Genomic DNA, 240468 nt, shown 5'->3' with positions numbered 1-240468 from the left:
TTTGGCAAATGGAAGGAAGAAGAGGCGTGGAGTGCGTGATTCACGGGTGCTTGACAGCACAGTGTAGGGGCAGAGTGGGGGGGGGTGTCTGGTAATCAGGGGATGGGTGATGGGAGGACTGTGGCAAAGGGGAAGCACTAGGCCCGGCCTTTGTATGTTGGCTTGGCTGGCTTTAAGCCCAGACAGAGGGGGCAGGGGACGACTCTTCCTCTCACTCCTTAGCTTTAGGGGAGCTTTAGATCCCCTGAGTTATGAGTTCAGTGGCTGTGGCGGTCTTAGCTGCAGGTCAGCCCCTTTGCTGTGGACTGAATGCCCTTTGTGATCAAATGACCATCCTCAAGTGAATTTTCAGTGCGCAACTCAAGTAGCTGTATTAGACTGGTGTTTCTCAGACTGTTCCCTGAAGTCCTAAGATGGGGACTTTCTCTCTCTACGTCTCTGTCCACCAAACTGAATGTATCTGTTTTGTGGGGGTTTATTATCATTTTGTTTTTCCTCCCTGAAAGTAAAGCAGTTGCCTCCTGGCCTGAAGACCATCAGTATTCCCACATTTCAGTTTATTAGCCCTCAGAGAACTCTTAGAGGTATTTATACTTACCTTTTCATCCCCCTAAAGAGCTGGTATAAGTAAATCTCTGACACTTGAGCATATTGCTTTTTTGCCACCACAGGCATAAATGGAATGACCATGCAGGCCTAATGTGGCTGTTTCCACCTGTTGAATATGTGGTTAGTACTTGCAGAGAGTGTTAACTCACTCAGTCGTGTCTGACTCTGTGAGCCCATGGACTGTAGCCCGCCAAACTCCTCTATTCTTGGAATTCTCTAGGCAAGAATACTGGAGTGGGTAGCCAATTCCTTCTACAGGGGATCTTCCCGACCAGGGATTGAACCCAGGTCTCCTGCATTGCAGGCAGATTCTTTACTGTCTGAGCCACCAGACGTTGATCACATTTTGCTTCCACCCTTATGAACAGAATCACTGCATGGTTTACTTTGGGATGAGACTTCTGCCCAATTCTTCCTTGGAGGTTATACGGAAGGTGGGCACCTTGAAAAGGAAAAACCTCCTCTTGGTATGGGGTTGGCCAATGACATTTGAGGGCTTCCCTGATGGTAAAGAATCTGCCTGCAATGCAAGAGACTCGGGTTCGATCCTTGGGTTGGGAAGATCCCCTGGAGAACGGAAAGGCTACTCACTCCAGTATTCTGGCCTGGAGAATTCCATAGACTGTATAGTCCATGGGGTTTCAAAGAGTTGGACAGGACTGAGCAACTTTCACTTTCACTGACATTTGATTTCATTCACCTTTGTAGTTCCCCTGCTTGTGTGTGTGTGTGTGTGTTTTCTACTTATAAGGCAGTTAGGCTATTTACTAGCATTAGGAGAGCATTCCTTTAAACAAAAGAAAGAACTCTGAACACTAAAATCTCACCCAGTCTATGAAAACTTGAGACCAAACTCTCTAGCATCTGTACACAGCTTAATCATGAACAAGAGCAAGAAGTCGAGTTAAATAAATTAAACCAAACTGTCCTGCTACAAGGAAATGAAAACTGGGGGACCGCTTATGCCCTGCACACCCCCTCCCCCCCCCCCCACTTCCAAAGTCCTCACTTTCACACTTCAGTATTTCTGCTATAAGAATGTTAACAATTCCCCGGTGCAGTACAAAACCGCTTCCCATTGTCTCTTAAGGCAGTCATTTAATTACCAATCGCCAAAGGCTAAGAAAATTTCGTGGGAAAGGGGCGTACCCTTTGGCTCCGTGTGTGATCTGTTGCTGAGGAGCCAAGTTGTTCAGACCCGACCACTGGCTGACACCCCATTTTTCGGGGAGAGCGCCGTCACAGAACCTCAGGCTTCGCGGAGCTCAGCTTCTGCATCTGTAACATGTAGGCCTGGAGAGAGAAGACCCTCTAAGCTTTTGGATCGAGGTCGTCATTATAGTCCAGCACGTGTCACACGAGTCGGCCCAGGGGACACGAAATCCCTCCAGGCTGCGCGAGACAAGGGTCAGTGACCACGTGGCGGCCCACGCACACGTGGCCCTGCTCCAGGAATGCCACGGTGGCCTGGAGGTGCTTGTGTCACGCGCAGCTTGAGGAGCACACTGGGCAGGGCAGAGGGTCGAGGCCGTGAGGACATCGCACGGTTCCACCGACCCGTGCGGGCACGAAGCCGGCAGCAGAAGCACTCAAAATGGGTCAGGCGCCGAGGATTGCGCAGGCGCCGAGGATTGCGCAGGCGCCGTGCAAAGCTCGCGCCCCGCCCCACCTCGCGGCTTGGAGCGTGTAGTTCTCTCGCAGCTGCAGCGACATCGTCGCGACACACGCAGCTCGTGGAGGTTGTGATCCCTGACCTCCCAGTTCAGGGAAGTCCAACTCCTTCAGCAGCTTCTGCTTTGTGGCACTTAAGTTTCTGCACCGTGATGCCAGCTGGTATCCTCCAGGACCCAAGGCCCTCCTTCTTGTGTTATTTTCAAAAATATGTTCATGCTAATCACCCGGAAGGTGAGTATTTAAAAATCTGCTGATGAAAAACTGGCTTAAAGATTATGCAAAGCAGGGCTTCCCTGATGGCTCGGACGGTAAAGATCATACAAAGCTGACGTTTCTGATGTTTTTTCACATATGTGGAAGACCTTGTGTGACGAATCAAGCCCAGGAGGACTTTAATGTAAGTTTACTGATACCTAAAGGGCATCACCGACTCGATGGACGTGAGTCTGAGTGAACTCCGGGAGATGGTGATGGACAGGGAGGCCTGGCGTGCTGCGATTCATGGGGTCGCAAAGAGTCGGACACGACTGAGCGACTGAACTGAACTTAACTGAACTGAAAGGGACTCATAGGGCTTCCCTCATAGCTCAGTTGGTAGGGAATCTGCCTGCATTGCAAGAGACTTGGGTTCGATTCCTGGGTGGGGAAGATCCCCTGGAGAAGGAAATAGCAACCTACTCCAGTCTTCTTGCCTGGAGAATGCCATCAACAGAGGAATCTGGCGGGCTACAGTCTGTGGGGTCGACTTAGACACTTTCATTTCACAAAGGGACTCATAAAGTAGATTATATAAACTGTAGAATTTGAGATTAGAAAAAAAATTATTAATCTTATTGTAAAAATTATAATTCTCTGGAAATTTCTCAAATGCTAAGTTTTGACTTAGGGATTTTTTTTATTTGGGGCCAGAATTGTTGCTAGAAGTGTTCTGGTGTGTGACTGAGGTTTGGCAAAGAGAAGTAAAGGAAAAAGTGATTACATCAAATTTGAATTTACTGGAGGGTCATGTATTTCTCTAGTTTTAGGAACTTGAGGCCTGTCCCAAACCCTTTGTGTGTGTGTGTGTGTGTGTGTGTAAGAGAGAGACAGAGAAACAGATAAAGAGAAAATTTTTTCTTGTTTCTTCTAAGAGAGTTTTTTCCTACTACAAAAGTCCTGAAACAGTGTCCTATGACCTATTGATTTTGGAAATAGAAGCGGTAAGAGTTGTCTATAAGCAACAAAATAATGTCACTCTGTCAACAGGCTGTCACAGACAGTATTTCAGAACCTTTGGGGCTCCCCTTACCTAGAAATGCACCTGGGGTTGAGCTTTTAAGGTCTAGATTCTGGATGTAACCCGGTCGTTCCTCAGCGTGTGGTAAAACTCTGTGGCAGTGTTTATGAAGCACATCTTCTAAGTCAAACATTTACTGTTCATGGGATGCCAGTTTACAACAGCCGGCAGGGGTTAAAACATGTGAGGAAACACCTGAAGAAGAGGATGTTAATCCTCACTCTTTCCTGGATCCGACCGCCCTGGAGTCACTGTGCAGAGAAAGGCAATTCCCAGCCCGAGGTCTTCATGTCATGCTTGCAGCTGAATATTACACATGCTCTCCTTTCCCAAGCTTCTTGTTTCTCAGAAAAGTTGTGAAACTGAAGCTGTAGGAGAAAATTAAGAAATCAACCTCAAAGGTGTTTTAAAAAGAAGGACTCCATCACCCCCTCAAATCCAGGGATATTGATAGTCTTATCATTTTCTCTCCCCTTGCCAGGAGCATTGTAAATCCTCAAATGTTTGCAAAGGAATGATTAAAAGGAGAGAAAACATCAGAGGATAAAAAAAATCGTATTTTTTCCCTTGTTCTTTCATTGTCTAGACCCACTGAAAGGGATTTTCCATTTGACTTTATTTTTTGGATGACGAAGACTGGATTTGAGGATGATCCTTCAACATTTTGACATATCTCTGGGTGAACATTTTGATTTATCTTAAGAAAACAGGAAGGACTTTAAAAATGAACTTTTAATATAAAGTAATATTTTGTCTGAAGTAAGAAATTGTCCATTTTAATTTTGTGAGTGTGGGGTTCTGTTTTCTTACTCATCTGCACTTCTGTGTCCTTCCAGCTGAGGTCATGCCAGGGTAAGAATGGAGGGATTTTAGGAATTAGTGTTAATTTAGAAGTCGCTGACCTTTGGAAGCTGGCATCCAGTAGTTAGAAGCAGTTGAGGGCTCAGCTTTTAAAGTTAGATAATCCAGCTGCCTCACTGAAGCATTTACAAGCTCTGTGACACAAAACAAGTTACTTATCTCTCTGCTCCTCAGTTATCTATGAAGTGGGGATAAAAATAGAATCTCATTCATAGGCTTATGGGAATTAAATGAGATAGTGTTCCTAAGGCCAGCACCCAGCACTTAGGAGATGTCCACTCTTGTTGGAACACAAGTAGCAGTGTTTGCTCCATCTTGCATGCATGCTCAGTTATGTCTGACTCTTTTCGACCCTGTGGACTGTAGCCCACCAGGCTCCTCTGTCCATGGAATTTTCCATTCAAGAATACTGGAGTGGGATGCCATTTCCTTCTCCAGAGAATCTTCCAGACTGAGGGATTGAACCTGTCTCCTGCATTGGTAGGTGCAATCTTTACCACTGAACCACCTGGGAAGCTCCTTGCTCTATCCTGCTGCTGCTGCTGCTAAGTTGCTTTAGTCGTGTCCGACTCTGTGCGACCCCTTAGACGGCAGCCCACCAGGCTCCCCTGTCCCTGGGATTCTCCAGGCAAGAATACTGGAGTGGGTTGCCATTTCCTTCTCCAAGGCATGAAAGTGAAAAGTGAAAGTGAAGTCGCTCAGTCGTGTCTGAGTCTTAGCGACCCCATGGACTGCAGCCTACCAGGCTCCTCCATCCATGGGATTTTCCAGGCAAGAGTACTGGAGTGGGGTGCGTTGCCTTCTCCGTGCTCTATCCTAACCTCTAGTTAAATAAGGCATTCAGAGCTGGTCAATAGGCTTTTGTCCATAACCAGCAAAATTATGCTATGGCCACACTGTTAGAAGGCTGCTATGTAGTCTGCAGCCTGGAAATGTGGCTTTTACTGGTACAGATCTCAATTATTCAGAAGTTTTGGATGGGTCAAAACTAAAAAAATGATAAAAGTTTATGATTGGATGCACGTTGAATAATAGAGTATTATTGTAATATTGGCTTGATTTATCAGCATATTTTCTCTTTAACCGCACCCCCCCCCCCACCTTTCTTCAACAGAATAATGTATAAAATAAAGGAAATCTGAGCATTTCCCCATCTCCTAGTTGACTGAATGACTTTTGCCTCCCATCCCTGGTTTGAAGCAGCACCCTAAATTTATTTCTGGGTTTCATATAATTAGAAAAAAAAAGGGAATCATGTGGAATGGTTTCTGTGTTGAAGTCTCATGCAAAAGGACTCCTTCATACATGTAAAACTAAGAGACTGTGCTGCCTCTGTAGGAGGTGAAAAGGATTGTCCTCACGTGCTACTCCCAACTAATGCTCTGGTAGGTCCAGGGAGACATAGGGAAAGAGATTCCTTGAGAGGGTCAAGGGGAACTAGAAAATGGTTGTTAGGCTTACTTTCTTTTCTTTTTTTTGGCATTTTGCTTGTCAACCATCTGGACGCATGAAATGTATCAGTGAGCACACAGACCAAGAGATAGATGTTCAGCTAATACAGACATTGCAGCTCCATTCCTGCCCATCCTCGTGTTTGTCTCACTCACCTGTTAAGCAGAATCATATGAGTCGTGACTATTTGGCCATATTAGAATAAAACCCTACAGAGCCAGCAGTCAGTTTGATTTGATCTAGTAGATTACAGATGCCCCAAGATCAGAGATCATGTTTGTTTCTTTTTACTTTCTGGCAAAACTCAACTCTGTTCTGTGTCCTGTGTTAGTTCCACTTTGTAATGACTGTCTGCCTCTGTGGATCTCTCATCCCTATTGCCCTGAACATCCGAAGATGACCCTCAAATTTGACTTTACTTATCTGTTTATTTCCTAGAAAATAATCTGTTTAATTCCTAGGAAGAAGGGAGACGATTATGGGTGAATGACTAAACTGGCATTTTTACATTATAATGCTCATGGCACTGCCAAGGATAAGCAAGGGTTGGCCATGGCTATTTAGCTCAGATGAGCAATTAACACACAAAGAAAAAAGCACACAAAACAAAACAGAACAAACACCCTGGAACCTGATTTTTGGAGAAGAAAAGAAATTAACCCAGACCTTTCAATATTTACTTCTCTTTTTAGCTCTTGTGACAGTTTAATAAATAGAAAAATATTTAAGCCAGTCTTGTTTAGAATACTGTATTTTACTTGAAAGTGCTATTGCTTTTTTTCAGATTTCTCCTCAAGGAAGGAATGTCATTGAACCCACCATGCCCAGAGGGCATTCATGGATGTTAATTGAATGCTACTCTTTAGATAACATAAAATACAAATGATCAGGGTGTAAGCTTTTGTTTGTGTGTTAGTTAACAACTAGTATTTTTTAGTTAATGCTATTCCTGAAACCCCTGACTTAGCACTTCCTTCTGGGTTTTCATCCTGAGGATGGACTCGTCCTTCTAGGTCCAGCCCCCAAGGTGACTCCCAAGGTCATTGCTATGAGGCCTTCCTTGAACTTGCTCTGGACAGAATTCACTGGTCTCTGCTGTTTTTCTGTAGCATTGACTCCTCCTATTAAATGTTTGGCTCTCCAGCTTGGATTATGAACCTTTCTAAAGCAGGGTCCCTTTAACTCACATGGTAGGTAGAGTCAATATTATTGAAGTAACTAGATGGTAAAATTAATGACTGTACAGTTGGGAAAAAATTTAAAAAAATATTGAAGTTTTAGGTGAGAAAAAAGATTTTATATTAAGATTTTTTTGCATACTACTACATATAGAATTTCATGACATAAGCTCTCATTCCAAAGGAAAACATTATACCAGGTGTCAGAACTTCATCATATTTATAGGAAGAATAAACCTAGGCTGTCAACAATAGCTCCTTTGCTTACAGGATTACAGTAACTGCTGAGAATGTAAGCACTTGCAGAAGTCTACAGAGGACTCATTTAAGAATCGTACAGGCAGTTTCAAATTAACCATAGGAAAATTAGTAGTGGGGAGTTGGGGACCTTCTTAGAAATTCAGGCAAGATGGAGGACAATTTCAGTTGTGAGGTTTGGTCAAAGGAGAGTAGTTTGACCTGAGAAAATCAAGTGTATAAATATTAAAGCTGTTGATGAGACAGTGAAATTCTGTCTAGAAGTTCATCCTAGGAGATTCAGTGATAGAATTACTGAGAATATTGTTGCTGTGTTTTAGAGACAACCAGCAAATGCTGCCCATACCGTCTTCAGACCTGAAAGTCTAGCTTTAAAATAATGTTCTCTGCTTGAGGCTACACGGGACTCACCTGAGCCTGTGGAAATCTACTCTGTTGATGTATGAAGACAAGCAGAAAATCTGCTCCCTCCTGGAATCTGACTCTCCAAACGGATGGCAGGTAGCAGGAGACATTCCACTAGGATGTAGCTCAAAGACCAACAATAAAGTTAAAAAGGAAGAAGTATCAGATGATTAGGTAAACTCCTTTCCAGACCAAAATTAGTGATGGTGCTGATGCCTGGGCCTCTGGAGGGCTGCTTGCGCCGATGAATACAGCTATGTACTTTGAGTTGGGAAGATCCCCTGGAGAAGGGAAAGGCTACCAACTCTAGTATTCTGGCCTGGAGAATTCCATGAACTGTCCACAGGGTCGCAAAGAGTCAGACACGACTGAGAGACTTTCACTTTCACTTTTCTTTTCTTCACTTTGATCAAAAGTGCTCTTGTTGAATTAGCTGAAAATGTGGACTATGCTTATTACATGGGAAGTGGGATTGGATCCTCTTCTTGGCAGTGGCAAATACTTTGTGCGCTCAAATGACAGAACCTACTCTGTCTCTTCTCCTTGCATGGGGAGCCCTTGCCCTGAGTGCCCCAGGAAACCCTGCTTCCTGCTCTGCTTGCCTTTCTTCTTCTTGCCTTTTCCTCACCTTCACCCTCTACTTTTGGCCTCTTTTTCTGCTTTTTTCCTTTGTGATTTCTTGATGCAGTTCAAACCCTGGCCACCTCTGTTCCTCGGATTTGCTCTGTCTGCTCAGTCCACCTCAACTCTTTCTTCCCACATTGAGAAAACATAGCACATTTATTTGCCAATTGGAAGAACAAGAAACAAGTACTCCGGCCCATTCAGTTTCATATATGTCGGCTCTCAGTGTGTTCTTTCGAATAGTGTGGAGAGATGGAAACACGTTGGTTGGGCAATCAATTACCTGATGGCTTTTCTAAGGCTCAGGAAAGAACAGTTGTTCCTCTGCTGAGTTTGATGATTCTTTGTTTTCCATTTCATTGCTCTTTGCTTTTTTATTTTCTCCTTCCATTTCCTTTGGGTTTTGCTGTTTTTTTTTTTTTTAATTTCTTGTTTTAGATTCATACCGTAACACCGTCAATATCTCACTGACTTAACACACGAAGAGTTTATATTTTCTCACATGCAAAGTCCATGGTGGGTGTTCCAGGATGGAAAACACTCTACCATGGCCCTGCTCCAACCAATGACTCAGGGACTCAGGCCACACTTCTGTCTCTGGTTTTTCCAACTTGGGGCTTCAAGCTTTCCCTGGCATTATCCATCTGGTAGACCGGGGTATGAGACATGAGAAAGTGAAACTGAGTAGTTAACTATGTTGGCCTAGAAATGACAGTCGTGGCCACCTTACTACAAGGGAGGTTCGGAAAGGGATATTGGTGAGAACTAATGGTCTCTGCCATGTTCCCTAAGTTGGATACTTAGTTCATTAATATATGATTTTTCTTGTCTAATGTTAACACTCAAGGCTATAAATTTCCTTCGAAGCATTACTTTTGCTACATTTTACAAGGTTTGGTGTGTAATGTTTTCATTACCATTTAATTCCAACTAATTTAAAATTTCTGTTATTATTTAGTCTTTGGTCCACACATCATTTTTAGGTTTATATATTTTTATGACATTGAGATAGGGAAGGATTTCTTATATAAGACAATAAAAAGGCCAACTATAAAAGACAACATTGAGACTTCCCTGGAGGTCCAGTGGTTAAGACTCTGTGCTTCCAAAGCAGGGGCTACAGATGTGATCCCTGGTCAAGGGACTAAGATTCCACATGCCACACAACTTGGCCAAAAATAAATAAAAAATTGAGGGAAGATAGCAAATCTTAAAGATTAGTCTAGAGTATATGAATAATCCTTACAAATTGGTTAGAGAAAGACAAATCAGTACAAAAATGAGCAAAAAACATTTCACACAAAACCCTGCAAATCATCCACATGCACGTGAAAAGCTACTCATTATTCATCAGGGAAGTCTAAGTCAAAACCACAGGGAGATAGTCTTCCGTATCTAACTGATTATCAGAAATGGAGTAACTGAGACATGCTAGGGGGATGTACTCAGAGGATCATGGCTGGTACGAGGTTGACTTAGCAGTGAATGCTCATACTGTCGATCTAGCAGTTTCAGTCCTGGGAATATATGCTGGAGAACAAATGCTAACTACTTGAGATGTGAATGGGCTTCCCAGGTGGCTCAGTGGTTAAGAATCCACTTGCCAATGCAGGAGACTCCAGAGACCTGGGTTCGATCCCTGGGTTGGGAAGATCCCCTGGAGGAGGGATAGGCAACCCACTCCAGTGTCTTATCTGGAGAATCTCATGGACAGAGAGCCTACACTCCATGGAGTTGGATTGCAAAAGAGACACGACTGAGCGACTAAACATGCACGCAGGAGACATAAATACTAACAGGTCAAAGCTTGATTCCTCCTAAGCTCTTATCCCAGTAAAGGAGGTGGGCTCCTGCAGAGCTCCACAGAAGCTAACTATGACCTGTCATTTAGGGCAGTAAAATCTGATCATGTGCAAGGCTTCGAACCTACTTAGCTGGGTCTACCAGGGGAACGGACGGTGGGTTCTTCCCTGACCACTGATGGTAAGGGAGCAACTCTGCGGCTCAGCTGCAATCCTGCACCCTGATCACGCCAAGGGAGGGTCTGCTGCTTCCTTAGAGATGAAGCTTGAAAGCCCACAGATCTAAGGACTCTCTTCCAGAGACCGAGGGTGGGCTCTGTCGGACCTCTGTCTGCTGCTCTCCATGAAACTGACAGCAGGACCCACATTCCTTCTGCTGCTTTTCCTGAGGGTCCTCAGCACGTGGTCTCTAAAAGGTCTGTTCGTGCTTGCTTGGCCACCTGCCTTTGTTTACAGAACCACCAGCTGATGTCCATCAGCAAAAAATGTTTATACTGTGGCTTATTCTTAAAATGGAACAGTCTGCAGCCAGTGAAAATGAATGAATGATAGCTGTTCACATCAAAGAGATGAATTTTATCAATGTAATGTTGAGTGGAAAAAGTAAGTACCAGAATGCAGCATATAGTGTAACATTCCTTATCATATTCTAAGACAGGCAACACCAAAGAAAATATTATTTAGACATAATGTATAAGTGAAGAGAGAAAAGAGAGGGGATGAAAATATTTAGTTTGAGCTGTTGATTATCTTTTGTGGGATGGCAAGAGCATAGGAAATGAAGGAACCCACTGGCAGATGTACATAATGAATTCTCGTATTAACTCAGCTCTCTCTGGAGTCAAGGATGAAAGTATTGATGCTTTAATTGCAAGTTAAAGCTCAGGGCAACTGGAGTGAGAAGAAAAGGAAGGGAGGCAGAAGATGTGAAGCAACACAGTGTTATGGGCTGAATTGTGTCTCCGCCACAAATTCATGTATTGAAGTCCTAACCCCAGTATCTTAGAACAGAACTAGATTTGGGGATCAGATCTTCAAAGAAATAATGAGGTCTTACTCAGTTAGGGTCCAAGTAGGATGACCCTACTTGGGTCCCTCAGTGTTGTGTCCTTATAAGAGGGAATTTGGACACAGACATGTATGTGCACAGAGAAAGGACCATGTGAAGACATAGGGAGAAGGTGGCCGTCTACAAGCCAAGGGGTGAGACCTCAGTAAAAAACAACCCCGCTGACATCCTTATCTCAGACTCCTGGGCTCCAGAACTGTGAGACAATAAATTCCTGCTGCGTAAGTTGCCCAGTCTGTGGGACTTTGTTAAGGCATCCTGAGCAGACTAAAACACAAAGAGATACCCACAGTCACTTCTCAGATTACCCCAGAAGACACACAGCAGGTCTCCAGGCAACTATGCTCCACTCAGTGAGGCTCATCTGGAATCTCTAAAGGGGGAGGCTGAAGGGAGGATTTATCTTCTGGGTCAGGGCAGCCTGTGGGAAGTCCGTGTACTTTTTTGTTGTGTCACCTACTTCTCTTTAGTGAGTGCTCAAAATGCCAGCCCCCATGCCATGCAGTGTAGCCTTTCACCTGAGTCCACAAAGGGCAAGAATAGCTGGATATGCAGGAGGTTGGCCTGGTTGGCCATGGTCAGTGGTTAAGGAGACGCTCTGCCCTGACTGGCCCTGGACAAGGGACTCCAGGAGCCCAGCTGGGTTGGATTTTGTGACTCATCAGTCATATGCTAGTCCTTGGTTAGGATAGTGGGTCTGTAGGTATTCATTTTATTATTTTTAAAATAAAATCTAAAAAGTAAGAGGACAATGATGGTAATGATGATGTACAAAGAATCAAAGGCTAAATGATGCTTAATTCAATCCTGTGTTTCTGAGTATGTGTGTTTTTCTGTTCGAAAGAGAATAGCAGCTGCTTTTCAATTCCGAGAATCCCTTACTCTTCCTTACATCCAGGAAATTGGTTGGTTATTTTAAAAAGCTAATTTAAACCTATTTGGGGGACAAAAGGGGTCAAATATCTGGTAAAAATTCAACTATTATGTCTCTGACCAGTTTTATTCATGAGCTATTCTTTCTTTTTTTTTCATTTAATTTTATTATTTTATTGTTTCCCAAAGTTTCAATTTTTTTAAATTGGGATGTAGCCAGTTGACAATGTTATGGTAGTTTCTGGTGAACAGCAAAGGGACTCAGCCATACATATACGTTTATCCATTCTCTCCTAAACCCCCCACCCAATGTTAAAAAAAGAATGTACATTTGATTATAGAAAATATTTGTCATTAAATAAGGCCTAATAAAGTAATCGAATACATATGTTCCTAATTTCCACTGCTTGCCAGGTTCTTATGTTTCATTAAAAACTCAAGAATTGTTGCATGTGCACGTTCAAGTCTGTTGTGAATTACTCACATGCCTTCAACAGGCAACAATCCATGGTTATCATGGACCCTGAACATGGCAAACATTCCTACTTTTCTTAACATTCCTTTCCTACTGCCTCGATTCGTAATGTACACAGTGAAACAGCTTTCTTTCATTTTCTTTGCAGCAGTGCCTTCGTTATTTCATGAGTTATGTAAAGCTGTGCACCCTGCGGTTGGCTTATTCTTTTCTAACTTACTCTCCTTTGGAAGAGAGTGGACTACTTGATGTATTGATACAAAGGCTAAAAAAGTCATTGATGCCCAGTGCTGGTCATGGTCATTGCAGGAAACAGATGGCACCCTTGAAAGGGTCACGGGTGAGTCTCATGAATGGGTGATTTGCAGAAGTGCCAGTAGATGCAGAGATTCCAGAAGGGGTGGTGAAGCATCCCAGACTCAGCAAGAGGATGGAGGGTTAGGGGAGGGGGAGGTCCCCGGAACCCAGGGAGAATGTGGCAGCTGGAGTAGGGGATACCCATCAGGAGCCATGACCTTTGGTAGAAGATCTCTGCCAGTGCAGAGGAGGTGGATGGAGAGAGAGAGAGAAAGAGAGGGGAGAAAATGAATCCTGACCTTTCTCTCCTTCTGTCAGTTCCCCCCTGATTGGCAGGACCCAAACAGAAGCCAGAGGGCTGAAGAGCCCTAGTGATGGAGTGATCCATGGAGAGCAGCTTCCTTGGCTCTTGGCATTGGTGGGAGGTTCGAGGGAGCGCAGGGTAGAACTGAAGGGACAAGCAGAAAGCGTCTGACACACTTACAGGGCAGTTCTCCAGGGCTAAACACATTTTTAATCATTCAAGAAGTACCTTACTCTCCATGTTTTGATAATTGCCATATTTGTCAGGAGACTTTTTTTTCCCCCTTTAAAATTTTAGGTTTTAGTGACTTGGTCCAATTTCAAAAGGGAAGCACTCCCCAGGGGGACCTTGCCTTTGGGCTTCAGGGGACGGTTGTTACCATGTTTGATCCTGGGGACAAACAGGTGGAAGGATGATGTCTGAAACATGTGCTCTTTGTTAGGGAGGAGGGACACAGGAGGGCGGGATGCTGATAATTTCTTATGAATCTTTGTGACCCTGGTACTGGGAAAGATTGAAGGCAAAAGATGGAAGCGGCTGAAGATGAGATGGTTGGATGGCATCATCTACTCAATGGACATGAGTTTGAGCAAGCTCCAGGAGATGGTGATGGACAGGGAAGCCTGGCTTGCTGCAGTCCATGGGGCCAAAGAGTCGGACATGACTGAGAGACTTAACAACAATGATGATAAGGACTTTAAAATTAGTTTTAAATGGAAGGTTTGGGGATTGCTAGTCTGCAATGCAGCAAGGTATATTTGGCAAATACCATATGATCTCACTTATATGTAGAATCTTAAAATAACACAAACCAAAAAACAACTCAAGCTGATAAACATAGAGAACAGATTCAGTGGTTCCCAGAGGTAGAGAGTTGAGGGTGAGCAAAATGGGTGAAGGGAATCAAAAGGCACAAGTTTCCAGTTATAAAATAGGTAAGTCTTGGGATTTAATGACAGCTATAGTTAGTAATCTTATACTGCATATTTAAAAGTTGCTAAGAATGTAGATCTTAAAAGCTCTTGAGAGAGAGAGTGAAGTCACTCAGTCACGTTAGACTCTTTGCAGCCCCATGGACTGTAGCCTACCAGGCTTCTCCATCCATGGAATTTTCCAAGCAAGAATACTCGAGTGGGTTGCCATTTTCTTCTCCAGGAAATCTGCCTGACCCAGTGATTGAACCCTGGTCTCCCACATTGCAGGCAGATGCTTTACCATCTGAGCCACCAGGGAAATTCTGGAGCCCCCCAGAAAAGTTCTCGAGAAAAAAAATGTTGTAATTATGTTGGTGATGAGTGTTAACTAGACTTACTGTGGTGATGGTTTCATAATACATACAAATACTGACTCATGTTGTACACCTAAAACTAATATAAGGGCATATGTCAATTATATTTCAAAGAAGAAAGATGCCGTTTTTAAGAAATGTAGATATTGCAAGATGGAAAAGACGCAGAGCTCTGTTCCATAAACTTAGCTGCTTTTGCATTGTGCATTTTTCTTTTCAAAGAATTCTGAGAGCTAGATAAATGGAGGGAAGTAGATGCATATAAACAGGATTAAGCATTTGAGTGAGTCTTTAGTTTGGATGGGGTAGGATTATTTTCCTTCCTCAAGAAAAGAAGAAAGTTCCTAGGATGTATGTATCCCGAATAGTTTATTTGATGTTTCATCTTCCAAGGGGTCTTCCCAACCCAGGGATCGAACCTGTGTCTCCTGTGTCTCCTGCATTGGCAGGCAGATTCTTTACCACTGAGCCATCTGGATTGAACCCGTATCTCCTGCATTGGCAGGCAGATTCTTTACCATTGAGCCATCTGGATTGAACCCGTATCTCCTGCATTGGCAGGCAGATTCTTTACCATTGAGCCACCTAAAGAGTCTATTTGGAAAGACATTGTTCCTGCCACTCATACTCTCCTTTCCCTAGAAGGTTGTCATTCTCTGTCACTTGGACAGCGTTCCTTGCAGACAAGACTGTGGGGGAGCCCTGGACCTACCCTCCTGTGTAAATCACCAGGGGCTGAGACTTGCTTCTGGATACTGTTATATCATAAAACCAAAACACTGGCAAGACGAAAAGTCTAAAATCTGAAAGTAATGCTCAAACAGGCTCACAATAGATGTTGAGCAGATTTGGGGAAGATTTAAACAAAATCAGATTCCAAACATCTAAAATTTGAAGGGAAAAATATTTCTAGAGCCAGCCCTCTCCAGGTGTGCTGTTCCCAGGACAAGTGAGGGGCATGGTGCATGAAAACACATCACGAGGTCAAAGGAGTTTCCCACACTGAGCTGTGATGTGTTGGCTCCTGAAGGGCAGGCAAGTCTTAACTTTCTTATTATCTCCTGGAATTCTAGAAAATTGTCTGACACATTCTGGTGGTAGCTTCATACACATCTCTTGAATTTGATTATTCAGGAGGAGGAGGGGCTCAGAAGATATTAGTAATGTTGATGTGCCTTGTGGAAAGATCCACCGCTTCTTTATGGGTTTGGCAATTGCAGTTTTATGTAAATATTTTATAACCACTGCTTTGTGGAACTTTGGCAGATTTCTGGCTTGCTAACCGAGCAGTAACAAGGCTAACATTGTTTTATAATTAGGTTTAGGACTTCCCACCTCCTTAGACTAAGGCAAGGAAATTCCAAAATCCCTGCAGGTGCTAGCCTATCAAGAATTCCTGAAAGCAAAACAAGACAAAGAAATGGAGTCGGCCATGATTCCACAATTACGGTTACTGTCAGAAGTACAAGGGCAAGACTATTTTTTTTTTCATTGAATGGAACTTATTATTCTGTGGAAAAATAACCAACCCCCCAAAACTCTCAAGAGACATACTTAGGAACCTTCCAATAACAACTTTCTGCCATGATCCTATTGTTTCTGTCAACTTGGCTGCTCCTCAGTCTTTAGTCATGAAATGTAATTTCATTTCTGGAATCTCAGAAAGATGTAGGTGATAAGATAAGCCCCAAAGCTATGAGGTTTCTTGCAAAAATGTAAAGTCATCATCTTTTGCACAGAAAATGTAACAGCTTTCTTTCTGCTCTTTATGCAGCATACTGGAGTAGTTTACAAGTTAGCAAGCTTCAGGTTTTGTGGGTCTTTGGTTTTAAATCCCTTTTATAGGAAAAATATTTGCCAGGCTTGGTAGGCAGCCTAAGGGAGACCTCCAGTGATCTCCATCACCAAGTGTTGAACCCCGTGTGTAATTTCCTCCCACCCTGAAAAGAGAGGACCTGTGATAGCAATAGTGATATAGTGGAAAGGACAGCTTGTGGTTTTTGAGGTAGGTCATTGGAGATGAGGACGCTTCCACCTTCTTCTCTCTTGGACCACTCAACCTGGGGGAAGCCAGCTGCCATACTGTGAGGATACTCAAGCAGTCCTGTTACAGAGAGGACCACGTGCTGAGAAACAGGTTCCCAGCAGCACTCAGCACTGACTCACCAGCCATGAGAGTGGGCCAGTTAGGAGGTGGATCCTCTGGCCAGTCAAGTCTTCAGATGACCGCAGCCCCAGCTGACACTGTGATGGTAACCCCACACGAGATCTGGAGTCCCTCAACTGCTCATCCCCAGATTTCTGACTAATATAAACAGGATGAGAAAATAAATGGTTATGGCTTTTCCAAACTGTTATATTTTAGAGGATTTGTTCTACAGCAATGGATAACAGATACTAAGTGATGATTATGAGCTAGAAATTAGAGTCAGTCATTAAGAATAATGAGAATAGGACCTGAGATGAGACACAAGTTCAGATAAAAGTGTTTCTTCACTGCATAATTTTTACTTGATTTTAAAAATCAAGGGGATGCAAAGCTCTTGAGTTTGAGAAGCCTGCTTTGTAAGCAGTGCATGAGTTACAGCAGGGCTTGAGTGAGTGAAGGATGAAATAAGAAATGGGGTAGGGAGAGAAGGGACTTCCCTGGTAGCTCAGCTAGTAAAGACTCCACCTGCAATGCAGGAGACCCCACTTCAATTCCTGGGTTGGGAAGATCCCCCAGAGAAGGGATAGCCTACCCACCCCAGTACACTCCAGTGTTCTTGGGCTTCCTTGGTGGCTCAGATGGTAAAGAATCCACCTGCAATATGGAGAACCTAGGTTCAATCCCTGAGTTGGGATCCTCTAGAGGAGGGCACAGCAACCCACTCCAGTATTCTTGCCTGGAGAATCCCCATGGACAAAGGAGCCTGGCAGGCTACAGTCTATGGGGTCACAGAGAGTCGGACATGACTGAGCAGCAACTAAGCACAGCACAGGGAGAGAAGACATTTGGTTTTTAAATTCTTACAATCTCATTAGTAACTTGGGCTCTGAAGGTAGATTTAGGTAATCAAAAACTAATCCTTGAAGAGTGAAATACCAACCAACATACATTCATCTGAAAAATGCAGAGGCTGTCAACTGAGGCTGTCAAGGCTGAATTCTTGGTGGGATGTCACTCATTGCATGCCTACTCACGGTAGAAATTGAACATGCATTCCTGAGGGGCTTAGAAAAAACAATTCAAACTCCTTCAAGACAGAATTTCCGGTAACTACTACCAACTATTCGAAACTGTCATAGATAATAACGCTTTTAAGGGGTAGTAGAATTTGAAATAGGATTTGTTGTAATCCTTCCTTAGAATATAGCCAGGAAGGGAGATTCCATTGCAAGACCAGAGCCTAGAATTATGAAACCACAGACTTCCACTCATAACAGTTTGGGCTCCTAGCTACTACGAAGAACCCTCTTGCTACACAACAAATAAATCTTGCATTCATCATCGTGAAGATATTTTATAAGGCTCTGGAATATTTGTAATGATGCGTGAGCTCAGAATGAGGAGAATGGACAAGGAAGTGTTCCTGAGGGCAAACTCTTACATTAGTCCTGACATGTGGAGCCTAAGCCTTGTCTGTATAACACAGAGTCTCACCCAGTAGGACACAGAGGAGGCAAAGGTGGCCCCAAGTCATCACTCAGCTCTTAGCAAAAGCAAACACACACCCTCTTTGGCAGAGGCCTGAAGGAAAGAAAGGAGAGAGGATCAAGTAAGAACACACAGGTAGCTTCAAGGATATTGTGATAGTCTAGCTTTTAAATTGCAGCATGGATTGTGTTTTCATTTACATCATTAGTTACCTAGAGTTTGCACATGTAATTGTGTACCATTTTTATTTAAACCAAATAAAATGCCTCCCTTACCTGTCCCCACAAACAAGAACCACAGGACTGGAAAAGGTCAGTTTTCATTCCAATTCCAAAGAAAGGCAATGCCAAAAAATGCTCAAACTACTGCACAATAGCACTCATCTCACATGCTAGTAAAGTAATGCTCAAAATTCTCCAAGCCAGGCTTCAACAGTACGTGAACTGAGAACTTCCAGATGTTAAAGCAAGATTTAGAAAAGGCAGAGGAACCTGAGATCAAATTGCCAACATCCGTTGGATCATTGAAAAAGCAAGAGAGTTCCAGAAAAACATCTACTTCTGCATTATTGACTATGCCAAAGCCTTTGACTGTGTGGATCACAACAGACTGAGGAAAATTCTTAAAGAGACGGGAGTACCAGACCACCTTACCTGCCTCTTGAGAAACCTGTGTGCAGGCCAAGAAGCAACAGTTAGAACTGGACATGGAGCAACGACTGGTTCCAAATTGAGAAAGGAGTACGTCAAGGCTGTCTATTGTCACCCTGCTTATTTAACTTATATGCAGAGTACATTATGCGAAATGCTGGATTGGATGAAGCACAAGCTGAAATCAAGATTGCTGGGAGAAATATCAGTAACCTCAGATATGCAGATGACACCACCCTTATGGTAGAAAGTGAAGAAGACCTAAAGAGCCTCTTCAAGAGAGTGAAAGAGGAGAGTGAAAAAGTTGGCTTAAAATTCAGCATTCATAAAACTAAGATCATGGCATCTGGTCCTATCATTTCATGGGAAATAGATGGGAAAACAGCGGAAACAGTGACAGACTTTATTTTTTTGGGCTCCAAAATTACTGCAGATGGTGACTTCAGCCTTGAAATTAAAAGATGTTTGCTCCTTGGAAGAAAAGCTATGACCAACCTAGACAGCATATTAAAAAGGAGAGACATTGCTCTGCTGACACAGGTCCGTCTAGTCAAAGCTATGGTTTTTCCTGTGGTCATGTATGGATGTGAGAGTAGGACCATAAAGAAAGCTGAGCGCGGAAGAATTGATGCTTTTGAACTGTAGTGTTGGAGAAGACTCCTGAGAGTCCCTTGGACTGCAAGGAGGTCAAACCAGTCAATCCTAAAGGAAATCAGTCCTGAATAATCATTGGAAGATGAATATTCACTGGAGCTAAAGCTCCACTACTTTACATACTGATACGAAGAACTGACTCATTGGAGAAGACCCTGATGCTGGGGAAGATTGAAGGCAGGAGGAGAAGGGGATGACAGAGGATAAGACAGTTGGGTGGCATCAGTCTGAGCAAGCTCCGGAAGTTGGTGATGGGCAGGGAAGACTGGCGTGCTCCAGTCCATGGGGTCACAAAGAGTCAGACACAACTGAGCGACTGAACTGAACTGAACAAGCACTTGCTTCTCAGGGAAATACATGTGCTTCCCATTCATTCTCAAGATGGATTAGATGTCCCTCCCTCTGTTTTTAAAATACACTGGGCAGATCTCTGACACTGCACTCCCTGAACTGGGCCATAATTATTTGTTTGTGTATCTGTCAGCTAGTTCAAACAGCTGACTCTGAGATCACCTTTAACCTATTCCTGACACATCCAATGACTGATAACATCCTTGTTGAGTGAAAGAATGAAATAAACGAAGAATGTCAACTAAGGAGTTTGAACTTTATCTGAGATATTGAGGATGCAGGAGAGGTGCAATGATTTTAACTCATTTTTGATGACAAAGCGTTGATGAGAACAAAGATATGGAAGTACGAGCTGCAGAGGCGAGGAGAGGGCTGGTCCATGGTCCACTTGGTGGAGGAGGTGGGAAGGCTTCTCGGAGGAGGTGTTGTCTGAGGTGAGACTTGAGGACTCAGTCATCCATTCATTTATTCAAAATAGATTTTACTGGGCATGTACTACTGGCTAGGCTGTGGCAGAGGCTAAGGCTGTAAAGATAAACAGACAGACCTCTGAGTGAGGCAATTGGACAGTGGGGGCAGGGCAGACATTCTAGAGGGGAAATGACTCTGTGACTATCTGGGCCATCAGAGAAAGAGGTGTTCGAGTGAGCAGCTGGCATTCAGCATAGAAACAGCATATGTGAAAGTGTAATATGTGAGACTAGACTGAGGGGAGAAATTCATGCACATCCCTTATTTTGAGGCTGAGAATGGGCATGAAGATGGCAGCTACAGTCCAGGTATATTCAGCTTGTTATGGGGAAAGATGCTTGAGGTGGGGGGCACCCCAAGTTTTAGCAATCTGTCTTTGAATAGCAGATGGTCACCCAGGGGTGGTTACTGAAATAGTTTTCTTTATATGTGAAATAAGGATAATGATCCCTGAAAAAGGGCATTGAGTTTTCACTCTAACAGTGTGTTTGTTGATCTGGAGGAAGGATGATGCTGCTGACCATTTATTTTTTTCTTTTTGGGAGAACATGTGGCAATGCAAGGTAGGCAGGAGGTGATGTTGCTTTCGGAATTCTCATCAAGAGCATACGCATCAATGCCTTGGGCCAAAAGAGCAATTTACTTTCCCATTTAAAATAGGGTAGACAGTTCTTGCTTTGTGCAGGACCATAGGTACGATCTTGTAGACCGACACATTGCAAAGTGATCTTAATAATCAAGGGGCAAAGTTATAATTCTTCTGTGAACTCTCAAATTTATTTGTCAGAACATCAAATGCTCCCTTTCTGTAAGTTATGAATATATTGATGTTGTCATTTGGTTGCTCAATCATGTCCAACTCTTTGGGACCCCGTGGACTGTAGCCTGCCAGGTTCCTCTGTCCATGGGATTCTCCAGGCAAGGATATTGGAGTGGGTTGCTATTCCCTTCTCCAGGAGATCTTCCCAACCCAGGGATTGAACCTGGGTCTCCTGCACTGTAGGCAGATTCTTTACTGTCTGGGCCACCAGGGAAGTCCCGTGGCTTCCCTCGGACTATAGAGAAACGAAAAAAATTGTAAAATTGATGTATGTATGTATGGTACATATATATTTATATTTAGTACCCAGTAATTTCAAATGTTAGAAAGATTGAGAATGAAAATCTTTTATTTCTTTGTAAAAGCTATGTCAAGAATAGTTTGTACGGCTTGCCTTCTTTGGATCTTTTCTCCGTCTTAAAGAATTGTTATACTCCTTTTAAAATTTGAAGCAACTCTCAGCATTTTATCCTTTGTGTGTTAATGAGGAATAGCTCTCAGAGTTCTTTCAATTGCCGTTGTTTTCTGCCTACATCACTTTGCTTCCCTGTTTTGCGTCTCAGCTGCGTCCTCACTCATCGTGACTAACTTCATCCTCCTTAATCTGGCTGCATGTCTGAAGTCTCAGGAACCAAGGCCACATCTATGTTCCTATGATCGACTCTTTCTTCTCTAACCCTGCATTTGCTTGGAAATTGACTTCCAGCCTTATTCCTTCTTATTTCTTTGCTGCACTTTAGCGTTTGCACATTTCACTGTCCACTTTGGTACACACCTTGCTGGCTCTGTGTGATCTGAATAACAACAGATGCACAGTGACCCTCATTGATAAGACTGTGGTAGAAGTCAGATCACTGCTCTTGGTGTGTGCCTGCTAGTTATGTAGTGATTAGGGGACGGAAAGCCTAGCCGTGAAGTTTATGCAATCGCCTGCAGTTAATACACTTCAGTAACCTGCTATTTGTGCCATGTAATTGCACATCTGGTGTCATCTAATTAAAACATAGAAGTTTAGGCATATTGGAACTGTTGCATTATATAATTTTGTGTATATGTAAAATTTCTTTATCTGGATGTGTTTTATTTCTTACTTTTTGATAAGGAAAATCATATTAACACAATAAAACCACCTATATTATCACCTTGGGGCTTCCCTGGTGGCTCAGCGGTAAATAATCCACCCACAGTACAGGAGACACAGGTTCGATCCCCTGGATCGGGAAGATCCCCTGGATGAGGGCATGGCAACCCACTCCAGTGTTCTTGCCTGGAGACTCCCCCTGGACAGAGACCCCTGGCTGGCTACAGTCTACAGGGTCACAAAGAGTGGACATGACAGAAGCGACTTAGCATGCAAGCACATGTTATCATCTTAATACAAAATTTTAAGTTTATTTATAAAATGCTATCACTGCTGATAAGTTAATCTCTGACACCATTTCTCCTTCCATCCAAATACTAACCAGGGCCTACCCTGCTTAACTTCTGGGATCAGATGAGATCAGGCGCGTTCAGGGTAGTATGGCCTTAGGCCCATTTCTTCAGGCTTCTTTTTCTGGGTCACAAATGATCCCAGTAGCATTTTTCCCCATGCTCATAATTTTAAAAACTGAGGTGTCCCTTACAGATGTGACCCTGAATTCCACATTCAACTTCATGTTAACTTACTCTTAGATGCACTTTGCTGCCAGTCACAGCCTTATAGTTATAGTCTTAGTTTGGACTCAGTTTTTCAAACAGAGCCAGGGTTTTCTGGCTTTGTTTTCCTTCTCCCAGTGCCTGTGAGGGTTTTTTCTGTGAATTCCCGCCAGGAGCAAAACGTGCAGATTCCAGAGAGAGATGCTTGGACCACTCTGCAGGAGGGCTGTCTGGTGTTGGCTGCTCAGATCCGGGGGGCTTGCGCAGCCTTTGATGGGAACTGGAGTTCTGTCTGGCTCAGTGGTGGTGCTTGGGGTATGTTTTGTGAGCTTAGTCACGCGTTTGGTTCCTTCTCTGTCCCTGCTTGCTGTCTGGAAGGATATCAGAGCAGCATGGCCCAGGGGGTCATGCAAGGCTGAGAACAGTGAGCCTGCAGGAAGATGCCCTGGAATTTTCTCCATGAAATGCAGAGCTTAGCATGTGTGCGTGCTAAGTCACTTCAGCCATGTCCAACTTTTTGCAGCCTATGGATTACAGCCCGCCGGGCTCCTCTGTCCATGGGGTTCTCCAGGCAAGAATACTGGAGTGAGCTGCCATCTCTGTCTCCAGCAGAGATTAGAGCCACAGTCAGCTCTGTAGGAAAACAAACAGGGTTAGATCTGTCCCACAGCTAGGATACTGATGATAAACGGTGGAACTTTTCTATGAAAGTTTTCACTGTAGAAATCGCTGACTTGAGAGTTGAATGATGTTAAGCCCTGGGTGGTTTTTTTGCCCAACTTGTAGGGGAGAATAGTCTTTTCAATATCCAGTCTCTGGGGTTTCTCATGCTTCTCTGCTCTCTGGCTGTCGTAGTGTGAGCCCTAAATCTAACTGGTTTGGCTCTGATGTTCAATTTTTTCTCCCAATTACAATCAACATGTGAAAATCTCCTCCACTTTACTTGGGTCTGCAGAAATTTAAATCAGAAATGCCACGTTAAAAAAAAAAAAAAAGACTCAGCTATATTTTAGCTTGTTTCAACGTTTGTGGCTACCTAGATTTCCTGGGTGTGAAGAACCTGTTCAGAACATATTGTGGTAAAGAATCTGCCTGTAGTGCAGGAGACGCAGAAGACACTGGTTCAGTCCCTGGGTCAGGAAGATCCCCTGGAGGAGGGCATGGCAACCCACTCCAGTATTCTTGCCTGGAGAATCCCATGGACAGAGGGGCCTGGTGGACTGCAGTTGAAAGGGTCACAGAGAGTCAGACACGACTGAGCAGAGAGAGAAAGAGAGGGAAGGCAGTAACAGCATAATGATTGAGAAGTTGTAAGTGAATATTTTGGGCTTCAGAAATTTCCTGAAATTCCCTGAGTTAATAGCTGTGTTTCAAACATAATTGAGGGGTGGCATTTTACCAAGAATTATAATCTAAATATACCACAATATTATTATAAATATTAAAAAAAAATCTCTGCTAAGTCACTTCAGTCATGTCCGACTCTTGGCGACCCCATGGATGGCAACCCATCAGGCTCCCTCATCCCTGGGATTCTCCAGGCACTCAAAAAAGAGAAAGGCAAAGGCAAAAAATAATGGACAGTGCCTGTATAAAAAGAAAAATGAACCATGTTGTGATTCTGATACTAGGCCCATCTGTATGCATGTATTAGCAGTTCTCTGCATCAGATACTTCTAAGTAGCTTAGAGGGGCTATTCCAGAACTCTTCTTTTCAAGAATCATATTTTCCATCCTGTAATTTTAGATGTCGGAAGAAATATTTGATCTAAAAGAGGAATCAGAATCATTTAAAGTTTTCTGAACAGGATTCCTAACCATATTTTAAAAAACAGTTGGCACATCAGCTTTATAGGTGAAAACATAATAAGACCAATTTGTTTATATTTGTCATAATTAGAGATAATTTCCCTCCAAAGACTGTTGTTTAGATTGATGCCAGTGGCCACAACCAAGGAAAAAACGGAAGAGAAAAGTCAGAAGTCCACAGATCAAATACAGAATCTTAATTTTTAGTTCCTCAGTGCTGCCTTGTTAATTAATGACTGCATATCTCAGCTCGCAAAGTTCTTGGTGACTCAGATGGGTGAAGAATCTGCAGTGCAGGAGACCAGAGTTCAATCTCTGGGTCATGACGATCCCCTGGAGAAGGGAGTGGCCACCCACTCCAGTATTCTTTCCTGGAGAATCCATGGACAGAGGAGCCTGGTGGGCTACATGTAGTCCATGGGGTCACAGAGTCAGACACCAATGAGTGACCAACACTTTCACTTTCTCTCCCAGCTCATATATTCAGACAACAGTAATAGATTCTAGGACACCTGGCCACTAGTTTGGCATTGCCACTAATTCTGTGAATGTAGTCAAGATGCTTCTTCTTTTTTGTTTCTTTTGGTCTTGCGGCCTGTAGGATCTCAGTTCCTGGTGTGGAATAGTCATGGTGAGGTTAGTGGCTGCCATCCTGGACACTGTAAATCATGAGACATTTCTGTCTTTGCAGGAAAATTCTGTTGAAGGAGGAAACTAGAGGTAGAGTTTTCCTCAAGTATAACTGAATTTGGGTGTTTGAACAAAACCTCTGACACTCATTTCTTTCTACCTTTCAACTATTTTTCTATTGTGTTGGCTCCGTTTTCATTCCAGCAAGGTGGCCATAGTGACTGTAATCTCACATCTTAACAAACTTAAGTTCAGCATGAAAGAGCTTCTCTTTCCAAGAACTCCTGTGCAAATGCTGGAAGCTGGCTGATTGGACCTGCTCAGATCACAAGGAAGTCTCTGATTGGCTTAGGCCTAGTCACATGCTCTAGCCCTGGGCTCTGGACCATTAATGAAACACAAAGGAGCATAAAGGATAAAACAAGCTGACAGAAGAGTAGGTACAGCAGTTTTAAGAAATAGAAGCAGACATAAAGTCTTAAAGTATGTTTCTACAAAGCATCAGACAATATCCTATGAACAACAAAAAACACCTAAAATGAAATTACTTAGAGGTGCAGGGAAAAAAAAAGGTGGGCAAAGATTAGAAAACAGACCCAAGAAAATGGGTAATGATGGTATTAGTTTCGGATAAGATAAATTTCAAGGCAAAAGCATTGGGTAAGACAGAATGTCACTTTAGATGAAAGATACAGTCTACAAGGAAGACATAATACTCAAAAACCTATGCTATCCCAAGTACATGAACCTGAAACATATTATACAACATCTACTGGATATATAAGAAGAAATTGACAAATACCCAATGTCATCAAAGTTAACAAATGTCCCTCAGTCTTTGACAGATCAAGCAGACAAAGTAAATAAAGGTTTAAAAAGCATGACATAATTTGAAAGTAGAAATAATAGATGTAAATTATTTACAGTACAAAGAACTGACCTTTTAAAAAGCATTCATGGGACATATATGATAATTAATCATAAACTCAGATAATACAAATCTATTTTACATAGCATAAATTGTACATCTTACAATCTAGTTATTATTTTGTGGTAGATCTAGAGATAAATAGCAAAACAATGATTAAAAAATGATCAGTGCTCCAAACTTAAAAAAGCAAACCAAGACATCCCCACTAATGACTTTCGGGTTTAATATTGATACTATTTTTAGCTCATTCTTTTGTTTTCAAGGATCAGAGATTCTTTTTTTTTTTTTTCATGGGTTTTTTTTTTTTTTCCTAATTTTATTTTATTTTTAAACTTTACATAATTGTATTAGTTTTGCCAAATATCAAAATGAATCCGCCACAGGTATACATGTGTTCCCCATCCCGAACCCTCCTCCCTCCTCCCTCCCCATACCATCCCTCTGGGCCGTCCCAGTGCACCAGCCCCAAGCATCCAGCATCGTGCATCAAACCTGGACTGGCAACTCGTTTCCTACATGATATTTTACATGTTTCATTGCCATTCTCCCAAATCTTCCCACCCTCTCCCTCTCCCACAGAGTCCATAAGACTGTTCTATACATCAGTGTCTCTTTTGCTGTCTCATACACCGGGTTATTGTTACCATCTTTCTAAATTCCATATATATGCGTTAGTATACTGTATTTATGTTTTTCCTTCTGGCTTACTTCACTCTGTATAATAGGCTCCAGTTTCATCCACCTCATTAGAACTGATTCAAATGTATTCTTTTTAATGGCTGAGTAATACTCCATTGTGTATATGTACCACAGCTTTCTTATCCATTCATCTGCTGATGGACATCTAGGTTGCTTCCATGTCTTGGCTATTATGAACAGTGCTGCGATGAACATTGGGGTACACGTGTCTCTTTCCCTTCTGGTTTCCTCAGTGTGTATGCCCAGCAGTGGGGTTGCTGGATCATAAGGCAGTTCTATTTCCAGTTTTTTAAGGAATCCCCACACAGAGATTCTTGTAATTTATCTCAGGAATAGGGGAACAGATTGCTACGCTACGGGAACTAGAATAGGAGGAAAAATGCCTTTGGAACCCAGCTCCCTGCTTCTCTCTGTTAGGGGGGCATCTTTGTGTCCCCCTCTTCTTTCCTCCTGCCCTGAACCCCAATCCCTGTTGCAGGTACAGAAAAGAAAAATTAGGTTAAAGTCATGTGTTGCATTTCTTTTCTCAAACAAATGCATAAATCTGCTTTCACATTTTTGTGTGTGACTTGGTTAAGTTGAGTCAGCATCCTTGTGTCCAGGAAAATCCCAAGGCAAGCACAAAGTGGAGTTTCTTTGTCATAAGGATGGGCCTGATCCTGGACGTTGGTGAATTTACAATGTTACAGGCATGAAATTAAAAGACACTTGCCTCTTGGAAGGAAAGCTACAACAAACCTAGACAGCATATTAAAAAGCAGAGATATCACTCGGCCAACAAAGGTCCATATAGTCAAAGCTATGGTTTTTCCAGTAGTCATGTATGGATGTGAGAGTTGGATCATAAAAAAGGCTGAACCCCAAAGCACTGACACTTTTCATCTATGGTGCTGGAGAAGACTCTTGAGAGTCCTTTGGACTGCAAGGAAATCCAACCAGTCAATCCTAAAGGAAATCAACCCTGAATATTCATCAGAAGGACTGTTGCTGAAGCTAAACCTGGAATATTTTGACCACTTGATTCAAAGAGCTGACTCACTGGAAAAGGTCCCGATTATGGGAAAGATTGAGGGCAGGAGAAGGGGGCGACAGAGGATGAGATGGTTGGATGACATCACTGACTCGCTGGACATGAATTTGAGCAAACTCTGGGAGATGGTGAAGCAAACTCTGGGAGAGGAGCCTGACATGCTGAAGTCCATGAGATCACAGAGTCGGACATGACTGGGCAGCTGAACAATAATAGCAGGAGCCAGCCCTCCAAGCAGTGACTGGCTTTTCATGGCTGCACCAAGGGAAACAGACACATCATGTTATTCTAACTTCTATGACAGCGAAGTTAGAACATTATAGATGGTTAAATTGTCAAAATAATTCTTGAAGACACAAACAAGTTACCTTGAAAATAACCTTCTAGTTTGTCATATTCCCTTTAATATCAAGAAAAAATGAGGCATTACTGTGTTTTGCAAGGTTGAATGTGGAAAACAGAAGGAAAAAACTGATTTCTATGGTGACACTCAAAAGAATTTTTATATCTTTTTTCCTACTGTGATATAAAAACCCCACAAATTGCTATTCTAAGTCTCAGCTCATGACCGGTGAAGGTCTGAGACATATTTCACCACCTTCCTTATGCTTCAAAGGCTTAATGGGAAGATTGAGAGGCTGCTGTGTCTGGCTCGCTGATTCAATGACAGCATTTGCCACATGGTGGCAGTGATCAGACCTGCCTGAGGAGTCGATCACAGACTCCTGTGATTCATCTGGATCGTGGAAATCTGATGGTATAAATATGCAGTATCCACTCATGTGAATTACATACAAACTAATAGACCAGTGACAGGCTTCCTTATAGAATGAAACATGTGAAATCCACCCTGTATGCGAGACAGCAAAAAAGACACAGATGTATAGAACAGTCTTTTGGACTGTGGGAGAGGGAGAGGGTGGGATGATTTGGGAAAATGGCATTGAAACATGTATAATATCATATAAGAAACGAATCACCAGTCCAGGTTCGATGCAGGACACAGGTTGCTTGGGGCTGGTGCACTGGGATGACCCAGAGGGATGGTATGGGGAGGGAGGTGGGAGGGGGGTTCAGGATTGGGAACACGTGTACACCCGTGGCGGATTCATGTTAATGTATGGCAAAACCAATACAATATTGTAAAGTAATTAGCCTCCAATTAAAATAAATAAATAAAAAAAAATTGCACTCTGATCGAACACACACACACACACACACACAAAATCAAAATAATAAAGAAGTGGCAGATTCCAGATGATAGGATCTGGTTTTCAAAGAATTTTTTTTTTTTCAAATCAGTATCTATTATCACCAGTTAGTTATATTCAATAACTATTTCAGCAAATATTTCTTTGGTGTTATATGCAACTCCTGGGGAGGGACAGATGTGTGTCTTTAAGGGGTTACTTGAATCAGGGAGGATTACTTGGCGAGACCCATTAGAGGTGAGGGGGTTGGTCGGAAAGGTATCACAGGTCTGCCGAGGATGAGAGCTGCACGTGGAATGAGGTGGTTGGCAGAGCTGGAAGGAGATTAAAATAATAAAATTTGGTGATTTACTCCTGAGGATAGATAGGGATCTGGAAAACAAAAATCTAGTGTCTCTCTTGCTTTGGCTTGCTGTTGTTTAGTTGCTAGGTGTATCCAACTCTTTGCGACCCCATGGACTGTAGCCCGCCAGGCTCCTCTGTCCATGGATTTCCCAGCTGGAAAACACTGGAGTCAGTTGCCATTTCCTTCCTGACTCAGGAATTGAAACCGCGGATTCTTTACTGTCTGAGTTGCCCAGTAATGTCCATATTCTAATCCTTGTGTGTGCCAAGTTGCTTCAGTCATGTCCAACTCTTTGAGACACTATGAACTGTAGCCTGCCAGGCTTCTCTAGAGGTTCATGGGATTCTCCAGGCAAGAATACTGGAGTGAGTTGCCGTTCCCTGCTCCAGGAAGGAGATCTCCCTGACCCAGGAATCAGTGCACATATCATTTTATGTCTCCTGCATTAGCAGGCGGGTTCTTTACTACTAGCATATCTGGGAAGTAGTCTATGAATATGTTATTTCACCTGGCAAAGGGACGTTGCAAACATGATTAAGTTAAGGATCTTGAGATGGTGAGATTATTTTGGATTATCCTAGTGGGCCCGGTGCAGTCACAGGATCCTTACAAAAGGGAGGTCGGAAGGTCAGAGCAAGAGGTGATTTGACAACAGAAGCGGAGGTTGGAGTGATATGGGGACAGTGGGCCGAAAGTGAAGGCAGCCTTTAGAGGAGGAAAAAGCAAAGAAGTGGCTCTCCTTAGAGCCTCCAGGAGTCCAGCCCTGACAGACCGTCTGGAACTTCTGTCCTTCACAGCTGTAGGACAGTAATAGGGCTGTGATGCTTTAAGTCTCTGAGTTTCTGGTGATTTGTTACAAAAGCAATGGGAGGGACTTCCCTGGTGGTCCAGTGGTTGAGACTTTGCTTTCTAATGCAGGGGGTGTGAGGTCAATCCCTGGGTAGGGAAGTAAGATCCCACATGTCTCGGGGCCAAAAGACCAGAACATAAAGCAGAAGTAGTGTTGTAATAAATTCAATAAAGACTTTAAAATGGGCTTCCCAGGTGGTGTTAGTGGTAAAGAATCCTCCGGCCAGTGCAGGAGATGCAAGAGACACGGGTTTAATCCCTGAGTCTGGAAGATCCCCTGGAGTAGGAAATGGCAAGCCACTCCAGTATTCTTACCTGGAAAATTCCATGGGCAGAGGAGCCTGGTGGACTACAGTCCATGGGGCTGCAACGTGCCTCAAGGTCAAAAAAACAAAACATAAAACAGAAGCAATAGTGTAATAAATTCAATGAAGACTTTAAAAATGGAACACATGAAAAAATTCAAAAAAAGAGCAATGGAAAACTGACGCGTCCACTTACATTGTTTCTTTCCTTCGTCCCTCTTTTCCTTCATTTTTTCAACAAATATTTATGGAGTGTCTGCTACGTGCTGAGCATTGTGAGATATATCAGTGAAGAAGAGACTGGCCTTGGCTTCTAGAAATTTATAGTGTAGAGTGAATTATTATCATAGAAGTACTTCAATTTACTGTATCATGAATTTTTGGACTTGTAGGTTTTGAAGAAACTATCAGTAAGTCCTATGTCTAGACAAAACTTTGTTCTTCAACACTTCTGTCTTCATTCTATACTGTCTCTAGTTGCTAGTAACATCTTGAAAATTCAACAATGTATACTAGAAAACTTGCCACAGATATATGTTTAAAAATATTTCCAGCACCTACCCCATTGCTTGTATGTCAAATTTTTTGATCATCTATTTTGTGAGAGTCTCTTACCCTGCCTCCACCACTGTCCATCCTTGCAGGCTCCAGACTGTCTGCTGATGGATGGCACTCATACATGGCATGGAAAGTCCAGTGGCGCTGAGCCTCTGAGCCACAATCATGGCTGGAAATGTAGGAGATGGGTAAAGAGTACTCAGAAGTGTTAGAAGGAGTCCTTCGGGAGAAGCATTTGTGGCTGAGAGATGCGACCCTCACTTGTCAAAGGCCTGCTTCGCCAACCAGCTACTGTGTGCCTTGGGCGGGCCCTGGCCTCACCTACAGAATGTTGGTTTTGTCCTGTCCTCAAAACTGAGTAAGATAAGTATGGCTGAGATGTTGTGTCTCACCTAGGCATGGTCTTCTTCTTATTGATTACTGCTTGATTCAAAGATGGTTTATAAGGTTCTCAACCAATAGCATTGCAGACTCCATGGGATTTGTCAGCAGCTTGCTAAAAGGCTAAAATTGCCCTATTTACCAATTCATTCACCGAAACAGGGAATGGTTATTTTAAACTTTTAATTCACAAGCATAGGGGTTTCTGAAAGCTGATAAAACAACCCATTAGGTGAAACTGATATGGGGATCTTTGCTGGCTAAGAGGAAGACTCCAAAGGAATCAGGTTGGAGCTACTGATTTTCCTATTAAGCAAGTGACTGAGGATTGGGAGAGAAAGAGAGAGAGAAGCCAAGCACCGAGCTTTTACATATAAATAATTCAACCAATATTACTTGATCATTAGATACGCATTGTATATTGGGGTTTATAGTTAAAAAAAATCCATGCCTTTCAAAATCTTCCTTATTTTAACAAGGAGAAGATTTCTGCAGAGAAAAATAATAGAATATTAAGAAATTACATTATATTCAGGATGGTTTTTATTCAGGGAGGCTGGGATCCTTCTATACAACTTACCCCACACCCCTTGGCTTGGTAGGTGAGCTGTGCCCAGTTCCAGCTGTTCTTCTGCTTTTATTTGTTACTTTTCTTTCTCATCAACTTCAATTATCAACTGTGCCACTGATTCTCCTCCTTACCCAGCTCAATGCTTTCCTTTTCTTGATAAAAATATGTAGAAATGTCCTCTTTACTAGCTTGGAATGAGATTCATAAATGATATAGCATACATATAAGCTTAAAAAAAATCCTGTGTGTGTGTTAGTCGCTCAATTGTGTTCGACTCTTTGAGACCCCATGGACTATAGCCCACCAGGCTCCTCTGTCCATGGGATTCTCCAGGCAAGAATACTGGAGTGGGTTGCCATTCCCTTCTCCAGGGGATCTTCCAGACCCAGGGATCAAACCCAGGTCACCTGCATTGTAGGCAGATTCTTCACCATCTGAGCCACCAGGAAATCCTTATTTACTTTTAAACTTAAACAAACAAATGAACAATACAACGCAGTACAGTAATTTGACTAAGGGCAGGAGGCCTAGAGCCAGCTTGCTCAGGTTCAAATCCAGTGTCTGCCATGGGACCTTGGACAAGTTACCTGACCTCTCTGTGCTTTAGTTTCTCCTTTATGAGATGGGGGTAAGAATACCCATCTCAAGGGGTTATTGTGAGGATCACAAGTGAGTCATATGTACAGCTCTTAAAATACATATGGCACATAATAAGCTCTCTGTTACCTCATAATGTCCTCGGTGAGATATAAGGAAGAAGTAAAAGTAGTTTATAATAAAATAATTTATATTTTAATATATGAATGTTCAGACATGATCACATTAGCAAAACAAATGAAATAGTCAGACCCTTACTCCGATTCATAAGGAGTAAGTTTTTATTTAAGCAAGATATTCAACTGAGTACTGTTGACATTTGAAAGGATATCTGGCTTTTGAAGAACACCTAACTCACTGTATCCTCATATGTATGTCAAATCTGTGTAACCTGATGGCTACTAACACAAGTGTACAAAAGACTGATTCCATAAGCCAGCCTTCCGGTGCTATTGTGATTTTCTGAAATGGTAACTTGTTCTTTATAAACTTCTAAACAAAAGAGATTTATAGGATACATTCGGAAGTAATGATACTTTAAAGTATATTAAAGCCATGCCAAAAATACTTTGTTTCTAGACTCAGGTAAAAATATACTATTCATCTCTATGAATATCTGTTCGTAAACTGGGCTTCCCAGGTGGCCCAGTGGTAAGGAATCTGCCTAGCAATGCGGGAGACACTGCAGACTTGGGTTCCATCCCTGGGTTGGGAAGATCCTTTGGAGAAGGAAATGGCAACACACTGTAGGATTCCTGCCTGGAGAATCCCATGGACAGAGGAGCCTCGTGGGCTAGGGTCACAGAGTCAGATACTGTTCACTGCTGTTGTTCAGCCTCTAAGTTGTGTCTGACTCTTTGCGACCCCATGGACTGCAGCATGCCAGGCTCCCCTGTCCTTCACCATCTCCTGGAGTTTTCTCAAACTCATCTCCATTGAGTCAGAGATGCTGTCTAACCATGTTATCCTCTGCTGCCCCCTTCTCCTGCCTTCAATCTTGAATAGTATATAATAGTAATAAATAATAAATAAAGTAAAGGTAATTATATTGACTAGTGGAAAAGGTTGAAAAAATATTTCAGGTCAGGCAGAAATTAGAGATGATGGCATATGCTTTGGATGGATGTATTTTTTTTTTGAATCTTGAATATTGACGTATTTTCATGTATCACACTTAACTGATATGCAGTGGCTGAGGTTCAGAAAGTTGAGTTATTTGTATATATGTTTTACCAACATGGCCCTAAATCAGTAACACAGCTGAGGGTTGTGTTCAAAATGTGATCTTGAAATGATTTGCCTGCTTTTGGAATAGGGTTGTTTCTGTCTGAACTGAAAGGATCTAACAAATTCATATTGGTTCAGGCTCACTAGTGGAGCTTAAAGGCTGCCCTCCCAGAGGGATTGACAGTGAAGAGAAGGAAACGTCTTAAAAAGATAGGAATAAAACTGTAATTATGGCATTTCAGCCACCCAAGAAAGAGTCAGAGATGTTTTATGGATGGTGTTAGGGTGACCCCTGGCATACTACAGATCACAGCTTTCCTGAAAGATAGATTATGTTCTTGGATCTTAGAGTATAAAATTATAGCCCTCACCAGTAAAATATGCATAAATATCAGTTATGAGAATGGTGATTTACTGAGGGCCTTATGCTAGTTTATGGGGATACAATTTTAAAAAACAGTAATCCATCCCTGCTTTCGAAGAGCTGACAGTCCAGTTAGGAAGAAAACTTCCAAACAGGGCAGCTGCACAGTTTGCAGGTCCTAGTTCAAAGTGAGAGCAGGGGAACCCTTGTCTGAGGATTATTGAGAATTTTGAAAGGGTGAGTGTTAAACCAGAATGGGGGCCTTTCTAAGGACCAGGACTTGAGAAGACACATGTCACATGTGCTTATAAACATAATTATAATAAAACATAATTCGAGATTTTGTACAGAATGCTATGAGAGCAACGAGGAGGGAATAGCTCAGTCTGAAAGATGGGGAATGCTTCCCTGAGGAAATGACTCGTGGGCTGAACCTTGAAGGATGGCAGCTAGGTCTGGCTGAGGGATCAGTCAAGCGGAGCTAAGGGACAGCACTTGCCCTCTGTGTCAGCCCTCTCCACTCCAACCTGAGGATAGGCTTCCCACTTAGCTCTTCTGTTTTGAATCCTTCTTGTGATTTCTTTACACCATGTTCTTGGTCTTTTTGTTGTTGCTGTCAATTTCAAATGTTACCTTTTGACCTCAGAGGACAAGAGGTGAGGGTTTGGCTCACTTGAGAACACCTTCCTCATCCCATGATAATACAATCTCCATCTTCAGTGCTTTAGTGTTGGTTACTTGGGTGACTTCCTCCTGCTCCTTTTTTTGGTGTGTGCGTTTTAGATGCATTAAAAATTTTTTATTTATTTTTAATTGAAGGCTAATTGTTTTACAATATTGGTTTGCTTTCTGCCACACATCAACATGAATTAGCCATAGGTGTATATGTGTCCCCTCCTTCTTGAGCCTCCCTCCCACCTCCTACGCTTTCCCAACCACTCTGTAGGTTGTTACAGAGGCCAGTTTGAGTTCCCTGAGTCATACAGCAAATTTCCACTGGCTATCTGTTTTACATATGGTGGTGTATAAGCTTCCACGATACCCTCTCCATTCATCTCACCCTCTTTTTCCTCCCCCACCCTTGTCCATAAGTCCGTTCTCTCTGTCTGCATCTCCATTGCTGCCCTGCAAATAGATTCACCAGTACCATCTTTCTAGATTCCATATATATGCATTAATATACAATATTTGTTTTTCTCTTTGTGACTTCCCTTACCTGTATAATAGGCTCTAGGTTCACCCACTTTCCCCCCCTTTTTTTGATTGGAAAGAAATAGTTTTATAATATTGTGTTAGTTTCTGCTATAACTTGGGTGACCTTTTTAAACAATATGCTTACACTTTGTAAAGATGCCTATGTAGCATCTCCTGACTCTTCACATAGTTAGTACCTCAAAGCTCTCCTTCCACTTCCCAAATTCTCCAGTGGCTCTTTCTGCATTAGTGGAGATGTTCCATACTTGTGCTGTCCAGCCTGGTAGCAACTGGCAAGTCATCTTGAGCACTTGAAATGCAGCTAGTGTGACCGAGGAACTGGAGTTTTAAATTTCATTTCATCTTAGTTAACTGAAATTATATTTCAATAGTTAGTGGCTGTTGTTTTGTATAGCCTAGCATGTTTTAACTTTGATATTATCAAGGCTTATTTACTGTTTTTCCTAATTTTATATTTTCTCAATACCTTTATTCTCAGTGTTGGAAATCTGCTGTGAGTATTGCATTGTCATGACTATATAAGTATTGCTTATTTTACAGCCAAATTATATAGAGTAATCAACGTTCAGTTCTTTCACTGTTTTTATTTTTGATGTATTCTAATTACTTTTTCAATTTGTATTTTCAATTCTCTACTGACCCTTAGCTTACTCCATATTTTCAAGGATAGTACCACAATCTGTGATTCCATTTTTTTCTCCCAGAAAGTTTGCTTTTGAAGACATTTCCCCCTTGCTTCAGTGTGATGCATTGCTGTCTACATCAGCCACTTCATCACTTCTTTTCACTCCATTGCTAGCTTGGTCTTCTCTTTCCTGGATTCTACCTCTTGGTTGTCTGGTTTACTCCCCCCATTTGCCAGGATACCTCACCAAAGAACTTCCTAGGAAAGGGTTGTGGGAGGTCATCTTTCTGAGTCACCCTTTCTGGGTCTGAAAATAGGCACGTTCTGCCTTCATGCTTAATTGACAGCTTAGTTCAGGATCAACAAGCTTCTGCCATGGGCCAAACATAGCTGCTGTCCAGTTTTTGTACAGCTCAGAAGTTAGGATAGTGTTTGACATTCTTAAATGAATGAAAAAAAAATCAAAAGAATAAGAATATTTTGTAACACATGAAAATGATATGCAATTCAAATTCTGGTGACCATAAATAAAGTTTTATTGTAACACAGTCTTGTTCATTCTTTGATGTATGTCTATGGCTGCCTTCAGGCTGCAGCAGAGGTGAATAGTGATCTGTGACCATTTATTACCTAAATATTTACTATTTAACTCTTTACAGACAAAGCTTGCTGATTGCTAGTTAGGTGGTCAGAGTCAGAAGCCAAGTTCTCACTGACTTGATGCAATCAAACCATAACTCTGTATGGCCTTCCTTCACTTTCCTGAATGCTTTTCCTCTACTCTGGTCAAACTCACCTCCTGGCTATTCCTCTCACCTATCATCACTCAGGCTTCAGGGTCTCTGGACTTCTGCATCTGTCCTTCCCTCTTCCAGTCATTCTCTTTCCTCAGATGTCTCTTGGTTCTCTCCACTTCTTTCAGATCTTTACCCAGAGGTCATCTTCTTTGTGAGTTCTTCCCTGGACACCTCATCTAATGTTTAGCCTGATTCTCTCCCTGTATCCTATGTATTTCTTCAGTTCAGTTCAGTCACTCAGTCATGTTCGACTCTTTGCTACCCCATGGACTGCAGCATGCCAGGCTTCTCTGTCCATCACCAACTCCCGGAGATTACTCAAACTCATGTTCATCGAGTCAGTGATGCCATCCAACCATCTCATCCTCTGTCGTCTCCTTCTCATCCTCCCTTCAATCTTTCCCATCATCAGGGTCTTCTCCAATGAGTTGGCTTTTCACATCAGGTGGCCAAAGTATTGGAGTTACAGCTTCAGCATCAGTCCTTCCAGTGAATATGTAGGACTGATTTCCTTTTGGATGGACTGGTTGGATCTCCTTGCAGTCCAAGGGACTCTCAAGAGTCTTCTCCAACACCACAGTTCAAAAGCATCAATTCTTTGATCCTCAGCTTTCTTTATGGTCCAACTCTCACATCCATACATGACTACTGGAAGAACTATAGCTTTGACTAGATGGACCTTCGTCAGTAAAGTAATGTCTCTGCTTTTTTTTCTTTTTTTAAATTTCTTAACCTGCTTTTTATTTTTCCTTCTTAGCACTTATTACTACCTAATGCATTAGATGTGGCTTATTTTTTTAACCTTAACTTTTTTTTTTGTGTTGGAGTATAGCCAATTAACAATGTTGTGATCATTTTAGGTGGACAGCAAATGGAGTCAACCATACATATACATGTCTCCATTCTCCACCAAACTCCCTTTCCATCCAGGCTGGATGTGGCTTATTTTGTGTAGAGAGCACACCATCCTGATTGGAAGGCTCCTGAAGGCAGCGTTCTATCGTTCAATCCCTGCTGTAACCATTGGAATGGTGCACCAAGATGTTTGCTGATCGTATGCATGAATGAAAATAGTGTAAAATTAAGATACTGCAGAACTTCAGAGGTTTTACTCACTTGCCTTCTAACCCTCAGTTCTACTTCCAGAGAAGTCTGGAACCCTTCTGTTTCTAGTTTCTGTGGAAGTAACTTGTTTTTTTTTCTACTTGGGAGATTTTAGGATTTTCTCTTTTTTATGTTTGGGAATTTGATTGTGAGTTGAAACTTTCTCCTGGGCCCTCAATGAGGCTTTTTAATCCAAATACTCTGATATTTAGGCCCTTTCTGACTTTTCTCCCTGACTTTTCTTTCTGACATATTCTTTTTCAGTTCTCTTTGGTGAGAGCCCAGTTCCAGGAACAGGCCCTCATCTACACCATGGGATGTATAGGTACCAAATTTTGTTCCTCTGCATAACTGTATGGTCGCAGTTACCGAAATTCAGTATCTTTGCTCAGACACTGAAGCCGAGTGATCCCTGTGCCTGCTACCATGGTCACACAATCCCTGATGATATAAGTTAAAGTGGCCTGGGATTTCTCTATGACATGAGGAGTCCACCATCTCTTACACACCATTTTCCAAGGGTCTGGCTCTTCCAGTAGTATCAGCCTTTGTTGGAAGTGCAGGATAAGCTACCATAGAGTAGTTATGAAAAAAATGACTGTGAGACATCCCACTGGAAAACACACACACTCACAAGCTACTTACACATCCAAGCTCGTCCAAAGGTAAGTGAGTCCCAGGACTTCCCTGGTGGTCCAGTGGCTAAGACTCCACACTCCCATATGCTGCAACTAAGAGTTTGCATGCCACAACTAAGACCCGGAGCAGCCAAATAAATAAATATACATTTTTTAAAAAGATAATAGAGTCCAAGTCTGTTCCCAAACATAAGTCCAAAAGTTATTCCACATGCTGGTTGACACATCAGGGATCTTTCCAGTCGATATCTGAACAGAAGACAATAATGTTTAAACAGACTGACTTAATTTCTTTGTTTTTTGGTAAACGTCATTTAACTTATCAACTTCCATCCTGTTGCTACTTTGTTTACACTTTCTACAATTAAAAAAATAGCCATTATAATAAAGTATGTGTGTATGCACTTAAAAAAAAAAATCCAAATACTCTTGAACCTCACTTATTGGAAATCTTTCATGCTATTTCTTTGATGAAGTCATTGAGTAACATTTCCTGAAAGATTTACTTGAATTTATCATCCAAGCCTTCCATTAAAATCTTTATTTTGCAGTCATATTTATAATAGATTGCCGGGAGAAATATCAATAACCTCAGATATACAGATGACACTACCCTTAATGGCAGAAGGTGAAGAGGAACGAAAAAGCCTCTTGATGAAAGTGGAAGTGGAGAGTGAAAAAGCTGGCTTAAAGTTCAACATTCAGAAAATGAAGATCATGGCATCCCATCCCATCACTTCCTGGGAAATAGAGGGGGAAACAGTGGAAACAGTGTCAGACTTTATTTTTCTGGGCTCCAAAATCACGACAGATGGTGACTGCAGCCATGAAATTAAAAGATGCTTACTCCTTGGAAGGAAAGTTATGACCAACCTAGATAGCATATTGAAAAGCAGAGATATTACTTTGCCAACAAAGGTTCGTCTAGTCAAGGCTATAGTTTTTCCTGTGGTCATGTATGGATGTGAGAGTTGGACTGTGAAGAAGGCTGAGTGCTGAAGAATTGATGCTTTTGAAGTGTGGTGTTGGAGAAGACTCTTGAGAGTCCCTTGGACTGCAAGGAGATCCAACCAGTCCATTCTGAAAGACATCAGCTCTGTGATTTCTTTGGAAGGAATGATGCTAAAGCTGAAACTCCAGTACTTTGGCCACCTCATGTGAAGAGTTGACTCATTGGAAAAGACCGTGATACTTGGAGGGATTGGGGGCAGGAGGAGAAGGGATGAAAGAGGATAAGATGGCTGGATGGCATCACTGATTCGATGGACGTGAGTTTGAGTGAAGTCCGAGAGTTGGTGATGGACAGGGAGGCCTGGGGTGGTGCAATTCACAGGGTCGCCAAGAGTCAGACACGACTGAGCGACTGAACTGAACTGAACTGAGGGGTTCTTTCTTGTTCTCAGATTATGTATCTTTCTTAACAGCCTTTTGGAGAAGGCAATGGCACCCCACTCCAGTACTGTTGCCTGGAAAATCCCATGGACGGTGGAGCCTGGTAGGCTGCAGTCCATGGGGTTGCCAAGAGTCGGGCACGACTGAGTGACTTCACTTTCACTTTTCACTTTCATGCACTGGAGAAGGCAATGGCACCCCACTCCAGTACTCTTGCCTGGAGAATCCCAGGGACAGAGAAGCCTAGGGGGCTGCCGTCTATGGGGTCGCACAGAGTCGGACACGACTGAAGTGACTTAGCAGCAGGAGCAGCAGCAGCAGCAGCCTTTTATTTTTTTATGGATATACCATCTTCATAAATATCTGTAAGAATACCTATCAGAAGATCATTTTCCCTTCTTCTTCACATTTCTTGTTTACCCAAAAAGGTGATATGGTATGCCTCAGCACATCCTGAGTGACACTGTCATTCCAGATGTGGTGCTTTCCCTCTGAAGCACCCATATGCACATATGGTCTGTATTCTCTGTATAACTTTAAATTTTTTAAAAGAAGAATCCCTCATGATATTGCTCAGGGTAGAGTGAAATGCTGCCTGGAGGACTGTGTGTACTTGATATGTAAAGGCTGGGCCGATAGAGGTATTTGGCAGAGGGGTATGGGAGAAGGCTAGGTTCTTAGAGATTTTCAACCAATCTTCCAATTTTCATCCTCCTTGCTTACTTAGATGTTCCACCTTCTCTTGGCTTTCTGAGTTTTGATGCTCTCAGGCATTCTGCATCACAGATGACCTGTTTCTTCACCATGGTGTCCTACTCACAGATGGAATTCTGTGACTCCCCTGCCCTCCTTCGTCTCTTTCCCCTCCTCCGTCATCCCATCTTCCAGAAATTTGTTGAGATCTCTCAAGCTCTAATGCTCTTCCTCCATTTCTGCTTCTGCAGAAGAAGTAGTATGGGCTTATATGTTTTTTCTACTTTTCCTATCATTTTAATGGAGTCTTGGGAAGGAGGGAAAGGGGCAAAAAAAAAAAAAAAAAGAAATCTGTGATAAACCCATCTTGAATTGGAAGGACTAGAGGATTCCACTTCTATAAATCAGGTGATTATGCTTGGAGGATTTAAGTGGCTTCAATCCTGTCCCCACAGTTGTAAATTGCATGCCCTTTGAGGATGTCTTTGAAGATGGCATTTAAAGCCTGATGAGAAACAAGGTCCTGCTACTGATGTGACTAAATACTTTCCATATCATCTGTTACTTTTGCACTGCTGTTGCCTGATGCAAAGCACGAGAGGACAACTCAGCACAGGGAAAAGATGAGGCAGAACTGCCTAGAAACAGATGTTTCTAAAGCAAGAAGCCACTGGGAGAACTTTCATTGTATCTCTGGTCAAAATGTACAGCGTCTTCTTATAATCCCATCACTCCTCCACAGATTTGATTTAATTTTTATCATCTCATGAAATTAATATAAAGAAATGAAAGGATGTCTGAGACCAGAAACTGAACTAGTTTTCAAACTTTATTTATTCCTCAAAGGCAAAGCTTTGAATGAGGTAGTAACTTGGTTATATATTCTCTTTCTTCATTCCTTCAACACTTATTTATTTTTAATGCAGTTTTTATTGACATTGGATGGTGAGGTATGGGAGGTGTTGGAATGCAGACTATGTTTAATCAATAAATTAAATAACTTCTGAAAAAACAGAGACACAAACCATGCCTTACAGAGGATTTCCACTTTGCTTTTGAGAATGTTGCCCTTAATCCAGTGACACTGGTCTCTGTCAGCTGTTATCAGCACCTCTTCACATGAGGAAGATCCAAAGTCAATTTAGGTCTTAGAATTATTTACTTCTCCTCCCAGAATGACCCTTCTCTCCTCATCCCCAGTGGCTGTGGACTAGGAAACAGACCCTCTGTTTGTGCTGGTCTAAGTAGTTCGTGTTCACAAAGGAAGATGGAAGGAGTGACCTGCTTTTGTGTCTGGTGGGGTTGGTGGGGGCTCCATGCAATAAAACTCTGCCTTGTCATCCTTGGAAGGAGCAGATTCATTGACCCTTAAGAGGAGAAGGGCCAGGTGTCAGGGAGTTCTGATCCTAATGGGACAAATGATTAAGGTGATTATATAAACCCATATAAACTTACAGAAAGGTCCAACTCTGGGCTTGTGTTGAGGTTTTCTCATGCCTGTGGTTAGGTAAAAAGTTATACTTTTTTTTTCCCACTGAAATTGCTTCAGCCACTTTCCAGATTCTAGGCTACTTTTATAGTGTCATTTATGATGTTCTTATGTGGTACTTTGTTTCTTGGAGATGGAATCATGAAGATCATTAGGTGTCCAGGTCTGAGCAGTGTAATCTTGGTAATGACTGGAGTGGGCTGCAGGCTGATTTACTGCCTGGGTGAAAGTCTCAGATTTTCCCTTATTGGTATGACTGTATTGAAGATTATATCTTTAGGTGAGTCTTCCCTTTTGTTAATATTTGGATGGACAGGAACAACCTGTGTGAGCCCCACCTCCTGGAACGCATGCTTTATAGAGTTCTGTCCCCTAGAGTGTAGATTGGATCAAGAATTTAGCTTCTAACAAGCAGAATGTGACAAAGTATTAGGATATCACTTCTGAGAAAAGGTTACAAAAGATTGTGACTTCTGTCTTGTTCACAGTCTCTTTCTGTCAGAAGGTCCACTGAGCTGGGCAAGGGAGAGCTGAGTTGTCAGGGGTTGGAGTAACAAGCCACAAAGGAAGGTCACTCACTGTGAAGGCACAGGTGAGTTTACAACTGGAGGAAGGTTTAGGAAGGAGCATGGGGAGGGTTGGGACTGATGTGCTGTGGTTCGCTTGCTCAGTTGTGTCTGACTCTTTGCAACCCCATTGACTGCAGCACGCCAGGCTTCCCTGTCCTTCACCATTTCCAGAAGTTTGCTCAACTCATGTCTACTGAGTCGGTGATGCCATCCAACTATCTCATCCTCTGTTGTCCCCTTCTCCTCCCCCCTTCAATCTTTCCCAGCATCAGGGTCTTTTCCAATGAGTCAATTCTTTGCATCAGATGGCCAAAGTATTGGAACTTCAGCTTCAGCATCAGTCCTTCCAATGAACATTCAGGACTGGTTTCCTTTAGGATTGCCTAGTTTGATTTCCTTGCAGTCCAAGGGACTCTCAAGAGTCTTCTCCAACACCACAGTTCAAAAGCTTCAGTTCTTCAGTGCTCAGCCTTCTTTATGGTCCAACTCTCACTTCCATACATGACTACTGGAAAAACCACGGCTTTGACAAATGGACTTTTGTTGGCAAAGTCATGTCTCTGCTTTTTAATATGCTGTCTTGGTTTGTCATAGCTTTTCTTCCAAGGAGCAAGTGTCTTTTAATTTAAAGGCTGCAGTCACTGTTCACAGTGATCTTGGAGCCCAAGAAAATAAAGTCTGTCACTGTTTCCATTGTTTCCCCATCTGTTTGCCATCCCCAAAGGAAAGACTTGGCAGTTTTATGGCCCCTGAGGTGCAAGTAGGTCTGTGGGAGGAGGGCCAGGAATAGACTGGTCCTAACTGAGTAATGGGGATTTCCCTACCTCCCTTCATAAGGAGGCCTCTAGCAGAGGCCCCAGAAGAGAACCCTGCCCCAAGGCCTCAGGTAAAATGACTCTGGAATGTAACTTAGCCACAGAGCAGGACTGACAGGGAGCCTGGGACTTTGACCACCACTCCCCTCAGATCCTGTGAGGTCCTGCTGTCACCAAGTCTGGGGTGGGGAAGGCAGTATCCCTATGAAACCTTCCAGGGAGAGCCTTCATAATTGCCTGTGATCAGGTCTAAAAGGTGACACATGGGGATTTAAGAGGAGCTGGACTCCTCATTCCCATCCTCCTTCACTCTCACTTATTTGCTCTGATAAGGCCAGCCGCCATGTCCTGAACTGACTGAAGGGAGACCTACGGGGTAACAGCTGGCACTGAATCGAGGTCATCAATCCTATTGCCCTTGAGAAACTGAATCGAACCAACAATCATGTGGGTGAGTTTGGAGGCGTTTCTTTTCCTTGAGATAATTACAGTCTCTGCTGACTCCTTGGCTGTAACCTTGTGGAGACTCCAGCTAAGCTGGGTCCAGATTCCCGGCACTCAGAAACTAAGACATAATAGGTGTCTGTTGTTTTCAGCCTAGTGCTGGGATCGTCCGTTGCACAGCGATAGATAACTAATACATGTGCTAAGGATCTAGTGACCACATTTTGGGAAACTGCATGGTCATGAGCCTGTTTCAAATGACTTGATTCCTTTTTGTTGAAAGTGGACCGTAAGTACAATGAGATCATGTTCTTTCCTCAAGAAGGTTTAAGGAGACAAGATGCTGGTATTGAAAAAGAGAAGTCAGAGGGCAGACATTTATTGATGGTGAGTTCAGGTCTCCCTAATTTTCCCCTGTCATTTTCCTTTTCGAGCACGTGAAATATAAGTTTTAAAGTTAGAGAATCTATTAATTATGCTGCAGGAGAAAGACAGGCTGACTTATTTTTAACATAAGATACTTTTTGCACATTTATCTGTGTCATCTATTTAGGAGTAATATGAACACTATGAGGTGAGAAAGAAGGGAAATGCAAAAGAACATTGAGCCTAAAAGAGGTTGATGATAAAAAAGCAGCATTTCAACTAAACCCACCAGGAGCAGCTCTGCAAATGACCTCACCCCACCCCATCCCACCCTCGCCTGCAAATAAACATCTTTGCCTCCAAAATGAGAATGCAAAATGATGTAATGTTTCCCACGTGTGGCCTGGAAATGAACATACTGAATAGTGTTTAGTGATCAATGGAGTCTGACAGAGGAGAGGTAACTAATTTACATGAATTGTGTCCTGTGTTTTGGAATCAAGGAAGGCTTATTAACAATAAGAAGGAAGAACAATGAGATTGGGGAAGTTAGAGATGACACTTCCTCTTCTTTTGAAAGAGCTTTATTCTCTGGCCAGCTTCTAATGGTCGTCTTGTGGAGCTGCCCCAGCTGTGGCTGCATACGGAGGAATCCTCAACCTTGACCTCAGAGTATTATGAATTTTCTGAAATCAGGGATAAAGAGCTGGTACTTGGATTTACTCTCTTTTTATTGCATGTAAGTAAAACCACTCCTTGGCTGACGTATAAAGTCATTGCTTGGCATCTCAAGATGGTGAAGCAACGGATACTCTGGCACTTTCTTTAAAATAGTGAGCTGTGAGTAAGATGTGACTCTTGGGATGTCATGTTTGCTCAGCTTTTCATAAACTTGCTGTTGGGAAGTCCAGTGCTACAGACACTTTTAGAGTTTTGAAGGAGAGAACTGTGAACTCTCCTTTCTTCTATTTCTGTAGTGGATGTTGTATTGATAACTGCTGGGACTGCAGACCACGGGTTTGATTTAGAGGAACAGTTTGGCATGTGTGTGGGTCCTGAGGAATTCATCTGGGAAAACACTCTGTGGCCACCCTCTTTTCAGAAGGTGTGTTCTTTGTAGAGAATCCTCCTTTGTATGCAGACCGCTGGAGGGGATTTTACTTTTAGATAAAAAGTCACAGGCTTGATAAGATATCTCCATATGAAATGGGAACTTAGGTAATGTTGGTTCAGAGGTTTTTACCCAGGACGTCTGGAACGTTTGGTTTTCTTTGCTTGTGAATGTGTGAAAGAAACTTAATTGTAAGAGACAGGATTATAAGCCACCAAGGCATTGCTGACTGTAGTAGTGGAATTTATTAGTATGTAGGGGCCTGTGTGTTCTTAGGCATTGTATAGTCATACACAGACTCGGATTCCTCTACAGCTAATTAAAATTTGACTTGGAAATAGAAACAGAAAGAACATGGGTTTCCTTCTGCACACATCATGCAAGTGAGAAGAAAAAGGACTTCAGTTTGTATATTTGTTGGTATACATATTCTTTATTTTTAAACATCTCTCTCCTCTCTTTATATATCAAGTGTCTTTTCTGAAGATAGTCCATGTGTGAACTCTTACAGGCAAGCTGCGTTAAGCAGTATGGAAATAGGAAGTTCTTTCCTGTGGTGGCTTGCTGTGGCAATAAGTGATAAGAAGTTACTTCATGACTATTGCCTGACTTTCCTTTTTACTCGCGTATCCTTTTTGAGCAGTTCACTTCTGCTTTCCACCTGCTGTGGAGGCCAGGCAGAATGAGTTGGGAACTCAAGCAAGTTTAATGGGTAAATGGTGTATGAGAGTGAAGAAAATCCTATAAGCTCTTTGGTATTGAAGAAAATCCTACAAATGGAAGAATTACTGGACTCTTCAGTGCTCGGAACAGTGCCTGTCCCATACTAGGCTCTCAGTCAGTGTTTGTGCAATGAATGAATGATTGGGCTTATTCATAAAATGAGTGTGGTCTGGCAGTGTTTGCCTTATCTCTATGACTCAGGCACGTAAGGAAGTCCAGGTTGGAAAAGGTCAGAGTGAAGCAGGAGAGGAGAATATGAAGGTGGGAAGAGAAGAAAGGGTATATAGAAAAGACATGATAAGAAACCTTAAGAGTGGCGTTATGGTGGCCTGTGTAGAGGTGTAGAGGGGGGCGGAAGTGGTGATGGGGAAGGTGGTGAGGACATAGAGTCTGAGCTGCCAGTAGAGATGATGGTTGAGGTGGTGGTGGATCCTGGAGGTGATGGTGGAGATGGTGGAGGTGGTGGTGGAGAGGGTGGAGGTGGTGGAGATGCTGGAGGTTGTGGTGGAGATGCTGGAGGTGGTGGTGGATACTGGAGGTGGTGATGGAGGTATTGGAGGTGGTGGTGGAGATACTGGAGGTGGTGGTGGATACTGGAGGTGGTGGAGATAGTGGAGGTGGTGGTGGAGATGGTGGTGGTGGAGATGGTGGAGGTGGTGGTGGTTACTGGAGGTGGTGGTGGAGATGGTGGAGGTGGTGGTGGATACTGGAGGTGGTGATGGAGGTACTGGATGTGGTGGTGGAGATGCTGGAGGTGGTGATGGAGGTCCTGGAGGTGGTGGTGGATACTGGAGGTTGTGGTGGATGCTGGAGGTGGTGGTGGAGATGGTGGAGGTGGTGGTGGATACTGGAGGTGGTGGTGGAGATCCTGGATGTGGTGGTGGAGATGCTGGAGGTGGTGGTGGAGATCCTGGAGGTTGTGGTGGATCCTGGAGGTGGTGGTGGAGATGGTCGAGGTGGTCATGGAGGGAATGGTAGAGGACGTGATAGAGCTGGTGGTGGAAATGGTGTTGAAAGTGGTGATAGTGGAGAGCGGTGTTGGTGAAGGTGACGGTAAAGATCCATAGATGTGATGGTAGAGATGATAGTGGTGGTGATGGAGGTGGCGGTGGAAGAAGTCATCAAGTGGAGGTGATGATGGCGGGTAGTGTGATGTAGTCGGGAAACAGTTTGGGGATTAGACACATCTGTTCATAGTCTGTATCCACCACGTACTAGCTCTATGACCTCTGAACCTTCAAAGTGATAATTATAATAAAATGAGCTTTTTGTGCTGTCATGTAAGGATTAGAAATGCAGTTGCATGGTGCCTGCCATCACATAGATCTTTACCAAATGGCAATTGCCAACAAATTTTCTTCAGTTTTTAAAACTCTATGGTCACACTTACAAATTTAATCACCAATTTATCTTTTTTTTATTTTGTGTTGTTTTCTACATTCATATAGGTTTCTCAAGAGGCAGGTCAGGTGGTGTGGTATTCCCATCTCTTTCAGAATTTTCCACAGTTTATTGTGGTCCACACAGTCAAAGGCTTTGGTATAGTCAATAAATCAGAAATAGATGATTTTCTGGAACTCTCTTGCTTTTTCCATGATCCAATGGATGTTGGCAATTTGGTCTCTGGTTCCTCTGCCTTTTCTAAAACCAGCTTGAACATCTGGAAATTCATGGTTCATGTACTGCTGAAGCCTGGCCTGTAGAATTTTGACCATTACTTTATGCACCTGACCTGCCTCTTGAGAAACCTATATGCAGGTCAGGAAGCAACAGTTAGATCTGGACATGGAACAACAGACTGGTTCCAAATAGGAAAAGGAGTACATCAAGGCTGTATATTGTTACCCTGCTTGTTTAACTTATATGCAGAGTACATAATGAGAAACGCTGGGCTGGAAGAAGCACAAGCTGGAATCAAGGTTGCCAGGAGAAATATCAATAATCTCAGATATGCAGATGACACCACCCTTATGGCAGAAAGTGAAGAGGAACTAAAAAGCCTCTTGATGAAAGTGAAAGAGGAGAGTGAAAAAGTTGGCTTAAAGCTCAACATTCAGAAAACAAAGATCATGGCATCTGGTCCCATCACTTCATGAGAAATAGATGGGGAAACTGGATACAGTGTCAGACTTTATTTTTCTGGGCTCCAACATCACTGCAGATGGTGATTGCACCCATGAAATTAAAAGACGCTTACTCCTTGAAAGGAAAGTTATGACCAACCTATATAGCATATTGAAAAGCAGGGATATTACTTTGCCAACAAAGGTCCATCTAGTCAAGGCTATGATTTTTCCAGTGGTCATGTATGGATGTGAGAGTTGGACTGTGAAGAAGGCTGAGTGCTGAAGAATTGATGCTTTTGAACTGTGGTGTTGGAGAAGACTCTTGAGAGTCCCTTGGACTGCAAGGAGATCCAACCAGTCCATCCTAAAGGAGATCAGTCCTGGGTGTTCATTGGGAGGACTGATGCTAAAGCTGAAACTCTAATACTTTGGCCACCTCATGAGAAGAGTTGACTCATTGGAAAGGACTTTAATGCTTGGAGAGATTGGGGGCAGGAGGAGAAGGGGACTACAGAGGATGAGATGGCTGGATGGCATCACTGACTTGATAGACATGAGTTTGAGTCAACTCCAGGAGTTGGTGATGGACAGGGAGGTCTGGCGTGCTATGATTCATGGGGTTGCAAAGAGTCGGACATGACTGAGCGACTGAACTGAACTGGATTGAAATTTCATAAAATAAGCATGATTCATGAATTATTGATTAAAAATAAATTTTATATGCTTAGTTTTCAAGATTGTTAAATACATGATAGTGTATTAAAAAGACCATCAATAAAATGATGTTTTTGAAATATTGTGATATACTAAGGTTAAATTAATAAAAAGAAGAAACAACTTTCAGCTAAGTAAAACACTAAGACTGAGGTAAATATGTTAATGCATTAACATGTAATTAATTTGGTTTATGGGCTTCCCTCATAGCTCAGTCAGTAAAGAATTTGCCTGCAATGCAGGAGACCCAGGTTTGATTCTTGGGTCAGGAAGATCCCCTGGAGAAGGAAATGGCAACCCACTCCAGTATTCTTGCCTGGAGAATCCCATGGTCAGAGAAGCCTGGCAGGCTACAGTCCATGGGGTCAGAAGAGTCAGACATACTTAGGGACTGCACCACCACCACCAATTTGGTTTATAGCTGATGATAGTTTTATTTGTCTTCAAGCTTTTCTATTTTTTTTTCAAATTTTTCATTAGTGAAGCATATTGAGACTACCCTAATAATCTGAAAACAAAATAAATGTGGAGTTAAAAAAATCAACGCAATTTTAACTCTCTTAATCTTCCACTAAGTAGTTTTTAGTTATAGTGTGCTAAACTTTGTGGTTCCTTGCAGTTGAATTGACATGAGTTATATTATTTAATCTTCATTGGGAATTCCCTTTGAGATTAAGTCTGGTGCAGAATTGTGTGACAGCTCTAAAGTGAGAATAGTGAACCAGATCCCCTCTGGGGCTGACTAGTCTACTTGGTTCCTGGAATAACATGAAAAAAGGCTATTTTCTCTAGATGATTTATAACTGCCTCTGAAGCTGTATTGGGTAACATTCTAGCAAGTTCAACAGTCAGTTGGATAGTTCTAAATTAAGTTTATATCTGCTGTCATAAGAGTAACTTATTTTTAAGGGAATATTGACTTGTCTTTTTCATTTTGGTATACCTGGGGAGAGATCAGAAAAATATTTTTGTAGAGTAGCAAATATTTCTTCTTAGGATCTTGGCCATCCCACTCAGTACTGACCGGTCACTGTGGAGGAGGCCCTTATCAGAGACTTAACCAAAATCATTTATTTTGGCTTATAGGCACTGGAACAAATCTCCTGTCCTTGTGTTAGAAATGATCAAGTGAGAGATTATTGGCAGACAAAGAGGCAAAAAAAAAAAAAAAAAACACAAATATCAGCAAAAAACAGATTTCTTAAACTGACATGGGAGTTGAAATAGAAGGCATTGAAATGTGAAAAGTTAACAAGTTTAAACTCATCCCAAATTGCTAGAGTATGGAAGAACTCTTAAAAAATTTCTGAATAAAAAATTACCACTTCTTTAGCAAAAACTGAAATTTAGATTAGGGATGAAAGAACTAAACCAAACAGTGAACCTTCTGCCCAGTTGTAAAACCCAGGGAAACCCAGTCAGTATGCAATGCAAATTTAACTAGAAGTAGCAACGTGGTAGGCTTTGGAACAGATGGTCCATAGCATTTACTGAATGTTCATGTATGGAGTTGAATACAACTCCAAAGATATTGGATACAAGATATTGAATACAAACTAAAGATATTGTCGAACAAGGCACTGTAATCAACACATTTATTTTCACATGAACAATTGTCAAAGCAATCTCTTTTCAAAACAGTCCTGGGAAATACTAAGAGCACTGCTGTTATGTCCATGAAGTTGAAGCTTCAAGAGTTAAAATACCCTAAAAGCACTCAGCTAGGCAGGTACGGAGACAGGATTCAAGCCCAGATCTTTGTGCATTTCTGAGCCTGTGGCCTAACTACCAGTGTACATGACATTGCATTGATTTCATTTGCATTCAATATTTTCTTATATAAGTAGTGAACTGAGACCAAGAATTGGGAGACCAAGGAGGAGTATGAGCAGATTCACTTCCTGCTTTGAAATCTCCTTAACTGACATTCCTTTCTATTTCTTGGCTGAAGAGTTAATGGAAAAGAATTTTTCTTTTTGGTGAGGGCACTCCCTGTGTCCTGACCTGACTGCATGTATGTGGTTGTCAATGTAGCTACTTCTTGGTGGTTGTGTTTAGTTGCCGAGTCATGTCCGACTCTTGCGACCCCATGGATGGCAGCCCACCAGCCTCCTTTGTCCATGGCAAGAATACTGCAGTGGGTTGCCATTAGGCTGACCTAAAGGGTTACTTTGCCACAAAGGTCCGTCTAGTCAAGGCTATGATTTTTCCAGTGGTCATGTATGGATGTGAGAGTTGGACTGTGAATAAAGCTGAGCACTGAAGAATTGATGCTTTTGAACTGTGGTGTTGGAGAGTGCTCTTGAGAGTCCCTCGGACTGCAAGGAGATCCAACCAGTCCATCCTAAAGGAGATCAGTCTTGGGTGTTCATTGGGAGGACTGATGCTGAAGCTGAAACTCCAATACTTCGGCCACCTCATGTGAAGAGTTGACTCATTGAAAAAGAGGGACTTGGGGCAGGAGGAGAAGGGGATGACAGAGGATGAGATGGCTGGATGGCATCACTGACTCAGTGGACATGAGTTTGGGTAAACTCCAGGAGTTGGTGACAGACAGGGAGGCCTGGCATGCTATGATTCATGGGTTTGCAAAGAGTCAAACACGACTGAGTGACTGAACTGAACTGAAAGGATTACGTAGGGAGTACTTCTCAACCAAATGGAACCAAAGGAGTCTGGAGATCCAGTGGGCTTCATGACTTTCAGAACCATCCTTGGATAGTCTGTGACTTTCGTCAAGAGACATAACCCTTGACCATCACAAGCGTCCCTCCTGTTGCTCTTTTGTAACAATGTCCTATTTAATTTGAAAAATCCAGTTTCTTTGTTGAGTGTCAGTGCACCCATAGTGATGATACTACATGTTAGGCCTTGTTGATTAGTGGGAACAGCACAGATGAAGAGGTTAGGAGGCCTGAGTATTCTGCCTGTGGCAGTACAAAGGTTGTGTGCTACCAAGCAAGGCCTTTAACTTCTCTGCACTTTAGTTTTCTCATCCATAAAACCTGAGATAAAAATACCTATCCAGTTTTGTTGTGTGGACCAAATGCAATTAAGTGGAAATGCTTTGAAGCAAATGAAAACATTATAAACCAATGGGGCCTTCTGTCTTGGCTCAGATTTTATTATCTTACCATGTAGAGACTCAGTTGATATATAAGAGCTTTACAGGCAAAAGAGGATTGGATGAAAGATAGTAGTGGGTGTTATGAGTTAAACTGTGCCTCCTCCCCCAAGGGAAAAAACCTGCTAAAGTTCTAACCTCCAGTACCTCAGAGTGTGGTCATATTTGGAAATGGAGGAGTTGTGGATGTAATTAAGTTAAAGTCATAATGAAAGGAGCCCAGATCCAAGCAGACTGATGTCCTTGTAAGAAGAAAGCCTTGTGAAGCCAGAGGTAGCTTGGGAGAAAGCCATGTGATGAGGCAGACAGAGATCCGAGTGATGTAGCTGCAAGCCAGTGGTCACCAAGGAATGGCCAGCCCTCCAGATGCCTTGGGGAAGGTGAGGAGGAATTTTCCCCTGTGGGTTTTATGGTGAGTGTGGCCCTAATGACACCTTGATTTCAGACATCTGGTCTCCAGGGTTAATGAGAGAGCAAGTTTCTGTTGTTTGAAGCCACTCAGCTTGTGGTCTTTTGTAACTATAGCCCTAGGAAACTAAAGGGAGTAAAGAGTAAGAGTCATAAACTCATCTAATTGCTGGCAAGTGCTTCGAGGGACCAAATCCAGCATGACTCATTTCTCTGACTTTAACCGGTGGCACTGGGCCTCAAACAGTAGATCCACTTCATCACTGAATGGGAATGAATACAGACACTGAACAATGGGACACATTAACAGAATGGAAATTAGGCTATTGTGAAATCTGTAAAAGAGCCTCCTTTCATGAGTTGAGTCTAGTTGGGGATTCCAGATTATTATACTGTTGTGGTCATCTACTAGATATGGAACATGAGTGTCCGTTTGAGAGGATGTTTATTTCCTCAAGCTGTACAGTGAAAGAAAAGTTCAAATATTCTGAACTGGAAAATGATGCGATGTGATGGTGTTTTGGTCCAAACATAAAAACTCAAGACTTCAATCTAAATATATAGCGAAGAGAGACTTCCCAAGTCATCGACGTTGGGTCATTTTAGTTCTTTCATCTATGATTGTTGATCCCTTTGATACATAAGGACTTCCCTGGTGGCTCAGACGGTAAAGTGTCTGTCTACAATGTGAGAGACCTGGGTTTGATCCCTGGGTTGGGAAGATTCCCTAGAGAAGGAAATGGCAACCCACTCCAGTACTTCTTGCCTTGAAAATCCCATGGACGGAGGAGCTTGGTGCAGGCTATCCATGGGGTTGCAAAGAGTCGGGCACGACTGAGCGACTTCACTTTCACACATAAAATTAGTTTGGTATCGCATAGCTGTTTTAATGGCAGCATAAACAGCCAGGGTTTTAAGTATATTCTTGGGTTTTTCTGCAATTTAAGAATCTCTTACTTCCTCTTTTCAGTCAGTCCAGTTTAAATTACCCTAATCCCGATTACCATAATTATCCCTAGCAGGACAACATTCTTATAGCAGGAAAACATTACTGTAGGTTGGCTAGTTCATTTAATCTATTCAAAACTAAAAATACCTTTTTGTTCCTCCTCTTAATTTATTAACAATCAATTTTCTTTAGACTTGTTATTAATTTTAGGTAATTTCTTTCAAAATGCTCAATGGAAATTTGTGGCTGGTTAGATTCTTTCACATTGAACAAATTAGAATTTCTTTTTTTCCCCTGACTTTCACGAAGGGAAAAACTTCCTTAGGAGTTTGGTGTACTAATCTCTAATATTACCTAGGAATAGAACATTTAACCATTTATAGACAAATTTTTATATCGATACCAAACATATCTAAAATAGGAAAATACAAGACCTCTCAGAAAAAAGGAAAGAAATGGAGACAGCTCAAAATTCTTCCCAGGAGTCTCAATTTAACATTATCCACTCCCACAGAATATAATTCGGTGTAAGGTGTCACTTCTCACCCAGAAGACACTTGGCTATACTAAGTCATGTTTGAAAGAGGAGACCTTTCATTCTTTTAAAAAAAACTGAGAAAATGACGGGGAACATGAAAACCATGCTTTTTATGGTTACGAAGCTACTTGTTTGTGATTATTCTGTTCGGATAACTCAGAGGATAAAGCCATATGGGGGATGTTTGCACTAGTTTTTCTGGTCTGATGACTACATGTTACCTCATCAACTTCTTGAAACTTCTGCAAGTTTAGCAAACTAATGGTTGTGCCAGGAACATTTAATTCATTCACTTGAAGTACAGGTCAGTTATAACAACTTTGTTCTTTCTACCTGTTAAAAGCCTAAGGCAAATTACGCCAAAGGCCTTATTTGCTGATTCCTTGTTGAACCATGAATCCAAGCCTCTCTTATGATCCTGATAAAATAGGCAAAGAATTGTTCTCACTCGTGAATGTAAATATTAATCATATAATATGATGAAAAGGCCATGTTTGAATATTTAACATTCACCAAGAGCCTTTTGGATATCTCATGTTTTCCAGGGGTTTTACTGCAAGAGAACAGACATGATCATCTTGTAAGTTCCCTTATCATCATGTGAATTAACATTATCTTTCCCTGGTTAGAGTCAACTATAGCCATTCTGTCAAAGAGAAGGCTCTGAACTTGAACTCTCTTGGTGAAACTTGGCCAGGATTTTCCAGCTCAAGCTGCATTTCACCCTGGAACACAAGCCACTGAGCTCCCTGGACTTGAATTTTCAACTTGATTAACCAACTGGAACCTTTTTTGCGTAGGCAACAGGGACTTAGAGGGAATTGTCGGGCAGGGTTGGAGGTACGCAGTAGGCACAATTTATTTTGTGGACGCTCACCAGCATTCCAGAGTGAAGTACAGATCAGTTGCCTTGACAAGAACATCAGATCCCCAGCTATCCTGTCCTGAGAAGCCATCAAGAGGAGAGAGATCCCAGACCACTTAGCGGAGTAAGTGAGCAGAGCAAGCAAGGCTCGGCTATTCCTTCGGAAGGGACTTGCTTTTCAGTTTGGTGTTCCTGGGAGCAGCAGAGTCCTAGACGTGGGGTCGTTTCCACTTTGCATTAAACACTTACTCCTCTGTGATCTATGTTGGGTGTGGGTTAGCAAGAGTCTCCTCTCAGTCCCGGATGGAGTTCAGATACTGAGCATTGCCGTCTGTTCCCCACAGCCTCATGTTTCTTACCATGGACCTGGGCCTTTTGCCAATGGATGGAAGCCCCTGGCCAGTGAGGTCTCCTCTACAGTGTTTAGAACTTCCTGGGCAGTGAGCGCCACTGAGGTGAGCTTTGGAGTGAAGCCAGAAAATAGGGTTCGTGAGGGCTCCTTGTTTCCAACTGCTGTTTCTCAGGCAGGCTGCATTGGTTCCCACGTTCCCAGCTGTGTGATTGGCACTACTGTTATCACTAAGAGTTAACGTGTACTTGCTGCCTCCCAGGGAAGGTGTTAAAGGCAGTATAATCCTTGTCTAATTTTCTCAATCGAATCACTCTGGAAAGTGCTACCTCCCCTTCACCTGATGAAGAAACAGGTTCAGAGAGTTTAAGAACTTGGCTGAAGGTCACGCAGAAAGTAGTGTAGGCGGGAGCCCAACCCCAACAAAGCCCAACCTTTGATTCTGGCACCAGAATTTAACATATGGCTGCCTTGAGGGAAGAGGGAAAAGGATGCCACGAGATTTCTTATTTTTAGATAAGGCTGATTTGTGCTTCTTGCCCTCTCCTCTCATCCCCAGGCTGGAGTATATGTCATCGAACTCCATTTAGGCCAGAGGATGCTTGTTTGGGTGAAGAATATAATGTCAGGAGTGCTTGTCACCGATTTGCCCAAGTGCTGAGGAATATCTTATTTCTAAAGACATTTCCAGATCATAGCTGAGGAGGCTTGGGACAAAGCCTCATTCAAATTGGAAAGGGGAACAAAATAGACATTAAAAGTTAGGCAGGCAGGATTTTGAGGTGTGTTTGAATAGTCTCCTTTCATGGTTTCTATTTATTATAAGACCAGAAGAAGTTCTTGAGAAAAAAAGATTTGTAAATACCAAATTAGATAAAAGGATAGTATAAAAGATTTATTTAGGCAAATACTTTGCATTCAACCTCATGTTAAATTTATATTATCAACTATCATGCTATTTACTGCTTGTTTTTAAAAATACTTATTTTTTTAGCATACATATAATGCATCTTGATTGTCAAAATGCAAATAAACAAGGAAAAGATAAATATTTCCCATTTTCCTACCATATTGAACTAAACATAGTTAACATTTTGGTGCAAAAATTTCAATACTTTGTCCTTTTTCTTTATATGTGTGTGTATTTGAAAAAAAAAGAGATACAACTATACTCTGACATATTAAAATTGTATTTCTATTACATTACATGTGTTTAGAATTGAATGCTCAATATTCTCTGGTTGTTCTCCTTATGTTCTTTTGAGAGTTCATGGAGAGCTGATCAAAACAAATAAACTTGGTTGGGTATAATTTTTAAAAATCATTAAGCTCTCTTCCCCCCTCATTTAGGGGTTAATTTTGCTTTGTCGAATCACACTTGTATTGATATTTTCTAGGACAAGGTAGCTTTGTTGTCTAATACTTCTCTTCCTAGACTTCTCTTCTTAGTTATTCATGCAAGAAACACTGTCTTCTTTTCCTCTACCTGTTCACCCAATCAGTAGCCCCCAGGAAATCTTGGCTGTGCCCTATTTTTTTTCTTTACCCTTACTCCCAGGTTTCTGGGCCTCTTTTTCAGGATTAGCTGGGCATATTGGACTAATCCCTCTGCTGAACCCTACCGATCGCCTTGCCTCTCAGAATGTGTCCTGCTTCCTGGTGTAAAGCAGAGATTCTCTGACTTTTTTGCTTCCTTGAATGCCTTGCGTGGTCTGGGGCTTTGAGTAAATATGATAAAGACTTGGGTTTAGCAATCTTTTTTATCATGCTGTCATTTCCAGTGAACAGTCTGCTCCCTGTTCTCTTGGAGAGCCTAGAGAAAGTAAAGTGAAGTGAAAGTGAGAGAGTCACTCAGTTCTGTCTGACTTCTTTGTGACCCCATGGACTATATAGCCATGTCAGACTCCTCTGTCCATGGAATTCTCCAGGCAAGAATACTGGAGTGGGTAGACACATTCCCGTCTCCAGGGGATCTTCTCGACCCAGGGCTCAAACATGAGTCTCCTGAATTGCAGGCAGATTCTTTACCGTCTGAGTCACTGAAGTTTCACCGATTGACATTTCAGTGTCCATATTTTATAAGTGGGAAAGTTGGAACCTGTTTACTCAAAAAATGTTCTTCCACCCTTTTGTTTGTTTTTGTTTTATTTTTTGGGAAGGAGACCTCCTTCTAAATCCTAAATGCCTCTTCATGTGGAACCTCTGAGCTATGATGTCTACAATCACCCAAGGGTGCTTGTGCACATTTTCTTAGATCGACTTTGTGCTGTGTGCAGGGAAGATAGTAATGGACCCATGGAGGAAACTGAGGCTCAGAATGGTGAAGTGACTTGTCCAAGGTTGTGAAGAGTTGGACACGACTGAACCACTGAACTGAACTGAACTGAACTGAGGCTCTAATCTAGTCTACTGCTTCTTATAGGATGTTTCTGCCTCTGGAGCATCCTATTGCTTTATCAGTGAGTTGTCTCTACTGATTTATCATTTAGGTAAAGTTTGATTTCAAGCCTAATTATCTTCTGCTCCTCACTGTGTCCTAGCCTGGGTCATCCCATTGAGCAAGTATCCTTAGCTTATATTGAATGTTTCAGAAGCCCTCTCCCCACCTGTGTTGGAGGCCTGATGTCAGTGCCTACTGCATAGGATCAGACACCAAACCTATTTTGGCTCAGAGGGACCGTGGACTCCATTTGGTCTCCATTGATCACTTTATGGATAGGGAATGGAGGTCCAAAGAGCTTTTGTGATTTCTCAAGTGTGAGCAGCTCGTTAGAGGTAACGCTCAGTTCACTGCTTAGGTTTCCTGACTCCCAGACTCTCCACTGTTAAATCTGGGTTAACATGAACACATTCTTGGAAAGGAAAAGTCTTTCAGTCGTTATGAGTTACAGTGCCATTGTGTGAATTAGCCGGTTCCGACTGGGAGCTAGTTTTGGTTGCCAAACTGTTTGGCTCATCTGTCCCACAACTTCAAGCTGATAAACACTTAGTCTAGACCCTCTAAATGTCAACTGCCCGGCAACAAAGACTGCAGCATTTATTCTTGAAGATTCGTTCAGCGTTTTTTCTGATTTAAAATGTTTTTCAGTACAATGCGGTATTGTCCTGTGTGTGTGAAGATGGTAGATTTCCCTCATTTCATCCTTCCTCTCTCCTAATCCTCATCTCTCTCAAGGCTGTGCCTGTACAAGGCACTAAGGTTGAGTCTGTGACTGATAAGACATCTAAGCAAACTGGCTCATTTGAGGAGCCAACCCATGACTTGAGTTTCAGTAACACTCCAAAGGCCGTCAGAAAAGGAAGTCGATCTGGGTTTGGGCACTTTGGATGAGAGACAAGCCTGTATTTCCACAGGGCAGCAGCTAATGCTGGCTTTTTCATTAGAAGAAATTTCTTTCAAGTCTTTCCAATCATGATCCTCTCCAGGGCACCCCCCACCAGACCTGCTTCAAGATCAGCTGAACATTGAGATGTTGTAAGGTTTTGGGGGAAACCTCCTGATTACACAGATCTTTACTGATAATTTTTCTTTACCTTGTAATGTGCTTTTTTTTTTTTTTTAACAGAGCCCCTACCCAATCTCCCTTTCTCTCCTCGGGCTCTCTTATTAAGTGACAGCTTCTCTTGGGCTCGGAGGGTTATTTGTGCTGACTTTGTGCCTAGTGGTTTCCTCAGTGATTTAGCAAGCTGCACAGATGGGGCTGGGGGAGGGCGCCCAGCTGGCAGAGAAGACGTGGCAATTCAAGCAGAACTGGAGACAAAATACTTGAGTCTCCAGTTCTGTTTGCCAAGGGAGAGAAATCTCTTCAAAGTTTTCAAGGTTTTTTTTTTTTTAATCAAAAAGTTCTTAAGCACACCCTTAAACAAAATGACCAGTTTTAGCTTCTTGATAAGCTTAGATTCTCAGATAAATATTTGTCACTCACAGGCTTTCACCAGAAGGTGAATTTGCCTCATAAAAAGTTATCAAATGTTAGGTCAAGTGTCTGTCTCCTAAAGTATGAAAACGTCATGGTCCCTGATTTTTCAGTCACGTACGTCCTGCGTGCTTGCTAAGTCGCTTCAGTCATGCCCGACTCTTTGCCACCCTATGGACTGCAGCCTTCCATGGGTTTCTCCAGGTGGAGTGGCTTGCCATTTTTCTCCTCCAGGGGATCTTTCCGACGCAAGGATCAAACCAACTTCTCTTATGTCTCCTGCACTGGCAGGCAGGTTCTTTGTCACTAGCACCATCTGGGAAGCCCGTGTTTGTTCTGCATGTGAATTAAGGAAATTGTAGTGGGATTTTGTTGGTGACAACATCGCCTTTAAAAAAAAAATGGAAACAAAGAATTCTTTCATTAAGGTTCACCTTTAGCTGGTAGACTGTTTCAGTCCAGGAAGCTTTGAAAGCAAGGCGTAACAATAAAAGTCAAGAGCTAACAGAACTTTGGAAGGCTTGGATCCATGTCTGAACATACTTGTAAGAGAAAATTCTTGGATTTATTTTAACATTGAATCCAATAAAACTTTCTTGGGCAAAGTGTTAGCTGAAAGAGAGGCTGTAATTTTAAAAGTCCCATTGGTATTCTGTTAGCAAGAAGGTTGTTTCCCATCCTATTTTATTTTGAGGAAGTGGTTTGAACTGGATCTCTTTTGTTCCATGCTTAAAAAAAAGAGAGATTGCATTTGTTGTTATTGGTTATTCCTGTGCTCTCTCAGAGAGGATTATCCTTAAGAGGAAATAATCTGGTAGGTAGTATTGAATTTCAGTTGTTTTAAGCACACACATGTTCAGTCTTCACTTTCTTCTTACCAGGGGACCAAGAGTGAGCTCCTTGTGACAGAGGTATGTTATGCTGTAATTCTTACCAATAGAAGCTGGAAGTAGCTGTGAGCTAATAGGAAATATGACAACATGACTTCCTAGGGCCAGGAAGTACCCTAGAGTTTGCTGAGAGGAAAGCAACGATTAAAAATGGAAACGTGTCCTGCTTTGAGAACAGATGATAATTTCCTCTGATGGCAGGAAATCTATTTATTAACATAGAGAAGAAAGAAAGAAACAGAGGCTCAGAGTTAAGCACAATTCTTCCTTGAAGAATTTTTTTAGAGGACTAATTTGCTAACAGGTGCTGTTACTCTCCAACGTGGGGAAAATTTTTAATTGTGGGGAAACTTAATATGCAGCTTTTTCCAGTTTATTGGCCAAGAAATCCCTTTATGACCAAACACTGAGCAAGCCTTGTGCTCATCCACTATATTTTAGAATATTGGTCTTTAGCTACTCCATTCTTTAACTAAAATATACATTTTTAATAAGTGAAGCAAATTCTTAACAGCTGTAATTTTACATTTTGTTGGCATAGTTGTTCTATATCTAGAGAAAAAGACATAGAGATACAATGGAAATGAAAACTTAGGCCACTGGTGAAAATTTTGTGTGTATGAATGATAGTAAAAGTCTTTGGGATGCTTTTAGTCCTGAATCTTCGTGACATAGTTTAGGTTTGAATTCTAAAATAATGAATAATAAGCAATAAGGGAGTGAGAGGCTTCTACACTCTCAATAGATAAATTGTAAAACAGAGGTTAGAAATGTTTTGCTCCAAGGACAATGAAGTTTTGCTGCAGCTGCTAAGTTGCTTCAGTTGTGCCCGACTCTGTGCGACCCCATAGATGGCAGCCTATGTCATAGGCTCCTCTGTCCCTGGGATTCTCCAGGCAAGAATACTGGAGTGGGTTGCCATTTCCTTCTCCACAATGAAGTTCTAAAATGATATAAATACATATGGAGGTATGAATCATGTATCTCTTCTTGTTTCTTCTAACTTGACAAAGCCTATCCAAATTATGATGATGACAATTGTGTCAGTTCCACGGAATGCGTGTCTATAGTTACTATTGTATGTAAGACTCAGTATATTCCCTTACATTGAGAAGGGCACATATCCAAAGAAAACATTTGTGAAGTTGCTGTCAAAAAATAACGACTGAACAGAATTCATTAGAGACTTTTATGGTTCTCCCCTCGGGACCATGTTAGAGCTGGGGACAGAGATTTATGTTGGTTTTCCATCACCTATATTCTTAGCATTTGAACAGTGACTGACACAAAGAAATATCTGTTGAATGTATTAATTTAGCTTTTTTAAATCAACTAGTTATTTTTCACTGAAAAGGTAATACAGACATCCATTTAAAAATTTAGACTTTATATAAAGCACACAGGATGGAAAGTTATATTTACTACTCACACTGGATTTCCAGGCTTCCACTATAAAAGCAACCACCGTCACCAGTTTATACAATGTTCTAGAATATTCTATGCATATAGAACATACAGATGTATTTCAATACATATGGAAAGTATTTAAGCATAATGCGTATATGTGTATATATAGATATGCATATACTACTACTAAGTCGCTTCAGTCGTGTCCGACTCTGTGCGACCCCATAGACGGCAGCCCACCAGGCTCCGCCATCCCTGGGATTCTCCAGGCAAGAACACTGAGTGGGTTGCCATTTCCTTCTCCAATGCATGAAAGTGGAAAGTGAAAGTGAAGTCGCTCAGTCGTGTCCGACTCTTCGAGACCCCATGGACTGCAGCCTACCAGGCTCCTCTGTCCATGGGATTTTCCAGGCAAGAGTTCTGGAGTGGGGTGCCATTGCCTTCTCCAATGCATATAGATATGTATTTAGTTATTTAGCACGGATAGAGGTGTACTACATAGATCATGCTACATCTTAAACTTTTTTCACTTAAATACTCTTAATGACGTATATTTTAAGAATTGCTTTCCAATAACTGAGCATTCATATAACATTTCCATTTTGCTTTTCATTTCTTTATGATTGAGGTTGTCTTTTTATTTGTTGCAAAGCTTTCGTGCTTGTTTTCTATGAACCGCCTCTAAGTTCTTTTTTAATTTTTCTATTGGTTTAATGGTCTTTTATAACTGATTTGTAAGAGGTCTTTTTACATTAAAAGAATGAGCTCATTGTCACATGTGTTGAAATATTTTTCCCAGTTGATCATTTGTCTTTTGACTTTGCATGTTATTTTTTTCTGTGCAGAAAAAAACTTTTATGTCATCACATTCACTAATCTTTTTGGAATCTGGGTTTTGTGTATTGTTTAGAAAAACTTTCTCATCTCCAGAAGGAAATAAATTCTCCTATACCTACTTTTAATAGTTTTGTTATTTTATTTTATGCATTCAAAATTTTTATTTACCTGAAAGTTACATTGGTGAAACAGCTTTTTAAGATGTTTTCCACACAGCTACTCAGTTGACTAAGTCATATTGCTAAATTTTAGCATATGGACTTTGTGACCCCATGGACTTTAGCCCTCCAGGCTCCCCTGTCCATGGAGTTCTCCAGGCAAGAATACTGGACTGGGTAGCCATTCTTTTCCACAGGGATCTTCATGACCCAGGGATCAAACCCAGCTCTCCTGCATTGTAGGTAGATTCTTTACCATCTAAGTCACCAGGGAAGTTCCAAACATTTATTAAAAAAAATTAACATTGTTATTATGGAAAATGCCCAACATATAAAAGTATATGAGGAAGATGACCTGATAAGCAAGATTTTGACATTATTGACCATATCTAAGACTGGAAATGTTTATTTCTTTCTTTAACATTTTCAGCTACATAAATAAGAATTAACAAAGATGTTTATTTAAACTGATTTCCTGCATTTTCCCCATGAAAATAAAACAAAACAATCATCTTCATTAGGAAGACATTAGGAAAATTTTTCGTAATTTTTAAATGCCAAATAGGATGATTGCAGGGAACAAAATATCAAACAGTATTGTATAATTCCATTTCCATGCTTTCTATCTTTCTGTTATTTTGTGCTCCATGATTCTGGGGATGCCTACAATTACCTGAAAAGTCTGACTTACTAACAAATTGCACTGATTTTCCAAGAGTCTCACTGGATTTCTGATCTTTCTTCAGTATATATATGAATAGAAGCTATTTCTTAGAAAACAGTACATCTTAGCATATTTTGTTATTTTGTGTTTCTGGTAATATTTTGATTTTTATGTTATTCATTTTTCTATATACACCTAGAAGGCAATGGCAACCCACTCCAGTACTTTTGCCTGGAAAATCCCATGGAGGAGCCTGGTAGGCTGCAGTCCATGGGGTTGCTAGAGTCGGACACGACTGAGTGACTTCACTTTCACTTTTCACTTTCATGCCTTGGAGAAGGAAATGGCAACCCACTCAGTGTTCTTGCCTGGAGAATCCCAGGGACGGGGAAGCCTGGTGGGCTGCCGTCTATGGGGTCGCACAGAATCGGACACGACTGAAGCGACTTAGCAGAGCAGAGCAGAGCTAGATTTAGTGGACGGAAGGCATAATCAGTATCAAATGAGTTACATTAAAATATAATCATTGTCAGAGAATAACACAAGCCACTGACTTGGGGAAAATATTTACAAAAGGCATATCTGATAAAGTACTACAACCCCAAATATACAAGGAACTCTTAAAATTCAACAAGTAGAAAACAAACAATGTGATTAAAAAATTAGCAAAATATCTGAACATATACCTTACCAAAGATACAGATGACAAATGTGTATGAAGATACTCAACATCTTATCTTGTTAGGGAAATGCAAATTAAGACAGGGAGATACGTCTACACATCCATCTGAATGGTCAAAATCCCAAAGCACTGCCAACACCAAATACCTGTGAGGATCTGGAGCAACAGGAATTCTCATACATTGCCGATGAGAATGCAAAATATGGACAGCCAGTTTTGGAAGTCAGTTTGTCAGTCTCTTACTAAACTGAAATATTCGTATCATATTATCCTTCAGTTGCACTCCTTGGATTTTACCTGAAGGAGTTGAAAACTTATATCCATATAAAAACCTCAATACATGTTTATAGCAACTTTATTCACAATTGCCAAAACTTGGAATCAACTAAGATGTCTTTAACAGGGGAATGGATGCATAAACTATGGTTCATCCAGATAATGGAATATTATTTGATGCTGAAAAGAAATGAGCTACCAAGTCATCAAAAGACATTGAGGCTTCTGAAGTGAATTTTAGTAAGTGAAAGAAGCCAATCTGAGATTACATGCTATATGATTCCAACTATACTGTATCCTGGAAAAGGCTCAAGGAGCATTTCACATAAATGAGATCATGTTACTGCTCTGTTTATAATCCTCCATTTGAATGTATTTCACACAACTGACTGAGCCTATAAAGACACATGTGGTCTGGCCCCGCTTACCTCTGATTTTGCCTTTTAATTCCCTCTCACTCATTCTGTTCCTAGCTACACTGGCCTTCTTTCCGTTTCTTAAATTTATGGACACTAATTTCATACTCGGATGTTAGGAAAGAAAAAAAAACCAGCTTTGTTGAGGTACGTGTGCTGTGTTGTGCTCAGTCGCTCAGTCGTGTCCGACTCTTGGAGGCCCCCTGGACTGTAGCCCGCCAGGCTCCTCTGTCCATGGGATTCTTCAGGCAAGCACACTGGGGTGGGTTGCCATGTCCTTCTCCAGGGGATCTTCCTGATGCAGGGGTTGAACCTGCATCTCTTGTGTCTCCTGCATTGGCAGGCAGATTCTTACCACTGTTCTACCTGGGAAGCCCTTTATTGAGGAGTGATTGATGTTTAATAAATGGCACAATTTAAAGTATGCAGTTTGGTAAGTTTTAACATATATCTACACCAATGAAACTGTCATCACAATCAAGAAAATGTAATCCCTCTCACCAGCCCTTCCTTATTTTCCACATCCTCAGGTAACCACTGATCTGCTTTATATTATAGATTATTTTACATTTTCTAGAATTTTATCTTTTTTGTCTGACTTATTTTTCACTCATCATAATTATTTTGAGACATTGCTCTTATTACCATGTATTAATATTCAAATTTATTTATTTTTATAATGGTTCAATATTCTGTTGCGGCCTTCCCTGGTAGTGCAGATGGTAAAGAATCTGCCTGCAGGTCAGGAGACCAGGGTTCAAACCCTGGGTCAGGAAGATCCTCTGGAGAAGGGAATGGCTATCCACTCCAGTATTCCTGCCTGGAGAATCCCATGAACAGAGGAGCCTGGTGGGCTACAGTCCATGAAGCTGCAGAGTCAGACACAACTGGGTAACCAACACTTCCACATTTCACTTTCAATATTTCATTGAGTGGGTATACCACAATTTTGTTTATCCATTTACTTATTGATATATATTTAGGTTGTTTCCAGTGTTTGGCTATTTCAAATAAAGCTGCTATATACATTTGTGTACATATCTTTGAACATACATATACTTTCATTTCTCTTGGATAAGTATCCAGGAGTAGAATGGCTGGGGTGTAGGTGGTGTATGTTTAACTTTTAAAGAAACTACTGGTTTTCCGAAGTGATTGGACCATTTTTTATATTCCCACCAGTAATGTAAGAGCATTCTGTTTGCTCCATTTCTACACTGAGGCCTAGTGAGACCAATATTTTTAACTTTAGCCATTCTATTAGGTATGTAGGGGAAACACTGTGTTTTTAATTTTCGTTTCCCTAATGAGTAATAGCACTGAACATCTTTGCAAATGCTTAGTTGACCTCTGTCTTCTTTTGTAAAGTTTCTGTTCACATCTTTTGCCCATTTTTAAAATTGGGTTGTTTTACTGAGTTTTGAGATGTCTTTAAATATTCTGAATATGAACATTTCATCACATATAGTTTGTCATTTTATTCCCTTAAAAATGTCTTTCGAGAAATAGAAGTTATTTTAATAAAAGCTCCTATCTTTTCCTCTACAAATTTTATACTTTCAGGTTTTACCTTTAGGTGTATGATTCACTTTGAGTCAGTTTTGTATACAGAGAAAGATATGAATCAAATATGTTTTTTTTTTTCTTTTTTGCACCTAGATATTCAATTGTTCCATCACCATTTGTTGAAAAGATTATGCTTTCTCTGTTGAGCTGCTTATGCAGTTTTATCAAAAATCAATTGACCGTATATTTGTAGATTTATTTTTGGACTTGCTGCTTTTTTCCATTGATCTATTTGCCATGCTTCATGTCATACTATACTGTCTTGATTACTTTAGCTTTACAATGAATCCACACTAGGTGAGTAACTCGTATTGTTATAAAGTTGTTTTGTCTTTTTTAGCTCCTTTGCATTTAATAAAAATAATAGAGTCAGTTTATCAGTTAAAAAAATCTGCTGGAATTTTGATTGGGTGTGATTTGAATTGATAAATCAATTCAAAGAGAATTAACATCTTAACAATATTGAGTCTTCTGACTCTTGAATAAGGCATATCTTTCCATTTCTTTAGATCTTTAATTCTCCTCGCCCTATTTTTTGCATTTTATTGTTAAGTCTTTCACATCTTTTGTTAGATTTATCCCTATTTTGAGTGCACGTCCTTCTACTCTGCCATCTTGAACAAATGTCCTCCCCCATTTTATATTTTTTGATGCTATTATAAATGTCATTAGTTTATAATTTATTTCCATTTCCAGTTTTTATTGTTAGAACATAGATACAAAATTTATACTTTATATTTACCTTCTATCCCACCTTTTGATAATTCAGTTAGTTCTAAGAGCTTTTCTGTTTGTTTTAATTTCCATAGGATTTCCTTTCAAAATGTTCATGCCATCTGCAAATGAAGAGTTTTTCTTTTTCCCTTCCATTCTGTAGAATTTGTTTAAAATTTTTTCTTGCCCCATTGCACTGGGTAGCTTCTTGAGTACAATGGTGAATAGAAGTGGTGAGAATGTTTCTTTCCTCACCTTGTTCCTGATCTTTTCATGATGTGAGCTTGAGTTTTTGGTGCACACACTTTCTGTATCTATTGAGATGATCATGAGATTTTCTCCTATTATTCTGTTTATATGGTGATATATATTGATTGCTTTTCAATTGTTAAGCCTGGGATAAACTTCCCACAGTCATAATATAATATACTTTCTATATGTAACTGAATTCAACTTGCCAGTATTTTATTAAGAATTTTTACATCTGTGTTCATGAGGGGTACTGGTCTACAATTTTCTTTTCTTATAATGTCTCTGTTAGTTTTTCATATCTGAGTTCTGCTGCCTTCTTTAAAAGAGTTGGGAAATATTCCCTTCTCTACTTCCTGGAAAGTTTTAAAAGGCTTTTTGGGTCGTTTTGATCCTCATCATGTTTTAATTCTTCAAAAGTTAAAAAAAATTAAATGTATGTAGTATCTTTTTTATTGAAATATTTATCTAGTATGTAATGAAAGTTCATGGATAAAAAAGTTGGATCATCTGTGTGCTTAGTTGCTCAGTCATGACCCACTCTTGCGACCCCATAGACTGTAGCCTGCCAGGTTCCTCTATCCATGGGATTTTCCAAGCAAGAATACTGGATCATCTGTAGGTTTTATTTATTCACATATTGTAATTCTTTACCTTCTTCTAAAGCTAGCATAAATATTTAAAGTGTAGAAATGCCAAACCAAAGCCAACATGTACATATATGTGTTTCACGTGTATTATTTTATTAACATATAATATGCCAAAGCCTTTGACTGTGTGGATCACAATAAACTGTGAAAAATTCTGAAAGAGATGGCAATACCAGACCACCGGACCTGCCTCTTGAGAAATCTGTATGCAGGTCAGGAAACAACAGTTAGAACTGGACATGGCACAACAGACTGCTTCCAAATAGGAAAAGGAGTACGTCAAGGCTGTATATTGTCACCCTGCTTATTGAACTTCTATGCAGAGTACATCATGAGAAACGCTGGACTGGAAGAAACACAAGCTGGAATCAAGATTGCCAGGAGAAATATCAATCACCTCAGATATGCAGATGACACCACCCTTATGGCAGAAAGTGAAGAGGAACTAGAAAGCCTCTTTATGAAGGTGAAAGTGGAGAGTGAAAAAGTTGGCTTAAAGCTCAACATTCAGAAAATGAAGATCATGGCATCGGGTCCCATCACTTCATGGGAAATAGATAGGGAAACAGTGGAAACAGTGTCAGACTTTATTTTTTGGGGCTCCAAAATCACTACAGATGGTGACTGCAGCCATGAAATTAAAAGACACTTACTCCTTGGAAGGAAAGTTATGACCAACCTAGATAGCATATTCAAAAGCAGGGATATTACTTTGCCAACAAAGGTCCGTCTAGTCAAGGCTATGGTTTTTCCTATGGTCATGTATGGATGTGAGAGTTGGACTGTGAAGAAGGCTGAGCGCCGAAGAATTGATGCTTTTGAACTGTGGTGATGGAGAAGACTCTTGAGAGTCCCTTGGACTGCAAGGAGATCCAACCAGTCCATTCTGAAGGAGATCAGGCCTGGGATTTCTTTGGAAGGAATAATGCTAAAGCTGAAACTCCAGTACTTTGGCCCTCATGCGAAGAGTTGACTCATTGGAAAAGACTCTGATGCTGGGAGGGATTGGGGTCAGGAGGAGAAGGGGACGACAGAGGATAAGATGGCTGGATGGCATCACTGATTTGATAGACGTGAGTCTGAGTGAACTCTGGGAGTTGGTGATGGACAGGGAGGCCTGGAGTGCTGCGATTCATGGGGTCCCAAAGAGTCGGACGTGACCGAGCGACTGAACTGAACTGAACTGAATATGTAAATATGTATATTTGTTTGTTTGAGGAAATATATTCTAAGAGGTGCTCTGAGTATATACTGTGATTTCTGGATTTGAGCAACTTTTCATATTATTTCTTAACAGAATGTCTAAAAATAGTATGTCTACTATTACACTTTTAAATCAGTGTGACAGGAATTAAGAATATTAAGGATTATTTAAATTCTCAGATGCACCAAAAGCTTTATTAGCTGGATGTTCCAGGCTTCTTGAAAATAAAGCTTTTCCTCGGGGCTGTTGAGGTCAATTATATTCATTTTAGTCTCATCTCTCTCTTTTTTTTAAATCTCCCTTTTTTCATTCAATCACTTTCCTTCCAGAGTGAAATGAGCTATTAAATGGCCAAAAGATAACCACGAAAAATAAAAGAAAGAAAAATCAAGATCTTTAGTCAGACACAATTTGGAAATATAAGTCCCAAATCTCTGAAAACAGTTATTCTTTTTATTTTTGCTTCTTGACTACATATGAACTGAGGTTTGCTTCCAGGCTTTATAGTGCACTCGAGAGTTTTTGTTTTTGTTCTTTTTATCTTGCTTTGTTATTGCTTATGATAACACATGAATAAAAGTGAGAAATATTTCTGGGTTAAAACCCTAAACAATAGAATGATAATCAGATAGGATCAATTTATTCTAACTTAGTGTTCTAAAGAGTATGCTCTCATGATTTAACTGTGCCTTATATTTCTGGAAAAGTGTATGAACTTAAAATATGTTTGACTTTAAAAAATAAAGCAGGGAAGAATTAGAAGACATGTTTGTGTTGTGGTTTGAAATTTGGGGTACCTAGGAATGATTACCTCTTGAAAGCGAAGAATTTTCTCTCGCCTTTTTTTTTTTTTTTTTTTAATTTGGAAAACTCATGCTTGAAGTTGTGCACTGGGAACATGAAACAGGCTTCAGACAGGTTTGAATCATCAGAGGCTTTATTCAGATGAAGCCTTGCTAATCTTGGGGTTACCACTGAAGCCAGTTGTTGTTTGGGGGGCTTTTTAACAAGATATTTTTGCCTTCATATCTCAACTTAATTTTGTGCTTCTCATTCACAGATTAAAAAAAGACATGATGCATACTTTGATTAAGCTTGGGAAGTAATGATTGATAGCAAGAGAGGACCCTGAAGCCAGAGGAACGGAATTAAGGAATCAGAGACAGGCCATCTTATTTCTATTTTCTTTATGCAGAAATGTCTCAAGATGAGATTAGAAACAATGTTTTGCACAAATATATTTTAAAAATGTTTAGCAGGCACATTTTCCAGTCATGTTATGATGAGAAACAGATGTAGATGCTGTTAAATCATGTCAAATGTGAACTGCCTGTGTACCCCATGTATATGTGTAAATATTTAACTAGAAAACCAGTCACATGAGAATGACTCTGGAGAAATCTTGGAAGAAGGAAGCCACAAATTATAGGTCTGAAATTTACCATGCAAGGCTTAGGAGTCCAGATAAGTAAAACCAAATGAAGAGACAGAAAGTTGTATAAATAGTTCATGTTTTTTTGGGAGGGGGAGGAAAAAGAAAGGATTAGGGAGAGTTTTAAAATACTTCAATGACAGGCAGTACATTTAATTATAACCAGAGTGCTAAGAATCATATGATTGGAATTCAGTTATATACTTGAATCTAGAGTATATTACTTACCAACTCACATAGGAAAAATTACTATGGACTTTTAGCTTATCCACTGTTAGTTTCTAAAGTCACTGTATAAGGCAAAAGTCATACATTCAGCCTTATCCCTGACAGTCTTCCTGGAAGGCACTCAATTGGAGACAGAGAGTTCTACTAACACAGCTAGTAGATCTGTTGAAACAGAACTCCATATTTCTGTAGGTTCTGGATGATGAAGTTCATGGGCCAGAATGGGGCAGGGGAAGGTAATTACTGATTTCAGAAGCATGTTGTATGGAAAAGTAGAAATGAAAACAAAATTGCAGCTTCCATTGCACCCATAATCTTGAGTTTACACTTCTTGAGAGGAAGAGTGAAATGAATTTGCTAAATTTTGTTTATTTATTTTTTTAAGATGAAAAAATATAATTTTATGTATTTTTGTTTTTGGCTGTGCTGGGTCTTCGTTGCTGCTCGGACCTCCTCTTGTTGCAGTGAGCAGGGGCTACTTCTCTCGTTGCGGTGTTCGGGCTTCTCACTGCAGTGACCTCTCGTTGTGGTGGAGCACAGGTTGTCGAGCACACGGGCTTCAGTAGCTGTGGTTCCCACTCTGGAGCACAGGCTCAGTCGTTGTGGCACATGAGCTCAGTGGCTCTGTGGCATGTGGGATCTTTACGGATCAGGGATTGAACCCGTGTCTCTTGCGTTGACAGGTGGATTCTTTACCACTGAACCACCAGGGAAGCCACATTTTTTGTATGTGGAGCATTTTGAAGTCTTTATTGAATTTGTTACTATCTTGTTTCTGTTTTATGTTTTGGTTACTTGGCTCTGAGGCTTGTGGGATATTACTAGCTCCCTGACCAGGAATTGAACCTGAACCCGCTGCCTTGAAAAGGAAAGTCTTAACCACTGGACCACCAGGGAAGTCCCTGAATTTTCCCCATTTTATTACTTTATTTGTTTTCAGGTTTAATTTTCATTTCATCAAAATAATATTGTCTAATTATCTCCTGAGCTTTAGGTTATTTGATCGAAGTATCGTCCCCACGTAGTGAAATGTACAGCTCAGAAGGGTTAGTTAGAGTTCTGTGAGTTTTAACAGATGCATGTTTTCACGTAACCCACACTGTTACCAAGATATGAAGTATTTCCCTTGTGCCCCATGACAATCAATCCCTCATCCTCTCCTCTCCCCAGAGACAACCATGGCTCTGATTTCTTTCCCTGTAGATTACTTTTGTCTGTTCCAGAACTTCTTGTCAATGGCATCGAATGACATGCTCCCTTAGGAATCTGGATCCTTTTATTCATCACAGTATGTGATGTGTGCATTAATTTTTGCTGTTTTATGTATCGGTAATAGTTCATTCCATTTGCTGCTCTCTATTCTATCAAATGAGTACATCCCAATTTGTTACAAATGGAGGTTTGTACCCTTGGCCACCTTCACCCATACCCCGTCTTCCCACTGGCACTGCCTTTGCTGCCCCCTTCCCCTGCCTTCCCTCACCTCTGGCAACCACCAATACGTTCTCTGTATCTGTGGGCTTTTTTTTTTTTTTTTTTTTTAAGAGTTTCTTTTACTATTCCACATGTAAGTGAGAACATGTAATATTTTTCTTTCTCTAACTTATTTCACTTGGCAAAATGCCCTTTAAGCCCATCCATGCTGTCATAAACGGCAGAATTTTCTTTTTTATGGCCAAGTAATATTCCATTGTGTGAGTGTACACACACACACACACACACACACAGTTGACCCTTAAACAACATGGGTTTAACTGCACAAGTCTGCTTATGTGCAGATTTTTTTCCATAAGTACATGGAGTACTACATGATCCAAGGTTGGGTGAACCTGAGAGGTGTATCAGTTCAGTTCAGTTCATTCGCTCAGTCATGTCTGTTCAGTCGCTCAGTCGTGTCCGACTCTTTGCGACCCCATGAACCGCAGCACGCCAGGCCTCCCTGTCCATCACCAACACCCAGAGTTTACTCAAACTCATGTCTATTGAGTCGGTAATGCCATCCAACCATCTCATCCTCTGTCATCCCCTTCTCCTCTTGCCTTCAACCTTTCCCAGCCTCAGAGTCTTTTCCAATAAGTCAGCTCGTCTCATCAGGTGGCCAAAGTATTGGAGTTTCAGCTTCAACATCAGTCCTTCCAATGAACACCCAGGACTGATCTCCTTTAGGATGGACTGGTCGGATCTCCTTGCAGTCCAAGGGACTCTCAAGAATCTTCTCCAGTACCACAGTTCAAAAGCATCAATTCTTCGGCACTCAGCTTTTTTCACAGTCCAACTCTCACATCCACACATGACTACTGGAAAAACCATAGCTTTGACTAGACGGACCTTTGTTGACAAAGTACTGTCTCTGCTTTTGAATATGCTGTCTAGGTTGGTCATAACTTTCCTTCCAAGGAGTAAGCGTCTTTTAATTTCATGGCTGCAGTCACCATCTGCAGTGATTTTTGAGCCCCCCAAAATATACAGAGAGTTAACTAGGAGACTTGAGCATGTGGGGATTTTGGTATCCTCCCCTGGCTGGTGCTGGAACCAGTTCCCCTTGGACACTGATGGACAACTGTATACCACGTTTTCTTTATCCATTCACCCATCAGTAGACATGAAGGTTGTTTCCATGTCTTGGCTATTGTAAATAATACTGCAGTGAACATGGGGCTGCAGGTATTTTTCAAGTTAGTGTTTTCATTTATTTTGGATAAATACCCAGAGTGGAATTGCTGGCTCATATGGTAGTTCTATTTCTGGTTTTCTGAGGGACCTCCATACTGGTTTCTGTAGAGCAGACATTAATGTTAATCACACAAAATAAATACAAATTTGTGAGGTATTTGGAGTCCTGGTTAGTTTAACACAGAGAGCTCAGGGAAGAGCTCTATCTGAGAGACATTTTGGGGGAATGGAAAGGAGCTAGCTGCTGCTGCTAAGTCGCTTCAGTCGTGTCCGACTCTGTGCGACCCCATGGACGGCAGCCCACCAGGCTTCTCCATAAAGGAGCTAGCACTAGATACATAATGTTTAATAAAGGTTAAGTTTTCTTTTTTGGGGAAATCATATTACTTGGAAGAGACAGTAATGTTTTAGCATACATTAACCTTCTTCCCCATATGTCCCATTGCAGAACTTTCCTCATCTAAGATGACTTGTCATACTTGTAAAGGAGTTCCTTGTTTTTTTAAAAAAATAATTGTACTTGTTTACACTTTAGAAATGGGAACTATGAAGACTGTGTAACTCATTTTTAATGGACTGCCCCATGTTCCTAAGTTACAAATATTGTAACTGATCTTAAGTTGAAAAATATTCTTATCCTGTAAAATTAACAAATTAGAACCTTCAGAAGTATTACTGCTTTATGGAAATTATAAGTGCATATTACTGTTCCCATTGTATTGCAGTAGGGGCTGGTATATTTACAGTTCTTTCACTAATGTCTTTTTGAGGAGGTTTGAAGTTAATATGAAGTATACTTTATTCTTTGTTGTATATAAAAACTGCTTTGGGAAGGAATGCTGACTTCTGAATAGGTTTGGTAAAAACGATGAATTAAGTGGTGAAAATAAACATTTGAAGTCCTCATTAAAATATTTCAGACAGGAATATAAGCATGTGCATCATAGATTTTGGCCCCTTCTCATCCTGTTCTCATTTCGTTCTTCATTTCACTCTCTTTTATTTTTCTCCCTCTCCCCCTAAGAATTGCTGAAGCTTCTAGAGAACTATTTACACTTAAGTGGCAGTTTTCAAAGAAACTCTGTGCCTTTCTTCTTTTCAACAGTAGGATTCTTATGAGAAATTCTTTATTTGCTGGTTGTAATATTTGTCAGTGGGTGCATGTGAGAGGGGCAAGTTGGGAAGAGTAACTCGGTATGTGATAAGTGTATGTGCTATGAGTGTAGTACTTAGCGCATCAGTTCGGTTCAGTTCAGTCACTCAGTCGTGTCCGACTCTTTGCGACCCCATGAATTGCAGCACGCCAGGCCTCCCTGTCCATCACCAACTCCCGGAGTTCACCCAGACTCATGTCCATTGAGTCAGTGATGCCATCCAGCCATCTCATCCTCTGTCGTCCCCTTCTCCTCCTGCCCCCAATCCCTCCCAGCATCAGAGTCCTTTCCAATGAGTCAACTCTTCGCATGAGGTGGCCAAAGTACTGGAGTTTCAGCTTTAGCATCATTCCTTCCAAAGTACACTCAAGACTGATGTCCTTCAGAATGGACTGGTTGGATCTCCTTGCTGTCCAAGGGACTCTCAAGAGTCTTCTCCAACACCACAGTTCAAAAACATCAATTCTTTGGCACTCAGCTTTATTCACAGTCCAACTCTCACATCCATACATGACCACAGGAAAAACCATAGCCTTGACTAGACGGACCTTTGTTGGCAAAGTAATATCTCTGCTTTTGAATATGCTATCTAGGTTGGTCATAACTTTTCTTCCAAGGAGTAAGCATCTCTTAATTTCATGGCTGCAATCCTCATCTGCAGTGATCTTGGAGCCCAAAAAAATAAAGTCTGACACTGTTTCCACTGTTTACCCATCTATTTCCCATGAAGTGATGGGACCAGATGTCATGATCTTCGTTTTCTGAATGTTGAGCTTTAAGCCAACTTTTTCACTCTCCTCTTTCACTTTATCAAGAGGCTTTCTAGTTCCTCTTCACTCTCTGCCATAACGGTGGTATCATCTGCATATCTGAGGTTATTGATATTTCTCCTGGCAATCTTGATTCCAGCTTGTGTTTCTTCCAGTCCAGCGTTTCTCATGATGTACTCTGCATAGAAGTTCAATAAGCAGGGTGACATATACAGCCTTGACGTACTCCTTTTCCTATTTGGAAGCAGTCTGTTGTTCCATGTCCAATTCTAACTGTTGCTTCCTCACCTGCATATAGGTTTCTCAAGAGGCAGGTCAGGTGGTCTGGTATTCCCATCTCTTTCAGAATTTTTCACAGTTTATTGTGATCCACATAGTCAAAGGCTTTGGCATAGTCAAGAAAGCAGAAATAGATGTTTTCCTGGAACTATCTTCCTTTTTCCATGATCCAGAGGATGTTGGCAATTTGATCTCTGGTTCCTCTGCCTTTTCTAAAACCAGCTTGAACATCTGGAAGTTCACGGTTCACGTTTTGCTGAAGCCTGGCTTGGAGAATTTTGAGCATTACTTTACTAGCGTGTGAGATGAGTGCAATTGTGTGGTAGTTTGAGCATTCTTTGGCGTTTCCTTTCTTTGGGATTGGATGGGCTTAATGCTATTAGAAGACATTAATTATTACTCACTGTTTTTAATGAGTGTTTTAAGCAAAAGGCAGGATGTAGATAGCAATAAAGACAGGGTGAATACTTTTCTAGGTTCTTCTCACTTTAAATTTAGATCTGCAAAAGAGTCTAAACCTTATTAAATACTAATTTGTGTTATTTTTATCATAATTTGGTGAAAGAGATTATTTGGTGGAAGAGTGAGATTAAGGATAGCAGAAGTAGAAGGTACAATTCTGGACTCCTGTTATGGACAGAATGGTGTTCTCTCCAAATTCATGTTATAGACCTAACCCCTAGAGCCTCAGAATGTGACCGTATTTAGAGATAGGGCCATTCAAGAGGTAATTAAATTGAAGTGGGAATGTTAATGTGAATCCTAAACTAACTGTGACATCCGGATCTTACACTTCAGCCTCAACAACGCTGAGAAAATAAACTTCTGTAGTTGAAGCCTCCCTGTGGTATTCTATTGTGTCATCCCTAGTAAACTAATAGAACCACCCGTATGATGGATCATACACAGAGGGGAAGAAACACAAATGTGGGTTGTATATAGTGTGTATAGGTGGAGGGAGCAAGAAGAGAGAGAAATAAAGTAAGATTTGGGGGTAAACACACTGAGGTCTGAGAACTGAGTCTGGCATTGACTATCTACATGACTTTGAGCAAATAAGTTACTGGGTTGGCCAAAAAGTTAGTTTGGGGTTTCCCATAACATTTTTTGGAAAACTCAGATGAACTTTTTGGCCAACCCAGTGTTTGCCCTTCCTGAGTTTCAGGTTTGTCCTTCATAAAATGTTTTCATTGTGAGGGGCAAGGCTGAGAATTGGAACTGGGAGGTGTTCCTGAGTGTTTATCGCTCTGCCCCTTCGTTGCCATGTACCTGCTTTCCTGAGAGCAGCTGTAGGGTGAGGGTGTGGACGCTGAGACCTTTCTGCAGAAGGATGTCACAGATCGTCTCTGGGTCTTGGTTTCTTGACTGCACAGAAATAAGGGGATTGCATTGCACTGTTGAGCTCTAACCCAAGGTCATTTCTTTAAACTCTAAAATGTTACATTTTTAAGGAATTTAAGGAAATGAGTTTGGATGAGAAGGCATGGAAGGGGATTCTGGATAAAAGTCACCATGTATACTGAAGCATTATTAAATAATGAGAAAACAAGCACTGATGAGGTTAATTTGCCTGTCATGGAGAGCTTCTTAGAATCAGATACCCGAGTGGGTAGAACCGGTGAAGAAGGAAGTTGAGGGTAGTTTCACTGGTTGAAAGGAAAAGCTTGTGATCGAGAACTATTATTCATTTCTTTTAAAATTAGTGAGATATAATTTTTGTGAAAGCTCATTCTAATACGTATGTGTAAGATGGATAGATGCAGGAAGAGGAAGAAGGTTGAAATATAGGGAGAAGAATAAAGATAGGTGGGCCTGGTGATGGTTGCGGAGATGGAAAAATGGTGACGAGTGTATGGTAGAAATTACTAAGGAGCGGGTGTAGTAAGTGAAGGACAAGGGAGCCCAGGAAAATGAGAAGCAAGGGTGGTGAACCAGGCTCTTGAGGGGCAACTGGTTTTTCTTCCTAAGAAAAACACCTGTCTGGGTCAGTGTCGAGATGGAAAGGGCTGAGTAGACAGCCAGGAAGTACCAGCGTTCTCGTTAATTTTCTCATGACTTAAAACAAAAGACTGTTTTAGGCATAGACAGACTGACTCTGTCTAGAAATGCAAATGAGGATTTTTTTCCCTTTTCCAATTTGAAGATAGGTGGGAGAGTTCCCAGGTTAATGTTATAACCATTTGTGGTACTAGGAGGTCAGCAGAGAGCCGTCAGTAGGTGGCTGTCTATGGATCTGATCATCCTGGCCTCTTGTTTTTCAGGATCTCTGGTTTCTGTTCCAATGACTTACTCTGCCAGGAAGCCCTGATGTAACAAGTACCTCATTCAAGATATCAAAATGGTTCTTCATTTTTTTAAAATTTGTTCAGTGTTTGCTCCCAGTGGTGTTAGGGGTGAGCCTGCCTGCCAGTGGAGGTAGACGTAAGAGATGTAGGTTTGATTCCTGGGTTGGGAAGATCCCCTGGAGGAGGGCATGGCAACCCACTCCAGTATTCTTGCCTGGAGAATCCCATGGACAGAGAAGCCTGTTGGGCTGTGGTTCACAGGGTCGCAAAGAGTCGGACACGTCTGAAGCGACTTAGCATGCAAAGTCCTAGGTGATGCACTGAGAGTTGGGAAGGAAAAGATAAATACAATGCAAACCCTTTCATCAAGAAAGACCTGGGCGAAGGGCTGACAGACTTGGATATGGACTTGTGTATGCTCCTAAGGCAATGTGACAGTACTGCTACACAGCTGCATTCGAAACCTTATGGGGACTTATGCAGAATGACTAAAGCTGTTGGGCTGTTGATCAACGCTGACTCCAGATGATAACTGTGTGTTCTGAAGGCGATCTATATAGTTGCGTATTGCAGAGTCAACAAATAGAAACATAAAGGAACGTGGGAAAAGAGAGGAAACCATTATTAAGCATCAACTAAGTGCCTGAGACCAACTTCCCTGGTGGCTCAGATGGTAAAGCATCTGCCTACAATGTGGGAGACCCAGGTTCGATCCTGGGGTTGGGAAGATCCTCTGGAGAAGGAAATGGCAACCCACTCCAGTACTCTTGCCTGGATAATCCCATGGACGGAGGAGCGTCGTAGGCTACAGTCCCTGGGGTCACAAAGAGTCGGACACGACTGAGCGACTTCACTTCACTTCAAGTGCCTGAGACCAGCTGGGCAAATTCACGGGAACTGTGTCCCTTTTGCCCCAGGTCCTAAATTATGATCACTTAAGAGATGCAGACATTGAGACTATGGTTTCCCCAAAGTCCCACACAGCTAGTTGGAAGCAGAAGCAGGATTTTAGTGTTTGTCCACAGACCTTCTACCACGTGGTGTGGTTACAACTAAATGAGACAAATTAAGCATGGGTGAAAGAGGAAGTGGGAAAACTGAGTTTTGCTGCCTCTGTGAAAATACGTGTGTGACTCAGAGATTTCTGACAGCAGGACCCACAGTTTGTGCAGTCAAGGTCTGGAAATATTTCAGTTACTAGATGCAGGAGATTTTTTTAACTCAATGACAGAGGCTTTCTATCAGCCAAAAGCTGGGATAAGCGTTTCTTTGAGCTGGTATATAGATAATACCTATGAGAGCAAGGTGGCCTCTTTGAATGTTTGACACTGAAAACCAAGTAAGTATAGGTGAATCTCATTTATTTGGAAATTATCTATACCAAAAACTCATACATCCAGCATACAGCAGAAATCAGCAAACCAGTAAAACTGTGAATACTCAAATAGATATCGTAAACAACAAATAATAAATTCCATGCACTATAGTTTTTATTCCATTCAAAATGACCTGAAGCCCTCAATTTTTTTCTTATTGCATATCTGCTTTCCAAATCTATTGGAACATAGAAGAAATTTTTCATTAGTACTATTGAAAACAGGGAGAAATAATGTCTGGCATGAAAGAAATAGACAAAAATATTAAAAAAAATATAAAAGCAGCTGTAAGAGTTCAGAGATCTCAGCATCAATTCAAATTATCGTCAAAGACCCTCAGGATCCTAGGAATTACCCTGTGTTGACTGAAAAAAAATGAACCCCCTAAAAATTGAGAATTATGTTTCATTCAGTGGACATTCTGAGGACTTCAAGCCCAGGGGACAGGACTCTCAGATCACTGTGAGGGGCTGCTCCTAAAGACGCAAAGGGGGAGCCAGGATATATAGGAGTTTTTTTTTACAACAAAGACTAGGTAATCGGAACATCAAAAGATTACGGTTAATGAAAGAAAACCAGGTATCTCAAGTTAATGAATTTAGTGCTTTTCCATGTATGGGGAGATGCAGGAGTCTGGGCTCACTGAGATATTCCTTTGTTGTGCACCTCAGCTATCTAGGGCCAGTATCCTGTGCTTTTTCATCCCGCATGTCCTCAGGGTGCACCACTGGGGGCAGCTGTAGCAGTTGACTGCTGGATGTCAGGCATCCTGTTTCCATGCTGAGTTCCCTCAGAGCTCCCTATAGGGGAGGCAGCAATGGGATGGCTTGGTGGCTGCAGCATCCTTTGTTTACTGACAGGGCAAGTGACATTGTTAATTCACACCTTGTAATATGCCCATGCAAGAAAGCAGATTTTTAAAAAATTTTAATTAATTTTTTAATTGACGGATATTGTTTTACAGAATTTTGTTATTTTCTGTTAAACATCAACCCGAATCAGCCATAGGTATACATATGTCCCCTCCCTCTTGAACTTCCCTCTCATCTCCCGCCCCATCCCACCTCTCTAGATTGTTACAGAACCCCTGTTTGAGTTCCTGAGTCATACAGCAAATTCCCCTCTTGGCTATCTATTTTACATATGGTAATGTAAGTTTCCATATTACTCTCTCCATACACCTCACCCTCTCCTCCCTTCTCCCCATGTTCATAAGTCTGTTCTCATGTCCGTTTCTCCATTGCTGCCCTGTAAATAAATTAATCAGTGCCATCTTTCTAGATTCCATATATATGCATTAGTATATGATATTTATCTTTCTCTTTCTGATTTACTGCACTCTGTAATAGCCTCTAGGTTCATCCACCTTGTTAGAACTGACTACTGGCTGAGTAGCATTCCATTGTATATGTGTACCACAGCTTCTTTATCCATTCCTCTGTTGATGGACATCTAGGTTGCTTCCATGTTCTAGCTATTGTAAATAGTGCTGCAATGAACACTGGGTACATGTGTCATTTTCAATTTTGGCTTCCTCAGGGTATACGCCTAGTAGTGGGTCGTATGGTGGTTTTATTCCTAGTTTTTTAAGGAATCTCCATACCATCTTCTATAGTAGCTGTATCAATTTACATTACCACCAGCAATGCAAGAGGGTTCCCTTTACTCCACACCCTCTTCAGCATTTTTTGTTTGTAGACTTTTTGATGATGGCCATTGTGACTGGTATGAGGTGGTATCTCATTGTAGTTTTCATTTGCGTTTCTCTAATAATGAGTGACGTTGAGCATCTTTTCATGTTTGTTCGCCATCTGTATGTCTTCTTTGGAGAAATGCTTGTTTAGGTCTTTTCCCCACTTTTTGACTGGGTTGTTTGTCTTTCTGATATCGAGTTGTATGAGTGGCTAGTATAATTTGAAATTTAATTCTTTGTCAGTTGTTTCCTTTGCTATTATTTTCTCCCATTCTGAGGGCTGTCTTTTCACCTTGTTTGTAGTTTCCTTTGATGTGCAAAAGCTTTTAAGTTTAATTAGGTTGACTTATTTATTTTTCTTTTTATTTCCATTACTCTAGGAACTGGGTCATAGAGGATCTTGCTTTGATTTATATCATTGAGTGTTCTGCCTATGTTTTCCTCTATGAGTTTTATAGTTTCTGGTCTTACATTTAGGTCTTTAATCAATAATGAGTGTATGGCATTAAGGAAGTGTTATAATTTCATTAGTTTACATGTAGCTGTCCAGTTTCCTCAGCACCACTTATTGAAGAGCTGTTTTTGCCCCATCATATATTCTTGCCTCCTTTGTCAAAAATAAGGCACCCATGGGTGCATGGGTTTATCTCTGGGCTTTCTATCTTGTTCCATTGGTCTATATTTCTGTTTTTGTGCCAGTACCATACTGTCTTGATGACAGTAGCTTTGTAGTATAGTCTGAAGTCAGGAAGCTTGATTCCACCAGCTCCATTCTTCTTTCTCAGGACTGAAGAAAGCAGATATTTTTAATGTTGACTCAGAGTCATTAATAGAAGATTAAACTGCAGGCTACTTTTCTAAGTACATAAGAGGTATATAGTGCATTCATAATACATTCAGTTGTGTAAAATAACTAACATGAAAAAAAGTGTCATTGCTTAAAAGGTAAGAAATCAGCCATCTGAAAACTTACTAGTTATGCAAAGTAATGTATACTGAGCAGAGCTGGTGCCTTATCATTTAACTATGAACTTTGATTTCCAGCTACAACTTTTGCTGGCATAGGGGCAGGTGGCCCAGTGCTAATAACCTCCTGTTGGCCTGAAAGAGAGAGAAAGAGACCGAGAGGATAAACTCCACCTTGGCAGGGACACACCATGCTGCCTCAATTCCTGCTTCTCGCTGTAGTTACCACGTGGAGTAGTGGCTGCTGCTGCTGCTGCTAAGTTGCTTCAGTCGTGTCCGACTCTGTACGACCCCATAGATGGCAGCCCACCAGGCTCCTCTGTCCCTGGGGTTCTCCAGGCAAGAACACTGGAGTGGGTTGCCATTTTCTTCTCCAGTGCATGCATGCATGCTAAGTGGCTTCAGTTGTGTCCAGCTCTGTGCGATCCCATGGACAGCAGTCCACCAGGCTCCTCTGTCCATGGCGGGTGAGAGTAAATATCCTCAGTCAGTCTTTAGTCCCTCTCCTGATCTTCCACCAAAGAAACTGGAAAGTAGGAACAAAGCCCCTTGCCCATGGCCTCTATGGAGTGCTGTTACCACATGTATACTGTTCCCCCAACACACTCATACAATGTCACAGCAGTAACTAATTTTCAAGTGTGTATTGAGTAATCATATTGACAGCTTTTTGTTTTAGTTCCTTATTCTTGTCCTACTCTAGTTGTGCTAAAAGTACCAAAGTATCTGATAAAAATTCAAAAGAAGGCTGACTCACAAGCAAAAAATAAAAGGGAGGGGCTTATATAGTTTGCAAAGTGTATAATGAGTCTTCACACAGTACTGATTCTTAAGAGATGTTTTAAATGTCAGTTTTTTTCTCTCTTTGTCAGAGAAATGCTGACCCAAAGTTTCACAAAGCTGTTAAATGTCTTTTCAGAAGTTATAAGTACAGACTTAAGAAATGGATTTATTATGTCAGGGCTGATGGTGACCTTTAATGTCAAAGTGTCTATGAAACTTGTGCAGCTTCTAATATTCCCTTTTATTTAAAAGAAGATGCCTTAGTTCTCCAATTAAGAGAAACCACTATTTCCTAGGCATAGTATAGCTCTCAGTAAAATATTTGCAAACACTTTGTAAAATGCTGCCTAAACAATTTGTGTGTATCAGACTTTTGACTTCTTCTATGCCCTGGACACCCTTGGCAATTGGAAGAAGCCTGTGGACCCTTCAGCTGGGATATCCTGGGTGGCACAGTGGTAAAGTATTTTGGGCTTCCCCGGTGGCTCAGATGGTAAAGAATCCGCCTGCAATGTGGGAGACCTGGGTTCTATACCTGGGTTGGGAAGATCCCCTGGAGAAGGGAAGGGCTACTCACTCCAGTATTCTGGCCTGAAAGATTCCATGGACAGAGGAGCCAGGCAGGCTACAGTCCATGGAGTTACAAAGAATCAGACATTAGTGAGCAACTTTCACGCTTCACACATGGACCCTTATTCAGAATAATGGTTTTAAATGCATAAGACAAAATACAAAGGATTACAAAGAAACCAGATATGTAAAAATATAATAATAAAAATGTGTGATATAGTAATATGTGCGCTTCTATATTAATGCATTAAATAACAATCCAGCAGCAAGTCTGGTGACATTTGAATGGTGGTGAGGAGCATAAGTGATATATGGAGAGAGCTGCAATAACCCAGCTGGAGACAAGAACACCTGTGGTTTCTATGGGAAACAAAATCACAGACCCTGATAATACTTCTGTGGTTTGTTGTCAGCGTTTATATTTGAAGGAACTGTTAAATTTCAGTTAGAATTCAGTGAAACTGAAGGTATGTTTTCCCCATTTGCGTGTATAGAATCCCAGCGTTCTGTTCACAGGATCCATGAGCCTCAAACTAAGGGCCCTTAGAAGAGGAAAATCATTCTCATGGAATTATGAGCATAGTTGAGATAGTTTCTTCAAAGAAATGTTTGCATATAATTTCCAAAGCAGTTATGAACATTTATATTTTTAATTTTAAAATGGAAATGTCATTCATTTATATTCTTTTTTTGGGTTCATTTTGTTTTTAATCTTATTTATTTATTTTTGGCTGTGCTGGGTCTTTGTTGGTGCGTGAGGGCTTTCTCTAGTTGCAGCGAGCGGGGGTTTACCCTCTAATTGTATTCCATGGGCTTCTCATTGTGGAGGTTTCTCTTGTCACAGAGCACAGGCCCTAGAGCGTGCAGGCTTTGGTAGTTGCAGCTTTTGGGCTCTAGAGCACAGGCTCAGTAGTTGTGGCACATGGGCTCAGTTGCCCCACAGCATGTGAAACCTCCCTGACCAGGAAAGATTCTTCCCTGATCCAACCTGTGTCCTCTGCATTGGCAGCTGGATTCTTAACCACTGGATCACCAGGGAAGCCCTCATTTATATTCTCACTTATAATCTGACTTGTTTTTGAAGCCATTTGAGGCAACTTGAAGAGATTCATACAGCAAACTATAATAGGATGGCAAGTTAGTGGATGAGAAAAAGGAAAATATTGATATGAAATGTAAATGGTGTCTTGAAGCAAAATTAATATACAAAGTGTATGTGGGAAGGTTCTAAAATACTCTTGTACTTTACAAGAGTACAATGGCAAATTTAATTCTAAGTTTAACCTTCAATGTAAAGGGTAAGAAGCAATTAGCTATAGATTCATGATCACATCTCCTGAGATGCCCGGCTCTCTCTCTACTAACACTAGAGAACAATTCTTCTGTTAGCTTTGCCTCATACTCACTGTCTTAGCTTGAGCTGATGTAGCAAAATACCCTAGACTGGGTGGCTTAAATGACAGACACGTATTCCTCACAGTTCTGATGGCTCACAAGTTCCATGTCAAGGTGACAGCTTGGCTGGGCTCCAGTGCAGACTCTCTTCCTGGCTTGCAGACGGCCACCTTCTTGATGTGTCCTTGCAGGGTGGAAAGAGAGTGATTGTTCTCTTTTATGTTCTTTTCTAAGGGCACTAATCCCATCATGAGGTTTCAATCCTTATGAGCTCTGAAAGGCCCATCTACAAATAACCTTCACACTGGAGGTTACACTTCAACATCTGAATTTGGGGGTGAAGGGATACGATTCACTTCATAGCAACGATACACTGGGGAATGAAATTAACGGTACATTTGAAAACTTCCTTTGTTTTATTGGGCTATCTCTTATAATTTCTCATGTAAACCAATGACATGTTTCTACTGGCCCAGCTTACTTTAGTAACAGATTTTAAACTTTCTAGTGTAAATTTTTTTAAAACATTTTGAAGGTATGAAGTATTGTTATTTATTTTTAGTATCACCTCCTTGGTGGCACTTGAAATGTGGATTAGTGATTATTAACTTTCATGTGTCATAGACCAATTTGAGACTCTGGTGAAAGCTGTCAATGCAGACACACATTAAACTCTGTATACAATTTCAGGGAATCACAGACCTCCTGAAGTCTCAGCACTCTAAGAGTAAATAACCCTGCAATATACAGTAATAGATAGGCCTTTAGACATATTATATAAATATTGTTTACTGTAACTGAGCATTTGACATGGATTGAGAACCAGCCAGTTGGATTTAATGCTCTTGGCAAGCATAGGAATGCAGTTATTCCATGCAGCAGATTAAACAAATGCTTCAATAACTTGGAGAACAGGAAAGCTGCAGGCACATTTAACAAAATACAATGCTAATATTTCAAAGTTGGAGGGATGTCTGTGTTAGCCAGACCCAAGTCTTGTGCCCAAGATTCTCAAGTTCCTTGGAGAACATCACAAATCTCCAGCTACCACCATTTCATGGTCCCAGGAGAGGACGCCCCAAACATGGATATAATCCTCAACTCCCTCTTCACCCCCTTCCCCCCATCATTACCATTGCTCAACTGAGACCAGGCTGTAATGTGAGAAACTGGAGCTAAACAAGGTACAAATATAATACAGACTTACAAAGAAAAAGCTTTAAGAAACTCGGTATTGAAAAAACATGTTAGAAATGACAATACATTTCACATTTTAAAAAGCTGACAAAATACCAGAAACAGCACATTAGTCAGAAAATTAAGGTCATTTAAAAACTAACTGCCTGACAGATCTCTGAAATACTTTGCCCCTACATGTTTAGGTGTGTGTTCTTTGGTGGCCTCGTCACACGATAGTGATCTTAGAGTCATTTTTCTCTAGATAGCATAGAAAGATAATCCAGTCTGTCTGGCATAAGTTGATTGGAATTGTTTTCATTTTTACTGATTGTTCAAAAAAAAAAAAAAACTTCTTTTGGGCTTCACAGCTTATTGCTGATAATGTAAAATTTTAGGGTTTCTCTCTCCTGTTTTGTTCGACCGTGAGCTTTAAAATTTGGAAGGATTTTCCCCGAACTTGCTTCAGGTTTATTTGAAACCCTGTTTCCCTTCACTTGCCATAGACACAGAGAGACCTATTTACACTATGATATGATCTCTGGTCCTGAGCCATCCTTTGACTGTGCCAGGTGAGTCGGCCAGTGGAAAATAGAATATTACTGGAAGTTATTACCACACTGAACAGCTGGCGGTAACCTAATTGTACAAAGAGAGTGCAAGCAACATATATATTCCAGCAACAACAAAACAAGTATATCCCTCTCTGTATGCCTGCTCTCTGAACTCTTAAGTCGCAGCTCAACCTCGTGAGAGTTTTTTGCTCTTCTTTCTCCCAGGCGGCTCAGGGGTAAAGAATTCACCCTGCAGTGCATGAAACGCAGGTTCAATCTCTGGGTCAGGAAGATCCTCTGGAGAAGGAAATGGCTACTTGCTCCAGTATTCTTGCCTGAGAAATCCCATGGACCTGGCAGTCTACATACAGTCCATAGGATCACAAAGAGTCGGACATGATTCTGAACTAAACAGTGAACAGCTCTCCGCCTACTCCAAGGGCTGCCGATATATGGCTGTGGCCATTTTTGTAACACCTCCATAGAACCTTCTAGTAAGTATCCTTAGGGTTCAGGCTCAAGACAGCCAAGACAGAAAGAAGAGGAAAATTTTTCTCCTCCTGATGATGTTGGTTAACCTTAATAGGAATTATCATTTTCTATTGAAAGGAGAAGAGATGTTCTTTACTCTTTACAGAAAGGTTGCTCTCCATTTCCTTTGCTTTCTTTGGGCTTGCATCGTTTTTTTTTTTTTTTTCAGTTGAATTAACTGGGTACAGTCAGTTTCTTGTATGAACAAATTAAAATGTCCCCTTTATTGGAGATGATATAATTGACTATAATAACTCATGAAATGTTTGGGAAGTTAGAGTTAAGCTGTTGGCCTAAATTTAGTTTGTTATTAAGGTGTTCTAATAACAATTAGAACAAACCAATTCTAAAAAGACATTTGGGGGACAGTTTAAGAGATTGTTAAATCAAAGTGGTGTGTATGTGAAATATCATCATCCTATGTTTTCTAATATGTCCTCAACGTTTTTTCTAAGAAAATTTTTCTATATTTTCCATAGTTCTCTAACACAGAACCAGTTGATCCTGAATCGATGTTTTTCAGTGAATTTTGAGAGAAACAATCTTTGCTTTCTGTCATTATGTAGCTTTCCCCTTCAAAGAACACAGAAATATTAAACAATGAATATTTGATATGGCACCAATCATTGAACCTTATAAGTTATTGGTCTTGTTCTCAAAAGCACTTCTGTGCTTTATGTGCTGGTTTCAAATGTTGAAAATGTCCATGTGGACTTTTACATTGTTCTGCACCCTAGGACCTCCTGCTCAAAAACCAAGATAAGAAAAGAATGCTCTTCAGAGCATTACGGCTCATTAGGGTGCCGTCCAAAATCTCATACATGCCTGATAAAGTTAGTGGAATGTCAGGGCCTCTGCTGTGATTAAAGGATCTAAATGTGACTTGTCAAGTAGCTCAAATATTAGCTCTAATTCCCATTTGCACAGAGCTCTGAGTTGTGGCTTTGTAGACACAAAGCTGTATGTATAGAATATCCCTTGTTACAGTCCAAATTTTCCAAATGAATAGAAGAAAATGGAACAGGAATACACAACAAGTTAAGAGTGGGTTATCTCTGGAGTTGGGCTCATGGATGATTTTTGTTTTCTTTTGTTAATGCTTTTCTTTTGCATTTTAAATTTAAAACAATGTAAATATATATATTTTACTATAAAAAACATAAAAAGTGGAATTGATGCTGTGCTTATTGGCAGAGCCATCTTGGAACAAGGACATGGTGGACAAAGGTCCTGAAGACACTTTGTTCCTTCGAACACTCAATAATAGGCATCATGTCAGACGTGCCCATCAGTTTCAGGTTTAAAAATATGCTCGTGGTTGTTGTTGTTTAGTCACTAGGTTGTGGTCCGACTCTTTTGAGACCCCGAGACTGTAGCCCACCAGGCTTCTCTGTCCATGGGATTTCCCAGGCAGAAATACTGAAAAAAATAGGTTGCCATTTCTTTCTCCAGGGGATCTTCCTGACCAGGGATGGAATCCTCATCTACTGCATTGGCAGGTGGGTTCTTTACCACTGAGCCACCGGGGAAGCCCGTGCTCTTGGGTAGGCATGCACGCCTAGTCATTTCAGTCGCGTCTGACTCTGTGTGACCCTATGAACTGTAGCCCACCAGGTTTCTCTGTCCATGGGATTCTCCAGGCGAGAATACTGGAATGAGTTGTCATGCCCTCCTCCAGGGAATCTTCCCCTCCCACCATTGCAGGTAGATTCTTTAGGGCTGAGCCACTGGGGAAGTCCATGCTGCTGGTAGGGGTGGTGAATCAGGAGCCTACTCTTGCAAGAAGGGCCAAGCAATTAGAAATGTAGTGACTTTAGACCAACAGGAAAGAGAAGGGGAAAGCTTCTTGTATAACCTGCATTTAGCATTTGCATCTCATTCATCCACCCTCAGTCCCACCATCAGGACGTGAGTGGGGGAGGGTGTAGGTGGGAAGGTCCTGATAGCCTCTCCTACTTTAATGTTCCTTCATCGTTACTGTAAACCACTGATGCTGACATTCATGAACCAGCATTTAATTTCGTTGTGTTCAGGGAGAGGTACAGAAGGGGAGTCTTCCTAGGTCAGGAAGTTGACATAAGTGAATTTGTGCTCATGTGAGTTTCTAGGGTGTGTGTTGGAACTTTGGTGTTAGTGGTAAAGAACCTGCCTGCCAGTGCAGGAGATGTAAAAGATGGGGTTCAGTCCTTGGGTTGGGAAGATCCCCTGGAGAAGGGCATGGCCAGCTACTCTAGTATTCTTGCCTGGAGAATCCCATGGACAGAGGAGCCTGGTGGGCTACAGTCCATAGGGTCATACAGAGTCGGACGCAACTGAAGCAACTTAGCATGCACGCATGCATGTTGGAACTTAAGGGAGGGCAGACACAGGTAAAAGGTGTGATTTCAGCCTCTGGGAGGAGCAGAATAGGGAATGGTAAAGCTGAGAAGTGACTTTTGTGTTTCGTGTTTGTCTGTCTTCTTTAAATCCTCTTCTGTGGCAGCTTCTTTCCCTCACCTCTCATGCCTGGCCCCCTGCTGCCCTCTGGCTGGTCCAAGACCTACAATAACTCACTGTCCAAATCGCTCTCTTCCCCTTTGTTTTCTTTCTCCCTGTGCTTCCTTTCATTCTCATCAAGTGTACCCTGAGTGCACAGCATATCAAAGCCCAGAAAAGTCTGAAAGTCATGAACTTTACTTCCTTCATGGAACACAGTCTCTTGAACCACGTCAGGATGAGAGTTGGCCAACACACGTGGCAAAGTTATGCTGCAGCCAACCAACTGCTAATGTACTTGTGCATGTCATAGCAGGGTCAATCCTGGCTGGCAGACAGCATCTGGTGAACAGCTGAGCAGCTTCAGAAAGGACTCAGAGGCGTGTCCAGGTGCAGTGCACGGGGTCCAAGAGCCCTGGGAAAGAAGGGCTGAACTTATCTGCAGTTTTGGTTTAGACATGGCAGACTCGAATGATGGACAGAAAGCTTCCAAAAGCAGCTGGACTAGAGCAAGCCCACAGCCTCTCCTACTTTAACGTTCCTTTGTCTTCCCTCTAAACCACTGATGCTGATATTCACAAGCCAGCATTTTATATGGAATACATACTTTGGTCAGGGAGAGGTACAGATCAGATCAGATCAGATCAGTCGCTCAGTTGTGTCTGACTCTTTGTGACCCATGAATCACAGCACGCCAGGCCTCCCTGTCCATCACCAACTCCTGGAGTTCACTGAGACCCACGTCCATTGAGTCAGTGATGCCATCCAGCCATCTCATCCTCTGTCGTCCCCTTCTCCTCTTGCCCCCAATCCCTCCCAGCATCAGAGTCTTTTCCAATGAGTCAACTCTTCACATGAGGTGGCCAAAGTACTGGAGTTTCAGCTTTAGCATCATTCCTTCCAAAGAAATCTCAGGGCTGATCTCCTTCAGAATGGATTGGTTGGATCTCCTTGCAGTCCAAGGGAGAGGTACAGAAGGTGAGTTTTTCTATGTGCAGGAAGTGGACACAAATGAATCTGTATTCATGAGCATTTCTAAGGAGTGTAATGGAGCTTTAGGGAGAGAGAGCCCTGGGTGCCTGGAAAAAGCTGAGATGAGGGAAGTTTGGCCTCATGAGAGGAGGTGGGGTTGTGGATGCAGAGGTCACTGACCTGGATCCTCCCTGTTCTCTACACCTCCTCACACAATCCCTCTTCCAGGGTATCTGGGTTCTGGAGAGAGAAATACAGTCAACTGAAAGTGTGTGTCTGTATGGAGAGCCCTCATCAAAGTACTGATTAAAAACAGACATGTTGGGGGTTTGTTAGGGATTCAGGGTAGCACAGGGAGCCACCTGTGAGAATTGGGGTGGCAGCTGTCTACAGAGTAGTGGATGCCAGCCAGCCAGAGCTGCATATTTCAGGACATTCATCTTCATTTGTAAAATGGGAATAAAAACAGCATCAACTTTACAGAGTTGTTGTGAAAACTACATGATGAATGCCCGTACAGCACCTAGCATAAACACAAATGAAATAATAATCAGGGCTTAATAAATGTGGGCTATTATGATTTTCGGGCTTCCCAGGCGGTGCTAGTGGTAAAGAACCTGCCTGCCAATGCAGGAAATGTAAGAGATATGGGTTTGATCCCTGGATCGGGAAGATCCCCTGGAGGAGGGCATGGCAACCCACTCTAGTATTCTTGCCTGGAGAATCCATGGACAGAGGAGCCTGACTGGCTACAGCCTATAGGGTTGCAAAGAGTCGGACACGACTGAAGTGACTCAGCACACATGGACACTGTGATTTTCATTGTTGTTTCGTTCTTTTTGTGAGATGCCTTCTCTCTGCTTATCTTCTACTTATTTTCAAGTGATTGCACAGCATTGATTTTATTTGGTACAATAAAATGGATTTTGGCCATGTTTTTGTTTTTAACCAGAGAAATTACTTCTTGGGATGTCATAGAAAAGGGTTAGATTAATCCTTAAGTAGATCAAATTGGAGCAAAATTTTTAAAAATGATTGTGGCATCTCCAGTTTGAATTTTTACTGAATAAAAATGTTAGGCACTAATGTCATTTTCTTTTTGCTCTAAGAAGATTGTGAGAATAACTAATAACATTTGGTAGAGGTTAATATAGTATTGAAAGCAGTCATTTGAACAGTTTTGAACTCATTTTCAAAGACATAATTGGAATAATTTTCAATAGACATCAGTCCTTATTTCTTAGGAAATGACAATGATTAAATTAACTGCAGACAGCTTCTCTTATTGTTGTTTGAAGACAATGGGAGTCTGTTGAGAATTGGTGGGGGGAAAATGAATGGTACATGTTCTATTAAAGACTTCACTGCTGAAACATTTTTCATCCACTCTTTCTGTCTGGCTGTAATTTATACATTTAAGGCATGGTCTTCAAATGCAGCTTTCTTTACTGTATTTGACCTACATAATGAATTCAAATGAAGGATAAGAATAATGCTTTTCCTAAGGCTAAGATATAGGTTTTTCTTGGAGGGGGTGAATGATATGCCAACTCAGAAAGAAAATGATGCTACATTTGCAGCATTCTGTGGAAGCTGAAAGGAGAATTTTGTTCCTTCTTTGGGTATTTTCAGGATTCTGTCTCTGCTTCCTTATGACACTGAGCACTGGATAAGGGTGAAGTATCGCACTCATTATTCAGGCATTTGAAATTATTCTTTTCTTTTGAAATGAGATATTCAAAGCATTGAGTGTCAGAGAAATTGTGCCTGGGTGGAAGAGTAAATGGATCTTAATCTGTCCTCTCAGTGTGAGGCTTTCTGGAGGTGGTGAAGTGGTTTTAACCAGTGGAAAATAGCACCCAATTTCTTTAAGATCTTCCTAAACTCAAAGTGATTTCGTCAGTACATCTGAGTCCAAATACCACCCAGATAAGCATCTGCAGTCACATTTACCTAGACATGGGTGGTATTACTTTTAAAATTTCATTATTACTATAAAACTTGTCTGGCTTTTACGCCCATGAGTGCTCTTGATGGGAAAACCTGTTTGTGTTCTTTCTGGCTGGAATGTCTACTTAGAGATTCATTCTTCTGGCTCTGAGCAAGTTACATGCACTGATACCCCAACTTTTCTTGAGTTGGCCTTCAACCAAACAATACCAGGATTGTGAGGTCCAAGAGTAGAAAGAAAAATGTTATAACCAGTTTAATATATCAATTCTAAGAAGTTCTTGTACAAATGCTGATTACCACAGCTGAAACAGTGCTGTTTTCTCTGCTTTGAAAAGCAGAAGGAAGTGACATGAGTCTTGTTGTGGGGAGAAATATGGCTGGTTCACTGCTAGGTGCTCTAAATACAAACGTGAACAGAAGCCAGTGACTTGGCATTCGGTACAGCTAACATTCATCTACTTTTATATCGCTTCTGGTGAGCTGTTATAATTTCAAATCATTGCACTCGGAAAATATTTAGATAAAACATAACATTACATTACCTTGCAGTTTAAAATAACAAAACTAGAAATTTAGGCCACAAAGTGTGAGCAATGTGCAGTGCAGCCCGTAGAAGAGGAAAAAAGGATGTCTGGTTGTTTTTGATATGAAAATAGAGGACTTTTTAATGTAGTGATGGACTAGATATTACTTATATGTGAAATATAAAATATAATACAAATAAACTTACTTACAAACCAGAAATAATCTCACAGACATAGAAAAGGAAGCTATGGTTGTTGTCCTTGTGATTAGAAAGTTGCTACTTTGCTGCCTTTTCTTGGGGTTGATGTGGTAGGACTTTGACCTCCTCCCATGCAGTCGTCCTGGCAGAAATCTGATGACCACTTTCTTGACTTTTTCTTGTACAGATCTGAGTCAACGGAACTGGAACAAGGACCCTCATAGCTTTTTGGTATGTAATTGAGAACTCTTCAGAACTAGTTCTTTCTCTTAGTGATATTTGTGACTTGAACAGCCTGTACTCCACTTTGTTATTCTAATTTGTGAACCAAATTGTAATAGCCTAGGTATATTTATTCCTATGGTAGGATTAATGCAGAGAGAAGCTAATAGAATTAATAAATAACCAGTTGTATTTGGTCCTCTGGATTTTCCGGAGGACCTGAAAATGGATTTTTGATAGTGATTACTTTTCAGTAAGAGAGCTGTTTAGCAAAGCAGTTTATTTATGGAATTATCTTGTTTGATCCCTTTAGTGGTCAGGAACGTACCATAACTATCGAATACCATAAAACTGTAATTATGTGAAGAATCTATCTTATAAGAAATAGATGCCCACATATAAATTACCACCATTTCCCATAGCCCTTTTCATCTTGTAGAGCTGAAACTTTATGCCCCTTAAGCAATAACGCTTCCCTTTCCCTTCCCACCAGCCCCTCCCACGAGTATAACAATACTTCCTGGCTCATGGTTTTGATTACTCTAAGTATTTCATATAAGTGGAATCATACAGTGTTTGTCTTTTTGTAACTGGCTTATTTCTCGTAACATAACGTCCTCAGGGTTCATTTATGTTGTAGCATTTTGCAGAATTTCCTTCCTTTTTAAGACCAAATAATATTCCATTGTGTGTATTTTGCTTATCCATTCATCTGTTTATTGGTTGCATCCATGTTTTGAGCTATTGTGGATAATGCTATTATAAACAAGGATGTACAAATATTTCTTTGAGATTCTGCTTTCAATTCTTGTGACTACATACCCGGAAGTCAAATTGATGAATCGTATGGTAATCCTATTTTTAATTTTTTAAGGCTCCACTGTATTGTTTTCCACAGCAACTGTATCATTTTACTTTCCCACCAGTAGTCTTCACAGAGTTTTTAAGTACAGAATGCTTTTCTAATTATTTTGACATATTCTTGCTGGGCAGTCAATATTGTGAAGTTTTGTGTGAATATATTTTGAACACAGATGTATTTTTTTTGTTCTTTTGCTGTGCCTGTGAATATTATGTTCTAAGACCTACTCAATGTTAATTTATGTTTCCAGGTGACTCAGAATGTCAATAGAGTTTTTCCAGAACAGAAATATGTAGGGCCAAGTCTCAGACTTCTAATGGAAAAACAACTTAGACTCCAAGGATTTCTTGACTTATTTTAAAATAGACTCTATGTTAAAATCTGTTCTGGCAGTGAAGGAGTAGTTACCACATATGTTTCTTTCTTCCTGAAGACTTGTAATTCTTTTGCACAAAATATACCATTTTGACCCTGGAGGAGGGCATGGAAATCCACTCCAGTATTCTGGCTTGAAGAATCCCATGGACAGAGGAACCTGGAGGGTTACAGTCCATATGGTCACAAAGAGTTGGGCACAACCCAAGCAACATAGTGTGCATGCATGCATACCAGTGTTAACAGGGGTAAGGACTAAATTACAAAGAGAGTGGCTAGCTGAGAAATTACTTACATATCCTTTGAAACAGAATCTGCAACTTCTTCAAATTATTGGGACGGCAGGTTAACATTGGGGCTGTTATTTTAACTGGTTAATGATATTTGTGCTTTCTTAAATTTTGGTTCAAAATATGAACGTAGCTTTCTAAGGGACAGAATCTGATTCTAAAACTGATAGGTATTCACTGAATATTTTGAAATCTTTTGAGGTTACTTGCACAAATTAATGGACCATTTTCCCAGAAAATGTTCTGTATTTATTGTTTGTAGGGAGTGAGGAAAAGGGGGAAGAGAGAAATAAGCTTACTCAGGAAGCAAAACAGTTCCTATTTCAGACGTTTTTCTCTGAGTTTATGGTCCTCAGTAGAAATGTCAATGTCTTTGCTAATCAAACACCTTCTACTAATGTGTTCAAAAAAGGGATTGACTACCTTAGGTATGTCAGTTTACTTTACAAGAGAAAAATTTACACCTAACTTAAGTAAATTAGAAAAGTCTTTTGTTAATGATTATAAAGGCAAAATAACCCTTATCAGGCCATGCTAGGCTGTGCCATGGTAGCAGATTAACTCTGAAGGCTCAGTGGCTTTACACAAGAAACTTCAGTTTCTTATTTACACTATATAGTCAATATTAGTTAACACGAGAAGGGGAGGGCTCCTCTGCTCCACACAGTCCCTCAGGGATGCAGCTGATGAAGCTCCACCCCTTGTGGCATCACCATGGCAGCAGGTGGCTGCAGGGTTTGCCGTGACAGCAGAAGAGAGCACGTGGAGGACTCACACTCGTCTCTAGACAGGAGGTGTTCCACATCACCTCCACTATTGGCCAGAACTAGGCATATGGCCACTCGTCACCACATGGGGCTGGAAGTCTTCTTGCAGGCCCAGAGGGGAGAGGAAAACCAGTTACAGTGAGCACCAGTCATTTCTTCTTTGATGAATTTTGCTGGAAATCCTTGTACTTGGCACATATATGAAACAACTTTCTAACTCTGTCACCTCTCTGCTAAGTTGCTTCAGTCATGTCCAACTCTGTGTGACCCCAGAGATGGCAGCCCACCAAGCTCCCCTGTCCCTGGGATTATCTAGGCAAGAACACTGGAGTGGGTTGCCATTGCCTTCTCCAATGCATGAAAGTGAAAAGTGAAAGTGAAGTTGCTCAGTCGTGTCCGACTCTTAGCGACCCCATGGACTGCAGCCTACCAGGCTCCTCTGTCCATGGGATTTTCCAGGCAAGAGTTCTGGAGTGGGTTGCCATTGCCTTCTCTGTGTCACCTCTCTAATTCTTTATATTTTAATATGCTTTCCTTTGGTGAGCAATTTTAATCTTTTAAAATTAGTTTCCTGTTTTTTTACTTGCTGACTTTAGGTTGGGAAAAATAAAGCAAGTATTACTGACAAGGAATTAGGGATGATATAGATATAATTGACAATGGAAAAAAATGGCCCTCGAGTGTTTAGATGTCTATAGACTCTATTTGGATTATTAATAATATCTATTATTTCTTCTAAATAAAACCATCATTACTTGAAATTAAATGTAACTCTAAACACAGAGGTTTGATTGCAAAATCAATTCATGGGATATCAAGCAAGGAATATGAAACTAAGAACAGTTTTAATAGATTGTCTTTCATAATTTTTCCCCATTATTCAGCTTTCCCTGAATCTTAATGTCATGGTTTTCTCCTTTTCACTTTATTAGAGTGTTTTACCAAGCAATACTTTTATATAGGGTACGTGGGGAATAAACATGTCTGAGAAGGTATTTTGACCTCATGACTGATTGCGTGTTTGACTAGGTATTGAATTTTATGGAGAAAATTTATTTTCATTTAGAACTTTCAAGGCAAAGCTCCAATATCTTTGACATTCCATGTTGCATATGAGAAAACTGATGCCATTCTTATTTTGTTTCTGTGTAGATAATATCTTTTTATCTTGTCTATAAACTTTTAAGAATTTTCTGTATCTCTTAGGAATTCTGAAATTTCATAAGACATGTCCCGGGTGGTTCAATGGTAAAGAATCCGCCTGCCAGTGCAGGAGATGCAGGTCTGATCCCTGGGTTGGAATGATCCCCTGGTGAAGGAAATGCAACCCACTCCAGTATTCCTGCCTGGGAAAGCCCATGGACAGAGGAGCCTGATGGTCTAGAGTCCATAGGGTTGCAAAGAATCAGACACAGCTTAGCAACTAAACAACAAGGTTCAAGTGCACATCTTTGGAAATATATCTGATTCAGCATTTTGTGGCAGTGGAAGATTTTTTTCCCTTCTTTGTGTTCTGCTTCCCACTGTTTTGGTTTCCCAGGTATGGCCACTGTTAACTCCAGGTTCGTGTTGTATTATGACTAAAATCCCAGGGAAAAAAGGACAAATCTTATCCTAATACTCCAGGAAGAATTTCCTGAGTAGCCTGAGTTGGTTCATGTACTCCTTTCTGAATTTGTCATTATGTCAAAGAAGTTAAGTATTTTGGTCTATCTACTTCTTACCACCTCTACTGCTTCTGCTTGGGCTCAAGACATTCTCACATCTTCTTGGGATGACCTCAGGGAACTTTTAACTAGTTCCTCAGTTTATATTCTCTCTCCCTTCAGTCTCTCTCAGTGTTAGAGCCAGAGCTGCTAATGTGTTTGTCAGATCAAAACCCTGCAAAACTTGCCTGTTTCATTTCAAGGAAAGCTAGAGTCTTCAACCATCACTCGAAAGACCACCAAGATCTAAAAGATGATACAAGAGAGATGAGGGATGCAGATCATGGAGGGCCACATGGACAGATTTGTACCCTGTCATAGAGTTGATGAGAGGCCTTGGAAGGGTTTCTAATTGATAAGTGACATGATCAGATCATAGAAAGGTTTATCTGTAGCAGGATTGAAGATGAAATGGAAGCATAGGAACCAAGATAGGGGGAATCAACTAAAGTGGTCCAGGCCAGGTGATGATGGGCTGAACTACACTTTGAAGTAATGAGAATGGAAAAGAGATAAATTTCTATCAGTGATGCTAACAAAGGAGAATCAGTTGGTCTTTGTCACTATATATGACCTTAGTTCAGACCCAGTTCTCACACCTACTAGATTTATGTAATTTATATAATACACATAATTCTCAATTCAAATTTCTTTTTGAATTTAAAATAAAAATGATAATTCCTAATGCAAAAAAAAAAAAAATGACCACCAAGACCTGCATGCTCTGACCTCCCATGACCCTTCTGACCTCATCTTCTGCACCCTCCTTCCATTGCTTACTCAGCCTACACTGCTGGACTCCTTGTTATGCCTCAACAGGCCAGACACACACCCAATCCCAATCTGGGGCTGCTGTGTTGACCGTTCCCTAAACCCGGGCTGCTTCACCCTTGAGTAGCCATTGGCTGTTTCTTGATGTCTTTCAAGTCTTTACCCAAATGTCAACTATTTAGTGAGTCCATTTCTATCCATCTATTTAAAAATCACAACCCTCTATGATACTCTCTACTGTTTTATTTTTCCCTGTTTATGTCCACCTGATATACCATTTGTTTTACTTACTTATCTTGTTGTTTGTCTGCTCCCATGTTTGTAGATCCCTTGAGGGCAGGAGGTTTTATCTGTTGTGTTCAATATTGTATCTTCAGTCTGTTAGACTGCCTGGCATATGATCAGCCAGTACCTATTTGCTGAATGAATGAATGGTTGGCCAACCTAAGCCATATACTTGCTCCTGTGTGGGAATGTGGAGCCACATGATTAACAGAGCCACACCGAAGGGAAAGAGGCAATTCTTGAAGTAAAAGATGCTGGTTAGACAAAAATTAGTAAATAGTCAATAAAAGATCCTTCTAGTGAAGGATTTGAGAAATGAGGGCCTGTATTTAAAGGGCCTGAGATTAATAGGTGGAATAAAGCAGCAGATCTGAAACCAGATGGTAATTTTCCAATTTGCTTGATTTAGAATTTTACATGATATAATTAGTTTTTAAATGTTAAGCAATTTTGCCTGAAAAAAATTATAGGGAAAATAATTTTCTCTGATTTTATGAATAATTTATTTCATTTTCAATTATATTTTTACTCCCACTGATCAGTGTATGAAAAAATGTTAGACTTTGGCAAAGAATATTTTATTTCTTTCAGGAAAGCAGATTATAAGATGGATAATTGGGTAATATCTCTATATTAGATTTTTTTCTTAACTATTTTTCTGCATTTGAATGACCTTTTTTGATGTTAACAATTTCGGGCTGAATAATTGGTAGGTTAAGAGCTATAACTCAGAAGCTTTTATGTGCATCTCATTTTCCCCCCTTATCAGTCTTGTTGAATTTCTACTTTACTAATTTTTGTTTAAAGAATTAGCTTTGTGTTTTATTAATCTTCTCTATATTTTTCTATTTTATTGATTTCTGCCTTTACTTTTTCTATTTCCTCCTTGGGTTTGTTATTTTGCTATTTTTCTAGTTTTTTCCTTAAGCTCTTAATCTGTTTTTATTCCTCTTGTGTTTTGATAAATGAATTTAAGGTATAAATTTTCCTTTGAAAAATGCTTTAGCTGTGTTTCCTAAAACTTTTGATATATAGTGTTTTCAGTGGTGATAAATTCTAATTATTTCCCATTTTCTTTTTAATCTATTAAAATTTTCAAATATTTTTAAAGTTTAATTTTTATCTTTATATTGATGTATAGTTAATTTACAGTGTTGTGTTAGTTTCAGGTATACAGCAAAGTGGCTTAGTTATATACATATACACATATCCATTCTTCTTCAGATTCTTTTCCTTTATCAGTTATTGTATCCTAGAATATTGAGTGGAGTTCCCTGTGCTATACACAAGTCCTTGTTGATTATCCAGTTTTGTTTTGTTTTGTTTTGTTTTTAGTACTGCAAGATTTAGTTTCCAGACATACAGACTTTTTAAAGCTATGTTTTCATTATTAGTGGCGTTAGTCACTCAGTCATGTCTGACTGTTTGCGACCCCATGGACTATAGTCCGCCAGCCTCCTCAGTCCAGGGAATTCTCCAGGCAAGAATACTGGAGTGGGTTGCCGTTTCCTACTCCAAGAATCTTCTCAACCCAGAGATAGAACCCAGGTCTCCCACATTGCAGGCAGATTCTTTACCATCTGAGCCACCAGGGGCCAAAGTTTTCACTATTAATTTCTATAATTAATGCATTGCAGTCAGAGAACATAGTCTGTGTTAAATTGACTTTGTGCAATTTATCAAGACCTCTTTGTAATATAGTACTTTTATCAATTATTGACAAATACTGTGTATTCTGAACATGAGAGTTCATCCTTTGTTTCTCAAGTATAGAGTTTTGTGTATATAAATTTGCTAATTTGTATCATCTACATTTCTGTTTATTTATTGTCTGCTTGGCAATGACACCCCACTCCAGTACTCTTGCCTGGAAAATCCCATGGATGGAGGACCCTGGTAGGCTGAAGTTCATGGGGTCGCTAAGAGTCGGACACGACTGAGCCACTTCGCTTTCACTTTTCACTTTCATGCGTTGGAGAAGGAAATGGCAACCCACTCCAGTATTCTTGCCTGGAGAATCCCAGGGATGGGGGAGCCTAGTGGGCTGCCGTCTATGGGGTTGCACAGAGTCGGACACGACTGAAGTGACTTAGCATGAGCTATTGATATAGTTTAATGTCAATAAACTATGACATTTTATTTTTGTTATCTATAACATATATATATAATTGTTAAGTTATATATTTCTCTTTCCAGTTCTGAGCTGTAGTTTCTTAAGACAATATATTTATATGTTTATGCTGGTTATATTTTCCGATCTTAGTTTTTGTTATAAATGTATATATTTATCATGAATTTTATATTTTCAGATATTAAAATTGTCATCACAGCTTTCTTTTAGCTTATGTTTTCCTGGATATCTGTTTCTATCTTTTAATTTAACATTTCATATCTTTTTAGATAACATATTGCTAATTCTTACTTAAATTTTATTTTGAAATAAAACTTATATTAAATATAATATTAATAGAGAAGAGTGCACAAAACTAATGTGAATAGCTTGATTTATCACACAGAAAAAATTCTTGTAACTATTACTTGAATCAAGAAAGGATATTCTTGGGACCCCAGGACACCTTTTGTGCCCCTTCTAATAAATAATCCCTGCTTTCCCTTAAAGGTAACCACTTTCCTACCATTTGTAATCCTTACTTTCTTGCATTTCTGTATAATTTTATGACCCAAGTGTACTTTGCTAAACACTGAGGTCTAGTTTTGCCAGTTTTATTATTTTGTATAAACAGAATCATGCCATTTATTTTCTTTGATATCTGATTTTTTTCTCTCATTCTAAGACTGTGAGATGAGTCTCCTCCTTTTTATTGCTAAGTAGTATTCCAGGTGTGACCAATCCACAATTTATTTATCCACTTTCCTGTTGATAGACATTTGGATTTTTAAAAACATTTTTGCTATTATCAATAAAGTTGCTAGAAACATTCTTACATACGTTTTCGACTTTTGTGTGCATGCATATCTGATGCATGTACACTTAAGAATAAAATTTATGGGTCATAGGCTATACTGGTTAGCTTGGCAGATTTTGCCAAACAGTTTTCCAAAATGGTTGTCTTACTTTACACTTCCGGCAGCAGTGGTTGATTGTTTTCATTGGCTCTACAGTGTACTTGCTATTGTCAGTCTTCTAAAATTTCATGATTTTGATGGATGTTTAATGATGTTTCTTTGCAGGTTTGCCTTTCATTTCACTGATTGTTATATGAGGCTTAGCACCTTCTCATACATATATTTACTAATGGATATCCTCCTTTATGAAATGCCTAAGACTTTTTTTTTCATTTTTCTTTTGGGTTTTTCTGTGTTTCTGACTGATTTATAGGAGTTCTTTATGCAGTTTGGTATATAGCCTTGTATAGGTTATATATATTGCACATCGTTTCTCATTCATTTTCTTGCTTTTACAGTCCCTAATGTTGTCTTTTGGAAAATGAAAATTCTTAATTTTAGAGTTCCAACTTACCAAGTTTCTCCTTTATGATTAGACATGGAAATGACAGTATTTTCAATAAATTATGCTCAGTTAGTTATTAATTTGAAAAATAAAACTAACCAGAATCAAAATTCAATTGCAAGTAGATTATAGATCTAAAATGAAAGACAAAACAACAAAAAATTTAAAATAAAAGGTAAAATAATATCCCATGGCTGTAAGATAATAAAAATAACAGCAAAGAAAAAGCACTAACTGTAGTTATCTTTGCAATTAAGTCCTCTAATTAATGAATGTGACCTAGCCTTCCATTTCTTTAGATGTTCTTAAATTTCTTCCAATAGTGTTTTGTAGATTGCCTCATAGAAGGATCTCATGTCTTTAGTTAGATTCATTCCAACAGATTTGGGATTTTATGATGCTGCTATATGCATATCTTCTTACAAATTTTATTTTCATGCTATTTGTTGCTGGAATGTAGAAAGCTTTGGTTTTTACATACTGGGCTGGTATCTAGCAAGCCTTCTATATTCACTTTTAGTTTAAATAATTTGTGTTGATTCTTTTCCACGTGTAAAATCATTGTTGTTGTTCCACAACAACATGTAAAATCATATTTTCTGAAAATAGACGATCTTAATTTCTTATTTTTTAATTATTGTAATTCTTACTATTTTTAAATGAGCACTTCTGACACAATGTTGAGAATCGTTAGTATAGTCCTGCTGCTGCTGCTGCTAAGTCGCTTCAGTCGTGTCCAACTCTGTGTGATTCCAGAGACGGCAGCCCACCAGGCTCCGCCATCCCTGGGATTCTCCAGGCAAGAACACTGGAGTGGGTTGCCATTTCCTTCTCCAGTGCATGAAAGTGGAAAGTGAAAGTGAAGTCGCTCAGTCAGGTCCAACTCTTAGCAACCCCATGGACTGCAGCCCACCAGGCTCCTCTGTCCATGGGATTTTCCAGGCAAGAGTACTGGAGTGGGGTGCCATTGCCTTCTCCCAGTATAGTCCTAATATCCAAGAAAAGGTTCAAGATTTTGCCATCAAATACGCTGTGGAGGAAAGAGCTTATTGAAAATGATAGAGGACCTCATTGGTTTGCCCATGACAGAATTTGGGAAGGGCTCAGCTTGGCTTGGCTTGGCTTGGGAAGCCTGGCGTGCTGCAGTCTATGGGGTCGCAAAGAGTCAGACACGACTGAATGACTGAACTGAACTGAACTTGCTTGGCTTGGCTGTTCATCTGTTTCATGTGGTTTCAGCTGGTGTGGTTGGGACAGGAAGACCCACTTCCAAGACCACTTTTTCAACCACACATCTGTGTTCTTGGCTTTTCCTGGCACTTTGTTCTCCTGGGACTCCACATGACTTGGCTTTTCCTGGTACGGCAGTCTCAGAGTGAGTGGACTTTGTAAATGTTGTCTGGTTTCCTCAAGAACAAGTATTCCTTTTTCAGAGCTAAAATTCTACAAGTTGGAGTCCATGCATTCATACACATTCAAATTTAACTTATCTATTTAATTAATAAAACGTTTCTAAACATTGGACATAACCAAATTTCAGTAAAATGGTGTCAGGAATAGGTAAATAATTCCTTGCTTTCTTGTGATGACAAGACTTTTACTTTTGAGGTTAAAATTATCTAGGGCAGTGGGAGGGTGGCAGGTGCATATATAAGTTGAATGTGAGAAGATGGGTATAAAACTGTGTGTAGGTGAGGTGTGGGTGAGAAGGGAGTATGAAATGAAGAGAGCAGGCAGGCCACAGGAAGCCCGGCAGACCACAGGAAACAGGCTGGAAAAAAAAAAAAAAAAGCTTAATTAAAAGCAAGAATAAAACAACCCAAAGACAATGGAAAATCTCACACATAAGGTCTCTGAAGAGGTGGAAACCAAAAATAAGCACACATATGTTCAGAGAAACACAAGTGGCTGGTCAATTACATTCTACTCTCATTTTTGTATTATTTCTCAGGACTTTATGTCAATGATAGTCTAATTAAAAAAAGAGCAAAAATTTCCTGTAGAAATGAACATAAAATAATATTTTGTAAAACTTATATATCCAGCTTTATGATTCCAGTAGTTTTAAAAACTGCTCAATTGACGTCTAAAGCGTGTTAAATTAGAGAGAATGGTCTTTGAGTCCGTCTCTGGTCTCAATAGTGTACATATATATTTGTCCACTAGGTGTCTCTTTGCATATATATTATGATTCCAGAGACAGCTAATTTAGTTCTGAAGGCAACAGTACATGGATTGTCAACAAATGTCTCAACTTGGGGGTATTTAAGAATGGCTTTTGACTCAGCAGGTAAAGAATCTGCCTGCAATGCAGGAGACACAGGAGATTCGGGTTCAATCCTGGTCAGGAAAATCCTTTGGAGGAGGAAATGGCCACCCACTCCAGTAGGCTTGCCTCAGAAATCCCATGGACAGAGGAGCATGTTGGGCAACAGTCCATGGGGTCACAAAGAGACATGACTGGGCAACTGAGCACACACACACACACACACACACACACACACGAGAATGGGTTTAATAATTTAACAGCTCTTCTTAGATAATAAATAGATATACATCTCTTTAAAAATTTTGGAGACATTAACCAAGAATTTGTCAGCAGACACAAAAATCAGATACTTGCATCAAGGTTGTTGAGAGATTGATACAGATATGTAGGACGGCAACCAGGAAGTGAGCCCTACATTATTTATGAATGAAGTCTTGGCAAGGGTGCGTAATTTGAAAACAAACTGCATTTGAGTCTCTGATGTCTCTTTCTAGGTACTATATTCCTTGCTGATCAGATCCTTCAAAATCACCCTGTGGCAGCGGATCTGTAGCCCTTTGAGTGCATGCTTAGTCGCTCAGTTGTATCTGACTCTTTGCAACCCCATGGACTGTAGCCCGCCAGGCTCCTCTGTCCATGGGATTCTCCAGGCAAGAATACTGGAGTGGGTTGCCATTTCCTCCTTCAGAGGATCTTCATGACCCCAAGACTGAACTCATATCTCTTAAGTCTCCTGCATTGGCAGGCAGATTCTTTACCACTGAGCCACCTGAGAAGGTCAGCCCTTTGAGTAAAAGATGTCAATTGTGGTGAGTCACATAAAGCTTCTCTGAATTGTTCAAATTTGGTACATTGTTTAAATTTACTCTAACTTGTCCTTAAGTAGAGGGAGGGTCAGAATAAGTCAACAGATATTTATTAGGTGCCTACTGTATGCCTGGCCTGGAGTGTCTACAAGAATTATGGCACTCAATTTATTCTTTAAGAATGTGATGAGATTTACTATTTGCAGAAAAATTAAGCATGCTGTTAAGGAGAAGTTGAAAAGGCAAAGTTTATTATAAGAGGCAGCATTGCTAATATCCAAAGGACCCCAAGATGGGAGTCTGAAGACTTGAATTCAAATTTTGCCTTTATGACTTGCTAGCCATGTGAAGTAGCTAGTCTATGTGCTCTGAATATCAGTTTCTTTATTTGTGAAAGTGTAGGTATTGTTACTTTACTGAGTTGAAGTGAAGACTGCAAAGAATTTTTGAGAATCCTGCCGAGTGTCACTGTATCTAAGAGAAGTCGCCTTTTTTTTTTTTTTTTGATAAAGTCTGTACCTGTGCTCAGATGCTTAGTTGTGTTTGACTCTTTGCGACCCCATGAACCCACCAGGATCCTCTGTGCATGGGATTTCCCAGGCAAGAATACTGGAGTAAGGTGCCATTTCCTCATCCAGGGCATCTTTCTGACCCAGGGATCGAACCTGCGTCTCTTACCACCTCCTCCTGCATTGGCAGGTGGGTTCTTTACCACTAGTGCCAACCTGGGAGCCCCTTGGTTAAGGCAGCCTTTCCTGTGCTGATGCACAGCAGGTTAGCTCCTTATGGTCACGACCTCTGCTTTTAGATTGGGCCTCATGCATTATTTTGCAAAAGCAGCAAGTCCCATCGAAACAATGTTTCCCTAGAAAGAATCAGCCAAACAAAAGAAGAATTTTTGTCCAACTCCAGAGCAATGGGTACAAGCAGCAGGCAGCTTTTGTAATAGTTTTTCTAGCTTCTTTCTAGCCTGCACTGGTTCCATAGAAGAGGGCACTGCTGCATGGAGTTATACTTCCTCACTTTTGTGGAAAGAGGGTTCAATGGAAGGTTGTTGGGTAAAGCTTAATTAAGGTGACAGGTTGCCTCAGAGCAGTGTAAACACAGTCTGGATATCACAGTCAGAAACATGTGCTCTCTTCCAGAGAGAGAAAATATGCCTGCAAGTCACATGGAGAAATTTAGGGCTGCAGATTGTAGAAAGCGAAGGGTGATCATTTGCCATTCTTGTCTGGCCCATCTTAGCACACAGCATCTACTCTGGCCCATACAGGCTGGAGTGAAGTGAATGTAAGGATCAGGTGTTGCCTAGGAGCTGCCACTATGGACAAACAGGGGTGTATGTACTTCGAGACACCCCGTAGCGGACCTAATAACTGATCCTTTGTGAGAAGGGCTACCAGTGGTTCCTGTGGCCTTGTCATATGCCTGGAAGCCCTGTTCATACTTGGTGGAGCATACTGGGGCTAGACAGACTGGGGCTAGAGGAGGTTCCTTGGGTTTCCATCACAAATCTTATAAATGCAGCCTCAGCACACAGCTAGTTTGAATGGTAGAATTACTGACTCCTAGAAGTTCCTTCCATCTGTCACTGGTGTAGGAGAGGAGGCAGGTACTTTGCAGGCTTTATCTGCATTGGTGCACAAAGTTGCTACTATGGTGTGCATTTTTGTGCGTGTGTATGTTGAGGGGGTGGGTGAAAGTATATTTTGCAGGCCCCCTGCCTTTATACATAATTTGAAGAGCCAAAAATCAGTGTGCTAGCTCAGTTCTGGAGGGCTGGTGGGGTTAATCTGGGCTGGCATCATGGAATTTAAGACAGTCATAGGAACAGAATTGATCCCATAGGTATGAGTCCCACTGGTCTCTGGGCATCTGGTTGACCCCACTAGCTGTTAAAGGGAAAGTGCCTTCTTGGGAGCAATGAGCACAGGGCACACGTGGGCAGCACTGGCTACACCGGGAGGGGGATTGGCAGGGCTCCGGTCGCTTGCCAGAGCCCTAAGGCATGCTGGGTTGCAGATCATAATCTGTGAATCTTTCGGGTTCTGGAAGCTGCAAAGGGACCTATATGTCTGAGGTCAAAGATGTAAGGGAGCTTCGTGCCTCGCTAAGCTGGGGCGGCCACCAGCCTTCTGGGTTGGTGCAGGTTCCTCCAAGAGGTAGAAGAGGGATTGTTGGTCATCGCTTACATTGCTTGTTACTATGGTAAAAATGATTGTTTAGGGATAGAGATTGACATTATTGGCTGAAAGAAGGGCTTTTCCATCTTAGATTTGTGGACTTTTATGTCTAAATTGTGATTGTCAGGGCTGAAAGCTTATGTGGGAAGGTAGGAGGGAGAAGAAAAGATGAAGGCTGCCAATTTCCCCAGACGATGGATCACAGCATTTCGGTGGTGTTGAAAATAAAGTAATTTTAATTATAGTTTCTGTTTAAAAAAAGCTGCGACTCTTAAAACCATCTGTCGGATTATCTTCAAAGTGGAGAGACCGCAGAAAAGAAATGTAGTGAAATGCGTGGAAGAGTTAAAGACAAAAAAGAGAAAATAAATGAAAGAAGAATAAGACTTTTAAAACTTGTAGGAGAGATGGATTGGGACAGAATGACAATAAAGCTAAAAGGAAAAAGTTTTCAATAATTTGAATAAATTTTTCCCTTTCATAAATTTCCTGGACAAAGTGATAACCACAGACAAGCCCACCCAATACATGCATGCTCCCAGGGGGTGGGGATGAAGGGGGGGCATCTTGAATTTTGCTCCCTTCTCTTCTACTCTGCCTTAATAAGAGATGTCGTGCTAAGGAGCAAAGCTAATGGATTGTTTCATGTTCTTCACTTTTTTATCTGAGCAAAGACGCATTTTCGCTGCTGCTCCCATGGTGTTGCTATGATGGACAGTCACTTAACAGAAGACGCTTACAGGCTGGTGTCATTGCTAGTTAAGCGTGTACTTTGTTGTCACACATTTTCCATGCTTTTTTGATGATTGAGAGTTCTGCCTTTAGGTGACCAGCACTTTCTGCTTCTGAAGAGCTCTAGTTTTTGGATTAAGAATAATGCACATTGTTTGCCTATGCTCTTGGATTGTCTATAAATCCATTTACTGTTCTGAGAGTGTCTTGTTGAGTGCTAACACTGTAATTTTAAAGGATAAGCCTGTTGTGAATGAATCTGTTGGCTTTTAAACTTTTTGTTCATTATGTTGTTTTCACTTAAGGCTCCATGAAAAAGAGAATAAGCCTAGCCCATAGTTTTTTTCAAACGGAAAACTATCTTGAGATCATAATAAATTATTTCACACCAGTCAGAATGGCTGCGATCCAAAAGTCTACAAATAATAAATGCTGGAGAGGGTGTGGAGAAAAGGGAACCCTCTTACACTGTTGGTGGGAATGCAAACTAGTACAGCCACTATGGAGAACAGTGTGGAGATTCCTTAAAAAACTGGAAATAGAACTGCCTTATGATCCAGCAACCCCACTGCTGGGCATACACACTGAGGAAACCAGAAGGGAAAGAGACACGTGTACCCCAATGTTCATCGCAGCACTGTTTATAATAGCCAAGACATGGAAGCAACCTAGATGTCCATCAGCAGATGAATGGGTAAGAAAGCTGTGGTACATATACACAATGGAGTATTACTCAGCCATTAAAAAGAATACATTTGAATCAGTTCTAATGAGGTGGATGAAACTGGAGCCTATTATACAGAGTGAAGTAAGCCAGAAGGAAAAACATAAATACAGTATACTAACGCATATATATGGAATTTAGAAAGATGGTAACAATAACCCGGTGTACGAGACAGCAAAAGAGACACTGATGTATAGAACAGTCTTATGGACTCTGTGGGAGAGGGAGAGGGTGGGAAGATGTGGGAGAATGGCAATGAAACATGTAAAATATCATGTAAGAAACGAGTTGCCAGTCCAGGTTCGATGCATGATGCTGGATGCTTGGGGCTGGTGCACTGGGACGGCCCAGACGGATGGTATGGGGAGGGAGGAGGGAGGAGGGTTCGGGATGGGGAACACATGTATACCTGTGGCGGATTCATTTTGATATTTGGCAAAACTAATACAATTATGTAAAGTTTAAAAATAAAATAAAATTGGAAGAATAAAAAAAATAATAATAAAATAAAGAAGGCAATTTTTTATTTATATAGATATAAATAAAGACAATTCTTTATTCTTCTTTAAAAGGGTAGGCATGGTACTTGTTTCACTACATCATCCCCAAAGATAATTTTAAGACATAATTAAGACAGTTACTTTTGGATCAATGGAAACTATAACTGCCTTTAGTGAATTTTTTTAACTTAAAAAATGCTAATTATCAACTGTCTGCTTTATCAATAGTGCATTTGTTGTGTATTGATATTCTTTTTTTTTAAGTTCTTTTTTTTAATACACACAAAATATATATATATTTTTTAAAATTTTATTTTATTTTTAAACTTTACAAAATTGTATTAGTTTTGCCAAATATCAAAATGAATCCGCCACAGGTATACATGTGTTCTTAATTTATTTTCTGGTTTTAAAATGATATGGGACCAGAATACGTATTTCTACTTAACTAGTTTACCAAAAAGTTTCTAAAATAAATTGCTAGAATGAAGTTTTATTTTGTTAGGATAAAACAAAAAGGAACGATTCTTCACCAGCATCTTAGCTAGCTTGGGCTGCTGTAACAAAATATTGTAAACAAGGGGGCTTATCAACAACAGAAAATTCATTTCTCACAGTTGTGGAGGCTGGAAGTCCAAGAATATGGTGTCAGCTTGCTAGGTTCAGATACAAGCTCTCTTCTGGGTTGCAGACTGCTGATTCTTCTTATAGCTATACGTAGGGAGAGAGTGAGTCTGGTCCCTTCTTATAAGGGCACTAATTTCATTTATGAGAGCTCCCCCCATACTGCATCATGAACTAACTACCGCCCAAAGTCCCCACCTCCAAATACTATCACACTTGGAATTAGATATCAACATATGAATTTTTCAGGGACACAAACATTCAGTCCAGAAAACCAGTAATAAATTCAGGAACAGTTTCGTCTGTGGAATTGTAATGAAATATATTTCCACTTTTCAATTACAGGACTTATCAGAAATACAAATATTTGATTTGATTTCATCTCACTGACTTAAAAAATAGTAATGACCTTAGTGTTTTTGCTAAGTCTCATGTGGTGTTGGGAGAAGGCAATGGCACCTCACTCCAGAACTCTTGCCTGGGAAATCTGATGGACGGAGGAGCCTGGTAGGCTGCAGTCCATGGGGTTGCTAAGTCAGACACGACTGAGAGACTTCACTTACACTTTTCACTTTCATGCACTGTGTTCTCCAGTGTTCTTGCCTGCAGAATCCCAGGGATGGGGGAGCCTGGTGGGCTGCCATCTATGGGGTCGCACAGAGTTGGACACAATTCGAAGCGACTTAGCAGCAGGAGCAGCAGCATGTGGTATTGTGTTAAGGAATTGTTCTCTAAAGAAGGTAATTGTCTCAGATAACTGAGAAAACTATTTCCTTAAACTCTGAAATAAGGTACCAAAAATGTCTCTAGGAGAGTAGGTTAGGGAGTTTATTCAACCTTGAAGTGGGAAAGCTATTTTATTTGATGAAACCTGTTATCTAACTTGTTCAAACCCTTTAGTTGTGTGCTAACTCCATTAGGAAGAATAGTTTTCTATAATAAAGCTATTTCTGGGTAATTGCACCCATTCTAGGTAATTGCTACCTCTTGTTGAGCATCCACGTGTCTCCCATATGATATTTCACTTAATTGTAACAAAATCCTATCAGCTGGTTATTGTCATTTCTGTTTAATGGATGAAGCTCTTACTATTTAGAGAAATTAGGTGGGTTTTTTTTTAAGTTTCCACATTTAAGTGGTGGAGTGAGATCTGTTTGGCCCTAAACCATGTGTGTGCACTGATTTTAAAACATTTTTTTTGGTTGTATATCTATAAAATAATATGGAAAGCCTACGTACTTCCTCACATTTTAAGTTGTCACCCAGAGTTTTTATCATACGTTTGCTGCTGCTGCTGCTGCTAAGTCGCTTCAGTCATGTCTGACTCTGCTCGACCCCATAGATGGCAGCCCATCAGGCTCCCCCGTCCCTGGGATTCTCCAGGCAAGAACACTGGAGTGGGTTGCCATTTCCTTCTCCAATGCATGAAACTGAAAAGTGTAAGTGAAGTCGCTCAGTCGTGTCCGACTCTTAGCGACCCCACGACGGCAGCCCACCGGGCTCCTCCGTCCATGGAATTTTCCAGGCAAGAGTACTGGAGTGGGGTGCCGTTGCCTTCTCCGTTTAAATAGTTGCAAAAGATGTAATTTGTGGCATATTATGAATCTTGATAGTGAAAAAAGGTTATACGTGCGTGCTAAGTCAAGTCAATCATGTCTGACTCTTTGCGACCCTATGCACTATAGCCAGTCAGACTCCTCTGTCCATGGGATTTTCCAAGCAGGCATATGGGAGTGGGTTGCTATGTACCCCTCCAGGAGATCTTCCTGACCCGGAATCAAACCCACATCTCCTATGGCTCCTGCCACTGGGAAAGCCTGAAAAATGTTATATTCTCTTTTTAACTTATTAAATATAAACAGAAATTTGATATGGTTAATTATTTTTTTAAAGTAATCTTTGGAATTTTAGATTTTACATAGCACTTTCCCCCCCCAGAACTCATATTTTTATTCCAACATTCCATGGATTTTTGTACAATTATAAAACATTTTTATGCTTAAAACTTATTAATAATCCTGTAATACATTTCAACAATATATTGTATATATTTAAAATGAAATTTATTAAAAAATTTTGAAGTGGCATAATCCTTTAAACCATAAATGATTTAATTTGGAGTGAGTCATTATAATTATTATTGGTTTGTAATTTAACAAAAAATATGAATATGTTACACATCTTGACAGATGATGATTAATACAAGAGGTAAATGTTTTTATTGAAAATGCAGTGTTTAATGACACAGATGAGATTTTCTTCCTAATTATGTTGTTCGGTCTCTCAGTCATGTCCAACTCTTTGCAACTCCATGGACTGCAGCACACCAGGCTTCCCCATCCATCACCATCTCCCGCAATTTGCTTAAACTCATGTCCATTGAGTCAGTGATGCCATCCAACCATCTCGTCCTCTGTCATCCCCTTCTCCTCCTACCTTCAATCTTTCCCAGAATCAGCGTCTTTTCTAATCAGTCGGCTCTTTGCAACAGGTGGCCAAAGTGTTGGGTATGTAACAATACCCATGAGTATTATTTATTTCTCGTATTAGAGTTCAGAACCAGTTTTAATCCTATTACTGTTTTTTTATGTATGTGAGCACTTAAAACTATTTTTCATATAAATAAATAGGTGGGAATGGAGCACTTTTTGAACTTCTTCCAAGAATATGCCAAATATCACAACTACTTTTAATGATTAATAGACTTAAAATAGATTTTTCTTCAATTTTGTTGAAAGCAAAGGATTGGAAACTTGATTTATAAATGTTATTTGTTACTCTCGTTAGGCTCTTATATGTTTTTAATTCCTGGGAATTATACAAAAATTCTTTATCAAAACATCAGAGAATTTAACACTTCTTCCTTTAACTCTTTCACTCACAGACAGCTTCCTTAAACTAATATTCTCAGAAAGGTTGGACTATGGAAAAATTATTACTTCCAAAGCACTTTTGCCAGCATTATTATTATTTTCCACAAGCTAATTTTATTGTGTGCTTTATAAGTATTTTTATCAAATCTTGGTGCTACCTATTTTTTAGAGACACCATGTACCCTATAACATCGTTAGCTGAGCTGGTTCCTTTTGTCCAGACCATAAGCAAGTGTATTTCCATGAGTCTTCATAAATATCATCCCACTTCCTAATTCTTCTAAAGTATGGCTGTGTGCTTTGTATGGAAGAGGAGAACCTAGACAAAGCTTAGGTTGTTCTGACGATTCTTCTGCCGCACTCTGAATCATTTTGGTGACATTTTAGATTTCACATATATCGACCACCTCAGGAATATAGTACCAAGGCTCCAAAACCACTACATGAACTACTCAAGTGAACACTCACGTAGCCTCCGTAAAGGCACGTCTCCTCACCTATGCCTCCTTACACCAGTGTTTGCATATTATTTCTGCCCATTTGCTCTCTGACTCGGGGAGGTTTGACATCACACAATCTCATTTCCACCTTCTGCAGATTGGGAAGGGGATTTCTCATGGGCTATTCATGACAGTACTATTCCACTAAATGAAAAAACAATTGAAATTCATAGGTTTTCTTTATGGAAACTCATCTGTAGTTCAGAGCTTTTATTTTCTGTATTTTAAATTCATTTACTCAACAAATGTCTATTTACTCAACCAGTATACAAAGACGAGATACAGAGCAATAAACAGATAGACAAGGTAAGAAAGAATGCCTGCTGCCCTCAGGTAAGTTACTATAGTGGGAGTCAGATGTTAGCAAAGTAATTGCAAAATTAAGAATCCTATACAATTATGAGACCTAAGGGGCTATGAGAACATACAAAAAGATACTGATCTCTAATAAATATAGTGGAAAGCTTTCTTGACTAAATGAGAATTGACCTGACTGTTGAAGAGCATGCACTAAGGTTCTGAAATGGGTAGAAACATGTTTAAGGAATTAATTCTTAACCACTGTACTACCAGGAAAGTCCCACTATACATATTTTGCTATAGATTTCTTCAGACTTTTCCCTCCAAGGCACTGATGTGTGACTTGTATCACATAAACTTATATTTTTATAATAAAAAGTGAATGAAGTTCCACTGCATATATTTTCCCTACTGTTTCATTAAGAATATATTGTAAAACTCTTCTCATGTTTGGTATGGTGCTCAGTTGCTTCAGTCATGTCTGACTCTTGCAACCCCATGGACTGTAGCCCACCAGGCTCCTCTGTCCATGGGATTCTTCAGGCACTAATACTGGAGTGGGTTGCCATGCCCTCCTCCAGAGGATCTTCTCACACCAGGGATTGAACCTGAGTCTCCTGTGTCTCCTGCATTGGCAGCTGGGTTCTTTACCACTCATGCCACCTAGGAAGCCCATAGTTGATGGCAGATAGTAAAGATTCAGCAAATGTCAGCAGTCATTGTGAATGTCACCATTGTCATCAACATCACCTTGACAAATTGTCCTCCAGCAAGGCTATAATAATTGGGTATCCCAACAACAAATTTTTCTTTTCGACACCCTCCACCAAACTTGGCTTCTAACAATTTTTTTGTGTATGCCAGTTGTGAAGATTAAAAATGGAGCTAGGCTGTTGTTTTACTTTGAGCTTATTTCATTACTAATGAGACTGAATATTGTGGTTGTTTAGTCGCTAAGTCGTGTCTGACTCTTTGCGACCCCATGGACTGCAGCACACCAGGCTCCTCTGTCCCCCACTATCTCCTGGAATTTGTTGAAATTCATGTCCAGTGAGTCAGTGATGCTATCTAACCATCTCATCCTCTGCTGCTTCCTTCTCCTTCTCAATCTTTCCCAGCCTCAAAGTCTTTTCCAACAAGTTGGCTCTTTGCATTAGGTAGCCAATGTTAGTCATTTGTATTTTTATGTTTTGAATTTTCCTTCACTTGTTATCTTATTAGTTTGATAATTACTTTGTTTTATAAAATTTTTAATATTTTTCTTGAAGTATAGGTGACATTGTGTTAGTTTCTGGTGTACAACAAAGTGATTCAGTATGTGAGTGAAGTGAAAGTCGCTCAGTCATGTCCGACTCTTTGCGACCCCATGGACTATACAGTCCATGGAATTCTCTAGCCCAGAATACTGGAGTGGGTAGCCTTTCCCTTCTCCAGGGGATCTTCCCAACCCAGGGATTGAACCCAGGGGTCCTGCGTTGCAGGCAGATTCTTTACCAGCTGAGCCACAAGGGAATATATATAATATGTACATGAATATAAATGTATATGCATATATACATTTTATATAGTTTTTCAGATTATTTTCCATTATAGGTTATTATAAGGTATTGAATATAGTGCCCTGTGCTCTACAGTAGAACTTTGTTATTTATCTGTCTTGTATACTGTTCAGTCGCTCAGTCATGTCCGACTCTTTGCGACCCCATGAGCTTCAGCACGCCAGGTTTCCCTGTCCATCACCAACTGTCAGAGCTTGCTCAAACTCATGTCCATCAAGTTGGTGATGCCATCCAACCGTCTCACCCTCTGTTGTCCCCTTCTCCTCCTTCCTTTAATCTTTCCCAGCATCAGAGTCTTTTTTAGTAGGTCAGTTCTTTGCATCAGGTGGCCAAAGGATTGGAGTTTCAGCTTCAGCATCATTCCTTCCAATGAATATACAGGACTGATTTCCTTTAGGATTGACTAGTTTGATCTCCTTGCAGTCCAAGGGACTCTCAAGAGTCTCCTCCAACACTACAGTTCAAAGCATCAGTTCTTCCGCACTCAGCTTTCTTTATAGTCCAACTCTCACATCCATACATGATTACTGGAAAAACCATAGCTTTGACTAGACAGACTTTGTTGGCAAAGTAATGTCTCTGCTTTTTAATAAGCTGTCTAGGTTGGTCATAACTTTTCTTCCAAGGGGCAAGTGTCTTTGAATTTCATGGCTGCAATCACCATCTGCAGTGATTTTGGAGCCCCCCAAAATAAAGTCTGTCACTGTTTCCATTGTTTTCCCATCTATTTGCCATGAAGTGATGGGACCAGATGCCATGATCTTTGAATGTTGAGTTTTAAGTCAAATTTTTAACTCTCCTCTTTCACTTTCATCAAGAGACTCTTTAGTTCTTCTTTACTTTCTGCCATAAGGGTGGTGTCATCTGCATATCTGAGGTTATTGTTAATTTCTCCCGGCAATCTTGATTCCAGCTTGTGCTTCATCCAGCCCTGCATTTCATTTGTGCTTCATCCAGCCTGGCATTCTGTATACTGTAGTGTGTATCTATTAATATGAAGCTCCTAATTATCCCCCGCCCCTTTCCCCTTTGATAATCACAGTTTTGTTTTCTGTCTATCCGCGAGTCTGTTTCTGTTTTGTAAATAAGTTCATTTGTATCATTTTAAAAGATTTTATGTGTAACTGACATAATACAATATTTGTCTTTCTCTGTTTGACTTATTTCACTTAGTATGATAATCTCTAGGTTCATACATGTTACTACAAATGGCATTATTTCATTCTTTTTTATTGCTGAATAATGTTCTATTGTATTCATATCACAGTTTCTTTATTCACTCACATGTCAGTGGGCACTTAGCTTGCTTTCTTGTCTGGCTACTGTAGGGTGCATGTATCTTTTCAAGTTAAGAGTTTTCATCTTTTCTGGATATAGAGGCAGGAGTGGGATTGCTGTATCACATGGTAACTATTTTTAGTTTTTAAAGAAATCTCCATACTATTCTACACAGTAGCTGCACCAATTTACATTCCCACCAAAAGTGTAGGAGGGTTCCCTTTTCTTCACATCCTCTCCAGCATTTACTATTTGTAGAATTTTTGATGACAGTTATTCTGACTGGTGTGAGGTGATACTGCATTGTAGTTTTGATTTGCATTTCTCTAATAATTAGCAATGTTAAGTGTCTTTTCACGTGCCTGCTGGCCATTTGTATGTCTTCTTAGGAGAGATGTCTATTTATGAATAGGTCTTCTGCCCATTTTTTGATTGGGTTGGTTCTTTTTCCTTTTTCTTTTTTTTTGATATTGAGCTGTATGAGCTGTTCACATATTTTGGAAATTAATCCCTTGTCAGTTGTAGAATCTGCAAATATTTTCTCCCATTCCATAGGCTGTCTTTTTGTTTTGTTTATGATTTCCTTTGCTGTGCAAAAACTTTTATGTTTGATTAGGCCCATTTGTTTTTTTTTAATTTTTATTTCTTTTGTCTTGGGAGACTGACCTGAGGAGACATTGCTACAATTTATGACAGAGAACATTCCTTCTATGTTCTCTTCTAGGAGTTTTATGGTGTCATGTCTTGTATTTAAATCTTTTTTGTTTTTTAATTTTTACAGCGTTGTGTTGATTTCTGCCATATGACAATGCAAATCAGCCATAATTATACATCAATCCCTTCCCTCTTGAGCTTCCCTCCCCTCCCCCATTCCACCCTTTTAAGTCATCACAGAGCACCGGACTGGGATCCCTGTTATACAGCAACTTCTCACCAACTATCCATTTTACACGATAGCATATTTGTTGGTGCTACGTTCTCCATTCATCCCACTCTCTCCCTCCCCAACTGTGTCCACAAGTCCATCCTCCACATTTGCATCTTCATTCCTTCCCTGCAAAAAGGTTCATCAATACCATTTTTCTATGCATTAATATATGATATCTGTTTTTCTCATTCTGGCTTACTTCATTCTGTGTAACAGGCTCTAGGTTCATCCACCTCACTAGAATTGACTCAAATTTGTTTTTTTAATGGCTGAGTAATATTCCATTGTAAATATGTACCATGTATTCTCTATCCATTCATCTGTCTATGCACAGGATTGCTTCCATGTCCTAGCTGTTGTACATGGTGCTGCAATGAACACTGGGGTACATGTGTCTTTCAGAACTCTGTTTTTTTCAGAGTATATGCCCAGTAGTGGGGTTGCTGGGTCATATGGTAGATTTTTTCCCTAGTTTTTTAGGGATACTCTGTACTATTCTCCATAATGGCTGTATCAGTTTACATTCCCACCAACAGTGTAGGAGGGTTCCCTTTTATCTATATCCTCCCCAGCATTTATTGTTTGTAGATTTTTTGATGATGGCCATTTTGACTGGTGTGAAGTGATACCTCATTGTAATTTTGATTTGCATTTCTCTAATAATTAGCAGTATTGAGCATCTTTTCATGTGTTTATTGTATGTCTTCTTTGGAGAAATGTCTGTTTAGGTTTTCTGTCCATTTTTTTAATTGGGCTTTTTGTTTTCCTGACGTTGAACTGTATGAGCTGTTTATATATTATGGCGGTTAATCTTTTGTCAGTTGTTTCATTTGCAATTATATCCTCCCATTCTGAGGGTTGTCTTTTAATCCTGTTTATTGTTTCCTTTGCAGAAGCTTTTAAGTTTCATTAGGTCCCATTTGTTTATTTTTGTTTTTATTTCCATTACTCTAGGAGATGGATCAAAGAGGATCTCGCTGTGATTTATGGCAAAGTGTGTACTGCCTATCTTTTCCTCTAAGAGCTTTGTAGTTTCTTACATTTAAGTCTTTAATTCATTTTGAGTTTGTTTTTGTGTATGGTGTGAGGGACTGTTCTGACTTCACTGATTCACACGCAGCTGTCAAGCTGTCGCAACAACACCTGTTGAAGAAGAGACTGTCTTTTCTTCATTGTATACTCTTGCTGCTCTTGTCAAAGATGAATCAACCATAGGTCTGTGGGTCTGTTTCTAGACTCTTTATTCTGTTTCATTGACCCATATGTCTGTTTTCATGTCCTTGCCATGCTATTTTGATTACTGTAGTTTTGTAGTATTGTCTGAAGTCTGGGAGAGTCTTGCTTCTTGTTCTTTTTCTTCAGGATTGCTTTGGCAATTCTGTGTATTTTGTGGTTCCATATGAATTTTAGGATTGTTTAATTCTGTGAAAAATGTCATGGGTTATTTGTAGGGATTGCATTGAATCTGTAGATTGCTTTGGGTAGTGTGGTCATTTTTAATAATATTAACACTTCCAATCGAAGAGCATGGGGTATCTTTCCATTTCTTTGAATTGGCTTTAGTTTCCTTTATCAATGTTTTATAGTTCTCAGTGTGTAAGTCTTTCATCTCCTTGATCAGGTTTATTTCAAGGTGTTTTTTTTTTTTTTGACATGATTTTCAAAGAGATTGCCTTTTTACTTCCTCTTTATGACTTTTCTTTTCTCCCTGTATCTGGATATGTTTCCTTCTTTAGGTCTGGGAAGTTTTCAGCTGTAATTTCCTCAAATACATTTTTGATCCCCTTTTCTCTTTTTTTTCTTTCTGGTACCCTTATTATGTGTAGATTGGCATGCTTTATATTATCTTATAGGTCTCATATGTTGCCTTCTTTTTTTCATTTTTCTATCTATTTTCTCTTCTGATTGGGTAGTTTCTAGGTCACTTTTTTGTTTGGTATTGTTTAATTTGCTATTTATTGCCTTTAGCTCAGTTTTCATCTTGGCAATTGAGTTGTCTAATTTTAATTGGCCCCTCTTTATAGTTTCCAGTTCCTTGTTACAGTGATCCCTATTTCTAGCAATAATCTTTCTTAATTTCTTCAGAATTTGTATTACTTCCTTTTTGAACTCAGGGTCTGAGTAAACTGAAAAAGCCTGTTTCATTATTTGGTCTTTCAGGTGACTTCTCTTATTCTTTTATTGGTGAATAGTTTCTCTGCTCCTTCATTTTAGTTATATTTCTGTGACTCAATTTAGGAGAAACAGTTATCTGTTGTGGTCCTGAAGGGCTGTTTTTATGTGGGAACATTCTATATGAGTCTCATTAATGCCGGGGCTGCTTTTGGTACCTGCCACATTGTTCTTCAGGGGTGGTGTGCTAGCCAGTACCCCTTCGTCGGGGGTGAAGGTTATGTTGTGGTGACCAGAGGCTGCACTGGTTTTTGGAGGGGTCTCCTCTTTGCTCTGCGGTTGTCATAGCTCTGTCAAGGGCAGGGCCTGTTCTCCAGCTGTTGGAGTAGAAGCTCTAAGATCTGGTTCTAAGCTGCGTGTGAGGTAGGCAGGACTGGCGCACTTTTACTGGTAGCAGAGCCCGTGGGTATTCTTCCGCCAGAGCTATCCACTGGGACATGCTTTCTGTGATGTTCCCTGTCACTCTTGTGTGTGCTCACGAAGCGCACTGTTGACGAAACTGCCCTCTGCCCCACCTCAGCAAAGGAAAAGCCGGTAGTCAGCTTGGAAATCCTTCCGGTGCTGTGTTCTGGAAGCTGCCAACGGCGTAAATCTTCTGTGAAGGTCATGCACCCACCAGGAATCAGTTCAGATTTCAGTCCCACCCTGCGTGTGGGCCACCCACACGTGCTTGTGTGTGCCCAGAGCTTGCAGAGTGGAGCTGCACCCCCTGTGAGCAAGCTGAGGATGAAGCTGCTCTGGTGGGGTCATGCCATTCCCTTTGCATGTGCATTTACAAATAGGGTTCCCATTGGTCCTATACACACCTCCAGTGGCCTGAACCATTCTTGAGGCCCTTGGAATTGTCTCTGCATCCAAACCAAATCTTCTCCCTGGTTCTGTCTGCTGAAGTCCCGTGTACCAGCAACCAGCCACCACCATGCCTTCCACCAGTGATGCATCTCAGGCTGGGGTGTGCAGTGAGGTGGCCAGGACCTTCTGGGCACCTTTCTCTCTGTCCTGCTCCTGCAGGCTGGCTGCTGCGTCCTCCTCTGAGCTCCTGAAACTCCATATCTGGTTGAGGGGTCCCAGAGTGAGAGAGGCTTTCATAGCTCAGGTCCATCCCAAGCTTCTTTGTTCTGTCCTTTCATCCTGCCCAGTTATGCGGTGGTCTTTCTTGCAGCGTTGGTTCTATGAGATCTTCAGTATTCAGTGGGTATTCTGTGAGAATTGTTCCACATGTAGATGTGTTTTTGATGTATTTGTGGGAGGAGGTGAGCTCCATGTCCTTCTATTACACCGTCTTGGTCTCCCAGTCTACTTATTATTTTCTTATTGGTGAATAAGAGAACTGTTTATGCTATGATTTTTTAAATGAATACTGCAAATGTTTTCACCAGCCTGTGATTTGATTTTCCATTTATGTTTGACTGTATTTTTTAAACAAGTGAGTTAAAAATTAAGTAAATTGGTCAGTCTTTTTTTTATTGTGGTTTTTCTCTTTGGCATTTTACAAATAAATGTTTTATTCATATCAGTGTAATATAAATATGGCATTTTTGACGTAAAGAAGGGCTATGCATTTTCAGAATTTGGGAACGATTGGTGTAAGAAATAAAGTCACATGGGGTATGGATCTGTCACTGGGAGAGGTGAAAGGCTTTTTGCTTTGCAGAGAGTTTCAGTGGCTTGTGGATGTTTAACAAGTTTGTTGCTTATCAAAGTAGATTTTTTTTCTTAGTCTGAAGATATGAGATTTTCGTCTTTTTGTTTTCATCTTCTTTTCTTGAAACCAGAGTGTCTTGTTTCTCAGGTAATCCACTACAAAGTGCAATACATCAAAGGGGGCTCATCTTCATATTAAAGTTGAGATTTCTGAGGCTGAGGGATTGGTTACATTTTTGAAATTGTTCAGTTAATACCATCAGAACAATAGTAATAGATCAGATATGTCCACATCTTACATTATGTTATTCATCTTGAAGATGAAAATATTTTCACTTTTCAAAAACGTATGTTTATGTATGATTCAGTATTGTTGTTAAGTTGCTGGGTCATGTCTGACTCTTTGCCACCCCATGGACTGTAGCCAGGCTCCTCTGTCCTTGGGATTTCCCAGGCAAGAATACTGAAATAGGTTTGCATTTCCTTCTCCGGGGGAACTTCCTGACCCAGGGATGGAACCTGTGTCTCTTTCATTGTAGGCGGATTCTTTATTACTGAGTCACCAGGGAAGCCCATAGTACAATATTAAGTAGATAAAAATATATATATAATATATCTTGCTGTAGACTTGAAAGAAATACTGACACATGTGCAATTAAAATTCTGGCTTATTTTATGAACTCAGCTTTTAACAGTTGGCTTATTCTGAATTAAAAGGCTTTGTAATGAATTGCTTTTATTGTGAAATTCATCAATCAGAATACAAGTGCTTTTCTTCCTGTCAAGAAGATATACAATTTTAAGAGTGATTTCCTCCAACATTTAACTGAAAATGCTTTTTCTCTTCTAGCTTTTGTTTCTACCAATCTGACGTCATACATGGCTACTGATGGCAATGAGCTTGTAAGTATTCTTTGGAATATTCAGACTTTAAGTATCGTCAGTTTGATGAATGAGTAAAAAATTAGGTTGATTTTAAGTTCGACTAACTACTTATTGTCCATTTCATTAGTCATAATGGAATGAAAGAGCTTCCCTAGTAGCTTAGATGGTAAAGCATTTGCCTGCAATACAGGAAACCTGGGTTCGATCCAGGGGTTGGGAAGATCCCCTGGAGAAGGAAATGGCAAACCACTCCAGTATTCTTGCCTGGAGTATTCCATGGACAGAGGAGCCTGGCGTGCTACAGTCCATGGGGTTGCAAAGAGTCAGACACGACTAAGCGACTAACACACACAACAGAATTAAATGATCCCTTTGTTAGAGTTCGAAAGTTTCTTATGATCACCAAGCTTTTGTTTAAGACCCCTAGCTGTTTAAATATCATGAAACATAACCATGATTTTGACATAATGTACATAAATTTGTCCCTATTTTCAATTAATTCTGGTATAGTATAACCTCTCATGCAACTTCTATGGGAATAATTCTGCTAATTATTATGCCAAAATTATAGGTTCCTTTAAAAATAATTTTATGGCCATAAATTTGCCTAAATTAGGTAAGTCAGTTAAGCAAGTTTCCTCTACTAGATGAAGAAACTCATGCAGGGAAAATAGAGATGTTGATGTAACATGATACTTCAGATGGAAGGGGATACACAGACTGTAGCCCACCAGGCTCCTCTGCCCATGGAATTTTTCAGACAAGAATACTGGAGTGGGTTGCCTTTTCCTCCTCCAGGGGATCTTCCTGACCCAGGGATTGAATCTGCATCTCTTGTGTCTCCTGCATTGGCAGGCAGATTCTTTACCACTAGTGCCACCTGGGAAGCCCCTTTATTGGTTGATTATGCAGGGAAAATAGAGAAGTTAGTATAAGTAACATGACACTTCAAATAGAAGAGGCTGTAGTGCAGTGTGGGATTGGATGGTGTGCATCTTTTGGCAAATCTAATGACTTCATGATGAATGCATAGGACAGAGTTTTTGGGGTAGAGCCAAAAGCAGAAGCAGAAGTGGGGTGTTAAGAAAATATAGTATAGACTTCCTGCCAAATAGGGAATGTGGACAGTGGTTTCCTGATGCACATTAAGAAATGGATGTCAAGGCAAGTTGTATTATAATGATAGAGAAATTGAGTGAACTAGACAGCTCCTGGAAGAGACACCTTACTAAAAACCAGGACAACATACTAATTTTCTGCTTGATAACAATTTCATATTCCAGAGGGAGAGAAGGCAAAGAGCACTTTTGTTTTGATGCTCCTTCTAAATGAGGAAATCTTTGCTAATGATGAAAAATGGTGGATAGTTTGGGAGACAAGGGTGCAGAAAACCAAAAAAGAAAATGAAAATTATAGTCGCTTATGCAACCTAGGAAATTCACTATCTAAAACTTGCAGAAAGAGGGAAGTCTGATTTTTTGCACATGAATGGGTGTGTGTTTGATAATAGAATATGAATAATCACGGTGAATATAGGGAAGAACAATAAAGAGAATAAATGTGCTTCAATGGAAAATTTTTGCAAAGATTAGATATAAAGCTGTGTGTCAATTCAATTCAGTTCAGTCAGTTGGTCAGTCATGTCCGACTCTGCAATCCCATGAACTGCAGCACACCAGGCTTCCCTATCCATCACCAACTCCTGGAATCCACACAAACCCATGTTCATGGAGTCGGTGATGCCATCCAACCATCTCATCCTCTGTCGTCCCCTTCTTCTCCTGCCTCCAATCCCTCCCAGCATCAGGGTCTTTTCCAATGATTCAGCTCTTCGCATGAGGTGGCCAAAGTATTGGAGTTTCAGCTTCAACATGAGTCCTTTCAATGAACACCCAGGACTGATCTCCTTTAGAATGGACTGGTTGGATCTCCTTGCAGTCCAAGGGACTCTAAAGAGTCTTCTCCACCACCACACTTCAAAAGCATCAATTTTTCAGCACTTAGCTTTCTTTATAGTCCAACTCTCACATCCATACATGACCACTGGAAAAACCATAGCCTTGACTAGATGGACCTTTGTTGGCAAAGTAATGTCTCTGCTTTTGAATATGCTATCAAAGTTGGTCATAACTTTTCTTCCAAAAAGTAAGCGTCTTTGAATTTCATGCCTGCAGTCACCATCTGCAGTGATTTTGGAGCCCAGAAAAATAAAGTCAGCCATTGTTTCCATTGTTTCCCCATCTATTTGTCATGAAGTGATGGGACCAGATGCCATGATCTTAGTTTTCAGAATGTTGAGCTTTAAGCCAACTTTTTCACTCTCCTCTTTCACTTTCATCAAGAGGCTCTTTAGTTCTTCTTCACTTTCTGCCATAAGGGTGGTGTCATCTGCATATCTGAGGTTATTGATATTTCTCCTGGCAATCTTGATTCCAGCTTGTGCTTCCTCTAGCCCAGCATTCCTCATGATGTACTCTGCATATAAGTTAAATAAGCAGGGTGATAATATACAGCCTTGACATACTCCTTTCCCTATTTGGGACCAGTCTGTTGTGCCATGTCCAGTTCTAACTGTTGCTTCCTGACCTGCATACAGATTTCTCAAGAGGCAGGTCAGGTGGTCTGGTATTCCCATCTCTTTCAGAATTTTCCACAGTTTATTGTGATCCATACGGTCAAAGGCTTTGGCATAGTCAATAAAGCAGAAATAGATGATTTTCTGGAACCCTCTTCCTTTTTCCATGATCCAGTGGATGTTGGCAGTTTGATCTTTGGTTCCTCTGCCTTTTCTAAAACCAGCTTGAACATCTGGTAGTTCACGGTTCACATATTGCTGAAGCCTGGCTTGGAGAATTTTAAGCATTACTTTACTAGCGTGTGAGATGAGTGCAATTGTGCAGTAGTTTGAGGATTCTTTGGCATTGCCCTTCTTTGGGATTGGAATGAAAACTGACCTTTCCAGTCCTGTGGCCACTGCTGAGTTTTCCAAATTTGCTGGCATATTGAGTGCAGCACTTTCACAGCGTCATCCTTCAGGATTTGAAATAGCTCCACTGGAATTCCATCACCTCCACTAGCTTTGTTCATAGTGATGCTTTCTAAGGCCCACTTGACTTCATATTCCAGGCTCTAGGTGAGTGATCACACGATTGTGATTATCTGGGTTGTGAAGATCTTTTTTGTACAGTTCTGTGTATTCTTGCCATCTCTTCTTAATATCTTCTGCTTCTGTTAGGTCCATACCATTTCTGTCCTTTTTCAAGCCCATCTTTGCATGAAATGTTCCCTTGGTATCTCTAATTTTCTTGAAGAGATCTCTAGTCTTTCCCATTCTATTGTTTTCCTCTATCTCTTTGCATTGATCTCTGAGGAAGGCTTTCTTATCTCTCCTTGCTGTTCTTTGGAATTCTGCATTCAAATGGGTATATCTTTCCTTTTCTCCTTTGCTTTTCACTTCCTTTCTTTTCACAGCTATTTGTAAGGCCTCCTCAGACAGCCATTTTGCTTTTTTTGCATTTCTTTTTCTTGGGGATGGTCTTGATCCCTGTCTCCTGTACAATGTCATGAACCTCCATCCATAGTTCATCAGGCACTCTATCAGATCTAGTCCCTTAAATCTATTTCTGACTTCCACTGTATAATCATCAGGGATTTGATTTAGGTCATACCTGAATGGTCTAGTGGTTTTCTCCACTTTCTTCAATTTAAGTCTGAATTTGGCAATAAGGAGCTCATGATCTGAGCCACCGTCAGCTCCTGGTCTTGTTTTTGCTGACTGTATAGAGCTTCTCCATCTTTGGCTACAAAGAATATAATCAATCTGATTTATGTGTTGACCATCTGGTGATGTCCATGTGTAGAGTCTTCTCTTGTGTTGTTGGAAGAGGGTGTATGCTATGACCGATGCATTCTCTTGGCAGAACTTTATTAGCCTTTGCCCTGCTTCATTCTGTATTCCAAGGCCAAATTTGCCTATTACTCCAGGTGTTTCTTGACTTCCTACTTTTGTATTCCAGTCCCCTATAATGAAAAGGACATCTTTTTTGGGTGTTAGTTCTACAAGGTCTTGTAGGTCTTCATAGAACCATTCAACTTCAGCTTCTTCAGCGTTACTGGTTGGGGCATAGACTTGGATTACCATGATATTGAATGGTTTGCCTTGGAAATGAACAGAGATCATTCTGTGTGAGATCAAAGCTGTGTATACAGGATATTAAAGGAGGTCACGGGCAAAAGCACACAGGTCACAGATCTGTAAAGACAGAATCAGGGAAACTCAGGTTTAGAGTATCCAAAATTTATGAGAAATTTTAAAAGAAAAAATGCATGTGATTATAAGCATGTGTATGTGTTATTTGGGAAAATGGCATGAAAAGAAAGAATTAGGACTGTTGAGTCCTTGAGAAAGATAATGCAGGGTTTAATTGTGATTAAAAAAAAAAAGTAATCTTCTAGCTGGAAAGCGTTTATCTTATATGTTTAAGAGGAAATGGAAATTAAGATAATGAGAGCACCTAAGGACTTCAAATGAATAAATTGATTCATTGAAACATTCATTTAATGTTCACTGATTACCTCTCCTGAGTTTATTATGTGTCAGCCACCTACTACGTAGGAATTGGAGATTTAATGGTGAGTTGAAACAAGTCAAAATCTCCATGTCTTTAAAAAAAAAGTATGGCCTTGGATTTTTGAACAAAGATGGCAAATCTGATTAGCCAAGGACTAATGCATTATCCTGGAACTCCCAATCTAGGGCTCTTAACCGTGTAATATGTAACCTGCTTCCCCTTTGGTTCTGGGCACAAGTGGATTCTGTTCTTGGTGGGAACTGTTTTTGGGTCTTTCTCATTTCATGAGCCATCATCCTCCACCCCTTGACTGAATCAGCTCAGCTCTCCTTGTGTGTCAGTTTTCCTGTTATTTTTATCTCACAGCCATCAGTGTCTGGCTGGGAACGCTTAATATCTCTCTCAAGCATTTCTTCCAGCTGCTTTTCAGTGGTTACCCTACTTTATCTTTCCATTTAGAAAATTAGTTCCATTTTCTGCTGTCATTTGTTCTCTAAATAATATGTAGCACCAGAGACCTATTTTTATGCTAGGTGGTTTTGATAGGCCTGACATATTTGACCTAATGACATCCCAAATTACCCTTCATTTCCATTAAAATAACATGTATTGAGCTGCGTGTGCTGAGCTCTCTGCTTGGTGCTGGGGTACTTAGAGGAGGAGCCGACCACCTGGTGGGGGCAGGGTGATACTTCTAAGGGACTTTTATTGATCCCGACATGATAGGTATCATTGAAGTGGTGTGTAAATAGTGCTAGTTCAAGAAACTAGACTCTACGCATTTGAAATTTTATTATGTGCACAGTAAAAAAACACTGTTCTTTTTTTTGTTGAATTGTTGTTATCTGATAGTATGTTTCTCTTGCCTCTGATTTTCTCTCTTCTGAAGGGAAGCAGCAGGATTTTCAAAGCTAAAGCTTCACACAGAATCAAAAGGATTAGCTCATTAAGTTCTGTCTGTTTTAACACCTAAATGTTGGGTTGGCCAAAAAGTCTATTTGGGTTTTTCCAGAAGATGTAACAACAGCCCAATATGTTCCCATCTTCGCAACACTTGCCCTCCCCCTGCTCACTGGGCTCTTTGCCTCTCTCTGCACTTGTCTCCTCCTCACCCCTCAACCAACCTCTACCTGCCCAGCAACAGCCAGGGTGAATTTGCCTACACATAGACGTGATTTTTCTACTCATCTTTTCCCATCTGTTCAATGGCTTCCATTGGCTTTCAGATGAACTTTGTACTTTCCAGCATAATTTACAAGGCTCTTCGTGATGTGACTTGGCCCCTCTGAACACGGTTTCCACCCCCAAATCCTGCCATCCTCTGTGTGTGGTCCAGGCCTCCTGATTGTACCTGCATTACTGTGCCACATCCTCTTATGCATAGGTCTTTATCTGGAGGCCCGGCTCTGACTCCTCAGTTTTAGGTCAGCACTGTGATGGGGTGAGACCTTGTTATCCTTGCTCAGTTCTCTTTCCTCTGTGTGCCCTGGAAGCTGTGTTAAAACTTTCTTGCCACTGAATTGCTGGTCCTTGGCACTGAGTAACTGTGCAGTAAGGGGTGGTTGAATAAACAAAATCCATAATCTACCAACTTGTGACCTGAAAGAAAGCACTCGCCTAACACCTTTAGGATCTGGGTCAAAGATTTTGGGGAAATTTCCACCATTATGATTATATTTGGTACAATCATTAAACATCCATTGTGTAGTTCGTATAAGGCTTTCCGTACATTATACTGTGCTTCTTCATGTGGCTCAGTGGTAAAGAATCCGCCTGCCAATGCAGGAGACATAAGAGACTTGAGTTTGATCTCTGGGTCTCGAAGATCACCCTGGAGAAGGAAATGGCAATCCACTTTAGTATTCTTGCCCAGAAAATCCCATAGACGGGGGCGACTGGTGGGCTACAGTCCTTGGGGTCGCAGAAGGGTCAGACATGACTTAGCAACTAAACAACAGCAAGCAGCACGATACTGTGGTCATTCAGCATTATACACTAAATCAGTATGCTTAGCTTTCTTTTATGATTCGTTTATCATTAAATAGATAAATAAATAATAATGACTAGTATATGAGTCTTAAAGGCTGGATTACTAAAGTCTCAGATTTCAGTAACAGCATTTTAGCTAAGGAAGGAAAGCAGCCTTAATTTAAGGATGACAAGGCTCAGAGAGAATGTGACACAACATCTTGTTTACCGTTGTACACAATTCTTTTACCTAAAGCTTTCAAGAATTGCTTTCAGGGATTGCTCTAGTGGGGAAGAAATGTCACAGTTCTCTTAGATCAAAACTTTATGACAGTGTTTTCTCAAAAATTGTTTAAAATAAATTTCCTTCCCTAAATGTTTCCTGGAAAAAAGAAATGCCAAGGGAAAACTTTTTCCTGAAATGGAAGTCTCTGCATAGAAATCTGGAGAAGGCAATGGCAACCCACTCCAGTACTCTTGCCTGGCAAATCCCATGGATGGAGGACCCTGGAAGGCTGCAGTCCATGGGGTCATGAAGAGTCGGACATGACTGAGCGACTTCACTTTCACTTTTCACTTTCATGCACTGGAGAAGGAAATGGCAACCCACTCCAGTGTTCTTGCCTGGAGAATCCCAGGGACGGGGGAGTCTGGTGGGCTGCCGTCTATGGGGTCGCACAGAGTTGGACACGCCTGAAGCGACTTAGCAGCAGCAGTCTTAGAACTACAACTACTTACCTCAACATGGGGAAAAAAAAAAATCTAAAAAATACTGAAAATTAAACACCTCCATTAATGCTATTAGGGTTTCCCTCGTAGCTCAATCGGTAAAGAATCTGCCTGCAATGCAGGAGACCCGGGTTCGATTACTGGAAGATCACCTGGAGAAGGAAATGGCAACCCACTCCAGTATTTTTTTTTTTTCCACTCCAGTATTCTTGCCTGGAGAATCCCACGGACAGAGGAGCCTAGCAGGCTGCAGCCCATGGGGTCGCAAGAGTTGGACACGACTTATCGACTAAACCACCACCACCCATTAATGCTATTGCTTATGGTATTGTTAAATGCTCCTTATAAATACTAAAATTGCATGGGAATGATAAATATCACATTCGGTTTAGTGTAACCTGGGGTGAATGAGAGGGAAATGGAAAAGGGAAGTTGTATATCATGTATTCATATTTCATTCCCTTAAAAATAAAGTAAAAGCTAAGAAAGAAAAGAAGGAAGTGAGAAATGTGTACTCAGTGAGTTAGAATATGAACAGCTGAGACTTTTGATATCATGTAGTTAAATGGCTTTTCAATTTCAACATCCGACTGTCAGTGAACAAGTGTTTGTCTATAGTTTATTGCAGGAGAGATTATAAGCACAGGAGCATAGTTTTGAAAACACGTGTAACAACCTCTGTCTTTTGGCTCTAGGACTCCTGTTACTATCATGTCTCCTCTTTTCAGTCAAGATTCTGGAGAGACTAGTCTTTAGTGCTCTGTTAACTTCTTAAATTCCCATTACTCTCCAACCCACTGAAATTTGTTTTCTAGCCAACACAGTGATGAAACTGTTTTGCCAAGGTCTCTAGTAATTTTTTCTTTCTCTTTTATACTGGTGAGTGTTTGATGGTTTTGGCTCACCTCTCCCTTCAGTCTTTCCCTCACTTCCATGACAATCCCTCTCCTGATTTTCTTGTTTTCCTTTGCTTGTCTGCTCTGTCTCCTGGCAGTCTCCATTCTTCTTAGTTCTGTGTAAATGCATTGGTCTTCCTTTGGATTTTGACTTCACTCCTTTTACATCCTACACATCTGAGTGATCTTACCCAAACTCAAGATTTCCACTCTCTATATGCTGATGATTCCTAATTTTACATCTTTATTCCAGACTTCTCCCAAATCTCTAGACTCATAAATACTATATATGTTATTTTCCCATGTGTCTTATATACATCAAACTCAATATGTTTACTATGGATATATATGTATTTATTTATAAATGCTGCTGTGTTAAGTTGCTTCAGCCATGTTTGACTCTGTGTGACCCTATGGACTGTAGCCCACCAGGCTCCTCTGTTGATAGGATTCTCCAGGCAAGAATACTGGAGTGGGTTGTCATTTCTCTACTTAAGCCATGTTCTCTATCAGTTCAGTTCAGTTGCTCAGTCGTGTCCGACTCTTTGTGACCCCATGGACTGCAGCACGCCAAGCCTCCCTGTCCATCATCAACTCCCGGAGTTTACTCAAACTCATATCCATCAAGTCGATGATCCCATCCAACCATCTCACCTTCTGTCATCCCCTTCTCTCACCTTCAATCTTTCCCAGCATCAGGGTCTTTTCCAATGAGTCAGCTCCTCGCATCAGGTGGCCAAAGTATTGGAGTTTCAGCTTCAGCATCAGTCCTTCCAGTGAACATTCAGGATTGATTTCCTTTAGGGTGCCTTGGTTGGATCTCCTTGCAGTCCAAGGGACTCTCAAGAGTCTTCTCCAACACCACAGTTCTCTATATTGTCATTTATTCCACTGATTAAGCTAGACAGTCTTTCCCTGACACGTTTCTCTCCCTCACTTTCCACCTTCTAGCTTCCTCCTCCTCACCCTCCTCTCCTTGTCCCTCCTTCTTTTTCTTCTTCTTCTTTTTCCTCTTCTCCCTAGTTCTTCTTTAATTTCTCCAGTTTCTCTTCAATGTAGAAAGTGCCATTGCATCCAGCTTCTCCTCAAACTTCAATCCCTGCTTTTCTGTTCTCTTACTTTATATAACATCAACAACCAAAGCAAATACCTTAAAGGTTACTACTTTGTGAATTTTATTCTTAAATATATGTATTTTACCATTTCCTTTTGTGACTTTGGGCAAAACACTGAACCTTGATTTACTTCAGTTTTCTCCTCTGACCTAAATGGTGGGAAGGAAATCTAAAAAAGAGGGGATGTGCATATACATATGACTGATTCACTTTGCTTTATGGCAAGAGACTAATGCAACACTGTAAAGCAATTATACTCCAATAAAAATTAATTAAAAAATTTTCTTCTCGGTAAAATATGCATTATAATAATGTCTAAGCTGTAAATGTGACAATTTAGTCCAAGTATTTATGAAAAGACTCACCCTGGCTATGGCAAACACTATCTAACTATAAGCTTTATGTTTCTTGGTTATCATTGTTTTCAATTATTGTCTATTGTTATTATAAAGTCTCTTATCTATCTTCATTTTTCACTATCAGAGAGTTTCTTTTCATATTAACTTAGTAATATTTAAGGTAGCTAGTCTTCTGAAAAAAAGTAGCAAGTTTTTCATGTATTTTTACAGGTGAAATTTTAATATTTAAAGCTTGAAAATTCTCTTTACAAAATTGAGTTTAATTTGCCAGGAAAAAGGAGAGATTTTTTTTTTTTTATAGGGGGGCAAATGTGTTTTGTAGAGAAACTTCCTAATGGTTTTATCAGCTGGAGCTGGCTTGGCCCTAAAAAATTTAGGAATTTTTGTGGCTTGGTTAATGGAGAGGGAAATGGCAACCCACTCCAGTATTCTTGCCTGGAAGATCCAATGGATGGAGGAGCCTGGTGGGCTATTGTCCATGGGGTCACAAAGAGTTGGACTGACGGAGTGACTAATACTACCCTAGAGCTTTGAGGCTGTTTGTGTCCTTTGGCTCAGGCTGCTGGCCACTTAAAGTATTGGTAGCTTAAAATTGACAATGCTGTGAGGTTTTATACCATGGAACTTGGGAAAATGGTGCAAATCAGGACCCATCATAGCCTGCTGCTGCTGCTGCTAAGTCGCTTCAGTCGTGTCCGACTCTGTGCGACCCCATAGACGGCCTTCTACCAGGCTCCTCTGTCCCTGGGATTCTCCAGGCAAGAACACTGGAGTGGGTTGCCATTTCCTTCTCCAATGCATGAACGTGAAAAGGGAAAGTGAAGTCACTCAGTTGTGACTGACTCTTAGCGACCCCATGGACTGCAGCCCACCAGGCTCCTCCATCCATGGGATTTTCCAGGCAAGAGTACCGGAGTGGGGTGCCATTGCATCATAGCATATCACCGTGTAATTTTAAGACACGATCATTGTGAAGTTTGATGTAATGACAAACTATTTTATGGTGAATTTTAATGTCACAGGTAAATTGTACCTTTTAAGATTTAATTGCTATATAAATTAGAAATCAGTATAATAATTACCCTTAACTTGGATGTGAACACCATCATTCAATATCAGAGGAGGTCCATTTGTATATTTTACACTGGTTCCTTTGTATATTTATACAGCATGTGTTTTTGAGCGATTAATGACCAAGTGAATTTTTTTAACCCCCCCTGCTTAAAAAGTAAAAGAAAAATACTCTTTTTCAATAAAAAGGAAATATGTATTCAAAAGAAAAATTTCCTCAAATTTTAGAGCCGAATTAGGGCAAATTCAGAATTTTAAGTTTTACCTACAATATCCCAATAGGAAGAAAATCTTGTGAGAAAAATACCTTATTAGGCTTCAGATATTTGTTATGAAGAGACACAGGTTCAATCCCTGGGTCAGGAAGATCACCTGGAGCAGGAAATGGCAAGCCATTCCAGTCTTCTTGTCTGGGGAAATCCCATGGACTGAGGAGCCTGGCGGGCTGCTGTCTATAGGGTCACAAAGAGTCAGACATGGCTGAGCATACTTACACACACATTTGTTATAATGGTTATAATTCCCTATAAAAAAAAATGGTTTCATAAAGTGCTCACTGTTTGCTTGGCTTTTTCTCGCTCATCTAGTGGAATAAACCACATGTGAGATCTTTTTGAAACTGACGAGCTCGTGGGTTCCACTTCCTGTTGTGAGGAGTTAGACATATCTCAAACTTACTAAAGTTCTCAAGATTGTTTTCATTCTTTCATGTAAACCAATTTAGGTTTCAAGTTCATGTCGATCAAGTGAAAATGCAATTCCCACTAATTTATTGTTCCTGTAATATGCAGCTCAGCTTCTGGTTGGGGGAAACAGTTTGAACACTTACACAGATTTTATGATCATTTGCCTTAGGAAAAGTTCTGTCTGAGGCGTAGGGCTGACTCAGTGACTAAACTCCTTGCCCGCGTTTTAAAAAAAAAGTCTGAATAAAGTCCTGTCGGTTTTGGGTGCTCAGCCTGCTTGAGGTATCGTCCAGCCTAGAGCCCCACTTCTCATTAGTCCAGGTGCAAGAATCTAGCATAGACCGAGGCCTGTTTTGGGGCCATGTTGAGACAGAGTGTGCAGTTTGATAGAGGGTTTTCTCTAGAACCAGCCATCAGCTTGTATGGTAGAACTGGAAAGACCTTGTCAAATTGTGCTGTGCTGAGTTGCTTGAGTTGTGTTAGACTCTTTGGAGTGGACTCTATGGACTCCATGGACCATAGCCCACTAGGCTTCTCTGTCCATGTGATTTTCTAGGCAAGAATATTGGAGCGAGTTGCCATTTTCTCCTCCAGGGTATCTTCCCAACCTGGGGATTGAACCGATGTCTCTTACGTCTCATCTCCTGCATTGGTAACAGGAGATACCTTTATTCCTAGTGTGACCTGGGAAGCCTGCTGCTGCTGCTGCTAAGTTGCTTCAGTCGTGTCCGACTCTGTGCGACCCCATAGATGGCAGCCCACCAGGCTCCCCTGTCCCTGGGATTCTCCAGGCAAGAACACTGGAGTGGGTTGCCATTTCCTTCTCCAATGCATGAAAGTGAAAAGTGAAAGTGAAGTCGCCCAGTCATGTCCAACTCTTCTCGACCTCATGGACTGCAGCCTACCAGGCTCCTGCGTCCATGGGATTTTCCAGGCAAGAGTACTAGCCTATAATTAATGGATGGAGGAGATTCACCTGCTCCCAGTCAGGAGGGATGGAGCGTGGGCTGCCTCCCTTCACGGATACTACAGTGTCCTCTCCTACTTTCTGTTCCTTTCTAAGCTGCTCTTTTTGTATCAGCTAATGTGATTGACCTTGTTCAGATGTGCCAGAATGGTCTAGGACTGCCTCTGTCCATAATTCCCTTTTCTTCCTACTCCCTGGTGGTTCTTAATTTGTCTTGAGAGCTTCCTGGGGTCTCCTGGACCCCAGATTCTCTTAAATTATTCCCACTGTCTAAATTGACTTACTCTCTTCTTTTTCAGTCCTGGCTGTCAGCTAAGTTCTAGCTATCAAAATAAAATACATTATCTGAACAAGATATTTGGGTTAAAATATTTTGTTAATGGGCTTTGCCGAACTCAGAAAAAAGCCCAGGAGAAAGAACATTGGAGAGAATAGTGGGAATTTTAGATCAGGATGCAGGTCAGTGTGGGAGGTATCTTATGAAGTAGAAATGACTAGAATTTGGTCAAAAATACCTACATTTTTGTTGCCTGTCACGACTCTAACAGGTCTTCTCTTGCCTAAAATTTAGGGCAAATATTGCCTTTGTCATGTCCATTTTTCAAAAGAATGATTTCTTTCTTCAAGAATAAAATTTTATTCTAATATTTGTAAAACAAAAAGTTAGTATGAGGTTTCTCAGGAAATACAGTTTAAGGCACTTTAACTTCATCACTGAAGTTAAATGATTAGAGAAATACATCTGAGAGAAATACAAATCCTACCTATCCTAAAACTTGATAGGAAATTTTTGTTTATTATATATGAAACATTTGTTTACATCTATAATCATATAATATTACCATGCATACATAAAGAATTTTTAGTTTTTAGTGCATTTTTGTGTACAACCATATTAAATACTTATGAGACTTATGGGATTGGCTTTATAAATATCTTGATTTTACAAATGAAGGAAGTTGGTTTTGAGTGCTAAACTGACTTTTCCCTGGGTAACACAGCTACTAATTACAACAGCTGTAAGTTGATTTCAGGTCTCTGGATTTAAAAATCCCATCTTACTTCCACTCTGTCACATTCCCTCTTCAAAAATATAATAGAGCCATTGTAATTATTAAAGCAATAGTTAGATACAGAGGATATTAGCCAGGTGCATCTAGAATAACTTTATAAGCTCTTGTAATAGAATTGCATATCAATTTTTAGAACTCCTCTTCGATTATTTACATTTTTTTTCAAATTCTCCACTCAAAAGATTATGTCATTTAACCCTGACTGAATTCAGCTTAGATATAATGGAGGAAAAAAAAAAATCTCACACACATACAGAGCCAGTTGAAAGATTTTTTTTTCTGTTTTTGTTTATAGTCTGATGATTTTACTTGAATTGTTTAAAATGTACTGTGAAAAATGTATATTTCAGATATAGTATCTTTTTTCTAATTTGAATCTTAGAAGAGCTGGTATAAAATAGAAATTGGTAATTAATTTATCTTCCATAAGACAATATGTGAATTAAACCTGGCTGCAAATCAGAATTTCCCAATAAGGAGATAGGTACTTACACCTCACCAAAAGAGGTTGTGGAACTTCTTTTTCTGGGATGGTTAATTCATGTGGTTTACATGCAACCCGATGGAGGTAGCAGGACCATGAATTTAGTAGTCTGATGTAAACCTGTAGTCCTGTGAGACTGTAATGGTTGTCTTCCAGGTTTATTTAAATAATTGTTGCTCTTTAGAAATGGCACAAAATAAAGCATGCTATAAGTTTTTCTTCTCTCACAAAGAATAAAAGGGGAGATATTTTTATTATTTTTAAGAACTTGAGTGAACGCTATCCTGTCATAACTAAAGTGGTAGTGAGAAAGGTGGTTGTGGGTGGAAACAGGAAACATTAGTGATAAATGCTGTGTTCCGTAGTTTTCAGGTGCAGCCAGATGTCTATTGATTCTAATTAGCACATTTTGTGCCTCAGCTAGTAAGCGCCCCTTTAGCTCTGCTGGGAGAGTCGTTTTTTTTTTTTTTTTAGCTTCCATCCTGCTCATAAACACTGCCACCTCCTCCCTCCTTCTCTCTTTACAAATGTTACAACACAATCAGAAATTTCCTCTTTTCTCTCCTTTCTGCATTTCCAGCAGGTTCCCTTGCGTCAGAAGCAGAGAAAGAAAACTCAAGGTAATTAGATCTTTTGTTTCTTTATCCCCTATGTGTGTGTGTGAGTGTCGTGTTCTCCTGGATGTCTTCTTTGGGATCCGATGTTTGTCTGTCTTAATGCTAATACCAGGACGTGGATGGCAGATTAATGTGGGGTTCTTGTTTTTGGATCGATTTTAAGAAATGATGGCTTGCTGTTCATTTGGATTAATCCCCCGTGGTATGTCAATAGAGCTTACAAAGACTGGCACTGAGTCGGCAAGTGGCTGTGTTTCTAGGTGGGCATTAACCCTTTTCCATCTCTTGCATAACTACTGCTATTATTGTTGCAACAAGCTGGTTAGTGCAGTGATGTGCCTGCCAGAATCATGATTTTCATGTTTTCAATTTACTCGATTGAAGAACGTTCTTAGACTTACACCTGTATGTGTCTCACTGTTTCTTTGATCTTGTCCCTTCTAAGCACCAAATGAATGTTTAAAAATAAAATCGGTAAATTACTTTAATTTTCACATTTACTTTGCATAGATCTTGGTACAAAAATCCAACTTCCTGAAGGTAAACAGTGTACAGTTCCCTTTCACTCTGTCTTATAAATCAGGGTACAACGTTACGTACTTTTTCATGTACTTGTTTGCAGGTTTTTTCAGCATGAGTCGAAGGAGGATATCATGTAAAGACCTGGGGCATGCTGACTGCCAAGGGTGGCTCTATAAGAAAAAGGAGAAAGGAACTTTCCTAGGCAACAAATGGAAAAAGTTCTGGGTGGTCCTGAAGGGGTCGTCGCTGTACTGGTACAGCAATCAGCTGGTGAGTCCACTCTCTTCCTTCTCTTCCCTCTTCAACAAAGGGTGGGTCAGAGATCATGATGGAGCAGGTGGTCCCTATGGGAAAGATCATTTCAATTTCTGGGACTTGGAATAGAGCAAATAAACCAATAAGCTCTAGAAACTGTTTCTGTGGATACGTAGGTTTTTCTGTTGTACTTGGAGGAGAAAACCATCCCGCTTGACTAATCTTTGGTTGGAGAGGAGCATCCCAATGTATACCTGTCTTGAAGGAGGATTTCAGGGCCTGTTAATGTTACTCTGCCATGAGAGATGCTAATCATTTCAGGATTTCCATGGACAACACTTGCTATGGACACTTGACATTGCTAAGATCTCTACTAAAAAAAGGGTCTCAACTTAAAGAAAAGTTGAGGGTATAAACTGATTCTGTCCACAGAAGCTGTTTTCATTTTCCCTCCTTCATTATTTTCTTTTCCTCTGACCTTCTCTGTGGCTGGAGTGGGCAGGAGTTGGTTTTGGAATCTCTAACCTGTGTGCCAACATTGTGTCGCTGACTGTCATCTCTTGTTCTTTGGCATGTACGCTGATGGCTTTAAACTAATGATCCTTGGACAAGTCTTGATAAGAAAGTTGCCTAATTTATCCTGTAATAGGCAGTGTACTTTTGAGATCTATTTTGCAGGCAAGTTTTCTGTTGGAAAGGGCTGAAAATAAAGTTATTGTTAAAATGTGTAATGATCAAAATTTAAAAAAAAAAAAAGTGTGCTGATCCTTCCTGGCTTGAGGCATTCTGAAAACAATGATGTTGTTGAATATTGAGCAGAGACCTTTCACAGAAGAACTCTCTCCACTAACCCCGAGTAGCCAACTGCTGATCTAAGGAGAGCTTGTTTCCCGTTTTGGTTGAGTGAAGGTCAGCAATGGATGTCCTTTAATCTATTAAGGGGAAATCATTTAAAAATTGACCACAAGCCAGAACAGTTCTTTTTATATGACACCATTCTTTTAAAATATCTTGTGTATGCCCATCTCTTGAGCAACAGAGCTTTAGGGCAAATAACTTTATAAATGTAAAATAAGTGCCCTGTGTAGTTTGAAGGTGAAATTTTCAGCTAAGAAATCTACATTCACTGGCCACTAATCGAAAACTTGTGTATCCACGTGACCCAAGGACCTGTCCTGTAAGGGTCTGGTTAAACTGCACTCAAATCCAATTCCACTGCCCTGGAATCAGCTCCCTCTCTTGTGCTTCTCTCTGTACGCCCCCTCCTCTGTCTCCTGCTCCCAAGTTTATTGCTTTGGTTTCACCCAAAACCTGGTACAAAATTCTTCACTGAGTTTTATAACAATATATATTTTTGAGTTTTAGCAATTTTATTAAAGATTTGGGAGGTTCACAAGTAAGAACCACCTTGTAGAATATGTAATCCTCCACTGTCTCCTTTTCACTCTTTTGTTCTCTCCTGGATACATTCATCTCTCCTCTAGCATGGAATGGTTTCATCCAAATTAAGGCAACCTTGGGCTGGGCTCTCACCTTCCACCCTAAGGGGTTTTTCCTAAACAAATACAGCGTCCTTCTTCTTCTTCTTCTTTTTTTTTTTTTTTAATGACAAAGTTTAAGATTTGTTTACTTTAAACTTTCAAAGATGCAATACAGTATTTTTTACTATAATCACAGTATTGTACATTACATCCCTATGATTTATTTATTTTATAACTAAAAGTTTGTACTTTTAGTATCTTCACCCCTTTTGCTCACCCCTCAATCTCCATTTCAGACAGCCACCACTCTGTTATCTGCATTTTTGAGCTTAGGTTTAAAGATTCTACATAAAAGTGAGAGCATATAGTATTCATTTTTCTCTGTCTAATTTATTTCACTTAACATAGTGCCTTCAAGGTCCATCCATGTCGTTACAAGTGGCAGAACTGCATTATTTTTAAAGCTGAATGTGTGTGTGTGTTAGCAGCTCAGCCATGTCCGACTCTTTGCGACCCCATGGACTATAGTCTGCCAGGCTCCTCTGTCCATGGGATTCTCCAGGCAAGAATACTGGAGTGGGTAGCCCAGTACCCACCTGGGATCTTCCTGACCCAGGGATTGAGCCCAAGTCTCTTGCATTACAGGCAGATTCTTTACATCTGAGCCACCAGGGAAGCCCGTTATAGCTGAATAATATTCTACTATTTACATATCTCAGTCAGTTCAGTTCAGTTGCTTAGTTGTGTCCGACTCTGCGACCCCATGGACTGCAGCACACTCACATCCTTTTAATCCACTCTTCCATCGATAAACATTTGGACTGTTTCTGTATCTTGGCTATTGTAAATAATACAGCTTCCTTCTTAATGAAGGTTAATAAATTAGGGTTAATATAATTTTCTGCTTCTCATTTATAATGTTTCAGGCTTTTGCTTTTGGCTAGTTGTGGCAAGTTATAGTCTGGATCTTTTATGAAATGAGACGGCTTACTAATTTACTTTTTAATAGCTCTTTAGGAATTTTCTGAGACTGTTGGGAAGATTGGGTGCTGATGGAGCATAGCACATCTGTGGGAAGTAAAAAAGCTCAGATATAAGCCTGGCATTAATTTCCTTGTTCAATCGCATTTTCCCTCCAATATGTTCTCGGTGCTGTTCCGGTCTTCATAGAATTGAATCCCCTCTGAACCACACATGGTTACAGAGTTGGCTTATTTGGCCTCATCAGTTCATTTGGCTTGTTTCTCTTAAGGGAGCAATGAATTACCTATTTTAGGCATTAGGAATCTCATGCTTCCACAGGGACTAACACTGTTGACAGAGACTTGATGCGGAAGAGGAAAAGGAGGGACCATCAGACCCCCTCGAGGCCCCCGTCCTCAGTTGCTGTCATACAAACACATAAAGCAATACTCAGGGAGCAAATGATGAATTCGAGCAGAAATAGATTAGCAACATTGAATGGAGATAAACTTACTGTTATCTGGCCAGAGAATTATCCTATTCAGCTAGTGGTATATAACAGAACAACCCTTTCAGCTCCCTAATTCTATGCTGTATTATAGAGGAGTCATCTCTACACACACACATACACACACACACACATACACCCTGACATCTTAATTATATGTTTGTTTGGGGGGAAAAAGTCTACTCAGTGAATACTTAATTTAAGAGTCATAGTCCTGCCATCCGTGTGAATATCAACTGTGAAGTAAGAGCCAAACACATACGCTCAGGCTGAGAACATTTATTTACTTTAAGCCACTCAAGGAATTCAGACTCAATAAAGTAGCTCCCAAGGCATCTATGCTTATGAAGAAACTTCTTTTTCTTCTACCTTCCCTGTTGCCCATTCTTTTTCATACGGTAATGAAGCTGATGGTTTCGTAGCCAGAGTCTCCTCTTATCAAATGCCTGCCAAATGCCAAGGGAGACTCGAGGTACCTTTCCTACATGTTTTTTTTTAACTCCTCCAAAATACCCTCCGAAGTAGCAGTTGTCACCTATTTTGAACATTGGGAGAAGGCCGAGACTCAGGGAACTCACGCACATTCTCCAGGTGATCAGAGTCCTAACGGAGGGAAAACAGATCCCCTTAAGCCCCTTAGACGTCTCAGCCCCAGGTTTTGTCCTATGCCAACCTGACTCCATGCAGGGACCAGGACAAACTTGGTTCCGTGTGGTTCCCCGCTATTGTCTGCCTTCAGAGGGGCTCAGAAGGAGCAACTCTAGAAGTGAAACGTGAGGCTGGGCTTATGTGCAAGTGCAGCTGCTGTTGTGGCGTCCCTCTGCTTGTCGCGCTTGTTACCTGACAACCTGAGGAGACGCCACTCTCACCTCTCTCAGGGTTTTGTTATCGTCGTTACCTAGTAACCGACACATGGTGTACTTCCTTCTTCCACCACACTTTGATGCTTTAAAAAATGCTACGCAGATTTTCTTGAGAAAGGTCAAGTCCAGACATTCATCTATCGCTTTTCACACCCCATCTTACTCGCATAGAATCTCATGCTGCACACAAGAATTTATGGCATGTTTTACAAAACCATATTCAAGTTGAACAGCCTTAAAAATCCAGGCTGTTTAAAATCTTGGATTAAAGTCCACACAAGTGCTTTTCCTTGCCCCTGAAGTACCAGTTCATTTCCTGGCTACTGATAATCTCCTGGCCCATATCTGTCTTATTCTCCCTACCCTCTACACTGCCACCCAAGCTGCAACTGCAGAACTAATTTTAATTCTTTATTAATGGCATGTATGCCAGCTCTCTCTTTAAGCCTTTGCATATGCTGTTTATTGGCTCAGATAACTCTTTGTCTTCATCCTGTAAAGTCTTTCTCCCACTCAATCCCATCAAGCTTACTCCTCCTCCTAAATCAAATTTTAGTTTGAATAGCTGATCCTCTTAGTGTCCTTACCTTTCCTCTGACCCAGATTAGGCCACCTCTTCTGTGCCCACGGCAGCCTATGCTTAATACTTATTACACTTATCTTCCTCTTTTGTACATCTTGTTGTGTGTGTTTAGTCTCTCAGTCATGTCCCGCTCCATGTGACCCCGTGGACTGAAGCCCGCCAGGCTCCTCTGTCCATGGAATTCTCCAGGCAAGAATACTGGAGTGGGTTGCCATGCCCTCCTCCAGGGGATCTCCCCAATCCAGGGACTGAAGCCTGATGTCCCATATTGCAGGCAGATTCTTTACAGTCTGAGCCACCAGGGAAGCCTGTACATCTTGTTAGTCTTGCTGTTTTCCACTACTGATAATAATCTCTATAGAGCAAGACTGAGTATATCTTTAGCCCCTTAGGCGGTGTCTGACACTTACTAGGCACTCCTGTTGTATTTGTTGATTTTATAAATAAACAAGATTTAGGAATCACCAGCATTTATCTTACCCGTGGGGGTTTTGAGAAATGGGCTGGGGAGTAAAGACGGCTTTTGATGGAAAATGATTTTCCAGTAAAATAACATCTATTAAAAAAAAAAATATATATATATATATAGTCACACCTAGTCATGTCTGTTCTTAAAAATACAGGACAAGATCCAATTTGAGATTTGCTAGAAGGTTTCCATGGTCCCAGATGGGTCCCACACAGCTGCTTGCTCCCATTTTGTTAACGTCTTACTAGAGTTTATTTTATTAGATTCTTTCTAACCATGGCCTCTGGCTGAAAACGAGGGTTTATTGATCCAGATCACCAGGTTAGGGCAGAAATGTTGAAAGAGAGAAGGAAGACTTCCCAGGGAATCCCCTCCACTCGAGATTTTCACCTGGATTCCAGGCACATCTGAAGACTGATGTTTGGGATCAGCATCTTCTCTCTGGAAGAGAACAGACAAAGTTTTGAATTATTGTTTTCTTTCAGGCGTGTTGCTATGAAATAGTGACAGGATAGGTCCTGAAGATGTGATTACTTATTGGTGAAAAGTATCATATTTTTTCAGCTTTAAGATTTCCCCTTTTGCTATAACTTATTTTTCTTTTCTAAGAATTCTTCATTAAAAGTTTGCATAGTTCCTTGAGAAATATGTTGTGGATTTTATTTATACCCAAGACTGATCATATGGTAAATATTATATATATATATATATTATTTTGTTATATAACCCACTTAAAATCAGTGAGGTTCTTAAACGTTTCTGCTCACAGAGCATTTAATCATTTTGGTGGCGTATCTTCTTACTTTATCTAAGAGCATATGTGAGCTATCAGAATTCATCAAGGGAACATATGCATTAGGCTAGTATAAAACTTGGAGGCATTGCCTAAACAATTTAGGCTTTAATTACAAAGCACAGTTTAATATTAATTACAGATAACAGATATTAAAATTCTCTTTCTAAATGAGCCAAACATGAAAAGTTTATCATCTATCCTTCCATTCATCCACCTACCCACCCATTTATATATCCTCTCATCAGTATTTATTGAGACTTAAAAATAATTTGGACTAACTAGTAGATGTAGATGTTATAAGTGTAGAATTACAAATAAATGAGAGACTGCAATTCTTCACTCTATTAAAAGCTTAGAGACTGGTGCACACAAAAAGACCTGTGTAAATGACATGATCAAAGAAAAATTGGTGAAGAAATGGCTCTGAGAGTGAGAAATACAGATGAATTCTATAAAATTCAGGGTAAAGGGAAGTATTTTGGGTTGAATGTGGGAGAGTTCTGCCAAGCAACTTTTATTCCTGAAAGATTCTTCTCCCTTTCTATCTAGGAAGGTGTGTTTTTCCTTATCTCATCATTTCCCAAAGCTGTGTGATTTCCTTGGTCAAAGAAGCTAGCCTTCTTTACTGGATAAATCTAATTTTCACCAACAAAAAAACATTGTTCCTGTGGATTGCAGTGAATTTAGAAAGTCTTCGTGGAGAAGATCAGCCTTGGAAGACAGTTTTTATTATTATTATTATTTTTTTTAAGGACAGAGGGTAGAAGGGTGGGCATTCCAGTCTGGGGACTAATGTGAACAAAGGAATGAAAATATAAATGAACTGTGCCAACCCATTGTGTTAGGCATTATACTGAATTCTCAGAAACCCTGGCAAGATAGAGTTTATTATTCCCATTTTTCAAGGCGTTTAATGCAGCTGAGGGAATTTAAGTAACTTGCTCAAACCTGCTTAAGGAGTAAGTGGCAGGACTGGAATTCGGAACAAGATCTACCAATACTAAAGTCAGGCTACATGACCTCCCCGTTGAGAGGTGAGCCAGGATCAGTAAGTGTGGCCCCAAATGCACATGGTAGGGATGTGGATTTGGTCAGTAGGCAGTAGGGAGCCACTGCAGATTCTTGAGTCTGAAGATGACCTCATGAAATTGGCTTATGAAAATACCAACCGAACAGTAATATAGGGGCTATGTGCTGTGCTGTGCTCAGTCGCTTCAGTCGTGTCTGACTCTTTGCGACCCATGGACTATAGCCCACCAGGCTCCTCTGTCCATGGGATTCTCCAGGCAAGAATACTGGAGTAAGTTGCCATGCCCTCCTCCAGGGGATCCTCCCAACCCAGGAATCGAGCCCATATCTGTGGTGTCTCCTGCATTGTAGGCCTTTTCTTTACCCACTTAGCTACTTGGGAAGCCCATTAACACACTAAGACCCCCTAAACCTTTTTTCCCGTTAGCTCATGGTATCAGAAGGTGGAGAAGCAAACCTACAGATCTGTCTCTTGACTACCTTTTTAAGGCATGTGACTGGTTTGTTATCTGCTGCACACAGGCCTCCTGAATGCATGGTTTCTCCAGCCCAGCAGAGCCCCTTAAACTGCTGCTGTAAGTGACATTTGCAATAAGCAAGGGCACCAGTATAAAGACAAATACTAATGGAATAGTGGCAGAGCAGCATGTCACAAACTCCCATCAAGTACAGGACATAGAGTGAAGAACAGAACCAGGAGAAATCGTGTCAGAGCAGGGCTGGTAGGCAGTGCGAGTGGGCTGTGCAGGAGTGTCCTGTGTACCCACAGGAAGCCAAGAGATGCTCTCCATACCATGTTTCTACCAAGAAATGGGAAGAATGGGGTCTGACAGGAAAACATTCTATCCCTAAGTAAAAGCAGAGCTTGGTTCATGAACTCTGAATGCACATTTATGGCATAAAAGAATTTCAATTCTCTGTCTTCATAAAGCAAAAATCTCAAGTCTTTGTGATTGAGTTTCACGTTAACTGGCACTTTATTTTGCTTAAAACCTAAACGTTATCAGTTTGAGAAGAAATCCACTGTGGTAGATCTCCCCATTTTAATTCTAGGGTTTCTTCTTTTGATCCTTGGTAAAATATTTTTTATCTAAGAAACAGAATAGATACATGTATACATATTTAAAAACATGAACCACTGGAGAACGAAATAGGAAATCAAGGAAGATTTAAGTTCTGGGGGAAATCAAGAAAGATTTAAGTTTTGGCGGCCCTTGCTTTTTTTGTAAATTCTTTGAAGACTGTAGCAGAATAAAAGGATCACTGGCTCCGAGTCTCCTAGAGATAACAAGTAATGAAACTAAAAACAAGCAAACCTACCTACCTCCCCAAACAAAGTCACCTCAATTCCTTGCCCTGCCCAACAGTAAAAAACATGCATATCTTTAGTAGCAGTTCAGAGTTCATCTTTATAGCCTATCCGCCTCATCAGTGGAAGTTTAAAGCCATGATTTTTTTAGACTTCCAAATTTTTGTATATAGAATATAAACTTGTATTAGATGACAACTGATTTTTTTTAAAAATTCAGGTAGAGAAAGAAGCAATAACTTTTAACTAACACCTTCTCCATTTTTTATTACTGTTCAACTTGCTACCATTTAGCAAAAAGCAAAATTTTCATATTGTTTACCTCAAATCTTATTGCTTTACAATTGTGGCATACTCTCCATTAAAAATAAAAAGATGAAGCAGTCAATCCAGTGATTGATTTAACATGGCTTTCATTTGGAAAAGGGGGAGGGGAAAGAGGGAGTCATGACGAAGAAGAGACCAACAAACAAAAAAGGTAAATTAAACATACAATGGTTTTCTTTAAAGAAGAAGAAGAAGAAGAAGAAGAAAATGTTATTTTCAACAAAAGGGGGGAAAAGCATTGAAAAGCCTTGAGTCAAGCCATAGCCAAAACCATATTCTAAGTAGCTTTTCTTTTTTTCCCTGTCTTTTTTTTTCTTTTTTAAAAATAAAATCTCTTCCCAAACCATTATCACTTTTAATCTTCCCGGGACTGGGCTTCATCTTCAGTCTGGGGAAGATGATATAGGGGCTATATTGGAGATGATATAGGGGCAATATAGGATGATATATATAGCCTATAGGATGATATAGGGGCAGTATAGGGGCTATATTGGAGAATAAAGGAGCTTTCAGAGGGTCAGTTAGGAGATGGTGACAAAAGGCAGTTGTTGAAACGTGAACTCCTAGACTGGAGGGGAAACTAAAAATTTAGGACGCAGTACACAATAAGTGGGGCTTCCCAGTGGGTGTGAGTCATAGAGAACTGAGTGAAAGCTGCTCAGTCGTGTCCAACTCTTTGTGACCCCATGGGCTGTGCACTCCATGGAATTCTCCAGGCCAGATTCACTAGAGTGGGTAGCCTTTCCCTTCTCCAGGAGATCTTCCCAGCCCAGGGATCCAACCCAGGTCTCCCGCATTGCAAGCGGATTCTTTACCAGATGAGCCATAAGGGAAGCCCAGAAGTCGTAGAGAAGGGAAGCCAAGGGAAGTCATAGAGAACCAGCCTGCCAATGTAGGAGATGTAAGGGATGTGGGTTTGATCCCTGGGTTGGAAAGATCCCCTGGAGGAGGGCATGGCAACCCACTCCAGTATTCTTGCCTGGAGAATCGCATGGACAGAGGAGCCTGGAGGGCTACAGTCCATAGGATCACAAAGAGTAGGACACAACTGAAGCGACTTAGCATGCACTCACACAGTTAGCAAGGGAAAGGTATGTGGAGTGCTTGATATAGAACACAAAATATTTGAAGCTAAAATGTCTCCAAGTTTTAGAGCCTGGAGAGACTAGGAAAATAATATGAAAATTGAGGAAGGACAAATTTGTTGGTAAAAATATGCACTTAGACTCATTGTCAGTGACTTTTCTGGTTTATATTAGTTTTGTACATTCTTTGTATAAAATTACTAGGAAACCTATGTTCTTTAGTAGTAGAGTAACCATTTATTGATGCCTTTTGTGCTGCTGCATCAGTGATTCAAGGGAGCCCAGGAACCCCTGGGCCTCATACAGAAAAAGGTGAATCACCAACTCTTTATTTCATAAACGCTTTTGGTAAACTGGTGAGTTTATATGTTAATATAAACATATAACCATATATTAATATATGGTTTAATGGGCTTCCCTGATAGCTCAGTTGGTAAAGAGTCTGCCTGCAATGCAGAAGACCGCAGTTCAATTCCTGGGTTGGGAAGAACCGCAGGAGAAGGGATAGGCTACCCACTCCAAGTGAAGTCACTTAGTCGTGTCTGACTCTTTGTGACCCCATGGACTGTAGCCTACCAGGCTCCTCAACCCACGGGATTTCCCAGGCAAGAATACTCGAGTGGGTTGCCATTTCCTTCCCCAGAGGATCTTCCCAACCCTGGGATTGAACCCTGGTCTCCCGCATTGTAGTCAGACACTTTACTGTCTGAGCCAACAGGGGAGTCACACTCCACTCCAGTATACCTATTATACAGACCTTGCAGTTCTTTGAGAATTCAACCTGCCAGCCTGAATGTGACTGACTTTCCCCCTCACTGCCTGAAGGATTCCACGTGTCTGCAGGTTCAAGTAACCGTGACTATATCAGAAGTTTTCAGTATTCAGCTGCATATTTAGGTCATGTGAATTTTGGAAGATCTTAGGTTTGGAAGGGATTTTTCTTGGAATCGGTTTTATAAGAATCTCTATAGAAAAGACTAATACGGTTTTTAGATTAAACTGAATATACCTTTGCAGAAAATGTTACTTGAAAGCCTGAATTTCTCTTGTTATGAGAAAACTGCTCTGAAAGTTTCACTCAATATAGAGCACCTTTTTTTTTTTCCACCATAAGAAAATAAGAAATGGGTTAACTCTCCCTTTGAAAGAGTTGTTGATGTTTTCTTAACTTTTTTTAGTAATCAGTTATTAACATAGATTTGGGGGAAGATGTCTGAACAAGTTTAGCATAGGTTGAAAAAAAATCTGTAAGAATTTATATTGCAATCAGAGCTTATTATATTCTTTTTTTCCTTTTCCCCAGTATAATGGGAACACCTGAGGGCATATTTTTTATCTCTCTGATTTAAACTGTTTCTAGAGACTCCCCTGGCAGTCCAGTGATTAAGACTCTGGGATTCCACTGCAGGGGGCATGGGTTTGATCCCTGGTTAGGCAACTAAGATCCTATATGCTGCCCGGCGTTCTGCAGTCCATAGGGTCACAAAGAATCAGACATGACTGAACAACAATGCTGCACGGAGCAACCAAAAAAAAAAAAAAAAGAAGTCAGTGTTCAGCATTCAGAGTTATTCTCCGTGAATACTGGTGACCACCTTGGTCTTGGGATATCACTGAATGTATAGAGTAAATGACACACCCAGAAAGTGAAAAAAAAAGCCAAAAAAGAGAAAATTATGTCCCTGGAGCCTAGAACCAGTAGGCACAGAATAGGCACCAATCATTTTTTTAAATACAATTACTTAATTATCACATTACATAATTGTCAATTATTTATATAAATCAATTAATCAAAGCATGTTGAATGCCTGATTATTCCTGGAGTTCTACCAAACAAGATCCTTTATGAATAATGGGCTTCTAATTTGTTTGATCTCTGTATTCATTGTTTTGGCCAACAACCAGCTTCTGAGAGTGTCCCATACAGAATTCCAGTACTTAACAATGCTTCTTCAGTGAAGGCAATTCAAACCACTTAAGTAAAACGGATACACTTGTTGCCAACCCATGTTCCTGGAGTGTGTATGCGAAAGGAGAATGGGAAGGTGGATGGCAAAAGATTTTTTAGCAGCTGGAAGTGACTGGTTACCCTCAAGATGATGACTTGAGTGAAAGGAGAAAAACGAATTTAGGTACCACCTGAAAGCCTGCATTTAGGAATGACTGAAGACTTTTTGAATTCTTTTCCTTCCCTCATTATAATTCAGGCATGTGGAAAAGATCTTTAAAATGGATGCTTGGTTTAGGTTTAATGTATTTGTTGTCTGTGATACTATCACCATGTCTTAACATTTATTTTCCTTGGTAGGCCTCCGAATGCATTTCTAAAATAATGGTTCCCCACCCATAGCTTTATTTATTTATTAAAAATTTTATTGGAGTGTAGTTGCTTTATAATGTACTAGTTTCTATTGTATAGCAAAGTGAAGCAGCTAGAAGGTATACTTGGGATTTACATATATACAGTATTGATACTGGGATAAAATAGATAACTAATGAGAACCTACTGTTTAGCACAGGGAACTCTACTTGATGCTCTCTGGTAACCTAAATGGGAAGGAAATCCAAAAAAAGAGCAGAGACATGTACACCCATTATGACCAGGGCAGTCTGTAACTGAGGTAGGCTGTCCTTTGTGACTTATTATTGCTAAATTCCCACAGTGTGGGAACAGTTGCTGACATTGCCAATATTATTTTCCTTTCGATTCTTTCCAAACTTTGCCGAAGAAGCTGTGAGATACCAAGGCTGTGAAATATTTCGCCTGTTGTCTTGTTCTCAGGGCAGGTCCACTGTGTTTGGGCACTGATGCTTTGACGGAGGACCCCAGGGTTCATGACAGCGGCTGGGCTGTCGGAGGATGGTCCTCAGCTCGTGGCAGGGACTAGAATGCCCTCGGGAGATCAGTGGTACCTCCTCTCCTCTCCTCTGGCGGCCAGTGCCGAGTGCTTCTGCTGGTGTTTCCACAACCTTCCTCTGTTTTACTTCATCTTTTTTGGGTGGAATCCAGCTTCTCGCTTCTCTGAAACTTAAATACTTTTTTTAAATGCCTTAAATAATTAAGAAGATGGCTTAAAATGTCAGACAGATATGGAGAGAGACAGAAAGAAATGAGTGAATTAAGATCATTTATTTATTTAAATGAATTATGATCCCGTGACCTTGATGCAATCACTCCAAACATTTTGGTGTATGTGTTTGCAAACATTTTTCTGTGTTTCCCAAAAATCCAGTTATACCATGCGTGAGATCATAACTTGATTTTTTCACTAAGCAATTATTACAAAAATATTTTCATGTCTATATACTATATATATACTATATACTATACATATATACTGTATGTATATATATATCCACAGCATCATTTCTAATGGCTGTATTACATACGGATATATTATAGTTCATTAATGCATAGAATTTGAAATAAGAAATCTTGGTTTTAAAAATTCTTTAAAATAGCTAACAGGAAATAGAATTTACAAACACACATATACTAAGTTGAATATAAAGCAACATGTGTTTAATTTATAGTGTATGTTTAATATGGGCTTCCTGGGTGGTGCTAGTGGTAAAGAACCCACCTGCCAATGCAGGAGACGCACAAGATGTGGGTTCAGTCCCTGCCTGGGTCAGGAAGATTCCCTTGGAGAAGGGCATGGCAACCCACTCCAGTATTCTTGCCTAGATAATTCCATGGCTAGAGGAGCCTGGAGGGCTCGTGAAGAGTCAGACATGACTGAAGTGATTTAGCATGCAAGTGTGTTTAATATATTTGCATTTATATAGTTCTTGGTATGCGTATAAATATATTGATAGGTGAATGCGAGTGTGTGTGTGTATCTCGGTTATTCTTTTAAACGAGCAGGCAGGAAAATGAGTTTTGCCAGCATGGATATGAAGGACAAATGTCACAGGGTCCTTAGTCCTGCCCTTTCATACTAACCTGTCTCATCCTAGGTCAGTGATGCATTCATTTTCTTATAAGTACCTTTTGACCAAGAATACCGTCCCTACGTAACTCAGAGTGGTTGTGAGAAGAGTAAACGCATTTTAAGGCAATATATAAAAGATCAAAGGAATACGTATAATGGCAAATTTGTGTACACTTTAGATGAAATGTGTGTGTATAGCATTGTGATTTTAGGATGCAAAAGGGTTGTGCTAAGGATTTTCAAACACTAGAAATGTTTGTTTTTGTTTTGGCGGCAATGGCTGTCATGTGCTAGAGATTCTAAAAATACTCCTACTGACCCTGTGTAAAGGGTGATTTCTAAGCCATAAAACAGGAAAGTGAACTAGGAGGCCCTGGGGGCATTCTTCAGCACAGTAGTTCCTAACGTGGAGTAAGAGCTTAGGTAATATGTGATTTAGTGATGAGGGCTGTGTGCACATTTTCCAAACAATAGAATGAGAAGTGACCCATGGGATGAGCTGAACTTTTGGTTAGATTTGAGGATTTTCCTGAGAAGTCGTTATTTGAAGATTTATTGTTCCCTGCGGAGCAAGCTTTTTAAGGTCCAAGGGACCAGATGCTTCTACTGACAAGCTAGCTGATAAACTCATCTGTCATCGTGCTGCTGTGTTTGGTTTTCCATAAAGTGTGTTTCAAGCACATTTTGAAAGGAAGCTATGCAGTGGAAGTGACAAGAAATATATATATATAGAATATTTTTTAAAGGAGCCAGAATTTAGAACATGTTTGAAACAATGTCTTCAAAAAGGACAAAAGGGACTTCCATGGTGATTCAGTGGTTAAGACTCCATGCTTCCAAGTGCAGGGGGTGAGGGGTGTGGGTTCGGTCCCTGATAGGGGAACTAAGATCCCACATACTGCACAGCATTCTCCCTGCCTCCCAGATAAATGAAAAGGACACAAGGAAATGACATCTTAGAGTTGAAGTTGTCCCTAGATTCAAAATCAGGAGGATGGGCGCTCCTCTGATGCTGGAGCCACTCATCAACCTAGGCCAACCCCTCACCCTCTCTGGGCCTTCTTTCTTATCTGTTAGACTGGAATGTGAATCTCTGGCTATTCCCTGGGAAAGAGGCAGTCTCATGAACAGCATGTTAACCACTGATATTTTCCTATTGGAATCTTAGGAAACTTACTGTGGCAAATGCATTCTCATCCTTCACTGACAAATAATGATTTTCAGAGGAGTATCACCACATTTTTTGGAATTTATTTTTAGAAAATTGTAGTACCTCAAACATAACATGCAGTCACCCCTCTTAACCATTTTGAAGGGTACAGTTCAGTGGCAGTAAGTGCATTCACATTATTGTGCAACTGTATCCAGAACTCTTACCATCTTATAAAACCACAGTACTATATTCAGTATCTCCACCTCTGGAAACTACCATTCTACTTTCTTTCTTCATGAATTTGGCTATTCTTGGTACCCCATTCAACTGGAATCATGCAGTATTTGTCCTTTTGTGACTGGCTTATTTCACTAAACATAATGTCTTCAAGGTTCATTGCATCATTCTGTGGCATGTGTTAGAATTTTCTTCCTTTTTAAGACTGAATAATATCCCATTATATGTGTAGACCACATCTTACTTGCACGTTCGTATCTGTTGATGATCACTTGGATTGTACCCACCTTTTGGAGATAGTGAATAATGCTGCTGTGAATACTGGTGTACAAAAGTCTTTTTGAGACCCTTCTTTCAATTCTTTCAGCTACATACCCAGAAGTGAAATTGCTGGATCATATGATAATTCTATTTTTAATTCTTTGAGGAACTGCCATACTGTGTTTTTTTTTTTTTTTTATGGTGGCCATTTTACATGCCCACCAGTGACGCACAGGGGTTCCCTTTTCTCCGCATCTTCACGACCATTTGCTATTTTCTGGTTTTTTGTTTGTTCGTGTTTTTGGATAGTGGCCATACTAGCAGATATGAGGTACTGTCTCATGGTGGTTTCGATTTGCATTTTCCTAATGATTTGTCACCTTGAATATCTTTTCATGTGCCTTTTGGGCATTTATATATCTTCTTTGGACAACTGTCTTTTCCCAGTGGAGTCTGTTCAGCTGTGGCTGAGCAGTAACTTAATGGGACTCAAGAAACTCATGAAAGCAGTTTGAAGAGATTTGAAATTTTCTGGAGTTTTGGAAGATTTAATATGCATGGTGTGAAGGCACAATTATGTGCTATAATAACTGTAATTTTGAAACAATCTGCCTTATTTTTCTTATTTCCACCAAATTTCTAATATTGAAAGCAAACATGCCAGACTTCAGGTTTCTTAAATGATGTTCCTTTATTTATTCTTCCTTCACTTCTGCTCTAGCCATGGATGGAAGATGACCTCTATTGGGAAACAAGACACGTAGCTTATTCTGTAATAGTGACATTTAGCCAAATGTCTTCCTATTCATTTAAAAAATTTCCTTCCTGTTTAGTGCTTTTTCTTCCCTTTTTTTTTTTACCCTGACCATGCTGCCGAATAGACCAACTCTAAGTAGGTGGAAGTAATAGCGTCTGTAGGGTTTTAAGGCTTCTAAAATACTGGTGGGAGTTGAAGCTGGATGTGGAAGATCACGTATGGCCTTCTGTGCTAAGGCTTGTGCCCTGTGAGGAAGATTTTATATTATAGAGAACAATAATAGAAGATTCTTTTATGCTAAAATTTCCACCTTGCTCTTATAATGATATTTCAGAAGATAATGACTACCTTTGTATGTCAGACTGCCAGAAAATTCACTGATAACTTAATTTCGTTAAAACTATGATTTCGTAGGGAGAGAATGGAAGAATGTTTAAGTAAGCATGGCTAGCTAGGATTGCTGATTTACAGATCATAGAGTGAGACGCCAGTCACTTGTATGTGTGCATGCTTGGTCACTAATTATATCTGACTCTTTGAGACCCCACGGACTGTAGCCTGCCAGCTCCTCTGTCCGTAGGATTTCCCAGGCAAGAATACTAGATTGGGTTGCCATTTCCTTCTCTGGGGATCTTCCCAACCCAGGGAACAAACCACGTCTCTTGCGTCTCCTGCGTCTCCTGCAGTGCAGGTGGATTCTTTACCACTGCGCCACCTGGGAAGCCCGTGGTCACTACTTAAATATGACCTAATATGATAATGAAAGAGTCATATCCTTGGGCAATTTTTAAAAGGAAATCATGAAGAGGGCTTCAGGTGCAGAGCAGATGGGCTGTTCGTGAGCAGGAACCACTAGTAGGAACGCTTTCTGTGAAAGGAATAGCGTCGTGGTTTAGATTTCCCAGAAGCAGACCCTGAGAGAGAATTTAGGTGCAAGTACTTTATTTGGGAAGTGATACTGGAAATATGTGAAAAGGAAATGAGGAAGTGAGAAAAGGTGGAAAGTCAGCTGATAAAGCTCTGTTGAGCATGCAGATCGTGACTGTGAGTAGCTAAAGCTTAATTCTGCTGGGGAACTCTGAGAGCCTGTGAGAAAGACACACCTCTGAGTTTTCCTCCCAAGGGACAGGGACCCTGGAATATTTATACACCAAGTCGCTTCAGTCGTTGCTTGCCCTGGGGGCAGGGCACCCCTGCACAGATGGGGAGCTGGAATCTGGCAGCCAGAGAAGCCTCCCACAAAGAGATGCAAGGGCCGGCAGTCCAGTCTGGTCAGCGTGCCCCGCGTGATCAGGACGTGGCCGCGTGGCTGGGTCACCCACAGCATTCTCTGCAAGTGGTCGGCTTCCTTCTGAGGCCTTTTCTCTCCCCCTGTTAGAGCCCCAGCCTCTTCAGTACCATCCTGATTATCACCACCAACACCTTCAGTCCATTTTTAAAATGAATGGCCACGATCTGTGGGTTTGGTAGGAAATCAGGCCTTTGTGTTGATTAGTCAAGAACACTTACCAAATGTTTTCTATGTAGGACATCTATTTCTAAGCATTTATAAGAAGAAAAATCTCTTTGGATGAAAATCTCATTATATGCAAAATACAGCGCTAGATAAACTCAAATGCAATAGCATTTAAATAAAAGCATACCCCAGATACTGTATGAAGGATGCAGAGAGCTTGCTAGCATTATTGCTCTCCAAAGAATTTAAAATATTTTTCTACAGCCATTAATCTGAGACAGAGGAAATAAGGAAGAGTTTAGACTGAGAAGGAGCTATTTGGAGGGCTTGGCTGACAGTGAGCAGAGTGAAAAACTTATTTTACTTTACCTTTGTCTTTTTTGGGTCATTCCTTCTATTTTCTTTCCCAATTCTTCTCATTAATAATAAAATCTTAAATTTTATTTTAACTGTATAAAATTATATAGTTCTGACAACTTTACAGTATTACATAGATTCATATTAATTCTAATTAGGCTTGCTGACCCAAGAGGTTAAATGGTCTGCCTAGGATTACACAGTAAGTGGCTTGCTTCAAGATACTCTGATTCAAGTCCAGGATTCTTTCTTCTATGACATTTGTCAACTGCAGATTCTCTTCTATGATATTTCATCTGTGGTTGAGACTGAAGAAATTGTTGGCTAGAATTATTTAACTGACTTCTGGGTTCTGGTCTGAGTTCTGTCACTTTAATGAACCATATAATTTTTCTCTTGTACGATGCCAATCTATTTATTGGTTGTGCTCGGTCTTAGTTGTGGCATTTGCATGCTTAGTTCAGGCATGTGGGATCTAGTTTCCTGATCAGGGATTGAACACAGATCCCCTGCATTAGGAATGCAGATCTTAGCCACTAGAGCACCAAGGAAGTCCTGAATGCCAGTCTAGTTTCATGTCTAGGTTAAATAGTGATCAATTTTGTAAATTCTGGCATTTGAATATGATAAATTTTTCTCTAAATACTAAGATATTAGTACCTAGATGTCATGTACTTAGTACTCAACAAAAGTTAGGTTTTACTAGAGATTTTACTCAAGATTATTATAATTACTTCTCAACAAAGGTCCGTCTAGTTAAAACTATGGTCTTTTCAGTAGTCATGGATGGATGTGAGCGTTGGACTATAGAGAAAGCTGAGTGCCAAAGAATTGATGCTTCTGAACTGTGGTGTTGGAGAAGACACTCAAGAGTTCCTTGGACTGCAAGGAGATCCAAGCAGTCCATCCTAAAGGAGATCAGTCCTGAATATTCATTGGAAGGACTGATGTTGAAGCTGAAACTCCAATACTTTGGCCACCTGATGTGAAGAGCTGACTCATTGGAAAAGACCCTGATGCTGGGAAAGATTGAAGGCAGGAGGAGAAGGGGATGACAGAGGATAAGATGGTTGCATGGCATCACCGACTCAATGGACATGAGTTCGAGTAAACTCCAGGAGTTGGTGATGGACAGGGAGGCCTGCTGTGCTGCAGTCCATGGGGTGGCAAAGAGTCAGACACTACTGAGTGACTGAACTGAACTGACTGATACTTCTCAAAAGGATTTCAAGTGTTCTCACTGCCAGTCTTGCTTCTGATATCTAAAAGAGGAGAGAAAATCATTCTTTCTTCTTCCTTTGCAGTGCTTATCAAAACCCAGTGCTAATAATGTCAGCTGTCTGCCTGCAGGCCCACATAACACTAGCAGACTGGAGATGGCCGTGGTGTATAATCTTTCTAGTTCCTTTCCTGAAAGGAAGAGGGAGTGGAGTTGACTTTTCATAACAAAGCAGCATCACATAGTCTGTCATCTAGAACCAAAAGCCAACTCCACTCCCTCTTCCTTTACATTTCAAGGAATTTTCTGAGGGGAAAAAAAACTACTAAAATCACCTAAAAATAAGGACAATGTCACTACTAAAAGTTTTTAGACTGTGTTCCACTAACTATCTTGTAGTCAAAATTCTGTGCTCTGTTATTATTTGTGGGGTTTTGTCACCATGTTTATTATATTCAATTGAGTTCATTTGTTTCTATTTGTTTTTAATTTTGGGAACTGCTTCTTTTTTGTTTGCATTTTTTAAAAAATATAAATCATTTATCCAATTTCAAAGTCGAAACTATATAACTAATTATAACCAGGTGAGTCTTGCTTTTGTCCCTGTTCCTCTACCCTTTTGCCTTCCTCCTTTTACGTTTGTTTTAAAAATTTTTGCTATGATTTATTTTTACAAATAAAGATGAGTATGTAGGCATGAGCATATCCTATCTCTTTTTTCTTACATAAAATTAGCATACTGTATCTATTGTGCTATACCTTACTTTTTCTCTTGCCTTGTCCTGGAGATTACCCTGTATGTATATATGTCATTTTTCTTAGTTATTCATTGTATGTGGATACCATACACACTTTATTCAATTGTCCCCTGATGATAGACATTTGAATTCTTTACAGTCTTTTGTTCTTGCAAATAATGATACAATTCATATGCCATTCAACATATTTATATTTAGGACAGATCCCAGGAGTAGGGTTTCTGGGTCAAAGAGTAAATACATTTTTGCTAGTTAATGCTCAGTTTCCTTGCAGTGGCTTCCATTTTTGCATTATTGCCAACAGTGTGTGAGTTCATATAAAGTTGTTATAAAATATTGGCTTATTCCCTGTGCTGTACAATATATCCCTGTAATTTATCTATTTTATACCCGGTAGTTTGTACCTCTTAATCCCCCTCACCCATTTTTCTCCTCCACCCACCCCTCTCTCCACTGGCAGCCACCAGTCTGTTCTCTGTGTATGTGAGTCTATTTCTGCCTTGGTGTATTTGTTCATTCATTTTAGTTTTTAGATTTCACATATAAGTGAAAACACACAGTATTTGTCTCTTCCCATCTGACTTAATCCACTAAGCATAATACCCTCTAGGTCCATCCACATTGTTGCTAATGTCAAAATTTAATTCTTTTTTAAGGCTAAGTAATATTCCATTCCATCATGTATATGTATACCACATCCTCTTTATCCAGTCATGTTGGTGGACAAGAAAATTGGGCAGCAATACTCATATCAGGCAAAGTAGACTTAAAAATCTATAATAAAAGACAAGAAGGGCATTATATAATGATAAACAATGCAATCCAAGAAGAGGATATATCATTTGTGAACATAAATGTATCTACTATAGAAATGTCTAAATATATAAAGCAACTATTAACAGACATAGAGGAAGACATTGACAGTAATATAATAATGCAAGAGGACTGTAGTAGCCTACTTATATCAATGGACAGATTATCCAGTCAGAAAATCAATAAGGAAATAGTGGCCTGAAAAGACACATTAGATCAGATAGACTTAATAGATAGCCACAGAACATTCCATCAAGATCAGCAGAATACATATTCTTTTCAAGTGAACATGAAACTTTGTCCAAGATATATTACATGCTAAGCTACAAAATAAGTTTCAGTAAATTTCAAAAAATTGAAATTATTTCAAATATTTTTTCTTACCATAGTAGTATGCAACTAGAAGTCAATTTCAGGAACAAAAATGGAAAAACCACAAACACGTGGAAACTAAAAAACTTGCTACAAAAAAACCTAATGAGTTAATGAGAAGATCAAAGAGGAAATCAGAAAATATCTTGAGACAAATAGAAATATAACTTTTCAAAATATATGGGATGCAGCAAAAACAGTTCTAAGAGATGTTTTTAGTGATGTAGGCCTACCTTAAGAAATAAGAAAAATCTCAAGTAAACAACCTAAACTTTCCATCTAAAGGAATTAGAAAAAGAACAAAGCCCAAAGTCAGCAAAAGGAAGGAAATAAAAAAGATTAGAGAGGAAATAGAGACTAAAAAAATAGTTAAAAAGATCAATGAAAGAAACTAGAAAGATATTTTTAAAACTGGTAAACCTTTAGCCAGACTCATTAAGAAAAAAAGAGAGTGAGACCAAATAAACAAAATTAGAAATGAAAGAGGAGAAGTTACAACCAATGTCACAAAAATATAGTCACAAGTGAATACCACAAACAATTTTATGCCAAAAAGTTGGACAACCTAGAAGAAATGATTAATTCCTAGAGATGTACAATCTTACAAGATTAAATTAGAAAGGAATAGAAAATCTAAATAGACCAATTCTTGATACTGAAATTGAATCAGTAATCCAAAATCTCCCAACAAATAAAACTTCAAGACCAGATGGCTTCACAGGGGAATTCTGCCAAACATTAAAAAAAGAGTTAATCCTTCTCAAAGTGTTTCAAAAAATTAAAGAGGAGGAAATACTTTGTGGCTCATTCTACAAGGTCAATATTACCCTGTTAACAAAATCAAAGACACTGCAAAACAAGAAAATTGAAGGCCATTAGAATTTAGTGACACCTGTTCCAAAGTGACATGAGAGTGAGCTGCTCTGCTTAGAGTTTAGACTTTGTTTGTTTCCTTGGAAGGAAAGTTATGACCAACCTAGACAGCATATTCAAAAGCAGAGACATTACTTTGCCAACAAAGGTCCATCTAGTCAAGGCTATGGTTTTTCCAGTGGTCATGTATGGATGTGAGAGTTGGACTATAAAGAAAGCTGAGTGCTGAAGAATTGATACTTTTGAACTGTGGTGTTGGAGAAGACTCTTGAGAGTCCCTTGGACTACAAGGAGATCCAACCAGTCCATCCTAAAGGATCAGTCCTGGGTGTTCATTGGAAGGACTGATGTTGAAGCTGAAACTCCAATACTTTGGCCACCTGATGCGAAGAGCTGACTCACTGGAAAAGACCCCGATGCTGGGAAAGATTGGGGGCAGGAGGAGAAGGGGATGACAGAGGATGAGATGGTTTGATGGCATCACCGACTCAATGGACATGGGTTTGGGTGAACTCCGGGAGTTGGTGATGGACAGGGAGGCCTGGTGTGCTCCAATTCATGGGGTCACAAAGAATCAGACACGACTGAGCGACTGAACTGAACTGAACTGAACTGTTTCCAACATACTGGGAGTTTCAGGGTAGAACTGAGCAAACCATGGATTTATGTGGAGTACTAAAGTTTTGCAAATTTCCCGATTTTGATATTCATTGGGTAACTTCACTGAAGTTTATTTAAAGTAATTTCAAGAGTGTCAAATTCATATTCATGCATAACTGCAAAAGCATATTACAAAGAAGTCTGTATTTTGTTTTTTAAACTATTTTCCCCTTGAATTTAAGATATTCATTTAAAGACCTGTACTTTATTGAATAACAGGATTTTGAGGGAAATGGTACAAGGAAAATACACATGGTTTCTAAGGTGCCTCTTGATTTCAGAATTATTGAAATGTAAAAAATCAGGCTTCTTAGAATCAAGGAAATAGTGTTCCACTGAGAATAGACAGGTAATTATACTCTTTATTTTTAACCATGAAATACATAATAGTTTCCTATATTGTACTTCATTTGTTTCTGGCTTGGTCTTCTTTGACCTACTTAGTCTCTGGGATATATTTATAACACTCTTATTTTTCTAGGCCTGCCCTTCTACCTTTCTGACATATGTAGGTCCTTAAAAACTGATTTTGTCTATTTTGTACTATGAAAAAGTCAAACTTTATTGATGGCAATGAACACTTATTTTGCATTTAGATATTAAAACTTAAGATCTTATTTCAATTAATTTAAAAAATATGTCTGAGTGTGGCAAATTCTATGTAAAATACTTTTCACTCTAAAATTCCTGTAGTCCAAAAATTGAAGCAAATAAATTTTAACTTAATTTTGTGTCTAAAGTTTGAACAAGTCATACTGAGTCATCAGTGGAGTCATCAAAGACCTCATATTTTGCCTTCTTTTAAGTCTTATGGATAGACAAACAGGAAAAATTTCATTCATTATTTTTTACTCCCCAAACTTTTCCTGCATCTCATATTTTTAAAAAGTTTTATTGAGATATATTTCACATATCATAAAATTACACTATTCAGATTTACAATGATTTTTGGTAAATTTACTGAGTGATGAGCCATCATAATAAATCAGCTTTAAATAATTTTCATAATATCAATAAAATCCTTTATGCCTTTACAGTCAATCTTCATTCCCCCTCCAGGCAACCACTATTCTACTTTCTGTCTTTATAGATAGATTTGCTTTTTCTCTACATTTTATATAAAAGAATAATATAGTATTACATGATTTTTTGTGTCTGTCTTTTACTTAGCATTATGTTTTCAAGATTCTTCTATGTTTGAGCTCATGTCAATTGTTCACTAAACAGTATTCTGTTGTATGAATATACCACACTATTTACCAGTTGATGGATATTTAGGTTGTTTCCAGATTTGAGCTATTATGAATACTGCTGCTATAAATGTTTGCAGGCAGATCTTTGCATGGGCATATGCTTTCATTTCTCTTGGGTAGATACCTAGGAATGGAATTGCTAAGTTGTATGGTAATTGTTAGTATATATTTATATTTTTTAGAAACTGCCAAACGTTTTTCCAGGTGACTTCTGCATCTCATTTTAGCACTTTATTGACTGAGGAAAAAGACCATGTTTCTGTCCTTCATTCATTCATAAAGCTCATTTCTTTATTTTATTTGTGTTGAACACCTTCAGTTCAGTTCAGTCGCTCAGTTGTGTCTGACTCTTTGCAACCCCATGAATCGCAGCACGCCAGGCCTCCCTGTCCATCACCAACTCCCAGAGTTTACCCAGACTCATGTCCATCGAGTCAGTGATGCCATCCAGCCATCTCATCCTGTGTTGTTCCCTTCTCCTCCTGCCCCCAATCCCTCCCAGCATCAGAGTCTTTTCCAGTGAGTCAACTCTTCACATGAGGTGGCCAAAGTACTGGAGCTTCAGCTTTAGCATCAGTCCTTCTAAAGAAATCCCTTCAGAATGGGCTGGTTGGATCTCCTTGCAGTCCAAGGGACTCTCAAGAGTCTTCTCCAACACCACAGTTCAAAAGCATCAAAAGTTGAACACCTTAGCTTATCTCAATAATTGATGATATAACTGTAAACAACAAAATTATTTCCCTCAAGGTGCTCAGTCTGTTGGAGAAACAGAGGAATACCTTGATAACTAAATACAGAAAGAGAAGTATGGTAAGCAAAGCCCATTGTGGAGGTTGGGACATAAAGCAGGGGGCATTAACTCCAAGCTTGGAGGAGCAAGGGAAAGTTTTGGAGAAGGTCACACCTAAGTTGATTCGTGGAGACATATCTAGGAAAGTGAGAGAGGAAGGGCTTTTTAAGCCTAGGAACAGAAGGCATCTTGCCCTGCTTGCAGTCAGAACCCCTTTACCCAGATCGGTTTTACTTTTCTCTGTAGTAATTATTGCTTAGAGTGTGCTATGGAATTTATGTGCTCATATGTTGAGCTATTGTCAATTTTTTCCTTGAAAGTAGATATCCCTGTCTGTTTTGTTCACTGATAAAGCCCAAATATCTGACACAGTGCCTGACACAAAAGAGGTACTCAGTAAATGTTCATTGAATAAATGAATGTATAACATCAACAGTTTTAATAAACATGTGTGTTTAATGCTGCTAATATACCAACTGCAGATGAAACTTCACCAAGTTGAACAAAATCAGAGTTGCTAGAAAAGTGGAAGGATGAATATGTGGTATTTAAGATTGTAGAGCATCATATCACAAAGTGAAAAGCAGTGTCTTATTTCAGAATGTAAGACTAAATCTGATAAGATAAGTTTGCACAGTGACCAAAGGATGGTGTAATACTTCTGGTAAGAGAACAAGATTTTTATGACATTAGAATCCAGGGAGAAAATTGCAGGTACCAATGAAGAACTTTCAAGTAACTTTTCAGAAAGTTAGAAATGATTGGAGAGGAAGGATGCTATTTGAGAAAGTTAGTTCAGTTAATTCAATAAGGAACAAGGGATCTGAGGGGGTGGGAGGAGGGAAAGGAGGAGAAAACTGTCATTTCCTTAGGATTTTCCCACTGTGATTGTCATTTTTGAGGTATTTTTTGCAAGTCAAATAAGCAAAGACAATTTTTGACACAGTTATCTGTGATTTTGAATACAGTTTGAACATAAAGTGAGAAATGCCTTTGCTCATAGAAGAAAAATTTACTGGGGAAATATTAAGGTATCTTTTACTCATTTTTATTTAGGCTCTTATTTGAAGGAATCTCAGCCATTTCAGTTTTGCCAGAAAGGAATCCATCAAAATGAAGATTTACAGTTTTTCTCTTACATATATCTGTATTTAGTTTTTTGTTGATTTATTTTTGTGTTGTTGTCATTTAAGATGGCCTTCTTGTTCTGATAGTAGATTATCTAGAGAGTACTAATGCTATAAATTGGGTATCAATTATAATTCAGCTCAATAGAAGTATTTTTTCTGTGTTTTAATTTTTTCATTTACTTTTGGTTGAGTAAGGGGTAGGGACACTAGAGAAAATGAAACTATATAATTGTGAAAGTGAAAAAGTGAAAGTGTTAGTTGCTAGGTCAAGTCTGACTCTGTGATACCATGGACTGTAGCTCTCCAGGCTTTTCTGTCCATGGGATTCTCCAGGCAAGAATACTGAAGTGAGTAGCCATTCCCTTCTCCAGAGAAGATGAAACTGTAATTAACCATGGAGTAATCATGAAAGGCCTTTTATACTCTGCTTAAACACTTAAGGAAATGGCAACCCACTCCAGTAATCTTGCCTGGAAAATCCCATGGATGGAGGAGCCTGGTAGGTTACAGTCCATGGGGTCCCAAAGAGCCAGACATGACTGAGAGACTTCACTTTAAACACTTAGACTTTCTCCAAGAGCAATTGGGAACCATGCAGGATTTTAATGAAAGAAGAGGTTTGTGGAGTGAAGATTTGCTGTGATTGTGATTTGGACACTAAATCAGAGGAAAAAACAGAACTATGGAGAGGGATAATGGTTAATGGTTTCGAGGACTTCTGCAGTAATGGTAGTCTGAAGGTGGTGTGGGTAACAGAAGCTTTGAAGAGCTGTGGCAGACGCAGCAATGATACAACTTAGTGGTTACTCGCACAGATGCTGAGAAGGAGATTGAAGTGTCAAAGATGTCTCCCATATTTCCTGTTTTTGGACAACTGGATAGAAAGTGACATCATTCACTTCAGAGGAGAACACAGGAGAAAGAGAAGCAGGCCTTTCGTGGAGGGAGATGATGAGTTTGGTCTTGGATTTACCACTCTCGAGGGGAGAATCTTAGTTTGTGCTGCCACATAGCAAAATACCATAGTCTGCAGGGCTTAAACAACAAATACTTGTTTGTCAGAGTTCTGGAGCCTAGGAAGTCCAAGATCCAGGTCTCGTGGATTCCATATCAGATGAGAGGTTTCTTTCTGGTTGGAAGACAGCTGCTTTCTTGCCATATGTTCAGATGGAGGAGGCATGGGCAGGAGCGGGAAAGCACTGGTGTCTTCATCTTTTTATAAGGGCACTAATTCCATCGGAGGGGTTTCACCCTTATTACTTCATCTAAACCAAACTACTTCCCCAAGACCCCACTTAGAATACCATCATGTTAGGGCTTCAAAATATGAATTTGGGATGTGGGGGAACACAAATATTGGGTCCATAGGGAGCCTGTGGAATACTCATCGAATAGGTACATTAGGCAGTTGGATCTTCGGATGGGTGAACTAGGACTGAAAGGAGTTTGTGGCTATAGGTTTTGGATACGTGTGTACAAATGTGGTTATACATGCTGCCATGGAAGTGCGTATGATCCCCTGTGGAGGGTATTGGAATAAGAAGAGAGTGAGTTTGTACTTAGAATCTGGGGCATAAGAAACAGAGCGGGAAAGAAGACCCTATGAAAGAAAGCAAGGAGCAGTTAAATGGGGAAGAGGGGGAGGCTGCAGAAATGCATTGTCAGAAAAGAGGCATTTCATGAGGGAGGGAGTGGGCTGGAGTGTCAGTTTCCAGAGTTCAAGTAACTGAGGGCTAAAAAGGGTACATGGGATTTAGCAACATGAAAATCATTGCGGTTTTCGGTAACAACTCTTTCTGTGGACTAGTGGGTGTAGAAATCAATGAAGGTAGGAAGTAGAAACAAATGGTGAATATAAATTGTTTTATTCTTTCTAAAGTAATTGTAGGAATTTACATTAAAATACCCTAGCCCCAAATAGCATTTTTTTAATTGAGGTAAAATTCACATGAGACTGTTGTTTAGTTGCTAAGTCAGGTCCAGCTCTTTGTGACCCCATGGACGGGTGCCCACCAGGCTCCTCTGTCTGTGGAATTTTTCAGGCAAGAATACTGGAGTGGGTTGCCATTTCCTTCTCCAGAGGATCTTCCCAACCCAGGGACTGAATCCACATCTCCTGCATTGGCAGGTGGATTCTTTATCTCTGAGCCACCAAGGAAGTCCTCACATGAGATTACCCATCTTTAATGAGTAATTCAGTGGTATTTGGTACCCTCACATGTGCAGCCACTTCCTCGATCTAGTTCTAAAACATTTTCAACAACCCAAAGGAAACTCATGCCCATTAAGCAGTTGCTCCCTATCCCCTCCTGCTTATGGCCCCTGACAACCACTAATCTGTCTTCTGTTTCTATGGATTTTCCTATTTTGGCTATTTCATATAAATGAAATTATGCAATATATAGTGTTTTGTGTCACTTCTTTTCCTTTGTATAATGTTCTCAAGGTTCATCCACATTAGAGTATTTATCAGTACTTCCTTTATTTTTTATGACAGAATAATATTCCATTGTATGGATAGGCCACTATCTGTTCCTCTGTTGATGGACACTTAGACTGTTTCCACTTTTTGACTATTGTGAAATAATGCTGCTGTGAACACACATGTATTTATTTGAGCACCTGTTTTCTTTTGGGATAAAGAGTGGAATTTCTGGAGCCTAATGTAATTTTTTTTAAAACTCTAATTTTTAGTATGGGTGAGGGAGGGCTGGGTTAGGAGTTTGCAGATGCAAACTTTTATTATATAGGATGGATAAACGGCGAGATCCTACTATATAGCACAGGGAACTATATTCAATATTCTGTGATGAACCATAATGGAAAAGCTGAATAGCTGAATCACTTAGCTGTACAGCAGAAATGAACACAATATTGCAAATAAATCAATTATACTTCAATTAAATAAATGAAAAATAGTATACTTTTATATAATGCTGAGAGTCCACAAAAAAGCATTGTGCATTGTAGAGAAAGTTGAATCTCTTTAAATGCTTTACATTCTCTTTAGATAGGATTGGTGAAACCATCATCCAGTGATTAAATAGCCCATCCAAAAATAAATAAGTCTAATTGGAAAAACGTATAATTTTTAAAGAAGGAAGTATCCTTTGAATTGAGTTTTGAGTTTTATAAGAAGAAAGATCTTCGAGCGAAGAGTCTGGCTAAGTTGGTGCACGTAGGAGAGAATAGATGAAACAGACCTAAGATTGGAAGTTTTACAGTTTAATTTTTCTGAAGAAAGAGTGCAAGTTAACCCTAGTTGGTGATAAGGGAAAGAAGCACAGATGAAAACATGAACTATGAGCACTCAAGGTGCTGACCTAGCAACTAGCTGCCTTTAATTGTGTTTTCAAAACCAATTTTTACATATCCTCTAATAACCACTGACTCATTTACGTTTTGCTTTGTTTTTCTGGCCATGCGGTGCAGCATGTGGAATCTTAATTCTCCCACCCATGCCCCCTGCATTGGGAACTTGGAGTCTTAACCACTGGACTGCCAGGGAAATCCTAGACTCACCTACGTTTAATGTTGTGGACTGTATTTCTCCATTCAGAGATACTAGTGTAGATGGAAGATTTGAGTTCTATCTGTGACAAGCAATCTAGCCTCCTGTGGTTCAGTTAAATTTTATTCATAAAGGCTAAGAAACTTTTTAGAGGCAGAGCAATGATTATATTCCCTGTAAAATTTTTGGTATTGTTTAATCTTTTATCTTGAAGTCTCATAGTTTTTATATAAAACTTTCATAATGAATCAGGTACAGTACAAAACTCACTAGATTTTGAATAATGGTTGGAATAAATTAGGTTAAGTTGCTGAAATGCCCAATATCTTTTATTATTTGTTGAGAAATTTATATTTGAAACACTGACATGCACTTTTTAAAAAACATTTTATTTTGCATTGGGGTATAATCAATTAACAATGTTGTGATAGTTTCAGATGCTCAGCAGAGCAATTCAGCCATACATATACCTGTATCCATTCTCCTCTAAATGGTGTTTTAAAGTGGCATTCGTTTTATGTCCTTAGAAGTATCATTTTCCTGTGCACTCTTTCCTTTATAGAAAGAACTCGAGGAATTGATTATGGAACTGAGATTTTCCAAGACATGGCTCTGTGATTTAACCCTCTGGGAACTTACTAAACTTGAGAGAGAAAATAATGTTTGTTGAGTATCTGTTAAGTGTTTTATTTTTCCGAGCTTATTTAAATCCTATAACAACCAGTAAGTGGTGGATCCATGATATGAACCTCAATTTTAATTAACTCCAAAATCAGGCCTCTGTTCATCATGTAATAGGGCATGCTGTTAATGACTATGTCTGTGATGCTAATTAGGTTCCACCTTAGATACTTGTGGCTCACTAGAGAAGTAGGATGAGATACTGAAGATGGCCCTGGGCTCAAGAGGAAGTGGAGCTCTGATCAGTTAGCTCTGATGTTTTCTAGGAAGACAGACAAGAAGGGGTTGGGTGGGTCTTACTTGTGCCACACGTTGGCTGTCCCTAAACTGTGTCATGTTACTTCTCAGAGAAGATTCTGGATGCTTTGTTAGAAGACTATTAATTTCTCTTATAAAATGTATGTCCGGGGGAAGTCCAATGCTGATTCAGAGAAGTATCTTTTGATCCTCCTCCATTTCACTTGTTCTGTCCCTGTTCAACATATGATCTCAATAAACGAACTGCTAGGATTGATGCATTTATTCCTATTTGTGGTGTGTGTTTATTTCAGGCAGAAAAAGCTGATGGATTTGTTAACCTGCCTGATTTCACAGTAGAGAAAGCATCTGAATGCAAGAAAAAGCAGTAAGTTGTCTATCATTTCCCACAAAATAATGGTGCCGAGATAACAGCCTTTTTATAAGCTCCTCAGGTGATATGGTGGTTTAGAAGTTCATGATGATATTCAAATGTCTAAAAATTTTTACTTTATGGTTTGGCACACCAAACAGTAATAGAAGCTTTTAACCTCTTGTTTTCTGGAATTTCACTTTGTGAAGCAGATGGTTTTTAAAACCCCATGGAGCCCTGGCAGGGCATGCTGCGAATGACCATGTCCATGATCCAATGAGAAACGAGCCGCCATCCAGGACTGGCAGGGTGATCAAATGTCAAGAATGTGTCCTTGTAAAGAGAATGGCTAGTTAAATAGGACTCACAAGAGCAGCAGATATGATATGAGACCAGTTTCTTTTTCTTAGTTCATGAAATTGTTAGTAGCATTCTGAAATTGAATTCTCTGAGTTGTCTTAGACTTGGGGATTGCACCCTGATACACTTAAAGTCTAAGAGATTTGATAAGCAATGGGAGCCAGAGTCCCCAGCCTCCAGACTCCCAGTCAAGTGCTCTTCCCATAACAGGATCCATCTTCATTTTGTATATGTGTCTTTTTCATCTTTTACTTATTCTTTGTTCTGCTTTTGACATCACTTCCTGTTTTGTTAGAAAAGGGCAGTTCCCTATTGACCTGTGTTTCTAGTAGCAGCAACTGATTATTAAAAAAAAAAAATTAACCTGTTGTGAGCTTTAAGTCTGTGCCATTGTGATGTAGCTGCATCAGAAAGTACCTAGTGATGCATGAGGTTGCGTCGATTCTTGTGGTTTTGACCAAACTGGTCACGTACAAAAACTCTGGTCCACACTGCAGGACTTCCTGTCTAAATGGTAAAGAGGAAATACTTTGTTATCGTCGATGTTTTTATACTTTTCTTTTAAACTCAAAAATCTGCCTTGTATTTTTTCTTCACCAATAGAGGATAGCTTGGTTAATGTTTTTGATGTGTTGTCACAGTGTAGAAACTTTATACTTAATTATTTTTCTATAAATGCAGTATCTGAATTTAAATATTTTGCTTATTGGAGTTGATCTGGGTACTTTGAAGTTGCACATCTACCACTTTATATTTTAGTTTATTGTCTCTATAACAAACAGCAATTGAAAATAAAAGAATATGTTCATATGTTTTAAGAACAGACTATTGATTAGTCAAGACTAAGTCCTGGTCTGAAAGTCCTGATGTGATGAATTCACCCTCTGCTCCCTACATATAATAGAGATTAGACAATAGATATTTAATGTAATTAAAAATTCTGCTTTTGTAAATTAACAAAGAAATCAGATGAACTTACCATGTATATATTTGACTGTTTTACTGTTGACTGCACTGTTGACTGTACTAATTTCTAACTTCTCATGTGTCTGTGCTTTTCTCCTTCCAAGCGCTTTTAAGATCAGTCATCCACAGATCAAGACCTTTTATTTTGCTGCTGAGAATGTGCAGGAAATGAACCTGTAAGTAGAGAAAAATCACTCGATATAATCTTTACAGATTATTTTGGTTAAGTGTCTGAATTTTAAGCATACGTGCATTTCATTTGTTTCTGCTGCTTTACAGCCTAAACTCCTTAGCGGTTATAAAGTCTTTCTGCTTTCTTTCCTAGTATTTGGAAGCATTTTGGAGCACTATACAGATCAAAATGGCTGTTTTAGGAAGAAGTAGTAGGGTTCTTCTAAGGGAAGCACTCAGACACTAGACTGAGAAAGGAAAAGACAGATGACATTGTAAGAAAATGTGAAAGTGAGAATTAGCCTCACAGGGAGAAAAGCCTGCAAGAGTTGTGTTACAGGTCCCACAGCTTTCAGAAATCTACATGGAAACTCCCTGCAGGACTTCGTATGTGCTGTGTGATTCATGGTGACTCACGTTTATCATCTCTCCATGTTCCATCCTGAACATTTTGCAGCACGTCTTGTTCAGAGTCCCTCTAATATAAAAATGTATATCACTAACTTCATTTCCTGTTTGCTCAGGTTAAGTGGAATATCCTGGTAGAGCATTGCCTGCCTTGCAACATCCCCTGCTGGTTTATATTACAGTGTGATCCCAGGGGGTCTTATTTGAATGAAACTATATATATTTGAGGTGCTTGTGGCATTGGAGGGCGTTCTGTTTAATTAAGTCCTATTCTCAGAATTGTCAATGTTTCATTGCTTTCAGTTAATTAATTAAAAATATGTGTATGGATTATCTATGATGTACTCCCTTGTAATAGATCCTGGGCATTAAAAATGAAGAATACAGATTTAATATCTCCATTCATAGAGCTTATTGTTTAACCTATTTATATTTTTGTATCTAATTATATCTATTAATTTAGACATAATGACTTTATCCTTTTGCTCTGTGTAATTTCTTTTTTGCCTGTTGCTCAAGAAACTTAAAGAAAAAAAAAAACTACTTTTCACTAAGCATGCATGAGCAAGAGTACACACACACATGCACACACACACACACACAGAGCACCTTACTCTGTATCCTCACAGAAGCCCTTTGTCACTAGAATCATTCTCATCTGTTCCCTACATTTACCTTCCCATTACAAACCTTCAAATGAGGGCAGAATGGCTTTTTAGCACAAAGTTAGGAAACCCTGTGTTAGAAATAACAAAGCAAGGTATTGACAATCGAGTCTTCCAAACGAGTCTTTTATTTCCTTGGACAAAGGGAGAAATAGTTTCTATCCTCTTTTGATTTTAGCTTTTCCCTCTGGCTTTCTCAAGCATCTGAGAAAAATAGGAGCAGATACACAAAAGGAGGATGAGATGGTTAGATAGCATCACTGACTCAATGGACATGGGTTTGAGTAAACTCTGAGAGATAGTGCAGAACAGGGAAGCCTGGCGTGCTATAGCCTGGGGTCACAAAAAGTCAGATATGACTTAGAAGACAACACAACAACACAAAAGGAGAAGATGAAAAACTTGACAGTCAAAGTTCTTTTTTCTCTTTTTATCTGCCTTGGTAACTCTAAATCCTATTGATTAGCAAAGTCTCAGTTCAGTTCAGTTGCTCAGTTGTGTCCAACTCTTTGTGACCCCATGGACTATAACCCACCAGGCTTCTCTGCCCATGGAATTCTCCAGTCAAGAATACTGAAGTGGGTAGCATTCCCTTCTCCAGTGAATCTTCCTGACTCAAGGATCAAACCCAGGTCTCTTGCATTGCAGTTGGACTCCTTACCTTCTGGGCCACGAGGGAAGCCCTTTTTAAGCTTTACTGGTGGTGAAATAGAGCTGCCCGTCAGCCACCTCTCCCCACCCCTATAGGCTCCTGCCAGTACCTAGCTTCTCCCACGAACTTCCTGTATCTCCAGCTTTCTTCTGTTCTGTATTCTTTCTGTTCATCCCAGGGCTGGTTCTTTCAAAGTAGTTCTGTTCACTCCAACAAGGGGGAGAGTAAGACTGACTTTACCAGGAAAACAATGACACAAAGTCTTTTGTTACCTAGAGAATTTCTCTAGCTACATGGTGAAACACATTTTAAAAGTGTGAGACCCTTACAAGATTATCTGAAACTCCTCTATTTCAGGCAAATTTGCTCTCTCAATCACACATCAGAGTTATTTAGCTCTTGCTCTCCCACTATTCCAGTTTTGCTTACATATCTGGTCCATTCATCTTCCCTTTGAAGTGATCTATCTAATGGGGAATACAGTTATATGAGCATTAGCTACACACTCTGCCTATCTGACTATTAAGTCTAAGCCTTTCACAGTTATCAAAGCCAAAGTCTTCGGGCCTTTCTATGCTGTGAAGATCTGTGTTACTTGAGATTATTTTAGCATGTATCTTTCCAGCTTACAAATAAGATTATAAATTGAAATTTGAGTGTGAGGTGTCCTGGCCCCATATTTTTGAATCTCTCAGTGACTTTTATATACAAAAATTGTCTATCTGGCCACTCATAAGTAAATGGCTCATTTTGTCTATGCCTGAATGTATCATAATTTTTTATTTATAATATCATTATTAAGCTTTATTTGGAGAAGGCAATGGCACCCCACTCCGGTACTCTTGCCTGGAAAACCCCGAGGATGGAGGAGCCTGGTAGACTGCAAACCATGGGTTCGCTATGAGTCAGACACGACTAAGTGACTTCACTTTCACTTTTCACTTTCACGCATTGGAGAAGGACAATGGCAACCCACTCCAGTGTTCTTGCCTGAAGAATCCCAGGGACGGGGGAGCCTGGTGGGCTGCTGTCTATGGGGTCGCACAGAGTCGGACACGACTGAAGTGACTTAGCAGCAGCAGCAAGCTTTATTATTCTGAAGATGATTTTTTCTAGTAGCTAACAATGCAGAATCCCTTTGGGATTGCTAGTTAACCTCCTCCTTCTCCCACAAGACTAGGCAGAGGATGTTTAAAGATTTGCTCTTCAGTAGCCACTGAAGAACTTCCTTTCTTACTGATGCGGCGTGTTGGAGCCAGGACATAATGCCTCTGGGTATCAGTGAGACGCAGAGGTGCTGGGGAACAAGGGAGTGGTATTTGGAGAGACGGGGCCTGTTTTAGAAGTTCCCCTCCTTGAGAAACTGCCTTTTTGGGTGGTGACGTTTCTCATGAAGGAAAAGGTAATTAAGTTTAAGAAACACTGTGTGTTCTGCAGGGACCCTCAATTTACAAGCGCAGGGGTGAGTAATTAAGGGTAATGTAAAAGTTGGTTTCTAAACAAAGGCTGATGGTAGCTGCCTTTCTCAGGCAGTGTTTGTGGGAAGAACGTTCTCATTTTGTACATCAATTTCTTAACACTTGTACTTCTTCAACGCACACATCCACAGCAAGTTAACATACAACAAACTCCCAGGAAACATCTGTCGTCTTCTTTTATATAAATATAAGTCTTTTTGCATCTATCTATTTAGCTACAAATAGAAAGTTTTCTACTGCCTAGATGTTAAAAAAAAAAAAAAAAGTTCTTAGCAAAGAAGGTACTCTAAGCCTGTAGGTTCTAGAAAGAAAACAAACAAGATTCTGAACAATCACGAGTTTTCCCAGCAAGTAACTGATAGTGTCAATTACAGGGAGAAGAGTTCTGAGTGAGGGCTGAAAGGAATCTTTTCTTTACTGTCAGTATTCTTCCGTTCTGCTCATTTCTGGAAAGGAACTTAGGAATGTCTTTACTTGATTCAGGCATTCTGAATTCGTCATTTTTTTTTTTTTGCATTGATATGTTAAAAAAAGAATTTTGTCTATTTCATTTTGAGATGCTTTTTTTTGGGGGGGGGGAGAGTCAAATGCAATTATAAAACTATGAAATCAGGAATAAACTAGGGATTAGTTAGCCATTAAATTCATTGTGCTTTGCCTGATCAGTTTTTAAAAATGTATTTTTAAGCATTTAGTTGAGTAATGTGTAAAACACATTCTTGTAAAAAAAAGTCTTGTAATATAGAAGTATGTAAAATGAAAAACCTCCCATCCCCCCAACTTTACTTCCCAATTTAACTTCTCTCCCTAACATTAAGCCACTTTCCACAATAAGACTATATCCTCTCTGATGCTTTGCTTTTCAAATCAAGTCCTGCACACAGTTTTAGAAGCACATTGATGACATGAATACACTACTATGTATAAAGTAGGTAACTATTGAGAACCTACCGTATAGTACAGGGAGCTCTATTCAGTGATCTCTGGTGACCTAAATGGGAAGGAAATACAAAAAAGAGGGGATATGTGTCTGTATAGCTGATTCACTTTGCTATACAGCAGAAACCAACACAACATTGTAAAGCAATTACAATGAAAATTAATTTAAAAAGGAAGCGCATTGAATCAGGATAAACACTTTGTTTTGTATTTTCTTTTTTTACTTAACAGTATGTTAGGATTTTTCCAGGTCATGACAAGGCTCCCTCACCCAACCGCAGTCTTTTTATTAGTTTCTTTATAACATGGTACTGATGGAATTGTTACCATACTTCATCCATTTTTCTGTTAATGGACAATTCTATTGTATCCATTTTTTTTTTTGTCATTGCAAGGCTACCGAATTAATATTCTTCCATATTTCTTATATACATGAAGATGTGTTTTGAAGGATAGATATTTAGAATTAGAATTATTTGGTGAAGGGGAATGAATATATTTTGAATTCAGTTCAGTTCAGTTCAGTCGTTCAGTTGTGTCCGACTCTTTGCAACCCCATGAATCATAGCACGCCAGGCCTCCCTGTCCATCACCAACTTCCGGACTTCACTCAAACTCATGTCCATCGAGTCAGTGATGCCATCCAGCCATCTCATCCTCTGTGGTCCCCTTCTCTTCCTGTCCCCAGTCCCTCCCAGCATCAGGGTCTTTTCCAGTGAGTCAACTCTTCACATGAGGTGGCCAAAGTATTGGAGTTTCAGCTTCAGCATCAGTCCTTCCAATGAACAGCCAGGACTGATCTCCTTTAGGATGGACTGGCTGGATCTCCTTGCAGTCCAAGGAACTCTCAAGAGTCTTCTCCAACACCGCAGTTCAAAAGCATCGATTCTTTGGTGCTCAGCTTTCTTCACAGTCCAACTCTCACATCCCTAGATGACCACTGGAAAAACCATAGCCTTGACTGGATGGAGGCAAAGTAATGTCTCTGCTTTTCAATATGCTATCTAGGTTGGTCATAACTTTCCTTCCAAGGAGCAAGCGTCTTTTAATTTCATGGCTGCAATCACCATCTGCAGTGATTTTGGAGCCTCAAAAAATAAAGTCTGACAATTTACACTGTTTCCCCATCTATTTCCCATGAAGTGATGGGACCAGATGCCATGATCTTCGTTTTCTGAATGTCGAGCTTTAAGCCAACTTTTTCACTCTCTTCTTTCACTTTCATCAAGAGGCTTTTTAGTTCCTCTTCACTTTCTGCCATAAGGGTGGTGTCATCTGCATATCTGAGGTTATTGATATTTTTCGCGGCAATCTTGATTCCAGCTTGTGCTTCTTCCAGCCCAGCGTTTCTCATGATGTACTCTGCATAGAAGTTAAACAAGCAGGGTTACAACATACAACCTTGATGTACTCCTTTTCCTATTTGGAACCAGTCTGTTGTTCCATGTCCAGTTCTAACTGTTGCTTCCTGACCTGCGTATAGGTTTCTCAAGAGGCAGGTCAGGTAGTATCATCCAATTAACTGCTTGATATTGACTGTACCAGTTTTTTAGGGTCAACTCAACAAAGGATGAGACTGTTTATCTTGAAATCTAGAAATTAGCAATATTTAAAAATTTTGCCAATCTCAGGGTGAACAATATTTGCTTGTGCTTGAATATGCATTTTCTAAAATATTATTGAGGCTGAGAATTTTCCCTTATATTTATTAGCCATTTGTAGCTTTTTGTCATTTTCCATTTCTTTGTTTTGTTTATTTTGCAGTTGAGTCTTGATGAACATTTTTCAGTTCCTCTGGCATGATCTTGGCTTGGGTCTTGGTCTAGTTTTAAGTGGCCACTTAGAGACACGTGTTTATCATGATACAAAAGGGGACTTCCTAAATGAGGCTGAAACTCATCTTGCTTCTTATAGAAAGTTCTATTTTATTTGAGGGCTGGGTAAAGATTCCTAATTTGTTGACAATTGCAGATTTGGGAATATGCAGTGTTTATGCTTTGGTGAGGATGTAGCTGGATAGTTTATGACACATTATTGGACTAGCAAAAATAAAACATCAGATCAGATCAGATCAGATCAGTCGCTCAGTCGTGTCCGAAGTGAGTCAATAAGTGCATAGCATTATTATCGTCATTTTGTTGATAGTTGACTTCAGCTACTTATTTTTCAAAAAAAGATTAATATGTATTATGGAATATGTTTTTAAAATAAAGAAAAGTAGAAAGAAATGGGAAATAGGTCATTTAGATTATCACTGTCCCCAAATAATATTTTTCCTTTAAATAGGTTACATCAGTTCAGTTCAGTCCCTCAGGCGTGTCCGACTCTTTGTGACCCCATGAATTGCAGCACGCCAGGCCTCCCTGTCCATCACCAACTCCCGGACTCAAACTCATGTCCATTGAGTTGGTGATGCCATCCAGCCATCTCATCCTCTGTCGTCCCCTTCTCCTCCTGCCCCCAATCCCTCCCAGCATCAGAGTCTTTTCCAATGAGTCAACTCTTCACATGGGGTGGCCAAAGTATTGGAGTTTCAGCTTTAGCATCAGTCCTTCCAATGAACACCCAGGACTGATCTACTTTAGAATGGACTGGTTGGATCTCCTTGCAGTCCAAATAGGTTATATAGCTAGGAACATATGAAATAGATGCATTTTATGTGTTTTAAAAATTTGTGTATTAAAATAAATTTCTAACTGAACCCTTGGCCTGAAGTCATAAGCCACATTTGCGTTCATTCCCTCAGGTTTGTCTAGTTCTATTTTTATTATGGATGTGTAGTTGAAATTCATTGCCAATAATGGTAAGTCAATGGAAAATGAGACATTGTCAGTTTTACCTTATATAAAATTTTTCAAGAAATTGAAAATTTCCCCAGCTTAGGAATAACTGTGAAACTCTGGCCAGATCTTTTTCCTTATTGATATAAAGATCATGGTTTAAAAATAGATCATCATCACTTTTTGTGAAGTAAGCTTACATTTTAAGAATTAAAGAGAACTTTAAAGGTCAAGTTATGAAATTCATTTTGATGGTTGTGAAAGAATTTCAAATATGCAATTACAAAATGTATATTTGTTTGTATATTTAGAATATCTAATGTAGTTACACACTTTAACTAGCTGTATAATGGGCCATCTCATTTCTTATCCTCATTTCGTATCATATTGCTTATGACACGGATCATAGTGTGAAACCAGTGGTCTTAGGTTTCCATAACACATGTTTAGGCTGTTTCTGAAAACATTTATACTGATATAGCACTACGATTAATTTCGTTATAAAGTCTGATACAAGACCTTCCTCTGGGGTCTAGGATAAGGGTGAATAGGTGAGGGACCAATCTCCCTGGTCAAACGTCTATTTTCTATTTGAATTTTAGGTGGTTAAACAAATTGGGATTAGCTGAAATCCATCCTGAATCCACTTCAAAGGATGAAGGTATGTTCTATTTTCAATTTCTGAAACTTTAACAAGCATCTGAGAATAGGGTGAAAATACAAAGTCAAGTTCTATGTAGAGCCTTGTTCTAATGAAACATACCTTGTTATTTAAAATTATCTGAAAATATGTAGAGACAGACATAATCACACTGGCTCACTAACATGGAATAGAGCCTCCCAGGCTGGCTAAGAATGCTTTTCACACTTCACCCACACATTAGCAGCTGTAGGCTTCATGGAGATCGCAGTCAATTGCCAATGCAAATGTTTTATTGCCCCACTTACTGAATTCTTACTCATCGGTGTGATCTCATCGTGATCTCTAGGCAGATAACTTTCAGCCCACTCTTTCCTCTCTGATATTTTAGTATTTTCACCAGGTGTGTGCCAAGACTAATTACCCTAAGTTTGCACCAGGAGCCTGAATGTCAGACTGGGACAAAGGCCATCTTTTTAGCTCAGTCTATAGCTTTCAGTGTTCAAAAGCTCCAGGAGTCTAATTCTTCTTAATGATGCAGTTGCTCCTTAATATTGAGAAGAAAGATGTCTTTATGTGTCTGGGTCACAGAGCTGACACTATTTCTGAAATGCTCAGACCACATAAAACTCAGGAGTTAGAAGTAGGGAGTTATTTCTTTGGAGAGCAAAATCATAAAATCTTAAATTTAGAAATGGAAAAGTGACAACTTGTTTTAGAATAAAGAAGTATAATATGATAGTGTGAAATCAGTGTCCTAACCATCTTCTTGATCCTCTTTTCCATAAAATAAATTCTCATGGTATATTTGCAGTATTTTATAGGTTGTGAGCACAAAAATAACTACACAAAACCCTCCTCCTTATCCTGTTATGTAAGGCCTTCTGTGATACGGCATCAAGCAAACTTTCAGCTTTGTTTTCCACGCTGTCCCTTAGGGAACTCGGAAGACTTGGCGCCTGGGACTCACATTACTCTGTGTGCATCATTGGTGGTTTACTTATCCTGCCATTTACAGCTCATTAAGATTTCTATGCTCAAAGTTAATCACTGCTGATTTTATACTCCCTTAGTGTATGACTCACAGCTCTTTTGAGGAATTAGTTTTATTTTCCCTGAGCTATGATTAGTCCTCTTTCTGCCTAGTGGACACTCTTTGAGGGCAGAAACCCTAACAGAGAGAAACTCTTATGTATCAGGTAGCCCACTAGATGAGGACTTTCTGAATTGGATTGGAATTGCAATAGCCAGATGGGAAAAAACCTCTGCTCATGCATTATGGAATAAGTGATGACAGCGTTGAAACATTCAGCATTTTCCTTTTTGTTCTAGAATGCTACAGTGAGAGTGAACAGGAAGATCCTGAAATAGCGGTCCAGACACCACCCCTTCATCACTCTGCAGAAAGTCTCTCTCCTTCGGTAGGTACCAGATTAGCCTGTTGCTCATCGATCAAACGTATGGATGTCATTCCTTCCAGCTGGGTAGAAACTACCTTGACTGATACGTTTTTAGAGCAGGCTAAATAAAGGTATTGCCAAAAAGCAAGTGTAATTCCCGGGGTGCCATAGCAACCCATTAGTATGACAAATTTGGTGCATTTGTTTGTGACCTACAAGTGTATTATGCCCAGAGGATTCATGCTAATGCAGAGGGCTTCTAGGTAATAGGCCGATGCTGGCAAAGATTTATTTTATAACATTTATTTATACCCTACTTGTTCTCAGAAAGAATTGAAAATGCCTTTCCTAGGTGCAGGCCCTATAGTGATGTAAAATGAATGTAAAGGGGGGTAAAGGCAAGACCATGAAGAGAAATTCAGAATCAGAAAGAGAGCTGGAAGCCAGGAGTGGGGTTAGCGCATTAAATCTGCCTATAGAATGATTCGGTGTGTTCACCAGAGAGCAGTCCACGTTTGATTCGAAACTTTGGAAGCATCCAGTGTAAGTTCAGGTTATTGATGGACATTAAGACTATGAAAGTGAGTGTTAGTCACTCAGTCGTGTCTGACTCTTTGCGACCCCATGGACTGTAGCCCACCAGGCTCCTCTGTCCATAGAATTCTCCAGGCAAGAATACTGGAGTGGGTTGCCATTTCCTTCTCCAGGGGATCTTCCGACCCAGGGACGGAACCCACATCTCTTACGTCTCCAGCCTTGGCAGGGGGATTCTTGACCACTAGCGCTGCCTGGGAAACCCCCTATAACTTTACAGGACATGACTTTTCCACAGTACCATGACACTCGTCCATCCATAGACCCCAGTAACTATAAGTTCTCATAGGTTACAGCATCTCCTTTGCCGACCAAAATTCTTCTGCCAGAATTTTCTATTTTGTGTGATAAGGTTTTTAATCTTTATTTGCATTTTTCCAGTTCCTGAGTTAAAGGTGTTAATATCATTTAAATAATGAGCTCTACTGCTTTTATTTGCTATCAGTGGAGAATTATGGTCACATTTCTAATTTATTTGGCTAGCAGTCAAGACCAGAAGTAAATATTTGTTGAATGAATGTTTATTTAAAATTTCTATTAAATAGGATTAGCCAAAGTTAAGCAAGATATAAATAAAATTAAATGTTGACTATGGTAAAATGTAGACCAATTTTTGAACTAGACGTACAATATAGCCTTTCTTAATATATTCTTAGCTTTCCCTTGATGTAGACTGAATCCTCTTCTAAAGTTAGCCTTGTTGGCTTAATGGAGAAGCCTATATTTTTGTGTAGTTTCTTTTTGTCTTTGTCTTTTTCTCTCTGTGTCTCTTCTCTATCTCATATGAATTATTTTAGTTCTAAACTATTGTGATTTTAAGTTTTATAAATGGCAAACTATATCACAGATTCAGTTCAGTTCAGATGCTCAGTCGTGTCTGACTTTTTGTGACCTCATGGACTGCAACATGCCAGGCCTCCCTGTCCGTCACCAACTCCTGGGGTTTACTCAAACTCATGTCCATTGACTCAGTGATGCCATCCAACCATCTCATCCTCTGTCGTCCCCTTCTCCTCCTCTGTCTCCTCCTGCCTTCAATCTTTCCCAGCATCAGGGTCTTTTCAAATGAGTCAGCTCTTTGCATCAGGTGGCCAAAGTATTGGAGTTTACAAAGAGCTTTTTAAGGGATCTAGAACTCTACTTGGTGAATGTAAAAGCAACCACATTGTCATCTTAGATGAAGGATCATGGCTGAGTTGCATTATATGATGATTTGTCGTTGTTGTTCAGTCACTAAGTCATGTCCGACTCTTTGTGACCCCATGGACTGCAGCATGCCAGGCTTCCCTGTCCTTCACCATCTCCCAGAGTTTGCTCAAATTCATGTTCGTTCAGTCGGTGATGCTATCTGACTGTCTCATCCTCTGCTGTCCCCTTCTCCTTTTGCCCTCACTCTTTCCCAGCATCAGGGTCTTTTCCATTGAGTTGGCTCTTCTCATCAGGTGTCCAAAGTATTGGAGCTTCACCTTCAGCATCAGTCCTTCCAGTGAATATTCAGGGTTGATTTCCTTTAAGATTGACTGATTGGACCTCTTTGCTGTCCAAGTACTCTTTAGGATAGTGGTTCTCAATAAATATTAAATGAATGAATAAGCATATGCATGATAAAGTTACTTCGGTCATGTCCGACTCTTTGCAACCCTATGGACTTAGCCCATCAGGCTCTTCTGTTCATGTAATTCTCCAGGCAAAGAAACTGGAGTGGATGGCCATGCCCTCCTCCAGGGAATCTTCCCAACCCAGGGACCGAACTCTAGTATCTGACAGCTCCTGCACTGGCAGGCGGGTTCTTTACCACTGAGCCACCCGGGAAGCCTGAATAAGCATTTAAGCAGCGTCAAGTTACCAGACAACACTTTTTAAAAATTAAACTTGAAAAATATTTGTATAGAACAGTCTTATGGACTCTGTGGGAGAGGGAGAGGGTGGGAAGATTTGGGAGAATGACATTGTAACATGTAAAATATCATGTAAGAAACGAGTTGCCAGTCCAGCTTCGATGCACGATACTGGATGCTTGGGGCTAGTGCACTGGGACGACCCAGAGGGATGGTATGGGGAGGGAGGAGGGAGGAGGGTTCAGGATGGGGAACACATGTATACCTGTGGTGGATTCATTTTGATGTTTGGCAAAACTAATACAATTATGTAAAGTTTAAAAATAAAATAAAATTAAAAAAAAAAAAAAAAAGAAAAATATTTGTAACAAATTTTTAATGATCTTTGAGCTTTTAAATCACTTTATATCATATAAAATTAATGAGTTTGAAATATAATGAGGTCAGTTCCTTTTTTGCTGTTTTGTGGGTTTCAAGAAATCATGGGTAGTGATTTTCACAAAGGATCTTCCTAAGTGAAACCTACAGAGTCTCATCTATCTTAAGCCTGCCAAAAAGCTTTCCCTTTTTAATTTCTTTGTAAATAAATGGATGTCCTTTCCATTATCCATCCTGTGGGGCCTTCTCAAGAAGAATAAACATGAACAGAAATCTCTTATTTACTCAAAGACCCTGTAATATTCCTTATGCTCTTTGTGAAATGTGGTTTCACCCATGAGAAGCATAGGTCCAAACTGGTCTGGTGCTGAAATCTTACTGTTTATAGAAATCAAAATGATTGGACATAGAATTAAAATTTTAATTCAAGATTTTATCATTTTTGAAATAATTTTCTAGAATAGTAATTATTTTATACTCATGAATTCATTATTCCAAAATGAAAGTTCATTACCACAAAATTAAAAAAAAAAAAACAAGAACTTGGGAAAGATTTGGGTGTTTGGGAGTTTGGTTTTATTTTGTTTTCTTTACTTGTCTAGGCTTAGATAGCTCAGTCATGACTAGCCTATGCCGGATTCAGCCAAAAAATGTTTGCTCTTGCTCTGTACAAACGTTACCATAATCTCAAAAATTTCATCTGTTTAAATAAAAAGCTTAAGTGTTATTTTAACCAAGTGTCTAGCATGTCTGTTTTTCAGAAACAAGAGAAAACAAAAACAAAATCTGCCTGGGATATATGTGAGCAGCAGCAACACATTCTGTTTCTAAGGAACATAAAATCTAACTGTTCAACATTTATCTATTTCTAATACATTCCTTCAGAAAAATAATGTTAGCCTTAGTGGTCTTCCAGACAATGCTTAACTTAGAACTTTAAGGAATAACATTTGATTGACATTTGGAATAACATTCTAAACACTGCTCCCATCTCAGTGACCTAACTTAGTGGTCTCACATCCATCCTTAAGTCCATTTGTATTGAAACAAGCATTCCCTGGGCTCCTACTATAACATTAGGTAAGACTATCATCATATAAGCTCAGCATTAAGAAAAGTAAGCTCATGGCATCCCATCCCATCACTTCATGACAGATAGAAGGGGAAAAAGTGGAAGGAGTGACAGAGTTTATTTTCTTGGGCTCCAAAACCACTGAAGACGGTGACTGCAGCCATGCAATTAAAAGGTGCTTGCTCCTTGGAAGGAAACCTATGACGAATCTAGACAGCACATTAAAAAATGCAGACATTACTTTGCTGACCATTCTGAAGGAGATCAGCCCTGGGATTTCTTTGGAAGGAATGATGCTAAAGCTGAAACTCCAGTACTTTGGCCACCTCATGCGAAGAGTTGACTCATTGGAAAAGACTCTGATGCTGAGAGGGATTGGGGGCAGGAGGAGAAGGGGACGACAGAGGATGAGATGGCTGGATGGCATCACTGACTCTATGGACGTGAGTCTGGGTGAGCTCCGGGAGTTGGTGATGGACAGGGAGGCCTGGCATGCTGCGATTCACGGGGTCGCAAAGAGTTGGACACGACTGAGTGACTGAACTGAACTAAACTGAAGGACTTTGATGTTTTGAGTTCCTCAGCCTTTGGGTGTTTTGAGCAGAGAAGTGATGTGAACAATGTCCATTTTGAAAGGACCACTCAGGCTGCCATGTAGGAGTGACCTGTGACATAGGGAGAAAGTCCAGAAGCAAAGAAATCTAAGGAAAAGTGTTGAGTCATCTAGTGTGAGAAGTGAGGACTGGGGTCAGGGTGTAGTTGAGAGATGGAATGGTTGGATTTTGAACATAGTTCTAAGACCAATTGGTGGATCAGATATGAGAGAAACTGAGAAGATATTATCATCCCAGATTTAAGCAGCTCATGGAAATTATTTTAGCACCATAGTCCTTATATTTTAACGCTTTTCAGAAGTACAGTTCCTTTATATCCAAAAGATGGGGGAAAATCAACTAAAAAAAATCAAAGAAGCGATAAGTAGAAACAAACTCTGCACATTGTGGCTCATTGGGCAGAGGCAGAGGAAGAGGCCAGAGATTAAACACAAGAAGGGGTAAAAACAGTTGTAGAAATTCAAATTTAATCTTACTAGGATAGTTCTTGCACAGTTACTTACCGAAGGAAACGATCTTTAGTTACGTGTGCTATATATAATAATAGAAATGTTTGTAAGGGAGATAGTATGGATGAAAAATTGGATGAAAAAATTTTGGATGAAAAATAAGTGGATTTAAAATTATTTGTGCATTACTTTTGTATTTTCATGTACTTTGACTAAAGTTGCTTAAGATTTATATGCTGACTCACTCCTTTCTAATTACAGGCTTTTGGTGGCCATTTTAAACTCTTTTTTGCCATGTCATGCTTGTGCTTTAAAAGCAATTCAAAGAAAAGAATTTTAGAGCTAATCAGCTTTTTAACTAAGCTTCTTCAATGATTAAAAATGTCTTATACAGAAAATGGGGAGAAACATGTCTTATTGATTATTTTATTTAATAACGCACATAGTTTCCTCATGAAAACTAAGATTTTAAAAATGTCCTGTATTTTCTCATTAAAAAAATAGCATTTTAAAACCCAATTGTTCTCTAAGAAGTGAAACAGCATGCAATTATTAATCAATAATAAATAAAATAATTTTGTTTGAGATTGTGAAGACATTTGTGGGAATATTGGCATTGCAAGCAGTAATTCTGGATCCCGGGATTAGGATAAATCATCCATAGCACTTTACAGAGAATTCCAGGGTGCTCCTGAGTAAGAGACTGAACTTCTCTAGGCACTTTTCTTGTACAGCTGGCTGTCTAGACCAGCCTTTGGAGCATTGGTTTATTTGTTGTTTGGTCACTAAGTCACGTCTGACTCTTTTGTGAGTGCGTGGATTATAGCCTGCCAGGCTCTTCTGTCCATGAGATTTCCCGGACAAGAATACTGGAGTGGTTGCCATTTCCTTCTCCAGGGGGTTTTCCCAACCCGGGGATCGAACGGCATCCCTTGAGTCTCCTGCATTGACAGGGGAATTTTTTACTGCTGAGCCAGCTGGGCAGCCCCCTTTTAGTTATTACCAACTACTAATTTATTAATGTCAGGCACAAATGCAAAACATGGAGACGCAAAAATGATTAAAAACAGCCTTCTCTCAAGTAACTCAGCAAAAAAGAAGAGCAAGTTGTTCAACAATTACAGTAATAGTTGACAAATAAAATTATATTCCACCTGGTATAATAGAAGTAGTAAGCATGGGAGAACCAGGCAAAGATGCCTGCCTCTCCCTGAGGCAACCAGTGAAGGCTTCCAGGAGGAGCTAGCCCTTGGATGGATACTTGAATGGTTCATAGAAGGCAGTGAGCTAAAGTTCTCAGTTTGACTTGTAGTTATAGGTAGCTAGAGAGTCATAGAAATAATGAACCGAGTTTAGCACTACAGGCTTTGCAAAGCTCATTCCCATATTGATTCTCTGTGGCAGCACTCCAGGGAACTTTAGATTTGTGTCCACCTTTCTTTGAATGAAAATTCCCTCTGACCTGGTACATATCATCTTTTTCTCATTTGTTTGTCCTTCTTTCTGGTTCTTTTCTTATTCTCTTTTGTCCCTCACCCTTCTTTTTTCTGTTCAAAAATCAGCTTTATAAATGCTACATGGTGCTGGAAAACAATGGATTGGAAGCATTTGCTGTGTGTTTGAGGAGTACCACAACAGAGTACATTTCCTAGAAATTTCTGATGCTCATTGACATAGTCTTTTAAGTCTTTCATTCTTTTAGGCAGAGTTTTTAAGTTCAAAAAGGCTTATGAAAAATGCTGCAGCAACAGCTTTTTGCACAAATAGCTTATTTTGCTATAATCAAATTACAGTAGTATCAGTAGGAGCAACAGGAAAAGCTTGTGCTTGGTCTCTTTTCAGGAAAGGAAACTGATCACACTGAAGCCAAGTTTGACTAAAATAGCTCACAATAGGGGACCATGTCAGCACTGGGCCTGAATGGGTATTTTTGTTAATATTTATTCTGTAGATCTTGTTAAAGAGTAAACAAGTCTTGGCCTTTATTTGGACAGTTTGGTAGGGGGGTGTATTAACTCCTTCAGATCGCTAGGGTTTTCCTTTGTTGTTGTAGTTGCTTTTTAGTGAACTGCAGATCTTGGATCTCCCAGCTAAGTGGTCTAGGTGGTTGAAGGCAGCCAGTTTGAAAGCTCATTGACATTCCTGAAAGGAAAGTTTTCATGTCATGCCAAACATGTTGCTATTAGGAAGACGTGTGTGATGAATTAGTGTCCTCAAGCAGTTCAGTTCAGTCACTCAGTCTGACTCTTTGCAGCCCCATGGACTGCAGCACACCAGGCTTCCCTGTCCATCACCACTCCTGGACCTTGCTCAAACTCACGTCCATCGAATTGGTGATGCCATTCAACTGCCTCACCCTCTGTTATCTCCTTCTCCTTCTGCCATCAATCTTTCCCAGCATCAGGGTCTTTTCCAATGAGTCAGTTCTTCACATCAGGTGGCCAAAGTATTGAAGCTTCAGCTTCAGTGTTAGTCCTTTCAATGAATATTGAGAATAGATTTCCTTTAGAACTGACTGGTTGGATCTCCTTGAAGTCCAAGGGCTCTCAAGAGTCTTCTCCAACACCACAGTTCAAAAGTATCAATTCTTCAGTGCTCAGCTTTCTTTATGGTCCAATTCTCACATCCATACATGACTACTGGAAAAACCATAGCTTTGACTAGACAGACCTTTGATGGCAAAGTAATGTCTCTGTTTTTTAATATGCTGTCTAAGTTGGTCATAGCTTTTCTTCTAAGGAGAAAGTGTCTTTGAATTTCATGGCTGCAGTCACCATCTGTAGTGATTTTGGAGCCCAAGAAAATAAAGTCTGTCACTGTTTCCATTGTTTCCCCATCTATTTGCCATGAAGTGATGGGATCAGATGCCATGATCTTCACTTTGTGAATGTTGAATTTTAAGCCAGTATTTTCACTTAATATATTAACTAGATGCTTTAGTGCCATGGCTCAGTGGGTAAAGAATCCGCCTGGCTCAATGAGTAAAGAATCCGCTTGTAATGCAGGAGACACAGGAGACACAGGTTCCATCCTTATGTCAGGAAGATCTCCTGGAGGAGGAAATGGAAACCCATTCCACTATTCTTGCTTGGAAAGTTCCACGGACAGAGGAGCCTGGCAGGCTATAGTACAAAGGTTTGCAAAGAGCTGGACATGACTGAGTAACTAAAAATGCATGCTGCTTATTTATTTATTGCTTATTTGACAATCCATGTCTAGCTTGCAGCTAGCTAGGCACTCATTGGATATTTACTGATTTTTCCATCAGAACATAAAGCTTAGAATCTGAAAAATTCTTGGGAACATATTAATTTAGAGCAAAGTCAACTATCCTGAATTAGTTGCAATCATTCTGAGTGTTTTGGGAGAGGATCCTACTTTGCTTTTTGGCTCCTTCCCTCGAACAGTCTCTTCCCTACCACTTCCTCCACTTCCTTGGAGTTCTGAATGCTTGAAATTGACAGCAGGATCTCATAGAATGATGTAATGAAACAGAACCAGAACACAGACTTCACTGTCTTATCTGCCACTGGAGATATAGGGTAACCTCAGAGCACTGGTGTTTAGACTTTTGGATTTTTATTGAATGATAAAATTAAAAACGGAGGACCAGCATCTAGTTGCCAAATCTTTATTTTGCTATGCAGAACATTTAAAAAGCTCCAAAAAGACAAAAGGTAATAGCTACCATTACCATTTTCCAAAAGAAAGCATATGTTTTAATGCAAATATATGATAAAGATAAAATGTCAGAATAAATGAAGTTCTTCCCAAGAGAGGACATTGGTGTTGTTGCATTGATAGACTGGTGAAAACTTTACCAGGGCTGTCATTCACCCTTGAATTGTGTGTCAGCAGCTGCTTTCAGAAGATCCTACATCATCAACCCATTTCTCATAGTTCTTGGTTTCCTTTAATGAATTACGACCCTGCATATGTATTCTTGTCTTTTTTGGAGAAAGTTTATTGACATTTTAAAATTATTGAAGAGTGAATGAGTTAACATTAGTTCACCTAATTATGTAGTTATGAGCTGATACTGGTCATGTGCTAAAGAATATCTGAAAAACATTTGAGAGTATAAATACATGTGTTTTGTCTACATCACTGGTCTTCCATTCAGTTCGTGTTATTATGCTTCCTGTTTGGCTCCAGCTTTTTCTTTCTTTTAATTACCTTTCTTAAGAGTTTTTGCCTGATCAGTGAAAATTCAGTAATATACTTTTTGCTCAAAGTGTCCTTCAGTGTTCCAGAGAATTCCTCAAAGAGGTCTTCTAAGTATTTGGGAAAATGGCATCATCATGCCTATCACACGGGTATAAACACCATCTAATTTTCTTTCAATTCTTTTATTATTGGTTCTTTTTTGAAACACTGGTCTACCTTCATTGCAAATGACAAGTAGAGAATGTTGACTTAATCATAATTTATTTCATGCTCTTTTGGTTTTCTTTGTGAAAAATAGGCTGCACAACAGGCATCTTCATCTTCACCCAAATTGAGTGAAACATCACGTTCCTTCTCTTCCATGGAAAACATAAAAAAGACTCCCAGCAGTCTGTCTTCCTCCATATCGAGAGAAAGACAGTCCTGGATTGACATGGTGAGCAGCTCATCTGCCACTGAAGATATGGGAAAGTCTGTGACATGTGCAGTGCAGTTGCTTTCACCTGCCCCCTCAGAGGCAAATGGCCGCGGGGCCCTAGAAAACAACGCTGACGCATCAGAAAGTGGATTTTTGAACTCTCTATCGAGTGATGACACTTCTTCCTTGAGTAGCAACATTGACCATCTTACCGTCCCAGATAAGCCTGCTGGATCAAAGATGACAGACAGAGGTAAAAGCAAGAAATTATTATTTTTTTAACATAATTTTATTTATTTATTTTTGGCTGTGCTGGGTCTTTGTTGCTATGCGGGCTGCTTTCTCTAGTTGCAGTGAGCTGAGGCTACTCTCCAGCTGTGGCGTGTGGGCTTCTCCATATGGAGGCTTCTCTTGTTGCAGAGCACAGGCTCTAGGTCATGTGGGCTCAGCAGTTGTGGCTCCCGGGCTCTAGAGCACAACTCAATAGCTGTGGCTCACGGGCTGAGTTGCTCTGTGGCATGTGGGATCCTTCTGGAGTAAGGACTGAGCCCATGTCTCCTGCATTGGTGGGCAGATTCTTTGCCACTGAGCCACCAGGGAAGCCCTAAAAATTTATTTACTCTTTTCAGAGAATGGGTATTTGTATGTGGATGTAGAATGCTAATGTGGATTATAGAAAGAATGTTGGAAGTCTTGAATGATTCGATAATTAAGTCAAGTGAGGCGAAGTGCGGAGGTTACTTCTGTAGAGGAGGTTGCATGTGGAAAATTCCAGCTTCAAGGCCATTCATTGCCCACTGTGTGTGTGCTTAGTCACGCAGTCGTGCCTGATTCTTGCGACCCCATAAACTGTAGCCTGCCAGGCTCCTCTGTCCATGGGATTCTCTAGGCAAGAATACTGGAGTGGGTTGCCATTTCCTCCTCCAGTCCGACTCTTTAGGACCCCATAGACTGTAGCCTTCCAGGCTGCTCTGTCCATGGAATTTTCTAGGCAAGAATACTGGAGTGGGTTGCCATTCCCTTCTCCAGCCCACTGTGAGTGTCACTAACCAAATGCTTGCAACTATGAGACATGTGTTCACAAAATAATGATACCTTTTCACCAATCTGAGATAAAGTGTGAGTTTTCTTTGTTTTTTGTTTTAATTAATTATTTTTTTGAAGGATACTTGCTTTACAGATTTTTGTTATTTTCTGTCAAACCTCAACATGAATCAGCCACAGGTTGTTTTTGTTTGGTTTGGTCCCGTGTCCTCTGCTCTGGAGTTCATGGTGACTAGATCAACATTTTGTAGATGACATCGCCTCCTTTGTTCGAAACATGCACAGAGCAACCACCTTCCCCGAGCTACCACCACAGATAAGGGCTGGGTCCTAAGCTAGTTGGCTCCTGAGGTGCCTGCCCATGTAGTTAACAGGAAGAGGCAATCTACATGTACCTCGGAGGGCATCACTAGAACTTTAAAACCAAAGGAGAGTACAGCTTATGTGTTAATAAAAGAAAAAAATCATTTGAAGTCTTAGCAAAAGAAAGAGTTACTGGAGTGTAGAAATGAAGAGTGTGAGCCTTCTTAATGTTGTCGTTGTTCAGTCTCCAAGCCGTGTCCGATTCTTTGCGACCCCTTGGACCACAGCACGCCAGGCTTCACTGTCCTCCACTGTCTCCCGGAGTTTCTTCAAGTTTGTGTCTGTTGAGTTGGTGATGCTATCTAATACTTTTTAATACTCCATGGTAATTGGTCCTTATCTTTTATCCAGACTAACTTTAAAAAAATGATTAGTTTTCAGTCATGATGGGTTGTTCCTGACGGTCTGTGCCTTATTCTCTCCACTGTCAGACAAGCTTACCTGATAGAAGATACTTAAAAATGAGAAAATGATAAGTTGACTGGCTAAATTTCCAGGATCGCCAGCCACGGTGATCTGATGGTGTAAATGACTGCTTCGCCCCCTCTCCCAGGTTCATCAGGGACAATTCTTTAAGTTCTCAATTTTTTATATGTACCCTATTAATTTGATATTTTGTATCAGAGTAATTTTGGAGAAGGAAGAGGCACCCCACTACAGTATTCTTCCCTGGAGAATTCCATGGACAGAGGAGACTGGTGGGCTACAGTCCATGGGGATGCAGATTTGGACATGACTGAAGCGACTTAACATAGCACAGCACATCAGAATAATTTAGGCCAAGGATTAGAACTCTACAGACCTTGGTGTGTGTGTGTGTGTGTGTGTGTGTACAGCATTTATTTGAATTCTCAGACTGGGAACTCATTCTCCAAGTCACCACAGTTGTTAACCACTCCCTATGGCCTTATCTGAAGATGCTTCACACAGTTGAATTACCTGCTGGGCCCCAGATGACATTATATTTTCAGGAGAGCTTGAGAATAGGCTATTTTATTTTGTTAATTTATTTAGTTTCTGGCCATGCTTCTGAGGCATGTGGGATCTTACTTCCCTGACTTCACTTGTGACTCAGACGTTAAAGAATCCACGTGCAATGCAGGAAACCAGCATTTGATCCCTGAGTTGGGAAGATCCCCTGGAGAAGGGGATGGCAACCTATTTCAGTATTCTTGCCTGGAGAGTTCCATGGATAGAGGAGCCTGGTGGGCTACAGTCCATGGGGTCGCAAAGAGTCAGACACGACTGAGTGACTAACACTTTCACTTTTAGGAATCAAACCCATACTCCCTCCATTGGAAGTTTGGAGTCTTAATCACTGGGAAGTCCCCATCTGACGGCATTTTTGTTGGATACCCTTAATTAATGCTAATGATCTACTTTACATTAGTAAATAAAGTCATTGCCAAAATAACCTGCTTCTAGAGATGAGCGAGGTTGGGTAGGGGGGAGAATGGAAATAGCACCACTGATGAGTAAGGGGAGATGGGTTAATATTGGACTGTGCAGGATAGAAGGCAGGAGACTCAGGCTGGCCTCAGCTTGGGGAGGTGCTGTCATATGAAGGTGCTGGGCTTAATTTGCACCTCTGTGGAAGTTCAAATTGATGTAAATTTTGAGGCCAATCGTTCACATAAAAAGGAAATAATTTTCGATTCAACATTAGACACTTTTTAGCATTGAGAATTGTTCAGAACTGAACAGGTTCCTTGGAAAGTAGTGTGTTCCTCATCCCTGAAGGTGTTTACTCTTTCTGAGACAACCATTTTCATTGCGTATTAATTGCATATTATGTGTTGATTACAATTTTTGGCCTTATGGAGATATACTAAAGAGGGAATTTAAGCGTCTTGAACTAGATTGCCTCTAATGTGATATTTAGAAGATCCTTCCAGATACAGGATAGGTGGAACTAAAGAAAGTAATGAAAAGGGCCATATTTACTCTCTCCTGTTATCAACTCTTACTTTAATCACTGGACCACTGGTAGGACTAAAAAGTTTCATGCATGCACAAACAAGCTTGCACACACGCACACACACACAGCACCTAGGACGAGGATGGCTTCAGAAGCAAATGAGAATAAAATTCCATTCTCGTTCATTCTCAGGAGGTAACTCTGCAGATTGAGTTTTCCTTTAGGATGAATGATTTGAAAGTCACAGGAAGATGCCTGCAGTTCTTGTCCATGTCTAACGTCATTCTGGGCATGTGTGTGCTGCAGAGCCTGGCTGAGTACCAACAGGTCTTTTAATCTCCAAAGGAAGAAACGAGGTATTTTAACATTTTGAGTTAGGTGCAGAGTGACCAATGAAATCTGTGTGCTTCTTCAAACAGCTCCACACAAAGGTATTCCTTTGGGTAGAAAGGAAGAGAAAATAAAACCATTTTTCCCCTCATTGATTTGTTGGCATTTGCCATATGGTACAGAATGTTTGCTGATGCTTTTCTCCTGCTGCTGGGGATTTGGTCAAATTCCCAGCAGAGTTAAACCACAGAAAGTCATTGCTATGGAAACAGCCACCCAGTTTTTGCTTGCGTTTGCCATGACATGTTGAGTAATCAGGTTGCGTGTTTGTGTGTGTATGTGTGTGCGTGTGTGTTTTATATATGTGTTTGTGTGTTGGAAAAGAGGTAGCTTTTCATTTTTCTGACTTCTAAAAATTATTATTTTTTATCTGCAAATTCAAAAAGAAAAATGCTAAAAGTCTTGTGCCTGACATATGGTTCAGGATGCTTTTATTAATATGACAAGGATTGAAGTTTCAACAAGGTCTATGATAGGACTTAGGATTTTAGATTAAGTCCCAGTCTCAAGATGTGTTTGCTGGAGAAAGAGGCTTTTATCCTAGAAAAGATTCTTAAAGGTTAATAACTGAGCCCAGAAATAAGCAGACAGCACGTATTATAGCCTTCTTTTTATTTAGACAATGAGAGAAATATTTTACAGTTGGTATGCAATTAAAACTGTAGTTGCTAGAATTTTATACTGAAGTTAAACCCTTTTAGACATCTTCCTCCACAGAGTAAGCTAGTTAAACAATACATGGTGTTAATTGTATCCTGTTGCCTTTCTACGTTGGTAGATCAGAGGTCTTCAGACTCTTCACTGAGTCTTTCCACAAAGCAAAGCAGGGAAAGAGATGATGAGGTTAATGGAATGTTCATCTCAGCTCAGTTTTACTCTGTCCTGTTTCTTTTCTTTTATGAAAGGTTATTTGGCCCATGACTCATGCCTGTGTGATGATGACTCACACTGTATTTTTCTACTTATATTATGTCGACAGTGTGAGACAGTTACGCCTACTCCATGAATGAAGTGGCCATACCCTGGATGCTGACAAGCTGAATAGTCAGTAATAAGTGTGTGTGCTAAGTTGTGTCTGACTTTTTGTGGCCCCATGAACTGTAGCCCGCCAGGCTCCTCTAGGCAGGAACACTGAGTGGGTTGCCATGCCCTCCTCAATCAGTAATGAGACTAATACCCAATTTATGCAAATAGATTGTTAAGTAGAAGTACAGCAAGATTGAATGTGGAAAGCATTTTGAATAGAATGCATCTTTAATGAAGATATACAAATAACTAGAGGATGCATGACACCCCAGGAAAGTGACACAAATTAGCCAGATTTAGAATTTAGCAATTACCCCAAACCTGACCAAATTCTAGTTTGACGTGCATGCTGATGTTTTTTGTCTGCTCAGAGTATGAGCAGATGTAGAAATTTTTTGTTTGCATTAACTATTTCACCTAATCCAAGGTGCTCTTATGATTGGAAGAATACATTTTAAAAACAAATGGAATCTTTGTTTTAAAAATGTAAAAAGCCACTTATTAGAATCTTGGGTAATGAGGTCAACCTCAGGTTATTTCTGAAAATCACTGCCACACAGGCAATAATAATAAAACAAAAGAACAGAAAACACTAAGGGTCTCCCAATGGACTAAGTTTATTCTTATCAATGAAAGCAATGATACAGTACAGGGGTACTGAGTTATCTTGCTTAATAGAAACATCAAATATCCATGATAAAATATTAATAGATATCTGATTGGTAGAGAAGGTAAATCAAATATAGGAAAATATGGGAAACCAAAGTAAAATTAGTCTCAGAGTTACAGAAACACAAGATTATACTTGGTTTATACTTGAATGCTGTCTCTGACTTTCTCTCAATCTGTTTGATTTTTCTCTTATAGAATTTTCTTTACCTGCCATCATTTTTTGAGACCCTGACTTTGCATTCTCCATTTCTGTGCCTTTATATCTTTGTTGTCTTTGGGGGTCCAGCCTACCATGATAGCTCCTGATGTGAACTGGTTCATTATCCCTAGGTGCCCGGTTCAAACACCCAAGCAGAGAATCTGATTCTCCAGCCTGTGTCTTAAGTTGCTGACCAGCTTATGAATTTCCTCTCCTAGGACTGAGTGCCCTGTGAGAACAGAATTTAAGGTATAAAATCTGGGCACCTCGGAAGCAGAGGCTTTGGGTGGAGACTTTTCCCTTGGAGACAGAGTAGAGGGGCCAGGGATCTGAGCCTTGGCCTTGCCAGCTACTGTCTTGATAACTATGCATTATTTGACTTGAAATCCTCTTCCTTGAACTTCATTCAAAGACAGTGTGTCAAATATTTTTATAGCATAAAGCATAATGTTTAAGGCAATGAGCTTTGGATCAGAACTTAGACTTGTTTCTTTGTGAATTTGGTCAAAGTTTTTAATCTTTCTGTGTCTTGACATTCTCTCCTTTATATTAGGACTAATACTACTTCCTTGTAGGGTTGTTACAAAGGTATTAAGATAATGTTGGTACAGTAGTTAACACAGTACCTGTTACACAGTTAAAAGTTCAGTACATGAAAGCTGTTTCCACCAGCAAAAAGCTATTTCTTAACAGCAGCAGAGACAAATAGTTAATCTGTCTCTAAAATTATACTATGCTAATATTCTTGGTTAGTAGTATCCTTATGAGTAAGATAAATTGTCCAGATGTATCTTAGTTGCATAAATTATAGATAGCATATTGAAAAGCAGAGACATTACTTTGCCAACAAAGGTTCATCTAGTCAAGGCTATGGTTTTTCCTGTGGTCATGTATGGATGTGAGAGTTGGACTGTGAAGAAGGCTGAGTGCCAAAGAATTGATGCTTTTGAACTGTGGTGTTGGAGAAGACTCTTGAGAGTCCCTTGGACTGCAAGGAGATCCAACCAGTCCATTCTGAAGGAGATCAGCCCTGGGATTTCTTTGGAAGGGATGATGCTAAAGCTGAAACTCCAGTACTTTGGCCACCTCATGCAAAGAGTTGACTCATTGGAAAAGACTCTGATGTTGGGAGGGATTGGGGGCAAGAGGAGAAGGGGACGACAGAGGATGAGATGGCTGGATGGCATCACAGACTCGATGGACATGAGTCTGGGTGAACTCCGGGAGATGGTGATGGACAGGGAGGCCTGGCGTGCTGCGATTCATGGGGTCGCAAAGAGTCGGACACGACTGAGTGACTGATCTGATCTGATGATTCTAAATTTGACTGTATTATGTAGAGTCGTCAGAATCATTAACTAGAGGAAGCCTATAAAATGCTTTTAATCTCTTTGCATCAGGTGCTATTGTTGTTTAGTCGCTAAGTTGTGTCCAGCTCTTTGAAACCCCATGGACTATACAGCCTTCCAGGCTCCTCTGTCCCTGGGATTCTCCAGGCAAGAATACTGGAGTAGATTGCCATTTCCTTCTCCAGGGGATCTTCCTGACCCAGGGATTGAACCCACATCTACATTTGGAGCAGGATTCTTTACCACTGAGCCACCAGGGAAGCTCGTCAGGTGCTAAAGTGAATGACATTTGTAAAGTCTTAAAGTCTGAATGTCCAAATGACTGTGTAGTTATATCTTCTCTTGGTAACAAGTAACTTCCATAGTCTTTCTTTTCTCAAGTACTTAGAACACTGCATATGAAACAGGAAATACTGTTTTCTACGTAAACTTTTTTAAGTGTTTCATATTTAGGAATGACTATCTTCCTTGGGAGAGCATTTAGATTTTTCCAACCTCAAAAAGTTTTCCTTTCAAATTCTGATTTGAAATATGGTGTGTGAATTTCCCTCTTGTCTCCTAAAGTCGGCTTTTATGTTCTGAACAGAAAATAAAAAGCCCACAGTCTAGAAAGCACAAGGAAGCGCCAAAAATAAGATAGTGGGGGAGGCCAAGTTGACAGTACAGCGTTTAAAGAGATAATCTTCATACAGTGTTCTCGACAACCAAGTTCCAGACTTACTGGAGCGTGTGTGTCCCATCAGAAGCACACAATAGGCTGAGTATGTGGGAGGAAGCAAGAGAAGAGTGCATGCATTTGGCATCATCTTGGAAAGGAAGGAACTAGTAACCATTAGTTAGAAGTGTTGTTTTGTCTTTTGCTCATGTCAACAAGAAAGATCTTGTTAAAAAAAAACAAAAAACAATCATCCCTTTCTTGAATCTAAATCATTAGATTATTAACCTAAGTTTGGAGAATGTTTTATGTCTGACCCCTTCAGACATTCTGAGCGAGTCTAACAGAAGTAAAGGGTTGCTAACATTGACCTCAAATTCCTACCAATTCAATGTGTGAGATACTAATGCTTTAGAGCAAGGATTCTTGGATCCTCCTTTGAGCAAGCCAGATTTTTTTTTTTTTTAAATTAAGCTATGGCTCAGAGAAAGAGATGCTGCTTTCTGGATGAGTCCCAACTTTCTGATTGTAATTTCAGCCCCTTTCTCTTCCAATGAACTGAGACAGGTTCTGTGTGACTAGCTGTTGGGAAGCAACCCAGCCTTGCTACTCAAAGAATGTCCAGGGACCAGCCATTCTGACATCACCGAGGAGCTCGTTAAAAATTTAATCTCAGTGCCTGCTGTCCTGGAGTGAATCAGAAGCCACATTTTAACAAGATCCCTAGGTGATTGCTTATTAAAGTTGGAGGAAACTCATCGAGAATTGCACAGGCCTGCACAGCGTGGAACTGAACTCTTGTTCCTAATTTTGCATCGATTTACATTTTGGAAAGATTGCGTGCTGTTTTTCAAGAATCTCTACATTTTTTCTCATCTGTAATATAAAAATAGTTTTCATCTTCCTCGGCAAGGAACTTGTGAGGCTTGATGAGATAGACTACAGTGTGCCTTATGAGAAGAAGGAAATTAAAGTCCTGTTATTTTATGTAAGAAAACTAAAATATGCACTTGAGAGGAAGGAGAGCAAGTGCATGGGAAACACTTGATTGTCAGACAAAATTCATTTTATTTTGCCACAGAAGACAAAGGAGGTGAAGATAATGAACTTGGCTTCTGTTTACAGTGGGAGAGAGACCAAATGCCTTTCCTGCCAATCATTTTTTGTTATTTTGCTCTTTTTATAATCTGGTAAAATAAGGGAATAATCTAGTGTTTTCTAATATGAAATTAGAATTTAGAAAAGTATTTATATTTAAAAAAAGATGAAAAGGAGATTTAAAAAAATGCTACTTTATTGAAAAACCTTTGGAAGGTGTGGAGGTAGCCCTGTAAGGTTAGCCAACCAGTGCTAGTCTTCATGTAATGACTAGTAAGGACTTTCATTTCTGCTTTGAGGTCAGGCGTAAGCTGTCTTTGATATGCTTGTACCCTTTGGGTCCTTTTTTGTCCTATGCTCCTACTTATCATCTGCTTCCATTTTTATTGGGTTTTCTGTTTATGGTCCTGTGAAGACCTATGCACCAGCCATTAGCAACAGTAAAATAGAGTAAAATCCCCATCTAGGTCATGGACAAGGTTGGGTCACAGGTCTTACCCCTGAATATCTAGTAATATGTTGAGTATTCCACAGATTATTATGCAAAAAAAGCCATCAGGGTATTTTCTTGACTCTTAACATCATCATTATTATTTTCTCATCTTTACCTTTGCGAGTGATTCTGGAATCGGGTAATCAGAGGTCAGACATATAGTTTTCTAGACTCAGGTTTCTTTTGAGGAGGGACAAGGAGATGAGTGGTAGAAGGTAATGGTAATTTGAATTCATTTTTTCCCATTTTTCCAGCAGCTTAAAACTTTCTTTGAATATACTCACTCCTTACTACTATCTGCAATTTCTAAGTGAATCCCAATGAGAAAGTGTTTGTTTTTTGAACATTGTTTGGTCATATTTTAGGTAAATTGTATTAACTTTTTGTAATGGCAAAAGGTCCACTGTACCTACGTGTTAATTTGAAAGTTCCACTATTTCTAGGAGGAGCAAGTCACACACACACACACACACACAGACTCACACACACATCCTCCTGGGTAGTGCCCTGAAGTTTAATTTAGAGAAGGGAATGTTGGGGTGGGTGGGGAGAGGGAGATGGTCTGTGATTTTTTTTTTAACTTAAAGGTAATATATATTCATAAAGATATATTAAATAATATAAGATTATCCAAATAAGCCATCTTCTTTTTCATTTAGGGAATGTACTTTATGCCATGCTATTCCAAGCTCCTAAAGCTTATTTTCATCCTTACCGATTTACTGTCTGTCAAATTAGATATAAGATCTTATAATCATTTTACTCTGACATAATTACAAATTAACGTGCTAGTCAAAAATAATTTTATTTTCTATCACAGTCTTTAGTAGCACAACTGAGCATCTTGGTACACACAGAGAAAGTAACCATTCTGTTTATTTTTGTTGTATACTTATTTCACTGATTTCTTAAAATTTGTTAAATATATATTACTTTAAAAATACTGTGGTATTAAAAGCTATGTGAAAGTGTTAGTCACTCAGTCCTGTCCGACTCTTTGCAACTCCATGGACTGTAGCCCACCAGGCTCCTCTATCCATGGAATTCCCCAGGCAAGAATACTGGAGTGGGTAGCCATTCCCTTCTTCAGGGCATCTTCCCAATCCAGGGACTGAACCTGGGTCTCCTTCATTGCAGGCAGATTCTTTACTGTCTGAGCCACCAGGGAAGCCATAAAAGCTATATATCCAGACTTTATTTGAAGTAGAGTCCTGCTTGCCTATCTGTAAAAAAAAAAAAAAAAGATGTATAAAATTACTCTTATCTTGTGGGACTGAAAACTCGTGGAGTCTTCAATGCTAATGTTACCCTCTAGGAGTCAGATGTCTTTTAATTTCAATTTCTTAACACTTTTTAATGTCTCCAGCTTAACTCCAGGACTATTACCAAGCTTAGTATTTTTCCTATGCAAATGTCATCAGTTATCATGATAATCTTATTAAAGCCTAATTTTTAACAGCTTTATTGAGATATATTTCACGTATGCATGCTTGTTCAGTTGCTCAGTTGTATCCGACTCTTTGTGACCACATGCACTGTAGCCCACCAGGCTCCTCTGTCCATGAAATTTTTCAGGCAAGAATACTAGGGTGGGTTGCCATTTCCTTCTCCAGGGGATCTTCCTGACCCTGGGACTGAAACTGTGTCTCTTGCTTCTTCTCATTGGCAGTTGGCTTCTTACACATACCGTAAAATTCACATATAAAAAACAGTTCAGTGGTTTTTAATATATTCATAGAGTTGTGCAACTCCACAGTCTGATGTGAAGTGTGTCACATCACACACAGGAAAACCCCATACGCATTAGCTGTCATTCCTGCTTGTCCCCTCCTCAGCCCCAGGCAACCACTAATCTACTTTCTGTCTCTATAGATTTGTTCTGGAAATTTTATTATAAATGGACAGTATGGTATGTGCCTTTTGTGACTGGCTCCTTTTACTTCAAAGAATTTTTTGCAGTTCATCCATGTTTTTGTGTGTGTTAGTACTTCATTTCTTTTAATGACTAATACTCCATTCCCTGCATGTACCATATTGCAGCAATCGATGAACATTTATTTACACTGTCGCACCTTTTGTTTGTGTCTTTCATGACATTCATGCACAAGTTTTGTGTTAATGTATGTTTTTAATTTTCTTGAATACATAGTTAGAAATGGAATTGATGGGTCATATGGTGGCTCACAGTAAAGAATCTATTTGCAATGCAGGAGACACAGGAGACATGGGTTTGATCCCTGGGTCAGGAAGATCCCTGGAGGAGGGCATGGCAACCTGTTCCAATATTCTTGCCTGGAGAATCCTGTAGACAGAAGAGCCTGGTGGGCTACAGTCCACAGGGTTGCAAAGAGTCAGACATGACTGAAGTGATTTAGCACACACACATGATAAGTCTACAGTTAGAATTTTGAGAAACTGCCAGATTGTTTCCTAAAGTGGGGTCCATTTTACATTCCCACCAAGGACTTTAATGTTCTGGTTTCACCACACTTATGTCCTTTTTAATTTAGCCATCCTGGTGAGTGTGACACAGTATCTCATTGTGGTTTGGATTTGCATTTCTCTAATGACTAATGATACTGAGCATCCTTTCATGTGCTTATTGGCAAAAGCCTACTTTTGATATCTGCACCAACTGAGCCAAAAAGTCTGTGTTCGAATGTAGTTTTGAATATTTCCCCCTTTTTTTGATACTGTTTTGATAGAAAACAAAGAAGTTTATTGACCAGTACTATAATTTAATTGCAAAGTTAACCCAACATCTTTTCTCTCCATTTCATGAAAGAGTACTATGCATGCTTATGGACTTTCTGGTAGTAGAAGGGGGAAAAAACATTGCCTAAAGACACTTGATCTTACAAGAATGAACTGTGAAGGAAGTGAGTGTGCTTGATTTTGATGCTCCTAGATGACTATTGTATGACTTTTTTTATCCCCTTTGGAGAGACTGTTTTTTAGTTCTCCTAAGGCCATGCTTTCTATATGATCCTCTGTCAATCTTGTTCTCAGGACAGGAACCAAATCGCATGATTCCTGCATGTGTAGAAAAAACTAAGGACTGCATGGTAGAAAAAAAGTCTTATTGTCTATCTTTCCCAAGACTTTTCAGAGACCAAAGTGAATAAAGGACTGAAGTTCTTAGTAAGAAATTAAAGCAGCGACAGGAGATGATTTTCTTTGAGTAAATTTCTATATCATTCGAGACTCTTTCAGTTGCATATGACTGAAGACAACATCCAGAATACCTTAACAAAGGCAATGGATTGGCTCCCAGGAGCTCAGATGACACTAACAGTATCACCAAGATCCATGTCTCAATTGTATCCTATGGATTGGCTCCATTTTCATGACTCTTGGCATGATTCCTGGAATCTTCCAGGTCATATCATCACATTGCTCAGTTTAGGAAAACAAGGAGATTGATTCCCTGATACTCCAAACCGAAGTCTCAGAATTGAGTCTCTTTGGCCCCGTGGGCCTGATCTGAGACCCGTATGCATCCCTAGATCAGTGACTATGGCTAGCACGATGGGACTGCCTAAATATATAGGGTCCCTCTGGATACCCGGGAGAATCACTCCAATGGAAGCATTTGGGCTGAGGCTGGTGAGGCGTGGTTAAGGAAGAGAATGGGGGTGTGTGGCATGAGAAATGATTATTATCTGCTCAGAGCCACAGACCACAGGCAGATTCCTTCTTTCAAAGGGCAGTTCTAGGAAGGACATTAAAAAGGAATCTGGGACAATGGTTCTCATTATTTAGGATGTATATTGGTTTGCAAAGGTTTTCCTCTCCCACTATTGTATCTGAGAAGCAGAGAACTTGTTTGGTTTCACATGTTCACAGGTGGAGAGGAATTTTTCCCTAGGATGAATCTTCCCCTGAGTCCCACTAATCTCTGATTTAGATGGTGTTTGGACGAGACTTAGAGTTGACTTAGAGTTTCAGACTTAAAGTCGATGTTGGAATGGGTTAAGACTTGTGGCGATGTTAGGATGAATGAATGTATTTCACCTGTGAGACGGACATAAATTTTGGGAGGTTACAGGGTATATACTTCCAGGTAGTGCAAGTGGTAAAGAACTTGCCTGCCAGGGCAGGAGATGCAAGAGATACAGGTTCAAGTCCTGTGTGGGGAAGATCCCCTAGAGAAGAAAATGGCAACCCAATCTAGTATTCTTGCCTGAAAAATTCCATGGGCAGAGGATCCTGGTGAGCTACAGTCCACGGGGCCACTAAGAGTCGGATGCAACTGAGCACACAGCACAGAGGGTGTACTGTGATGGGTTCAGTTTTGTCCTTCCAAAATCCCTGTGTTGAAGTCCTAACTGAATTCATCTCAGCATCTCCAAAAGTCTGAATCCATTCCAATATCAACTCTAAGTCAACTCTGAGTCTCACCCAAATATCATCTAAATCAGAGATTGATGTCCCCCTAATCAATATGACTGGTGTCTATAGAAGGGGATATTGGGACACACAGACGTGCACACCATAAGACACCAAGTCAAGATAAGAGTCCTGCTGCCACAGCCAAGGAACCGTCAAAAGCTGGGGGAGAGGCTTGGAGCAGATCCTGCCCTAGAGCCTTCAAAGGGAACATGGGCTGTTGTGACAAATGTACGTCTCACCATTGTGGAGCCTGGAAGTTTAAGGTGAAGGTGTCAGGAGGATCTTGTTTTAGGACCACAGTGTCAAATGTTCTGTCCTTGATTAACTGGGCGTATTGTTATGTTTTTATTTTAATAGAAGAGACAAAAGCCTCCGAAGATGATGAAATGGAGAAGCTCTACAAATCGTTAGAGCAAGCTAGTCTGTCTCCTCTTGGGGACCGACGACCTTCAACCAAAAAGGAGCTGAGAAAGTCCTTTGTCAAGCGGTGCAAGAATCCATCCATAAATGAGAAACTCCACAAAATACGAACTTTGAATAGCACATTAAAGGTAAGAAATTCCAGATTGTGGATGAACTCTGTGGATGTGGGGTGAGAAAATGCTGGTTTTGTGGAACAATCCATGCTAACCACATGTGTTTATGTGGCTAGAGGGTGGGGAAAGGCAGTAAAGCCAATACAGTCTCTGTAGGGTGAGTTGACCCTTGACATTCCTAAAGCCCTAGGGAATGTGGTTTTTACAATAGGCCTTGATTTTTCCATTCACTCTGGCGTAAAATCTCAAATATTAAGCTTCGAGATGGCAAGGATCATGTGTAATTTGTTTTTGTACCCTTCTACCTGGAATAATAAATGTTAGAGAGAGTCTGAGATACTCAACTGGCAGGAGTACACAGTAATATTTAATAAGATCTTGGGATTTCATCTGATTCATGAAAGGAGGCCATTCTTCTATACTATATCCAGAAGAAGATGTCTACATTTTGGAGACAGCAAAGACTTAAGAGACTTCAAGCTGTTGGATTTGAAGCTACAAAACACCATGAGAGCTGGGCAGTGGGAAAGAGATACTTCCTGGTAGCAGGGGATTTCATCATGAGAATAAGGGGCAGTGTACAGGATGTACTGGAGCTATTTCTAGGGCCTCCTGTAACTGAAAGGGTTCTCTGTAGCAAGAGCATCCTGGTTTCACATTTAGACAACAGTACAAACAAAGGGAGGCCAGAAGAGTTTGTAAAATAGTTCTGAATTCGCAGAAGATTTATAGATTCTGAAAAGCCTTGACAGACCTGAAATTTAATTCTGTTTTGTACATGTCCTTTTGTATCATATGAATGTGAATCCCTTTCCGGGAAGAAATGTCAGCAAGCAAAAAGACAAGGCTACCAAAGATGACTGAGTAACTCTTAGTCAGATGTCCCTGTTCATCTATAGAAAACTTAAGCACCCTAAAAACCTTGCTAAAATGAAGCTGAAAAATAAAAGGCAAAGGTACATTTTATTTATAGAAAGAAAACCCAAATGTGGAGAAATTTCCTTAGCATTTAATGATGAAAAACATCACTAGCACTCCTTTCAAAATCAAACATAATCTGTCATCATGGGTTGGCCAAAAAGTTCATTGGGTTTTTCTTAGGATGTTACTGAAAAACCCGAATGAACTTTTTTGGCCAACTCAATATTTGCAGAGTTGTGGTTCTCTGTGACCTCTTGTTCTTCAGGCACTATAGCCACAGAATTGATGAATCCAACAGATTTTTCTTTTCTTCCCAGGTTTTAGTAATTACTAACTAGGCGACAAAAATACCCACAAACATAGCAGCTCCAGGTACTAGACATTTATTGTCTCACAGTTTCTGGGAGTCAGGACTTTGGGTGTGGCCTGGTTCAGTGTTTCTGCTTCCATGTCCCTCATGAGGCTATAATCCAGGCACCAGCTGGGGCTATCCACAGTCCTCCACTGTGGGAAGGTGTGCTTCTAAGCTTTTTCACAGCAGAGTTCAGTTCGTTACAGGTTGCTGGACTGACGGTCTCAGTTGTTCATTTGTTCACTGTCTATGGGCTGGAGGCCACCCCAGTTCCTTCCCATGTGGGTCTTTTCATAGAGCAGCTCTCAAAGTAAGAGCTGACTTCCTGCAGAGCGAGTAAGGTGGGGAGAGTGAGCAAGCAGGGTGGGTCATACCCCAGCCTCAGGAGAGACGTGACATTGCTTTTACAGCGTTCTATTCATTAGAAGCAAATCGCTAGGTCAGCCTCCCTACAGTCAAGAAGGAGAATTACAGAAGGGCATGAATCCCAGGGAGCAAGGAATGCTGGATCATTTCAGGGGCTCTCTGCCCCACCCAGCTGCACTCTCTGAACATCACTGAAAAGAAGGCCTTTCCACAGATCCCTTAGGCTGGGGCTGATGAGATAGATTCCACGTTGTGTATTTCTGTGAACCTCCTACGAGGTCAGAGGGCAGGATGACATGGAAATTGACCTTGTTGAAAAAAAAAAAAAATCAGCCTCTTCATTAGAGAATGATCATTTGGTACATGCATGCTTATTCATGTCAGAAAGCTATCAGAATAATTTTCTTTTAACTATCTTAACATTTTTTTTCCATTTATTTATTGGCTACACTAGGTCTCCATTGCTGCATGTAGGCTACTCTCAAGTTGCCGTGCACAGGCTTCTCATCACAGTGACTTTTCTTGCTGTGGAGCATGGGCTCCGGACGTGTGGGCTTTATTAGGTGCAGCACACAGGTTCAGTAGTTGTAGCTCTCAGGCTCTAGGGCTCAGTAGTTGCCGCACATGGGCTTAGTTGTCCTGGGCCATGTGGGATCTTCCTGGACCAGAGACTGAACCCATGTCCCCTGCATTGTCAGGGGGATTCTTAACCACTCCACCACCAGGGGAGTTCTGTCTTTAAAACTCAAGCTGTCAGGATAGTGGTCACCTTTGAGGAAAAGGTGAGGATATATACTGAGTAGGACCACAGTAAAGCTTTTGAAGTGCCAGATAAGAGTCTTTCCTTGACTGTGACAGTGGTTACACAAATGTGCTCTTTTTGTGATGATTTTATTAAGCACAGACTTTATGTGTACATTTTGCTCTGTGTATATTACATTGCAATATAAATATATAAAAAAAATACTTCAAAGCTGGAGTGTGGACAAGCCAAAAAAAAGAACAGTTTCATGCAGAAGCAAGCAAACTATTTTAATAATAATGTTTATAGTAGTGTAGGCACATTCCAGAAATAAAGAAAAATTCTTGCACGGGGATTGTATTGGAATGAATACTCTCTATAGAAATTCTTTTAGGAAGTTGAGCAAACTATTGTGTCGCACACTAGAGATCTTTAGATCTTTAAGAGTCTCCGAGAGCTCCACCTTCCCTGACTTTTGGCTAAGCCTGTCTTTATTTTTAAATGAATGATTAATGAAATGATTAATGAGTCCAACTGAAACTTTCTCCGAAAACTACCCTCACTTGTATCTGAAGGGGAACAGACCTTTCTTTGCCCAACTGCTCTGATAGAATCCATTTCCAATGCTTAGGTCTTGATACAAACCATGCACTGAATAGTTGGAGTAAAAAAATGAAAGGATGATATTTTTCAGAACTCTATCAGACCCTGCCTGCCAGAAAACCAGAAGGATGTTGTAAAAGTAGTTCAAAGCATTCAGCAAGCCTCTTGCTCTACAGGGGAGAAGCAGGGCTTTTTGCCTGATGCTCTTGACCCTGGGTTGCCAAGTCTAGGAAGGAGCTCAGAGAGTTTTATTGTTTTGCTAATTTCCTTCCTCTCTATTCTTATCTACAGTTTTTTTCTTTTATCCATAAAGGAACTAACACAGACTTGAGCTGAATGGGAAGAAATTTGAATTATTTAGAGCTAGAAACCATATGAGAAGTGTTAGCCCAAAGTTGAAGAGATCCTTTCCTAAAACCTTTTATCCCCTTTAGAGGGGTGGTGAATTCATTTTTGCCTTGAAAAAATCAGTTTTCCAAATTTTGTTGATTTGCCAAGATCTTAATTAATAATTTCTTCAATAGCATATTAGGATCACTCTCTGGACAGATATCAAGATTTCTTAAGAACGAAGTGAAACTCCTTAAGTGACTACTTACGATAGTACTATGGTAAGACTAGAGAATAGAAGCATATTTTTGGGTGGGAAAGATTGTTTTCTGAAGTGTTGATGTTGGACTCAGAGAGAAAACTGCCTTGGTTTTGCTTGACTTTCTGGCAGTCCTTCCTAGTTACCCACTTTACTTACTAACCTTTCTTTCCTCTGTTTCTTGGTCTTGGCCAATTTCCTGGGTATTCCTCTTTGGTTACTTTCCTTCTGCACAGTTTTTCTCTCCTTCCTGAAACCCCAAAGTATCTTTTAACCTCCGTTTATCACCACACACTTGCTTTTGTGATTCAAAATGATAAATCTCACTACTCAGATTACTATGCGTGTGAACCTTTTCCCTTGAAATGCATGTTACTCCAGTCAATTTAGAAACAGGAAAAGAAGAAGACAAGAAAATATAATAAAACACTCCAAATAAAGCATAAGTTAACGCTGAATGTAGAGCACAAACAATACATTCATGTGCCAGTGGGTCTAAAAGAGGAGGCACAAGGACATTGGAAGCAGAGAAGGGGGTCAAGGAAGGGCTTTTATGATAAATAAGAGCATGTGAGTACGCCAGTGAGAATGATCACCTGCAGGTGGGAAACTGATGAGTCACAGGAAAGGGGTGAGAATTGCTGGAGCAAATTTCCTAAATGTACGAAAGAACATGCTTTTACAAGTAGAGAGATGGGTCTTTGCTGGAAGCACAGACATTTCACCCAAGTGAACAGGAAGGAAGGCAGCATGTACTTGTGCTGATGTAGATAGAAGGCAATAGGAGCTTGGGAGAACTACTCTTCTGATTGTTTCCATTTCCTCAAAAAAATAAAGAGCAGGGTCATCAGCTACAGGGGAGGATTGGGGAGGAGATCTGAGCAGAAATGAGAAACTCTGAAATAGTCATTTAGGGGAGTGGGAGAAAAAAGGGATGAGAAAACACAGTTACTGAATAGTCGTGCAAGTCCACTTAATGGCAGTGGTCATGCGTTTGAACTTGGACCAGTAAGCACAGCAGTGAATGCTTACCTATGCACATCCTGCCCCGGATTAGCAGAGACAGTTCATAACTGAATGTCTACCTGGCCCTCAGCACTGTGTGAGATTCGGGGAATGCAGGAATGAATAAAATATGTTCCTTGTCGCCTTCCTTAAGAAGCTTTAGAATAGACGATGTGACAGACCCATGAACATCTAAGTGTGATGTGGTAAGTTCTAAGAGGGTTCCAAGCATTGGAAGGCATGCAAGCATGAAAAAATCTTCTCAGTTCAATCTGGGGGTTCAGTTTTTTGGAGAGCATGATACCCGAAGTGAATGTACATTTATGAGCTGTAGTAAAATCCATTAAAAAAAAAAAAAAGAGATTGGCCAATGTTCCATGTGAAAATCACTCTAGGTAGGAATTAGAGTCGACTAGGTGAAGGAGGTCCTCTGCCTGAAGTGAATGTACATTCATGAGCTGTAGTAAAATCCATTAAAAAACAAAAGAGAGAGAGAGGGAGATTGGGAAATATTCCATGTGAAAATCACTCTAGGAATTAGAGTCCACTAGGTGAAGAAGTGGAGAAGGAAATGGCAACCCACTCCAGTATTCTTGCCTAGAAAATCCTGTGGACAGAGGAGCCTGGTGGGCTGCTGTCCATAGGGTTGCACAGAGTCAGACACGACTGAAGCGACTTAGCATGCATGCGTGCATTGGAGAAGGAAATAGCAACCTGCTCCAGTATTCTTGCCTGGGGAATCCTAGGGATGGAGGAACGTGGTGGGCTGCCGTCTATGGGGTCGTGCAGAGTCGGACACGACTGAAGCGACTTATCAGCAGCAACAGCAGGTGAAGAAGGGTGTAGAAGGTCCTCTGTGTGACATGTCCTGGGGTGGTGAAGCAGCATTGTATGGGGGAGAAAACCCATGTCAATACTCCTAGAGAGGAAAGGAAAAAGCAAGTGGAGAATCAACAATTGGGCTCATGTCCATGGAAACTTGGGTGAGAAGGGGAACCGTTAAGAGGACTCAGAATTTCAGGGGGACTCCCTGGACTGTCGGACAGAGGGTGGATACAAAGTGGGGACTGGGGGCAGGAACCTCACTTGGGAGGCTGTAGCAGCAGATTAAGGGTGATAAGTGAGACTTTATATCCCAAATTGGGATTACGGTCACAGAGATGGAGGAAGCAGGAATAGGTTTGCGATAAATATGTAGGCTGAGAAATCTTTTATTTTTTTTTTAATGTGGAAACTGATATGTCTATGTCTCATTCCATTCCTTGACTATAGAAAAGTCCCCTGACCTGAGACAGACATTTCAGAAATGTGTGTCACTGGTTGCGGAGGAGGCAGGGTGAAATGATATGAATAGATTATTGGCGTCATTGAAATACGCATTGTTTGTATGGAAGTTTAATGATATCTTCTTTGAATAAAAAGATAGCCTACCTGTTTAGTCTGTATACATTAAATAAATGTGTGAAATTTATTTAAAATTAATACAATTTAATAGAAAATAAAAAAAGAGACATTTTGTACTGTCTTATGTCTTAGGATAAGTACTGTGTGGTCAACAACATGGTTATACAGTTATCCATCCCAGGAGGAATAAAGCTCACACTGAGATAGAAATATGACTGTGATGTGGAATACTGGATTAATCAGGAACATAGGAGACATAGGAGACCTTGGTTTTGTGTCCAGTTCTTCCCCCAAGCCTTGTGTGGGATGTTTACCTCTTTGTGCTTAGTTTATCTAAGCACAAAGGGCAGGTGTCCTGCCATGTCTCTTAGGATTGTTGTAGAAATTTGAATATTAGTGTGTAAAAACACTTTGATAATTTTACAGTCAAGGTATATGTGCATTTATTTGCAAAAGGCTAAAGATGGTTTATTGAAGTTAAGATAGCTATCACATCTCACCCTCCTCTCTCTCTGTGTCTCTTTTTATTTTCCTACTTGGACAGTGTAAAGAACACGACCTGGCCATGATTAACCAGCTGCTGGATGATCCGAAGCTGACAGCCAGAAAATATAGGGAGTGGAAGCTCATGAACACCCTGCTGATCCAGGACATCTATCAGCAACATCAGCAGAGGCGAACCCCCACGTCTGCCTCTGAAGGCTCCCCCCAGAAACCACCTTCCTCTGCCCGCCTTGAAAATTCAATTTGAGAACCAGCCAGGATGCTCTCCCCTCCTGTCTTACCCCTCAGGCAACTCTTCAAGACGTTGCGAGAGCTTAACATTTTTCCTTGTAAAGGAAAACTGAAACCCAGTTCCTGGAAACACCAGCTCCTCCTGGAGGGATGCGGTTGGGATGGAAACAAACGATGATGCTGACTCACCAATTCCAGTGCTCCCATCGTACTGGAGGGATGGAGTTCAGCTGAGGAAACAGTGTCTGTGTTCCTTCTGGGACCCCTGACCACGCTGGGTTCTAGGTGGGATATGCAAACCATATTTTTTGTTTCTTGTTCTCAAGAGAAGGACAGCATTCCACGGGCAAAAGATCACTTTTGACCAGGGATACTTCTTCATAGAAATATTCTGTTTCCAAAAGAAGAACGTACATATTCCATCTGGTTGGGTAGCTGAGTTCCCCAAATCACCTTTTGAGTGGAGGAATGCTTTCCACAGAGCGCCCGGAGCAGCACAGATGTGGCATCTGGAACCCAAATCACCTTTTGAGTGGAGGAATGCTTTCCACAGAGCGCCCGGAGCAGCACAGATGTGGCATCGTGGAACCCAAATCCCTTGCCTTTGGCCCAGAATGGTGGTGCCTTTCCCACGTGTTGAGAAATGCTTCGTAGCAAAGGGTGTATGGGAACACTCAAGAAAGAGACTTGTCCTGTATTCCACTCATTCAAAGGACAGCTTAGTATTTTCACACTTTGTCTGGGTTGGGGTTGGGGACCTGATTCATGTGTCCTTTCCATGGAACAGCTAAAGACAACTCTCTCATCACACTCGGACACCTCTATTCCAACCTAAGCTTTTCTGAACCAGGATGTAGTAATACATCCAGCGAGGAATGTTTCCTGCCATGGCCCTTGGGTGCGGTAGCTATGCATGGTATAAATGTACATCCAGGGAGTTCCCTGGTGGTTCAGTGGTTAGGACTCCATGCTCGCAGTGCCGAGGGCCCAGGTTCAACCCCTGGTTGGGGAATTAAGATCCCACAAAGAGCACAACATGGCCATTAAATAAATAAATGTGTATCCGCGATCCCCAGGATCCGTATTGACAAGGTGATTCTGGTGTCTGAAATTTACTCCAAAAAAAAAAAAAAGAGTTAAAAGATGATTGTTTTATTTTTGTATGGTTATGTGTCACTGTGTCCTATGTGAATAGCTATCTATAATATGTTTGTTATTTAAAGATATTTATAGAAGTTTAGATTACTAATGTCTTAAAAGAGGCTATATACTATGGTATGTTTTGTTCAGTATATATTTCAAAGTATATACTTTTTGCTTGAGAAAAATAGAAATACTATGGGTACATTGGAGTTATGATATTGCACTATAATGTCTGAGGAATGCTCAGGAAATCTTGTGGGATAAATGTAGGGCATGCATTGCTAATAATAATCTTTATTTTCTGGCTTTTCTCTATGCTTCTGATTCTGTCACCAGAATGCTTAGGTTTCTATCTGTTGTAAACCATTCTCCTAACCAGAAAAGGACTTTCCTTTTACATCATCCCTTCTAGTAAATACACGTTAAGGTTTATGCCATTTATGCCCACACATCCTAAACCAAATGAAGCACAACTAATGCAGTCTTCTGAAGACTATTAGGCTAATACCCTTAAAGGAAACTCATTTTATTAGAGAAACTGAGAGGCAAGTCTCCACTCACTAATCACCATGAATACTTCTCTCCATAAGAATAACCACATCAGAGACCCATTTCAGCCTGACCTCGAGCAAATTGTCAACACAACCTCATTGGGTTTGTAGTGTCAGAGTGTGTGGCTTGACATTCAAATGGAAATACCCACCCCCCACCTCTGAATTTTATCTGCAAACTAAATGGAAATAGTTGTTGAAAATTTCCCTAAGCTTTACTAAGAGGTCTCAATACTTTGTAAACAAAAAACAACTTTAAACCAAACAAAAAGCATGTTGTAAAACTAGAAGCTTCTGAGAGATAAAGGCCAAGCTGGTCAGTGTGACCCAGTGAGCATTTAGGTGCTGTTGCCTCAGGTAGAACTGGTAACCCTGAGAGAAGGAACCATTCAGGTCCTCAGGCTGGACCCTGAAGCTTCTGGTTTGAAGCCTGGTGTTTCATCCTCTTTACTCTAGAAATTATCATTGATTCTGCCTATAATTAGCAGCATCTGATTCTTTCTGTTTCCATTGCTTCCCCATTTCCCCCTCTATTTGCCATGATGTGATGGGCCCAGACGCCATGATCTTCGTTTTTTTGGATGTTGAGTTTTAAGCCAGCTTTTTCACTCTCCCTTTTCACTTTCATCAAGAGGCTCTTTGGTTCCTCTTTGCTTTCTGCCATAAGGGTGGTGTCATCTGGGTATCTGAGGTTATTGATATTTCTCCTGGCAATCTTGATTCCAGCTTGTGCTTCATCCAGCCTGGCATTTCGCATGATGACTCTGCATATAAGTTAAATAAGCAGGATGACAATACACAGCCTTGATGTACTTCTTTCCTAGTTTGGAACCAGCCCGTTGTTTCACGTCTGGTTCTAACTGTTGCTTCTTGACCTGCATACAGGTCAAATTCTTCCTGTAATCAGAAGGTGGATTGTTCAGGGTTTGCAATGGAAACAAAGTGGTGAGAAAAGCTGAAATAATCATGGAGGAAAGGATATTATGATATATGTTCTTCTGCCTTATTTCTCTTTAGTTTCCAGCACCACCCTATAAACGTCAAACCAGTTTTCCCCAGGTGGAAGTGCTTCAACAGCTTGCAGATATATTCTAATGCTTTACTGTGATTTTTTGTTAATACACATGTAACTGACCTTTTCAAGTCCATACCGCTTGATGGAGAAGCACTTGATACCGCTCCTGGAGAAGACAATGGCACCCCACTCCAGTGCTCTTGCCTGGAAAATCCTATGGATGGAGGAGCCTGGAAGGCTGCAGTCCATGGGGTCGCTGAGGGTTGGATACAACTGAACAGCTTCACTTTCATTTTTCACTTTCATGCATTGGAGAAGGAAATGGCAACCCACTCCAGTGTTCTTGCCTGGAGAATCCCAGGGACGACAGAGCCTGGTGGGCTGCCATCTACGGGGTTGCACAGAGTCGGAGACGACTGAAGTGATTTAGCAGCAGTAGCAGATACCACTCCAGTTTAAAGGCAAAATAGATCCGTGAGATGACTTGTCTTTCAGTTACTTTTCAAGGTGAAGTCAGTTGACACGTTTTTGCTTTGTTAGTTGAAACAGTTGCAGAACCCCCCATGAAAGTTAAAATTGAGTTGCAGGATTTTGCGCCCAGCTCTTCTAGACCTGCTCACTTGTGACTTCCCTTCTGGGGATGTGTTCGCTCTGTGTTCTGCTGTGCTAGGAAGTAGTGGGGGCTGCAGCTCTGAGTTCCCACCTTCAGCTGTGGTTGAAGAGGAGGGCAAGAGAAGTGAGAAGAAGGGGGTGACTTTCTTCAGAAGTAACGCCAGTAAGTCTCTGGGCCTGAAGCCATTTTTTTCTGATCTGAGGGATACTGAGAAAATTGGATTACTTCCGATTTATTCCTGAGGACTGGACCATCTCTGAAATGGATTTGGGGCCATTTCATGTGGGTCTAAGGGGAGATTTCTACACCCATTGCTGTTTTCAAAGTTTACTGTTCCTCCCATACTGATCTGCTGCTGGGCTGGCTGTGGATTGGGGTGTAACTTATCATTCTGCTTCTTTTCCTTCCTTCTGTAAAGTACACTGCTTGTTAGGAGCTGTGAGATCCTTGGATAAAAGAGATCTGTGGTCAAGCGCTGTGGAACGGCACACCACCATGACCACTCAGGAAGTGGAGAAGCTGTGAGCATAACCGGGTCTGAACCCGCGGCACCTGGCGTGGCCTAGGATCTGACTTGGACTCCTCTCGGGTTGTTGTGAGTTGGGGGCTGCTCCCTCCACTGTTTGCCTGGTGCGGGATGTGACGCTCTCACTGATTGGCCCACTGCAGGATCTGCTGAGTTGTGTCCCTCACATGGCAGACGTCTGTTGCTTTGAGCAATCCTTAGTTGTGTCACAGTCTCTGTGTCACACCCCAGGCCTACAGCCTTGGACAAAGACTCTAAAGCACACTATGGTGAAGACTGCAGGAAGCAAGCCTGGGCAAGCGGTTGTGCTGGAGTCAGAGGTCAAGGTGAAACGATGGTGCCTTAGATTTAAGTAGCACTTCGTAGTAGTTTGCAAATGGATGTATTTCAAGTTCCCCCTACCCCTCTGGAGGGGTCTCTGTAATATTGGGGATGGCTGTGGATTATCGTTCTTCCTTCTGGCCCAGGATGAGTGCCTTGGGGAGACCCCCACGTGGTGTGGCCAGGACGTGAGTCTCCCTCCATCTCTGCCTTGTGCAGTGGTGTGGGGACCAGCAGGTGAACCTGACTGTACGTGCCCTTGCACTGCCATGGGCCCAGGGCCATGGTGGCTTCTCTGAGGTCATCCACCAAAAACCTGAGGGCCCCTGTTTCTTGAGTACAGTCTCTTCCTCGTGGCCTGAAAGTTTACCGTTCCTCCCGTACTGCTCTGCAGCTGGGCTGGCTGTGGATTGGGGCATAACTTATCATCCTGCTTCCTTTCCTTCCTTCCGTAAATTACACTGCTTGGTAGGAGCTGTGAGATCCTTGGATGAAAGAGATCTGTTTATTTTTCCTTTTTAAAATGTGTCAGGAGATACCAGACACTGAGCTTAGTGATTAAGGGTTAGGACCTTAAGTTCCTCTGAGTTCTTTTTTATGTAACTATGCTAATTTCCTCAGACAGCCTCTAAGTCACAAGCAGTATCACAGAGGTGAACCAGACACTTAAAAGTCTTTTGAGGAGAGGTGCTGTACCAGTTCCAGCCATATGTAAATTTATGGACATATACCTCTTTGTATGATATTCCAATTGAAAGATAATATTTTGATGAAGTCCACAGAAGATTGAGTGAGTAATTTAGGTGCAGAAGGGGGCCACCCAATAGTCATTCTGTGTTGCAAAGCTGCCGTGTCTAAATGAAGTTTGAGGATGGATCTCCTCTTCGGTCTAATATTTGATATTTGATTGGGGTTTTCCAATTGGCTTCACCATCCAATTTTTTTGGGGGGCGGGGAGTATAGTTATATATAAGAGAAATAGAGTCCTAGAAATGTGGAGTGACTGCCTACCTAGGGTTTTGTAATATGCCACAAAAATGGAAGCCCCCGAAACTAGATTTTAACAACTCATAGGAAATGGACTGAGGTGGATCAGTCATTCCTCTAGCACCCAGAGCTGCTGTCTCAGTGAACAAGAAAACGATCTCGTTTCTATGTGTTGTGAGACAGGAAGCCTTCTCTACATCTTCACCCTTGCACACATCACCACAGACCACAGAGAAAACGAAGAAGAAATGGATTCTACATTTTGAATAATACTTCTGTTTCTCGTGCTGTGAGAAGACTTCGCTGCCCTGTTTTGATATTTCTTTACCTTGAATCCAAAAGGGGACGCCTGCCCCAGGGAGATGATGAACATCTCATCATAAAGCCCAGGATTTTATTCCACCATGTCCTTTAATGTCCTTGCATGATGCGGATGTGACTTTTTGCACTGCATGATGTTTGGGGGCAAATGTTAATGTCAAAACGATACCTTCAATCTCATTGTACTCTCATCTCCCCTCTTGGAACAAACTGAAAAAAAAGAGGCATGACTCATTTCTCCTGCTTTCTGTGTTTGAGGATGACTTTTCAGATAAAAATAAAAACAGAAGAAAATATGTCTAGTAAAATGACACGGGAAACAGTGGAAATGTTCTGTTCCTGTTCGTTTTCTGCCCTGCAATGTTGCTTGGTCAAAATAAAAGTTCCCTGGGAAGTATTGAGTGGCTGGGCTTTTATCGTCTACAAAGATTAGGGCGCCCTCTGGTGGCATCTTCAAAATAATTGCTTCTAGACGATTTTTAAATAAAAGAATTTTATTGAGAAATCTATTTCAACAATAACTCAGGTGGCCTTCTCCAGTGGTCTTCAGCTGACAGGTTTTCTCAATGCAGATAGATTTATACTTTTCAAAATTGTTGATGCAAACAATTTAACTCGTCATTGTTATGTACCCACATCTTGTTTAGAGAATCTTAAAAATCTGCAGATTACAAAAATTACAACCAGTAGCACATAAGCTCCTTAAAACACATAAGATATGTTCGTGAAAAAGGGACAATGAAAATATTGAAGTAGCATCATAAATCGCCTTTATTCCGACCCACTGATGAAAGGAGGTTAGTTTGCGTTGAACTTAACACCCCCTTGACTGCTGTATACACAAAGTGTTTATTTTTTTTCCTCCCTCCCTCCAAATTTTCACTTTACATGCCGAGTCTCATCCTCTTTTTCCTCTATCTGCTACCAGCAAGTCTGTCTATGCTCCCACACAGAAGCAGTAAAAAATTATTCTAGACCAAAGGGATTATCCAAAGGCATCGATATAGCATGTTCTTGATTTCCAGAACAATCTTGCATTAGTTTTATGTTGCTGCTGTACCACTGCAAATGTAGCAGCTTAAAAATGTGTTGAATGTATTTCCTTGCTCTCTCCAGGTCACCCACATTCTTTGCTTCTTGGATATCTTCCTGCATCTTCAAAGTGGCAACATTGTATCTCTCTGCTTCTGGTCTCTCTAGTGAGAGACGCTTTCCCCACTGGCTCTTTTAAGGACCCCTGTGATTGCATTCAGCCCACCTAATGCAGGCAACCTTCTCTATTTTAACAACCTGAATACAACCTCCAACCTTAACTCCTCTTTGTACAATATATGCAGGTCCAGAGATTCATGACCATCATTCTACCATGTAAATCTGCTGACTGTAAACCTCCATTTCAAATATTCTGTTTAGTCTCCCTGAACCATCGATGTCTTCCAGAAATTTCGGAATGTCTTAAGTTTTAATGACAAGCACGAAATCCTTTGTCATACCGTGTGATGAATTTGATTTCATCAAAGTATATTCACTATAGGAAAAATATTAATAATTCCATCTTTATGAGTAAGGGGGAAATTTTTCTAGTTTTTAAACTGACACATGCTCAGGTGTGACAGATACAGGAGTTTCACAATTAGATCAAGTTTTAACAACACCTGCATTTAAAGACAAAGCATTAGAAAGCTTCTTTTGAGAATTGAATATTGTTTAGCAGAGGGTGACTTAGGCCTCAAAATCTTAGGTTTATGAGCTGCTCCATGCCAGGTCCCAGCTTGTTCTCACAGGAGAGAGTCCCAGAGAGCCTAGTGAGTCCATGATGATGTTCAAATGTACCAAGAGGCATAGAATTTCCATTGATTTCAGCCCTTGTAAACCACCATCTGAATACTATATTTGTCTTTTCTCTTTGAACAGCCCAAGCAAGCCTGTCTTCACAGGTAATCCCTTGATGCTGGTCTGCTTGTTTTTCCAGCCTCATGCTTGAGGAACTCATAAGCGCTCTGCCTGCCCTGAAGTCTCTGATGAGCATGTGTTGGCAGTTCTGTCTGGAGCAGGTGGTGTGGGGAAGGGACAGAACTCCCAGGCCAGTGGGGTGCCCGGATGCTTCACTAGTTACTGTCCTGGTGCCAAATATTATAGTTGTGGACGCTGTGGAAGCCGGCCCAGACCCCTTCACTTGTCCAGAGTTTTCATGCCTCAGGATTTGCAGTTAATAGCATCCTCCTTTTCCAGAAAATGGTCCTCAGCCAAATGAGCCCCACTTAGGCCAGGATGTTATTTATGCCCCTCATTCTCGACCAGGGTGGCTGTGGCCAATAAATGCCAAGGCCAGATGGCAACACTTAGCAATCACAAGCAAGGTAGTCAGAATTAGTGCAATGGGCAACAGCGACAGCCTGGGGCTGGTGCTGACCATATGGATCTTTGGAGACGGCTAATAGAAAACGAGTCTCCAGACACAAAATACATGGGAAGACAGTGGTATGCAGAAATACCTTCAAGGGAAATTTGATAAGGCCCAAAATGTTGCTGATTCCCAGGAACCCCTTCCAAATAATATGGCTGCTAGGTTAGGGGAGGGAAGGGAAATATATAGGCCAAGTGATAAATGGCCCATGTGCTCTAATTTCTTTTTTCTTCTTTAAAACTTTTGGCTGCACCGTGTGACATGTGGAATCTTAGTTCCCTGACCAGGGATTGAACCTGCACCCTCTGCAGTGGATGTGTGGAGTCTTAACCACTGGACCTCCAGAGAAGTCTCGCTAATTTTTAAATGTACAATTGGAAATGCTATACTTGGCAACTGGAAGAATTCTCATGTCGTTTTGTTTTTTTTTTTTAACCAGTAATAAGTATTGTAGAAGTCCTTGAAACCACCTCTTTCAGAATAGACCGTAAATGAAAACCAACATTGCATCCAAGGGAAACGGCAGAGGTTAGTGCCCCTGTAAAGGACTTTGAGGTATAGGTGCCCACTCATACCTATTCAATTTACAAGTTTGTCTCCTTAAAAACCAAGAAGGATCATGGCAAATTATAATGGATTCCTGTTAACTGAACCAAGTTACAACCCGCGGAACCTGCAGTGTTTGCTGTGGTCTCTTTACTAGAGCAGATTACATCCACCAGCACATAAACCTTGGCTGGGAAGTGGATTCTCTTCAACATCCTTCAGTTCACATCTATATGGAATGGATGACTAAATGCATTTATGGTCTTGACCCAGGACTCTATTAATTCTCTTGCTGTGTGTTATGATATAGTTGAAAGGGACCTAGACCATTTAAACATTCCACAGAAAATCATATCGGTTCACCATATTGATGACATCACGTAACAAGCAATAAGAACTTGATGAGCAAGAAGGGGAAAGTGCTTTGGAGGCTGTGGTTTGACATAGGAACTCCGGATAGTGAGAGATTCAACAAAGGCTCAAAGTATTGCTAAATATGTGGAATATCTAGGGGTCCAATTGCTTGGGGAAAGCCAGGACATCTCATGCAAAGGACAAAATTATTGTACCTTGTGTGTGGCTGTGCTCAGTCATGTCCGATTCTTTGCAACCCCATGGACTGTAGCCCTCCAGGCTCCTCTCTCCACAGGATATTCCAGGCAAGAATACTAGAGTGGGTTGCCATTTCCTTCTTCAGGGGATCTTCCTGACCCAGGGATTGAACCCTTGTCTCCTGTGTCTCCTGCATTGCAGGCAGATTCTTTACCACTGAGCCACTTGGGAAGCTTAGATGTCTACAATAAGAAAGAAGCATTATGCTTGGTGGGTCTGTTCAAGTTTTGAAGGCAACATGTCCCGTACTTGGGAAGATTGTTCTGACTTCATTCATTGAGATGGGAATCTTCTAGAGCCCAGAACAAGAATGGGCTCTACAGTAAGAATAGACCGTAGTGCAAGTAATCCTTCTCGTGCTTGGGCTATATGACTTGGCAGGTCCCACAGTAGGTAGTAGAGATAGATACAACACAGAAAGAAACAGTGTGGAGTCTATGACAGCCTCCAACAGGAGAGTCACGGCACAGATCCCTAGGATTCTGGACCAAGGCCATGCCATCTACAATAGAGAATGAGTTACCATATGGTATTTTGTCATAGACATCTGAGTAGACTGGGACCATGACCTTAATGAGCAGCCCACTGTACGGCCAAGGAACTGAGGCAGTGGGTACATGACTGTGGGACCTGGTGGTTCTATCACATTCTATATGTTCATGAGGCTGCTGGCTTGAAAGAGCTTTGGAAAAGTCTCCTGAAGGGGCAGCTGAGACACCTACTGGTAGGAATATATTGTGAGAGTGGAGCACCACCCTTCAGAATACAGTGTGCTTTTCAGAGCCAGTGGCCATTGTATGGTACCCTAAATTACACAGGTCAGGAAACAAGAGGCAAGAAATAGAACTGGCTGACTCAATGTCACTCCAAGAGCTTCGGCTGGGGAATTTGTGTTTTCCATCCTTCCAAGGTCAGGCTCTGTGGATCTATAGGTCCTACTTCTGCAAGGGGGTGGGGAGTGGGCAACGAGAGTCCCCAGAAACCAAAGACTATACCACCTAGTTACTTAGAACTCCTCAGGCTGGGAGACCAGCAGGCCCTGAAAGGCTCTACCATGCTGGCAGGGATTATTGACTATAGTAACTACAAGGAGATAAGATTCTAGGTACATAGTGGAAGAGGGAAAAATACGTTTGGCACTCAGACAGTCCACAGGGGCATCTCTTGGTGCTCCATGGCTGGTTATAACTTGCCCAATAAAACAGCAAGAGCAGTCACTGGCCTGAGGAATGTATGGTGACCAGGAACTCAGAGAGGAGGTTTATAGCATCAGATAGCAGATATGCAAAGAAAGGGAGTCTAGGATGTGTGCTGGAGGAGGGAGATAGAGTGTCACGGGAGGCCTTGGGAACCATGACACAGCTGGGCTATAATTCAACACACTAACTTGCCTCTTGGGAGTTCATTCAGAAATTGTGACTGTGCCAATATGTAGCAAGCTTAATATGATAGTGAAAAGCAAGAACTCAAAAGGAGGATTCCTTCACATCACTTCAACAATGATCTGTCTCTGGTCATGCTTCTGTGGAATCTGATCTAAGACAGCTGTCCACCTCTCTGCCTGACTTTTTCACGTGGGGGGAGCTTTTTGTTCTGTGCTGTGTAAGGGTACCCTGGGAAGCATGGCATAGTGAGGACTATATTGTTTTTATTCTTGCTCAATAGCTTATCAGCCCTGAGAATGAGTCTAGAATGCAACTGCTCTTTACTTCACACGCCTAACCCACCACCTTAGTATATTTTAAGTATCATCTAATTCATGAGTGACAGAAACATTCATTAGCAACCTCACAACACATCTTGATTTTCTACATTATGCACAGAATGCTCCATTTCATACCTTTCAAAGATTGATTGGAACTTAAGTATTTACTCCTGTCACCACCTGTCTTTACAAATTATTGATCAGGGTTAGACTGTGAGATTTTGTTTCTCACTTGCTTTACCTAGACACCCAAGTTAAGCAAATATCTCTCTAAAAATGGTTACTTGGGGAAGAGTAGGGGAGAGGGATAATTAGAGAATTTGGTATTGACATGTACATGTTGCTATATTTTAAATGGATAACCAACAAGGACCTACTGTATAGCACAGTACTGAACTCTACTCAATATTATGTAACAACCTAAATGGGAAAAGGATTTGAAAATGAAGAGATGCTTGTATATGTATAACTGAATCACTTTTCTGTACACCTAAAACTAATGCAACATTGTTAATCACCTATACTCAGTGATAAAGAATCTGCCTGACACGATAGGAGATGCAGGAGATATGGGTTCGATCCCTGGGTAGGGAAAATCTCCTAGACAAGGAAATGGCAACCCACTCTAGTATTCTTGCCTGGAGAATTCCCATGGACAGAGGAGTCCGTGGGCTACAGTCCATGGGGTCACAAAGAATTGGACATGACTGAGCAATACTCTAATATATAAAGTAAAAAGTTGAAAAAACATACTGCCTTGCAGAAATGTCCTCATATGACCTAATCATTAGCTCATTTTATCAAGGACAGTGTGATACTTGTTATACAAGGTGCGATACTTACAAACCTTTTAAATTGGGGTTAATGTTTGCTTATGGATGTCCAGTGGCTCCAGAACCACTTGTTTAAAATGCTGTCTTTCTTTCCTTGAGTTTTTGCACCTGTGTCAAAAATCAGTTTGGTGTATTTGTGTGGATCTATTTCTAAGTTCTCAGTTATGTTCATTTGCTCTCTGTGCATCTCCCTCTGCCAGTATCCCACAGTCTTGATTACTGCAGCTATATAAATAAAAATTGAATTCTGGCAGACTGCTTCCTCCCACTTTCTTTTCTTTTTCAAAATAAGTTAGCTATTCTAGCTCTTTGTCTTTTCCTCTAAATTTTAGAATAATCTTGACTATATCTATGAAAAAACTTGCTGGAATTTTTTGCCAGTTTTATTGAGATGTAATTAACAAATAAAAATTGTATATATTTGTGGTATACAATGTGAAGTTTTGATAGATGCATATGTTGTGAAATGATTACCATGATCAAGCTGATGAACATATCCATCATCTCATATAGTTATCATTTTTTGTGTGTTGTGTGGTAAGAACATTTAAGGTCTCTCAGAAAATTTCAATTATATAATATGGTATTATATTGACTACAATCTCAAAATTGTATATTAGATGCCCAGAAATTCTGAACTTTAGAGTTCTTTGACTGACATTTCCCTATTCGCCCCATCCCTAGCCCCTGGCAACTGCCATTCTAATCTCTGCATCTATGAGTTTGACTTTTTTAGATTCCAAATATAACTGAGATCATGCAGTATTTGTCTTTCTGTGCCTGACTTCTTTCACTTAGCTTAATGTCCTTCAAGTTCATCTATGTTGTCACTAATGGCCGAATTTTCTTCTTTAGGATTTTTTTGTCTGTAAAATTCTGTCACTGCAGAGACAATTTTACCTTTTTCTCTCCAGTTTGGATGCTTTTTGCTTTTCTTGACGTATGCTCCTTGGAAGAAAACTTCTGACCAACCTAGACAGCATATTAAAAAGCAGAGACATTACTTTGCCAACAAGGGTCTGTCTAGTCAAGGCCATGGTTTTTCCAATAGTCATGTATGGATGTGAGAGTTGGGCTATAAAGAAAGCTGAGCACCAAAAAATTGATGCTTTTGAACTGTGGTGTTGGAGAAGACTCTTGAGAGTCCCTTGGACTGCAAGGACACCCAACCAGTCCATCCTAAAGGAGGTCAGTCCTGGGTGTTCACTGGAAGGACTGATGCTGAAGCTGAAACTCCAATACTTAGGCCACCTCATGCGAAGAGTTGACTCATTGGAAAAGACCCTGATGCTGGAAAAGATTGAAGGCAGGAGGAGAAGAGGACGACAGAGGGTGAGAGTGTCGGATGACATCAGGGACTCAATGGACATGAGTTTGAGTAAACTCCGGAAGTTGGTGATGGACAGGGAGGCCTGGTGTGCTGCAGTCCATGGGGTCACAAAGAGTCAGACACGACTGAGCAATTGAACTGAACTGAACTGACTTACTCTGTTTAGGACTTCCAGCACTGTAGTGAATAGAAGTGATGAGACTGGGCATTGTTGTCTTGTTCCTGAGCTTAGAGGAAAAGCTTCCAGCTTTTCACCATTGAGTATAAGTTGTGCATTTGCCGTATACAGCCTTAATTATGTTTAGGCGCATTCCTTCTAATTTATTGGGAGATTTTATCTCGCAGGGCTGTTTTAATTTGTTACATGCTTTTTCTGCACCTACTGAGATGATCATATGATTTTCATCCTTCAGTCCATTAATGTGGTATATCACATTTACTGATTCGTGTATGTTAAACCATCCTTGTATCCCATGGATAAATCCCACTTGAGCATTGTGTATGATCCTCTTAACATGTTGTGGTGTTGAATTTGGTTTACTAGTACTTTATTGAGAATATTTACATCTATGTTAATCAGGAATATTAGCCTAAATGTTTTTTGTATAATTGTTGTCTGGCTTTGGTATCAGAATAATGCTGGCCTTGTAAAATGAGCTTAAGTGTACTCTTTCCTCTTCTTTGTTTGGAAGAGTTTGAAATGGCTTGGCATTAATTCTTTAAATATTTGGTAGAATTTACCAGTGAAGACATTAGGTCCTGGCATTTTCTGTGTCCGGAGGTTTTTTGATTACTGATTCAATTTCCTTCCTCCTTACTGGATATTCATACTTATCGACTGGTCAACACAGGGACAAACTGGTGACGTAACGACGTTAATACGTGTTGCCCACGTACTGTGTGTAAGGCAGTGTGCATTGTACTATTAGTAGTAGTACATTATCACTTTCATGTGAAGGAAATGGCAACCCACTCCAGTGTTCTTGCCTGGAGAATCCCAGGGACAGGGGAGCCTGGTGGGCTGCCTTCTATGGGGTCGCACAGAGTCGGACACGACTGAAGCGACTTAGCAGCAGCAGTGGTAGCAGGTTTCATTCATTTGATAAGTGGGCAAACTAAGTTCAGAATGATTAAATTCTTTGCCTGAAATCATGTGTCCAGTAAGAACCGGAGGTGGATTTGATTGATTTCAATTTGACTCTGGCTCCATTACTGAAGCTCTGACCAAACTAGAGAGTCTACTGCTGAAGAGCTCATTTGCTCATTCTTGCTTCTACAGTGTCAAATATTGGTCTATAATCAGAAAAGACCCTGATGCTGGGAAATATTGAAGGCAGGAGGAAAAGGGGACGACAGGGGATGAGACAGTGGATGGCATCACTGACTCGATGGACATGAGTTTGTGCAAGCTTTGGGAGATGCCAAGCCTTTGACTGTGTGGATCACAATAAACTGTGGGAAATCCTGAAAGAGATGGGAATACCAGACCACCTGATCTGCCTCTTGAGAAATCTGTATGCAGATCAGGAAGCAGCAGTTAGAACTGGACATGGAACAACAGACTGGTTCCAAATAGGAAAAGGAGTACATCAAGGCTGTATATTGTCACCCTGCTTATTTAACATATGCAGAGTATATCATGACAAACGCTGGACTGGAATAAACACAAGCTGGAATCAAGATTGCCGGGAGAAATATCAATAACCTCAGATATGCAGATGACACCACCCTTATGGCAGAAAGTGAAGAGGAACTAAAAAGCCTCTTGATGAAAGTGAAAGTGGAGAGTGAAAAAGTTGGCTTAAAGCTCAACATTCAGAAAACGAAGATCATGGCTTCTGGTCGCATCACTTCATGGGAAATAGATGGGGAAACAGTGGAAACAGTGTCAGACTTTATTTTGGGGGGCTCCAAAATCACTGCAGATGGTGACTGCAGCCATGAAATTAAAAGACGCTTACTCCTTGGAAGGAAAGTTATGACCAACCTAGACAGCATATTCAAAAGCAGAGACATTACTTTGCCAACAAAGGTTTGTCTAGTCAAGGCTATGGTTTTTCCTGTGGTCATGTATGGATGTGAGAGTTGGACTGTGAAGAAGGCTGAGCGCCGAAGAATTGATGCTTTTGAACTGTGGTGTTGGAGAAGACTCTTGAGAGTCCCTTGGACTGCAAGGAGATCCAACCAGTCCATTCTGAAGGAGATCAGCCCTGGAATTTCTTTGGAAGGAATAATGCTAAAGCTGAAACTCCAGTACTTTGGCCACCTCATGCGAAGCGTTGACTCATTGGAAAAGACTCTGATGCTGGGAGGGATTGGGGGCAAGAGGAGAAGAGGACGACAGAGGATGAGATGGCTGGATGGCATCACTCATGACTCAATGGACATGAGTCTGAGTGAAGTCCGGGAGTTGGTGATGGACAGGGAGGCCTGGCGTGCTGCGATTCATGGGGTCGCAAAGAGTCGGACATGACTGAGCGACTGATCTGATCTGATCTGATGGACATGGAGGCCTGGCATGCTGCAGTCCATGGGGTCGCAGAGAGTCGGACACGACTTAGCAACTGAACTGAATCAGAATGTAACAAATAATAACTGCTTTGCCCACATCAGGGCAGCAACTGAGTTATGAGGGTGTGACACAGGGGAAGCAGTCTGCAGGAAGTTTGAAGAAAGGGCATCCTTTCTCGGAATGTAGTCACTGGGGGATAGTGCAGAATGGTGCCTCCCTGGCAGCTGACCTATGAAATCTCTGTTCAGTAGTTTTTTAGAGCTTTCTGAGTCTGCATGTGATTCTTGGGAGACCCATCTGTGAGCAGCTCCTCACAAATAAATAGCTGAACTTTATATCATTTTTATGGTTGATGGTGAAATAAATCATAGGTCTGGGAAGAGTGTGAGCTTGAAAGTTGGAGTTCTTAAAAATCGTACTTCCTCTGGGAGGATAAATGCTGTGGTTCTTTTGTTGTGCTAATGACAGCCTGTCACTGTCTGTCTGCCGGAATAAATAAATGCTGGTAATTGCTAATTACTTCAAGAAACTGACTCATAGCCTGCGAGTGACTTGCATATCAATGTTGCAGGTCCCTTGTGCTGGTTTTCCTTTGAGAGCTGACGTCTTGTTATCAGAGTCTGCACACTGATTTCTTCAACTTCCTGTGGGTTAGCATTGGTTCAAGTGTGACTTTTTGCAGGGATATCATTACCAGGAAATTTAACATGTAGGCAGTGGGGTTAATGTTCATTGTTTCTGGCCATTTCAGTCTGCAGATCATGTTTTTTTCATTCCATAAATAGTGGAGACAATGAAAAGCTTTTGATTAAATCTCCAGTGTGCTAGGCATTAGGGGCTGATGTAAGTGGCTACCCACATTTGCTGGGTCCATCAGTGTCTTTGACTTCTCAGAAACTGTATCAGCCTACCACAGTTTGATGGCTGTGTTAGACCCAGCTGCCTGGAGGAGGGCATGGCCACCCACTCTAGTATTCTTGCCTGGAGAATCCCATGGACAGAGGAGCCTGGTGGGTTACAGTCCATAGGATCACAGAGGTGGACACAAATGAAGCAACTGAGCGTGCATGCATACAGCCACGGTGACTTCTTTCCTTCAGGACAATTCTAAACTTAAAAAGGGTGTCCCCAGGGCACATCTTGCCCTCCATGTTAGAGACTTTTTCTAACAGTGACCAGATCAGAGTGAGGGTACATGATCAGAGTGAAGATGGTGTGAATGAATATGTCTCCTGCCACGTGTGTTAGTCAGTCAGTCGTGTCCAACTCATTGCCACACCATGGACTGTAGCCCACCAGGCTCCTCTGTCCGTGCAATTCTCCAGGCAAGAACACTGGAGGGGGTTGCCATTTTCTTCTCCAGGAGATCTTCCCGATGCAGGGATTGAACCCAGGTCTCCCGCATTGCAGGCAGATTCTTTACCGTCTGAGCCACCAGGGAAGCCATCTCCTGTCGTATCAATAAACAAAAATATCAGAACCATCAATGATTTCTGGCCTCCAAATGTGAATAAAGGCTCCCCAAACTGATCCAGTGGATGCTACCATCCCCCACCGTGATTGCTGAAGAGCTGGGGGATGCAAGAAGCATGGTGAAGAAGGAAATAAGACTGGCCCCAGATAGCAGAGGTGTGTATGAGAGGGATGAATTCAGTGAGTCCAGAGGCTTGCATCTTCCCATACAAAGAACGTGGAATTCCTTAACTTAATACCTGACCTGTGATGCTCGGACTGTCGGCTCTCTTTGTTGCAAATTTGTATAGAGCCTGACTTCCCCTCTTGCCACCTTGGAGCAGCTTTCTTAGAGCTTCTGAGATGCAGTCTCCAGGACTCAGAGTCCTAAACATCCCCATCAAATAAAATAACTCTCTACTTTCAGGTCGTGACTACATTTTTTAGTCGACAATGGATAGGAGAACACTTGAGGGGCTGCTGGTCTTGATTTCTGTCCTTTCCCATTGCATCTGTCCAGCTCTTTATGAATTTTCTGGTTTGTAGCTTGCTCCTAGTTGGAAGAAAAGTAAAAGGGAAGAGAAAGTAAGTTAAAGTAAAAGTGGAAAACTCAATGAGTTTGAGATGCATCATAAAGGGGACTCCTTTTTTATACCCTTTAAGGGAAAAATGTAACCTGGCTCCCAACCTCTCCAGTGTCTGTTATGCATCTGATCTTCCTCCCATCCTTTCTGCAGGACTCTGATACCTGCTAAACAAGGCAGGACTCATCAATTCCAGGATGCCAACCTTGGCTCTCTCCCTGCCCTCCAAGCACATTGGCAGAGCTCCTCATCCCTTCTGTGTGTTCAATCAGGAGGGCACATGTGTAAGACTTACCTGTTCAATTCAGTTGCTCAGTCGTGTCTGACTCTTTGCAACCCCATGGACTGCAGCATGCCAGGCTTCCCTGTCCATCACCAACACCTGGAGTTTGCTCAAACTCATGTCTTCAAGTCGGTGATGCCATCCAACCTTCTCATCCTCTGTCGTCCCCTTCTCCTCCTGCCTTCAATCTTTCCCAGAATCAGGGTCTTTACCAATGAGCCAGTTTTTTTGCATCCAGTGGCCAAAGAATTGGAGTGTCAGCTTCAGCATCAGTCCTTCCAATGAATATTCAGGACTGGTTTCCTTTAGGATAGACGGGTTAGATCTTGCAGTCCAAGGGACTCTCAAGAGTCTTGTCCAACACCACAGTTCAGTTCAGTTCAGTCGCTCAGTTATGTCCAACTCTTTGCGAACTCATAAATTGCAGCATGCCAGGCCTCCCTGTCCATTACCAACTCCCGGAGTTTACCCAAACCCATGTCCATTGAATCGGTGATGCCATCCAGCCATCTCATCCTCTGTCATCCCCTTCTCATCCTGCTCCGAATCCCTCCCAGCATCAAGGTCCTTTCCAATGATTAAACTCTTTGCATGAGATGGCCTAAGTATTGGAGTTTCAGCTTCAGCATCAGTCCTTCCAATGAACACCTAGGACTGATCTCTTTTAGAATGGACTGGTTGGATCTCCTTGCAGTCCAAGGGACTCTCAAGAGTCTTCTCCAACACCACAGTTCAAAAGCATCAATTCTTTGGCGCTCAGCCTTCTTCACAGTCCAACTCTCACATCCATACATGACCACTGGAATAACCATAGCTTTGACTAGATGGACCTTTGTTGGCAAAGTAATGTCTCTGCTTTTGAATATGCTATCTGGGTTGGTTATAACTTTCCTTCCAAGAGGTAAGTGTCTTTTAATTTCATGGCTGCATTCACCATCTGCAGTGATTTTGGAGCCCCCCAAAATAAAGTCTGACACTATTTCCCCATCTATTTCCCAAGACAGACAGGTCATGGTGGAGAGGTCTGACAGAATGTGGTCCACTGGAGAAGGGAATGGCAAACCACTTCAGTATTCTTGCCTTGAGAACCCCATGAACAGAATAAAAATGCAAAATGATAGGATACTGAAAGAGGAACTCCCCAGGTCGGTAGGTGCCCAATATGCTATTGGAGATCAGTGGAGAAATAACTCCAGAAAGAATGAAGGGATGGAACCAAAGCAAAAACAATACCCAGTTGTGGATGTGACTGGTGATAGAAGCAAGGTCCAATGTTGTAAAAAGCAATATTACATAGAAACCTGGAATGTCAGGTCCATGAATCAAGGCAAATTGGAAGTGGTCAAACAAGAGATGGCAAGAGTGAATGTCGATATTCTAGGAATCAGCGAACTAAAATGGACTGGAATGGGTGAATTTAACTCAGATGACCATTATATCTACTACTGTGGGCAGGAATCCCTTAGAAGAAATGAGTAGCCATCATGGTCAACAAAGGAGTCCGAAATGCAGTACTTGGATGCAATCTCAAAAACGACAGAATGATCTCTGTTCGTTTTCAAGGCAAACCATTCAATATCACTGTAATCCAAGTTACTGCCCTGACCAGTAACACTGAAGAAGCTGAAGTTGAACGGTTCTATGAAGACCTACAAGACCTTTTAGAACTAACACCCAAAAAAGATGTCCTTTTCATTATAGGGGACTGGAATGCAAAAGTAGGAAGTCAAGAAACACCTGGAGTAACAGGCAAATTTGGCCTTGGAATATGGAATGAAGCAGGGCAAAGGCTAATAGAGTTTTGCCAAGAGAACACACTGGTCATAGCAAACACCCTCTTCCAACAACACAAGAGAAGACTCTACACATGGACATCACCAAATGGTCAACACTGAAATCAGATTGATTATATTCTTTGTAGCCAAAGATGGAGAAGCTCTGTACAGTCAGCAAAAAGAAGACTGGGAGCTAACTGTGGCTCAGATCATGAACTCCTTATTGCCAAATTCAGACTTAAATTGAAGAAAGTAGGGAAAACCACTAGACCATTCAGGTATGACCTAAATCAAATCCCTTATGACTATACAGTGGAAGTGAGAAATAGATTTAAGGGACTAGATCTGATAGACAGAGTGCCTGATGAACTATGGACAGAGATTTGTGACATTGTACAGGAGACAGGGATCAAGACCATCCCCATGGGAAAAAAATGCAAGAAAAGCAAAATGGCTGTCTGGGGAGGCCTTACAAATAGCTGTGAAAGGAAGAGAAGCGAAAAGCAAAGGAGAAAAGGAAAGATATAAGCATCTGAATGCAGAGTTCCAAAGAATAGCAAGAAGAGATAAGAAAGCTTTCCTCAGCGATCAATGCAAAGAAATAGAGGAAAACAACAGAATGGGAAAATTAGAGATCTCTTCAAGAAAATTAGAGACACCAAGGGAACATTTCATGCAAAGATGGGCTTGATAAAGGACAAAAATGGTATGGACCTAACAGAAGCAGAAGATATTAAGAAGAGGTGGCAAGAATACACAGAAGAACTGTACAAAAAAGATCTTCACGACCCAGATAATCACGATGGTGTGATCACTCACCTAGAGCCAGACATCCTTGAATGTGAAGTCAAGTGGGCTTTAGAAAGCATCACTAGAAACAAAGCTAGTGGAGGTGATGGAATTCCAGTTGAGCTATTTCAAATCCTGAAAGATGATGCTGTGAAAGTGCTGCACTCAATATGCCAGCAAATTTGGAAAACTCAGCAGTGGCCACAAGACTGGAAAAGGTCAGTTTTCATTCAAATCCCAAAGAAAGCCAATGCCAAAGAATGCTTAAACTACCACACAATTGCACTCATCTCACACACTAGTAAAGTAATGCTTAAAATTCTCCAAGCCAGGCTTCAGCAGGCTTCAGTTCACGTGTACCGTGAACTTCCAGATGTTCAAGCTGGTTTTCAAAAAGCCAGAGGATTCAATTTCCAACTTCCTCTGGATCATCAAAAAAGCAAGAGAGTTCCAGAAAAACATCTATTTCTGCTTTATTGACTATGCCAGAGCCTCTGACTGTGTGGATCACAATAAACTGTGGAAAATTCTGAAAGAGATGGGAATACCAGACCACCTGACCTGCCTCTTGAGAAACCTATATGCAGGTCAGGAAGCAAAAGTTTGAACTGGACATAGAACAACAGACTGGTTCCAAATAGGAAAAGAAGTATGTCAAGGCTGTATATTGTCACCCTGCTTATTTAACTTATATGCAGAGTACATCATGAGAAATGATGGGCAGGAGGAAGCACAAGCTGAAATCAAGATTGCCGGGAGAAATATCAATAACCTCATGTATGCAGATAACACCACCCTTATGGCAGAAAGTGAAGAGGAACTAAAAAGCCTCTTGATGAAAGTGAAAGAAGAGAGTGAAAAAGTTGGCTTAAAGCTCAACATTTAGAAAACACCACAGTTAAAAAGCATCAATTCTTCAGTGCTCAGCTTTCTTTAGAGTTTGATTATTAGGAATTACCTGGGAAACTTCTAAAACATACTGATGGTCAGGCCCCACTTCCAGACACTTAACTGATCTAATTCATCTGGAGCAGGGCCCAGGCATTGGTATTTTTTATTTGAAAACAGTCAGACGATTTAGATGAATAATTGGCATGAGAATTACTTCTATATGAAGACACTTTACAATATTAACCTACCTCGAGCCACATAATGGTCCCTTTTTATTATTTTACTGAAAGCTTTCTGTATATTGTCTAATTTAGTCCTAATGTCAATTCTTAATGATTTTGCAATGGCAGAAACAGGCTCAGAGAGTTTAAGAATATGCTAGTGAGTAGAAGGGGTGAGGGATTAAACCTGGTCAGTGTGGGTAAAAAGCTCAGAATTTTAATTGCCTGTGCCACCATTCCACATTCTTCTTGGCCACTGTCTCTAGGGATACTGGGCCAGTGGGGCAAGAGGGCTCACAGAAGGGGCTGAGGGGTAAAGGTTTAGGTGGAACAAGGGGTCCCCTAGCCATTCTTAAGAGGGAGCATAAAATGAGCATGGAGATTTAGCAGAGCTTAGTCTGCAGGATCGCTTGGCTACATCTCGTATCTCTACATTATTCAGCTGAAAGTTGATGCCATTGTTTCACAAGAAGAGTCAAGGATAGCCGCATATCATAGATTTCCATAAAGGTTTCTCTCATTTCTACTTCTGTCCTCTGCCTTGGGCAGAGAACTTTTCATGTGAAATATGAGCCTCAGAATGGAACTTTGATGCAGATGAGAATGGGAGGAGGTGGGAGGACTGGTGATGGAGAGGAGAAGCAGGATCTCAGGAAAACTGCACAGACTGTGACAGAGGTGAGATTGTGCATGTGATCCCTTTGATATGGCTTCTCACTCTTTGAGGATAGTCAGGTCCCAACAAATTCATTTGGTCATTTGCATGTGACCAACCGGACCTCTCTGGGTATAATGACTCAGGCTTTCTGGCTGGGCAGAGCTGAATTATATCTTTACAAGTCCTAAGCATACAAAAGAGAATGGTTTTCCACTTCCCATATGTAAATTCAAATAGTGAATATACTCTACACTACAGAAAGTCCAGCGAGCTTGAATCTTCCTATTATGATTGTATTAGTGCTTCCTTAGGGAGTATTAAATATCATATTCTTTCTATTTCTCTCTCTTGGTGTTTTTAACCAAGACTGCTTTGATTTTCTGCTAAGAAAAGGCATGTCTAGTTTCAGTGGGGAGGCTTGGGCACTGCTCCAGTATCAGGCTACACTAGGAAAAGTTTGAATGGAGCTCCAACTCCTGGTTTCATTTTCAGGGAGCATCCATGTCTCTCCACCAAGGCTGAAAGGTACCAGAGGCCTGGATATGAGGCCCAGGTGGCTCAGAAATGTTGGTCAGTGTGACTGGTCCAAGCCTTTCATATACTGGACATGGACCCTGTCACTAGGGTGGAGGATGAATTGAAAAGTAAACTAAAGTTCACCTTGGATTTGGACAAAGATACACTCTATCAATATCTCTCAGGATGGATTGTTGTTGTTTAGTCACCAAGTTATGGCTGACTCTTTGCAACTCCATGAATTGATACACAGAATTAATAAGGGAAAATATCTGTTCTCGTAGACTTCTAGTCAGTCTGGTCTATTTTGGTTTTGCAAAAGACATCTACAATCAAGTCCATGATACACACAGTGAACAAAGGTTTATCAAGAGCTGAAAAGTAGATTTGATCTAAAGAAGTGATCTAGGGTTCAGTGGGTCACCAGACTGTTTCCAAAAGTCCCATAACCCCAGAGAGGGTGGGTGGGAAGTAAAGAGGTCTTCTCAATGTGAAATCTATTTATTTATTTAGGAAATATTATTTATTTGGCTGCTCTGGGTCCTCATTGCAGGATGTAGGTTGTTTTAGTTGGGTCATGTGGGATTCAGTTCCTAACCAGAGATCGAACATGGACCCCCGGCATGAGGAATGTGGAGTCTTAGCCATAGGTCCACCAGGAAGTCCCTGAAATCTAATTTAGATAGGTCTTTTCTGCCATCGATTTTTGATTAATGAGTTAACTGCTATGCCCATTTCCTCTTCTCAGAGAGTGTTTTCCTTTGACTCTTGACCTGAAAATGCATATGGATTTTTAAACAAGCTGCTTAGCCAGTTTCTGGGGGAGAGCTGTCTGTACTTTTGCAAGACTGCCTGACTGGTCCTGCTATCTGGGTGAGAAGTTGGAGCGGAAGGAGCCCAAGTCATGGTTGAATGTCTTTTAACGAGTTGCTGTTTTGAGCACGTTTTCTTGTACAGAATGTGGCTTTTGAGTGCATTCTTTCTCTAGCACTTTCAGCACTGAGTATTTTTCCTGCCTCAGTCTGGAATTTTAAGGAAGGAGAAGGGATGACGTGGAGTCAAGGATGGGTAATTCGGGCACAACTGAAGCTTCAAAGCCATTGTTTCTTCTCTTATTGTCTCAACATCCTAGAGAATTCTGCATCTCCCCTACAGATATAAAGTGGTGGTTCAGAGACCCTATCTCCCCCTGCCTCTTGGATTAAGACTTGGACTGAATTTTGGTGCATCAGAAAGGAGCACGTTGCTGGCTGTGTTTGCTTTAAACATAGGGAGGACTTTCATCCATTACTCCTACACATGAACCAACCTCTCTGCTTTTAGAGGCCTGAATCAATAACTCATTTCTCAGCACCTGAGTATGAACATAACCCTACTTTTAACACAGGTGTCTGAGAATTAAATGGATGGAGTTGGGTATGGATGCTGCTTCCTGGTCATGTAAAAAATACAAATCTAATCATCTGACTTCCTTGCTTAAAGATTTCTGATGACTGCCACTGGCTACTGAATAAAGCATACTCTTCTTAAATAACATCCAGTACCTGCCCAGGAGAAACACATATATATGTGCACCAGAAGATATGTATATACTAACTTTGTTTATGAGCGTCTCACACTGAAAACAGCCTGACTGTCCATCAACAGCTGAATGGACGAATACATTGTGGTATATTCACACAGAGTATGAAGACCCTTGGATATCATGCAAAGAGGTTGGACTTTGTTAATTTATTTTTTAAATAAATTTTTTATTTTGTTTTGGAGTGTGGCCGATTAATAGTGTTGTGCTAGTTTCAAGTGAACAGCAAAGGGACTCAGCCTTACATGTACGTGTATTCATACTCCCCAAATCCCCGCCCCCCCATTCAGGTGGCCACATAACACTGAACAGAGTTCCATGTGCTATACAGAGGGCCAAAGGGCCTGGACTTTAGTTGTTAGGTAATGGAACACCATTCAGAGGTGCTGAGCAGAGAACAGAGCTGTGAATGAAGAGGTTGCTATGATGCAGAGAAGATATTTGCACATATTGGGGTTTGGACAAAGGTTTTTCTTTTCAAAAGGTCTAGGTTTAAAACTATTTTTAATATGTAATCTAGAGTGATCCAATGTTATTTTGAAATAGTTTTTTCCTCACCACGAAGTGTTTTCATGTCAAGATTGCTTCCACATTAAAAAATTATACTTAATAAATTAAAGTACCCTCTAAATTCACCCTGTTGAACTGCCTAGTTATTGTGAAGAATTTCCTTGCTTAAGATATTGACTTCATTAAAAAATAGACTAGCAATGAATATAGTTATGCTTATTTTCAACTTTGGACTTTACAACAGAGGATTTTTTTCCCTCTTTGCACAGATTAGTTCTAGCTGAAGGAGTCATGAAGTTAGAATTAGGGACATTTTGGTTCTAAAAACAGAAATAATTCATGAAGAGGAAAAAGCCCACTTCTTTCATTGATTTTGAAGTGCTTATTCAGTATCAAAGTCATCTGTCAGTATGATTCTTAAGCTCCTTATGTACGTTGGAACATTTACCTGGAAAACATTCTTTCTAAGCAGGTCAGTGATGCTGTGTGAATGAGAAAGACAAGAAGAAAGTCTAGATTTCTCTTATTATCAGGTTTTCTTTATTGGTCACATGTATAATCATATATTACATGCAAGAAAATCACAATATAGAGCAAAACATATATGTATTCTGGCACAAGAGTAATACAATGCAAACATCTGCTTTTATACACAGTTATATCAAACAGTCAGATAAGAATACAGTAAAATGAATTTAGTGATACGCTCATTGGTTGATGTACGGATCAACATTTTGATTTGCATGTGAGACCATTGTGATTTGACAGTTCATTCTTTTGAAGCTACGGTGGATCATCCTGTCTTGTTTGGAAATATTCATTAAACGATAGTTTAATCTTTTCTTCAAATGAAAATACTTGTTTATCAACAGTGAAAAAGACATTCTGATGGGACAAACAAAAAGCTAAAGGAAAACTACTAGATGATCAAAAGGAAAAGAATGCCATAATTTTTAAAATGTTCCTCTTTGTGTGTTACCATAACCAACAATACATTCTTTGTCTCTATTTCCCTGGCAGGGGCACGTAGGCACAGTACAGATACCTGGCAGTACTTCTGTCTTACTGTGGTGAAGACAGATGTGTGTATGTCTTGGGGGGAGGAGATCTGAAAAATAAATACAGGAAGCATGCTGTATTCATTGTTAAATCCAAGGATTTCATACTATGTTTCAAAAGACATGGTTAGATTTTCGTTTACTTGAGTACGAAATCTGTAAAACATGAACTGTTCTAGACTTTCTGTTTACGATACTGCTTGGCATCTCTGCTGGCTCTTTGAATAGTTAATACTGCAGGGAGGCTTAGTCCATAGGCTGAGCAGCAGATTGGTTTCTTCTTTTCACCTCCAATACTTTCAAGGAAAATGATCAATTCTGCTCTTTTCTCAGACCCTGAATGGGAGCCACTTGAGTGAGATTGACGGATGGAATTTGACTTGAAGCTATAGAAATAGGAAGTAACAATTCTGCTGCCATTTCTATTGCTGGGGAGAAAAGCATCAACCATAGACAATCTCATTTAATGAAACAGATTCCCTTATGATATTTTTTTTTTCCACAGAAACATGATGGTCATCTTTATAAGCTAAGTGTTTTTTAGTTACCTGAATTTCCAACATAATTGAAAGCATGCAGTACATCTTCTCCTGTCTAATGGAAATTATCTTTAAAAAGCAAAAATGTGTCAATACTGCTACAAAAAATTTCTCAACAAGTGTCAGAGCAACTACTGTTTAGATTTACACTCTTTAAAAAGATCTTTTTCTATTTCTTTTTTCTTTTAGAGCTCCACTCGCAAAATGGTTTCTTTTTTCCATAACAGAACAAAATTAAAACTTGTCATTTTGAGTTTTCAGAATTATGTCAGTAGGTGAAAAGTTCAGAAAATGTTTTACCAAGGGAAGGATGAGTTAGTAGAAACTGGCATTTCTTCTTTAACTCCCATTAAGTTAATGGGAACTTATATGGCAATATATATAGGTACGTTTATATCAATATATAGGTTTCCCTGTTGACTCAGTGGTAAAGAATCCACTTGCAATGAAGGAGACATAAGAGATGCAGTTTTGATTCCTAAATCAGGAAGATCCTCTGGAGGAGGAAATGGCAGCCCACTCCAATATTCTTGCCTGGGAAATCCCATGGACAGAGGAGCCTGGTGGGCTACAGTCCATGGGGTTGCAAAGAGTTGGATACGATAGCACACATGTATATCAATATATATATTCCCTGTATATACTCAAATTTATAATGGGATATATAATGGAAATACATATTCATATATCTATATTCTTAATTTGTTTCTCATTAAATTAATGGGAATTTATATTCTGATATTCATAGACCAGAAATTTTATGTTGGGAGTATTAAATTATAAACAGTAGCTTTGAATTCTATGGATTCAGGATTTATGACCATTCAAACTTTTCACTGAAATTGATGGTCTGAATGGAGATCATAGCATCATTTAAAGTTCAAATTAAGATTTAAATAGAGAATGTGTAGTTGAAAGCATTTTCTAAATTCATTTTGAGTTTACAAATAATTTTTTTGATTCTGGAGTGTCAAATAAGAAGCTACATTTTTGATAAATTTGATTTTATTGATTGCTTTCTATTTTGATTACAATTATTCCTAACAGTCTGGAAGTCATATGTTTATCAGGCCATGAACTAAATAAATATGTTTGAGAATAGGCAGAGAACTATTTTTCAAAAATATGTAGATGCTCTTAACAGAAAGAAAATCCAATCTAAGACTATGATTGATGTTTTAGTTTTTCCATTATGAATTTTCTCAAACAGAGGGCAAAGTCAAAATGATATTTGTTTGTGGGAGTGTCCAGCATTATATCATGCTGAGATGAAACTTAGATTTCAAATGTTATAAAGTACAGACACAGGCCAGACGATGCTCTTTTAACATGACAGAGTCAAATTGACTTAGGTTATAGATCCAACCAAACATTAATTTCCTATTATTTACAAAGATATCTGTATGCTATGCAAAAACAGAGCTAGAGGAAGTCCTTCTGGTTTTTCAGTTTATGTCAGAGATAGCATGGCTGTTACTAGGCATTCTTTCCCCTCTCCTGTCCCTTGGCCCTGCAGGAAGTGTAAGGCAACTTTTTTTTCTCGTGGTGTCTTTAATTGCTCAGTTTTTCAGTTGTTTCTAAATGAGAAACCAGCCAGTTAGAAAGCAACTAGCAAGACTGCTTCAACAATCTTTAGATCAATAAGAAAAGTAACCAAGTTGGTCTCCCAATTTCCTACTGATTGGTATGTATTTGATTATGATCAGATTTAGTGTATTCCTGGACAAAGGATTTCATAATAAAAGTGAAAAAGGAGCCATGTAATCAGGATGAACATCCCCCTACCCTGGCTAGTAAATGGATTGAATTTATTAAAACAAACAAAATCATTGGTCAGTTTTTCACATTAACCCGTTTTTTTCCCTGTTGTTATTTTGCCCCAGTTCACGCAGAAGTTATATGTTTGGTTCGCAGACAAGCAAGGGGATCCATGTGCCAGGTTCTACTATTTGCAATATTGAGTTTATAAATCTTGAAAATAAAGTCATTTGAATCTAATTTATGTAGATGCAGTCACTCGCATGGAAAGTACCCGGCTGGTAGGAGGTCTATTGGTTTTCTCCATTCCCTTGAGAAATAAGGGCCATGAATTTCCATAAAGCAAATGAGTTTTGAATTAATGCAGCAGTGATCAGTACCAGCTTCCCACTGAGTCAGAGTGCCAGGTGAGCCTGGGAGCAGATGGGAACAAATTGTCTCAGCCAGAGAGAGTAGCAGGAAGACTTTGTTATTTTTCTGAATGGACCCCTGTGGAGGCTGGAGCAGAAATCAGGCGTCCCACTTGCAGAGATGCAGCTGGGAATCAGCTGATGGGCTTCCTGTGCTAGACAGGATGTAGGAGATTGAATTCTGACCAGCTCTAAAATCCAAATGATGTAGGAGGAAGGGGCCGTTGTTTGGTGAAAGAATGTAGGTGGCCCCACCAGGGTGTCGAACTATCCACAAAGATATGCTTCAGTTTTCCACTTTATTCCAGTGATGCTAACCTCCTACACAGGTCATTACAAAGGGAAATCCATTCAGTGGGGAGAAGAGAGGCACATGAATTTGTGTGGTGACAAACATTCCAAAGAGACCTGAAAAATCTTGAACAGCAGCTACAAAAACCCACACATCATCTAGCCAACCAGCCAGCCAACAAAAACATCTCCAAGGGTCAACAAATGAGGAATAGGCATTCTGAAACACCTAGCTGACCCTTTTGTTTCAAAATCATGTTATAAATGGGAACTCTTCTCTTTTGGAAGTCTTTAGTTATCAGAAAGCTTAGACAGTAATATACACATGGTCAAGGCACCAGAGCAAAAGACACATGTTAGGTTTCCTGTACATGACTGTAGGGTGAAGAGCAAAAGTTTCCTGCACATGACTGTAGGGTGAAGAGCAAAAGTTTGATTCATGACTTAGCTTTGAATGACAGCAGATCATTTAAAAGTGTGATCACCCAGCAATCCCATTGCTGGGCATACACACCAAGAAAACCAGAATTGAAAGAGACACGTGTACCCCAATGTTCATCGCAGCACTGTTTATAATAGCCAGGACATGGAAGCAACCCAGGTGTCCATCAGCAGATGAATGGATAAGAAAGCTGTGGTACGTATACACAATGCAGTATTACTCAGCCATTAAAAAGAATACATTTGAATCTGTTCTAATGAGGTGGATGAAACTGGAGCCTATAAGAAAAACACCAATACAGTATACTAATGCATATATATGGAATTTAGAAAGATGGTAACGATAACCCTGTATGTGAGACAGCAAAAGAGACACAGATGTATAGAACAGTCTTTTGGACTCTGTGGGAGAGGATGAGGGTGGGATAATTTGGGAGAATGGCATTGAAACATGTATAATATTATATGTGAAACGAATTGCCAGTCCAGGTTCGATGCAGGATACAGGATGCTCGGGGCTGGTGCACTGGGATGACCCAGAGGGATGGTATGGGGAGGGAGGTGGGAGGGGGGTTCAGGATGGGGAACACGTGTACACCCATGCTGGATTCATGTTGATGTATGGAAAAACCAATACAATATTGTAAAGTAATTAGCTTCCAATTAAAATAAATAAATTTATATTAAAAAAGAATAAAAATAAAAGTGTGATCATTGAGATGTACAGAAAAGAGCCAAATTTAGTTACTGAGAAAACTATCCCCTTTTATGAGATGTACTTATATACTTGTAACCAAAGTGTCAAGAACGACTGTTGCAAAACCAAAACTGAAGAGGACACACCATCTGAAAAATATAAACATATTTATACTCTGCAATTCATGGGGTCACAAAGAGTCAGACACAATTGAGCAACTGAACTGAACTGAACTGATACTTCCATTGAGTAACTGGAGGCTGCAAAATCACTACAGTTGGTGACTGCAGCCATGAAATTAAAAGACGCTTACTCCTTGGAAGGAAAGTTATGACCAACCTAGATAGCATATTCAAAAGCAGAGACATTACTTTGCCAACAAGGGTTCGTCTAGTCAAGGCTATGGTTTTTCCTGTGGTCATATATGGATGTGAGAGTTGGACTGTGAAGAAGGCTGAGCGCCGAAGAATTGATGCTTTTGAACTGTGGTGTTGGAGAAGACTCTTGAGAGTCCCTTGGACTGCAAGGAGATCCAACCTGTCCATTCTGAAGGAGATCAGCCCTGGGATTTCTTTGGAAGGAATGATGCTAAAGCTGAAACTCCAGTACTTTGGCCACCTCACGCGAAGAGTTGACTCATTGGAAAAGACTCTGATGCTGGGAGGGATTGGGGGCAAGAGGAGAAGGGGACGACAGAGGATGAGATGGCTGGATGGCATCACTGACTTGATGGACGTGAGTCTGAGTGAACTCTGGAAGTTGGTGATGGACAGGGAGGCCTGGCGTGCTGCGAGTCATGGGGTCGCAAAGAGTCGGACACGACTGAGCGACTGATCTGATCTGATTGATGCATACTGGGCAATTCTTACATTAACACAGGGCTGTTTGTGCTATTGCCACAAGTACAGAGTTTTTCCAGAAACACTACTTGCACTCAAATGTGGTTTTAATAGGTCTTGTTTCTGGTCTGATGGATCCCATAGACCCTTTGCAATTTTGAATAGATTGCTACCAGCTCTATAAAATATCTGAGTACTTTTTATAGATAATCTCTTTGCATAAGGGTACTACTGTGGGAATTCCCTGGTGGTCCAGTGGTTAGAACACAGTGCTTTAACTCCTAAGGTCTTGGGTTTGATCTCTGGTTGGGGAACTAAGATCCTGCAGGCTGTGCAGCATGGCCAAAAGAAAAAAATGTATCATTTTTCTAGATTCCATATATATGCATTAATATATGATATTTGTTTTTCTTTTTCTGACTTACTTCACTTTGTATGACAGTCTCTAGGTCCATCCATATCTCTACAAGTGACCCAATTTCCTTCCTTTTTATAGCTGAGTAATATTCCATTGTGCATATGTACCACATCTTTTTTTTCTGCCATACATCTTGGATCAGCTATAGGTATAGATATGTCCCCTCCCTCATGAACCTCCCACCAAGCTCTCATCCCAGCCCACCTCTGCTGCTGCTGCTGCTGCTAAGTCGCTTCAGTCGTGTCCAACTCTGTACGACCCCATAGACGTCAGCCAACCAGGCTCCCCCGTCCCTGGGATTCTCTAGGAAAAAACACTGGAGCGGGTTGGCATTTCCTTCTCCAATGCATAAAAGTGAAAAGTGAAAGTGAAGTCGCTCAGTCGTGTCCAACTCTTTGCGACCCCATGGACTGCAGCCTACCAGGCTCCTCCGCCCATGGGATTTTCCAGGCAAGAGTACTGGAGTGGGGTGCCATAGCCCACCTCTAGGTTGTCACAAAGCACTGGTTTGGGCTCTCTGAGTGACACATCAAATTCCCACTGGCTATCTATTTTACATATGGTAATATACATGTTTTCACGCTACTCTCTCCATCCATCCCACCCTCTCCTCCCGTCCACGTCCACAAGTATGTTTTCCATTTCTGTGTCTCCATCACTGCCCTGCAAAAAGGTTCATCAGTACCATCTTTCCAGATTCCATATATAGGCATTAATATATGATATTTGTTTTCTCTTTCTGACTTACTTATTCTGTATAATAAGCTCTAGGTTCATCTACCTCATTAGAACTGACTCACATGCATTGCATTCATTCCTTTTTAAAGCTAAGTAACACCCATTGTACGTATGGATCACATCTTCTTTATCTGAAAAAGAGGGGGTGTATGTATACATATAGCTGATTCATTTTGCTGTACAGTAGAAAGTAAAAGCATTTTAAAAAAAGAAAAAAAAGGATGGTAATGCCAACTACTTTCTCTGAGAGGCAATGAAGTGTTATGCTAATTCATTCTAGTGATTAGGGTAAAAATGAATGAACTCTCTCCTTCCTGCTTTATCCCATATTGATTCTTCTTGATTCTTAACTATCTTATTACAAATAAATAATAAAGCTTTCCTATTGTCGCACACCTAGTAGTACATTTTAGGAATGTCTTAATCTACTGCTATAGAGTTTTACTTTGTCTTTAAGTATCTGAGACGCTCTTGGATATGAATGGAAAGAGACTTGCTAAGTTTCTGGAGTTTGGGAGAGAAGAAAGGAGATAATGCCTTGTACCACATAAGATTGTAAAAATATTTTTTCTAGGCTTGGGGTCTGGAATATGGCGAATCTTAGAACTCTAAGCATTAGCATCTAGATGACTTTTCTATAAAATGCAAGCCTGAATTTCTCTCAAAGTTCAGAAGAAACAGTAACTCTT

General features: G+C 40.4%; 1 protein-coding gene across 9 annotated transcripts; it reads left to right on the top strand.

Moving 5' to 3' along the window:
* Window positions 1-44890: 44890 nt before the first annotated feature.
* IPCEF1 (interaction protein for cytohesin exchange factors 1) lies at window positions 44891-213781 on the top strand. 9 transcript variants are annotated; one of them, XM_061428378.1, is made up of 15 exons: window positions 44891-45060; window positions 54584-54943; window positions 55164-55274; window positions 92975-93018; window positions 105187-105311; window positions 121480-121532; window positions 136014-136053; window positions 136673-136842; window positions 167008-167081; window positions 168497-168568; window positions 176088-176146; window positions 177458-177546; window positions 186936-187308; window positions 201012-201205; window positions 207717-213781. In XM_061428378.1, the coding sequence occupies exons 6-15, from the start codon at window positions 121509-121511 to the stop codon at window positions 207921-207923; spliced, it is 1302 nt and encodes a 433-aa protein (XP_061284362.1). In that variant the 5' UTR covers window positions 44891-45060; window positions 54584-54943; window positions 55164-55274; window positions 92975-93018; window positions 105187-105311; window positions 121480-121508; the 3' UTR covers window positions 207924-213781. The 9 variants fall into 9 exon arrangements, with proteins under 9 accessions (XP_061284362.1, XP_061284366.1, XP_061284359.1 ...); XM_061428382.1 differs by lacking the exon at window positions 105187-105311 and having other exon boundaries at window positions 136017-136053; XM_061428375.1 differs by lacking the exon at window positions 105187-105311.
* Window positions 213782-240468: the final 26687 nt, after the last annotated feature.

Source organism: Bos javanicus, chromosome 9, assembly GCF_032452875.1.
Source record: "Bos javanicus breed banteng chromosome 9, ARS-OSU_banteng_1.0, whole genome shotgun sequence".
Classification (NCBI taxonomy): Eukaryota; Metazoa; Chordata; class Mammalia; order Artiodactyla; family Bovidae; genus Bos; species Bos javanicus.
The sequence above is the reverse complement of the archived record's forward strand: the minus strand, read 5'-3'. Positions and strand labels throughout refer to the sequence as shown.

Bases quoted from the DNA above. Each gene is read 5' to 3' on its own strand.
- IPCEF1 (XM_061428380.1), top strand. From the start codon at position 121,509: ATGGCTACTGATGGCAATGAGCTT. The intron at 167,082-168,496 runs GTAAGTTGTCTA...TCTCCTTCCAAG, and splicing joins TCTGAATGCAAGAAAAAGCA to CGCTTTTAAGATCAGTCATC. The intron at 168,569-176,087 runs GTAAGTAGAGAA...TTTGAATTTTAG, and splicing joins AATGTGCAGGAAATGAACCT to GTGGTTAAACAAATTGGGAT.